This window comes from Mauremys reevesii, linkage group 5, assembly GCF_016161935.1.
Source record: "Mauremys reevesii isolate NIE-2019 linkage group 5, ASM1616193v1, whole genome shotgun sequence".
Classification (NCBI taxonomy): Eukaryota; Metazoa; Chordata; order Testudines; family Geoemydidae; genus Mauremys; species Mauremys reevesii.
Genome location: NC_052627.1, coordinates 59,755,729 through 60,040,747, shown reverse-complemented (window position 1 = coordinate 60,040,747; position 285,019 = coordinate 59,755,729). Strand labels below are relative to the sequence as shown.

Here is a 285,019-nt window from a genome sequence, read left to right as displayed (position 1 = left end):
TTGGCTCAATTGTAATGATAACACATCTGAGGGTGAAATAGCTCTATATGTACAAGAGTTAGCATAAGGGCCTGGTATGACTGTATATGGCAAAACATTGTATTTAGCAGTAATTTGGGGCTTGGGCTAATATTCTTTCACATTTTTATTCTTTGGTTAATGGGATTTGCCCCTTTAAGACTAGGTGTGCCAGCCTGAGTGTGTTAGCTGAGAGCAAGTGTAGGAGGCTTTAACAGTGTATCCAGCAGGGAAGACCTGGCCTGTGTAAACACCAGACAGTTTAGAACCTGATTTAATAAATTTATCTTTCCAGAATGCACCCTCATCGTCAAAGATGTAACATGAGCACTTATGAGGGACTGGATGACTCTGGTCATTTGTATAGAGCCGTCCACCTGTAGGCCACCAGTCTGAATTGTTTCCAGATCAGCAAGGATTGCAGTTGTTCCCATATAAAGGAAGCTTGGTAGCCCTGAGATGAGAGAAGTTCAGAGAGTCTCAACTCAATCCTCAGTCACTCATGCTTTGTGCTAGATTATGAGCTCTTTGGGGCATGGACTGTCTCTTGGTATGTATTTGTACAGTGCCTAGCACAATGAGGCCTGATCTCATCAGAGGACACTGCTAAGACACCCTGAAGCAAGGGCCAAAAATTGCCTTTTTCATCATAGGTTTGAGAGAGCAGGTGACATTTTGTCACACACATCAAGCATTGATAGGGGAAGTCAAAAGAGACCAAAAAAACCATGATTTTTTAAAATCTCATTATTTTGGGGATCTGCCTCATGTTTTTTGAGCTTTTGGGGTTGGCAATATTGCACATGCAACTGATATTGACAGCAGTAGGAGTGGCTCACATCTGAGAAAAGACGGTTACTCACCGTTGTAACTGTTGTTCTTCGAGATGTGTTGCTCCTATCCATTCTAGTTAGGTGTGTGCGCTGCGCGTGCACGACTCTTCAGAAGATTTTTACCCTAGCAACTCCAGTGGGTCGGCTGGGCGCCCCCTGGAGTGGCGCCGCTATAGCGCTAGATATATACCCCAGCCGACCCGTCCGCTCCTCAGTTCCTTCTTGCCGGCTACTCCGACAGTGGGGAAGGAGGGCGGGTCTGGAATGGATAGGAGCAACACATCTCGAAGAACAACAGTTACAACGGTGAGTAACCGTCTTTTCTTCTTCGAGTGATTGCTCCTATGCATTCCAGTTAGGTGATTCCCAAGCCTTACCTAGGCGGTGGGGTCGGAGTGAGACGTGGCAGAGTGCAAGACTGCTGAGCCGAAGGCTGCATCGTCTCTGGATCATTGCACCAACGCGTAGCGGGAAGCGAAGGTGTGGACGGACAACCAGGTGGCCGCTCTACATATGTCCTGGATGGGGACATGGTCCAGGAAGGCGGCAGACGAGGCTTGCGCTCTTGTAGAGTGAGCGGTGAGGCAGCTAGCTGGCACACAAACAAGCTCGTAACATGTCCGGATACAAGATGTTACCCAAGAGGAAATCCTCTGAGAGGAGACCGGCTTGCCTTTCATGCGATCAGCAACTGCTACGAATAGCTGGGACGAACGCCGGAAGGCTTCGTCCACTCTATGTAAAATGCGAGGGCCCTGCGGACGTCCAGGTTGTGAAGCTGTTGTTCACGACTTGAGGAGTGCGGCTTTGGGAAAAAGACCGGGAGGAAAATGTCCTGGTTTAAATGGAAGGCTGACACCACCTTAGGAAGGAAGGCCGGGTGTGGTCGAAGCTGCACCTTGTCTCCGTGGAAGATGGTATACGGTGGACCAACCATTAGGGCACGAAACTCGGAAACTCATCTCGCTGAAGTTATAGCGACGAGGAAAGCCGTCTTCCATGACAGGTAGAGCAGGGAGCACGTGGCCATGGGCTCGAAGGGGGCTCCCATAAGCTTGGCTAGAACTAGGTTCAAATCCCAGGATGAGGTAGGACGCCGTATCGGCGGGTACAAGCGGTCTAGACCCTTAAGGAAGCAGGAAACCATCTGGTTGGAAAAGATGGACCGTTCTCCTACAGCCGGCCGAAAGGCGGACACGGCGGCCAGGTGTACCTTCAAGGAGGAGACCGCGAGTCCTTGTTCCTTAAGGGACCAGAGGTAGTCCAGGATCGTAGGAATAGGGACCACGAAAGGATTAAGGCCTCTCTGATCGCACCAGAGTGCGAAACGCTTCCAGTTCGCAAGGTAGGTTGAGCGAGTGGAGGGCTTCCTGCTTTCCATCAGGACTTGCTGCACCGCCGCCGAACAGTCACGCTCCGCGTGGGTCAACCACGCAGGTACCAAGCTGTAAGATGGAGGGACTGTAGGTCCGGGTGGCGGAGCCTGCCGAAGTCCTGCGTTATCAGGTCCAGCCATAATGGGAGGGGAATGGGATCCTGTACGGAGAGCTCGAGCACCAGAGTGTACCAGTGCTGTCTCGGCCAGGCCGGAGCGACGAGTATGAGGCGGGCCCTGTCCCTCCGAAGCTTGAGCAGCACCCGATGTACGAGTGGGAATGGAGGGAAGGCATATAGTAGGTGATCTGTCCAGGAGCAGAGGAATGCGTCTGACAGGGAGCCTCGGGAGCGACCCTGGTAAGAACAGAACTGGTGGCACTTCCTGTTCTCTTTGGAGGCAAACAGGTTTATCTGGGGAAACCCCCACCTTCGGAAAATTGTGTGCACCACATCTGGACGAAGGGACCACTCGTGGGAGAGAAACGACCTACTGAGATGGTCGGCCAGCGTGTTCTGCACTCCTGGAAGAAAGGACGCTACCAGGTGAATCGAGTGGGTTATGCAGAAGTCCCACAGGAGCATCGCTTCCGTGCAAAGCAGGGAGGAGCGAGCCCCGCCCTGTCTGTTGATGTAAAACATCGCCGTCGTGTTGTCCGTGAAAACAGCTACACAGCGCCCTTGGAGATGGGTGTGGAAGGTCTGACACGCCAAGCAGATCGCCCGCAGTTCCCTGACATTGATGTGGAGGGAAAGCTCTTGGGGCAACCAGAGACCTTGGGTGTGAAGGTCGCCAAGGTGTGCCCCCCACCCCAATGCCGAGGCATCCGTGGTCAGGGTGATCGACGGGGGAGGAGGGTGGAACGGGACTCCGGCACAGACGATCTCTGGGTCCAGCCACCAGTTGAGCGAATCGAGGGTCGGTTTCGTGACTGTGACTACCACGTCTATGGGGTCGCGGTGCGGACGGTACCGCAACGCAAGCCAAGTTTTAATGTGCGAAGACGCAGCCTCGTGTACATTGTCACGAACATGCATGACACCATGTGGTCCAGGAGTCGGAGGCAGGACCGTACCGTTGTTGTGGGAAAGGATTGTAGATCCCGGACGAGGGAAACCATAGTCTGGTGCCGAGGTCGAGGGAGGCAGGCCCTGGCTAAATTGGAGTCCAGGACCGCTCCGATGAACTCCACCCTCTGTGATGGAGCTAAAGTGGACTTCTCGGCATTTATCATGAGTCCAAGGCGCTGAAACAGGGCTAGGATCTCGGCCAGTTGACATGCTACCAGATGGCGGGATGGACCGCGGACCAGCCAGTCATCGAGATACGGGTACACATGTATGCGATGACAGCGGAGGGCTGCGGCAACCACTGCCATGCAATTGGTGAAGACCCTTGGCGCGGTGGAGAGGCCGAAGGGTAGCACTGTAAACTGGTAGTGCAGGTTGTTGACGACGAAATGCAGGTAGCGTCGATGAGGAGGGTAAATTGCGATATGGAAATACGCGTCCTTCATATCGAGGGCGGCAAACCAGTCTCCCGGATCCAAGGAAGGAATAATGGTCCCCAGGGTTACCATGCGAAACTTGAGCTTGAGTAGGTATCTGTTGAGCTCTCGGAGGTCTAGTAGAGGTCGTAGACCTCCCTTCGCCTTGGGGATTAGGAAATATCGGGAATAAAATCCCCAGCCTCGCATGTTGTTCGGCACCTCCTCTATGGCACCCAAATTCAACAGAGTCTCGACCTCTTGTAAGAGGAATTGCTCATGAGAGGGGTCCCTGAAGAGGGACGGGGAGGGTGCGAAACAAACTGAAGGCGGTAACTAAACTCCACCGTACGAAGCACCCAGTTGTCCGTTGTTAACTGGGACCACGCCGGGAGGAAGTGGGAAAGACGGTTGCAAAATAACGGGGAAGGATCCGGTGCATAGCCTGATGGGCTGTCCTCGGGCGTGCCATCAAAATGCTTGCTTAGGCCCTTGAGGGGCTTTGGAGGGCACCTGGGACTGGTTACGCCGGTTGCCCAATGGTCTACGGTGGTTCATCCTGCCTCTGCGCCCACTATCAGGCCGTGACCTGGCCTGATTAAATTGCCGGTACGGTTGCTGCCGGAAGGCCCTCCGCTGGGTAGCCGGTGTGTGCATACCCAGGGTGCGGATGGCGATTCGACCATCTTTGAGGGTCTGAATCCTCAAATCCGTTTTTTCGGAAAAGAGGCCCTTGGTGTCGAAAGGGAGGTCTTGCAGAGTATACTGGACATCAGGCGGCAAGGTGGAGGCCTGCAGCCAGGAGATTCTCCTCATGGTCACCCCTGCGGCCACCGTTCTAGCTCCTGAGTCTGCCGAGTCTAGAGAGGCCTGGAGGGATGACCGGGAGGCTTTCTTGCCCTCTTCAAGAAGGGCTGAGAATTCAGGCCTGGAGTCAGTCGGTAACAGCTCCGTAAACTTAGAGAGCAACACCAGGGTATCGTATGTGTACCGCCCCAGGAGAGCCAGCTGATTGGCAATCCTTAGCTGGAGGCCACCAGCCGAATAGACCTTCCGGCCCAACAGATCCATCCTGCGCGCCTCCTTTGACTTTGGCGCTGGAGCTGGTTGTCCATGCCGCTCCCGGTTGTTAACAGACTGCACCACCAAGGAGTCCGGAGGTGGGTGTGTGTAGAGATACTCGTACCCGCTGGGGGGAACCGAGTATTTCCTCTCCACCCCTCGAGCGGTAGGAGGGATGGAAGCAGGGGACTGCCACACCGTGTTGGCATTCTTTTGAATGGTCCGAATAAATGGCAAGGCCACCCGCAGCGGGGCCTCCGCTCCAATTATGCGGGTCACCGGGTCATCGTCCTCAGCCACCTCCTCGACCGGGAGGTTAATGGCCTGGGCCACCCGCCGAAGCAGATCCTGGTGGGCTCGCAGGTCAATCGGCAGAGGGCCCGATGCTGATGCTCCCGCCACAGCCTCATCCGGCGAGGAAGACGATGACAGGCTCCTCCACTAACGGTGAGGGAGGAGGTCTGCTGACCATGGCTTCCGGCGCCCTGTGGTCGGAAGCCCTGGGCCGCTGAGTGTAGGGGAGCCCCTGAGCTTCGTGGTAGGCCCAGGGGGTCCAGAAGCCCCATTGTTGGGGGTCGTGGTCCTGCCCTGGGGGGTCGGCGCGTCAGTCAGCCACACTGCCCGCTTGGGAGGGAGACTAAAGGCTGGCGGGAAGGCCACGGAGGGGCAGAGGCACTGTGGGACTGTGCCGTCGATGCCGCCGGTCTGTCCCTGGATGGAGCCAGGGAACGGTGCCGGTCGTCGCGGTGCCGGGAGCGAGAACGGGACCATCGACCGCGCCGGTGCCGGGAGGTCGACCGCGATCTCGATTGGCGTCATCGGGACTGGCTGCGCGAAGTACGGTACCGCGAGCGGTACCAGGACTCGGACCTTCTACTGTACCGATGGTCGGGTGACCGGGACCGGGATCGTCTCCGGGAGTGCGACCGGGACCACGATGTGGAGCGGTACCGGGACTGCGACCGGCGCCGAGACGGAGAACGGTACCAGGATTGTGACCGGTGCCGGGATCTGGATCGTCAAGAAGGTGACCGTCTCCGGGATTGGGACCGGAACCTGGAACGCCTTCTATCCCGTCTGTCAGGGGAAGGCGGCCTCATGATGGCCGGTTTGCCCACTGACTGCACAGCCCGCACCGGCGGTGCCAGGGGCTGGAGGCACGGTGCCTCTGTAAGCTCTATGAGCTCTCTCGCCATCGAGAAAGTCTCGGGCGTCGACGGGAGAGGCAGCTCAACCACGGTTTGCACCGGGGAGCGCGGAGGTACCGGACTCAACGGCCCTGTCGGTGCCGGAGTCGACAGTATCGCGCATGGCCTATGCGCTGTCTTAGCTGGTGCCGAGGGAGCTGGCGCTGGTGGCTGGACGAGTGGTCCCGAAGCAGGTGCCTTGACAGACTTCTGCTGTGGCTTGCATTTCTCCGATGGCGAGAGGGAACAGTGCCGAGGCGTCGGTGCCGGCTGCTGCTTTTTGAGAGTCTCGGTACCGGACCGGTCGGGAACCACTGGGGCGCTCCGTGCCGAAGACGACTGCGGAGCTGTTGGTGTCGGCACCGCAGGGCTAAGTGCCAACTCCATTAAGAGCTGCTTTAATCTAATGTCCCGCTCTTTCTTTGTTCGCGGCTTGAATGATTTACAAATAGGGCACTTATCTGCGCGATGGGACTCTCCGAGGCAACGCAGGCAGGAGTTGTGAGGGTCTCCAATCGGCATGGGCCGCTGGCAAGCCCAACAGGGCTTAAACCCCGGTGCCTTGGGCATGAGCCCGCACCAGTTTGGGAAAAGAGGGGTGAAGCCCCCCTAATTCCCCTTAATCTACTTAACAAACTAACTAAACTAACTATTTTAACTAACTATATACACTAAATACAATAAGAATCAGAGATAAGCTAGGGATGTGGAGGTCAAAGGAGCACTCCACTGTTCCAACGGCCATCACGGGCGGTAAGAAGGAACTGAGGAGCGGACGGGTCAGCTGGGGTATATATCTAGCGCTATAGCGGCGCCACTCCAGGGGGCGCCCAGCCGACCCGCCAGAGTTGCTAAGGTAAAAATCTTCCGAAGAGCCGTGCACGCGCGGCGCACACACCTAACTGGAATGCATAGGAGCAATCACTTGAAGAAGAACAGAATTTGATTCTCAGTTTCAAGAGATGAATACTGGGTAATAAAAATCTCACAGTGAAGTTTTCAGCTGAAGGCAGATTTTCATTTGCAAATTTTGGCCTCACTCCATTTGATCATTAGAAACATATATGTAAACGTTACAGCAGAGGGGACAGTGGAAGGGAGAGAAAATATTTGATTTTTGTATCCTTACAATACAAAAGTTGCTCATTTTTTAAATATTTGTATTTTAAAAATATATTTTATAGTCATGTCTTGCGAGAACCACAGAGTCCAAATGAAAGCTACCAGCAAACAAAACCAAAGCTTAAAGATTCAGAATCGTTTTCAACCATGGTGCACCTCCACCAGCTTCAGAGAAGATAAATCAAGGCTGAATTTAGCGCCAGATATTAAACTGATTTTCAAAATAAATCATTAGATGGTTAGGCTCGAATCCTTCAAGGTGCCACAACAGTGGAAATTTAGGATCCCCAGCATCAGTCAGGCAGTACTCAACATCTTCCATGATTGGTCTTTAGGCCCACATCATCAAAAGGTATTTAGACCCTTAACTCCTTGACAACAGGACAGTCATCTCCTAAGCATCCCATCAGGCACCCTGCTACAGTTTCTCTCTTCTTCAGCTCAAGACCCTCTAAAACACCCTGCCAGAACACTCATCTCTAGTTCAGCCACACCCTTCCTAAGGGCTAGATTTATTAAAACAACAAAATCAATCCCAAAATAAAGCTCTCAAATCTTCAGTAAGTCCTTTCTCCCTCTCTTTCCCACTGGGGGGTCTCCCAGACTCTCCCTGCCTGGGATCCTTTCCCCCTGAAAATTCAGGGTCTCCTCCTGCTGGACTCTACTCACTGCCAGCAGTCTCCATAGTTTTTCCCAATTCCCACCTGATATCTCAGGGTTTCCTGCTGGAACCTTACCCCGGCAGCCGTTCCCTGCTTCAGTATGCCTCTGCTAGCTCTCACTCCATCCACATTCTGGTGGCTTTCCCCTCTCTGTTGCTTCCTGCTGCTCTTTACAGGGGAATTGGTTCCTCCTTACCTATCTGATTCTACTATCCCATGCTCTATCCCAGGTATGGCAGGCAGGGCTAATTGGACAAGGCTGGCCAGCTGCAGGCCACCAGCACTTAAAAGGACAGGTCACTCCATTGCACTCCCATTGAAATCAATGGGAGTTATGTGCCTAAATATCTTTGAGGATCTGGGCCTTAGGTCATAAAGTGGGCTAATTATGTATTCCTGTCTCAGTTTCCATTAGACAGGAATCAACATTAATATAAAGTAATCCATATATACTAAAAAATAAAACAATTAGTTCCAAAATACCTATTTAAAACTGACACGTTTGTTTTATTAATATGCAAGAGGGCTAGAATATGCTTCTCCAATGTTAGAAAAATATCCAACCCAAATATAATTCAAACCTCAACCCAGATCAGAATAATCTCAAGATGAGGAGGAACTTGAATCCAGATTTTAAGTTTTCAGTTGATCTCTATTCTCTATAATGGGCCCATGGCAAAACCTGAATTCCACTGGACCTTGTGGAAATTTGGATCCAGATCCTGACACCAGTTTGCAAATGGCTCTTATCTTTATAATTGGGTGAAGAAGCCTTTCAGATCCGAACACCTCAAACCTAGCAAAAGTTCAAATCCAGACTGAAATTGTGCAGCTGATGCTACTCTTTAAATATAGGGAATCCTCTTCCAGTGAAGTCACTCTCTTTTTGGAAAGAACAATTTACTATAAATAGAGATTAAACCAGTGAGGTTGAAATCTGCATATTACAATGTATTGAAACAAATACCTGTAGGAGAACACTTCAACCTCCTTGGCCACACAATAGCAGATCTTAAGGTGGCCATCCTGCAGCAAAAAAACTTTAGGACCAGACTTCAAAGAGAAACTGCTGAGCTCCAGTTCATCTGCAAATTTGACACCATCAGCTCAGGATTAAACAAAGATTGTGAATGGCTTGCCAATTACAGAACCAGTTTCTCCTCCCTTGGTTTTCACACCTCAACTGCTAGAACAGGGCCTCATCCTCCCTGATTGATCTAACCTCATTATCTCTAGCTTGCTTCTTGCTTGCTTATATATACCTGCCCCTGGAAATTTCCACTACTTGCATCCGAAGAAGTGGGTATTCACCCACGAAAGCTCATGCTGCAAAACGTCTGTTAGTCTATAAGGTGCCGCAGGATTCTTTGCTGCTTCTGCAGAACCAGACTAACACGGCTCTGATACTTGAAACAAATGTGTACTTTCATTTCACTTCAGAAACAGCACCACTACATCCATTAGCACCAGGTTCTCAAACAGATTTTGTCATATAGCCATTCTAAATTATGTCTGAGGCTTTAAGAACTGTAATGACAGTATATGGTTCCTGCACCTTTCTAATCTGAAATACTTTGAGTTCAAAAGACTTTTCAGCTGGAAAGAAGCTGTTAGTTGGAGACAACTTAGGAATAAAGAGGACTGACTGCAGTTTATAACTTGCAGTTTATTTGTGAGATTTGTGCAAAAAATCCATGGTCAACTGTGTGCAGCCACACTGCTTCAAGGGGGAGCACTGGAGGCATTTTGCTTCAAGGAAGAAACATGCCCTTGGAGTTTGCAGTGTACAGAGGCTGTACCTACAGCCAGCTGCGGGGTGCAGCTGTTATCCTTTGGTTGGTCAGTACAAAGGGGTGGAGCCAGGACTCACTTCCTCCCCTTTGACGCATTCTGTGGCCCTGGCGAATTAAGCCTCTGACAGCTCTTGTGCTACTTGGAGCTCAGGGGCTGCAATTCTGCTGGCCCTTTCCCTGGGCCTCGCGAAGAGTGAGGAATGGAAGACTCAGTGTGACCTCCCCTACACTCTGCATAATAGGGAAGGGCCAGGCAAACTCTGACCCTTGATTATTTTGTTGTTACTTTATTTTCTTCTTGTTGCTGTGATCCTATTGAAGTCACTGTAGTCCAGTCAAAAGACATGACTTGCAGATCTGATTTTGGGAGACATAATGGTTAGATCTGAAGATACAGCTGCAGAAATACAACTTATCTTTTTATAGATGTAGAGAATCCAAGGACAGAAGGTAGCACTATGATCATATAGTCTGACCTCCTGTATAACACAGATGACAGAACTCCCCTAAAATAATTCCTTTTGAACTAAAGCTTATCTTTAAAAAAAAAAAGCATGCCAGTGGTGGAGAATCTACCATGATCCTTAATAAATTGTTCTTCTAATTCTTCACATAGAATTGTTTGAAAGCAATTTAAAATATTCAAAGAAAACAGGTTTCCTTCTGGAACCTTTTGTGAAAGATGCTGTACAAATTGGCTGTTGGCAAATTAATGAAAGACATTTCTGTATCACACTTGAACAATGTACCAGTTATGTACAGGGGTCACTGTATATTCACCACTGCAGTGAAATTCAGGAGCTGTTTTAACATTGCATGAAAACACTAGAAAGCAGTTAAGGGTGTAAAGTGAATAATATCTTTATCCCATTCAAACTGCAAGAGGAATTTAGAAAGGAAGAATGCATTTACCTGAGTTTGAATTAGGTCAGGATGCTGGGATGTCAGTTTAATACCACGCTCCTTGGAAAAATTGTCATGGGATCTTAAATAATCACAAATGGTCAAGAGCTTGGTTTTAAATCTTATTCAAAAGATGGTACCTCCAATTACTTTCATAGGGTATTGGGTCAATGCAAGCTCAGTAGGAAGAGTGCCACTTTAGTGAATTTCAATCACCACTAACTCCAGCACTTGGATGTTACTTGAAGGTCCTCCATTCAAACACAGACTCATCCTAACCCTTTATAGTTTTTTGCAACCTGAGAGGACCATTATACCAGATTGCATGGTTACAAAAGAGAAGAATAGAACAGAGAGAGATGACACTGTTATATGTTGCATAAGCATTCAATGTAAACCTGTTTCTAAGCAGCACATTTTCAGCAGAACTATCTTCCCATGTAAATCAGCCTATTTGAAAATATTCCTACATTACCTGTAGCTTTATTTCCTTTATCCTGTTCAGCAGGACTGTGCTAAATATTTTTCCAATAACAGATTATATACAAATGCAATGAATATGGAGATTAAACAGGAAGAACTGGAAGTATTAGTATATAAGCTAAATTATGACTTAATTGGCATCACAGAGACTTAGTGGGATAAGTCTCATGATTGGAATATTGGTATAGAGGGATATAGCCTGTTAAGAAAAGACAGGTAAGATAAAAAGGGAGAGGTGTTGCATTATACATCAAGAATATATACACTTGTTTTGAGGTCCAGAGGGAGGTGGGAGGCCAACCCATTCAGAGTCTGGGTAAAAAAAAAAGGGGAGGGGGGTAAAAATAGGGTTGATTTTATGGTCCGCGTCTACTATAGACCACCAATCAGGAAGAGGAGGTGAATGAGGCATTTCTAGAACAAACAACAAAAATATCCAAAACACAAGACCTGGTAGTAAGAGTGGGACTTGAAAAGACATCTGTTGGAAAAGTAATATGGCAAAACAAAAATTTCCAGTGAGTTCTTGGAATGTATTGGGGACAACTTTTTGTTTCAGAAAATGGTGGAAGTAATCAGGGGACAACCATTTTAGAACTGATTCTGACCAACAGAGAGGAACTGGTAGCAAATCTGACAGTGGAAGGCAATTTGATAAATTTCATTATTTTAATGAAAGAAAGGAGTGAGAGCAGCAGCATAAGGACAATGGACTTCAAAAAAGCGGAATAACAAACTCAGAGAAATGGTACATAAAGTTCTATGGGAAGAAAATCTAAGGGGAAAAAAGGAGTTCAGGAGAGCTGGCAGTTTCTCAAGGAGACAATATGAAAGGCACAACTGCAAACTATGCTGATGCAAAGAGAGGAAGAATAGGAACAGACCAATATGGCTCTATCAAGAGCTCTTCAACGATCTGAGAATGAAAACGGAATCCTACAAAAAGTGGAAATATGAACAAATTGCTAAGAAGGAGTACAAAAGAACAGCATAGGCATGTACAAACAAAATCAGAAAAGCTAAGGTATAAATTGAGTTACACCTAGCAAGGGACATAAAAGGCAATAGGAGGATGTTATTTAAATACATTAGGAGAAACACATTAGCAAGAGAAAGAGGAAGAAAAGTGTAAGGTTCTCTACTTGGGAGGGAGCTAATAATTGATGATATTAAGAAGGCTGAGGTATTTAATGCTTATTTTGCTTCAGTCTTCAATAAAAAGGTAAATGGTGGCCAGATTCTCAACACAATTAATGTTCACAACAAGGGGGAAGTAATGCAAGTCAAAATAGGGAAAGAACAGTTTAAAGCATATTTAGGTAAATTAGATCTATTCAACTTGTCAGAGCTTGATGAAATTCATCCTAGAGTTCTTAAAAAACTAGCCGATGCAATCTCAGAACCACTAGCAATTCTCTTTGAGAACTCCTGAAGGACAGATGAGATCCCAGGGGACTGGAGAAGAACAAACATCATACCTATCTTTAAAAGGGTGAACAAAGAAGACATGGGAAATTATATATCGGTCAGACTAACTGATACTTTAGAAAGATACTGGGATCAATTATTAAATGATTAATTTGTAAGCACCTGGATGATAGTAGGATTATAAGGAACAGCCAGCATGGATTTGTCAAGAACGAATCATGCCAAACCAACCTAATATCCTTCTTTGACAGAGTTAATGGTCTAGTGGATAGGGGAGAAGCAGTAAATGTGATATATCTTGATTTTAGTAAGGCTTTTGGCACAGTCTCACTTGATATTCTCATCAACAAGGTAGGGGAATGTGGTCTAGATTAAATTACTATAAAGTGGCTGCTCAACTGGTTGGAAGACGGTACTCAAAGAGTAGTTATGAATGGTTCACTGTCAAACTGAGAGGGCGTATCTAGTAGGGGCCCATGGGGGTCAGTTCTGGGTCTGGTACTATTCAACATTTTCAATAATGACTTGGATAATGGAGTGGAAAGTATGCTTATAAAATTTGCGGATGACACCAAGCTGGGAGGGAATGCAAACACTTTGGAGGACAGGATTAGAATTTAAAATGACTTTGACAAATTGGAGAATTGGTCTGTATTCAACAAGATGGAATTAAATAACAACTTAGGAAGGAAAAATTGAATGCTCAACTACAAAATGGGGAATGACTGGCTAGATGGTAGTACTGCTGAAAAGGATCTGGATGCTCTAGCAGATCACAAATTGAATATGAGTCAACAATGCCATGCAGCTGCAAAATAGGCTAATATCTTTCTGGGGGTGTATAACAGAGGTGTTGTATGCAAGATACAGGAGGTAACTGTCCTGCTCTAGTCAGCAGTATTGAGGCTTCAGTTGCAGTACTGTGTCCAATTCTGGGCTCTGCAATTTAGGAAAGATGTGGATAAATTTTAGAGAGTCCAGAGGACAGCAACAAAAATGAAGCAAGGTTTGGAAAACTTGACCTATGAGGAAAGGTTGAAAAAACTTGGCATGTTTAGTCTTGAGAAACGAAGACTGTTACAGAGGAGATGGGATCAATTGTTCTCCACGTCCACTGAAGGTAGGACAAGAAGCAATGGGCTAAATCTGCAGAAAGGGAGATTTAGATTTGATATTATAAAAACCTAACTACAAGAGTAGTTAAGCTCTGAAATAGGCTTCCAAGGAAGATTGTGAAATCCCCATCATTGGAGGTTTTTAAAAACAACTTTGATAAACACCTGTCAGAGATGGTCTAGATTAACTTGGTCCTGACTCAATGCAGGTGGCTGGACTTGACTTCTTGAGGACCATACCAGCCCTACATTTCTATGATTTTATGATTAGAAAGTATTATACCACCCAACTTACAATCCCTCTTAATGGCATTCTTAGGAAGTCTCGCTTTATTTCCCATTTCACTATGTTAATGCTGTTCCTTTTTGTCATAGTTGGTTCAGATTTAGTAGATGCATTAGCCACTATTTCACATTTTCCTTCAGCATTTCCAATGCAGTTCAAGCTTCTTCTGCAGTTTTATTATTTCTAAGATTTCTGCCATAGTGGTGGCACACCATAATTTCATAATTAGCACAGAGACCATCATGAGATACTTAAGATTTACAGTAATATCAATCAATGCAGCAAAAGTGTGTTATCACAAGATATTGCGAAATTTGCTATAAATCACAGTACATATCACATGGTGACTGTGCAGTTATTCTGTGTTGCGACTGTATCTCTCCAGCTCTCCTAGGGCTGATCCAAACCCAATTATATCAATGGAAGGACTTCCATTTACTTCAGTGAGATTTGGGTCAAGCCCTTAGTATTTAATTTTCAAGCTAGATGTTGACTTCCCCACTGACATTTCTTTGCTACAGTCAATAAGTTCTTTAAGGAGAAATGAACAAGTTATGATATCACAGAAATCATTTGCACTCATTGCTTTTTCTACTTCTCAGTGGTTAAGAGTTTCACATTTGTATCCTTTGCAAGGCATCTCTGGAAATAAGACAAATAAGAATTCTGATTGTATTAGTTACAAAGGATTACTGTAACCAGGAATACTTTATGAACAGCATATGACTGAGCAAAATGTATGTCTAAGGTAATTCAATAAGAGAATACTCTTCCACCAGCTAACTGTGGATTATAGAACTCAGATCAGTAATAATGTCCATTAAAGCTGTCTTACATAAAATGTGCAAATGGAAGGTGGCTCCTAAAATTTAAGATATATTAATCCTGTGACTTGTTTTTTGGATGTGGTAAGGTTCAAATACGCCTTTGGATGCAGCTGGCAGAGCATCAGAAGTCTTCTCATCTGGGCCCTCCTTTTCTTTCGCCTAGCCTCGTCCTTACTGCATTGCCAATTTCCATATAAATCTGCCACTATCTTCCTTGATCGATGGAGAATGTTCCACTAAGTAGCCTGCATTTTTAACACTTGTTCTTCATTCAGTCTGTTTCCATATGGTACTTATAGAGTCAGTCAGCTTATTTGATATCTTGTTTTCCAAACTGTCTTTCTCTGATGATGTATGTGAGTCAGAGATGGCTTCCCATATCATTTCACTACTCAAGGACTCACTGTTGTAAAGTGTCTCACATTAGCTCCATATTTCCTAGACCTGCAGAAATGTGCCCAAATATACTCAATTTCCCCTTCTCTATGCAATTTCATACATTGTTTGCTAAACCTGACAAGCTGTTCTTTGTTTAAATAAGTGAGAGTGTGTGCACTCTCTTGTTCTTGTGAGGAGAGCTCTCAGAAGAGAAAGGGGAAGTGAGACACAATGTTAAGAAAGGGATGAAAGCCCCCAGGGAGAAAGGGTGGGGTGAGCCCTCTGGGAAAAAGGATCTATAAGAAAAAAGGGATATCAATCTCCATCAGAAGAAGAGAACAAAGCGGACAAGCCCCTGCAGAAGAAATGGATTGGTATTGCTTGAACCTATTCCCCTCCACACAGAAACCCAGACAAACAAAAAGTAAAACCCTCCCTCAGGGAAAGCCAAATAAAAGTGATTGCACTGCACCCAAGAGGTGGCCAGACACAGGCTCAGTGAGGCTCCCAGAGAATGTGAGTTCCAGCGTCCAGGATTTTCCACTGAAAACATCCTGCTACCAACCCTCATAGATTTAGTCTTGAGGACTGACAGACCTTCAAAGTCAATTCTAACTGCTGTAACTTTTGCAATAAGGTCTCCCATTACAATGACATATTTGACACCTTTGCCAGGAGCACTTAACAATATGCCAAAGAAAGAGTTAGTGCATGGTATTGAAAAAGCAGACCTGCTAAGGAGTCTCACTTGAAATTCAATTCTTAGCAAACCTGAACTGGTAGGTTCCCAGTCCAACATAGATTTGGATTGTTGTCTCACGGGAGAAGGTAAGATCTGCTCCTTTGCTGTGCTTGTGATCGCTGCTTTCTAAAACGATCACATGGTTTTCCATCATTAAATCTGGACTCAGCAGCATCTGGGCACCTGCTGTCAGTAATGTTCAAGACATCTGTGTTGTAAATGGTCATTTCTCTTGGCACTTGGACCACTTTGAAGACAGTTTCTTCCCCTGACTATTATATAAATAAGTATTCTATTTTTGTCTTGTCTCAATTAGCAGCATGCCAGAAAGTCAGCTCACAACATGGGGCTTTTACCGGGTCTTATCATTACTAAAATGAAGGGCCAAATTCTGCTTCTGTGGTGAGGAGCCCAAAAGAGAGGTGCAGTCTCTCTGGGCTCTACAGCCATGGAACTTCGCAAACCCCAAATAGAAACACACACCTTCCATCATCAGACAAATGCATAACCCCTTCCCAGGAGAGGAGAGATGTGGCATTTGGTCACTGTGGAATGACATCAAGTAAAGTATTCAGATTTCTCCCTAGCTAAACAACAGTCCTCTTTATGGAAACCATAAAGGCTCTGTATGAGTCCAAATTAGCAGTCAGCCAGGGATAGTAGAAGCACCCATAGTGCGAAAGAAGAGTAACAGGATACGGGGAAGAGGCCTCCCCTTGCAAAATAATCACGTATTTTTATGTATAAAGACAGAGAGACACGCCCCAGTCCTATCTAGCTTCCTTGGCTGGTGGAGAGACCCTCCAGGAGAGTTAATGCAACTATAGAACTGGAGCAACTCACATAGCCATAAGAGGAAAGTGTATCTTCCAGAAAGAAGTCAAGACTGGATGCCCTTCAGGAAGATATGCTTTAGCCAGCCACAAGTTTCGGGGCTCAGTACAGAAGTAACTGAATGAAATTATTTGGTCTGAGTTATACAGCAAGACTAGATGGTTCCTTCTGGGCTTAAACTCCATGAATGGGAAGAGAAGGGACCAGGATTTGCATAAATGTATTTAGGGCTTAGAGAGCTCATTTAGATGAGCTCTGCAACTTCTGCTCATAGGGAAGATGCTATTCCAGTCTGCACCTCCCTAACCATCAGGCCAGCCACTCCCAGGACAGGGCAGTCCTGTGCACAGGCAGTTTACATGGCAATCACTGGGTATGGCATCCTACACAGCCACTTAATCTGGGCCCAGGATTTGGTGCTAACAAACTGCATGTTCTTTTAACATGAACTCATTTCTACAATTAGATTTGTGCTTTTCATGGTGAGGAAACTTACCATTGTGAAGGGATTGTTTTGTCCCCTAAAAGTTATACTTCATTTAATTGTTTTTCTTGTTGGTTTTACCTCCCAATTTGGGGTTAGCATTTACATCTGAGGCTGAGGTTCATGTTGTTGCTGTACAGTCAAAATATTTTATTATGTAGGAGCAGTTTTCTTTTGTTGCCATCATCCTAAGAATCTATTTTCAGTATTGTATCCTTTATCCAAATCACCTTTTTCTGGCTAAAAGAGCTTCTGATGAACATACTGAATTGATCTAATAAATCATCTAACTTCCAAGTCTGCATCTTGCAAGATACTTTTGATTAATAGCTTGAAATAATCTTGGACTTGTATTGCTCACTCTTCTGAGCCAACTGAATGACTTGTGTCTGGCTAAAACTTCTCCCTTTGATATTGCACAGAGACCAGCATGCTGAAGAGCTATTCTTCCCTGACTTTTATATCCATACTCCTTCCTTTAAACACATTGTGTTTTTGTTTAATGCAGGGCTTCACGTCCAGAGCTTTGCAGATGGAATGCATAATTGAACTTTACATTCAACTCTTGAGAAACACACCATAAAATTAATATTTAAGCCAGATTCCTATACAAATGTACATAGAAAGGAAGCAAAATAACACAAAGAACATTTTTTCCGAAGCAATTTCTGGCCTATCTATATAATACTCTCCAGCCATTACAGCAGGAAGATGGAAGACTTAATATTAGTAAAAAGTGACTTTTAATTCACAGACAATACTGTCATGCACTGATCTGCCCGGGTCAGTCTTGTAGATTAGAGACCAGACAGAATGGGGGCAGAGGGAGAGACAGAAAGAGAAACAGTGTGCAATAACACCAGAAATCCTGTAATGCCTCCTGCCCCAGGTATGCACAACTGGAATAATGGGTAATATTCCCTTTCTAAGCAGAACAAATGACTGTTAGATATCAAACCACATTGCAAGTGGGACCACAGTGCGGGCCATAGGTTCCCCCCATAGGGTCCTGCATGCATGTGAAATGCCCAGGATGGAAGATTGAGGGTAACACCTGGAACGGCGCTATCCTGCACTGAACTCGCAGATGCTAAAACAAAAGAATGGTTGCAAGTCATATTCAAGAGAGACTCAATCAAAGGGGAAAGAACAAGGAGTTTAGCAACTAACAATCAACAGCTTTGGTCAGGTATACTGGTTGGTCAACATGTATATATGTTGGTCAATCAACAGCTTTGGTCAGGTATACATGGTCCTTCCCCTGTGTGAAGGGGTGAACTAGAATGACCTCTCAAGGTCCCTTTTAGTCCTATATTTCTATGATTCTTTGGATTTCATAGCCATGATATTGAGAATTGAATTTGAATCTAAACCTTACTTGTCTTAAGAAGTTTGAGCCTTAAAGTTTTGAGCTGGGCCCAAATCCATATTTTCCCAAGTTTTTCAGTTGTTTAGATCTGGGGGTTTCCATTTGTACCCATATCTACTCATCTATGCATGTTAGATCTTTAGAAACATTTCATCAAATGACATCTGGTGGCTCATCTTGACACCTAACACTGTCCAAAAACGTCTCAAACTGTATTGCACAAATCATGTCCTGTGGGCTGCATGTGACCAGTTTCTGCAAAATTTAAGCTTCCATTTTTTAAAAATTAGGCTTCTAATATTTATGATTGCAAAGAAACAAAGGAACAAACCCAAACCTGATATTCATCATTTGAACAGATGCAGTGCTGTCTTCCTGAGTCTACAGATGTACAGCCTGAAATGACAGATTTGAGAGAAATTTCCATTGCCTCCATTCATCTAAATGTGATGTTAGCGCTGACGTCCAATGATGGTGATTTAAGTAACATGGTAAATTATTTTACTGCTAATAATTTTAGCATAAATGTCCAACTAATGTACACACACATCATCTCTAGGTATCATAGTGGTTAGCAATGGAAAAGACCTTGGCAACAGATAAATATATGATATTGCATCCAAAGCTCATATGCTTATTTTTCATGATTTGATATGTATAAAGAACTCATGAAGGGCAGTGATTTAGCCCACATGACCCCAGGAAGGTTGTAGTAATAAGAACAATAGCCACAACATCGCTGAGGCATAAATCTTTCCCACATATGTATTAGTGTATTACTCAATGGTACTCACTTCATTTTGCATTACCAAGTGGGGCAATCATTAAGACACCTTACCATTCTTAACTCTGACCACTGTAGAAGTGCCATCTGTTGTGATGTCAGTAAGTTTACACAAACACAAATCCATAAAGCCACTATTGCCAGTAGACTCTTTTGTTTAACCTCGAATTGAAGACACCCTCCCAAGATGTACTACTCACTACCCTCCTGTTTAAATCCCTTCTAAAGAACCTCAGTGCCAAAAATAAAAGAGTCTGCTATTTTATCACTATTTTGATTTCATTTGGTACTGAAAAAACACACCATGATGCACTCGTATCTTTAACTAAGGGCTGGTCTACACTGAAGCTGTAAGTCGACCTAAGTTATGCTACTTCAGTCATGTAAATTCAGGGTACGTCTACACTACGGGATTATTCCGAATTTACATAAACCGGTTTAGCAAAACAGATTGTATAAAATCGAGTGCGCGCGGCCACACTAAACACATTAAATCGGTGGTGTGCGTCCACGGTCTGAGGCTAGCGTCGATTTCTGGAGCGTTGCACTGTGGGTAGCTATTCCATAGCTATCCCATAGTTCCCGCAGCCTCCCCCGCCCCTTGGAATTTCCGGGTTGAGATCCCAGTGCCTGATGGGGCAAAAATCATTGTCACGGGTGGTTCTGGGTAAATGTCGTCAGTCACTCCTTCCTCTGGGAAAGCAACGGCAGACAAGCATTTCGCTCCTTTTTTCCCTGGATTGCCCTGGCAGATGCCATAGCATGGCAATCATGGAGCCTGTTTTGCCTTTTGTGACTGTCACCGTATGTGTACTAGATGCCGCTCACAGAGGCGATTCAGCAGCGCTACACAGCAGCATGCTTTTGCTTTTGCATGACAGCAGAGATGGTTACCAGCCATACTGTACCATCTACCATACCATAAATCGGTAATAAGATGATCATGGTTACCAGTCCTTTTGCACTGCACCATTTGCTGCTGTCATAAGTGCCCCTGGCTGAGATCAGCCAGGGGCGCAAAAGCCAAAATTGGGAATGACTCCCTGAGTCAATCCCTCCTTTTTGGTATCTAAAAATAGAATCAGTCCTGCCTAGAATATGGGCAAGTGTACTAGAGAACCACTGTATCATAGAACCAGAGAGCACAGCTGCTCTGTGTCAGATCCAGCAGAAATTATGAGCTGTATGCTATTCACAGGGGGTGCTCCTGCAACAACCCCACCTGTTGATTCCATTCTTCCCCCAGCCTTCCTGGGCTACCGTAGCATCGTCCCCCCACTTGTGTGATGAAGTAATAAAGAACGCAGGAATAAGACACAGTGACTTGTTAGTGAGAAATGAGTGGAAGGCAGCCTCCAGCTGCTATGATAGTCCAGACAGGACATTAAGCAGTGTGGAGGAGAGGAGCCCAGCATCCCGCTGCTAGTCCAGGGGCAATTGAATCTTTTCTTTACACATGAAGGGTGGGGGCTGATGGAGCTCAGCCCCCTGTTGCTATGATGAGGACGGTTACCAGCCATACTGCACCATCTACCAGGAAAAATTAGGGCCAGGCGCCCTTGATCGACCTCACGGATGCTAGTCGGCATGGTTACCAGTCCTTTTGCACTGCCCCATGTGCCAATAGGCTGATGATGATGATGGATATCAGTCTTACTGCACCATCAGCCACCCATGGCGGGGGGGGAGCAAGGATGTTGGTGTTGACTGCTGCAGCATCGCGTCTATCTGCAGCATTCAGTAAAGATAGGGTGACATGTAAAAGAGTCAAGAGAGGATTGTTTTCCCTTTCACTTCTGGGGGTGGGTGGGGGGGTGCATAAATTGCCGAGCTATGCCCTGACCCACCGCGGACACTGTTTTTGACCCTAGAAGCATTTGGAGCTCAGCCAAGAATGCAAATGCTTTTCGGATACTGCAGGAACTGTGGGATAGCTTGAGTCCTCCAGTCCATGAGCGTCCATTTGATTCTTTGGCTTTCCGTTACGCTTGTCATGCAGCAGTGCGCTGAGTCCCTGCTATGGCGTCTGTCTGGAGATTTTTTTTAAATGATTTTGAATTTTGTCTTCTGTAACGGAGCGCTGATAGAACAGATTTGCCTGCCCTTACTGCGATCACATCCGTATGGTCCATGCTGGAGCTCTTTTTTTTATTTTGATTTCGGACTGCATCGCCACCCGTGCTGATCGGAGCTCCACGCTGGGCAAACAGGAAATATTCAAAACTTCGCGGGGCTTTTCCTGTCTAGCTGGCCACTGCATCCGAGTTCAGATTGCTGTCCAGAGCAGTCAGTGGTGCACTGTGGGATACCGCCCGGAGGCCAATACTGTCGATTTGCGGCCACACTAACCCTAATCCGATATGGTAATACCGATACTAGCGCTACTCCTCTCGTTAGGGAGGAGTACAGAAACTGGTTTAAAGAGCCCTTTATATCGATATAAAGGGCCTCTCAGTGTGGACGGGTGTGGCGTTAAATCGGTTTTATGCTCCTAAAACCGGTTTAAACGCTTAGTGTAGACCAGGCCTCAACTTACAGCACTGTCAACTTACAGTGCTGTCTACACTGCGCTGTGTTGACCACAGATGCTCTCCCGTTGACTTACTTTATGCTTCTCAGGGAGCTGGAGTACAGAGCACTTTCCCATCAACTTAGCAGGTCTTCACCATACCCACTAAATTAATACCACTGCATCAATTGCCACAGTGCTGATTTAGCCAGAAGTACAGACAACCCCTAAGTAAAAGCAAAAGCATATTGCTGTTACCCTTGTTTTATTTATTTATTGTTGCTCTCGTACTCCCTGCCGGCTGCTGGTCACCATTACTTGTAAACTTGGGCCCTTATCCTGCTATCCAATCCTAATGGTTGGATCCCTGCACTCATACAGAATCTCATTGACGTTAAGGGAGCGTCTCCTCACAAACACAAGGGTCCACCTGTACAGATCCACCTGGAGGGTTAGAGATGCAGACTGTAATCTCTTTAGGCCACAGCATGTGTGTTTTCTATGTCTCCGATGAAGTTCCTGGCATGCATTTTGGCATTATAAAACAAACAATAAATAATTTTCTAACATAATTGAAGAGTGGGCAATTGTATTGTGGAATTACCTACACCTGTGTTTCAAAATCTGGCTTCACCACCAGCACATGAGTGAAAACAGTGAGCTAAGAAGTGATATATATTTGCCAAGGTTGAGAAAGGAAAAGAAGACCCAAACTAATGGTAACCTGATCATGTCCCCACTGATATAATTGCAAAACTCCTTCAGTGGAAGCAGAATTGGGACCCAAATGAGCTACCGACAATTAATAAGAGGAGATCTTACCTATTATTTCTAAAGGCCCAGGCTCTTACAGATTTGTAAAATTTATTTCAAGAAATGGAAGATAGGCAAGGGGAGGGGCACCAAATTTTATACCACCCATAGTGATCACCGAACTGCCTTCAGATGCAGGGTTGCTTCACTCAATCCTGTTGAGACTTTATTTAAGGAATTTCATTTGCTTTTAGGGAAGAGGTATATAAGAATTGGACTTCACCCTGAAATCAGATTTTACTCCTGTATTGGTGGATATTGGTGTTGGGAGCATATATGTGCAGTAGCCAGGCTCTACTTCAGCTTGTAAAATTTTTTTGTGTGGGGTAGTGAATTGCCCAGTATTTTTCATGTTAGAATAAATTAACTTAAGTATGCATGGAAGGTAGGGGTACATATGACTGAAATGAAAAGTAAGGCTAAAAATAGCGCCACACCAATTGCTTTGTTCATACTCAGGAAAAGGAAACCTAGTCGGGGGGGCTGGAAGGGAAGAAATATATTTAACAGCTGTCTCAACATAATGTCAGATTTATTAAAGATTTCTAAAATAGTCTTTGACAAGCCTTGACTTAAGTGTGCAGGGCTGGAAATGGTATGAGAGTGAACTATTTCTCATGATTTATAAGAGACCACTGTGACTAGTTTGAAAAACCTGCATACAAGTGCAATAAATTAAAACAGAAGCCTACATAAGACATTCGACTTGTAGACAAAAGGTTTACAGCATTCTTCTGTCTGAATCCCCAGTGTGGTTTGCAAAGGGAAATCAGATTCAAGATATTCTGTTAGCAAAATACAAATGGCCTAATACTGTAGTAGCTGAAGTAAATTTTAAAGGGTTTAGCACATTTTTTTAAATTAAAAACTACATACATGGAGCCACGTCATAATGTTTCCAATGGCATTTTATTTGGACTCTGTGTCAAAAGTTGTAGTATGTGTTTTCATTGATTCATCAAAAATAGGTGATTTCTTTATTTTATTTATTGAAAAACGTGGGCCCCTAAAGCAAGAGCTAAGCCTTTACAACTTTGAAAGCACAGAGCATGCATGTGCAGAAGAGTGGAAAATGAGACCATATGTATTTGATCAAAGGTGGTGGACAGGCTGGCCTTTCTTTTAGCTTTAGAAGATAATTACACAAATTTTCATGTACAATTTTCACATTACCTAATTCATCAACAGACCAGAATTCATCAACCATAATGTACCACAAAGAAAACATTCCAGTCATCATCAGTGAAAGCAACTGGAAAGTGAAAACCGTGCAGCAAAAGATATATTTATTTTGCAGGGTATTATTTATATAGATAGCAGAGAAGTCAGATACTGATCTTCCTTCATCTATAATTTTCCATTTCCTTTCATAAGGATATTTTTCTCACATTCCATTGTAGAATCCAACAAGTGACTGAATCTAGATTAACTCACAATCCCTCAGAGATTCACAGACTGGAAAGGAAGTTGAGCGACTCCAGCCTCTGAAACCACCTTCTGTGGATTTAAGACAATTTGCATGGATAATCCACACCAAGAAGACTGCTTCTAGGCCATTGAGTGTAAAAACAATGTTTACATAATTGCTTAATTTCATAAAGTTATTATTGCTGGTGTATATTCTCCAGAATGCACACATTCTAAACCTTCTCACCTAAACACACCCACAAAACACACCGATATTAAATCTATGGAGAGGAAGATTCCTGTTCAGAACCTACATTAATTCTGTCCTGCTGGTTTAGTTTACATAATTAATCTTTTATAGTTTGGTAACAAATTATCCATAACTTCTACCTTACCCCACATAAACTAAACAAAATATCAGACCAGTGTTGGAGAACACGTAATTCTTTAGGTACTGCACCTTTCCCCCATATTTTCCATTAACTAACATTAAACAGCCTCTATCTGCACCCACTTACAAATCCATTGAAATCAGTGGCATTTCACCAGTGTAAAATTGCTATATAGATTACAATCAGAGCCAACGTCTTTTTCGTCTGCTGAAATTGCTAAATATTACTCTGAAATGATGGACCAATTATCTCAGTTATACATTCTTCCTGGTTTGGATGAGGATAATAAGTCTTGATCTCATAAATTATTCCAACACATATGGTACTTGCAGCGAGAATTGTTATAGCAGCAGAATGGTGAAACTCAGATTTACATAACTGAACAGATGGATTACAGAAGTCTGGGATAGCCTTGCAATGGAAAAAGCTGATGAATTACAGGAGAAACACATGCCAGTTATTTAACCTACTGGTTGCCTTTCATTAATTACTAGAACAATGAACAAAAAGTTAAAAGAAAAGAAAACCCAAACAAACAGAAATGTGGTCATCTTTTATATACCATACTAACTGTAGAACTTCCTTTAGCAATTTTTATGACATATGGTTCACCGGTATTCAAAATGATATACCATTGTTTGTGATTATACAGTAACTCCTCACTTAAAGTCGTCCCGGATAACATTGTTTCATTGTTACGTTGCCGATCAATTATGGAACATGCTCATTTAAAGTTGTGCAATGCTCCCTTCTAACTTCTACTGCTTGCAGGAAGAGCAGCCCGGTGCAGCTAGCTGGTGGGGGCTTGGAACCAGGGTGGACTGACAGCCCCCCTTTCAGCTCCCCGCTCCCCTAAATTCCCTGTGCTGTAGCCGCCCAGAAGGCTATCAATCGGCAGTTCAGCTGTCCCTCCCCGCACTGCCATGTGCTGCTCCTGCCCTCTGCCTTGGAGCTGCTCCCAGAGACTCCTGCTTGCTGTGCAGGGGAGGATGAGGGGGGATAATGCCAGGGTGTCCCTTTCCCCCCTGCTCCTGCACCCCACTTACCCCTTCTCCATATAGAGCAGGGAGGGAACATGGACAGAGAGACAGAGAGAGCTTGGGGCAGCAGCCGCTGCTCAACTTCCTGATCCACTTAAAAAGACAATGCACTTAAGAGTGGGTCAGCTTACTTAAAGGGGCAGTGTGCATCTCTCTCTCTCCCCCACACACAAGGTGTGTGTCTGTCTCTGTCTGCTATGCTGTCTCCCCTCCCTCCTGTTCATGCTGCCTTGATGAGAGGCTATATTAACAACAATGTGTTAACCCTTGAGGGCTCAGCCGAGTGCTAGTTCATCATTTAGCAGCAAGGTATTCAGTGGGAAATATCCCTCCCTCTTCTACCCTCTAACTTCACCACCTCAGCCAAGCTTCACAATCATCATAGCTGTGAACAGTATTAAATTGTTTGTTTAAAATGTATACTTTGTGTATATCTATATAATATATCGTTTTTTGTCTGGTGAAAAAAATTTCCCTGGAACCTAACCCCCCCTACCCTCAATTTACATTAATTCTTATGGGGAAATTGGATTCGCTTATCATTGTTTTGCTTAAAGTTGCATTTTCCAGGAACATAACTACAACGTTAAGCGAGGAGTTACTGTATTGTCAAAATGGCTTTTATGTTTTGTGTCCCAGATGTCCACTGTCCTCTGGTCTTTCTGGTCTTATATTTGTCTTCATGCCTTTGCATTCAGAATTAAAACAAATATAATTAAAAAATAAAACAGTCACACTGAGACGAGATCTCCCTACTGTGATAAGCAGTGTATTTTTTTCTGTAGCTGTCTAAACCCAGGGCAAAAAATAAAGCCTTCATAAATTCTGATATTTAACCTTTCCTCTTTATACATCTGCCCGCACACACACACACACGCACATGCACACTTTGCCATGAATTACAAGGAAAATTCCAGTGATTCATTGTAGCAACACAGGCCCCAATTCATCAAAGCACGTAAGCATAAACCAATGGCAGCATATCTCCAAAGGGCCCCATGCTCTGAGAGAGGGGAGGGAGTGGGCTGGGGATCATGCATATGAATAGACACACCACATTGTTGGCGCAAGATCTGCAAGGTTGGGGACTGGATTCAGCACAGCTGGAAGGTTTCATCTCTGCTGAAACCCGATATACCTCATCCCTCAAGTGGGTGAAACTGCAGGATTTTTTTCTATGGTTTAAAAGCCATATTTTTATTAGCGGAATCAAATTTCTGAAAACTGTGGTATCCTCCCAGTATTTTCAGAGTCAAATTCTGCTCTAATGTATACTGGTATAAATCTAAAATAACACCATTCATTTCATTTTATTTTTATTATTACCCTGTACTCCTGTGCAACAACAGTGGATAAACATAGTCAGAGGCATCTACAGTTTACAGTTCTAAGATGCACAACAGGTATAAAAGATGAGTCTGATATTGGTTATCCTCTTGCAAATCATCCTTGCATTTCCTCTATGTTTCCTTTGAAGTATTTGCAACTCAATTAATTCTGAAGGAAATATCTCATAATATTTATAGCATATTTTCTATTTTGAGGGTTCAGAATTCCTCCTTTGTGTTTATACATCACTTTTGTATCAAATCCTGACCTCTCTCTATTTGCAGGCCCTTTCTGATTATAGAATGGCAAAGTGACTCATAGAAAATTGAAATTCCAATGAAAAGACCATTTCATATTTCATCATGTTATTGTTTTGAGACAGGCAGTTTTTAAATGTGATTGTTTTATTGTTACCAGAGGACGCTCAGTGCTACATTCTGCGTGCCCTCTGAGTCAGACTCCATGTAACTCATTATATTCAAAAACCTCAAAAACCACAGTACATGATGTTACTCAAGAATGGTGACACTAGATTTTTCTGATACCCAGTTTCTCCTGAGATACTGTTGGCTCTATCTGTGTCATGCACCTATCTTCCACAAAGATCTCTGTGGCCTTAAAAGCTTAAACCTAGAACATTTTTATTTACATCATCCCTCTTTATTCATTGCAATATTTCAGTTAACATTTCTGGGCTGACAGTTTTTGACAATAATATGAGAGAGAGGTATTCTAGGAAATACATTACACTCTGCCCATATATGCATATACCCAAGCTTGATTCCTTTTATCCAGGTACTTTCATATTTGGAACTAACAGCTCCAGGAGGATCAAATGATCATTTAGCACCAGCAATTAAGAATGTATAATGCTGAAGCCATTCTCTAAAGCAGGGGTTGGCAACCTCTGGCACACGGCTCACCAGGGCAAGCACCCTGGTGGGCTGGGCTAGTTTGTTTATCTGCCGCATCGGCAGGTTCAGCTGATCGTGGCTCCCACTGGCCACAGTTCGCAGTCCCAGGCCAATGTGGCAGGGCTGCCCAGACCGGGGGGGGGGGGGGGGCAAGTGGGGAAATTTGCCCCAGGCCCCGGGCCCCACAGGGGCCCCCACGAGAATATAGTATTCTATAGTATTGCAACATTTTTTTTTATGGAAGGGGCCCCCAAAATTGCTTTGCTCCAGGCCCCCTGAACCCTCTGGGCAGCCCTGCAATGCGGGAGGTGGGAAGCTGCAGCCAGCACATCCCTTGGCCTGCACCGCTTCCTGCTGCCCCCACTGGCCTGGGACGGCAAGCCCCGGCCAGTGGGAGCTGCGGTGTGCCAAACCTGATGACACGGCAGATAAACAAACTGGCCCGGCCCACCGGGGTGCTTACCCTGGCGAGCCGCGTGCCAGACGTTGCCAACCCCTGCTCTAAAGAATCATATTTGAGGATGCCCAGACATATATTGTCAAGAGTGGCAGCTGATTAAGGGTGCCCAACTTGAGATGCCTTGAGCCTGATTTGCAGAGTGCTTGATTTTAAGAGATATCTGCAACTCCCATTGACTGCAGTGGAGCTGTGGGTTCTGAGCTTTTCTGAGAAATCAGGTCCATGGTAGAGGGACATACAAAACACTGAAGCACCCAAAATCATTGGCCACTTTGGAAAATTTAGCTATTCGGGTTCCCTTGAAATCAGCCCTGCATAGGCTTGCAGGAGGGGTTTCCTCGAGCAAGCAGGACTGCACTAGATGCACCAGATGGGAGAAGCAATTTAAATTCTTTACTTTTTTAAACTAAAATACCACAAAAACAAAACATAATTGTGATTTTTCTAACTCCATCAGAAAGGTATCACCTTTGTGGTGAACTCAAGAGTGAGTAGAATGGTAATATTCATAGGCTGCAAAGGAAATAATGGATAAATTACTCTTCTCACCGTCTATAATACTAATGTTATCAGTGTTACCTATGGCTCCCATGGGTCTCAACATGAAGTATATCAAATTCTCAGTCTGATTCAAACATACATCATTACTCCTAAATTGCCAACTGCTGTGGGGGATTTTGTTAGGGCCTCAGGATCCATCCATTGCTTGTGAACTATCAAAAGAAAGGAAAGACAAAAACACATTTAGAAGGAAAGAACCGTACCTAATCAGGATTTAAACTGCACTCCTGTGTTGATGCCACTGGGTATTTAAATTGCATGCTCTGGGGTTTCCTGCTAGTTCCCTGAATTTTGAGAAGGTTCCTTATGCTTCATACTCGCCCATCAGAAGCCCATGAAATCCACCTTCTATTTTGTAGCACAAGGAGCAAATATAATCAGAAGAGGTGCCAAACATGCTCGGAAGTTCTATCCCTTCCTGCCTATATTCACATCACCAAAACAATCTGATCTGGCTCAGGCTGACAGCAGGGTTTGAAATCCAGGCTTTCAGTACTAAAAGCGTAAGTGTCACAGCTTGTGCTAAATAACTAAGGAGCTTGTTACATGGTGGGGTTATGTGCACTACGGGGTTGTGATTTTTTAAGAGCATGAAGGTATTGCACATTAATTGGTCCATGCAGACCCTGCTGGAGTGCATGAAATCATTCCTAATACACTTCAATGTAGTGCTCTTTGAAACAGGGAACCTTTAGGGTACGTCTACATAGGGATAAAAGACTCATGGCACAGCACAGCTGGCCTGGGCCAGCTGACTTGGACTCATGGACCCAGGCTGCGGAGATAAAAATTGTTGTGCTGGAATCTGAGCTCTGGGACTCTTCACCCGCACAGGATCCCAGAACTCGGGCTCCAGCCCAAGCCCAAATGTCTACACAGCAAATTTTCAGTCCTGAAGCCCAAACCAACTGACTTGGGCCAGCTGTGGGTTTTTTTTATCCCTGTGTAGACATATCCTTAGTAAGCACTGGTAGGGTCTACATGGACAAATTAATGTGCAATACATTAGTCACACATTCATAGTGTGCATTACTCCACCGTGTAGACAAGTCCCAAGACCCTCAGCGGAAAACTTCAGCAAATTCATAAATCTTTTATGTGGATCAACTACTAAATGGAAACAAAGATCAATTCTCTCCTAGTATGGATTACATGAACAAGACTGAAGATCTCACATGATCAACCACCTGGGGAGGAGCAACTGAACTCACAGATTTTGCACAAAAAGGTTTATGGGCCAGATCCTCAACCAATGGTGAACTGGTATCACTCCATTGACTCCAGTGGAGCTACAACAGTTTAATACTAGTTGAGGATCCAGTCTATGTATTAATAATAATGCATTACACTTAGATAGTGTTTCCATCCAAACATCTCAAAGTGCTTTACAAATATTAGTGAATTTAGCCTAATAACATCTCACTGAGATAAGCATATAATGGCATCTTCTTTTAATAAATAAGGAAACTGGTATACAGAGAGAGAAAGAGATTTGTTCAGAATCACACAAGAAGCCTATAGCAGAGATGGGAATAAAAGCCAGATTTCTTGACTCCCAGTCCTGTGTCTTAAATCACAAAGCCATCCTTCCCCTTTCCCAGAACAAAGCAAGAGAAAGGAAATCTACACAAGCATTAAACCACCAAGGAAAAATAACTGGCTTTCTATAGAATCAAGTCAGTGAGGTTTTTTTCCTTAAAGCACAGTAGTATCGTGCTAGAAAGGAAACTTGAGAAATTGGTCAATACAGTTCCTTCTTCTTGACCAGGTAGTCAAGGAGGATTGTCCTAATAAATAGCATTAGTATGCATGTTCATATTGTAAGTTAAATATTATCTACAAATAGGTCAAAGGTGCTTATCTGGTTTCACATCTCCTTAGAGGAGCAGAGTTCCAGAAAAAAAAATCTCATACAAGCACCCCAAAATTAAACAGGACAGATTCTGAAAACATGAGTATAGGAACAGTCAAATACTGCACAGCATCATGGAATTAAAACTGGTACTGCTGCATATATTCTAAATTCACAGCCAGCATGTAATGACGTAGGCCATCTAGGAAGGATTAAGGATTAGTTATCATTTCAATCCAATGAAAGAATATCTATATTTTTCTTTTAGACATGTAATTCTCAGGAGAATAGTGCTTGCCAACATTCTGAAAAAATAATCTTTCAGAATTCCTGCAAGCCCACTATGTTATGATTTCATCTCATGAAATACGACACCTTTACATTAAACCTCATAAAACTAAATCCTACTGGATCTCTTCCAGGTTCAGAGAATAAGCAGATATATTGGTGATGCTTAAAACAGTAAAACTTGGCCCAATGTTACATGCCATCTTCCCATTTACAAGGGGCGACAGGTCTGTAGGCAGCTAATTCATTTTATTACAAAACGTTTACGTATAATGAATTTCTCACATAATTGATCTAACAAATACTTCAAGAAATAAGAACATTTCACAAGGCTGTAGTGGAAATCTTTTTCTATTGATATTCTTCCCCCCACCCCACTCCCCCAAAAAAATGAAATATGTGCAGAGCTGTCCTGTTTCTTAGGGTATGTCTACACTACAAGAGTAGTTCGATTTAACTTAGGTCGAATTTGTGGATTCGACCTTATGAATTCGAATTTGTGTATCCACACTGAGGACACTAATTCGACTTTGTGAGTCCACACTAACGGGGCAAGCGTCGACATTGGAAGCGGTGCATTCTGGGCAGCTATCCCACAGTTCCCGCAGTCCCCGCTTCCCATTGGAATGCTGGGTAGAGCCCCCAATGCCTTCTGGGGGAAAAATGTGTCGAGGGTGGTTTTGGGTAACTGTCATCATTCAACCGTCACTCCCGCCCTCTCTCCCTGAAAGCGCCGGCGGGAAATCTGTTAGCGCACTTTTCTGGTCAGTGACAGCGCGGACGCCACAGCACTGCGAACATGGAGCCCACTGCGATCATCGCTGCACTTATGGCCGTTGTCAACTCCTCGCACCTTATCGTCCACCTCTTCCACAGTCAGCTGCTGAGAAATCGGGCGAGGAGGCTCCGGCAGCACGGTGAGGACATGAAGTGTCAGAGTGGCACAGACCTCTCACAAAGCACGGGATCCCGCGCCGCGGAGATCATGGTGGCAATGGGTCACGTTCATGCTATGGGACGGCGAGTCTGGGCCCGGGAAACAAGCACGGACTGGTGGGACCGCATAGTGCTGCAGGTCTGGGATGAATCACAGTGGCTGCGAAACTTCAGGATGCGTAAGGGCACTTTCCTTGAACTGTGTGACTTGCTGGCCCCTGCCCTGAAGCGCCAGGACACCCGGATGCGAGCAGCCCTGACTGTGCAGAAGCGAGTGGCCATAGCCCTCTGGAAACTTGCCACGCCAGACAGCTACCGGTCAGTAGCGAACCACTTTGGCATGGGCAAATCTACCGTGGGGGTTGCTGTGATGCAAGTAGCCCACGCAATCGTTGACCTACTGCTCTCAAAGGTAGTGACCCTGGGAAACGTCCAGGTCGTCATAGATGGCTTCGCCGCGATGGGATTCCCAAACTGCGGTGGGGCTATAGATGGCACTCACATCCCTATCCTGGGACCGGCCCACCAGCCCAGCCAGTATATTAACCGAAAGGGCTACTTTTCAATGGTGCTGCAAGCACTGGTGGACCATAGGGGACGTTTTACCAACATCTACGTCAGGTGGCCGGGCAAGGTTCATGACGCACGTGTTTTCAGGAACTCTTGTCTGTTTAGACGCCTGCAGGAAGGTAGTTTCTTCCCGGACCACAAAATAACTGTTGGGGATGTGGAGATGCCTACAGTGATCCTCGGGGACCCAGCCTACCCGCTAATGCCCTGGCTCATGAAGCCCTATACAGGCGCCCTGGACAGTGACAAGGAGCTCTTCAACTACCGGCTGAGCAAGTGCAGAATGGTGGTGGAGTGTGCTTTCGGACGTCTCAAGGGGAGATGGAGGAGCTTACTGACTCGCTTGGATCTCAGCAAAACCAATATCCCCATTGTTATTGCAGCTTGCTGTGTGCTCCACAATCTCTGTGAGAGCAAGGGGGAGACCTTTATGGCGGGATGGGACGTTGAGGCAAATCGCCTGGCTGCTGATTACGCTCAGCCAGACAGCCGTGCCATTAGAAGAGCCCAGCGGGAAGCGCTGTGCATCCGGGAGGCTTTGAAAGCTAGGTTCCTCAGAGAGCAGGGTAACCTATGACTGTCCAGTCTCTTTACAGAGAAACTGAACCTGCCCCTGTTTCAGTTACTATTGACTTTTTTCAGTGGTTACATACCCTGTTCCCCAGGTTTCCCCCCTTCCAACAGACGTTTAAAAATAAATTTATTGGAACATTTTTAATTCACAAAGTTTTCTTTACTAACGAATTCGCGTTAAAGGGTTCAAACAGGGACGCAGACTGTGGTGGGTACGGTGTGCAGTGATGTACAGACTGCTTCTACACTCAAGGACTGACAGGCTCCTGCTCCTACAGCGGTCTCTGGGGGGAGGACGGTTACAGGAGGGTGTGCAGGAAGGGGTGGGTTTGCAGGAAGGGGTGAGGGGTGTGTGGGAAGGGTGAGTAGATGTAGGGGGATGATGGCTCTGGCTGGGGCTCAGGGCATCGGAGAGGTTCATGGCTAGGGTGGAAGGGCATGGTACAGGCAGCCTGCCTTGCCATTTGTGGATGCCAGGCGCTCGGACCCTGGGGCAGCATACACCTCCCAGACTGACCTGGGGCAGCAGACACCTCCCACAGTGACCCGGGTGCCTAGTGACTGCACTCTGTGTGTGACCTGCTGTTGATCCTGCCCCCATGTCTGTACCCTGGTAATGGTGGCTGTCCTATGCAATTAACAAACCCCTATCTCCCCTTCACACAAAGTCTTCTGCAAAAAAACATGACGGAAACAGCAATGAACAGCAAACTATTTTTAATACTCAACTACACAGTTGGGGGATGAAACTGGGAGTTTGGATCGGGTGAGCCAGGAAGGGAAGCAATTCTCATACTTTAGGGAATGAGAGCTGTTTGGTACATGAGCGCTCTGCTGGGGTGGAGTGACAGTTTTCATGGCCCCTAGCGCCCCTCCTTCTTGTGATTTTGGGTGAGGGGGGACAGGACTTTGTGGCGGGGGAGGGCGGTTGCAGATACAGTTCAGGGGGGCTCTCTGCTCCTGCCTGCGGTCCTGCAGAACATCCACAAGGCGCCGGAGCGTGTCCGTTTGCTCCCTCATTAGTCCAAGCAGCGTTTGAGTCGCCTGCTGGTCTTCCTGCCGCCACCTGTCCTCCCGTTCGCTGTGTGAGCGCTGCTGCTGAGAGAGGGTCTCCCTCCACTGGCTCTGCTGGGCTGCCTCGGCTCTGGAGCAGGCCATCAGTTCAGCGAACATCTCGTCCCGAGTCTTTTTCTTTCGCCGCCTAATGTGCGCCAGCCTCTGTGAGGGGGATGCCGGGGCAGTTCGGGAAAGAGCAGCAGCTGTGTGATGGGAAAAAGGAAGTGATTTCCTTGCAAAGATACATGTTTGCGAACACTGAACACAGTCTACTCAGTTTCTGTGAACAAGACCATACAGGGCACCTATCTCATGTGCTCTCAGGACAAGTTCGAATTTTCGGCATTCGCTTTCATTGCCTGGGGTCTTGCACTGGAGATCGGACAAGAGGGCAGGACAGCAGAATCCGTGTAGCAGCCAGGCCTGGTAAGCCGTAAACTTTAGGCTGCTTAACAGTTAATGGATAGCAGTGCCCTCCTGCTGCAGGCAATCTGGAAAGCATAAAGTCTGACCCTGTTCCAGCCCCTCGCGGCTGTCCCCGGGAAAGATCCCTGTATGCTTTTCCTCTGCAGCCTCCAACACGTGGCTGTTAAACGACGGTCATTGTTATGCAAAGGAAAAGTCAAGCATTCACAATAGTAACATTACAGTAATTCCCCTAATTAGATGCAGCAGTCGCCGAGCGAGATCACCCTGAGGCGGGTCACTAGGAGAGACAGAGAGCGCATGCTGCGTGAATCCCTGCACAGACCAGGGCCCTATGCTGCCATGCTGGTTGAGGCAATGCTCCCACTGTACCTCAGGATGGCCTGGCGCGGAAGAGTGTGCTTCCACGGAGCACCCAATAAGGCACCTCTCCCCAGGAACCTCCTGCGAAGGCTTTTCGAGTACCTCTACGAGAGCTTCGTGGAACTGTCCCAAGAGGATTTCTGTTCGATCCCTATATGTATTCACCTTCTTTTCATATAGTTTTTATTCCTGTTTTTTAAAAAATAAATGTTTACATGTTTATAGCACTTACCAACTGATCCTTCCCCTGATTCGGAGTCCGGGTTCACGGCCGGGGACGGTTGGTAGGGGATCTCTGTGAGGGTGATGAAGAGATCCTGGCTGTCGGGGAAAGCAGTATTGTAAGCGCTGTCGCCTGCCTCGTCCTCCAGAAACCCTTCCTCATCTTCCCCATCGGCGAACATCGCCGAGAAACTGCCCGTCGACACTATCCCATCCTCAGAGTCCACAGTCACTGGTGGGGCAGTGGTGGCAGACCCACCGAGAATGGCATGCAGTGCCTCGTAGAAGCGGCATGTCTGGGGCTGGGCTCCGGAGCGTCCGTTTGGCGCTTTGATTTTTTGGTAGCCTTGTCTCAGGTCCTTGATTTTCACGCGGCGCTGCGTTGCATCCCAGCTGTATCCTCTGAGTGCCATGGCTTTGGAGACCTTCTCGTAGGTCTTTGCATTCCGTTTTTTGGAGTGCAGCTCCGAAAGCACAGACTCATCGCCCCACACAGCGATCAGATCCAAGACTTCCCGGTCAGTCCATGCTGGGGCCCTCTTTCTACTCTGAGATTCCCTGGACTCCTCTGCTGGAGAGCTCTGCATCGTTGCCAGTGCTGCTGAGCTCGCCACGACGTCCACACAGGAAATGAGATTCAAACTGGCCAGACAGGAAAAGGAATCCAAATTTTCCCGGGGCTTTTCCTGTATGGCTGATCAGAACATCTGAGCTCGGACTGCTGTCCAGAGCGTCAACAGAGTGGTGCACTGTGGGATAGCTCCTGGAACTACTAAGTTCGATTTGCATCCACACCTAGCCTAATTCGACATAGCCATGTCGAATTTAGCGCTACTCCCCTCATCGGGGTGGAGTACCGAATTCGAACTAAAGAGCCCTCTAGGTCGAATTAAATGGCTTCCTGGTGTGGACGGGTGCGCGGTTAATTCGAATTAACGCTGCTAAATTCGAATTAAAGTCCTAGTGTAGACCAGGCCTTAGTTTGCAGGAATTAATTTGGTTGTGCCTGGATTTCAGGTAATCAGGAGGGACAATACAAAAGGTTATTAATGTAACCATTCAGAACTACTGCTAGCTACATTCAGTGAGACCGTACATCTTTTTTTAAATCTGATTACTTCTGCTATACAGACTGAAAAGTAAGACAGATTACATTCAGTCTGGTCATTTCTGTCCAGGGTGAATGATGAGGGTATCATGGTACCCAGTATAGGCACAAGCACATTGTGCAACACAAACATGATACAAAAGCCATTTTCAAGTCATTCCAATGGGAAATTATTAGTAGTGTTCACTGCATGCAGCACATAGCCTAAGTGTAAATAATATTCTATTAGAAATTACCGCCCCCCGCCCCATATATATATAACTGTATTGTAGCCCTAGAATCTGGACCAGCTCTGGCACATCTTAGTGTGAGATATGCAGCTATAGATACAGAAGTGCACACATCGCACATTCCTGAATTCTTTCAGATCAGTTAGTGAGCTAATTCCATCTCAGACAAACCACAAGATAACTGAGAGACAAAGTGGGTGAGACAATATCGTTTAGTGGCTCAGCTTCTGTTGGTGAGAGAGACAAGCTTTCAAGCTTACACAGAGCTCTTCTTCAGCTCCGTGTAAGTTCCAAAGCCTGTCTCTCTCACCAACAGAAGTTGGGCCATTAAAAGACATTACCTCACCCTCCTTGTCTCTCTAATATCCTGGGACCAATGTGGCTACAACAACACTGTCTACACAAGATAATCTTCAATTTTGAGGCACAATCTGTTCAAGCACATGAGGCAACACTAATGTTAACAGATACCGCGCTTCATCATATTCAGAAGTCTCTTAAGATTCCTTTCCAATGTTTCTACTTTGATCAGAGCAGAACATGGAAAAATGCAAAAGTCTTGAATTTTGCTTCTTATTACCTGGTGGGGGGGTCGGGGGAGCAATAGCTTTGTAAAATGTACATTGCTCTTGGCAGAACACACACAAAAAAAGATCCTAAAGAGCAGACATGTACGATACAAGAGGCAACAGACAAGGCACATGGTGGGTAATCAATGCAAAAAGGGAAAGGGGGTTCCTGGGAGCCATAAATAAGGGCAACTTCCCTGGAATAGATATAAAGGGAAAACTCCCTACTAGTGAGATCAGTTAGATAATGGGATTTCAGGGCCAAGAGAAACAAAACAGCCAAACAAACAGATCTTCATCCCACCTTCTGAGCTCAGTCCTCAGACCCTTCCGGGCTACCTTTAAGGCCTTCCCTGCTCTATCAGAGCACTGGCTCCCAAGCTGCTTCCCTAGAGTCCCTCTTGCAGTCTACCTCTCGCTGAACTCTCCTGCTCTGCACCCCTACTCCCAGGCTCTGCAGCGTTCTCGCTTGTTTTTCTTTTAGGTAAGCACGGCCTCCCAGGGCTTTCTCCTTGGAGGCCCTCCTTCCTAACAGGTTCCCGCTGTCTCTGCTCCCTGGGGATTGTGGCAGCTTCTCCCAGGGACTGCTTTGCTTCTTGCAGACCTTATTTCAGGGGCCTCACACAAGGGCCTAACCTGCTTCTTGAAGTTCTTCCCATAACTGGTAGTTAATTATGGCACACTGGGGCTCCATGAACAAAACTGGCAGGCCCAAGACTGTGGGCTGCTAAAGGGGCAGGCTGCCCTGTTATACTTACGTTTCAGTGTTGTCTATCTTTTCAGCTTGAGCACCTTCATTTCATGTAAGTGTATAATTCATTAATCAGTAAAAACTACATGTGTGTGTAAACCAAGGTACCAATGTTTTCAATCTGTTTATATCACAAAGCTAAACAATGTAATTTCCCAATTCACTTGGGAAAGTAAATATTAATCCTAACCCAACAATAACACTAGTTAATACAACTTTATGCAGTGGGAAGACAATGATTTACAATCCTATGTAAACCTCATGTGCCTTTAAACTGTGGTTTGCAAAGTGTTACACATCTGAGGAGTGTGAGCAAAGTGGTGAATTATATAGCCACCATCTTTTACACATAAATACATTTCATTTTTCCTACAGCAAGAGCCCATCAAGACTGTATCGTGCATTGACTGGGGATGTGGGTTATTGAAAAGCAATGCACCATACTTCCTGACCTAGGAACTAATATACCGCCAACCAGCCCAGGAAAGCAAGTGTAATTTAGACCTTAACATGATGGTACAAATCACTTTCACATTTCATCTTGAAGCATTTTCATATGACAAACAACTGTATTTAAACCTCAGAATAAAGGATAACAACACACTCTTAACTCTAGCTGTGTGCTGCCATTCCAGCATATTGCAAGTTGATTTTGCAAGAAATAAGCTAAAGTGGAGACAGGAGAAAAACCTATGATGTTTGTACTTTTTATAGATTACATCTGGGAAATACATAGGTCATCAAAGAAAGTCTAAGTTAGGTCAGCTCCCCAGCTGTGAATGTCTGTGGAAATGTGCTCACACTCCCAGAGCAAGGGCGTCCAAAGTAATCATTCTGCTCTCTGAAATTTGTACATGCTGGCTTGACATGTCAGAAGTACAAGGGAAACACTTAAAATAAAATAGAGAAAGTCACATTGGAAAGTTCATGACAACTACCTTAGAAACTAAAGAGTTTCTGGAAGCACAAGTTTATCTTTTCACAGTACATCTGTCGGGATCACCATCTGGAAACCTTGTCAAGGTTTATTGATCTTATTAGCTTCTGCAATTCTTTCCCCCTTTCCTAGGCCTTCATACTACATGCATTTATGTATTTGAATAAAGTTAGACACATGAGCTAACACACTCTCCATTAGTAGAAAGCTCATTAGTGAAATCCTGGCTGTACTTAGGTCAATAGGAGTCCTATTGACTTCAGTGGGGCCAGGATGTCACCCAGTTTTTCTAGAAGGGCTGTGACATATAGGATGTTACAGCTGTGTCACTTATATGAAGAGAAAAGCTGACACTGCTGCAGGATTAAGAATTGTACACATCCTATTATTTTGTTACCCTGTCTTAGCCATCCCACACCCCAGCCTGCTTGTTTGTTTTAACCATTGTGTCTCATCTTTTAGACTGTAAGCTCTCCAGGACAAGGCTGTTATTTTCAATGTTTGTAGAGTGCCTAGCACAACAGGGCCACAATCTGATTGGCCTTTAGGCACTACCACAATATAATTGTTAAAAAAAAAAAAAGTTCTGGTAACTGTCCATCTTGAAAGACGATGGTGTAAGTACCAAAGCAGTTCTGTTACTGTGTGTCACCCTCCAGCAATTCTCAAGTGACAGTCCTTGCCACTGATGGGCATAAGGCGCAGGGCCAGAAGATGAAGCCAGGGCACTACTAATGTTTGATGCCTACTTGTCTTCTTTAGACTGATAGCTTGTGATGAATTCAGATTAACTAACACAAAGCTGTTACAAAGATGCTATGAGCACTGCACCACGGGCAAAAATAAGTTATCTTTGCAGGTGTTTGACTTTGCTTTTTGCTCTTAGACATGCATCTGATCTTGTATGGGACATGTACAACCTCGGTGCTAGCTGAGGAAGCATGATGAAACAGCAGAGAAAAGAATATACCAGAGTGTTGGTGCCAAAATATTTCCTTGTTTGACTCTACTGTGGGTTTCAAAGTGGTCAGATTCATCACCATCACACAGGACTTCAGCCTTCATGCCATCATGGAAGGATCAAATCAGACTGAGGATTTTGCAACTCCTTTTGCAACTGTAAAAGGCCCTTCCTGCTGAGTAGGTCAAAAGCCTTTGTAAGCTTTATGAAAGCCATGTAGAGAGGTTTCCTTTTCTTTTTTTGCAATTGCTTTAATGCAAAGACCATCTCAATAGTTTACCTACCGGCATGGAAGCCACACTGAGTCTGGATATAATTCTCAAGACTTGCAGTCTGTTGAGAAAGACCCATGCAAATGTCTTGCCAGCAACACTAAGAAGAGAAATTCACCTGTAGTTGTTGCAATCACTTCAGTCGCCTTTATTTTTTACAACGTTATGATGATGGCATCCTTCATGTCTTGCAGTATCCCTCCTCCCCTCCACCAGGCAAGCAAAACATTGTGCAGATGTTTAAGCACAACCTGTGCTCCTTGTTCCATCTTTTCCTGTGCCCTTCCTTGTTGTATGGAGGGGACTGCCTTTTCAAACTCATTTTTAGATGGTTCTATAAATAAGGGAACTCCACCAGAGAGGTCCTTTGGGGCCATCTGCCTGTCCCAAGTCAGGGTAAAGGAGGAGGGTTGGGCGTGGGGCTAGCAACTCCACCCTGTAAAAATCAGCTTGCTACAGAAACGCCAACAATAGAGTTAACAGAGACTTTTAGCCTAGAAAAAGAAGGGTCTTCAACTCGAAGATGCATGACGCTGGGTGGTGAAAGCCGCGAGGAAGCCACTAAGCCGATCACCCTTCTTGCAGCCAGGAGGATTACCATCGGCACATGGAACGTGAGGACCATGTACGAGTCAGGAAAGACGGCGCAGGTTGCAGCAGAGATGAGGAGCAACAACCTGACCCTACTAGGCATTAGCGAGACAAGATGGACGCAAGCTGGACAGAGACGACTGTTGACAGGAGAGCTGTTGCTGTATTCAGGACATGAAGAGAGCGACGCACACCACACACAGGGAGTAGGCTTCATGTTGTCCAAGCAGGCACAGAGAGCACTGATTGGTTGGGAGGCACATGGTCCCAGGATCATCACAGCATCCTTCAGAACTAAAATGAAGAGGATTAAGATGAATGTTGTTCAGTGCTACGCTCCAACCAATGACAGTGAAGAGGAGGACAAAGACTACTTTTACAACAGACTCCAGAAAATATTAGAGACTCTCCCAGACAAAGACATTACCATCCTTATGGGAGACTTTAATGCCAAAATTGGACCTGATAACACAGGATACGAACAAGTCATGGGGACCCATGCTCTGGGAGAGATGAGTGAGAATGGAGAGAGATTTGTGGATCTGTGTGCACTTAACAACCTGGTCATAGGAGGCAGCATCTTTCCTCACAAGCGGATCCACAAGAGTACCTGGGTATCGCCAGCAGGCATGACAGAAAACCAGATCGACCATGTCTGCATTAGCAAGAAGTTCAGAAGATCCTTGCAGGACGTTAGAGTTAGAAGAGGAGCAGACGTGGCGTCCGACCATCACTTAGTGGTGGCCAGATTGAAGCTGAAGCTGAAGAAGAACTGGATAGAGACAGAAGACAACGTCAACCTTCTGAAGGACCATAAGACCAAGGAAGATTTTGGATTGACGCTGAAGAATAAGTTTTCAGTACTACAGGATCAGTCTGAGGAAGAGGAAGACAGTGTACTCAACAGATGGCAGAAAGTGAGAGACACACTTAGGTCAGCATGCCAGGAAGTGCTTGGAATTAAGAAACACCAGCAGAAAGAGTGGATCACAGCAGAGTCCTTGACAAAGATAGAAGACAGAAAGAAGAAGAAGGCAGCAGTCAACAACAGCAGGACTAGAGCAGCAAAGGCCAAAGCTCAAAAAGAGTATGCTGAAGCCCACAGAGCAGTGAAGAGGAATATTAGGAAGGACAAGAGAGATTATGTGGATGGACTGGCAGCAGAAGCAGAGCAGGCAGCATACAGCGGTAACATGAAACAGCTCGACTGTCTGGAAAGTTCAGCAAGCCAGAACGTCCCGTTAAAGACAAGCAGGGAAAGTCTATAACAGGAATAGAACTACAGATGAACAGATGGGCGGAGCACTTTGAGGAACTCCTGAACAGACCGGCACCACCAAATCCACCAGACATCGACCCAGCCAACGAGGACCTCCCAATCAATTGTGACAAACCAACCAGAGACGAGATCAGAAAAGCCATCACCATGATGAAGAACAGGAAGGCGGCTGGACCTGACGATATCCCAGCAGAGGCCCTGAAAGCAGACCTGGATGCTTCAGTGGAAATGCTGTACCCCCTCTTTGAGAAAATATGGGAAGAAGAAGTGATTCCGGCTGACTGGAAAGAGGGATATCTCATCAAAATCCCCAAGAAAGGAGACCTCAGCAACTGTGCCAACTATAGAGGAATCACACTCCTGTCGGTGCCAGGGAAGGTCTTCAACCGAGTCCTCTTAGAGAGAATGAAGGATGCCGTCGATCCACAGCTACGAGATGAACAGGCAGGTTTCCGGCAGAACAGATCATGCATGGACCAGATAGCAACGCTCCGCATCATAGTCGAGCAGTCTATGGAGTGGAACTCCTCGTTGTACATCAACTTTGTTGACTATGAGAAAGCATTCGATAGCGTGGATCGAGAGACCCTCTGGAAGCTCCTTCAGCACTATGGCATCCCAGCAAAGGTGGTCAACCTGATCAAGAATTCATACGACGGCATACACTGTAGAGTGATCCATGGAGGGCAGCTCACAAACAGCTTCCAGGTGCGAACCGGAGTCAGACAAGGATGCTTGTTGTCACCACTTCTCTTTCTTCTCGTCATCGATTGGATTATGAAGACATCCACTTACAAGCGTAGGAATGGAATCCAATGGTCATTGTGGACCCAACTTGATGACCTGGACTTTGCCGACGACCTTGCACTCCTTTCGCACAGCAAACAGCAGATGCAAGAGAAGACCAACGTAGTGGCAGCCACGTCATCACAGGTTGGCCTCAACATCCACAAGGACAAGACCAAGATCCTTAGGATCAACTCCATCAGCAACGACCCAGTCACACTGAATGGAAGCCCCCTGGAAGAAGTGCAGTCCTTCACCTACCTAGGTAGCATCATCGACCAGCAGGGTGGCACAGACGCAGACATCAAAGTAAGGATTGGTAAGGCAAGAGCAGCCTTCTTACAGCTCAAGAACATCTGGAGCTCCAGAGAGCTGTCTTTGGCAATAAAGATTCAACTGTTCAACTCCAACGTGAAATCAGTCTTACTGTATGGAGCTGAAACCTGGAGGACAACCAAAACAACCACCAGGAAGATCCAGACCTTCATTAATAGCTGCCTCAGAAGGATTCTCCAGATCCGCTGGCCAGACACCATCAGTAACACCCACCTCTTGGAGAGGACCCATCAACTCCCAGCAGAGGAAGAAATTAGAAGGAGAAGGTGGGGCTGGATAGGACATACACTACGCAAGCAGCCAACCAACATCACCAGACAGGCACTGCAGTGGAACCCCAAGGCAAGCGGAAAAGAGGCCGCCAAGAAATACCTGACCTTCAGGTTGATAGCAAAAAAATGGGCTATACCTGGAACCAGCTAGAGCGAATGGCCCAGGATAGAAGACTATGGAGATCTGTGGTTGGCGGCCCATACCCCGGTTGGGGTGACGGGCATGAATGAATGATAAATAAGGGAGGTTGTGAAATCTCTGTCATTGGGGGGATTTAAGATAAGGTTAGAAAAATACCTGTCAGGAATGGTGTAGCTAGATATTATATTGTCCTGCGTTGAATACAGGGAACTGGACTACATGACCTATTGAAGTCCCTTGCATCAAACTCTTTAGTATTCAGGAGCCTGGGAATCATATTTAGGGCTGCTTCAGAAAGAGTGGTTTTGTGTGAACAGAGTTTGTGGCAGTGTTCCACCCAGCACTGTATCTGTTTGCTTCTGTCAGTGATGATATCTCCATTAAAAGATTTGACTGGGGCAGTCTTTACCGAAGGGTCAATTGTTTTCTTGAGTCCATGATACATACCTCTTAGATCTCCATTTATATAATCTCTTACAGATTGAGCTACTATGATTGAGTACATTGCCTTGCTGTTTGTTGCAATATGTTCTTGGCTTCTCTGAGGTTCGCACACCCAGGAGAGGGGTTCATATTGTACTGGAGGTTTTGTCACTTCAGTAACTGGAAACATTTCTTCAGAGTATGATCTAAACTAGTCTTTATCTCATATAGACTTTTACTAAAAGCTAAGGTTGACACTATATGGATATTCATTCTGAGTGTGTTCCATGCTGCATCAGCATTCAAGGTTGCAATCGATGACATAGGCCCCCTTCCCTTCCCCCCCCCCCCCAATATTTACAGTGAATTGGAGACATCTTCCTTGGTCTTTTGTGCTGTTGATGTCAATGTGAGGGCAAGACCTTTGTTTGGTACAATGGAATTTATGTGGTAAAAGCTTTATTTTGCACCATACAAGCATGTAGTCTGTGTCACAGTCTGCACTGTTGAAAACTGGACATATGGAGAATCTCTTATAGGTGCTTTTCATCCAGTTGGTGCCACTGTCCAGATATGGGATGTTTCCATGAGCACCTTAGAAGCAGTTGTTGGTGCAGAGCTCTATTAGTCTTTGCCCATTGTCATTCATTTTTCTCACTTCATGGTGGCTAATGCTTAGCAGCCACACCTTGTGAGCTTGGCTAACTCTAGCATTGGAGTCCCCCAGTAGACAGAGTAACTGTCCAAATGTTAGCTTACATATGAGACTGTCAGGTTGCTGATAGAACAAGTCCTTCTCTTCAGAGAAGGAGGAAAGTCTTGGGGTACATGTACTGATGATGTTGGCAAAACTATCTGTGATAGATATTCTTAGTAATATAGAATCATAGAAATGCAGGACTGGAAGGGACCTCAGCCACCTGCACTGAGGCAGGACTAAGTATTATCTAGACCAGGCCTGCACAACATACGGCCCCACGGGTGCAAGCAGCAGGGTGGGGCAAGCCAACGGCTGGCTGGCTGGCCGGCGGGTGGGCGGGATGGTGAAGAGGCCAGTGGCAGGTTGGGGAGCGAGGGTGAGCCAGCAGCAGGGGGCAGGGGCAGCAGCAGAAGGTAAGAGGCCAGTGGCGGGTAGGCAGGTGAGCTGGCAGCGCCAGTCGCGGGGGGGCTGAGGAGGCGAGCGGGTGGCAGGGGGTAAGTAGGCAAGCCAGGGGGTGGGGGGATGATGAGCCGAGCGGGCAGGCAGTGGCGGTGGGGAAGGTGGGCTGAGGAGGCGAGCGGGTGGACAGTGACGGGGGGTAGGTGAGCTGGCAGCAGGGGAGGGGGGCTGAGGAGATGAGCGGGAGGCAAGGGGTGAGTAGGCGACCCGGGCGGGGGGGGAGATGACGAGCCGAGCAGGTGGGCAGTGGCGGGGGGGGAAGCAGGTGAGCCAGCGGCAGGGGAGGGGGGTTGAGGAGGCGAGCGGGTGAGCAGTGGTGGGGTGGCTTTATATTTGGGGGGGTGGAGGTGAGCAGCGAGTCAGTGGCTGACCTGTTCTACTGATCTTGTCTCATAAAAATTGGTCCTTTTTGCTGCTTTTCTCTGGGCTGGGGGTTGTCCCAATGCTGCAAAGAGGGTGTTCCCAAAAGAAGGTGCTTGCTTCTCACCCCCGAGGCCGTAAGTATGTCTGCTCTTCTCTAGTCAGCCCACTTGACAAGTCTGATTGTCCTTGGTCTGGCTCCCATCCCCTCTCCAAGGGTTGCAGCTCTCTGGAGGTGCCTGCCTTCCATGCCTTCCTCATTCACACCTCATTCATTCAACAGGGCAATTGATTACAAAGTGGGGGGAAGATCTTATTCTACTTCTAGCAAAAAGACATTTTTCTTTTACCTTAATTATACTACCTTAGGGGCCTGCTATAACATATTACCAAGGTTCAATATCGCTGTTTCAGCAGGGCAGTGCTGGGGAAGGAGGGTTTGTTTCCGTGGGTTGGGTGGCACTGGGGTGAGTGGGGGGGAGTTTCGGGGGGGGGGAGGTTTGGCCCTCAGCTGTTTTCTTTGGGGTAATATGGCCCTCACTGCTTTACGAGTTGTGCAGGCCTGAGGACCATCCCTGACACGTGTTCCTCTAACTTGTTCTTAAAAACCTCCAGTGATGGAGATTTCACAACCTCCCTAGGTAATTTGTTCCTGTGCTTAACTACCCTGGCAGTTACAAAGTGTTTCCTAAAGTCTAACCTAAATCTCCCTTTCTGCAATTTAAGCCCATTACTTCTTATCCTATCCTCAGTGGATAAGGAGAACAATTTATCACCCTCCTCCTTATAACAATCTTTTGCATACTTGAATACTATTATCATGTCCCCCATCATTCTTCTCTTCTTGAGATTAAACAAACTCGATTTTTTCAATCTTTCTTCATTGGTAATGTTTTATAGACTTTGAATCATTTTTGTTGCTCTCCTCTGGACTTTCTCCGATTTGTCCACATCTTTCCTGGTGTGGTGCCCAGAACTGGACACAGGATTTCAGTTAAGATCTTATCAGTGCTGAGTAGTGTAGAAGAATTACTTCTTGTGTCTTGATTACAACACTCTTGCTAATACATCCCAGAATTATGTTCACTTTTTTGCAAAAATATTACATTGTTGACTCATATTTAGTTTGTGATTTACTATAACCCCCAGATTCTTTCTGCAGTACTCCTTCTCAGGCAGTCATTTCCCCTTTTGTATTTGTGTAACTGATTGTTCCTTTTTAAGTGGAGACCTTTGCATTTGTCCTTCTTGAATATTATCTTATTTATTTCAGACCATTTCTCCAGTTTGTCAAGATCATTTTGAATTCTAATTCTGTCCTCCAAACCACTTGCAACCCTCCCAGCTTGGTACTGTTCACAAACTTTATCAGTGTACTTTCTATGCCATTATCCAAATCATTTATGAAGATACTGAATAGAACTGGACCCAATACATATTCCTGCAGGACACAATTTGATGCACTCTTCCAGCTTTACAGTGAGCCATTGATAACTACTGTTTTCCAACCAGTTGTGCATCCATCAACCAACATAATTTATACATACATTCTGATGTTACAGTGAGACATTTGACCTTGGATGCTAATGGGTTTTTGACTACATAACCCACTCTGTGTTCATGGCAGTCTTGTTTTCTTCTTCCATGCCAGAAAAACATATACTGCATATTGTATAGAGAGTCTGTGTCATTAGTCTGTTTCAGAGAGAGCAGCTACATTGATTTCAGAGTTCTCCAGCTCTCTGTCAATGATGGAAGCTTTCTAGGATCACTGACTTTCTGTAGATCATTCGACACAGCAGTGCACATTGTCCTCACATTCCAACAAGAACGTTTGAAAAGGGTGACCATTATACCCAAATCTTTGACATATACACCTAGGCAGAAAAAATAAGGAGGGACAGGCTTGCCTAAAGACCAAATTCCCCCTCTTGGTGGTACTGACCTGGCCCAAAGGGTTGGATATTACGACATTTGGAAACCAGCACAGTTGCAGGACATGCCAATTGCTTGACGTTTTGTCTGCAGCAGATTTGGTTCAACCAAACCTTTGTTCAGCCAAGAACTAGCTGCCAGGCAGCTGTGCCAGATGGAGTAACTCATTGTGGATATTGTTTTTTATTCCAGTGAATATCTGGCAGGTTGTACTGGGTTATGTGGTACCAGTAGCAGACCTTACATGCCTGACCTGACTTGAATGTTAAATAATAAATAATCATAATAAAGACTGAATTTTGCCAGAACTAGGATTTAGGTTGGGGAAATGTTGAGAGAAATTCTCCATTTGGGATGAGAAGAAGAAATTTTCTCTGTGACTGATGTACAGAACCACTTTGAAGCTGCTTAGGATTTGAGAATGTTAAAATGAATCCCAGGAGAGAGAGATTAGCAGGCAAAGGTAAGTGAGGCAATCAAAGTTGCATGATAAATAAATGTATCATGACACTAAAATTAACCACATGGCTATGACTTCGATATGTTGCGCGTGCGCGCACACACACATACGTACATGTTGTGAGAATAGCATATATGGGAATACAGTTTCATCTTGAGTTGCTGTAAAGTAGCTCTTCTCTATCAAGATGAAGATTCTAGAATGTTATCTTCATGACAGACATGGAGAAGTTAGGTTAAAAATAGCTAATATTTTTGCTGGAAGGTTGCAACATAACACTACTGTTATTCTTAGAATCCATAATAACACACAATAATCAAAACCAGAGAGAGAGAATATGCAGGTTGCTCTCGAAGACAGAGAAGCACAACTCACCCCAAGCTGTTCTAGGTTGATGGCTGCTACACCGCACACTTTACTACTGAGGCCACTACCCTACAAAGAGACCCAGGAAATGGTCCGATTCTTAAAGAGATACCATGAAATTCCAAAACAGACCTTAATATACCACATAGAAGAGGCGCTTATAACTTAGTTCCGGAATAGGAAGGAATAAGAAAATGGAGAAAATGAAACTGCTCAGACATTTGAACTTATTCTTCGTTCTGCTGATGAATGAATGTTGAGTAACTAGTTTTGTTGCCAGGCTTATTTTTTTCAGTGATTTTTAAAAGATTTTTTTATTGAACTTTGCATAGGCTGGTGATATAATGTCATCCTAAAAGCTTTCACCCAGATAAGGCCAGCTTCCTCAAAAGTGGCCGCATTCTCTGGATTGTTTATGTACATGGCGGGGGGGGGGGAGAGGGGGTTGTCACAGATTTACAGTCTCTGTGGTATACAAAACACAAAATATTTTTCATTGCTGATTTAAGCGCAGTTTTTCCAAACTGATGCTTGCTAAAGGTGACCTAATTCAAACGTGACTGGACCAAGTTGCCTGTCTCCATTGTAGGCCTTGCACCTGATTTGTCTGAAGACCTTGGAGGGAAGTGCTATGAAGTGAAGTAAGTAAAGTTCACAAACCATAAGAATCAAAGGTAAGGCTGAGAAGCCTCACCTTTTGTCAGCAATCCACCTAAGGGAAGACTGATGTTCCAGAATCTCCAAGATCTTGCCACTTTGAGGAGAGGAAGCCTTTGACCAGTCCCCCTGCACCAGATAAAGGTCTGCTAGTGAGAGGTGGTTTGCCAGCAGAACATCACCATCTGTCTCCTTGTCTGCAGTTCCAGCTCCTACTCTGTGAAACTCCAGAGAATGAGAGAGCTGAAGAGTCTGTGAGCCCCTGTTATCTTAAGTATCTTATTTTTCCCTTTTCCATTTTTATTAGCTGGAAGATGTCCCAGTCCTTTTTATATTCTTTAATTGTAGGGTATGAAAGGTAAAGCATGGTTGCGTGCAAATATGTGTGTATGAGCACCCATAAAGTCCACACAGGGAAGGCACCAGAAAGATAGGTCCCCAGGTTTTACAGCACGAAATATTGTCTATTCAGTAGAGTGTGTCCTGTGTTCTATATTTAAAAGTCTTGAGAGATCTGAGATTGTCATCTGAAGTTTCTGGTAAATAAGAGTTGTCAAACTTCTGCTTATCAAGACTGTTCTGTAGAAGTCTGTATTTTAGTATCTCTGTTTGAGAAAAGTAGGAGTGGTCAGCCACCAGAGAGAAACTGAAATCTAAGAAGGAAAGCTTTATAAGTATCTCTAAGGCTATGGTTCAGACATTAGATAATAGTTTGGTTTTAGTATTAAGATCCTTAATTCAATTCAAGTTATATTTATGATTGACTTTAGTAAGATTCAAACACTGGGCTTTATATTTAAATGGACACCCACCTTTTTGGACTTCTTGGAATTTACAAGGAATGATTCTTTTTGGCATAAATTTGATGATTTAATGCATTTGATTATTTAATTCTAATCCAATATTGAGACTGATTTGTTTATTTGACCTCAATATGATATTAATTTTATAGTTGCTTTATTTTGAGTTTAGTTTAGTAACTTAGCTTTGGTGGTATGTTTTCTTGATTTTATGTTTTGTTTGTTTATGTGTTCTAATGAAATTTATAAAAAGATACTGGGTTGCATTTCTTTCAACAAGCCACCTGGGTCCAGAACCATTAAGGACCTAAGAGGATAACAGTCAACCCGAAAGCCTGATCAGCTCCCTCTAATTAGTCAGAATATATTTCTAGATCTCACATACACAGTGTGTATACTAGACAATTCAAGGGCAGAGTAACTAACTTTCTTTAAAATTCAGTGCTTTTGAAATGTGCAGACTGACACCTTTGGAAATCAAAGTGCTCTGTTTATCCACAGAACAGGTACAACACTAGGCCACCTCTACAGATGAGAGAGAAGCATAATCATCTTGGCCACTTAATCTTTGCCCTCTCTGTAAGGCTGCTAACCATGGTGGTGCCAGCTAGCGGCAATCATGATATTTTTTGTGATGTGATGGCATCCATCCATTAATTTGGAACACCAGGTCATTTGAGACAGGAAGAAAAGCAAGAAATAATATCATATGAATTTGGGCAAGACGTTTAACTTCTTGGAATCAAATTTTGTCTGCAAATTAAATCAATGGCGAAACTCCCCTGAAGTTCAATGGGCCAGGATTTCACCCTTTGTGCCTCCATTCCCCATCCACAAAATGGGGACAATAATATTTCTTCCTCCCACTCTTTGTCAATCTTGTCTATTTAGATTATAAACTCTTCAGGACAGAGACTACCTCTTACTATGTTTGTACAGCACCCATTATAATGGTGCCCCAATCTAGGCTCTGGCCTCTAGCTGCAACCATCATAAAAAGACGAAATAATAAGGAAAAATAAACACTCTACAGGGGAGGGAGAAAGGAAGGGTACATTAAATCATTAATATACTAGGAACTGGGATGGGAGGCGGGAATGTAAGATGATAGCCCTTTCAGGCATGCTCTGTGCTAACTTTAATTGTTGTCCAGCACTTAGATTAGACAGCTATAATGGGAGTACTAATCACAAACAAGAATACGGCATTAGGCAGAAATCCACACCATGGCAGGAACTGCAGCCAAATATAGGCATACCGCTGTCATAAACAGATAGTTAAGGGTTAATGTCTCTTTTACCTGTAAAGGGTTAAGAAGCTCAGTAAACCTGGCTGACACCTGACCAGAGGACCAATAAGGGGACAAGATACTTTCAAATCTTGGTGGAGGGAAGTCTTTTTTTGTGCTCTTTGTTTGGTGGGTGTTCGCTCTTGGGACTAAGAGGGACCAGACATCACTCCAGGCTCTCCAAATCTTTATGAATCAGTCTCTCATGTTTCAAACTTGTAAGTAATAGCCAGGCAAGGCGTGTTAGTCTTATTTTTGTTTTCTCAACTTGTAAATGTTCCTTTTTGCTGAGAGGATTTTACCTCTGTTTGCTGTAACTTTGAACCTAAGGCTAGAGGGGGTTCCTCTGGGCTATATGAATCTGATTACCCTGTAAAGTATTTTCCATCCTGATTTTACAGAGATAATTTTTACCTTTCTTTCTTTAATTAAAAGCTTTCTTTTTAAGAACCTGATTGATTTTTTCCTTGTGTTAAGATCCAAGGGGATTGGATCTGGACTCACCAAGAATTGGTGGGGGAAGGGATGGGGGATGGTTAAATTCTCCTTGTGTTAAGATCCAGGAACTTGGTGAAAAAGCCTCTCAAGGCTGCCCAGGGAGGGGAAGGTTTTGGGGGGACAGAAAGTGATCCAGACACTGAAATTTCTGGATGGTGGCAGTGTTACCAGATCTAAGCTAGTAATTAAGCTTAGAACTGTCCATGCAGGTCCCCACATCTGTACCCTAAAGTTCAGAGTGGGGGAGGAACCTTGACAACCGCAGATAAATGAAAAAGTTCACAGCTGACAAAAACATTGAAGTGCAAATAAATGTAGATTTTATAAAAACCTATGTCCAACTGTTTTCATGTATCATTAAACATAGAATGTGGAAAAATCATAAAGTGTAATGTGACATAAAATACAAATTACTTGAAATAAAACAATGATAGTCCTGACAGTAATAAACAAAACTAGCACAATTTGTTTAAAGGTAGCAAATAAATGGAAACTGTCATGATGTGAATGACCACACTGGAGACAATAAAAATCTTATTTTGTGCCATTTGAAAATGATCAAAGTTCTTCTCAGCCTATGCAGCACAAAATGTTCCTGGGCACAGAAATGCTTCTGTTATGTTGAAAACCAATCAAACTAGTCCTAAGGATTCAATCCCAAAAGCTTGTCTTCCTAGAGAAGATAAGGAATGCCAAAGTAATCTGAACAGCAGTAAAGTCCACTGAAAATCAATAGCTGATCTCACTGGCTGTAGCAAAAAATTACATTATGTGCACAAGCGCCACCAAGGGGTTCTTCCTTTATATTTCATTTATCGCTTTTTTCCATTTCCACAGCACATTGGTACTGAGGGCACTTTTAGCACTCCACACCCAAATATCACTAGAGTATTCAATTAACAACACTGTAAATATACAATAAAAACTAGAAATTAGAATATTTTCATTTAAAGCAAAAAAATATTTTGATGTGACTTTTAATTTTTCACAACTGGATTATAAAGTATTGTGATAACACACACACAGAGCTCATTGTCCAGCTTTAACCTTGGTTAAATTCCCCTCTTATCAGCCACCAAAGCCCAGCCAGCAATAATCTTACAATTAGAAAACAAAATTCTGCCTTCAGTTAGAAACTGTGCAATCCCCTTTTCTTCAATGGGCTAGAGATTTTTTTCAGAAGCTATACTATAAACAAAGCATGAGTGTGAGTTTCACATTTTAATACATGCAACACTCTTCCATTGATGTTCCTGTCAGTGCTAGATGTAATTTTTAATGGTAAAGGAGCATTTTCTGTAACCAGGAGAGGGCCATTTTTGAGGCCTATCAGCCTCAACATAGCCACGTTATAGGTTGTATTCAATGAACTTGCTAAATGTGCCTAAACATCTGGACAGTTACCACTTTTTTAACCTTGTGCAATGGCTGCTGACCAACCTGTATTTTTCTTTCTATTCAGGCTGCTAATCTGGAGACATAGGTGGTTCTTGAAAAGCCTACCTCACTTTTCCCAGATTCTATCAGCCCAACCACATTTACCAGAGGGTTAGGAGCATTGGACCTAATTTTCATCTAATTTATGCTAGTATAAATCTGGAATCATTCCACTGTAGTCAATGGAGTTACAGTGTTTAAGGTATCTCAGAATCAGTCCCATTAAGTTTTTCTTTTGACTAGCACAACTTTCCATTTCTGTGGTTTTCTTATTATTTGGTGGGATTCACATTTATTAAGTATGCTGCATTTCAACGGGTGCTATTGTTTATGCAGATTGATCTGTGTCCTGCAATATTTTTCTCTTGACGGAAGGATACTTTCCCTCTGCAAGCACTATGGCTCTCTCAAGCCTTAAGAAAATAGTTTAAAAGATGTATGGCTGCCGTTGCATACATTACATATTCCAGAGTTTGGCTGGATTAAAGAAAAAAACCATATGTGCATAATTTAAATACATTTCTTTCAGAATTTAAAATTAAAATATATGGAATTCAAACTAAGGTAATGAATGTGAAGCAAACTACATTTCAGACCCCATAATTACATTTTAGTGAGATGACTCAATTCTGCAGATGAGTAGAGCAAAGTATTATTTATTTTTCCCATTGCAACATAAAATTAAAATCCAGCAAACTATCCACTTTATGGCCATTAAATCCAAAAGACGAGAATCAAGTAAGCATAATTTTCACTGAAGCAAAGCTAAGTGCCCATAAGATTCATCAAGGCACTGTTGCTTACCTATATCCGGTATCTCTTGTAGCCACTGGTTTTGACTGTAGCTTTTGTTTAGATTTGAAACTATATCACTTATTTTTTTAAAGTGAACCATCAAATTTAAATCTATTCGGTTTCAAAAATGAGTTAGACGGAGTTTGAAGAACTACACCTGCCAATAGGGGAGTTTCCTAATTTTACAAAGGGTTTTCTCTTGCCTGTTGCTGTTTGAAAGAGCCACACAAACAAAAAGGCAAACTGACTAATTGACTATATGAGGGAATATATTATTTGGTTGGTCCTGCTTTGAGCAGGGGGTTGGACTAGAGGACCTCCTGAGGTCCCATCCAACCCTGATATTCTATGATTCTGTGAACCATGGAACAGACTATACTAGAAGCACAGTCAAATGAACAAAGTAGGCTTGGCAAGACGGTTGATTGGTTGGTCAAATAATCTCAATTGATCCTATTATTTGACCACATATTGACAAATATTCCAGCAAGAACGTCCTGACGTGGGCTGTCTTTCTGATTGCATTATGCAGACCCAGATTAAAGAACTATGGGGCCCTGTGCACTAAGGAAATTGGGGCTCCCTACCTTCCTTAAAGCTCCTCCACCCCATACATACCTCACTCCAGAATGCCTCTCTATCCCCACCCTATACACAGACACCAGAATGCCCTGCCCACCCATATATATCCATACAACTCTCTACCAGCCCCATTTATCCTGACAGCTCCCACACATGTCCCAACAGCCCTGACATCCATCCTGCGCACCACAGCACCCAACACATCAACCCCACTGGCCAAACCCCCCAGCAACCCTCACTCACATGCAGTTACTCCCAATCCTGGCCATCCAGATCTGGTCTCTCTCATTGCCTGTCCCACACTCACCCAGCCCTGCACTTCTCAGATTTGGCCTGGAGACCCCTCCATCAGGACGGGGAGGTGACCAGGACTAATTTGAGTGAGTGGTGTTGTGATCTGACAAACAGGGTCACGGTGCCACTCAGTTTTGGTTTTCTTTTGTTTTCCAAAGGTCAACCCTCCTACCCCTGTGACAGGAGCCTTGTGCAAGTGCACCGTTGCATATTGGTTAATCTGGGCATGGCATTATTCTTTTAATATTTAGAAATTCATTTCATTGTTTCACATTTTTTAGTTAAAATAAATCAGTTAAGTAACTGACTTTTTGTAATTAGGCATAAGTATCTATCTAAAGCTAAGCCTTCTGGAGACCATAAAGCAGTGGTTCCCAAACTATGGGTTGTGACCCCAAGTGAAGTCATGCCATCAGCAGATGGGGTCACAGCAATCCCTAGTATGAAGGATGCCATTTTTGTTCTACATAGCATAACCTCGTAACCTTGCTCTTCAAAAATGGCATCTTCCATGCTGTCTGGGTCCTGGGGAGGAAATGATCAATTAAAATAGGGTCATGTGGGGAAAAAAATGGGAAATGCTGCCATGGAGTCTTACTGTTCTTTGGTACTGTAGTTACAATTCTAATAAACTAGTGCTTTAAAATATTTGACCATATCTGACCAGTCAAATGCCCAATCCTGGCACAAAGGTAAAAAAATCTGGCAATTATTTTTTCCTTTACTCTCTTTTAGTTATTTTAATTTTCAGTGCTACTGTAACAATAATAGGGACAGCATTTGCCAACAGAAGGGTGGGTTTTAAGTTGCTGGTGTTCCTTTAATGTATTTTAGAATGGCCTAATTGCTTGAACCACTCTTCCTTCTCTTTGCCTTATGCTTCTAACTGATTTCAGTCTCTTCAGAGAGACTTTTCATTTTCCCTCTTGTTACATGTTTATCGGTCTTTTCCATTTCTTTGACCCCCATGTTAGGGACCAGGTTACTGGATAGCCCCTTACATCAAGGCACTGAGACTCTATATTGAGGTACCACCTATAAATGTGAGTTTTATTGACCCTGGCTACACTATGCACATATCCTTAGCCCTCAATGCCCAGCCCAACTAGCTGAACCCGGCACAGGGCATATGCACTGGGAAAAGAGACCAAGCTTCTTGACCCCACTGGGAAAAGAGAACACGCATCTAGCTGCATCAGAGACTATTTCAGTCAAAGGCAGATGCAAACCTGGGCTTCCAACACAGCTCAAATTGAAAAACATTGAAAGACCTGCTTTTTATAATCAGAAATTAACAATTTTACAGTGATGCCCTAACAAAAAAATAGAGTTTGATGTATTGTGGCCATTTAAAGAATAATTTAGTGTTAAGAGGAGAAATACATATTTTTCCCAGCAGTGCTGACTAAAGAAAATCTCCCTAAAATACATAACTGTCATCTAGGCATTGAAAAAATGTAAGCAAAAGACAAGACATATTTTGTTCTGGCATGATATGGCTGCTCAGATAAAAGACATTATAGCTCCTTGTTATCTCTGTTATCACTTCTGAAAAGCATAAACAAACAGACCCAAGGCAGGATTATGAATTCCTAGAGAGACCCATGGCAAAGGCTAGGAGAGGATTTATTTAATTTGACAATAAAACCTATTTCTCAAGCCCTGAGAATAGCTATGTAACAGGTGTTACACACATACAGTGGCAAAGTGCAATAAAAAGCTGACTAATTAATATGCAAATTCAGATGGTATTTTAAAGCAAAATCTCAGATCAGTTCAGGTCAGCAGTTGATCTGACAATAGCTCACAGTGAATTATGGGTGGGATTTTTAAAAGTGCTCAGCCTTGGCCTCACTCTGCACCCATGTAAATCAATGGGAATTTCAGTGAGAACAGACTTAGGCCAACACTGAGTGCATTTGAAAATCCCACCCTATATTTCACCATGAGCAAGATCCTTCACTGAGGGGAGGAAAAATGGAAAAGATTCATTTCCCCTGAGCTTCTGAATCTTCAGAGAGACTCCTGAGCATAAGGACCTTTTACTAAACCTTCTCCATGCTTAACTGAACTGAAAGAAACACTAGGCGTCATTGTTTTTTATGATTTACTATACAGTGGTGCCTAGATTTTTCAATCAAGTTTGGAGCCCCTTTGTGGTAGGCCTTGTACAAACAATAGTGGGAGACTGTCACTGTGCCTGTGAATTTAGAGATGATTCACCAAGTGAGATGGACAAACGAGAGGAGGGAACAATGGTGGGAAATTCATGTAGTTACTGAGGTAGCTCCTGAACAACTTGATGGTTCCTGAAGAATGACAATAAAATGGTAGGACTGGGCATACAATAGCTATGAAAATGTCCTATACCTACTACGGAAGACCTATCAAACAAACAAAAAAAACACACTGATAGGCAGTGAGGATGAGAAGTGTTATGAGTTCCTCTCTCTTTATATCACCATGTATTGCGTTCAAGGCAGTAAATTTGTATTAGTAAAAATGTGCAAAAAGTAAATTAATATAGCTGATATTTATTACAGTATGTTTCAGCAAACTGCTACCCATTTTTTGCCTGTTAGTACACATAATGCACACATTATTATAGCCTTCAGTCCTCCTTTCCTTGTTCATTCCTCAAACCGCAGATGGTTATTCAATCCCTAAAAAAGTTAGTGGTGGTGTTTCTTTGACAATCTGAGATTATAAAAAATTTGGGTACGGGGGAATAGGGAGAGAAATGGTTTTATAGAGATTGATAGTACACAGACCCACTATAATAGTCACTGTGTTCTATTGCTGCCTCTTAATCCGGACCTCTGTACCCAGAGATCAAATTTTCAATCCCCTTATTCTCGCTCTCCACTCTCAAGTCTTAAAGTGATTTAAACACTTTACTGCCTTAAGGATTTAAGACATTTTAATAGCAGACATTGTCTTATGATCTAAAGGGGCTTAAATGCTTATGCTACTTTAAGGATTTCATGTGGCTTAACTGTGTATGCCATTTTATGAATTTATGGAAGCTTAAAAGCTTATGCTTCCTTTTAAAAACAATAATAAAGTGGCTTAAAAGATTATGACATTTTAAGGATGTTTTCTTCTTTTTCTTCCTGCTTGTCTTTAAAAAAAAATCTAGGAAATGAAATGAAAAAACATGCTAATATAACAGTAAGGTTGTATATTTAAAATACAAATCACTAAAGTGCAAAAGCTGAGAGTCCTAAAACAGCATGAACTTATCCACACTGTTTCTATAGCGGATTTTTTATTCCTCATTTTGTTTGATAAATAATAATGTGACCTTTTTTTCCATTACTATTTATTTCAGAAAATATTCAGAAAATACTGCAAAACTGAAAATGCTACTGTAGGAGGCCATTTCCTGATTATTGTTGTTTGAAACATGCAACCTTTGAATTATATTATCATACTAGACAGATCAATCCACCGATCAATAAATTGATCAATTTGGGTTTGCTTTGACAAAATGCTTTCAAAGTAACTCATTTCATTTTGAAGCAGCAAAGAATCCTTTGGCATTTCATTTTGGGAGCCAGACCAGCATAGTGGGCCCGCTTTTTATGCTAAGCATGTCCTCGGGATTTACACTCAAAAGATTTTCCTGGAGAAACTCAAATTCCATCTGTTGCCTCTACCACAAATCGCCTTTATTATATTGACTTTACTCTCTTGGCGCTCTTATCTGGTGGCAATAAATTCCCACTAGAGTGGAACACCAACTTAGCCAGTGACCCCAGACAGACAATAGAGCAGGTCCTTGCAGACACTCTCAACTAATTTCTGAGCTGCTCGCTCGCTCTCTCTTTCTCGATTGCCTCGTTTGTGCCAGGTTTTATTCAAGAGTGTGTGCAATTAGGAGATCCTTCATTTAAAGGGACTTCATGGGGCTGCAACAGATCAGTGGAGCAATAAATTACTGGGACTTCAGAAGCAGGAGGAGACTGCAAGAAAAGGGGGTGGGGTGGGAGGTGAAAGGGTAAATGCAATCGCCTGGAATCTCAGAATCTGACTCCAAGGTAAAGAAATTACTAGCCTTGTAAATCTCAGCACTTGGGTAATGTGGGTACAACAGAAGCTGCAAACTATACAAATTAACTTTGGGATGCTGGAACCAAGAGGTGTACGGTGGAATAATCGGCATCCTCATAAAAACAATAGGAAAAGAAATGCTAGCCATTTACTACCATTATGTTTGAGTTTGAGCAGTAAAAACCAAACGACCCGCATTTTTACACAGCAGTTGTTCTAATGTCCCTGGGAGGACTTCTTGGTCCCTTTGACTGCGCACGTTTACAAATCAGAGCAGCCAATAAAGGCGAGCCCCAGGAAGCTGGAAGGAGCATATGCATGGAGCAAAGTCTCTGAGATGCTGAACTGGTGCTCGCGTTAACAAAGTTAAAGATCATTCCTGGCGAAGACGAAAATAAGCTAAAGCCTGCAAAACGGACACATGAGGAGGCTCTACTCTTTCGTTTCTGGCTTCTGTAGTAAATTACAATGTTATTCCCTTTTAAAGACACATGATGTGAAATAGGGTTTAAACAGAGTTCAGGCGAATTGATATACATCTGAACCTTTTAACGAGGAACCAAGCTGCCATATAAATACACTAACATAATATCACCAATCAGTGATACGGTGATTGTCCGCTACGTGCACTTTTTCAGGGCTACCTTGCCCTGGGATGGATATTCGCCAAGGCTCGTTGTTTGCACATGGAGATCGTCCTTTAGCTTTGTTCACGCTCAGGATTGTTGCAGGCTCTATACAACTGCCTCTCGTTGAGGGGAACACAAAGGACCCACCTTTTCTGTAAGGCTGCGCTATTTCCAAGCAGCGTTGGAAGAGAGAAATTCCCTCCCCCTGTAATAAAGGGTTAAATCAAAACTTGCTTGGCGAGTCAAAGAAGGACTTAGATTTACTCGAGTATGAAGTGGGGTCTAACGTGTTAAGTACGTGGGGAAATGCAGCCAAGGGCCATAAATATCTCATTAGTTTCATTTCCAATTAACCGTGAAACAGCAGCTGTTTATTGGAGTGAACGCGTGCAGCAGGAGGATCCTAGTGCTGAGTCCCCTCGGGCCATGGATGAGACTGGAAAGCAGGAAGAGTCTGTCTGACATGGACACCACTGGCTGTAGCTAGAGCAGTTACTTCACTTTCCCTTCCTCTTGATGCCCTCTCCGCTCTCCTCCTCCACTTCAGAATCACTTCCCGTTCACTGCACCAGCCCCCTCTCTCCCTCCTTCACGCTATACCACCGGTAATTAACTCCTCACTGCATTTCCCCCGCCCCTCATTCACATCCAAATATAGCACTCCTGAGAAAGCAAACCAAGGCAGGGAGCTGGTGGCAAGAGGATGTGAGGCTTTTGAAAGACTCCGACAGCAGCCTTTCCACCCCTTCTGCCAATAGATGCCTCTGGTGTAAATGGACCAAGGAAGAATGTTTCTTTATGGATTTTTAATACAAAGCGTTTATGCGGCTAATAAATTCTCTGGAAAGTGGTTGAAATTGTGATGCCTCCCCCTAAAAAGCTGTACTCAAAAGTGTGTGTAACTTTTGCCTTTTCATTCTCTACAAATCCAGTAAACTCAACCTCTCTGGAATAGGCAAACACGACTCCGTTAATCTTCTATTCCAGAGTTTGGGAACATGAGTTTTGCCATTGACTTCAGAGGCAAACTAATCTTCCACTCTAGGGACAACAAATCCAGCTTTTAAAACAGAATGAAGTCTCAAACCACACACTCAAGAGCTCATCACAAATCTGGACTTGGCCCATTTCTGTACAATCTGACATGTGGCAAATTCACATTCCTTTTATGGGCATGCAGCTCTTTTACAGCTCTTCCTTGAGCTTTTGAATTTCTTTACAGAGATATTCAGAAATTCTGTTTTTCTTAGAGGAAAAAATACTATTAACATTGGGGAAAATGTATTGCATCAAGGCTGCAGCCATTTAGCTTCACTCCAAATTATCTTAAGCACAATTTTGGTAACACCTCCTTGCCAAACATACCTTACAGTTTAGTCACACAATTGCAGTGATGCATTTATAGCCACACACCTAAATTTTCAAAAGTGACAAGAATTTGGGGTGCTCAAATTGAGACCATTTAAAGGGGCCTAATTTTCAGAAAGTGCTGAATGCCTGCCTTCTGAAAATCAGGCCCCTTTAATAGGTCTCAGGGCACCCAAGATCACTAGTCACTTTTGCAGATGTGGGCCTCCGTGTTTTATCTGAAGGTATTCGCTTTATTTAAACAAATGCATTGCCAAAGTTCTGGTGTGAACTGTGTAGATAAAATTTAACACAATAATATGTTGTTAGCTTCTTTGTAGTCTACAAAGTAATAAATACAAAGACACAATCAACTAGAACACTAGTTGGAAAGTTATATCACTACTATTGTTTTTCACAAACCTGTAATGCCTTCCAAAGCTATGCTAAAGTCTTGCATGCTAATCCAGGTGGTGCATGTCAGTAGTGTGTTTAAGCTATAAAATGTATGCACTGACAGTCCTGGAACATAACTTCACTTAGGAAGGGTTGAAACACAATACCAATTTTAAACAGTTAGAGTCTCATTCCAAATCCAATCCTGTTCTTAACCCAAATCATTTCATGAAAACCAACCAGAGCCAGACCGATTAAGAAGAGGTTGAGAAGTCTCTTCACCAGAAGCTGTAATTCAATATGTCAAACTTCCTAGGTATCCCTGCAAAAAGGACAAGCATCTCAGAGAGCAGGCCCCCATGACTTAACTCCTAGTCAGTCTATTTCTAAACAAAGTTCCCATTCTCCTAGACTATTTTAAACAGCAACCTCTCGCTCTTTGTCTCTCTCTCTTTGTCTCGCTCTCTCTTTCTCATACACACTCACACACACACAAACAAACAAACACCCACAGACACACCTGTAAAACTCATCTTGCAATTTGTGTGTCACTCAAAGAGAATATTTCATATCAAAATATCTTGACTCAGAGCTAATTCACAAGTTTCCAGTTTCAGCAAAGCTTTCTGATGTGCAAGAGTTATGATAGAGAATACAGGCATTCAAGCCTGCAGTTTAGGAAAGTAATATCAGAGTTTACAATCACAAGGACCAACCCTCAACCTTTCAATCTAATGCACCCTAACGTTTTCTATTAAAAGGATCAGAATGAGGAACATAAATATTGCTTGGTACTGGGGTTTTAAAATGTCATCTCACATTTACAGGAGACTGGTTCTCCAAGTCTAGTTTTAAAATGCTATTCTATTATCAAGTCTCATCTAAAGTCAAGGCTCTAATCCTTGAAAAGCACAGTATGGTCCCCATCCTTCCCCTATTGAAGCGAATGACAAAAATCTCATTGACTTCAATGATTGGAGGATCTTCTCCTACAATTTTATCCTCTTTGTTAGGAAATAGCTCCTCCTCTTGACCTACAGTCTCTGAGCTTCATTCCCCACTGTCTTGCAAATGACTGACTACACAGCCTGCACCTATGAAAAGAGGGCATATGAGAGGAGAATTATGATTTGGTCATGTTTCAGATCCACTTTGCACAAGTGTAAATGACAACCCAAGATGGTAGGCAGTGGCAAATGAAGCCCTCTAAATTATAAAACTACACAAAGTAATCAGAGGTCAGTAGAGCTAGTCAAATGTAGTGTTAGACCCTACTCTCCCAGTGAACTCACTATGAGTTTTGCTATTGACTCCAGTGGGAGCAGGACAGGGCCCTGAAATTACATATCTTGTGGAAACAAAAGAATCTGAAATATCTTATATTGCTCTCTAAGAGACTAGACAAAAAGCCTTCAATCCAGATACCACAATTAGTCTGAAGAACGCATTGCCACACAGAATGCTATTGAGGCCAAAAGCTTAGTAGAGTTCAAAAAAGGATAGATATTAATATTGATAACAAGAATGTCTAAAGTTATAGAATAGTTTTTTTAAAGAAAGCATTTCAGAAAGGATATAAACCTTCATGTTGCAGGATATAAACCAATAAGGAGTGAGGAAGAAACTTTCCCTGTTGTTATTCCATAACTTCCTATTGTGAGGTTTCTTGCACCTTCCTCTGACATGACTGGTGTGGCCACATTCAGAGACTGGCCACTGGACTAGATGGACCATGGGTCTGACCCAGTATGGCAACTTCTATATTCTGCAGTGGGGGATACAATAGTGAGACACTCTAGGAGTATGGCCCAGCCTGCAGTCCCTGAGCACCCAGAACTCCCAGTGACTTCTACAAATTGACTGATGCATTGGAAAATCTGTTTTATCAAGTACCTGGTCAGATAACGTATACAAAAGGTGATTTCTTGGTTCATGTTCAGTTACATGGTGACTAATGCACAATGGTAAAATACACCCTTACAGATATTCTACTTGCACTCTGCTTAACAAAACATGAAGAAAGAAAATGACCCCCAAGATTTCTGAAACCTCAGTCAGCTAGCTAAATGTATATGCATTACAGGATATATTCATAATTTGCCACAATCATGATTTCCAAGTCAAGCATCTAGTACCACATCTATAAGGAGCTATTTAATGGTACCTTCAAATAGCAATGTTGTCATAAATAATTTTACTAAATCTCAGAGATTTGCAATTGCAAATAACACAGAAGCTGTGTTGTGAATGGGATCCCAATGCCTCCTCCATTGGTTTTTGCCCTTGTAAATCAATGCAATATCCAATCCTGTAAATATGTTTCTAGATGAAGACAGATGGTTAGAAAGCGATATACATACATTTTGTTCTCCCTATAGAACAATTAATTGTTTACCCTCAGCAAAGTTTTTAGAGATACTATTTCAAAAACCATCTAATTCTTGCAACTGGGCAAAAGACTGAGGTCCCAGTTTCTCATTGATGAAATGCAACAGTGAGGTGGGGACAGCACAAAAGGGTGTGAACCTCCAGGCTTGATTCTGAAGTCAATGACAAAATTCTCACTAACTGTAATGTGCCCTCTCTCCACTGAAAGGGGAAATAGGGTACTCTCTCCCCTTACTGGTCGCAGGTAAGTGCAAACTGAACAGCCTGATTAGAGGGCAGGGGTTGAAAGGAGGTCTGAAATTATAAATATTCTCTCCCAGTTTTGAACTATGTATTTCCAGTCTCAGATTGCTCCCTGTGCATTAATTAGAAGAAAGATTCAGTAAGGAAAAACCTTCTTTAGAGTATGGATCAGTTACATAGACATATGAGAGCCTAGTAGGTTTTTCAGATTCAAAGAGGCCTCCCTATCAGGAAGGTAAAAGACCTGTTATCATATCCCTCAGACTAGGATGCATGGTGGGGGAGACAGCCTTCTTTGTAAAAGTCTCCTTGCTGTAAATGACAAGCACTAAACCCCAACCAGCACATTTTGTGTGGCACCACGCCACCTCACCTTCTTTCTACTCACCACTTCTATCTGCATTTCATGCAATGAACAGAACTGATCTCCCATGCTTGGAGGTGAGAAGACAAGGGGAGCTCATGAAGTTACAGCATCAGCAGCAAAATTTTCCTATGGTTTCACTTGGGCAAGAAGAAAAGAATGCAACTAAAACAGAAACAGGTTACAGAAACCTTGAAAGGAGAGAACCACCAGCCATGCAGTACTTTATCACACCACCAGGGGCACTGCTCCTGGTGCCTAGCTCAGAACTGACCTGCCACTAGTACATCCATTTTTAGGGGAACACCACACTGTACAATTATTTCCCCGGTTTGATCACTAAGCATTCACAGATCCCCATCGTTCATCTCATTTGTTTTCTTCTGTACTTTCTCTTGAAAAGGGGTTGATTTTTCTTACTATATGGTGGGAACGGGTATAATTAATTTAATTTTGTCTTTTTCCCCCTGAATCCTGGCAACTATTGAGCCACATTTTTAATTTTAATTCTGTAATATTTGCGCATTAGATTGGATGGGAGTAGAGAGGCTTTGGGCGCTTATAAATGTGTAAGTTTGAGCAATAAATAATTACTCTAAGGCACAAAAAATAGCATGCAAAAGTCTTTTCTGTGATACTAATGAATAAAGATTGAGCCCTGCGATTAAGAGAAGATTGAAATCCTATGGAGCCAGTTAATGCAGTACAGTCAAACTGCTGAGCTAGCGGCAGTTTTTACCCACTTCGCTATGAGAATTGGAGACAGGTTAGCCATTAATTAGTCTCTGAGCTAATATTTTTTTCACTGTGATTTTTATACCCCATATACACAATTAAAGCTGATTTTTTTTCTTTATTGAAACAAGCATCAGGGAAAAAAATCCTTAAGATGTGTGTGTGTGTGTGTGTGTGTCTGTGTGTGCTAATCACCAAACAGACTTCTTAAAATAAGATCCATGGGAAGTAAAGGCTGTGAAATAGCTACACTTCGGTGCAGTGCTGCGAATCCAGTTCTAATGCCAGTTTTAAAAAAAAGAGTCCTCCTGCAATAAATTCGAAGGAATTAGAAACAGGTCAGAGGTGAAGAGACTCAGCTGGGGTCAAACTCACAGAAACCAAACAAGTCTCTCCTGATGCGTTCCGCTGGAGTAGGAAGCGCAAGCCCAGCGTGGTAACAAGGAGACTAGTAGGAAACAGACGAGCATCTTCAATTGAAGGGGAAGAGGAAGAGTTCTATTTGCAATAGCTTTATTAACTGCAAAGCTCACCTTTAAAACTAAGCCACAACCTTAAAGCAGCTCTCTTTATTTGCCTGAACAATGAGCTCCTAAGTCTTTTGTGCTCTTTGTTCAGAAGGTTTGTTGTTTTTTTAACACGCATTGTAACATTTCTTTTAAGGATTGCCTGCCAAAAGCGAATTCCCTAAGGAAAACCAGACCAAGAAAGTAGTGACCAATCCTTTTCGGATTATTGTCAGAAGGCTCCTCCCAGCCCCTTCAATTTGCATAAAAAAATCCAGAAAACTCTTGTTTGCCCAGCATCTTGATCAGTTTGTCCACCGCTGTCTAACAGTCAGAGCCCGAGCCTCCTGGAAAGCTGCATGTAGCCTAAGGGGAGCTGAGAGTTTCTCTCTCTCTGGGCTACAGCCTGTTTTCTACCTTTGTAAGAAACTGGAAGCCTCGCTGGGGCGTTTTTTTCACCCCCGTTTTAGAGTGTGAGTCACCAACCATGTACCAGGGATACTGGTCTCTGTTCCTGATTTGTATCGCCTCCCACTGCATAGGGTCCGTCAAAGGGCTCTTTATTTTTGGACAGCCCGAGTTCTCATACAAGAGGTCCAACTGCAAACCTATCCCCGCCTCCCTGTTGTTGTGCCGCGGTATCGAGTACCCAAACATGAGGCTGCCCAATCTGCTAGGGCATGAAACTATCCAGGAGGTTCTGGAGCAGGCTGGCGCCTGGATCCCTCTAGTTCAGAAGCAGTGCCACCCGGACACCAGAAAGTTCCTGTGCTCGCTCTTCGCGCCCGTCTGCATTGATGACCTGGATGAGACCATTCAGCCTTGCCATTCGCTCTGTGAGCAGGTGAAGGACAGTTGCGCCCCAGTTATGTCTGCCTTCGGCTTCCCCTGGCCTGATATGCTGGATTGCAGCCGCTTTCCCCAGGACAACGACCTATGCATCCCCCCGGCTAGCAGCGACCACGTCCTCCCTACCGCCAGAGAAGGTAAGAACGATTCTGCTGCAGCTTCCTGCGATCTTGGGCATTATTATTTCAATGAAGGGTTAATGGGTTTCCCTGCATATTGTAATGGCTCAAGAACCATAGCATCCCCTATACTCTGCAACACATACCAGGGGCTATGGAGTCATGACTTTTAAAGCAGCCGAAAATGAATCGTTTCCTGCTGTGAACAGGTTTTAAACAGTGACCAAAGTTAAGAATTACAGAAAGTTGTTTTACACCTTTATTTACCATGTTAGTTTGTTGTAGGGCTGCTAAAGAGAGAGCGCTAGATAATGGAACTGAAAAAATGTCAAGGTTTTGGATTGATCAGCAAAGCAATTTCACACGTGAAAAGTCCATGAATCGACAGTTATTACGAATGAAGGAAGCCTCTTCCACTGGTACCCGCTTTTTATGTGGGGGGCTGGTTTTAATTAGGTGGAGAAGATCATGCAAAAGGAGAATTTCCCTAGTTATAAAAGTGGTGGTGGGGGGGTGAGAGGGAGTTGCTATAGAAAGGGCACCTCGTGCGCTTGATACTCTTTCACACACACACCCCGTGCCTGCCTTGATTTTTGTTCCTCGGGGGAGGGAAAGGGGGCTCCTTCATCCTTTTCAAGGGATTCAACAGGAACTTCTTTTCAAGCCCCTGCTTCATTCTAGGCAGATCTTAAATCAATTGCAAAGTTGCTTAGCAATCTTTTCTGACATGATGCAGCGTGACTTTCCAATCCTCTTGAGGTTAGATGGGTAATTCACTGGAAATGTTTTGCATTTTTTCGAACATTTTCCCAACCCAAGCGATAAACTAATCAACGCGGTAGAAATGTTTATTTCTATCGCTTTTAGTGGGAACTTTGGTGGTTTTGTGATTTTTACTTTGATTCCCTGGCTCTTTGCTGCTGTGAATTTCACAAATCTTCCTCTCCTTTTTGAAAAAGGAAGGACTTTGACCGGAACGTGATCTATATTATTACGATAGCTGAAAGAATACGCACACTTCACAGCTCATTCCTGTTTTAATGAAAATCCCTCTTTTCTTAGAATTAAAAAAAAACCCAAACCAGTTCGTTTAGAGGGGTTATGTTAACGAAGCAATCTCTGTGTGTGATCAGTGCTGGTGTCATCTGGGAAATGAAAGGTAAGTCAGAACTTAAAGTTAAAGGCAGCTGTGCGAATTCTATAAAGGGCACATACCAGTTGATAGAAAATCTCAATTCACTTCAATGTTCTCAAACGCCACCTGCTGTTCTTTTTTAACCAAACCTGCTGAAAGCTGTTTCTTACATTTCCAGCACCAAAGGTCTGTGATGCCTGCAAAAACAAGAACGAAGATGATAACGACATCGTGGAAAACCTTTGCAAAAATGACTTTGGTAAGTGGAAAAAGAGCCCCCTGGTTAGAATTCCAGGCCTGGGGTCCGCTCCTGTATTGATCAGGTTAAACTCCCATAGGAGGCAATGGGATTTCTGTCAGAGTAAGGACTACAGTCAGGATTTAGCCTTATCTGCAAATCAAACTAAAGTCAATCCTTCTAAGATACGGTGTCAGAAGGCTTCAATCATGCAAATCCTAGTCCTCAGAGTGGAAAAAAGTGTTTTTAAGTCCTAGCAAAGTCAGATTTCTGTTTGCAATTTCCTCCTCATCTCAAAAACCAACAAAATTGCCAACAATAAAGCTGTTTAATATTCGTTTATATAGTGGACTCGGGCAAGTGGAGTAGTACAATGAACAAGAGCAATCTGTAGTCCAAAATTCTGTCCATGGGAAAAAGTGGAGGAAGGATTTCGTATAGGGGTGCAGAAGAGAGATCCAAAACCCAGTCTCAAACATTTGTAAAGACTTTCTTTGCAGATTATTAATGAGCCTCTACATACGATTTTACAGAGGTGGTGGTGTGTGGAGACTTATGTGTATATATACACACAAGACATGAAAATTCTGGGTTAGGACAGGAAAGAGGGAAGAATTGGGAACTGTACAAACTGAAGCATGCTTATTTCAAGAGACTATTATAATAGGTCAGTATCTATAATTGCAGGTGAATGTGTACTGTAAACATCTGAAGTAATTCAAATGTGTCCTCAGAAGCAAAGCCATGATGAGGACAATGTATTCATATAGCCTGTATTTATCCTAGCTTTGGACTGGCAAACAATGCCTGAGGTATTCAGATAAAACCTTTTAGAGCTAAACATGTTGTGTACGTCCTTAAAGAGCCTTGTATTTCCCTCTCCTAGTTATTTTATCAAATCAAATGCAGCTGTTAAGTCACTTCTCCTTCCATGTGATCTATTCTTTCAAACAGCAATACATGTGAAATATCATTTCCTTACAGGTTTACCTAAAAATCCTCTCCAGACTAATCAATTAAGTTTAAAGTTTTTAACCACAGAAAAGATCAGATTTCAAATTAGATTTAGATTCTTTCCCCTCCCTCCTTTTCAAATTCTAAGGTTCCCGTAAGAATGTCTAGTGCTGGGTTAAAAACTAGTGCATATTTAATGTACAAAATGTGCCCTCTCTGTGTTTGCAAATGTTAGAAAACTAGAGAAAAGATGCATTTAGAAAAGAAGAAAAAAAATCTTAAGGTTGATTCAAACTGAGATGACTTGCATGCACTTAGTGGCTTTAGAAAATGAGCCACCTGCTGCCCATTCTGTCAGCCCCTGACAGTTTAATTAGCAATAGAAGACCTCCCTCCCCAGGTCCCCTTTATGTGCACTAATGGGGGGGAAAAAATCTCAGTCTCTCTCATCCCACTTCTCCCTCCCCCTCTCCCTATTAGCCCTGAAGATAAAAGTGAAGGAGATCACATACATCAATGGGGACACCAAGATCACCCCCGAAACAAAGAGCAAAACCATCTACAAGCTGAATGGGGTGACGGAAAGGGAGCTGAGGAAGACAGTGCTCTGGCTCAAAGGTGGCCTGCAGTGTACCTGTGATGAGATGAATGACATAAATGCACCCTATTTAGTGATGGGACAAAGGCAGGCCGGGGAGCTGGTGATCACCTCTGTGAAGCGGTGGCAGAAAGGGCAGCGGGCGTTCAAACGATTCTCCCGCAGCATCCGCAAACTGCAATGCTAATCACTTCTACTCTAGTCACTTTCACCTTACTCACTTACACCAGCTGCCCCAGTTCTGAGCTCTTCAAGCCTCTTGCACCTTCTTGTTTCAGCCTTTCTGAACCACAAGATATAGCAGGCATGGGAGACGATGGCTGTTTAAAACGAAGAGGAGAGGAAAACCCTCCCCTTCAAATTTTGTAAATATATTAAAACTGTAATAAAAATCATGAATATTTTTGTGAAGTATTAAAAAATATCTTGCTTAAAGCTAGTTTGTTTTTGATTGGTTTGGTTTTTGCATAAGTGCAAATGTGACATTGGTCTCAATTTTTCTTTTCCTTCACGTTGGGAAAGCTGGTCAATTGATAACACCACCTTTCTCTATACACGCGTGTGTGTGTGTGTGTGTGTGTGTGTGTGTGTGTGTGTATTTCGCTCTGATACACTCAGAAATGGCAAACATTTCCCCCTTTTGTTAGCCTTGTAAATGGGCTCTGATTTTGTCCATGTATGAAATGGCATGCCATCTATTTTAACACTATAGAGGAGACCCTCACAACTGCTGCATGAGGTACATGTGCATCAATAGAAGTAAGTTAACCATGTGCACATTTTATTTTCTAGAAATCTGACCCGCCTCCACCCCCCCCAAAAAAGTTTTGTAGACTGATCTGAATACAGCTTTTAACTTTTTTAAACTTTGCAAATTTAATCATTTGTAGCCTAACTCTAATGTACCTAATGATTAACCTGAAGGTTGTAAAATATTGCTTTAACCAACCTTGTAAATATTCCAGATAAACATTATATTATTGTATATAAACTTTACATCACAGTTTACCAATTGTCTTCCTTTGGGAGGCAGAAGGGGGGAGTTATTTCAATGAGTTTTGAAAATGAGAGAATTGAGAATCACCACCACAAATGGGTTTTTGTTATAATACAGCAAAACTTGCACCAAAGTCCCCAACTCCAATAAGTGAGAGAGAGCCCAATCCTGTGATTGGATCCATGTGGGTGGACTCTTACTTGAATTAATAGGACTCCAAACAAACTTAAAGATCCACCCATATCCGTTCTAAGATGTTTCTGTAGGACTTTTAAATGCCACTCTAAGATTAGCAGGTTTTTTTTGCTGGTCCTTTGGGTGGTCATTTATGGTTTCACCATGTCTCCTAGGAAGAGTTTGCTGTCTTGCTTTAAACCCCCCCCCAAATAAGACGAGAACAAAGAAAAGTGACAAAAAGAACAAGAAAGGAAAGGAAAGAGGGTAGGGAGGGGAAAGGAAAGTAGCATCTCTGGTCTGGTCTACACTACAGACCTATACTGATATAACTACATCCTTCAGGGTTGTGAAAAATCCACACCCCGAGGAACTTGCCTCCTCTCCCCCCATATAGACAGCATTATGTTACTGGGAGAGCGTCTCCCACTGACACAGCTATCACCTCCTGGGGAGGTGGATTAACTAAGGCAACGTGAGGGAGCTCTCCCGTTGGTGTAGAGCATCTTCATTAAAATGCTACAGCAGCATAGCTGTGCTGATGCAGCATTTTAAGTGTTGACTTGCCCTCAGATCCCACCCACTAAGAATTAGTCAAAGATTTCCAAAAATTCAAACCAACTCTTTTCAAATTTGTCTGAGGGGAAGACTTTGCACTTTATCGATAGAGAGTTACAATGGCTTAGCTATTTTAAAATTATCAGAATAAGGTTCATTTTCATACACATCCAAAAGGCCTACTGAAAATCCCTGTCAGTGCAGAGTAATTAAGGTCCTTTGTTTTGGGGTTTTATTTTATTTAAAATTTCCCAGGAATTTGTCAGTTATTACTAAAATTTAAAAAAATGGGTGAAAATTGGTGCAAAAATTAACTTCATGGTTTTTTGGGTAAATATCAGGCTTAATAGTGGGGGCTTTGTCCAGCAGGAGAAGCAGACCAAACTCTGTTACCTGGGTCTTCTCTCTGGGTGCATGTTTTAACCCTCTCTCAGGCAGCTGAAGAGCCCAGATATTCACAGAAGCTATCACTGGAGCCAGTACTCACAGGGGCAATGATAGGAGAGGGCTAGAAAATACCCAGTGGGGTGCTTGATACTTGCGGGGCAAAGTGAAGGGGTTCTTGGTGGGGCAGGAGGCCAGTATTCCCTGGACAGGGGGGTGACAGGTGCAACTGTTGCTGTACTGATTGGCAATGGTCTCGATGTTGCCACTTCGCATCACCATGATGTAGCAGTTGAAGAAGTTCAGGTCCATGCCAACCACCAACATGGCAGTTTCTGGTGCCTGCTACTCCCTATAGACCTGATGAAGCAGTGGTTGAGCAGTCTTGACTTCTGGGACCTGGCATCCTGCCCGTCTCACTGCCCCACTGCAGAGCAATAACCACCCACCAGCAGCTACCCTGTTCGAGACAGCCACACTGTGCTGTCTGGCAGGGACTCTACATGGAGGGACACTCTCCCCACCAGAGTCTGGACCAATACCCTGCTCTGGAAGGAGAGATAACCAGGAGAGATACCACTTGGTATGTGCCATCTCTCATTTCAGGGCAGGCAGGCAGGGAAGGAGAGGGAGGGAAAATCAGTAAAAACAAATAATGGGTTTTGTAAAACCCAAGGCATTTTCAATAAAAACCAAAAACAAAGGGCCTTAGAAATAATTAAAATGGTAAAACAAACAAAAAGCTGGTACTTCTATTTCATATATATTTTTATATACTAATACTTTTACTTAGGCAAGAAATATCAACAAACATAATAGGATTTTTAAAAACAAAACATCACTGGGGTTACCTAAGAGCTTAACTAGGAGACTATCTTAGCACCCATTCTTCCAAACAGTTACAGAGGGATGGGATTACATGGTCATATTTTATCATATATATCTTTAAATAATATAAATATGAATGGGCCTATTCCTCAAAGCTGCTGAACACCCAGTACTCCTATTGACAGCAGTGAGAATATTAGACTCTCAGGATCAGTCCCTGTCTTTTATTACTGACACAGAACAACATACATATACCACACAATAATCAGTTTTTCAATGTGAAACGGAGCCCCATTACTTTCATGCATTCAGAATGATTTTCCTAGCAGCATACAAGGTTAAACCTTTTACTGTCTATTGTACAGAGCTTGTTTTGAACTGGATAAGATCCTGGGACCCCATCCTGCACTCCTTGCATACTGAATACTTCCATTGAAGTCAACAATGCAGGACTGGCCCTTCACAGGAATATCTGCAGACAAACTTAAAAAGTAAGTGGCTCATACAATGGACTCAGCATTGTATAAACCCAACAATAAGCAGATGCCACACAGCTCTATCTATCCTTCACAACACGTGATAGGACCACTGTCACTAACCTGATCCAGTGCTTAGACCAGACCAGCTCATGGATGAAGAACAGCTGGCTGAAGCGGATCAAGGTTGAAATTATGCTGATTGGCAGAGGAAAGCACTTAGAGAGGTTTGCAGCCATGGTTCAGTTGCCATTGAGTGAAGATGCACAACCACAACTAATCAATTCAGTGCACAGTTTAGGAGTACTCCTTGTTTTCTCACTGATACTAAGCTCTCATGTAATAGCCGTAAGATTGTCCCCATCATGTTTCCCCTTTGAAAACAACAGCTTTGACTTCAATGGGAGTATAAGCAAGCACCAAGTCACTTGCCCAGGGTCATACTGAGTCAGTGGGACTGTTTGCTCGGGGTCACATTGACATCAGTGGGATTACTGTCACGAGTAAAGTATGTAGGATTTAGACTAGTGTCAAGAATAGCACTTAGGTCATTTAATTCCTATTTATTTCCCTGATTTAACTATGTTTCTTGCCATTTTAATGGCAAGATGTTACTATAACAATATTCACTTCACCAAAAAAAGGAAAGGTTTAGTCAGTGTTTGTATCATAAGACCTATTATCAGGGGTGTATAACCCAGCAATTGAAAATCCAGGTCAGTTGAAAATTAGCATTATAAGGTCTCAACCTGGGAACAATCTTCTCCAAAAGTTACCAAAAAAAAATCCATTTAATCTATTTCAGGAAATCAATTTGTCTATAACTGGGAGTCTTTGATTATGTCAGGTAAAAAGAGATCCAAGTAAGTAGCCAAAGGCCATGCAGATCTATAACTTCTGATCAGCATTGCATCATATACATTTGTTTAGACTTAGCTCTCTCATCTGATTTGTTAGGTTTCTAACTTAGATAACAGAGTTATTTGCAAACAGAATAAAATAGGGATTCACTTTCATATATTTTAAGGCAAAAAGTAATTTTCTAGACACTCTTGTTCTCTTCTAATTAAAAAGAATATTGTTAGGAAGTCAAGTACAGAGATCCCATTGTTACTGCTTCCATAAAATATTTGTAAAATACCAGTTGACTATAATGGGCTAATTTATGGAAAATAATAATACTTGATTACTTTATTATTTATTATTAATACTTTATTAAACAGTTTTCATCCAAGTTTCTCAAGGTGCTTTACAATCGCCCTAATTTTATTGATCAGAAAAATCCGGATGGGTTAAATAACTTGCTCAAAGTCACACAGCAGCCATTTACAGAGTTCTGAAAAGAATCAAATCTCTTGCCTCCAATTTCTGTGCTCTAACCACTAGACCATAGCAATCTGAATGGCTCATGACAGTACATCAATGCTGCAATTGTATCATTTGGAAGCATAATAGTGACTAATGTTCCCTCTAGATTATTTTTCCCTATGTGTGAAAAAGTGAGTGCTCAAACTCAAGTTTAAAACTTATCAGCAAAGTCTCTTACAAGCTCATTCTCTTCCTTCCTTATTGGATATCCTCTACTTCCACCTACTCTTTCCATTTCACTCATTCCTGCTCCTTCCTCATTTATTCCATACACCTATATTCACTATTGCCTCCTCTCCACCACTCACTCGTTTCTTCCCCCTCACCACATATCCTCTCCCTCATCCTCACCGTCTTTGTACAAAAAAGAAAGAACATGCACAACACTCCTACACATTCCAAAAAAACAAAGATACTTGAACAATTCAAAGCTACCTAAACATCATCTCTCCCTCTCTCTGTTTTCTCTTGTACTTCTATCATCAGAAAGTAACAGGCTTCTCCTCTGCAAGTGGCTGGGCTGCAGGTGGGTGTGATGGGGGGGCGGGAATGGGAAATTGAAACTGAGCCCTTTTGTCTACTCTGGGTTTGCCAGTACAGCAACAATGGTGTAAACTGCTCCATTGGAAGTACAGCTTATACCAGCAAAAGAAAGTGATTTTGCCAGTATAAATAAACTGGTTCCCCAAAACACTTTTACAGGTATAAGTGCTTCCAAACCAGGGCTTTTGCTGGTATAGAAATGTTGTAAAAATAAAATAAAGTAATCACACCCCTAACCAACAGTGCTATACTGGCAAAAGTGTTCTTGAGGTGGGCAGGCCCATTGTTGCCAGAGCTCCGGGGAGGCAGATGCTGCTGTGTGAGGCTATGATAGCATTAATATGGGCTAGATTTTTTTCTTCTGATATCTCTGATGTTACAATATTACATAAGCATACCCAAACTGCAACCTTTTCATATTCAACACAATAATCCCATTTGCCCCTACGCAGACTAATATTATTAGTGACAATGCTACTGTATTTTACTCTAGGTCATAAGGATGTGTATGTTACATTAAAGCAGGAATAGGAATATGGTAATGAACCACTACACTTGATGGTAGAAAAAAAAGTAGTATACTTGGTTATCTAAATTTTTAGCATTAAGAAAACATCCCAATTTCCCTCAAAGCCAAAGGAAAGATAACAGTGAATTTCAAAGGAAGTTTGGATCAGTACCTAAAATACCAACATAAATCCAGGGGCAAAGATAAGGTTGGCTGTGTGCTCGTCTGGTCATGGAGAATGTCTCCATTTAATAATCCATGGCTCAGAACTGTGTTTTAAAATTAAAGACTGGAAATCGCAACCAGTTTTTACAGGGTTTTATTTTGTTTTCACAGATGTGCTTAATGGTGTATTTTCTCTTGAATGAACAGCTTTAACTCACAGGCTCCAGAGACCGCGGGACCAAAGGCCATTGTCCTCCATTTTTAAAAACCTGAACACGTTCATGGCTGGGAGGGAGCAGGACGCAGCCTGGCTGGTACCCCCGTCCCACTCTGCATCGTGCCACATGCCAGGCCCTCACCTACTAGCTGCCAAATTCGCAGAGGCTCCTCTTGGTGCCAGTGGGTCCGGGAAGCAGGACAGTTGGCTTGCCAACAGGGAGAGTAAAGTAAGGAGCAGGGTGGAGGAGGCAGGGGCTCCGGGAAGATCAGTCTGGTGGAGGGGGTGCTCCCTCCAGGGCTCCAAGAGCGAAACGTTTTGGTTGCTTGGCCCTCCCTCTTTTGCAGTGCTTCTGGTGCCCACACTTTAACATTTTGTTTTTGCAATATCACAATAAAGATGCATTTGAAGCCTTTAACTATATTGTGTGTTTTGGAATCCTAAATATATCCCTAATTATTCAGGGGAAAGTAATTACATAAACAAGGTATTTCAGATATCAAGGTACATATAGCACACTGAATGACTAAGGCCAGCTCTACAAGCTGTGCTGCTCTAGACAAACCAGCAAAATGTTGCTCTTACCAGCTTACAGTCATTCACACAAAGAGTTACTGAACATTTTGCTGTTCTAGATGCCTGCATGATACAGCCAACTCTTTTGGTAACATTCAGAAGTACATGAGACTTCCATATCCAAAAAGGTTTGGTTAAGAATAGCTTGGCTGGGTGACAAACTTGTAATCCTTTAGGAATGGGGAAAAATGACCCAATGGGGCCCTCTGTAGTGGAATAAACAGAAAAGTTTATTGCAACATATGGAAAAAAAATTGGCTCTCAACAAAATACAATGGTTGGCTACCATTCCTGACCTATTTGTATAACAAATCTATGAAATTCCTCTCCACCCCCAGCAAAAACCACAGAACCCCCCCCCAATCCATGTATATAATGAATAGCTCAAGAGAAAAAAACAAAACACAAAAAAACATCGCCCAAGACCTGAAGATGAGCGCTGTGTAAGCTTGTCTCTCTCACCAAGAGAAGTTGGTCCAATAAAAGATATTACCTCACCCACCTTGTCTGTAATATCCTGGGACTAACACCACAATATCAACACTGCAAACAAGACAAAAAAGGCAAAGGGAATGTTTTAATTTAATTTTTCTGTGGGGGCGGAAGAGAGGAGCTATACACACACGTACATATTGGACCCCATCCTACACAACCACCATGCATTCTCTGCAACATACACAGACAATTACAGTGTAACATCCCTTACGCACTTCGTTTTATACCTCCCTCAGCCCCACTGTTGCACCCATTTCTGCACCCACCAAGTCCATGTGCATCCAGTCACCCTAAAGCCCCACACTGCAAACCTTCAGCTGTCCTGCTCATTTCTCTTTAATTTCTGGGGGAACAGGATAGCAGCGAGGCCACAACTTGCTTGAAAGTTCTGGGGCGTGGAAGGAGCTGTTTGTTGTCCCACTGAGGCCTCCAGGCATGGCAGCACAATTCTTAATTCTTATAGAGTAGAAGCAAACAGTATGGCAAGCCCTTGTTCCTGTTGCTTGTTTCTGCCACCTGGTAGCATCACATTGACTATACTAGCTTTGTGTGCATGAGTGATGTTGCCCTCTACTGGCAATGCCACAGAAAGGATAAGAGATCTATTGCTAGCAGAGCAACAGGAGTTCTCACCTAGTTCAAGTGGTAGAGGCTTTTGTTCTTAGAGCTGAAGGATCATATTCTGCCAAAGGAAGAGTGAGAATGATGCCACAGCCCAGTGGCACTCATCTACAATGGGGGGGGGGATCCAACTTCAAGTCCCTGTCCCAATAACTAGTGCAACAGCTTCAACAGGAGAGACTGAAAGAGACTCACCTGAGGCCAGTGCAGTAACCAGGGTACTCTCCTGGGAAATGGGAGGCCTGGGTACAAATCCCTGCTCCACATCTGGCAGGGGGGAACTGAACCCTGGTCTCCTGCATCCAGGCTGAGTGCTCTAACTACTGGGTAAAAGAGCGGCACCTACTCCTCAGTTAGGGGAAAGGGTTAGGCACTCCGGGGGGTGGGGTGGGGGGTGTTCATGGCTGTGAATCTTAAGCAGAGGGAGACACCTACTTCCAGTCCAGAGTTAAGCACTTAAGTGTTTTTGAGGTCATGACTTAGGCCAAACATCCCTCCTTGGCATTACCTATTGGCTAGCATAGACGGCTCCCGGCTCAGCATGCTCGTGTTTGTGAATCCCATTCTTAGGCTTCTAACTCTCCTCATGCATTGTATAGGGAGCCTTAGTGCCTAACTTCCACTAGGAAGCAGGGTGCCAAAATATTAGGCACTGCAACACTGAGACTAAGGCAGGCCTGCACAACATGCGGCCTGCAGAGCCTCACTGTGCGGCCAGCGGGGGGATTCTGAATCCCCTGCACACAGCGCTCTGCGGGCAGCCCAGAGCCCTTTGAATCCCAGCCACGGCAGGGAATCAAAGGACTCTGCGCTGCCCGCAGCGGCGGCGGGCAATCAAAGGGCTCTGGGTTACCCACAGCCACGGGGAGCCCAGAGCCCTTTAAATCCCAGCTGCGGCCAGGAATCAGAGGGCTCTGGGTTGGCCGCAGCCGTGGGGAGCCCAGAGCCCTTTGAATCCCGGCCCATGGCCGCTGATTGCCCCCTCCATGGACCCCTGCCCTAACTGCCCCCCACCCCCTATCTAACACAGCTGGTCCTTGTCTCCTGATATCCCTCTCCCAGGACCCCACCCCCTATCTAAATGCCGCTGCTCTTTGTCCCCCGATTGCCCCCTCCCGAGACCCCTGCCCCTAGCTGCCCCTTGGGACCCCAGCCCCTATCTAAGCCTCCCTTCTCCTTGTCCCCAACTGCCCCTCCTGAGATCCCCCCAGCTTCCCCTCAGGACCTCACCCCCACCTGTCCCCTGATGAACCCCTGAGACTCCCATGCCTATCCAACTGCTGCCTGTCCCCTGACTGCCCCCCTGAACCTCTGCCCCATCCAACCACCCCTGCTCCCTGTCCCTTGATTGCCTCCCGGAACCTCCTACCCCTTCTCCAACCCCCAGCCCCCTTACCGTGCCACTCAGACCAGCATGTCTGGCTCCATGCAGCTCCAGACACGTTGCTGCCATGCTCCCGTGCGGAGCCCACAGCCCCTGGCCCCAGCACCTGCCTTCCAGATTTGAACAAAATTCAGGAGTGCTCAAGCTCAGTTTGGGCAGCTGTTACTTCATTTCTCCCAAATCAAATATACTGATCCACTGTAACTTGCTGTAGAAAAAGTAGGATAAAATTGAGCAAGAAATGCTTATTAGGACTGGAATTGCTATTTTCAACAGCCATTGCCTTTTTGTTTGTTTAAAAGGAAGACAGTGATATTGCATTGGCAAATTCCCCATAGAAAGAAAGAGTGGAACAAAAGAATAATAAAGGCACCTCAACTTTTCCTCATTTATGGAGGACAGTCTTATAATATGCATCCAGATATCCTCCAATCACACAAGCTGAAAATTGTTCCACTTTACTGCAGCTCTGTAACCATATGGGAACCAATCCTGTCTGTGTTTTGTGCACATCCAAAATTCCTGCTGAATGACCCACCCTGGGAGCGAGTTACCAGTGACCCAGGGCTGGGGCGGCAGGAGGTGGGGTTTACTGGGGAGCCCAGGGCTGGGGCAGCAGCGGGGTGCGGGGAGGGCACTGGTGGGGAGGCAAGGGGGAAGCCCAGTGCTGGGGCGGCAGGGGGTGTGGGTGGGGGGAGAGCCCAGGACTGGGGCAGCAGGGGGGTACAGGGGGGGAAGCCCAGGACTGGGACGGGGGGCAGACAATTTTTTTTTTTTTTGCTTGGGGCAGCAAAAAACCTAGAGCCGGCCCTGCCGGGTTCCCCCAGCCGCCGGAGCCCCAGGCCCTTTAATTTGCCCCTGAGGGCTCCCAGCCACCTCTTCAGCTGGGAGCCCCTGGTTGATTTAAAATCAAGTATCACCTCCCCACCCCCAACCTTCCTTTTTGGCCCACAGCTGTTTTGGTGGGGTGGCGCTGGGGAAGGAGGGTTTGTTTCCGCAGGGCTGGGCAGCCCTGGGGCGGTGTGTTTCTGTGGGGCTGGGAGGTTTCGGCCCTCAGCTGTTTTCTTTGGAGGAATGTGGCCCTCGCTGCTTTATGAGTTGTGCAGGCCTGGACTAAGGGTATGTCTACACTACCCACTGGATCAGTGGGCAGCAATCAATCCAGCAGGGGTCGATTTATCGCATCTAGTCTAGACACGATAAATTGATCCCCGAGTGCTCTCCCATCAACTCCTGTACTCTACCACCGCGAGAGACGTAGGCAGAGTCGACGGGGGAGCGGCAGCAGTCAACTCACCGCAGTGAAGACACCACGGTAAGTCGATCTAAGTACGTTGACTTCAGCTACGCTATTCACATAGCTGAAGTTGCGTAACTTAGATCAATCCCCTCCCTTCCCGCCAGTGTAGACCAGGTCTAAGTCTCCTTTGTGGCTCTAGGCCCTGGAGCCTAAGTCCCATTTTCAAAATTGACTTTGGCCACATTTTACCCATTATCCCCAGTTTACAGACTGATTAACCAAGGCACACAGTAGTTAAGTACTTGATTAAGGTCAGAAAGCGAGTCTGTCACAGAGCCTGGAAGAAACTCTGAGCAATTAGACAAACAATTCTAACCACTAGACAAACTTATTAATAAAAACAAAAAAGTTGGAAGAGGAGAAGCTCCTGGTACAATAAACTCTAAAAAACAATTATTGTACCCATAAAAGTTGTCCCATAAGAAGTTATAATGCACAACTGCACATCCAAAAACCTTACTGTATTAACAACACTTTTTAAAAACTGAGATGATTCAGGTATCACAAAACAACATTAATCTTTTTGGGATCACGTACAACCCACATTTTGGTGCAAAACACATTGGAGTATGTTCTGATTGTAGTCAATGGAAGCAACACGCACACAGCAATATATACACAGACTATGGCTCATCAATGCAGAATGAGGGTAAGATGGAAACAACATAACTGAAATCCAACACAATTCTTTGGCTATGTAGGGGTTAAATTCTGAAGTCAAAACACAAAAGCCAGAAAACTCATAGTGAAGCATTAAACCTCCCATACTGAACCACTATGGGGTGCCACTTTAATGTTCTCCAATACCTGTTATACTCAAGTAGGAGAAGATTAATCCTTCACTGACAATTTCCTTGCTTTTGCAAGTTTGCTTCAGATACTTAACATTATCTAAAAGGCTTTTTTGTTATGTGAATTGTGAACCATGTGTGAGGAGAAACCACACTTGACTATATGGTTACGTAGGTGCTGTGTTGGATGTAGAACTTGCATCACAAGGAACACACCATGTTAACAGAACTATCAATCACTTCAATTTACTTTAAGGCACAAAAGTGAATTTATTTAATGAAGTTAGTCCTGACAAATTGTGTTTCTCTATGTAAGATAAAACTTGTTTAAAACATATTACTCAAGATGAGATGGTAGAAAAAAAGTTTTGATTTGTAGATCTTCATGGATCTAGAAGAACCAGACATTCAGACAAAGCATGAAGATAAAAGATTATTTAAAAGCTAGGGATTTTTTTTTAAATGGAAGAGCACAATTTTGACAAAACTTGGCCGCCCTACTCAGCATGTCTGTTCCCTTCACATACTGAATATCCTAATGTAGGGTCAGTTTCCAATACCTTAGCTCACTTTGAGTTATCCTTTACCCTGCAATTATCCCAGTGAAATCAACGGAGCTTTTTAAAGTAAGGGGAAAATTTTCAAGAGCAGGTATATGACATAGGAGCCTAAGTCTCACTTTTAAGAGACCTAGGTTCAAAGTTTTAAAAGATATTTAGGCATTGTTCTACCCAATGTTGCAAGGCCGAAGGGCCAGATTTTTCTAAAAAGATATTTAGGTGGCTAAAGATGCAGATAGGCACTTGGGATTTTTAAAAACACCTAACTTTATCATTGGGAATTAGGAACCTAGGTAATTTTGAAAATACCACAAGGCACCTAGCTGCATCTTTAGGTGCCTAAATACTCTTAAAAATCTGGATCTAGTCATCTAAATCACTTCTGAAAATAGGAGTTAGGCTCCTAATTCAATCAGAACATTTTGAAAATGTTGTCTTAAAGGTATAACTCAAATTGGATAACAGAATGTGTCTCATAGACTTGATTTTTTTTAGGTCATTTGCTAATCATCTCATTAAGATTCACACATGCAGTAGTCTGTGTGAGATGCAAAATCAGCTGTCCTGTTTATATCTTTTTTGTGGACACTTATCAGGCAACTTGGATACTTTTTTAATTATGTTTTAATTTTTTTTTTAATTATTATTGTCCCTTTTCAAGCCTACCAGCTAGTCAAAGTTCAGGGCCCTAAGCATGTTCCAGCTGGTAGAGGAAATTGATAGAGTCTGGTATTTTCTTTGATGCAATCTTGGTTGTGGTTTTTCTTTGTTTGTTACAAGGAATGTACGAAATGCTGTGTCTTTCAGGCTTCCACAATTTTTTTGTCCCAACATTTAAGCGAACGAAAGCAGTCATAAGAAATATTTAGTTTCAGTCTCCACAATAAAATGTAGCAGAAATTATACAGTGATATGTTGATTTTTAACATTTTTAACTGTGGTAGTTAGTTGGCAGATAGAAAGGAAGAGGGATGGAAAAACCCCCAAGAAGTGCTGGGTTTCACAATAGAAGGTGCAAGGTGAAGAGGAAACTGTTTTTCTACTTAAATAAAATTCTTATTGTGAGGAGCATGGGAAATATGTGCATTATTAATTATTATTATTACATGTACTTCTGTCTAGATGATTCCTATCACGTCTGATATATAGGGGCAAAGAATTAACCTAGTGCTGGAGGGTTATCCATCTGCAGGAAGGCAGACAATAGTTGTAGATAGCTAGTCACTTGATATGTAGCCAAAAATACAGGTGTCCAGACCTGTTATTGTTTTGTCCAAGTCCAAGGCGGGCACAACCAGCATAAGACAGAGCCAGGGCCCTAGCAGGACAATGGAGATTACCAGTCAAAGGCTATTGATTTGTTAATGACTCTGATCCACTATAACAAACACAGAGGACTGGGGAATAGAAAAATCTCAGTGGAAGGACAGGAAAAGACAAAGGTATTAAAATCTGCTGTTAAAAGAGAGATTCTCTCTAGCAAGAAGTGACCAGACTGGACCAGAACCAGATGATAAGACTGAGCAAAAAAAGAGAAGGCGCAGGAGAATTCTGAACTTGTTGGAAGGATACAGACTAAGATCCAAAGGGCTCTCATAACAGATAAGGAAACTGATCCAGGGTCTTGTGTTGAAGTACTAGACAGTTTTCCATACACCTGTAACTCTTGTGCTTTGTCTATAAGTAAAGTGTGTGTGGCTTAGAAATTCTTTGCAACATTTGTGTCCCCTTTGCTTTAACTGCCACATAGTCCTTGAAGAGTTAAATGATAAACCAGAGAACTCACAAGGATGAACCTCTGGAGAGGTTATGTGTGAGCTATTGGAGAGTCTTGGAGGGTCAGCGCTGGTCTTGGCGCTTAGGATAGCTGGGCTGTAGGGCCTTACCTCCCAAGAAGGGGAGACATGTAATGTAGTTAGGGGAACCCTGTTCCTTATTAAAATAATATGCTGTAACATTGACATTTCTGTAGTTTGTTTCTATTTCAATTACAAAACCTTTATTTTTTTAGGACAAAATTTCCTACAGAGTGAAGTTTGACATACTAGCACCCTCCCCCCGCATGCTGCCCTTCAATTGTCCGAGCTTGTGAAAATTGAGTTCACAGCATCACACAGGAATCCAAACAACAATTTAACCAATAATTGTTTTTCAGATTATCTAATATAATCTGCATAAGATAATACTACCAAGTAATAAATCAAATTGCAACTTTAAATCTGAACCTCAAATCAGCTATTTAGTTATTAAGCCTCTGATATGGGGTAGCAGTCAGATGATTATAAACTCTTTTCAGGTTACAATTTAGTTACGGTTACAGAGTTAAACAATGTACTCTCATTTAGTCCTCCAACTGGCCAGATTAACCATTATTTGTCGCTACACTAGGCATATGCACCCTGCTGGTTGCTACTCTCCAGTGCCAAGTCATCTATTTCCCTGCTACTGCTAGGCAGCGGCTGCTCCATTCACACTCCAGACAGCTTCCTTTCAAGTGAGCATTACAAGCTCAACAGACCTCATTGTTGGACTTTCTATTTACACCACTATTTTTTTGTTACTGAGACTGTGAAAGGAAACAACAAAAGATGGAGAGTAAATGGACTGCTAACACACTAGACTAGAAGTCATCAACCCACAGCTCTTTGAAGTTATCTGCATGTAAACATGGAAAATATACAGATCTGTGAAATAACTTGGTGGTCTTAGTTCAGTTCACAGTGGACACGTGTGTCTATACCACAAAAAATCATCATCATAAGCGGCAATAACTGGCAGCCTTGCCCTTTGCTGACAAAGACTTGCAGTGTATTTATTCGCCCAATTCCTACTGATTCTAATGGGATTTGGCTGGATAAATCCCCATGTAACTGAAAATGCAGGGACTTGTGGGCAGTCTCAGCACAAAGGTGAAAAATTAAACAAACATTAAGATGGAATGTCATCCCGTCAGGCCAAAGGTAAAATACGTTGGCAGGTCATTGTAAGGGAAGCTCACACTATTGCTGCTGCGTTGGACCTATTTCTAGGGTTGAAATTCACCTCTGTGCAGAAGGTCAGTGCCAGGCTTACGCACCCAATTCAGCAGAGCACTTAAGCATGCTTAATTTTGAGCACAAGTTTAAATCCCATTGATTTCAACGGCATTCAAGCATGTGCTTGAGTGCTTTGTTGCATAGGGATGAAGTTAAGCACATATTTAAATGACTGGGGCCTTAAATGGGATTTAGGTGGTTCATATACCTTTACAGGGGTAAATTAGAGGACTTCAGCTTCCAGATTTTAGCTCAGCCCCTTTCATGAGCACTATACACTTAGTTTATTTTGTAAATTACTGGTATCTATTATTAACCTTTGACTCAAACATGCTATTCTAATGCCAACCCATGGATTTATTCACATGAGTAAAATTACTCATGTGTAAGTCTGAGCAGGAGTGAGGCCATATATACTGAAGTGATAAGCGCTATCTAAAACCCTAAGCTAAACAGAGATATACAGCTCAGCCCCACTCACTTACAAACTAATCTACTACTCTATACTGCAATTCCAAAGGCACACACACCCAGCTTCGCTGCTACTCTTCCACTTGAACCATATCCCCGGTGCTACTGCACCTTTCCTTTCCTTTCCCAGTGCCTCCCTGCTGTGTTCCTCCTTTGGCTCTCATTCCACCCGATTCCCACATCACCAGGCTCCCACCACCTCTTATTCTAATGACCACTTCCCCTGAGTTACTGCTCCACATTTCAGCCCATCCCCTGCTCCATCTATCCTATCTTCTTCACGCCATCCATAGTTGATATGGGGCATTCTCCCATTCTCATTAACTCTCCTACCTGTCTGCAGCATTTTCACAAACTTTTGGTCCCTATCTCCCAATACCTTCCACAGTGTAAAGCTATATTGCCTCAGATCAGACAGACACTAGTTCCCTAAGGCCTTGCTGGTGGAAGTAAAGTTGCCCGTAAAAAAGATGCCTATTACTCATCATTTTCAGAGGGACATAAGCCACAGGGCTGCCATCAGCTATGGCACGGTACAAAAACAGAACAAAAAGGTAATCCCTGCCCCAGTTAATTAGTTATTTGTCAAGTGCTTTAAGATCCTTGGACAAGAATATGTGCAGATTATTACTGAATATATTTATTACTGTACCAGATGGGATGTCTATTCAGCTTGTTACCCAGTCCACACCTGTGTCATTTCCCCCCATTTGTTTAAGAAGTGATAGAAGAGGAAATGGTTAGGGCAAAATATAGTTTTTGCCTTGTACATTTCTACTTTATTTAGTGGTAAATCCTGCAGTCCCCCCTGCCTAATATGGGACATTGTGTTGAACGGCCAGTGTGATATTTGTAGTGGAGACGTACATCCGGTGGTCAGTAAAAGTAAATCACCAGTACTGAAAGTTACCAATACTACTGAAGAAACCGCAAACTGACCGGGGACAAGGCAGAGCACCGTGTAACTGGAAAGCTTGTCTTTCTCACCAACCGAAGTTGGTCTAATAAAACATAATAAAGCAAGAAGCAAAAACATCAGCCACATTCTCTCATTCAGAACACCAGGTTACTGAAAAAATCCTCCACTCCAATTATTATGCACATGTTCATGAAGAATCAAAAGCTAACAGTAGCAACACCAACACAAGTTTGTTTTAAAATACAGTGTGTTTGTCTATTGTATAACTATGTTGCTACCCTAAAAACATAACCACAACAAACACACAAACAAACAAACTGGGGGTGATGGGGAGATGATAACCTTCTCCAATGGGTCATTTTTCAGTTAAAGCATATATTTGCACCCACAAATGTTACAGCACATACCTGTTTGTATGCACTAAACTGGCCTTCCCATGCCAAAGGCGACATCTGGAGTCAAACTACATCATGAAAGGGCCTTTACCCAAATGTGCATCTGCAGACTGCACTGCAGCACACGCCATCAGTTACCCGGCTTGTGCGGGCAGGTTGTGCTGCTAGGTTAGCTGTTACCCGACTGCACGCGATGGGGCCCTCTCCTGTCCCCGCAAACAGGGGCGATCAAGGCCAAATGTAGACCCTGATTCAAGCGCCGAGGGGGCTCGACCAAGGGAGGCGCTAGGCCTTCCAGCCATTTCTGAAAACGGCCCCCCCCGACGCGGCTGCCACTTTCCGAGGCAGCCCTACCCTCGCCCAGCTGCCAGGGCCCCTCTCCCGATGCCACCGGGCACCTAGTCAGCGCTGCCCGGCCCCCAGCCCGCCGGCCGCTCCGCCGCGGGGCTGCGGCCGCGGCCCCGCACTAGAGCGCCGGGGGGAGCAGGGCCATGGGCCTGGCCACGGCCAGCTCCGGGGGCTCCAGGTCCGGCACGAACAGGTAACGGCGGCGCTGGAGCTCCCGCGCCGGAGGCCCCAATCCCGCCCCCTCCGCGAAGGCGATGCGGGCTGGGGGGCAGAGCCCGCCCCCATAGAAGTCAGTGGGGACAGCTCAGAGCCAGGTGTTTCAGCGGCGTCGTTGATTGTGCGGCCGGGAGGACGTTGTATACGTGGGTGTGGAGTGGAGGGGAAGGTGTGTTATTGGGAGCAGGGTTTGTATCAGCTGGGGGTGGGGGTTGTGTAGCGTAGTTGCTGTTTTAGCATGTTCGGGGGGGTCATTTGAGAGGGGATCATAGCATGGGGAAGTTGTACAAATATGGAGGAAGATCTTGGTTCTTAGGGATTTGTATCAATTCACTGTAATTTCGCTGTTATTATTAATCCCACTTTATTAAAAATTTCAAAGTTGTGTGAAGAGAAATTGAACTCTGCCAGAGAGATTTGACTCAGTGTCTTTTTGCTGTAGCGATTATTTGTCAGTTTCCCCTGCCTGACCTTAAATGTAAGCCAGATCTGCAGCCCGCTCTTACCTTGAGTAGCACTTACTCGCCCAAATAATATTGCAGGCCTTACGCTATAGCTTCTACTTACATCTGGGCCCCAAATCACAACCCTTTTCTAAACAAAAATCAGAAGCAAGAAGCAAAAACTACAGAGTAAGAAGAAAACCCATGAATAATTCCTTATGCTCCAGGGGTATCACAAACTGATGAGCTGAGTGAGGGAGATTTTAACAACTGCAGGTTACAGGTTTGATCCTGAAAGCCTTTATTAACATGTAGAAAGATTTGCCAAATCAAGCCTTTTCTTTCCACTAGTATCTTCCATCCCAAAGTTCTTTACAAAACAATAATTAATTAATGGGATACTAAATGTCTCATTTAAGCACATACACCCAGGGGAGAGACTTAAAATGTGCTCAGAACAAATCCCAAATATAGGAATTTCCCTTCCCCCTGCTTGAGGGAACACTTAGTTTTTGGGTTTGTGAACTGCCAGCCCATGCAGCAGGACTTTCTAGCTCTCCCCCAAAGAGTACCGGTATGTACATACATATGTACACACACTGTAAAAACTTTGCAGAGGCCCTTAGAACAGTGGTATTAGGTCTCCATACATAACAACTGTTCTATTAATAAGTATTATTAATTTGTATCTTGGTAGCATCCAAAGGCCCCAATCAGGAGCAAGGCTCGTTTGTGCTGGGTGGTGTACAGGTGGATAAGAATACATGGTACAGCACCCAGCACAAACGAGCCTTGCTCCTGATTGGGGCCTTTGGATGCTACCAAGATACAAATTAATAATACTTATTAATAGAACAGTTGTTATGTATGGAGACCTAATACCACTGTTCTAAGGGCCTCTGCAAAGTTTTTACAGTGTGTGTACATATGTATGTACATACCGGTACTCTTTGGGGGAGAGCTAGAAAGTCCTGCTGCATGGGCTGGCAGTTCACAAACCCAAAAACTAAGTGTTCCCTTAGACAAGTAGACAAGTGTAGACAAGTAGATAGTGTGGTGTACAATTCTTATTTCCTGGATTCATCCTGTTTATTGTATATCTTGTCTTAAAATAGATATACAATAAACAGGTGCTGAAAAATGGGAACAAAATTGTATAGTGTAAACTTAGACCAATATGGTAATTATCGCAGGAGGTGCAGATAGCCATGTCTTTATTGAAGAGTGTGATAAAGAGAAAAAGCAAACTTGTTAGTCGCCTAAACAAAAGATGAATCCAGGAAATAAGAATTGTACACCACACTATCTACTTGTCTACACCCATATTTCCAGTCTGCATATTTTGCCACAGTGTAATAGCTGGTCAAAAAACAAGTACGGGATTTACCCTGTGGTTGTGTTTCATAGTCATGTAAAATTACAGATTGGAAATACCTTTTAGGTAATCTAGTGCATCCCTCTGTCAACAAAGAATTTTTTCCTGCAGTCTGTTTTCCAGTGCTGTACATTTTTTAAATGGAGAATATTGGTTTACACTTCATTAGGGTGCACTTTTCACCTGACAGACACTCTGAACTTGAGTTTTTTTGCTGCGTAAATAAATTCTAATATTTACCTTATCTGCCAAAGCTGCTGATGGCAAACAGCAACTTTTGAAAGATAATCTATATAGTAAGGATTTTATATACAGAGCAGATTTTTTTGTTTTTCTCTCTCTCTCACCATTCTTCATTACTAAGGAAATATGCATGAAAAGAGGTGAATTTGACTGTAATTCCAGTGGCAGAGCTCTTTATACAATGTTGTGCTGAGCGTGCTGTCTATATAGATATTAAAGTCTACAGCCATCTAAAAACAGACAAGTTGTTTTTTGGGTTTTTTTTAAATCTTGACCTACTGGCTTGGGTTAAAAGTGTCCCAATATTACTCCCAAATTTCTTCCCCTTCCACCTGTTCGTGCACACATACATACAGAGAGTATCAATACCATCAAATGGGTTACTGTTTTTCAAGCACTTTTCTTTCTAAATAGATCAGTCCAACAGACAGAAGGTATTTGTTATCTTGAGGGAAATGACCTGGTGACTCCTGATTACATTACCAACCTTTTGGTAGAGTGACAGCAAAACCAAGCCTGACTAGAATTACAGGAAATTTTTTAACATGGTCTAAAAGTTATCAGTTCTGCAAGATGATTGGATACATTAGTAGCTAGGTAATGACATTCTAGAAGTGAATAGAGTTCAGTGCCATTTCCAGCTCTTCAGCATAACTGCGCCCTTTTTAACTTGGTTTCAACTGATTTCTAGAGAGAACTTTGCAAATGTGCAGTTTCAGAATTAAGTAATTTTATAAAGTCACATTAGTATGTGCTCATGCGCATGCACACACAGCGTAAATAAAGTTTGTGTTTTGTAACTCTTGCTGATTAGACTCAGACTCAATGTCTCAGCTGTCCAGAGGAGTACTTTTCTAGGGTGACCAGACATCCTGATAAAATTGGGACTGTCCCAGTATTGAATTCCGTCCCACGTCCTGACCGATGTACGATCGGGATGCCATTTGTCCTGATATTGTAGGGTTGCCAGGCCTCTGGTTGGCACAGGGCTGGCAGGCTCCCTACCCAGCTGGCTCCACACAGCTCCCCAGAAGTGGCGACATAGCCTTCTGGTCCTAGGTACAGGGACAACTGGGGGGGTTCTGTGGAGGCAGCACCCTGCAGGCGAGGTGCTTACCTCAGGCGGCTCCCCGGAAGTGGCAACATTTCCCTCCTAGGGTCCTAGGCAGAGATGTGCTACCTCGCCTGCAGGTGCCGCCTCCACAGCTCCCATTAGCCATGGTTCCCGGCCAATGGGAACTGTAGAGCTGGCGCTCATGGCGGGGCCAGCATGCAGAGCCTCCCTGGCAAACAAGTGGTGGTCAGGAGATGGGATGGGGCAGAGAATGGGAAGAGCTTTGGTTCCATGTCAGTTAGATGCCCAAGGGGATTGAGAGTTGTAATTCCTCCTGTGGGTTAGTGCAGCTATATGCCACCCCTTTATTCAGGGTAGATTAAAAAGTTACAATCTAGCCCTAGATACTCCCTTGTGCTGGCATTTTGCTTTAAGTCCTACTGTTAGGATTCCTATAGCAAACAGCACCCTAGAAATACCTCTAAATAAATAAAAAGAATGTAAAACGTATGCACATGAGTAGTCCCACTGTAGTCAATATGTTCTCAGGATTTGATCCAAATGTATTAACAGGATTTATCTACATATAACTGGTTGGAAAATGGCAAGAATGTTTGTGAAATTTTTCAAAAAATATTTTTCTGGAATTTTTTTGCAAAAATTTTTAAACTTATGGGTTTTAATGGAAAACCTGAAAAATAGAAATCTATTTTTTGTATTTCCTCTTCCTCTGTCTTTCCCTTCTCTGTATCCCCCTTTTTTCACTTGCCACTGAAAAAGGGGAGTGCATTTTCAGTTTTGATTTAAAAAAAATTGCAGTTTTTCATTTGTTTCAAATTTTAAAAATCAGAATATTTTGAAGAAAAACAAATTTTCATGTACACATTTCATCTTCAGAACTAACCTACTTTAAGTTTTAAAAAGTTTTGAATTAAATATTTGAACCAGTTTTAATATGCAGTATCTAGACACTTCACTCTCTGGGCTTGATCCTCAACCCTTACTTATGTGAACGATACTATGGCTCTATGGGACTTCAATAAGACAAATCATACCAGCAGCAACTGCAGAATTAGGCTTTATATTTGTAAGTCTATACTTAGCTTTAAACTCAACCTGATAATTTTTTTACGCAATTGCTATATTTTATCCCCAGGGATTTAAGGAGAAAGTTAAAGGACATTATATTTTATGATAAATTCAGCATCTTAATGTACCATCCTAGAACAAGCACAACAAAAATTCCAACTGATATAAATTTTGTTTTTGGTCTTTCATTCAGTTTTGGGACCTTGATCTTGCTCACACTGATATTAATGGCAGAAATCCCCACCTATTTCTGGGGGAATGAGATGGAGTCCATGGTTTACTTGAGGGAAACAGTGGCATATGTATCCGAGTTAAATATGTCTTACCATTGGTACAGGGGGAAGGGGACTTTGAGAAGAAAACTCTCCTGATTATTGTACATTGTCAAGCTATAATATTAGTTTTGTGTCTGTTTCAGGGAGATGCATTAAGATTATCAACAGAGGAACAATGGAAGTAAGTGAGTTTTCATATTAGCAGTAGATTTTATACATTGGTTTTCATTATAGCAGTTCTAGAAATTGGCAGAGCTGTTATCCCAAATATTTGTTTTTAGATTTAGAAAGTCTAGTCTTTTTTCCTTAATTTTCTATATTAAGCATAAAGATCACTTACATTTCCTCTAACATTTATTAATGGCAGAAAAGTTAGAAAATACTGCTCAAGAACTTTTTATTCTACGCATTAAATCAACTCGACAGCAAAACAAAATAATTAGCATCTCTATTACTAATTAGAGTAAAGTATAGTATTCTACTTGATAAATTAAAGATGATCTATATAATAAATTTAGTGCTTCCTATCTCTTTCCACAAGTCAAATAAAATATAAAGAAATGTCTCTTAATTAAGTTTCTTTTAACTAATTAAAAAAAAACCCCAGCAGGGCTAAGATACAGAGAGTGGGATCATGTTATGTGACCATTTCACCTTTTTCCCTCCATCACAGAAGATTTTAATTTACCCTCATATATAAGCTGCATGCATCCCCACTCCAGATATTTTTAGAAGGCCGCCATCCAGGTGGAACAGAATGAACATCTTCCTCTGTCATTATATCATGTAAATTATCCAGCAGGCGGCACTCTAAGAACAGTGCACTTTATTTCTGGGAGGAAGATGCTAAGTGCATCACATTCACTGGCCACTTTAAAATATTTATAGCAAGTGTGGTGTCAGTAAAATAGCAGAAGTGATTCTTTTATTATAACATGAAATGTATATGTTTCTGACACTCAGAACATACACATGAACATTCTCCCCATCTGCAATTCAAAGTGTGGTCTGACCATGAGTCATTCAGCTAAATTCTGCAATGTTATTTGACAAGTATTTCTCATATCTCTTCTATAACTCTCATATCATCTTTGTTAAAGTGATATACTGCATTCTATATTGAAGTCTAGAAGGGTGTTTTGATTTTGGGGATTGCCAGAAAAATCTTTCAGGTAAGTTTATATAATATTTATATATAGGTTTATATATTTTATTTATGATTAGATAGCCTTTTTACTTTGTGGAAAACAATGTTATTAAGGGATATATTTCAAATGTGCATTTGGGGGTATTGTGTAGAATAAGCTTAATAGGGACACTTTGATAAAGCTGCATTTCTGAGAAGGAAGAAGGGACTAAGATGGGTAGCTATACTGCACTCATCTGTGATGTTGGCACAGGCCAAATAGTCATTGCTTTTTGAACGGAAGAGTCAGTATGACAAGTATGACAAGGGGAGAAGTGGTACATCCTGAGCCTTTCCCTCCCAACCACTACTTCTGTTTTAAACTAGGAAAGAGGCAGCTAGCATCTCTTTTCTGAGAAGCAGAGCCACGACATTAAGATCTGGATCCAAACTTCCTCAACATTCAAAGTATTGTTGGATCCAGGGCTTTGGTCTGATACATTACAGAGAAGTACTAGCAGTGAAGAGTAGATTTCCATCCAATTCAGGGTTCAGATCTGGATCCAGATGAGGCTAGAGCTGGGGTTCAAGCTGCAGATCAAAGCAGGAATAGAGGTCAGGTTCAGTCTTGACAACCTCAAAATTTCACAAAATGTTGGTCCCAAATTTATGGTAGGATCATTTTTAGTTGTCAAGATTTCCACCTTTGGGCTTTAATCATGAGAGTGACTGGTTTGGGATCCAAAACAGAAAATAGGTCCTTTCTTCCTCCCAGGCTCTGTGATTCAGCCCTTAACATTTGTTATATAGCACTTTCTAACTTCACAAATTTTTACAAGCATTAACTAGTTAACCCTCACAGTGACCTTGTAAGGAAAATGAATAACTGAGCTCATCCTCATTTTACAGACAGGGAAACAGAGGCAGAGAATTTAAGGCTCCTTCCAGTTTTGTTTCTGACCTGGAACCAAAATGCCAGGGTCAGTTCAGATGTGACAACTGGAATTCTACCCTCTTGCAAACACATCCAAAATTGAAAGACAATTTGTCTGTGTGGCTTCAATTGTGACCTCTCTGTGTTTAGAATGAGGTCAACAGAAATTAGAGAGGAGAAGGACCTATTAGAGCATCTAGTCTATTGCCATGCCAGTGCAGGATGGTTTTTCTCTTGTTTTAGTCAGTCTAGTTCTAAACAACCCAAGCACTGGAGCTTCTACCATTTGCCTAGGAAGAATTTAATTAATATTAATGTCATGAAGTTTTTCCTGGTAATCATGCTAAATTTTCTATTTTTTAATTTTCTCCCACAATGCCCCCAGGTACCATTTCTCTCCCTCTCTGATGTGCATAAGGGACAAGTTGATTATTATGACATTTCCTCTTCTCCCCTCGCCTCCATTAGCCATTGCATAGGTAAACTGAACAGCATTTGGATTGTACTTAAAGTCAGTCCAACCCCCTAATAATTTGTGTTCCTTTTCTCTGAACACCTTTCAATTTGTCAATATTTTTCGGTTATTGAGGCACCCAAATAGAAACCTGTATTCCAGGCAGGGCTGCAGTTATACAGATGGTGTAATTCCCTTACAGCTCTGTGATTTGATAGTTTCATATGCAGTAACTTCTCACTTAAAGTCATCCCGGTTAATGTTTCGTTGTTACGTTGCTGATCAATTAGGGAACATGCTCGTTTAAAGTTGTGCAATGCTCCCTTCTAACATCATTTGGCAGCCGCCTGCTTTGTCCACTGCTTGCAGGAAGAGCAGCCCATTGCAGCTAGCTGGTGGGGGCTTGGAACCAGAGTAGACCGGCAGCCCCACACTCCCCTAAGTTCCCTGTGCAGCAGCTGCCCAGCAGGTTAGCAATTGCAGCTGTCCCTCCCCCCACTGCCATGTGCTGCTCCTGCCCTCTGCCTTGGAGCTGCTCCCCAAGACTCCTGCTTGCTGCGTGGGTGGGAGTGGAGGAAGATGGGGACTAATGTCAGGGTGTCCCCCCCACTCCTGCACCCCGCTTACCCCATCTTCCATAGAGCAGGGGGGACACACAACAGGGCTCAGGATGGAGAGAGCTTGCTGGCAGCAGCTGCGCTCTCAGCAAGCTGAGCCAATTAACAAAGCAGTGTACTTAAAGCAAGGGCGGCTCCAGGCACCAGTGCAGCAAGCGCATGCCTGGGGCGGCAAGCTGCGGGGGGCGGCCTGCCGGTCACTGTGAGGGCGGCAGTCAGGCAGCCTTCGGCAGCGTTTCTGCGGGAGGTCCGCTGGTCCCGCCGTTTCGGCATCAATTCGACGGTGGGTATGACAAAGGCGCGGGACCGGCAGATCACCCGCAGAACCACCGCCGAATCTGCGGGACCGGCGGACCTCCCGCGGAAACACTGCCGAAGGCCGCCTGACTGCCCTGCTTGGGACAGCAAAAAACAGAGCCGCCCCTGACTTAAAGGGGAAATGCGCATCTCTCTCTCACACACACAGGGTGTGTGTCTTTGTCTGTGATGCTCTCTCCCCTCCCTCCATTCCTGCTGCCTTGTAGAGTGTGAGAGTTAACGCTTGAGGGCTCAGCCAATTGCTAGTTCATCATTTAGCAGTAAGGCATTCCCTGGGAAATATCTCACCCTCTGACTCGCCCACCTCAACCCAGCTTCACAATCATCATCACTGTGTACTACTGTGTGTGTATATGTAATGCGACTTTAAGTGAAACGATGTTAAGCAAATCCAATTTCCCCATACGAATTAATGTAAATGAGGGGGTTAGGTTCCAGGGAATTTTTTTTCACCAGACAAAAGACTGGTGAAAATTCCTTGGAACCTAACCCCCTCATTTACATTAATTCTTATGGGGAAATTGGATTTGCTTAACATCGTTTCGCTTAAAGTCGCATTTTTCAGGAATATAACTACAACGTTAAGTAAGGAGTTACTGTATAGTGACCAAAACTGCAGTGGCATATTGCATTGCAAACTAACACCTAATTTACTAGCTTGCTATCTTCTTCAGGTCTGTCTGGGCATTTCCAGCTATCCTCCTCCCAGCTTCTCATTGTCAAAAAAAAGTATGGACTGCTGTGTACATTTTAATTGTATGCATTTTTTTTTCCAGACTTCAGCATCAGAAGATGCATGCAAAGCACCATGGCCACGAATCTATGCATATGGAGATGGTTCTTATTCTCATTGCAACCTTGGTAGTGGCACAGATTGTACTGGTTCAATGGAAGCAAAGGCACTGCAGGTCATACAATGTAAGTAACCAGTCAAAAGATTGCTGTTTTAGAGCCATAGCATCTCAAAACATCAGTTCTTTCTCATGCAAAGATTTTATATATATATATATACACACATACACACACACACACACACCTCTATCTCATAGAGCTGAAAGGGACATGAGGTCCAGCCCTCTGCCTTCACTAGCAGGACCAAGCACTGATTTTATCCCAGATCCCTAAGTGGCCCCCTTAAGGGCTGAACTCACAACTCTGGATTTAGCAGGCTAATGCTCAAACCACTGAGCTATCCCTCCCCCCTTCAATCCTTCTCTTGAGGACTTAAGTTCAGAATGGCACTGCTGTGAATGGATGGAGAAAATGAGCCATCATTCTTGTTCTCAAGAAGAGTAGCTTTTACCATTCCATGAGGAAAAAAGCAACTCTATAAGTAGGGTGACCAGATAGCAAGTGTGAAAAAAATCGGGACAGGGGTTGGGGTAATAGGAGCCTATATATAAAAAAGCCCCAGATATCAGGACTGTCCCTATAAAATCGGGATATCTGGTCACCCTACCTATAAGTACCTGAGACAGAACTTTAAGCATGTGCGCAAGTCCACTGAAGCCAATGACAAAGAATCCTGTGGCACCTTATAGACTAACAGACGTTCTGCAGCATGAGCTTTCGTGGGTGAATACCCACTTCTTCAGATGCAAGTGGTGGAAATTTCCAGGGGCAGGTTTATATATGCAAGCAAGAAGCAAGCTAGAAACCTGCCCCTGGAAATTTCCACCACTTGCATCTGAAGAAGTGGGTATTCACCCACGAAAGCTCATGCTGCAGAACGTCTGTTAGTCTATAAGGTGCCACAGGATTCTTTGTTGCTTTTACAGATCCGGACTAACACGGCTACCCCTCTGATACTTGAAGCCAATGAGTCTCTTGTAAGTAGCTCTTTCCCACTGGGAATTTGTCCTTGGAAATGAATGATCCAGGCCAAAGCCCTTGTTAGTTTGTATACTGATATCTTGAGTTTTGGTGCCAAGGAGTTAGTGCACATTGACATCAGTAACCACTTCCTAAATCTTCCTTGACCTCTTTCCAACAACTTACCCATCTTGAAGAGATTTTAAAATTTATTATGTTGAAAATCCACTAGTTTTCCCTCTCTTCTTGTATTGGTTGAGGGAGGATAGAATCACAGTTTAATATGATTTACAGTCATTGTGTTTTGACAGAAAAATATAGAAAGAGGCTGATTCACCACTGCCTTACTTCAACCTCATGCTGGAGTTATTCTGTTGATTTCAGTGGAATTACAATGGCAAAAACTGGAATAGTGAAGTGGTGAATTAGTCCCTAAAAGTACACCTTACAAAATAAGGAACTGTAATAAAAACTTTTAATAATGGAAGGGGCTGTCAAAATGAAGAGCCTTTAATGGGATTGCAATGGGTGTAAGCCAGTGATGAATTTGGCTCCATGTCAGTAAGAACTCCACAACTCTGAGCATTCATACCAATATTGTCTGTTGAAATCAGTTTCTCAGAGATAGAGAAACTGCTGTCCCACCACCAGTACAAACACGGAACTGAGCACTAAATATATACAGAGTTGTTGAGCTTTTATAATGGCCCCTCTTGGTATGAGCAAATCTCTGATAGTGCTAAAAAACATACATTTTGCGTTATCCTTTCATTACTCTCCCTTACAATACTCTAAAGCTATTCATTGGTGCTGGATCACTCTGTCAGTGTCCAAAAAATTCCAGTAGTATACTAGCTCTTGTCCTATGCCTTGTGTTGCTTACTAGGATCTACTTTTTGAAACTTTAGCCTCAACCAATAGTTAATCACATTTAAAACTCTATCTGGTTGGTAGGTGATGATTTTAGTGGACCTAATACTCATTCATATGATCTATCTTATATTCACCTTATAGAGGACCCACTTCAGCTACAAGCATTAAATCAGGTTTTAGTAAGGTGGGGGGATTGTTTTTTTTTAAATGTACAACAACAGGGGTGGGCAAACTAAGGCCCGTGGGCTGGATCCAGACCATCAGGGCTTTGGATCCGGTCCACAGGATTGCCAGCCCCATGGCGGAGCGGGACTAAGGCAGGCTTCCTGCCTGCCCTGGCCCCATGCCACTCCCGGAAGCAGCTGGCACCACATCCCTGTGGCCCCTGGGGAAAGTGGGGGGCATAGGGCTCTGCGCACTGCCCTTGCTTGCAGGCACTGCCCCCACATCTCCCATTGGCTGGAAACGGGGAACCGTGGCCAATGGGAGCTTCAGGGGAGGTAGAATCATAGAATATGATAGGTACCCACAGGCGAGGGCAGTGTGCGGAGCCCTCTGCCCCCCCTCCTCTCCCCCAGAGGCTTCAGGGAGCCTGCCTTAGCCCCGCTGCGCACCACTGTCACCCCGGAGCCACTCAAGGTAAGTGGTGCTGGACTGGAGCCCGCACCCTGAACCCCTCCAGCATCCTGCACCCCAACCCCCTGCCACACCCTGCACCCCCAACCCCCTGCCCTGAGCCCTCCAGCACTGCCACACCCCTCCTGCACCCCAATCCCCTGCCCTGAGCCCCATGCCACACCCCTCCTGCACCCCAATCCTCTGCCCTGTGCCCCCTCTCACACTCCCTCCTGCCCCCCGGCCCCCAGCCCCTTCCTGCATCCCAACCCTTTGCCCTGAGCCCCTTCCTGCACACAGCACCCCACACTCCCTCCCCCACCCCAGCCCTATTTAAGTGATGAATCATAGTCCTGTGGCAATGGCCAGATCTTCAAATCCAGTAATAATGGAAACACAGTGAAAAGAAGCAGAATCTCCGTCTATATAAACCGTCATACCAGAAGTTGAAGCTAATTTTGGACTTGGTTGTGGCAGTTCTGCTTTATGCTCTGCTAAGCTGAGAAAATAATTTAGTTTCACATCCGAGCTCATCTATTTTTACAAGGCTGATAATGTTACTTGTACTGAGTCTCAAACAACGGATAGTGCAGAGCATTAATACCACATTAGATAACTTCAGAGAATTTTTCATTATTATATCTTGTAGCTTGTGAAAAAGAATAGCTCTACAGCCATATGGCAAGTCCAGGCACATATTACCTAATTTTTAAATTGGCCTCCTCAGTGGCACAGTTGCCAACTTTCACATGATAAATAAACACCCTGACTTTCACAATAAACCAAAAATCAAGCTAATCCCATTTCAAAACAAGCCAATCCCTAAGAACCCCAACCCTCTGTGTGACTAGATCCCCCCCAGCATGCAGTCTGAGACTATGGTGGACCCACTATGCACCTCTGACTCTCTCTCCCCTTGCCTCTGCTTACTGGGAGCCAATTTTAAAAAAAAGCAGCATCAAACTACAACAAGCTACAAGTCAAACAAGCTATGAGTCAAAAACTAGCCAACAAGCAAGTAAGCCAAAAACAAGCCCAATTTCTGCATTTTTTCCCCACGGGGTGTGCATGTCTGATGACTGGCCACATAAACATCCTGTTTAGGATATTTCTGTGAATCACAGGGAATCTGTGAGCTAACTTGACCACAACATTTTAAAATGCTTGTGTATTAGATAACTACAGAAAGAAACAAGAGATGTCATTCACACCACTGGTAAACCCTTTTAGTCTCATCACCTTAAAGAAGTCACTTCTTCTTTAACTATAACTTTGCAAGAATATTGAAATCCATTCAATCACTCTAAATTTATACCAGTGTAATTGATAACAGAATCTGAGCCACTTTATGAAGCACAATAATATCCGTTACAAGGATCAGGACATAAAAGTTTACCGACTAGCTAGATTCTTACACAAAATAATCTGAATGTAGCATCTGAAACCAATCAGCACACACTGATTTATCAACTCAGATCATTTAGAAACAGAAGCTTTGAATGCACTTGCATTAATTACTTGATTAGCTTGACTAACACACAGGGCACTGCACATTTGGAGTTAAAAACAAAACAAATCACAAAACTAAATACAGGCAGGTTTAGACCTCTGCATCACTACCTGATCTAGGTACAGTCAGGTGCGAGTTATTATGATTATAGGGTGTGCTCATACTGATATCAATGTAATCTCACTAAATCAGTGAGATTTAACTAAATCCTAGTTTTAAAAAACTCCAAAACCAACACATTAAAAAGAGAAAACTGCTCTCTACTCTTGTTTCTTGTGTACAGTATTTCTCTTGCTTGCTACCCAGCTTTTGATCATTCAACTTGTATCTGAGTAGTTTACTCATACTTTGTATGTGTCAGATTCTATGTACAGATGTGAGAGAATTAAATATTTTTGTTTCTGATGCTGCTGACAAAATGCTAACCTCTTAGGGAGGGGGTCAGATAAAGAAGCAAGCCACACAACCCTCCCCAGTAGAATAACTGTATAGTTGAGGCTTGGAATTTTAGTCTGCTGACAAAAAGCAGGTGGTTGTAATCGGGGAGAGAAGGGGGAATGGAAACTGCTTCTTCTGTGTTCCCTTTCCATAGGACATTAGGGAACCAGATTATCATCACATGTGGCTTGGTTTGGTATAACCATTTGGCACCACGGTGCCTCTGGTACAAAGGCACTATTATTCCTAGTGGTATGAAGGCACTCTGATGGAAGGCTGTCCTAAGTCTTCTTATTCCCTTCAAGATGCCTCCAAATGAGTTCTGTCTCCTTTATTCTGAGCTGGATGGTATGTCCTCTTGGGATGCGTGTTTGACTGACTCATTAATGACCTCTTTGCATGACTGTAGTAGGTAGGAGTCAGACAAAGAGTTGGGGGGGGGATTGACAACCTACCAGTTGTTTGGTAAACTTGGGAGGAAATAGGCTACAGGAAGCATAAAAATCAAACCTGGAAGGAAAGGGCATCAGTGTGTCTAAAAAGGGGGGGGAAAATAGAGAAAGAGAAAAATACCCAAATACTTACTGAATTTAAGGGACGTAGTTACAGCCTGCAGCTTCTAAAATGCGTTCTGTAGTTTTATTCAGAATTTCGAGGGCCAGCAACTGAAAGAGGAGCATGCTGGGAAAGGTTCCTGTGTCAAAGGAGTAAGAGCATTTGTTGTAACAAACCAGCCAAAATTCAGCTGTGGATAATTCTGGTGTGAGGGAAGAAGTTGCCAGCCACCAGATGGTCAGATGTAAAATAGCTTGGGTGTGAGCCTGGAAAAAAAAATGTGGTTTTGCTGCTGCTGGAATAAATCTTAGTAGTCCTCTCTGCAGTACTTCTTGTAGATGCTAGTTGGCCGAAAGAATTAGCTTCCAAATTATGGAGGTGCAGATTGAAGGAAACTATAAGAGTTTATTATCAGAGGGGTAGCCGTGTTAGTCTGGATCTGTAAAAAGCAACAAGGAGTCCTGTGGCACCTTATTGACTAACAGATGTATTGGAGCATAAGCTTTCATGGGTGAATACCCACTTAGTTGGACGCATAAGAGTTTATGAAATCCTGATTAGTTTTCTTGACAAATTAAATTTGTTGTCCAAGATTTTCAAAGTTGAGTAGTGATTCTGGATCCCTCCATTTTTTCATATCCAAGTTGAAAAATATCTTAAGAGCTTGATTTTCAGAAAGTGATCAGTTCACTGTGCAAGTAGCGGGCCTGGTTCTCCCATTCCATTACACTAGTTTTACACTGACTTGACTCCACTGAAGTCAATGTCAAACTGATGTGACAGAATGGAGAGTCAAGTCTGGACTCTTCAGCTGAAAAAAAGAATATAGTAAGAAAGCTTGTCAAATGATTTGACCCTCTGTCTTTTCCCAAGGGAAAATCTGACTAGCAGACACTGAGCTGCTTCTTATCATAAAGTTTGCTTATTTTTGGAAGCTATCTACTGATTAATATTTAATATATATGAGCTGTGTAGAGAAAAATGCTTTCTTCTGGCATAATACAAAGTTTTAAAATATGTAGCATAGAAAAGGGAATATTTGTCTTCAAATCATTTGATGCTTCTGATCAGGGGCGGCTCTACGTTTTTGGCCGCCCCAAGCAGTCATGCGCGGGAGGCGCCCCGGAGCCGCGGGAGCAGCGGACCTCCCGCGGGCATGACTGCAGAGGGACCGCTGGTCCCGCGTGGCTCGGCTGGACCTCCCGCGGCTGCAGACGGTTTGCGGGTCCGGCGGCTCCGCTTGAGCTGCCGCAGTCATGCCTGCGGCAGGTCCACTCGTCCCGGGGCTCCGGTGGACCTCCCGCAGGCATGACTGCGGCAGGTCCGCCGGCCCACCCTGACGCCCCCCCCCCCCCCCGGCGGCAGGGGACGCCCCCTAGATTTTGCCGCCCTAGGCCCCAGCTTGTTTTGCTGGTGCCTAGAGCCGCCCCTGCTTCTGATCATAGATGACTATATAAATATAAGTTGTCTATTCTACTAGTCATAAATCCTCTGTGGCAAGATTGACATGTAATGAGTACTTTGGAATACAGTTGACAAATGAAGTAGTATATTTAACAAATAATTGATTTCTACCAATAAGTAATGAGTCTAAACTTGAAAATATTGTCATTTTGGTTTGGGTAATATAGAAATCTCTGCCAATTTCTGGCATACAATTGAATGTAAGCATATTACATTAAAATTTAAATACCACATAGCTGAGTTAATATTGCTTTCATGCACATGTTTTAAATATTTGAATATGTCTGCATCAAAAGAAACTAGACATTTAGAAAGCCCATTAGCTTCTGTTGCCAAGTTAACAAGTTCTGATGAGATCATTCTGTCACAATAAATCTAATTATGAACAGTTATTTTCTTTATATATGCATTTTTCACCATTTGCTTTAAGACGGAAGGAAAAGCACAATAATGGGGTTTTTTTGCTGAATTTGTTTGTGGTATAAGTTCTTGTTTACTCATAACAGAAAAAAACGATAATTTGAGGCAGAGTACAAATATAATCTTAAAAAAAACCATTTTGTGTTTGTGTGAATTGTTGTTCCATCTGTATAATTAGAAAATGGGAATGCTGTCTAGGATGCCAATGCTGACTTCACTTCCAGGTCTTTTTGTGCTTATTTAAAGTACAATAAAGAGAAAAACATTTTACTTTTTGGCAGCTGTCTGATTTGTCAGGAAATTCTTCTTGCTAGGATATGTGGATGAGGAAAATTTGGAATAATATGATCCAGATGCTAGAGTTGCCATTTACCAACAATGCAGATGTGTTGTTATATGAAGTTGTCCAGATGGTGACCCTCCAGCATTATTAATATATTGCAGAGACTAGGCCTTGTATCTTTATGACATGATTTCATATTTTATACTCTTATTTACTTGATTGAACTTTCCTACATTTCATATGTGGCAATTACTATTAAAATTAACAGTTGGATTTATGTAGAACACAATGAAGAGTATCTTTAATAGCTTTGAAGAGAGGAGTTCTTTTTAGACTGAATTTTGGTGAAGATATTACATTAAAATACTATATTCTAATCAATCTCCTTATAGAACTAGCATAGAAAATCTCAAAATACAATTTTAAAATTAGTTAAGACATGAATGTTTATAACTAACCAATTAGATAACCATGATTAGCATTGAACAAATCTGTGAACGTTGCTGCTCCTATGTAGCTGACGGTCTGATAATTTAAGAGGCTGAACTGTAATTATAGGTTCAACTTTCAGCAGTCAAAAAACAACATGTGACCATGTTAGAACTTTGGGATCATGTTCTTCCTGGCCCTTACGCAGGTGCACAGTGGGAAGGGGCAGCAGCAAGAAGCCTCTTCCAACTGGAATGGCTTAGATGAGGGCCAGTCAGAATTCCAGTCCCTGCAGTCAAAGAAAGCCAGGGACTGCTCCCCCATCTCTCGTGAGGGTGAACAGTGCCCTACAGGGGGCAGGAAGGGGTGGGCAGAATGCAGTGAGAAGGCACAGCCATAACTCATGCCAGCCACTAAAGAGGAGAAGGTGCTGAACTCCACAAAGGAGTACATGTAACAGTGTGTATGCTTGCTCCCCCTGCACATTGGGAAGCATTCTGTAGTCCTTTTTGCCTTCTTTTGAAGTATCAGGTATTGACTACTGCAGATCCCATGCCAATCCTACACTACATTGTGTGACATGCAGAGGTTGCATTCACCCTGTCTGGTGTTCATAGAATCACCCAGTGCACTTAAAAAAAACACCTCAATGAAGGGCCTGACTCACAATGCTTAGGCACTGTTTACACTGGTGCTTTACAGTGCTGCAACTTGCTGCGCTCAGGGGGGTGTTTTTTCACCCCCCTGAGCGAGAAAGTTGCAGCACTGTTAATTGCCAGTGGAGATAAGCCCTCAAATGACCCACCAGAGTCAACTGGTAGTGCATGGGATGGGAGGAGCAATATTATTTTGAAAGGTGAGTAGCAGATTTTCCCACACCTTGTAGTAGGCCTTGATTTCTGCAAGTGCAGGGCTTAGGCATAGCTGGATCAATGTCTGATCCAGAATTGCTGTGTTCCTATCTTTTACATCTATTTATTTTAAATGACCTAATCTTTTATCAAGACCTTGATAATTAAATACTGTTTTTTACAAAATATTGCTTCATATTAAATTTTTTTTTTAGGGGAAAGTTTTTATTTCCCTTTTAAAAAAAAGTCTCTAATTTTTCTTAGTAACAGAGGAAAGACTCAGTTCTGCTTCCATCGGAGTCAATAGCAAAACACTGGGAAGCAAGCATTGCATGATAGTACTTAAACTTAGGTCTTCCACTAAACCTCATGTGAGCAAACAGGCAACTTATTTTTACCTTTTTGTGCTGTGGTTTCTTTGATTGTGTTCATTTATTTCTCTTCACCTCCGTTCCCCTCCCCCGCCCCCAGTGTTTATTGCAAGTTGTTTTCTTGCTGTTGCACCAAAAATAAAAGAGGAAACCATTATTTCATAATTGAATTGAAAGGATACACATGATTGCATGACAGCTGGTAGGTATTTTCAATTACCCCTTCCTCATTTATGTCCACAAAGATTTTTTTTTTTGTCCACAGACTGCACAGATGTCGTTGGACAAATTTCTTGTAGACATCCCACTGACATTATAAAACTGTTGAATATTTATATTGTTATTTCTGCCGATTTCCATTATGGCCAAGGAGACACAAATAACTCAGTATAAGTCCATAGTGGACACAAGGGTTAAGGACAAGAATGAAAGAAGCTAAAACTGTCTTAGATACTAGTGACAGAACATTTGGAGAGAATTAAAACCTTGCTGAGAAGAGAACTTCAACAAGTGTCTGCCTCTATTGCAAAGCGTGCCAAACATCCCAGACTTAGGGAATGTAGGTGTCCTTAGTGAAGAAAAGTCCTTTAAGAAGAAAAGACAAGAATTGCAAAAAGGGAAAGATTTAAAGACTTTCACTGGGTTTTGGAGAACTAAGAAGCAGATCCACCTATGGCAATGAGGAGTCTTTTTTGGTCTCTTGTTTATATGGAATCAGGTTGAGAGAAACCCTATTTTTGCCTTTTTTGTTTGGACCAGCCCTCTATGTTGCTATATAGGGATTGTGTCTCCTAACTCAGACCAGTGAATACTCACTGGTTATAATACTGTATTAAGAAATTCCTTTTGAAACTAAGACCAGTCAGAAAGTAGAAGAGTTTGCCTAGGGCACAATAAAAGTTGTCTTTAAGAACAAGTTAGATAAACTTCTGGAAAGAGTACGGGGGGACCTTTCTTCTAGAAGCATGGGGTACAACTAGACTCAAGAGCTCATTGCCAGTCCATCTGACTGTCATTCAACATAATGAAACCAGCACTTACCCCTATAGTGGAAGCCATATAATCAGAACAAATCTCTGCAAAGTCTCTTCCCATCACTCCATAGTAGAGTCCATAAAACAGCAATATCACACCAAAATCCATGGAATCTTCAGTCTTGATTCTGTATAAAAACAGATAGAGCATACAGGTGTGTTTGCTAGTGTACAGAATATAGGGAATATAGTATCAAACTGATTTTTACTCCTGATAGCTCTGGCTTTTGTTTTTCCTCACTACAACTCTGTTTTCAATTTCCTTCAAAGCAAACTTCATATTTATCGTGTAATAAACAACATTAATCTCACAAAAGTATGCTCAAACAATTTCTGTTATCTTTATAGACACTTAACTCTACCTAAATAAGGTATTATAGAAAGTGCAAAATGGCATTTTTTTCCAAGGGAAAAATCCTTAAAATACAAATGAATTAGGTGGACATTTTGTTGTTTTGAGGAAGCAACAAAATCACACAATATTTATTTAAATGCCTTTCAAATAAATGCTAAATTATTTTAGCTGAAAGAACTCATCCAAGAAAAAATGCTCAACAATAAAGTTCACTACACTGCAATAAATGAAGCTTAAAAGCAGAAGCATGACACAAAAATAACAGTCAGGAATTGTGAAAATATTGTGATTTAAGTCAAAAGCTTAAGTATGATGTTAAAGCTTTTGTTAAATCACCTTCTACAGTAGATTACTTTATACAATATTAGTTATTAACATCACCCAGAAGTATATTAGCTACTTTATAGATCAGGTCCCTGTCCTGCTGAGTTTACAATCTAATCATACATACTAAACACACAGCTCCAAAGCAATGCTGCCTGTAAACATTAAATGGGTACTATCAAGGTGATCTAGTCACTCCTGTCTGTGAAGTACATGCAATATTTTAGGCAGTTTTCCAAAACAGCCTCACCATTTCATGTTTCCTTTTAAGAAAACAGTGTTTGTAGTACTGATTTTTATCAGCAACTGTAGACCAACAAGCCACTCTGCTTCTTTACTCATTTGCATACACAGATTGGGGGCATAATGCAATAATTTTTGCCTTGAAGGAGACTCAAATAAGGGTCTTTTGTTCCCCAGCCATTAGTGGCTGCAAGTGCTGTGGGGGTCGCATGAACTTGGAAGAAGGTAACTCCTAATATTCCTCCATATAAATTTGTATAGTTGTTTCTGAATTGGCATTGCATTAGTTTAGGAGCCTACAGGGTTTGGCACGGACGGGGGAGAGCTCTGGGTAGGGAGGGTCGGTCACCCCCAATATCAGACAGGTGTGGGGGGGTGTCCTCTCCCTCTGTGAACCCTAAAGCCTTAAAAAGAAGGTAAATAAAAAGAATCCAACTACGCAGTATTTCTTTTTAACAAGGGCTCAGTCAACTTGATGTTAATTTGAATGTTTGTACTGTGTAGTTCGGATTGATTGCCGTTGAACTCGCTTGAATAAGAGTAATTTTACCAGGTGTCCCGTATACAGCACAGGGAAATATGGTCACCCTAGATGTGGGTGATCTAGGTTCAGTTCCCCCTCAGGCAGGGGAGGGGCCATTTGAACAGAGGTCTCCCAGCTCTCTGGAGGTCTGGGGCTGATGTGGGGCTCTTTTAATCTCTCATGATGCTGTACCACTGTGGATAAAAACTTAAATGGTCATTCGGTGGATACAGGGACAAAGAGAATAACTCTGTAGCCTGGTAGTTAAGACACCCACCTTAACTAGTCCAGTCCCCCTGCTTTAGTCATTAATTGTTTCTACAAAGGGGAAGAGCTTGAGCAGGAGAGATTAAGGAAGCCCCCACATCTCCCATAGGTCTATGATTAGAGCATGCTCATGAGAGATGGAAGATCCCAGTTTAAATTATTTCACCCCTTCTGCCTGAGGGGGAAATTGAACCTGGGTCTCCCTCATCCCAGGTCAGAGTGCTAACCACTGAGCTTAAAGTTAAGGTGAGCTCCTCCTGCTGACAGATTTTTGAATGGGACCTGATCCGGTAGGTGGCCTCTCAGCACTCTACCCAATTGGACATTTGTCTATCTAATTTGCATGCAGAGCCCATCTTCCCCTGGTTCCTGCCTAAGCCCCAGAGCAATTCATGAGATAGGCATCAGTGCACATGCTCAGAGGCAGAAACTTAGGCATTGCATTAGTTTAGGAGCCTACAGGGTTTGGTTGGAGTTTTGTGGAACTAAAACTGGGATTTAGACATGTAAACCCTAGATTTAAGGCGCCTAAGTACCAAGGGGCCTGATTCTCCACTCACCTAGCCTAGTTATACTGGTGTGACTGACTTCAGGTGAGGTTACCCCCAAATGTGCATGGGTGAAAGTGGGATCAGAATCACTCAGGGAACATAGCTCAATATAAGCATGACAAGGACAGGAGACCTTTAAAGCTGTTCTAAGATAACTGATATCACTTCTTTTAATAGCTTAATGTAAGTAGTTTACAACTAAACAATCATTTAATCCCCTCTCCCCCAAATTAAAAAAGAAATTATAACCTACTTTACAACAACTTCACAAGGCTCCTGACTTTCCATGAATTTCAAATGCTCAGCTGCACTTTTTTCCTTTAACAATGTCTCAAGATAATAGTTAGACCCAAACTGTGAAATTCAAGAGTATTTTGATCTGAGGTTGTGATTCAGCCCATTCAAGAACAGCACCAGCTACTACTAAATTTGGCTCTGGATTCCAGTTATTCCTAAATTCAAGGATGTCCAGATCCAGAATTTTGCCTTGGGCCCATATCTAATAATAATTAATAAATATTGTATGAACTTGTGTGGCATGCTTTTCATCCAAGTTAGGTAAATATCATTATCCCCATTTTTAGTTGGGGAAACTGATGCAGAGAGGTTAAGTGACTTGTGTAAGTGCCTGAGATAAATTGCAATGCAATGTGTGCAATCAATAATTATTCAAATCTGTAAATAAGTTCACAGAAGCATGTATTGTTCCTTGTTTATATTTGAAAGAATCCTTAACAATATGCCTGATACAAGATTTCATGAATTTTGCATCCGAGGTTGGTGCATTGTTGGCAAAAAGCAGACTTGCCCATACTGCAACGAGAAAGTTGATTTGAAGAGGATGTTAAGTAACCCGTATCCTTTTCTTAACAAGTGTGTTTTTTACTTCAATTTTTTAATTATTTTGTCTTTGCTAGTTTGTGTTATAATCTAGTGGAGAGCGGTGGGAGTAAAAAATAAAAATAAATATGGCCAGTTAAAATAGCAGTAATAGCAGCAGATTTCTTTACTTCCTTTTTAACTAGTTAGTAAACTAGAGTTTCTCTCTTAGTTTCTCCAGAAGGAAGGATAGTAGGCCAAGTTCTGCTGCTGCATTTGTGAAACCCCATTCAAGTTGGGGCAGAATTTGTCCTACTGACTTTTTCCAACCCATTTCAATTCCCCTTGGGGGAACTGTTTAAATTTTACTTTAAACATTTTTATGAGAATATCATTCAAAATACTGTAAATCTAGAGCAGTGATACTCAGACCTCAGTGGTTCAGGAGCCAAATTAGCAATCAACATTACCCAAAAGAGCCACAGTAGTGTGAATGCATTATTTCATTTACTATAGTACTATTCATATTTAAACTGTTCAACCGGGGAAATATTTTGTTAGCTAGATAGAAAGATCTCCCAGAAAATAAGTTAATAACTTAGTGCAAGTTGATAACTTAATTGGGTAATAACATAGTAAAAGCATCCTGATAGTTAGTAACTTAGATTGGCAAATATTAAAATACTGTGTGATTTAATTATCATGTGCTGCAAAGAGCTGCAGGAGACACATTAAAGGGCCACTTGCAGCTCATGAGCAACAGACTGAGTATCACTGCTCTAGAGGAACTGGAGAGCACTATGTTTGAGAACATTAAACAAGTACTTTTCTTCGCTTATTGCTGAAGGAACTGATGTCATACTAAAATCTCTTTTTACCTTTGAACAATCTTGGCAGCAGATTTCCTTAATGGTAGTTTAGGTGGGAGCGTACACATGTTTTGTATGGGCAACTGTTGGATTGGCTCCGCTATCTGGTGGCCTGGCAACCAGCTGTTATAAGAATAGTCCAAGTCATTAACTATTCGCTGGGCTTAGAATAGGGTATGTGATTATAGCCAGAATGTAAAATGTTGGCTATTTCAATATGTAAAATACTATGTATATCCTGTACTTAATATTGTAAAAATATAATTAAGACTGACCTCTGGTGTTCTTATTGCACTGCTCTACAGGAGCCTCAGATGGACCTCTCTGATGTTACAACAATACTACATTACTTGAACAGCATGAAATTTAAAACATTTCTGATTTTCCTCAAAGTGTGCATGGAAAGGGTCTCCTTGAAAGGAACATTTATGACAGGACAATGTTAGTAAAAGAAATGGCTATTTTTCTCATTATGACTATTTCTGAAATTTTTTTCTATTTGCTGCACTAGTAAGTACGTCAATAGCACTGATTGATGTTCAAGTAAGATTACTGAAAGATGGATAGTGTAAATAGGTAGCCACCTCCGGAGCACTCTTTCCTGGGCTGGGTGGTTCTGCAGCACACTTCCTCAGTTTCCCTTTCTCCCAGGGCTCCTCAAAAATGTCACCAATTCCATGTAATCTTAAAATATTTCCCTTCTGGAGGGGGATCCACTTTAGCCTAGAGCAGGGGTTGGCAACCTTTCAGAAGTGGTGTGCCGAGTCTTCATTTATTCACTCTAATTTAAGGTTTTGAGTGCCAGTAATACATTTTGACGTTTGTAGAAGGCCTCTATCTGTAAGTTTATAATATATAACTAAACTATTGTTGTATGTAAAGTAACTAAGGTTTTTAAAATGTTTAAGAAGCTTCATTTAAAATTAAATTAAAATGCAGAGCCCCCCCCCCAGATCGGTGGCTAGGACCCAGGTAGTGTGAGTGCCACTGAAAATCAGCTCACGTGCCGCCTGGCATGTGTGCCATAGGTTGCCTACCCCTGGCCTAGAGACATTAGTACTTCATACCAGCTTCACCAGCAGGACCCAGGGTTCCACAGTTTGATCAGTTTTCTCTCCTGGAGTCAGAGTCCCCCATCCCTCCTTCTCAGAGCTGAGTTCAGTCTCTTTCATTGAATCAGGAGTCCCCTGCCCTCCTTCCTGAAGCTGGGTTATAATCCAAATAGTCCCTTGATTCCCTTCAGGAATCAGTCTCGCTTCTTACAGCACTGACCTGCAACAGCTTCTTCAGGTCAGTTGCTTCTGTTCTGCCTGACACACGTAGCTCAAGTGAGAGGCAGTAATACTCCAGTTCCTCACTCTCCCTCAGGCTTCTCCCTTATATCTGTAGGCCTGGCCTCAGTTAGTCATGACCTCATTCATTAGTACTCATCCTTCCCATCTGGGGAGATGAGCTAAGCTTGTCCCAGGTAGGGCTGTGGCCTATCACCCTTTAAGGGGCCCAGCCACCCTTAAAGTAGCATTGGCTGATGAAATTTAGGATTGGCTCATAAAACTTAAATGCAACACTAGAGCTTGGCAAAATTTTACATGCAAAAACTTTTTTTTTTTTTTTTTTTTGCTGAAAACAAATGCAGATTCAGCTCAACTGAAACAATTTGTGAATTTGGGTCGATTTTGGCTCATTGTTTAGGTCCAAAAAAGAAAAAACATTTGGAAATGTGAAAATGTTTTATTTGGGTATTTCCAAAACAGAATATTTATATTTTTTCATTGCAGAAAGGTGTTTATTTTGAAATTTCCCTGAGTTTTATTTAAAGTGTTTTTAAATGTTGGGAAAAAAAAACCTTGAAATGAAAATGATACTTTTTTCAACATTTCAGTTCACTGAAAATTGTGAAACAGTTTCCTTTTGGGTTGACCCAATGTGATTTCTCTTTAATTTTTCAGACCTGCCCCTGACCCAAATAGTCAGTTATTCAGCCAGTGTTAACAGCATCCATTAATATGATTATTTAGAGGACCATCCACAGCTGTGAGGACTAACTCAAGATCACTTGTTCCCAAATGCAGCAAACATTAATCTGAGGCTATGTCTACACTACTCCGCAGTTCAGGTTACAGGAGTGTGAACAGCAGTGTGTACCAAAATGTTATTCTGTCACTCCTCTGAGTGGATGCTGTTGGCACAAACTAAAAGGCTCCTGTTTTGCATTAAGGTAGCCCTGTTTGAAGAGGACTAAGTTCATATGAATGAGGAACCTTTTAATTCATGTCCGCAGCACCCACACCTGGAAGAAACAGTGCAGCACTTTGGAGCACGCTACTATTCACAACCCGTAGTCCTGCAGAGAAGTATGAACAAGCCCTATCTTTACTAGTTCCCGTAGGCACCTCTCTCTCCATTGTTTTTGCTGTATCAGTGCTCCCCTCTTTAAAGAGCTGCTTGTACTAATCTAACTCCACGGAAGTCCCTCATAAAATCTGCAAAATACTCTCCTCACATGTACCCCTCTCTTGATACAAGAGCGTCAGAAGTCACCGATAAGCTTTTGCTTTAGGGTGCAAGATCAGTGAAGCTGAGGTACGTAGTGCTTTTTGGGATCTGTTGCAGATGGAAGTGAAAGACACAGTAGGGGATGTGAAACAGTAAGAACTACAGGCAACTCTTCCCTTAACTTTTTATTTCCATGCTTTTTAAGTTTTTGAGTTGGTGGGGTGTGTCTTTGTTCAATTTTTACTGTCAGTAACTAGCATTTTTATGTCTATTATATTATGTATTTTTTCACATTATAATTTTCCTACCCTCAAACTGTCAAATAGGAAATGTATAGTGTAGGAAGGGTGTGACAGTCATGCACACGGGTGGGCCTTACATTTTGGTATGGCAAACTGACTTTGCTACAAGTATGTTCCACTGTAGTTGAAGACACCGCAGCCCTTTTACTTCTAAGGGCTGGTCTATACTGGAAACATACAGTGGCATAGCTACATCTCTTGGGAGTGTGAAAAATCCACACCCCATGAAAGACGTAGCTCTGCCAACCTACCCGCATTGTTCACCGGGCTAACTCAACAGATGTCAACTTAATTACCACTTCTCAGGGAGGTGGATTACCAACAGTGACAGGAGAACCCCTCCGGTTAGCATTGGTAGTGTCTACACTGAAGCACTATGACAGTTGTGCCACTGTAGCAGTTTAAGATTAGATACACCCTAATAGTTAAATATTTTTTAGGTTATGGTTACACTAAAAATGCTACAGTGCCACAGCTGTGCCACTGTGGCGCAGACACCTACTGCAGCAAGAAAGGGGTTCTTCCATCACTGTAGTAAATCCGCCTCTCCCAGAGGTGGTAGTTAGTTTCACGAAAAAATTCTTTTGTTAACCTAGTGGTGTCTACACGGGGCTTAGATCAGCTTAATTACATTGCACAGGATGGGAAATTTTTCACAGTTCTGTGCAATACAGTTAAACCAACCTAATTTTGTGAAGTAGAGCAGCCCTTAATAAGTGAGTTGTCCAGAATTAAAACAAGTGCCACTCTGTGGTTTCAACAATGTAAAATGCTTTCTCCCATTTAATTTCTGGATTTATGAACTTCTACAAACATAGGCCACTGCCGGTGACAACCTCCCACCAATTCCCCAGTAAAGAAGAATGGATTTTTTCCAGAGAGGTCGCTCCCCTGTATTCCCCCCCTCCCCATACTCTAAGGGGCCATCTCTTAGCAACCATCTTTCCAGCCAAAGAGGGGTGAAGGCAAGATTCCTAACCATCATTCTATGTGTTAGCTATAAAAGAGGTATTATTAAAAAATTATGTGAGATTCTCCCTTCTCAGGGACTGCCTAACGTACTGCCTCAGCAGCACCAGACTCTCGGCCCAAAAAGGAGGGACTAGAACACAGATTGTGCATGTCAGAGTGTATTCTGCGGTTCATGAGTCAGTGAAGCTTCCCCTGGAGAGTAATTTCTCCAGGGTATGTATAACAGCTGCTGTATTCAGATTAAACATCACCTATTCTTTAAAAGCATTTATATTGAGGTTTCGAATGAAAAATATAATGAATGTCACTTAAATGGATCATATTCCAGGATAAATCTGAAGTTACATGGAGCCAACTAAGGACAACTTTAAGGTTTTGATATATAACATAAGAAATGGAAGAAAAAATAAACCATAAAACTTCAACAAATAGGAAGAGCAGAGAGAGAGGAAGTTTTGCCTTTAAGAAGGAGTGGTGAAATTAATGATCCAAAACTCCAGGTTTGGGTGCAGTGCGCTGGAATTCTTCAGAGCAGCTCTTATTTCAACAGGCAGTTCCGTAACTATGAGCAGCTCAACATATTGTGCCCATTAGTGTAAATTTCTGTTTAGTGTATACTATTCTTTGATTCCATAATGTTTTTATGGTTATGGTCACGTGCAAATAAGAGTGTAAATAAATCTTCCTTTTTATGTTATGCTGTCTGAGAGTTGCTTAATTGGGAGGTGTTAGGGACGCAGATTTAGTTACAGCATGCTAAAGCATTAGTGAGAAGTGCAAGAGGACTTCCCTCACTGACCTGGATAATTATGTAACAGGGAATCAACAAAACAGCTTCCAAAAGAATGTGTTAAAGACCCACAGTACTAAAAAGAACTATGAGAATGGGCTCAATCCTCCTGTTATTGAAATCAATTACAGAACTTTTATTGACTGCAGTGGGAGTGAGGTTTGGTTACCTAAGCAACCTAAGAGCCTGAATCCCATTTTGAGAAGTGATTTAGGAGCCTACAATGCAGTGCGATGTAGGCTATAGCTTTAAGAAGAAGGATTGGAGAATTCAGAGAAGATAGTGGATTTTTTTTCAAGCAGCTCTTATTTCATTAGGTAGCTAGGACTTACGGCCTAAGTTTATAAATCACTTTTGAAAATAGGACTGGGGCTCCTAAGTCACTTTTGAATATGCTTCTATTGCATAGTCTATCCAGGCTCTGACACATGTGTACGCCCAGGTATGATTGCAGCTCAGGTAGAGAGACTGGAACCAGCTTTAATCTAGTTAACTTGAGCGCATGTGCTTCAGCATAGGATAGCCCTTTGAGTAGATATCCAAAGTTTGAGGCAAGTTTGCATAACCTGCACTGAAGTGCACACTGCCATGGCTTCAGCATTGCAGGATCCGATCTAGCTAGATTCAAACTAGCTTGTGTATGTATAGAGAACCTGCAGTTGCACCCTGTGATTGCAGTAGAAACATAGCTATAGAGACTTTTGACATTTTTATCCTGGGTCTAGACCAATTCCAACGGAAGTCAAATGGGAAGTTTCCCAATTGATTTAAATGGGAGCTAGGTCAGGCTTTGAAAGAATTAACAACAAATCTGAGCAATAGCCAAATGTTTCCTTGGGTTACATGTTTTATAACTCTGAATTTATTTTCTTTACATTATTTTACTTTACAAAAAATAACCAGACTACAATTTTCAACCCCCGCACACACCCCAAAAAATCTATACCCAAAGCAAGGCCCCATAACCAGGGAAGAGTGAAGAGAAGAAGACTCAATGGAGTCCATCAATGACCTTGCATTGCCAGTCTAATGATGTGGCAGGCACTTAGGCCCAGGTTGTCAAAGGTATTCAGGTGCCCAATTCCAATTGATTTCAAAAGGAGTTAGGTACCTTAATACCTTTGAGGGGCTGGGCCTTAGATGGTATGGGTGCAAGTAAAATATAATCTTAAGTATATAAATAAATCGGATGACTACATTTGGTTTTAAATGGTTTATATCAGGGGTAGGCAACCTATGGCACGTGTGCCAAAAGCGGCACGCGAGCTGATTTTCAGTGGCACTCACGCTGCCCGGGTCCTGGCCACCAGTCCGGGGGGCTCTGCATTTTAATTTAATTTTAAATGAAGTTTCTTAAACATTTTAAAAACCTTATTTACTTTACATACAACAATAGTTTAGTTATATATCATACACTTATAGAAAGAGACCTTCTAAAAACATTAAAATGTATTATTGGCACGCAAAACCTTACATTAGAGTGAATAAATGAAGACTCGGCACACCACTTCTGAAAGGTTGTCGACCCCTCGTTTATATAAAGAATACAGAATTGCACCAGATTTTGCATGTTCTCACACCACAGCCTTTTTACAGACACGTATGCAGAGAGGACATGGACAAATCTCTAAACAATCTTCTGTCCTCAAGTCATATATTTCCTTAACACAAATTTCATTACTGTAGATTGAAATGTGGAGACAATAAATGGCCAAAACAAAACATAAAAAGATTAAAAACTCTTTTCATAACACCACATACAAACTCCAGTGTTTTCAGCTTTCTGGGAAATTTAGGAGCCTAATCCTGCAAATGCAATGGGATAAGGCCCTTATAGTGGCCTCATTACTGTCTCAGTCTTGACAGACCTTTTCTAGTATTTTAATGCTATTTTCAAATTAAACCAAAATATCTGTTGCTGATCTTCATCAAGAGGCCATTCAAGGTAGGTCTTTGTGTTCATTATTTTCCTCAGTTTACAGAATCTTTTGGGAATTGTTTGCTCCTGAATGGGCTCCAAAAGGATCAAAATTGCTGCATCATTATGCTCATCAAAGAGACGGAAGTGCGAGAACTCCAGCTCATACTTGCACCACTCGCTCTGCACAAAGTGCTCTGACAGCACAAACAGAGTTTTATGACTTTTTTCAATGGAGTCAATGATGTTGTCAACGATCCACTTCCCAGGCACAAAGTCCCGTTTATGAAGGCACAGTTTAAATGGGGGGATAGCATTCTCAAGTTCCTGTACCATTAAGTTTTCAACCCATTCTGAGTCTCTTTCACTGTAGGAAACAAAAGCATCATAGCAGAAGTCATGATTGTGTGATTTCCTGGGTTTCCTTTTAGCTTGAAGCCAAGCCCAGGTCATTTTCATGTACCAGATCACATGAAGTTTGTAGCCCAGGATCCCAATAGACAAGATTACCAAGACCACCAGAATGCAAATTAAGGACACGGCCAAAATTCTGTGACATTCAAACAGCGAAAGCCGAGCAGCGTTTACCTGCTGCCCTCTCACAGAAGACGGAGAGTCACAGATGTAGTTCTCTGGCCAGTTAGCCAAGACATTAGCTATTCCCTCCTGATATTGAATGAAGGAGAGAAATTCACAAGAGCAGATGAAATTATTGTCACCTGCATCCAGTGTCTCCATTTTCCTAAATGATCCAAATTCTTCCTTAGAGAAACTGGTTAATTTGTTTCTGCTAATTCTCAGGGCTACTAAGTTAGGAATAAATGGAGCATCTGGCAAGGTCTTTAATTTGTTTTTTGCAATGTAGAGCTCTTTGAGACGTGGTAGCTTTAATCTAAAATCATTGAGGATATTACTACTAACATCCAAAACTTCAAGAGTTTGAGGAATGCACATTGTTAATTTGGGTATTTGAGTGCCTGAGATATTTAAATATTTCAGGTTTTCTGGCCATTGACACAATTCTGGAATCTCACCAAAATTGTTTTGGCTAATATCTAGGTGAGTAAGGTATTTTAGATGAGATAGACTTCGTCCCGTCATTTGTATATCACCCAATGTATTTTGACTTAAATTGAAAGTTTGCAGCAAGGGCCATGCACCCTTACAGGATGAATGTTCCAAATTTGGATCTGCAAGCAAATTTTCACTGAGATCAAGATAAAGGAGTGAGGAAAAATGTCTTGAAATGCTGCAAGGCACCAAGAACACCTTAGTATTTACAACTGTGATTTTGGTGATGTTACCTATAAGATTTTTCAAACTGCTAAGATCTGAAAACAAATAAAATTTTTCTATAGTTAATCTCTTTATTGTCACGATTTCCATGGGGCTTTTTCTCTTTATTTTAATTGGTTCATGCCAGTGTCCTGTTCCCTGCAATATAGAGTTGTCCAGCTCCAGCTCCAACAATTGCTCAGCATGCACCAAGATGTTTAACATTTTGTCAATGCTTGCATCTGTAAACAAAACATTTTTTAACACAAATTTTTCCATGACAGAATGACTCATTGGCTCCAATAATGAAGATTCATTAGCTGTATTGAAGGCTATATTTCTCAGTTCTACACATATTGCAGAATGTATAAAATCTTCTACCATCACCGATAACACCTGGACATCATTTATGTTTATGACGATATGATTTATGTTAACTGTTATCAAACTCCTTGACTCATATTGCCTGAGCCTTTGACCATCAATCTCAAGTTGCTCAAGAACTGTAATGCCATCAAAGTCTTGCTTCTGTATAGCAGAGAAGAAATTGTTATTCCCCAGGTGCAGATATCTCAAATTTTTGAGATTAGAAAACAAGGGATTCTCCCCCAGTGTTGTATATAAATTACCCTGTATGTTTAGGTGCTGTAAGGAAAAAAGATGTCTAAACCAAATGGGTGACAAGTGAGTCAACTTATTATTTGATAAATCCAAATGTTCCAATTTTCCTTGGAAAATAAATGATTCCTTATCTATTGTCCAAATTTGATTGAATTGCAGCAGCAGCACTCTCAGATTCACACCCACCAGCAGATCAGTTTCTCTGACATACTTTATGCTGTTGTAGGACATATTTAGCCCTGTGATATCAGTTGTTAGCCCTGAAGGAATGGTGCTCAAATTCATTGAAGAACAGTCACAGAAATGAGTGGCATCACATGAAGGACACACCTGCGTCGTGGCTTTTTCTTCAGAAAGATTTGCCATTATGACCATGTAGATGACCCACTCTTTCCAGAGTTGATTAGGCATGATTTTACCTAAAATTTAAAAGAGGGATAGAATAAGCATAACATGAATTATTAGTGTTAAAAAAGCCAAACTTGAAAAACAGTCTCTACCGACCTATCTTCAATAAGGTGTTATGAATAGTTATCGTTTGTAAAGCCCTTGGAACATGAAAAATATATCAAGTGTTTAAAATATCACATCAAGAAAATCAGATTATACATAACTTTGCTAGAATGATTTTCTGTTTGGCTTTCAGTTCCTTTTTCTTCTCCTGCTTTGTTTAACTTTGGAATGAGAAACATCAAATTAATTACTACCTGCACCAGTCTTTCACAGATCAGTGAATACTTTAGTCAAACATTCATAAACCTAATAATAATGTAATTTACTGACCTAGTCCTTTTTATGTTCAATAAATAGCTAGGTTCCAACAAACTGCTTTTTAAGAAAACACCCTCTAGTTATTTCTCCCCTCCCTCCCCAAAAAAAAAATCTGCAGATTTCATTTTGTGTACAAAGTTTGAGCTGTAGGGTGCTTACACTTTCTGTGCACTCCAACTCCCACTGAAGTCAATGAGAGCTGGGGACAATCAATTTCTTGTAGAAATAGCTTATTGAATACTAATATTATTTTAAGATATGCCACTATTTCTGCATAGTGTTTCTTTGAAAAGAAGAAAAGGCATTGTATGTGTTGTAATCCTTTCCCTCAACCTTCAGCTAGCTTTCGACTTTTTAGCTTGTGAAGTCTTGGGCACAGGAACTGCCTTTTCCTAAGTGTCTGTGCAGGGCATTCATTACCATATTGTATATGGACAGTGATCACAAACACATATTTGTAGATATTGACAATGAATCCCTGAGAGGAGGGTTCAGCACTGATGCAGCACTGGTTCCGACAGACCCTCAGCAGAGAGAAGGCTATGGTGACTTTATGCTCCTAGAGCCTCTTTCCTAGTGGATGTTCTGGTTAGCATCGCTGACAGCTGCTCTTCCTTGTTCATTGTCTGCCCCACTTAGCCTCTCATTTTTCAGCTTTTTTACAGGAAATGACCAGCATTGCAAAATGAGAATGTTTGAGGGTCAGGAGTGACATGGCTTTGTGGGGCAGCTAATGTACTGCTAGCCCAGCCTACTGCAGGTAGGTACTGTCTGAGCGGGTAGAAAGAACACTGGTACATTCTTCGCCGTCAACAACGTCCTTTGTTCTGCCTTCTCCAGTCCCCCCCAGTGCAGATGGCTGTGCCCCGCCTTCTTCTTTCCTTCTCCCCCATCTGAGGCTTGGCAGTGGCTACATAGCAGAATACCAGCCATAGACCAAAAAGAAATTAGGATAGGGTGCTTGGAAAGAGGCTACCTCCACGTGTTTTCCCATAGCCCTTGTGAGTACCACAAGAGCAGAGAAAAGGTTACTAGGGGATTAAGAAAGCGGCTGCCTAAACCTTCACCTGTGCTAGTCTTATGGTTATTTAAAGGGATAGACTCATTGGTGTTTGTGCATTTATTTTATATACTGGGGGAGGATACGTTTCTTCAACCCTTCCCCCACCACACCACATCTTGGCCCCACACTAGGAGACTCTCCCTGCCCACGAGGCCCCCCACCACTCTCACCTATTCCACCTTTTTTCCTATTATTGCTGCTTCTCCCTAGAACTTTGGTCACAGAGTGGAAATCATGGGTGGAGAGTCCCGAACTATGACTACACCATTCACACTTCTCTAGGCTCAGCTGTGTTCCTGCTACAGCCATGGAATTCATAACAGCAAAGAATACATAGGGCCAACAAGCTGGGGGGTATCACAGGAGCCTCTTGCCCCTTTAACTTTCCCCCTGTCCTCAGCCCAGTTGTCTAGTATTTCTGGAAAAGGAGCAGGCCGGCACTGGGGCTTCCAGCTTTCCCTACCCTCTGCTCTGACTATGGGCTTATCTAAATGATATTAGGTTGCTCAGTCACTACAGTGATTGGGGGGGGCATAAAATTAAATAGCTGGATTACAATCAGACCCTCCATTTCATGAACCCCAAATGTACCCAGTTTATAAAATGCAGAAAGAACACACTTTGCCTCTTAAATGGCTCAGGAAATTCAAAAGGAAACACTGAGTAATGTGGCAAATATGGGCAGTTATTTACAGATAGAAAAATTCTGGACAAAAAGTGAGGAAATGGCTAGCCACTAGGTGGTAATCTCTAGCTGACTCAGCTACACCCACCATGCTCCACAGTCACCAGCACTTCTCATTTGTGTTCATTTTTTGCCACTCCCCTCACTTTCATATTTCTGGCTAGTAATTAAATTTAAGATCTTGACAATATTCATGGCTTTTTAAAATGGTTTTTCCCTGTCAAAGTAACAATGTTATCTTGCCCCTACACAGTATCACTGATTTGGAAAGAAGTCACTTTCGTCCATGCCACTCTAAAAGCATTGTCAGGTAGAAATTCAGAAACAACTAGTATCAATCAAATATTTGCAGGAAGAGACACAGTAATGTCTGTACTGTAAACCTGGTATGAACTAACTTTGCAATTTTCAAGCTGTTGTACAGATTCAAGACCTGATTCTGCAGACATGATTCTCTTCACTCACTCAGATAGTCTAACTTATTATGTGATTCTTCTTTCTTATGGCAATTTGTGTGAATAAAGTTAAGCAAGTGCATGAGTGTTTACAGGTTTGAATATCAATAACATCATAGCAGAATTTTCAGAAGCCGGCACAATCCATCACTAACTTAGGACACTCAGCAGCTGACCACCCAGTGATCTGCCACACACCATCCATGCATCTCCTTAGTGGTCATCCCCTACTACGAACACAACCACTATTCCTCCCTTAATAACTTTCTCAAGGTGATTTCCATCTCTACACCTAATGTGACCAATGTGCATACATTTGCATCTGCCGATTTCCAACATCAGCATCTGCTTTTCTCCACTAATACTTCTAACACAGGCATTCATCTTTTTTTTTCTCCATCCAGGAGCCGTGCAAGAATCTTCACCAGCACCCACATTTCAAAAGCTTCAGTTTTTTCTTGTCAGGAGCATTAATTTCACATCCATAAACGGCTACAGAAAAAAAAATTAGGCTTTTCACCATTTGCACCTTCCTACATTTCAAGATGCTATAGCTTTTCCACAGTTTCTAAGGGGGCCATAGCTAAGCACACCATCCCTGCTCTTCTTCTGGTTTCTTTGGAACAGCTTCCTTTGTTGGATGTATAGGATCCCAGATAATTCAACTCATCTACTGCCTCTACAGCTTGTCCGTTAGTCACAATGTCTGCTTACATCCTGTTTTTATTAGATGTGTCAAGATACATTCATTAGGTTTTCACCACATTCAGGAATGGTCCATTCCCTTCACTAACCCTGTCTTCAGGGCCCTCCAAGTGCTCATATCAATTAATAACTATTACAATAAAAATGAAATGTGCCAACGTTCCGCAAACTAAATATGGTACAGGAAATTATTATTAAGCTAAAGTTTAAAAATAAATGTTACCAGTTCTATGGCCCCTGAAGCACTGAGGTCAATGGAAATGTTGACATTGATTTCACAGACACAGGAGCAGGTCCTAAACGGGCTAGTGTAAATTGTTACTATTCAACTAGAGCAACTACACTAAAGGTGTATGGAGGATAACTGCTAATATACTTAATACCGTTACATCCATCAGATACAAACACGCAAAGTCCTGAACCAGTTGGATCTGCCCACGATGGGCACCGCAGGAGAAACGTCAGGTAACTAAAGAGATGGCCCAGGGCCCGCCCGAGAGATTATTATTTCTTCCTTACCCATTCAGGTCTGCGACTCACGAGGCACCTGTCTTCAACACCGGGCTTCTCCGGGGGGCGATCAGCGGGCTAATAAATCAATAGCCCGGCGAACAAAGCGCAGCCTACAAACCACGTGCCCATCAACCAATAAGCCAGGGCTGGAAGCTGTCAAACATGGCCCGAGGGGAGCTCCCCCGTTTTGTGGGACCCACCCAGCAAGGCCGGGACCAGACTCAACCGCAGGGCAGAGGCTGCTGTACTCTTTCGCCTCTCGCCCCAGCGCTGCACGGAGCCGCTCCTCCCGCCTGGGGGGCTGCAAGCCCCGGGGACCCGGGACCCGTCTGCGGCCGCACTGGGAGCTGCCGGGTGGGTAGCGGGGGCGAGGCTGTCACGCTCCGCTCCGCGCTCTCAGCCTCCTCCGCGCTGGCCGGCCGCGAGCGCCCCAGGCGGCGCCCGCCCCCGCTCCGGCTTGTCCCCGCTCGCGCTGATGTGCGGCCCCGAGCGGCGCGGCGGGCTGGCTCGGACCCAGGCAGCGAGCCGGGGGCATTCGGTAGGCGGGCGGAGGAGACAGCGGCTCACTGCCGGCATCCTCCCTCCCTCCGGGCATCTCCTCCCGTCTTCTCTAACCCCCTCCCTTTTCTGACAGGCTGCAAGGCAAAGTCAGCTGTGGCCAGGCAGGGATTGTCCTCCCAGCCGGCCAGTCCTCACTCTGCTTCCCCGTGTAGAGAGCCCCGATCCCTGGTTTTCACTGGGACTTCAGGGAGGGAAAAGGCTTCGCTTCCCCTTTCACTCTCTGCCCGCTCCTCTTTACCTCTCCGAAGCAGTGATGAGCTAAGAGGGAAGGGTCTCTCAGGGACCAGTAACTGTAAAGACAGGAAACAAAGCCTAGGAATAAATGGTCAGATTTCAGAATGCCAAGTAAATAGTGGGGTTCCCCCAAGGATCCCTCCTGGGAATAGTGCTGTTCTGTTCAACATATTCATAAATGAGCTGGGGAAAGGGATAAACAGTGAGGCGGCAGAGTTTACAGACAATACCAAATTTCTGGAGCTAGTTAAGTCCACAGCTGACTGCAAAAAGTTACAAAAGGTTCTCACAAAGCTGGGTGACTGGGCAACAAAATGGCAGATGAAATTCAATGTTAATAAATGCAGAGTAATTCAGAGTAATGCACACTGGAAAACATAACCCCAACTGTACATATAAAATGGTGGGATCTAAATTAGTTGTTACCACTCAAGAAAGAGATTTTGGAGTCATTGTGATAATTCTCTGAAAAGATCTGCTCATTGTGCAGCAGCTGTCAAAAAGCTAACAATGTTAGGCCCCAACAGGAAAGGGATAGGTAATTAGACAGTAAATATGATAATGCCATTATATAAATCCAGGGTACATGCACACCTTGAATACTGCATGCAGTTCTAGTCACCCCATCTCAAAAAAAGATAAATTAATTGGAAAAGATACAGAGACCGGCAACAGAAATGATTAAGGGTATGGAACCGCTTCCATATGAGGAGAGACTAAAAAGACTGGGACTGTTCAGCTTAGGAAAGAGACAACTAAGGAAGGGGCTATGATAGAGGTCTATAAAATCATGAATGGTGTGGAGAAAGTGAGTAAGTGTTATTTACTCCTTCACACAACACAAGAACCAAGAGTCACCCAATGAAATTAATAGGAAGCAGGTTTAAAACGAACAAAGGGAAGTATTTCTTCACACAACACATAGTCAACCTGTGGAACTTGTTACCAGGGGATGTTGTGAAGGCCAAAAATATAATAGGGTTCAAAAAAGAACTAGCCAAGAAGGTCAGGGATGCATCCCCATACTCTTGTATAGGGAAGGGATAGCTCAGTGGTTTGAGCATTGGCCTGCTAAACCCAGGGTTGTGAGTTCAATCCTTGAGGGGGCCATTTGGGGAACTGGGGTAAAAATCTGGGGATTGGTCCTGCTGTGAGCAGGGGGGTTGGACTAGATAACCTCCTGAGGTCCCTTCCAACCCTAATATTCTATGATTCTTGGTGTTTCCAACCTGTTTGTCAGAAGCTGGTATAGTAAGATGAGGCCCTGAAACATAAAATCTTGTATCAGCAGCCCAGTATGAGTCCTGAACTAGAGTAATAGTCAAGACATTGTTAAGCAAAGCTGGGCTGTGAGACAGAGACAGGTCCCTGCTCACAGAAGTTGGCAAGAAGAGGGCTGCTAGAAGTACATATTAATCACTAATAAAATGAACATGGGCCAGGATGGCACCAGAACAGCAAACACATCCCACACAGATAACAAAGAACAGGTAGACCTAGCCTGTAGAGACAGTATGATGGATGGATAGTTTGTCCAAACCAACCTGTGCCGGGAGAAAGGCAACCCCCTAATAGAGGGGCTGTAACTTAATGCATCAGTAGTGATGAGTAATCTATTCTGCACCTGTGTATAAGAATACGTCCTGAAGTGTACATTTTTGTCTGGCCTAGGAGGCAGTGGAAAGTCCTGCCACTGACTGAACCAGTCCATTGCCAGGGAGCACATATGTACTAACAGACCCGTCAATACCTAATCCGGCGAGCTAGAGACTGTTTCTCTTTGACAGTAAACCTGGCCTAGGTGCCTTTATACCTTATTAGAGTCTGTGGTCATTGGGGGTTCTCTCAGGGTCTGCGGTGTCAGCTATCTGCGCAGAGCTGGAGCAGCACACAGAGGGAACACACATGCAACCGACTGATATCAACATTGAGTAGAGCAGAGCACCACACCGGCAGCATCTGACAACAGCTGGGAGTGGATGACAGGGGATGAAACACTTGAATGATTGCCATGTTCTGTTCATTCTCCCCTGAAGAATGTGGCATTGGCCGCTGTCAGACAAGAAGATGCTTAGCTAGATGGACCATTGGTCTGACCCAGTATTGCCATTCTTATGTTCCCTTACCACTTGCTCCCACTCCTGGTCTCTTTTCTCATCCCAGTTTTCTTCCTCACAAAGAAAATACCTTTCTAAGCATTAGATAATTAACCTGTCTAATTCATTACCCAGGGGTATAATTGATGAAGATTTTAGCTTACTAAAATTCCAGAAGGGATTAACACACGTGAATGAGAGGAGGTTCTCTAGTTACACTGGCTATGCTAAAAATAATCACTCTTCTGCTTCAGAGCATAAGTTCATCAGCTGGAGTTACTAAAGATTTGCCCCAGTATACTTCCACAGTACCCTGCTCAGGTGAAAATTTGATCATGATTAGCTGATATGATGGAGAACATGATTTATCCTGGTCTACAGTGACTGCTTAATCATGTTCAACATTATGTTCATTAACACCATTGTTCACAACCACATGAAAACATGGTACATTTTAGTGTATACAAGGCCCAAGACTACTGCAGAGGAAAGCAGAAACTGTATGGTAGGATTAAAGCCCATTAACCAAATTCCTCTGAATCACCCAATTCTAAACAGACTGTGACCTATAATCCAAGACCAGTACAGACAAAGTTGCTGGGACATGGGTACTCCAAAAAGCAGGTTGGTTTCTTTTGAAAACCCAAATCATTCTAACTGTTCAAGAGTGTTTTTAAAATGCTGTTTTCCTGGTGCTCCCCCATAGTAATCTGTTACAGCTGTCTGCACAGGATATCTGGAATTACTTCTAGAAAGCTTATGTGAAGCCTGAGGTGGAGTTCCCTTCAAATCCAGGTCTCTGAATTGGGTGCAAGAGCCCATTTCTTTCTATTTCTGGTCTACTTTAAAATTCTCATATCTGTTCTACAAAGGAAATTGTATGGGGAAATCCCCTCATGGATTTCCAGAGTGGAAAGATGGAACCTGAACAGGGTATCTCAAGATGTGACAAAGGCATGCTTTGAATTTAGGATGGAAGCATCACCATTTTTTTTTAAATTGGGCATTAAAACAAAATCCCCCTTACAAAACAAAACATTCCACTGCACACACAATTCTATCCCTGGGGAAAGAAGAGAAAGAACCAATCCCATGTGATAGATATTAGTCATGTCCCTTAATGCACTACAGATAGAGTGGTGATGAGGGTGATATACAAGCCAATACAGAATAGAATATTTTTTCAATCCTCAATTGTCTTTCTTACTGGCCACCATGTCACACAGAAGAGTGAAGATCTGAGTAGTCCCCTATATCAAAGAGGCTTAATTGCAGTTTCTCCCAGATAAATTAGTTCTTAAACCAAGGTCTGATTTTCCTCCTACAACAAATAAAATATTTCTCCTGCATTAATTGAAATTTCCACGTCTCATTCAGTCCTAAATCTTCAAACAAGTTGGAATAATGACATCAGATGTTAACTGTGCTCAGGGCTATTCAAGTCAGAAGTGCCTTAAAGGAAATACTGCTTATTGCATCAGCGGTTCACTAGCAGGGCTGGATTAATGCAGGGGCTTTAGGGGCTGCAGTCCAGGGCCCCGGGCTAAAGGGGGGGCCCAGTACAGCAGGGCTCGGGCAGTCTGCCTGCATGATGTGGCCCCACGCTGCTCCCAGAAGCAGCCGGCTGCTGGCACATCTCTGCAGCCCCAGGCGGAAGTGGGGGAGGCAGCTCCATGTGCTGCCCCCGCTCTCAGCACCATTCCCAGCTAATGGGAGCTGCGGGGGGTGATGCTTGCAGGCGCGGGCAGCGCATGGAGACACGATGCCCCCTCCCCCCAGGGGCGCACAGAGATATGCCAGCAGCCGTCCGCTTCCGGGAGTGGCATGGGGCCACAACATGCAGCCTGCCTGAGCCCTGCTGCACCACCAGCCAGGAGCCACCTGTGGTAAGTGCCTTCCAGCTGGAGCCTGCACCTTGCACCCCCTCCTGCAGCCCAACTCCCTGCCCCAGGTCAGAATCCCCCTCCTGCACCCAAACTCCTTCGCAGAGCCCACACCCCTCACCCGGTCCTGCATCCCAACATTCTGCCATAGCCTGGAGCCCCCTCCTGCACCCAAACTTCCTCCCAGAAAGAAACTAACAACAGCTATTCTAAGGTGAGATGTAGGCTATTTTGAATTACTTTAACTATATTCTACATGTTTTAAGACTGAAATGTAACCACAGAATGGCTTTATGTTAATTAAAAGGCAAGTTTAGTATAGCGTTAGTAGCCTCAATGCCATAATTGTGATCATTTTATTTTAAATTAGAAAAAGACTTGTATATAGGGGACCTCAGAAAATCTAATAGCCCTGGGCCCACAGGAGAGTTTAATCCGGCCCCATTCACTAACTTCATGAAGACACAGAGATTCTAATGATATGATCACAGTAGTGTAGTAACTTAGAAAGCCTTTGTTTTATTTGTTAACCAAACACTGTCAGAGTGGATTTATTTTTCCTTTCCTGTATTCTTAAAATGCAGTGTCACCAGTTGTCTCTCACTTCCATCAATAAAACAAAGAAAGATATATTTTAATATATTTATAAATTGCATAAAATACTACATTAACAGCATATTATTAAAGTTCTGAAGTCAAGCACTTAAAAGTTAGGAGATGAGTGAGTAAAGGTTGCTCGTCAAATCAGCAACTCTTCAATATTTCCTTTCTACCTCATAATTCAAGGTGAGGCCTCGTGCCTAATTTATTGTACACCATTTAATCCCTGCACTGAATACAAAAATATTCATTTCCTCATAGGATTTTCCATGGTGCTTGTCATCAAGGTATTCGGTGCCTTACAAACATTAATGAATTTATCTTCAACTTCTCTGGGAGATGGTACTATTGTCCCCATTTTACAAATGGGGAACTAAGGCACAGAAAGATTATGGCCAGTCTTTGCAATAATGTTTACTAATTTGAGGTGCCTCAGTTATGCAAAATAAACTACAGTGGGTTAAACTCACTTTTTACAACAATGTGGTGTCTACCCATGAGGTTTGCACTGGTGCCACTACATAGGTGTGGTTACATCCGTGCAAAAAATCCCACTGTAAAAAAACATAAATCTACTATACCTATACCTTAGTGGGGTAGGTAGAAGGAAAGAAGGGTAACAATGGGGCAGCAACAGTGGAACAGGTTGGCTGGGGCACATGGGAAGAGGGAGAGGAAACCTAACAAAGATGGGTACTTAACAACATCCACAAGCATTTTGTCTGTTGTTTGAATATTTTAGGGTAAGCTACTAGGGACAGGGACTGTGACTTCAGTGTTTTTACAGCGCTTATAATAACAAATAATAAACACATAGAAATAATAAAGTACATAGACCATTAAAATGTACACATAGTGATCCTATGACCTTTGAGACTGGACACATCTCAAAGTTTCCACATCAAGTATCTGACATATTTGTCAAGTTGCTTCATTCTTAAATTGCTGGGCCACAAACAATCCTGGTGTAAATCCACTGATTCCCCTGGAGTTACATATTTAATCTATTCTCTTTGAAAGGTATTACCTGTGGGAGGATCTGGCTTCAGAGATCTTATTTTTATCTAACTGGGCAATTTCTACTTTTCCACTGCATTTTTCTTGAATGACTCTAAATAGTCTGATGGTATCTAAAACAAAAAAGACGATGTAATCAATGGATCCTGTGGTATGTTTCAGCATGTTGTCTCTCTTTTTTACGAGAGAGAAAGAGAGAGAGCACTGTAACTGCATTTGTTTTGGAATGGTTAAAAAGAAACTACAGAAGCACACCAGCTTCAGTAGAATTTCTTCCCAAAAGCATTTTCACAGACAGGGATGCTTGGGTACTTATTAACAGAAAGGTCAGAAAACCAAAGAATCTCTAAAACAGTTGAATGTTCTCAGCTGGTATCCTTCATTTAGCAAAGCTAAAATTAGTTTAGTGTGCAGTCAAGTCAAGCCTCCACAACACTGAAATAAAAGTCAGCATAACAAAATGTTTCTTAACAGGAAAAAGGATTCACAAATGTCCTGCTTGGAAATGTAGTGTGGCTGAGTTAGTGATTCAGCCTAAAATGACATCATAGGATTTTAATGCTGTTTTCAAGTTATTCCAAAATATTTGCTGCCGATTTTCATCAAGAGGCCATTCAAGATAGGTCTTTGTGTTCATTATTTTCCTCAGTTTACAGAATCTTTTGGGAATTGTTTGCTCCTGAATGGGCTCCAAAAGGATCAAAATTGCTGCATCATTATGCTCATCAAAGAGACGGAAGTGCGAGAACTCCAGCTCATACTTGCACCACTCGCTCTGCACAAAGTGCTCTGACAGCACAAACAGAGTTTTATGACTTTTTTCAATGGAGTCAATGATGTTGTCAACGATCCACTTCCCAGGCACAAAGTCCCGTTTATGAAGGCACAGTTTAAATGGGGGGATAGCATTCTCAAGTTCCTGTACCATTAAGTTTTCAACCCATTCTGAGTCTCTTTCACTGTAGGAAACAAAAGCATCATAGCAGAAGTCATGATTGTGTGATTTCCTGGGTTTCCTTTTAGCTTGAAGCCAAGCCCAGGTCATTTTCATGTACCAGATCACATGAAGTTTGTAGCCCAGGATCACAATAAACAAGATTACCAAGACCACCAGAATGCAAATTAAGGACACGGCCAAAGTTCTGTGACATTCAAACAGTGAAAGCCGAGCAGCGTTTACCTGCTGCCCTCTCACAGAAGACGGAGAGTCACAGATGTAGTTCTCTGGCCAGTTAGCCAAGACATTAGCTATTCCCTCCTGATATTGAATGAAGGAGAGAAATTCACAAGAGCAGATGAAATTATTGTCACCTGCATCCAGTGTCTCCATTTTCCTAAATGATCCAAATTCTTCCTTAGAGAAACTGGTTAATTTGTTTCTGCTGATTCTCAGGGCTACTAAGTTAGGAATAAATGGAGCATCTGGCAAGGTCTTTAATTTGTTTTTTGCAATGTAGAGCTCTTTGAGACGTGGAAGCTTTAATCTAAAATCATTGAGGATATTACTACTAACATCCAAAACTTCAAGAGTTTGGGGAATGCACATTGTTAATTTGGTTATTCGAGTGCCTGAGATATTTAAATATTTCAGGTTTTCTGGCCATTGACACGATTCTGGAATCTCACCAAAATTGTTTCGGCTAATATCTAGGTGAGTAAGGTGTTTTAGATGAGATAGACTTCGTCCCGTCATTTGTATATCACCCAATGTATTTTGACTTAAATTGAAAATTTGCAGCAAGGGCCATGCACCCTTACAGGATGAATGTTCCAAATTTGGATCTGCAAGCAAATTTTCACTGAGATCAAGATAAAGGAGTGAGGAAAAATGTCTTGAAATGCTGCAAGGCACCAAGAACACATTGGTATTTATAACTGTTGTTTTGATAATGTTACCTAGAAGATTTTCCACACCATGAAGATCTGAAAACAAATAAAATTGTTCTATAGCTAATTTCTTTACTGTGATTACTTCAATGGTGCTTTCTCTGTTTACTTCAATTTGCCCATGCCATTTTCCAGTTCCCCGTAGTACAGAATCGTCCACTTCCAGCTCCAAAAAATGTTTAGCATGCACCAAGATGTTTAACACTCTGATAATACTTTCATCTGTAAACAAAACATTTTTTAACACAAGTTTCTCCATGACAGAACGACTCATTGGCTCCAGTAATGAAGATTCATTAGCTGTATTGAAGGCTATATTTCTCAGTTCTATACATATTGCAGAATTTGTAAGATCCTCCAATATCACTGATAACACCTGATCATTTATGTTTATGATGATATGATTTATGCTGTTAACTGTTGCCAAACTCCCTGACTTGTATTGCCTGAGCTTTTGACCGTCAATCTCAAGTTGCTCAAGAACAGTAATGCCATCAAAGTCGTGCTTCTGTATAGCAGAGAAGAAATTGTTATTCCCCAGGTGCAGATATGTCAAATTTTTGAGATTAGAAAACAAGGGATTTTCCCCCAGTGTTGTATATAAATTACCCTGTATGTTTAGTTGCTGTAAGGAAAAAAGATGTCTAAACCAAATGAGTGACAAGTGAGTCAACTTATTATTTGATAAATCCAAATGTTCCAATTTTCCAAGGAAAATAAATGAATCTTTATCTATTGTCCTAACTTGATTGAATTGCAGCAGCAGCACTCTCAGATTCACACCCAGCTTCAGATCAGTTTCTCTGACATGTTCTATGCTGTTGTAGGACAGATTTAGCCCCGTGACATCAGTTGTTAAACCTGAAGGAATGGTGCTCAAATTCATTGAAGAACAGTCACAGAATTGAGTGGCATCACATGAAGGACACACCTGCGTCGTGGCTTTTTCTTCAGAGTGATTTGCACTTATGACCATGTAGAAGATCCATACTTGCCAAATCTGCTTAGTATTTGGTTTTCTTTGGTTCAACATCTTAAAAGAGAGAGAGAAAGAGCGAAATTAATATAAGGGAATTGAAATCCACTGTAAGTTTAGTTATGAAGGAATTCACATTCTGATTTTTTTTTCTTGTAGTGATTTCTTGTTGGATTTTTTTCTCCCATTCTGGCTGCTTTATTTTGGAAGTTTTTGAAGCAAATTCATACTATAAATTAAATATTCATAAAATTCACAGGTGACAGACCTGGTCCGATTTTTTAACAGACATACCTCTGGTTGTTTGAAAATTCTGATTTAAGTCAGGGAGAGATTTCAATAGCCTTTAACTTGGTTAGAAGTTTTAACATTATCAAACTATGCTAATGGTATATTCCCAGAATTCTGAGACCCCCTCCCTCTTCATTAACTATAAAGTGCAATTACAAAAAGAAAAAGTGCTTATATGTATATCATAAAACTATATATATGCTTGTTTCCCCAATGTCTGCCTCCATTTTTGTACAACACCTAACACAATGGGACCCTGATGTTGCTCAGAACGTTTAGTGTAACAGTATAAACAATAAAGGAAAGGATGAGACATCTGTCACTCCCTGTAAATTCTGCAAAAGGCTGTTTAGTTTATTTTTTGAAGTTAGAGTCTCATATCCAAACAAATAAGTTCTTTCTGCATGTACACAATATAGGTAAAAGTAATACATTGCAATGCTATACATTACATTCCCCCTGCCAGAACAGCACTGGTTTTAATTCACACAGGATCTGATCCTGCTACTATTGAAGTCATTTGCCCTTGACTTCAATGGAAGTAAGAACAGGCCCACAGTTATTAAAGTTCACAAAAATATCTTATAAGAATCCTGGGTAGCCAGAGATGAAGTACTTACCTTTCTTACTGAGGCTTACAGCTTCGGTGCCAGTGTTTTGTATTGGTCTCATGTATTAGGATCCATGGAGTCTTCTCATCTGCAACATGGCAACAGGAGCTAGAAATCTTTTGGCTGATAAACAATGGAAGGACGCTGGTCTGATGCTATGCCAGCTCTCAGGCTGGCAAACACTTTGATCTGTCCTGCTTAGTCAAAGCTTCACGCTAACAAATTTCCAAATGTTCCTTAACTCTCTCAGTCCCATAAACTTCAAGTAACCGTTGCACTCACTCTACAAATTCATTGCTTTTGGAATGAGTAGGATTGTTCAATATTCCCACTGCACAGCTACTCTGCACTATACCATCCTTTATAGTCAAACCTCTGCCACATTTATTTTTGTGCTAGAAAACGGATACAGAAGTTACTGTTTATTCTTGAAGTATCTTCTCTGTATGCTGCAATTCAGCAGTAGGTCTCTTTTCTTTTGCTTGGTCAGCTGTCCTTGGTGCAACAATTGACGCAATGCTTTTGTGCAAATTTTTCTTTCACAATCAGTGACTGCAGCACTGATGGGAATAATAGTTTCAGTACTTTTCTGTTCCCGTTCCTTCAATTTAAATCTATACTTATTATTTTTGGATTAGGAGTTGAGTAATTTTGTCTTAGTTTACTCTATTGAGAATGGAGCATCTCAGCTCACATGAGGTATTTTTTTTTTATATAGGTCCCTCTGAGTTGAAGGTATTCTGTTCTATAAACCACTGTTTATATATAGACTATTTTACTGGGTCAAGTTGTTTAGTCTGTGGGAAAAAAGAGTTTTTTCATTTCCCAAGGCACTGCATTCAAAGACATTATCTGAAGTGGACTTTTATTATCAACAAAGATTAAGTTAATAGGCAACAGTTCTGAAAATTGGATCAAGATCCTGTATCCAAGACAGAGAATTTTAATGAAAAGGAATTTCAATTCTCACTGAAAAGGTGCATCTAATTAAAAGTCAGCATGGAATTTGTACTAGGAAAAAGGAAATTGTAAATTTTGCATTCATGCCACTTCTAAAGGACAGGATGGACTAAAAGTATTTGTGTCTCACCACACTTCCTGACCAAAAAGATGTTACACAGCTGCATAAGTGAAAAAGGTACAAGTGTTTTGGGTTTTTTTACCAGACCTGAAAGAGGAATCTTTTGGATTCTAAGCACCAAACTTTTAAAATATGCTTTGCATTTTTCTGTGCACAACTTCGCATGTACACTTTTCCAGGTCAACCATCTATGAGTATATGTGATAAAAATTTTACATATTTGGAAACAATGAGGTTCATGCACTAAAATTCCTATCACCTCCATGTGCATGTGGCAGAATGTGTGTGCAAATATTTGTGCTCCCAAGGTTGCGCAAACAGAAGAAGCCTGGCTGAGCCCCTTCATGCAGTTTGATCCTAATATGTTAAAATTAATAATTGAAATCAACATGGCAGCTAGACATTTTCCAAAAATGATTTAAAAGTATTATACCTGCTTATATTCCCAGCTGATCACATTTTGTTCATACTTAAAGCATTTTTGCTGTGTGAAACTGATTATACAGGGGAAACAGGGAAGCTGGTTTTTCATGAAGTTCTGTCATATGCATATAGCAACAAGCTAGAAAAAAAATAGAGATTTCCCCCTCTAATTCCTTTCAATTGTAGCAATGTTAAATAAAATATTTTTAGACAGACAATGAAAAACAATGCAGGATTACTAGGATTTTTTTTTTTTACCCTTTAATAGCTTTTTTTGTAATCAAGAGAAAAACTGCTTATCAAAGCTAAAATTAAGTTTGTAAAGCACTTTGAAAATGAAAAGGTATGAGATAAGCATTGTATTTACTACTTAATACTTTTGCTGTTGTTTTGTTTTTCAGATTATTCACCACTCTTTCAATAAATACATTTGTGTATCATCTGGAATTGGCGTGATCTGTATCGGGGCATTTAATGAAATATTGACTCTCTCCTGACATCCAGGACCAGCCCACTATCAAATAACACATCTGTGTTACACATAGCAGTCATAGTCCCTCAATCAGGAGGGCCAAAATAAGTTACATCTGCGCTTCTGACTTCTTCTCCAACCCACCAACATTATCTCAATCTTGTTTGGATTAAGTTGCAGGCAATTAGCCTTCATCCAAACACCACATTCATATAAACAATGGATTATTGGTTCCATTGTTCCAGCTGAGTCAGAGGTGATGGAGATGTACAGCAGGATGTCATCAACATTCTGAATGTCTGGCAGCCCATGTTTCCTCATCAACACACTCTTCAGCCTCATATACAAGTTGAGCAGAAAGGTTGCTAGGATAGACACTATGGGATCAAGACAGTACTCTTGGGGCATAAGAACAATGGTCCAGAATTGTTTTTTGGGTTCTCTCTAAAAGATCAGAATGGAGTCACTCAAGAACAGCTGCATTCACCCTTACTAAGGTCCACAAGTGAGTCAATTCAATTCAAGAAACAGCTGACAGATCTAGAGAATCAGCACAAACTCTTTATTTTCATCCATCAGTAGGTAGAAATCGAGCTAACACAAGCAGCATAGTTTCTATTTCATTCCTATAGCCCAATCAAGAGAGGTCAAAGAAATCTCGGGGACTCAGATAAAAGCCACAATTGACCTGCCACAACCTCCTTGGTAACTTTTCCTAAAGACAGAGATTGAATCCTGGTCAATTGGTTAGACAGATTGTCAATATCTAGAGTTGGTTTCTTGGAGACTGGCCCAAAGGGCATCTTTTGGAACCATCTAGCTTTAATAAAGAAACATACTCACTCTGAATGCATATTTTTTAAAAGAAGCAAAATACTTCCTCTAATTTCTAGCCAGAAGAGGCTGATGTTTAGTATTTATCAAAACAGATATGCCAGTATGTCCAGTAAGTGTATGTTCCCTTTAGTCTGAAGCGATGCTCTTTCTTCCTCTTTTGTAAGCTTTAAAAAAAAAAAAGGGGGGGGGGAGGGTACATTATATTTCTTCTTTTCAGCATAAGAGCACAAAAATAAATCAAGCCTCCGCTTGTGAAACCCTAGCTTTTCCAAGCATTTACGTCAAGCTACAAATTATTGCACACACGGCAATTTTTTCAGCAGGGAGTGAGCAGAAATACAGAAATGCAAGATAGCAAGATGTGTGGCGATATTTTGGGGGTTTTGGTTGTATTACATGTCACATGCGTGGGTGCTCAACTTTCTTTCTTCTTGCTCACTGTGGGCCCTGGCCTACCACCCATGTGCAGACTGAGTAGCATTTATTCTTAAATTGGCTCGCTGCAGCAATAGGGACTAATCATGTACATGCTGCACAGCATGAGCAATATCACCAACTCTCATCATTCTATCATGATACTTGTGATACTGATTATTTTTCTTAAAGCCCCAGCTCCTGGAATCATTTGAATACATGAGAATCTCAGCTTTTTTTTTTTTTTATTAAAGAGTAAGTTTCTAGAGCTCATCATTGTGTAGTAAAACATTACCCCTAAAGGTTCAAAACACAGAAGGCAAATTTAAAAGTATCCAATATTTATTTGTCTTAAAAATAATGAGATTTTAAAATCTCTCATATGATTTTTTTGGAGACAGAATACTGAAGTAAATGGACCACTGGGGTCTGATCCGGTATGGCTAAATCTATGTTTCTATGCAGGACACATCTCCAAGAAAACAGACATGAAGGTTTAAAAAAAATAAAATCAACACTGTTAGGCTATATAGCCCTAAATTGGTTTGCCCACCAAAATGATGCACTCCTTCAGTAGGTCTCTTCTGTCTCTGCATTCTGCTGCTGTCCTTTACGCTTTTAGGCCAGATCTACACTAAAAAATTGGGCTGATCCAGCTACTTCACTCAAGTGTGTGAAAAAACTACATTCCTGAGCAACGTAGTTAAACTGACCTAACCCCTGTTGAAGATAAGCCTGGTCTACACTAGGCGTTTAAATCGGTTTTAGGAGCGTAAAACCGATTTAACGCCACAACCGTCCACACTAGGAGGCACCTTATATCGATTTTAATGGCTCTTTAAATCGGTTTCTGTACTCCTGCCCGACGAGAGGAGTAGCGCTAATATCGGTATTAACATATCGGAATAGGTTAGTGTGGCCGCAATCGACGGTATTGGCCTCCGGGCGGTATCCCACAGTACACCACTGACTGCTCTGGACAGCATTCTCAACTCGGATGCACTGGCCAGGTAGACAGGAAAAGCCCCGCGAACTTTTGAAATTCATTTCCTGCTTCCCCAGCGTGGAGAGCTCATCATCACAGGTGACCACGCACAGCTCATCAGCACAGTTAACAATGCAGTCTCCTGAGAATCGAAAAAGAGCCCCAGCATGGACCGCTCGGGAGGTACTGGATCTGATCGCTATATGGGGAGAGGATTCAGTGCTAACAGAACTGCGTTCCAAAAGACGAAATGAAAAAGTATTTGAAAGAATTTCTAAGGCTATGACGGATAAAGGCCACAGCAGGGACTCCGTGCAGTGCAGAGTGAAAGTTAAGGAGCTCAGACAAGCCTACCAGAAAACCAAAGAAGCAAACGGAAGGTCCAGGGCAGGTCGAAAAACATGCCGCTTCTATGCTGAGCTGCATGCAATTTTAGGGGGCTGCGCCACAAGTACCCCACCCCTGACCGTGGATTCCGAGGTGGGGGTTGTAATCTCTGCCATGTCTGAGGATTATGCAGACGGGGAGATGAAGAGGAAGAAGAAGAGGAAGACCTAGCAGAGAGCACACAGCACTCCGTGACCCCCAGCAGCCAGGAGCTTTTTATCACCCTGACGGAATTACCCTGCTCCCAGCCCTCACAAGCAACTATTCCAGAGAATGACGCCATGGAAGGGAGCTCTGGTGAGTGTACCTTTGCAAATAGCAAACAGTGTTTTTTAAGCAAGCCTTTTTTAATGATTGATTTGCCCTGAGGACTTGGGATGCATTCGCAGACAGTATAGTTACTTAGAAAAGTTTGTTAACATGTCCGGGGATTGAGAGGAAATCCTCCAGGGACATCTCGATGAAGCGCTCCTGTAGGTACTCCAGAAGCCTTTGCAGAAGGTTTCTGGGCAAGGCATCCTTGTTCCGCCCACCATGGTAGGACACTTTACCATGCCATGCATGTAGCAAGTAATCAGGGATCATTGCGTGGCAAAGCATAGCAGCGTATGGTCCCGGTGACTGCTGGCATTCAAGAAGCATCCGCTCTTTGTCTTGTTCTGTTATCCTCAGCAAAGTGATATCGTTCAGGATAACCTGGTTAAAAATCAGGAATTTAAGTAAGGGGGGTGGCCATTTTTCTACTGGGTTCGTGGAATGCAGCAGCTTAAAAAAAACACTTTCCTGCACGTAGCGGCGGGGAGGGGAGGAGTGAAATGCCGATGATCTTTTCTGTTTGGTCACCGGCGAGGCGATCTTCCCAAGCTACCGGACAAGCAGTGGGTGGGGGGGAGGGGGAAGGTTGTTGATTAGCAGGGAGCTAGCGTGGTATTAGCCATGCGTTGGGGGGGAGGGGTAAATCACTGAGACAGTGGCTTACCATGGCCGCATGCAAGCTGAATTCTGATGCCTGGACCTGATGTGTCTGTGAGATCTGTAACCCCAGAGCTGCAAGCAGTCACTATTAAGATGAAAATGCAACCTTGTAGGAAATCACATGTGCTAGGTGAATAGTGATGTTCACTGTGAAACAGTATAACCATTGTTCTGTAAAATGTATCTTTCTAAATATTTATCTCCCTCATGCAGCTGCAAATTTTTCAACCATCCCTCCTCCATCCCAAAGGCTAGCACAGATAAGGCGGAGGAAAAAGAAGACGCGAGATGAGATGTTCTCGGATATTATGGAAGTTACACGCAATGAAAGAGCTCATCTGAATGAGTGGAAGGACGTGGTTTCAAATTACAGGAAAGAGGCCAGTGAACGTGAGGACAGGAGGGACAACCGAGATGAGAGGTGGCGGCAGGAAGACCGGCAGGAAAATCAGCGGTTGCGGCAGGAAGATCAGCGGTGGCGGGATGCAACTCTGGGGCTGCTGCGTGATCAAACTGACATGCTCCGGCATCTTGTGGAGCTTCAGGAACGGCAGCAGGATCACAGAGTGCCGCTGCAGCCCCTGTATAACCACCCTCCCCCCTCACCATGTTCCTTAGCCTCCTCACCCAGACGTGTAAGAACGCGTGGGGGGAGGCTCCGTGCACCCGCCCACTCCACCCCCGTGGACAGCCCAACCAGAAGGATGTCGTTACTCTGAATTTTTTTTTAATGGCCTTCTCCATCCCTCCTTTCCTCCTCCCAAAGCACACCCTTACTTCTCTCCTCTTTTATAATGAATCAATAAAGAATTCATGCTTTTAAATGAGAGTGACTTTATTTGCATAAGTAAGCTGTACTCGAAGGGGGAGGGTGAGTTGCTTACAGGGACTGAGTCAATCAAGGGGGTTGGGTGTTCATCAACAAACACAGCAGTCACACTGTACCCTGGCCATTGATGAAGCTCGTTTTCAAAGCTTCTCTGATGCGCACCGCTTCCTGGTGTGCTCTTCTAATCTCCCTGGTGTCTGGCTGCGCGTAATCAGCGGCCAGGTGATTTGCCTCAGCCTCCCACCCCGCCATAAAGGTCTCCCCCTTACTCTCACAGAGATTGTGGAGAATACAGCAAGCAGCAATAACATAGGGGACATTGGTTTGGCTGAGGTCTGAGCGAGTCAGTAATGTGCGCCAGCGCGCCTTTAAATGGCCAAATGCACATTCCACCACCATTCTGCACTTGCTCAGCCTGTAATTGAACAGATCCTGACCACTGTCCAGGCTGCCTGTGTATGGCTTCATGAGCCATGGCATCAAGGGGTAGGCTGGGTCCCCCAGGATAACGACAGGCATTTCAACATCCCCAACTGTTATTTTCTGGTCTGGGAAGTAATTCCCTTGCTGCAGCCGTTTAAACAGAGTAGTGCTTCTGAATACACGAGCGTCATGAACCCTCCCTGGCCATCCCACGTGGATGTTTGTGAAACGTCCCTTGTGATCCACCAGTGCTTGCAGCACCATTGAAAAGTACCCCTTCCGGTTTACGTACTGGGTGCCCTGGTGCTGCGGTGCCAAGATAGGGATATGGGTTCCATCTATCGCCCCCCCACAGTTAGGGAATCCCATTGCAGCAAAGCCATCCAATATGGCCTGCACGTTTCCCAGAGTCACAACCTTTCGTAGCAGCAGCTTAGTGATTGCTTTGGCTACTTGCATCACAGCAGCCCCCACAGTAGATTTTCCAACTCCAAATTGATTCCCGACTGACCGGTAGCTGTCTGGCGTTGCAAGCTTCCACAGGGCTATCGCCACTCGCTTCTCTACTGTGAGGGCTGCTCTCATCTTGGTATTATGGCGTTTCAGGGCAGGGGCAAGCAAGTCACAAAGTTCCATGAAAGTGCCCTTACGCATGCGAAAGTTTCGCAGCCACTGGGAATCGTCCCACACCTGCAACACAATGCGGTCCCACCAGTCAGTGCTTGTTTCCCGGGCCCAAAATCGGCTTTCAATGGATAGAATCTGCCCCATTACCATCAGGATCTTCAAAGCGCCGGGGCCCGCGGTTTGAGAGAATTCTGTGTCTACGTCCTCATCACTGTCATCGCCGCGCTGCCGTATCCGCCTCTTACTCGCCTCGGTTCGAAGGTCCTGGTTCAGCATATACTGCACGAGAGTGCGCGAGGTGTTTAAAACATCCACGATTGCGGTATGGAGCTGAGCAGGGTCCATGCTTGCTGTGCTATGGCGTCTGCACGGTTCACCAAGCAAAAAAGGCGCGAAACGGTTGTCTGCCGCTTTCAGGGAGGGAGGGAGGGAGGGAGGGGTGAGGCTGTACCCAGAACCACCCGCGAAAATGATTTTTGCCCCATCAGGCACTGGGATCTCAACCCGGAAATGCCAAGGGGCGGGGGAGGCTGCGGGAACTATGGGATAGCTACGGGATAGCTACCCACAGTGCAACGCTCCAGAAATCGACGCTAGCCTCGGACCGTGGACGCACACCACCGATTTAATGTGTTTAGTGTGGCCGCGCGCACTCAATTTTATAAAATCTGTTTTACAAAACCTGTTTATGCAAATTCGGAATAGTCCCGTAGTGTAGACGTACCCATAGTGTTAGAATTCTTCTGTCAACCTAGCTACCACCTCTCAGGGAGGTGGATTGACTACAGAGACAGGAGAACCCCTCCCATTGCTATAATAAGTGTCTATAAAGAAATGCTACAGCTGCAGCACTGAAGCTGTGCCGCTGTAGTGGTTTAAGTGTAGACATAGCCTCAGGTTTATTTCCTCTTTCCACTTTTTTCTCTCCCTCCCTCCTTTTATCCTAGCCAGACATTCCTTTCAAACTCTATTTGTCACTAGCCAAACAGCATGGAATACCATAGAGGAGTCCCATTATCCCTCTCTGAACTCATTCTGAGCAGTGCAGTCATGCTAAAAGCAACACAGTACTGCTTCTGTCTTTCAGATCTCCAGCAACAACATATTCTACTCTGGTTTCCAGACCCTTATGGAATTTTCTCTCTGCTGGAGAAATTGTCATTGATGCAATACTGAGGTGATGTGATATAAGGCATCCCAACTATATCATTATGTGGTAATTACACTAGAGCAGAGGTTCTCAAACTGTGGTCCGTGGACCACCAGTGGTCTGCGAGCTCCATTCAGGTGGTCCGTGGATAGTTCCCTCTAAGGTGCATGCCTGGGCAGCCACACACAAGAGAATGAAAGGCCACCCACCTGCGGAGGCATGGCTCCACTAATTAGGTGCCTGGACCCTGGGCAGGGGCGGCTCTAGAAAGTAGGCTGCCCCAAGCAGCGCAGAGCGCTGCGCCGCCCTTCCCCGGTCCCGCGGCGGGTCCCCTCTTCCCGCGGCTCAGGTTGAGGTCCTGCCGGCATGCCTGGGCAGGTCCAGCGGAGCCCGGGACAAGCGGACCTGCCGCAGTCATGCCTGCGGGAGCTCAACCGGAGCCGTGGGAAGAGGGGACCCGCCGCAGTCATGCCTGCGGCAGGTCCGCTCGTCCCGGGCTCCGGTGGACCTGCCGCAGGCATGCCGGCGGGAGCTCAACCAGAGCCAAATGCCGCCCCCCCGGGAAACGGCCGCCCCACGCGCCTGCTTGGCGCGCTGGTGTCTAGAGCCGCCCCTGACCCTGGGCAATAGGGGATAGGTGGGAGGGGGCAGTGGGGTGAGAAGAGGGTGTGGGAGGAATTTAGGATGTGCAGAGCTGTGGGCCAGAGAAAGAGGCGACTTTCCCCAGCTCCAGAGCTGCAGCTGCCAGGGAGAGACCCCCCCCCCTCCTTCCCAGCTCCAGCTCAGGGGCTGCCATGGCAGGGGAGAGAGGGCACATCCATTGCATTAGAAAGGTAAGTCTACTGATATTAAAATATGAGTTGTGTGCTTTTATTTGTAGAACAAAAAAAACCATTTTTTATATATACAGTGCTTTTATCCAAAGTGCTTTACAATAGTTACCTAACAATACAAACAACATTTGGAAAGACCATTAAGTGGTCCACTGAGACCCTCAGCAATTTTCAAGTGGTCCACAAAAAAAAAAAGTTTGAGAACCACTGCACTAGAGCCATGTGGCTGCAGAAAGGTTGCCAACCCTCCAGGATAGTCCTGGAGTCTCTAGGAATTAAAGATGAGGGTATACTCTCAAGCCTCCCCAGGAAAAGGGATAAGGACTTGGGGGGGAGGAATTAATCTCAAATCTGCCCAGGAAAGGGGGGAGGGGTAGGGACTTGGGAAATATTTGGGGAAAGGCAGAGTTCCAAGGCAGTCCTTTTGTCTCTTTCTCTATCCCCTCCTTCCTTCAGTCTATCACTTCATCATTCCCTTTCCTTCGTTCCTTCTACACTCTGCATTCATGATTGCTTCCATTGCACCACTCACTCTGGAGTGTGAGAGAGAGTGAAAGGGTCAGAGGTGAGAGTAAGTGGTAGAGAGGAGGGCAGACAGATGAGAGTGATCAGAGAAGGCCCTTCAGCCCAAATTAGAGGTAGGAATAGCTGGGATCTCTCTCTATCCCCTGGTGAGCATGGAGCAGCAGCAGGAAATACCCCCATACCTTGGAAGCAACAGAAATAGGCAGTTGTACTTATCCCACCAGCCTGGATATATCTGCCTGGGAGCATGGGTGCACAGACCGGGGTAGCACTCTAGGCCAGGGAATGCTGTGCATTTCTCTTCTCCTGCCACACTCAAGAGGCCTCTGGCAGGAATTCTCCAGCAAAGCAGGTTTCAGAATCAACAATTAACAGACATGGCTGTTCACACTCCTCAGAGCTATTTGTTTTCTCCGTTTCTGCAAACGCCACTCCAACTACTGCTCTTGCATCACATTTCCAAGCTTTTCTTCATGGCCAGTAGAGCTAGAAACAGTATATTTATTTAAATTTTTATTTAGCGTGTTCATAGTCGTCTAGCGTCTTCAGTGGCGTGATGCAGTTCTTCTAGGCCACCGCTGAACCTAGTCAGCAGGCATTCATTGACAACATACGTCATTGTCTGTGTTGTGCCACAGCTGCACAAAGGGCTGTCACAAAGGCTCCAGCGATACTGGTTGGCTGCAAAGAGACCTTGCCCGGTCCGGAACCTGTTCCACAGCCAGACAAACTGAGGGGTTGGCGATGAGGGACCAGTTGGGGATTTCTCTCTCCAGAGTGTTTCTGCCCTAACGTCCTGGCATGGTGGATGAGACCATAATGGCTGACGTGACAGCAAACATACAGCTGGTGGTTTAAAAAGGTCATTGTGCAGAGGCAGGCTTGAGTTGGCGCGTACTTTCTCCAGTCACTTGCCAGTGGCAATCTCTCGTCTGATATGAGGAGCAGCAATATTGCTCAGAAGTAGGAGCCCTGGGAGTGGAGTTGGATGCAGGGTGCCGGAGATGCTACACATGGCGGCATGTAACTGCGTATCCACGAGTTTGGTGTGTGACAATCGGCTCCATACTGTGTGCAGTACTCTGCCACTGAATACTAGGTGGCAAGAGCTGACATCCGCAGAGTTGGAGCACAAGCACCCCATGACGAACCTGCCAGTTTGCTAAGAAGATTGAAAATTAATTATTTTTGTTACAATGTGCAACAATTTGTTTTTGTTCTCCAGTCCCCACCCTGATTCAGAAATCATTTGTCACCAGCTGAACATTCCACAGTCTCTGATAAGCAGAGATGAAATTTTAAATGCAGAGGAACAGATTCCACCATTTCTCTTCGTGGGGTTCCTGGATTGGCCCTTTCTTTCAGAGGAGAGCACAAAGCCATGTGAGCAGCAGCAAACTCAACAGTCAGCTATTCTTGCTTTCTGTGCCAGGAACCAGGAAAACCTTTTCCAGCCACTTACTGAAACATTCCGTTTGAAAGAACAGGCAGCTCAACAACTGCCTTTACACAGGAGAGAATGCGTAGGTGTTTTGCATGCTACAATGCCACATTTTCTCATGATAGTTACCCCTTTGATAGCCTCTGGGGAAAAAGCACCTAATTCTGAAGTGATTATCTCTCAGGGGGGATTCAAAACTTTTAATCTCAAGTCCCATGGAAAAGTTAATTGATAAAAAGCAAATACTCCAAGGCTCCAGTAAAAAATAAGTTAAACTCAGTTTTCTTCCTATTGTATATTCTAACAGGTAGGATGGAATTGGTTTGTTTGTGACATAAATGCTAGGAATTGTGATTTGCTAAAATGGCTGTATAATAGTTACCAATAATCAAATATGATAACAGAATTTGGTACCCCTTTTCAGGTACAATATGGCACAAAACTCTATCACAAAATACCAAATACGTACAAATGACTATCGACTTAAAATTAAATCACACCAGGAAATTGGAACAACCTACTTCTAGCATTCCAGATTGCTTCACAGGTTCTCACATCATTTCGTTTCAATCAGCTACACAGAATGAGTATCTCAGCACCTGATAAACATTGGATGTACAGCATAAGCAAAGGCACTCCCATTTTTATAGGAAAGTGCAGAGAGCAACCATTCCTAGCCCACTGCAAGGAATAATGCAAAATACCAAACGACTTGCCCCCTTTCTGTAGACAAAATGCACAATTGTTATGGTCAAATCACCATCACTTCCTTTGAACTGAGATCCAGGATTTCTTCTTACCTGTGGAATCTATTTCTATAACCTGCCTTCAGTGAGTATGGACCCATTGAAATAAGTGGGCAATATTTGGGGCAAAATAACTGAGAAAATAGTAACTACCAAGATCCAACAACGTGACATTAGCCAACATACTGGATGCCTCGCAATCAGGATTCAGAGCAGGGCATAGCACAGAGATTGCTCTAGGGACACCAAAAGGTGAGCGCCTTATGTTGATGGACACAGGTAAGATCTCCATGCTTATCCTGCTAGAACCCATCTGCCGACTTTGACACAGTAGACCACAAGATACCTACATGGCATAGCAGGAGTAGAAGGCCCAGCACTACAGTGGCTCCAGTCATTCCCCTTCAGCACAAGTTAGAGAGTAGGCATGGGTAACTGCTCCTCCTCTCTGAAAGCCCTCACTTACTGGGTCCCACAGGGATCCATACTATCCCTTCCCCTTCAATATCTACATGAGATCATTGGTAGAGGTAACATACCATGAGTTTGGCTGCCAACACTATGCTGATGATGTTGAACTACATATCTCATTCTTAACTGATGCAACCACTGCTACTGCTGACATGTCAGAATTCCCACAGGAAATTAGCTCTTGGATGAATAGCAGCTGGCTCAAGATGAATCCTGATGCTGGTCACAAAGGAGAAATGCTTTAAAGACCTGGCCAAGACATCATCACCACCTTCTTATAGCCTCCATTCATCCATGTGGTGTGAAGCCCTGGGGTCCTGTTTGACTCTTCGCTAAGCTTGGATGACCAGGTAGCATCAATTTGCAAAAATATAGTTTTTCACCTTGAACTCTCTAGGAAACTTCATCTCTTCCTCCTGGACAAGGCCATGGACACAGTGATCCATGCGTTTGTCACCTCCATGCTGGATTACTGCAACTCATTTTGTCTGAAGCTGAATGTGAAGACAATGCACAGGCTCCAGCTGGCACACAATGCTCCTGCCCGCCTTCTGAAGGAGATTAGGTGAATCCAGAGTCTGACCATCTTTAAGAAATGGTACAAAACCTTCTCTTTGAATTGTGAGTGTCACTTATGGTGGAAAGACTTTCTCAAACACCCGTTACATCCCCAACCCCTTGCAACTCCCTCTCCAAACAACAACAACAAAAACCCTACCCCACACAGAGTTCTCACCCCATAAAGTAAGTTGTGCCAATGACTCCATGAAATCCTCTAAGGACTTTGCTATTGATATTGATTTTACAGGGAAGGCACTCAAATACTACAGTGATGGGTGGTAATATTATTGACACATGGCTCTTGGACACTTCCTTTGTCTTCCTGGGTATCCTGGTTTACACAGAGCCTGTGGGTGATTAAGCAAAAGGGGAGGACCGGAGAGAACTGGTGGTGGTGGTCAACCCCTACTGAGTCAGATTGATTATAACAAAAGGGTTTTTTTTGTTTTTTGCTTTGTCGTGCTAGGACTACAGAGAAGACCAGGAGACCTTTTTCTCCTTGGCCTAAATATCGGAAAAGTCTGGACCAGTGTTCCAAATTCTTGGAAATCTCATTAATTTAGTGAACCTAAGCTTGTCATTAAAATGGAGTCCATCTTATTGTGAGGAATTTTCTGCCTGTCTTGCTGGAAAAAAATGATCTGATTAGGAATGATTTCACTGGTTCTGTGGGAATAGCATCTCAGCAAGAGAAGAGAAATAAACTAGCTCCACTGGTTGGCTTACACTCTGTGTCACAGGCTGAGGTCCTAGGTGTGAGATATTGTGACCAGCGGCCTATGAGGTGAACTCATTTCCTTCCTGGTTTGATAAAAACCACTGTACATGCTCTGGGACCCATTATTGCTGGGGATTCTTCATGCCACTCTTCTGGAAGGCAAGATGAATGATATTCTTTGTTAGAAATCACATCACCTTCTAACATATTTTCTTTGTTTTTGATGTAAATTTTAATTTGTCCTCATTACCTATGTATAAAGCTCCATCTTCTGTTAAGTTGTTCAGATAAGATAGCTAGATGGCATGATGCTTTAATATTCTTACCATATAGCTTCATAAAAATAATGTGCTCTCAACATTAGGGAAGCTTTTTCTATCTAAAGCTACAGTGCATTCCTGTTCTGCCCATCAATTATTTTTCTGCTGTATTTCAGAGCATATTTGTGACACCATTGTGACACTAGCAAACCATGTGCCAGTTCTTGCCAAGGCTGTAGGCGTCAGCTGAGCACTGACAAATTCATAGCTGGACACCAGACCAACTCACCCGTATGTTACTATTGCTCAAGATAGTTGTTAGACTTGTAAAAATGTGCTTAGACTCAGTGTTTACACAAACATTTGTAAGTTGCTGCATGCATTAATCTTATTTGTAAATCTCTGCATTCCATGCTACAAGGTAAAATATGTTTGTTTTATAACTGTAAAAATGGCTGCTCTGAACTTGTGAACTCAGACAGGAAGCATGGCTCCCTCTGTCCATCCAGGAGATCTATCAAAATTAAGTGGGCCATTGTAGGACACAAGTTTTGTTGGTTGCCCCATCCACCCATGGAGAAGTACATGCAGAAGGCCTTGTCCCATTGGACTGAATGCTAGAAGAGGGAAATAAGAACAGCTGACATGAGAATTTTTCATTTTTTTTCCTGTTTAGACATTTACAAGGTCTGTAGCTAAGAAATAAAAAAGCAGAAATTCCCAGGGTCAATGTATGTTAGCCTTGAAAAGACATTCAGTGCTGTCTGATTACTACATCTCTGTCATCTTTTTGGAATCATAGAATGAACTCATTTGTGAAAATATGTTGCCTGCTTTAACCTGTAAATAACCCTCTCATTTCTTAATTAGTTTACTATAGGATTGGCTACCAGCATTGCCTTTGGTGTGAGATCTCAGGTACAAATTAGTCTCAGGTAAGTGATTGGTCTCTTGGAACTGGGAGCAACCTGAATATTTTATGATTTTTGCTGTAAGTGACCATTTATCACTAATTCCAGTTTGCCTGGGTGGCAAAACAAACTGGAGAGCCCAAGAGGATTGTCTGTGACTCCATGGTAAGATTGTTACAGTGAGCCAAGCATTCACATTTGTTACTGGGGTGGTGAAATCTAATTATAGAACATACCCAAAACTGCTGGTATCTGCCTTGCTTTTGACGGTCTGCCATGACTCACAGTCATACCCCACTCCTGTGACAACTGTTTTCAAGATGTATTTGTTCAGAGATGTCTGTGTGTATAGTTTATTTTTTCTCTAAGTAGAAACAAAGGATAAATCTCTTAACTAATAAAAACAGATTTTAATGCCTGTTTAAAAAATAAAATGTCTTTGGCCACCTTTCCCCATAGTATTCAGGTCCCCTTTCACCTCAAATCTCCTAGTCATTTTTGTTAAGTATGAAAATCATTTTATCAGTTCTACTAAATTTCTCCTCCAGCTTGTTTTTCTTGCTCTTCTTTGACCTTCCTTCATTTTATCAATATCTTCCTTGTATTGAGGTGTTTGGGTCTGGGCACAATATGCCAAGTGTAGGTACATTACAACCACATAGTGATGGACAGCTGTGTCCTTGTTCTGTAATGCAATGCCTCTGCATGTGTCTTTACTACTATATCTGCAAAAAGCTAGCTCAGGAGATCAACCCCCTGCAGAAAAGTACTTCCTGCTGCAGTTAAACACATACAGCTACACGTGCTTCAAGCTATGGCATTTGAGCTATTAGCATACAATAATGTTACAAAGACAAGGAATATTTCAGCAACAGTGCAGACATATTCAAAATGGTCTGGAGATGTTTGTACCACGTGCAATGAATCTAAAAGTACACAATACTTTCTTACAGCTTTCTATTTAATTTACACTATTTGCTTGTTGTGAATTATTTTTGCTCCTGGAAGCTTTTCGAAGTTTTATTTCATTCTGTTCTTTTTTGTCAGGTTATTTTTTTTTGTGTGCGGGGGGATAGGAGAGGGCCTGAGTGGGAAGTGAAAGGGAGACTAGTCAGTTTTACTTCCAGAAACTCCACTGTGATTTAAATGGAAAATATTGAGACAAATTTTAAAGTAATGATTCTCATTTGCATATTCCTACTGACTCTATGTCCCAGTTTGCACTATTTCTCTGTCCTTGGTGTGCAAACCACCTCTCAGCTTAGCATAATCTGCAAATGTCTTTGACATGTTGTTTTCATCCTTTTGCAAATCATTAATTAAGATGTTATGTAAAATGGGGCTAATCCTGGGTCTGGAGGAGGAGCTGAGTTTGTTGGTCTCCATGATTTAACGAATCTAAACTTTCATTAAGATTTTTTTTAAAAAGTAGGGCTGTCAAGCGATTAAAAAAATGAACCGTGCAATTAATTGCACTGTTAAACAATAGAATACCATTTATTTAAATATTTTTGGATGTTTTCTACATTTTCAAATATATTTATTTCAATTACAACACAGAATACAAAGTGTACAGTGCTCGCTTTATATTTATTTTTGACTACAAGTATTTGAAACAAAATAAATAGTATTTTTCAATTCACCTAATACAAATACTGTATTGCAATCTCTTTATCATGAAAGTTGAACTTGTAAATGTAGAATTATGTACGAAAAAACTGCATTTAAAAATAAAACAAATGTAAAATTTTAGAGTCTTCAAGTCCACTCAGTCCTACTTCTTGTTCAGCCAATCGCTCAGACAAACAAGTTTGTTTACATTTGCAGGAGATAATGCTGCCTGCTTCTTGTTCATGTCACCTGAAAGTGAGAACAAGCATTCTTGTGGCACTGTTGTAGCCAGCATCGCAAGATATTTACATGCCAGATGTGCTAAAGATTCATATGTCCCTTCATGCTTCAATCACTATTCCAGGGGACATGCATCCATGCTGATGATGGGTTCTACTCAACAACAATCCAAAGCAGTGCGGACTGACGCATGTTCATTTTCATTATCTGAGTCAGATGCCACCAGCAGAAGGCTGATTTTCTTTTTTGGTGGTTCGGGTTCTGTGATGTCTGCGTTGGCGTGTTGCTCTTTTAAGACTTCTGAAAGCATGCTCCACACCTCATCCCTCTCAGATTTTGGAAGGCACTTCAGATTCTTAAACCTTGGGTTGAGTGTTGTAGCTATTTTTAGAAATCTCATATTGGTACCTGCTTAGCGTTTTGTCAAATCTTCAGTGAAAGTGTTCTTAAAATGAACAACATGTGCTGGGTCATCATCAGAGACTGCTATAACATGAAATATATGGCAAAACGTGGGTAAAACAGAGCAAAGGACATACAATTCTCCCCCCAAGGAGTTCAGTCACAAATTTAACAAACACTTTTTTTTTTAAACGAGCATCATCAGCATGTCCTCTGGAATGGTGGCCAAAGCATGAAGGGGCATACGAATGTTTAGCATATCTAGCACATAAATCAGACATGCCACAGCCTCAAAAAAAACACAGAAATTTGGCTTGTTTTTGGCTTAATTGGCTTGTGAGTTGCTTGTTGCTTCTTTTTTTTTTTTTTTTTTTGATCGGCTCCCAGCAAGCAGGGGCAAGTGGCAAGCAAAGTGGGGAGAGAGTCAGGGTGCACAATGGGCCCACCACAGTCCCAGACTGCAGGTTGGGGGGGATCTAGTCACATAGAGTGTTGGGGTTCTTAGGGATTGGCTTGTTTTGGCCTTGTTTTGAAGTGGGCTTAGCTTGATTTTTGGCTTATTGTGAAAGTTGGGGTGCTTGTTTACAATGGGAAAGTTGGCAACTGTGACGTAACTACCTTGCAATGACAGCTACAAAAGCAGCCTGTTCTCACAACTAAATGCCTGTTCTCACTTTCTGATGACATTGTAAATAAGAAGAGGGCAGCATTATCTCCTGTTAGTGTAAAAAAATGTGTTTGTCTTAGCGATTGGCTGAACAAGAAGTAGGACTGAGTGGACTTGTAGGCTCTGAAGTTTTACATTGTTTTGTTTTTGAGTGCAGTTATGTAACAAAATAAATCTACATTTGTAAGTTGCATTTTCACAACAAAGATTGCACTACAGTACTTGTATGAGGTGAATTGAAAAATATTATTTCCTTTATCATTTTTACAGTGCAAATATTTGTAATAAAAATATACACTTTGATTTCAATTACAACACAGAATACAATATATATGAGAATGTAGAAAAACATCCAAAATATTTAATAAATTTCAATTGGTATTCTATTAACAGTGTGATTAAAACTGCAATTAATCACAATTAATTTTTTTAACCGTGATTAATTTTTTTGTTAATCGCATGAGTTAACTGCGATTAATTGACAGCCCTAAAAAAAGTTTTAATTCTAGCCTTTATGGTTGCAATGATAACTTTACAGATGGAACTGATGAGGATACAATCTTGTATCTTGCATCATGGCAGATAGGAACAGATTCCAGCTATTGCGGTGTGTGCATTGCTCTAGCTCCCACTCTTGCTGGGAAGTAGCACGAAGGGAGCACTGGTGCATGCAGCAATTAATTTAGTCTCTTTGAGTTCCATTTCAGTAGCTTCACTGGCACAACAAGGTATGCACATGTTGCCAAAGGTAATACTGTGACAGTCACTCATTACAAAGTCTTTCCCCTCACAGCTTAAGATTTCTGATTATGGGAATAGGTGTGTATATGAATGTTTGCACAGCAATATGCCAAGCTTCCTTACAGCTACATATATATAAAAGTGGCAGAAAATCACCTTGAGCCCAGATTTTCAAAAGTATTTAGGCACCTCATGCCCATTGATTTTACTATTTCCCATGGTTAACACATTGAAAGGGAAAGGACAGGCCATGTCTGTACAAGCTGCTGACTTTTGTGTAGCTTGGCATTTCTCATCAATTTAATTTATTTTGGCTGGCTCCGCCAGGTAAAACATAACAAATGACTGAAACCAGGAAATGCTAAAAAAAACAAGCTAATGCATGCAATGAATTTCTCTCTCTCACTGAGAATCACTGGTTAGACTAGATCTGACAGTCTTCACACAGGCGAAACACCCATGGAGAACTATAATTGACTATGCACATGGGTAGCAAGGAAATCAGCCACAGACCCATTAATCAGGGAATTGTTTTGTAATTTAGTAACATCTCAGATTGTATAACCACCAGTCACTCTGTCATGCCCTGTTGCTCAAACATTTGGAAGTGTCGTTGTGAATGAAGACATACACAGAAGACAAGAATCAGAAGACAAGAATCTTGTGATTTATATCTAATTTTTTAACATTATATCTGCATTTTGTTTCAAAGAATATAGTTAAAGGAATTTCTCTGCAATTTTGATTTTTATTGTTCACTGAAAAAGTGTCAGGACAGAGAAGACTCTCTGTGCACAAATGTTTGGATGTAGTGATGCTTATACTTTGCACCTGGCACAAACAACACATTTACTGATTGATTTATTTTCCTTAATAGCTTAAATACGGCTAACATCAGCCCTGCATCTAGCTTAGCTACTCAAGATAATGGTCCAGGGGAAGGAATCCTCCCCTTGGGCAGTTTAGCACTATAGCTCCATTGCTTTAACATTCCCACTTCCATAAGGAGGAAGGAATAGGATGCAACAACCCACATAGCAATAGATCCTCCAGCCTTGCCCCATGAATACTTTAATGTGGGGCACAGGGGCGGCTCTAGCAATTTCGCTGCCCCAAACACGGTGGCATGCCGCGGGGGGCGCTCTGGCGGTCGTCGTTCCTGCGGCTCCGGTGGACCTCCCGCAGACGTGCCTGCGGAGGGTCTGCTGGTTCTGCGGCTCCGGTGGAGCATCCGCAGGCATGCCTGCGGGAGGTCCACCGGAGCCGCCTGCCGCCCTCCCGGCGACCGGCACAGTGCCCCCCGCGGCCTGCCGCCCCAAGCACGTGCTTGGCATGCTGGGGCCTGGAGCCGGCCCTGGCGGGGCAGCAGCAAGAAGCTGAGCTCTGGGTCACACAGGGAGTGTGCATCTCCAATTAGGTGCAGTATCCAAGCAGAGTTTGCTCCTAAGTACATACTCTCCCTCCTTTAGCCTGTGTTTACAAGAGAGTATCTAGGGGGTATGTCAGCACTGCTGTGTAAGCCCAGGGTTAGTGAGCCTCAAGTCCATGGACAATGGGTTAGAAAACCCAGGGCTTGAGTGTCCAGATTCACTGGTGATCCTAGGTTACAAAATTTTGAGCCCAGGCCCCACGCCCAGGCTACAGTGTCCACACTGTGATGAGCAGCCCTGAGTCAAACTACCATAACCCAGGCTTCCTAGCACCCTCCTGAAATGTGGCTGCTCTAGCCTTTGTTCATAGGTGTAGGTGTGCCCTGTGGGAAAACTTGATCGTGCAGCCCAAATGTTACATCCTGCCAAGCTGTCTTTTGGGTCTGCATGTGCCCGGAAACCAGAGGCAGCAACATGACAGAATCACCATTTGAAGAACTTCTCTTGCTTGGGCTTCCACACTCCTGTTTCCAAAAAAGAGCAGAGTTTCTATGAGACTCTGGTGGACACTTCAGAAGCTTTTTCTGACCTCCTGAATGCATCTGACAGAGGAGGAGGACAATACAGACATGGTGGGTTCAAACTGGCTGATGATGTTCACGACTCTCAGTATAGACACTGATGCCCTTTACATAGCCCAGCGCTTCTAGAGCAGGGCCAAAAGCACAGACAGGGGTTCTGAGGCAGGGGTCAGACCTCTGATGGGACTCACGTGCCCATAGGTTGCCCTCCTCAGAGAGCAAGGAGTACATAACCCTCAAAGGCAGACCCTTGTGGACCACAGAGGCTGATTTATGCAAGCCAGGGTGGGCTGCAATGGAAAAGTTCATGATGCCAAGATTTTCTGCTGACCAGAAATCTACATTCATGGACAGGCTGGGACACTATCCCCACCAAAAAACATTGTCATAAATGTAGTGACTATCCACACTGTTATTCTGGTGGACCCTGTCAATCCTGTTCTAAAGAAAAGTGTAGAATAGTGGTTGAATGTTTGTTTGAGTGACTGAAATCCTGCTGGTGCTGTCTACAGACCCATTTGGATTCCAGTGTCATCAGTGCTGTCTGCACTATTGTGGCTTGCTGTGCTCTTCATATCTTTGTGAAGCCAGAGGTGAGCCATTTGCCCCTGAATGGACCTCTGACAGTAATGGATTGCTGAACCAGTACACTCAGCCAGAAAGTGCACCTATCACAGCTGGAGCAGAAAAGCTCCCATACAACAGAAATCAGGGATGCTGTGTGGACTTGTAGGGGCAAAGAATAGTATGATTATGAATGTGTTTATACAGCAATGTTTATAGTAAATAAGGCACTGCCACATCACACAACAAAATGGGGGTACTGTCATTGTCTGCAGAGAATGGTGGGACAAATTGATTGTCAAGAATTGTTATTATGGATGCGCTGACTGCTTTATGAAATAGGGGGAACTGTGGCATATACTTGATGGATTCATGTACATGTATTGAGAAATTGTGTACAGATACAACTTACCAGTTGTGCCTTACCATGTGTTTCTCTTTGGTATTTGAAATATACATTATATGATGTGATGTAGAGATGGCAATAAACTCTCTTAATAAAATCAAAGCCCTTTATCTGTGAACATGGTCGTATTCCCCCCCCAAAAAAATACCCCAAACCAATATTAAGTATTGCCAAGCAGGCCAGCTGCATTAGAACATCCCAACAACAGAAATAAACCAACACTAAAACCAGTAATAAAGTGTATAAACCAAACACTGAATAGTGCAAAAAGTGCCATGAAAAAAATCCCCTAATTTTGCGTGATCCCTGGTTCCCCCATTATCCTTTCCCTTTCTTATGCCTTTAGCACGCATTTGGCACTGCTACATGGTAGCGGAGTCCTATCAGTTCCTTTGTCTGTCCTGCTACTTCATCCCCTCACTTCAAACCCATCCCATAATACATATTAAAATATAAAATAAAATCTCATCCCAAAATACAAAACTAACATGATGCTTGCGGGACATCATGCTGATCACACTGCTAGTATGTCACGTCCCTTCAACCCTGCTCCCACCTCCCTCCACACAGTTTGTCTGTGTTACTCGTTTAGACCCCAGGCCTCATAGTCAGAAGTCTTACTGTCTTTTTCAAAGCCCCTGGTGGAGATACAAGGTAGCCCATCTAATTAATATATATCATGTGCCAACAGAATAGCTCTGGGAATTTAAATGTTTCTTTCTCTCTGTCCTTACTAAACTTATCTATCTTAGGTATTTTATGGAGCTCATTTGGGGGAAGGGACATTGGAAAAATTGCACATTGGAAAACATAATCCCAACTATACATATAAAATGATGAGGTCTAAATTAGCTATTACCCATCAAGAAAGATCTTGGAGTCATTGTGGATAGTTCTCTGAAAACATCCACTCAATGTGCAGCGGCAGTCAAAAAAGCAAAAAGAATGTTAGGAATCATTAGGAAAGAGAGAGACAATAAGATCAAAAATAGCATATTTCCTCTATATAAATCCATGTTATGTCCACATCTTGCATATCTGCTTGTCCCATCTCCAAAAAGATATACTGGAATTGGAAAAGGTTCAGAAAAGGCCAACAAAAATGTTTGGGGGTATGGAACAGCTTCCATGTGAGGTGAGATTAATAAGACTGGGACTTTTCAGCTTGGAAGAGAGATGAATAAGGGTGGATATGATAGAGGTCTATAAAATCATGACTGGTGTGGAGAAAATAAATAAGGAAGTGTTATTTACTCTGTCTCATAACACATGAACTAGGGGTCACCAAATGAAATTAATAGGCAGCAGATTGAAAACAAACAAAAGGAAGTATTTCTTCACACAGTGCACAGTCATCCTGTGGAACTCGTTGCCAGTAGATATTGTGAAGGCCAAGACTATAACAGAGTTCAAAAAGAACTAGATACGTTAATAGAGGATAAGTCCATCAATGACTAGTAGCCATGATGGATAGCAATGGTGTCCCGAGCCTCTGTTTGCCAGAAGCTGGGAATGGGCAACAGGGGATGGATCACTTGATTACCAATTCTGTTCATTCCCTCGGAAGCACCTGGCACCGGCCACTGGGCTAGATGGATCTTTGGTCTGACCCAGTATGCCCGTGCTTATGGACCATCTTTTTGTTCTGTGTTTGTACACCGCCTAGCACAATGGGGTCCTGGTCACTAGGGGTCCTAAGCACTATAGTATACAAACAAGTAGTATCTGAGTGCTTCCCGATCTTTAGTGTATTTATCCCCCTGTATGGTGGGGAAGTGCTACTGAAATCAACAGGAGTTAGGCCTGGAGACATATAGTGGGATCTTCAAAAGCCCCTAGCTGTGTCTTTAGGCACCTGCCTACCTTTAAAAATCTGAGCCTAAGTGACTTACCCAAGGTCACACAAGAAGTCTGCAGCAGAGGTCATCGGTCTCCCAATTCCTAGGCCAACCTCTAATCACTCAACCAGCCTTCTTTTCTCTCAATGTGTTTGACTACAACATATTGCTCCAACAAAGTAAAAGTTGCTTTTAAATGCACAACTGACATTTAATGCCACGTAAAGGCATCAATTAGAGAAAATCAACTACATTTGTAGGAAAGCAATTTTCTGTAAGAATGCAAGTAGAGCTAGGCAATTTTTTTTGCACGAATTCAGGGAATAATTTAATCAAAAAAATGGGGGGGAGGGAGATATTGGAAATGTAAAACATTTCATTTCAACCTTTTTAAAATGAACCATTTCGACATTTAATTTCAAAACATTTTCAGAACTGCCATTTTGAATCAACATATTCAAAACAACATTCAAAACATTTTGTTCAACTTGAATGATTTTTTTTAAATTTTTGTTTTGTTGTGGTGAGAATAACAAAAACAATTCCGTTTTGGTTGTAAACAAACCAATCGTTTTTCCAGTTCAGACACCATACTGAAATAACAATTATTCATTTCAGTTCTAAATGCAAAGTCATTAACACTGTCTAGAGACCTAATCATAGTGCAACCTAAGGTATAAGGTTACAGAAGATTTTCGGCATCATCTGCCCTTGATAGAATCTATTTTCTGATATATTTAGGCCCCAATTGAATTAGAGTAAACAGTTTCCTTCTGAAGGATTCCAAAGTACCTCACAAACAATATAATATAAGCACAATATGCTACTATGTCATATTTATGATTCAAAGAAAGCACCACACCCTCTGCTTTTGTTTCAGTTAGACTTTTCTATTGACAGCATGAACTTCTAGCAACCCGCATTGCAAATTATACTTGCACTGTATACCTAGGTCAGCACATAAATTAAACAAATACCAAATAGTTTAACCAAGCTAAGCCCTTTAACACCACTAATTTTACCTTTGAGAGCGCTTTCCCTCTAGGTCTGGTTGTCCTTCCTCCCTTCTTCTGAAAGAAATTACTTCAAATTCCACTAGCACTCAGGTAACAAAGTTCACCTGCTCAACTGATTATGTCAGAGGCATCGCTCTGCTTCAGTCCCACAGCTTATGTGGTTTGCTCCAAAGGAGAGGGATGGTAGACGCCAACCCACAGTTATTTCCTGGTAGTGCCGTAATGTCCTTGTACCACTGTCATACCATTGTCTGTATTTATTGATTTTACAAGCCTGAAATACTGTGTCACCCTTGTTAAAATCCAAACCTGTTCCAGAAAGCTTAGATAATCCAGCTAGGATGCACAGACCACGTCAACCTTATCTTTACTACAAAAAAAGATGTGTCTTCACACTGAGGTACCCCGTCTTCATAAGCCATAATAGAGACCACTTGGAGAATGTTAAGAGGCTAAGACAAACTTCTCTATGAGTAACCATCAGCCAGATAAGTTTGTTTCTTTCCTACTAATATGAAATGCTCATTTTAAGAGTATCTTCCTTTTATACAGCAGAAAGAATAATCAACCATATACAAAATAGGAGAAATCCATTATGGCTGAGGCCTTGATATTGAAAGCATCTATCAGGACTTCTTCCAAATATCATGTGGTATGTAAAGCATTAAACATGTTTTTCTCTGTCTCCTAATGTTCGTGGCAACGAACTGTAAAAAATATAAACATCAGGCCAAATTCACTGCTGGCATAAGTGGATGCATTTGACATTAGTGGATTTCACCATTTATGTTATCTATCATCTATAAAAATGCATTATTCTGCTCTCTGTGTTCTTGGGGAGCCAGGGCGCAGTATCCAGCTTGTCTGACTCATGAAAGACATCCACCCATCCCCCAGTCTCTGCTTGAACCAAACCAATCCAGAAAAAAACTTTCAGAGAGCAGTAAAGGGCAGTTGGAGACACACCTAGACCCCTCCTGACAAGGGTGACAAGAACAAAGGCAACTCCCCTAACCTCATCTGCATCAAAGATGGGACAGGGAGGCATCTCCATTAGCATACAGAATGGAGAACAGAGAACTGCACAGAACTCTGGGACCAGAAAAGCAGGGAAGCAGCGCATCATGGGAGTCTCTGCTCCAGATGTTAATGAACCCACGCCTGCACACACCCAGCTCAGCAGTTATCAGACCAATTTTAGTAATGATTCCTTGATTGATATCCAGAATACTGAGGCAGCCTAATTGCATTGTGCTCTCCCTGCAAGAATCACCCATAGCTAGGAGTAATCAGCTCCTATTGTCTAGCCTAAAGAAAACCCTTGAATCATCAATTTAACCATAAACAAACCTAGTGTTATCCCTTGGACCATTGTATTTTCCCTACAAAACCCCCTACTCACACTCCAGTAAGTGTTCTGATGCTTGGATCCAAACTATGCATCAGTTCCACTGGGATTTCATCTTCTCCAGACTGATTGCTGAGGGCTCTGCCTGTCTCCAGCACTCAGGACCCTGAGCTACCACTATCACCTGGGAACCCTGACCAGTTCAAGCTTCATGGAAGTGGTGAGATCCTTCTCTCTCTCTCTCCTTTTCTACCTCAGGTATTAACCTTTAATAATGTAACTGTTAGGGTGGTTTAGGCTCTCCTTGTGAAGTTATCACTATTATTCAATAAATAACTTTTATGGTTAAGCTGGTTGCTTCTCTCTCAATCTGAACTTTACTCTTTGGTGTTTTTAGCTTCCCCCTTTACTCTGCAGCAATGCTTCTCTTACCTAAGCTAAAGATCCCTGTAGCGCCCAAAAATACTATGGGGTTTGCTCATCAAGTGGGTTACTACCAGTACAATTGTGATGTGAAAGTGGGGATAGGGACGTACTAAACCTGTGACATACGAGGGTGGCAGCTTGGAAGTGCTGCTTGAGACCCAGCCTGCTCAGGCTTACTCTATTCTAGTGCGGTACCTTTGGCACATAAAGATCAAATATAGCTATAACTTTTTTTGTAACGTGTAAGGATACTGGTTAAAGCTATTTCGTTTCTGAAGACATTGGGCACCTGTTTCCTATTTCTGATTATAGAACTGACAGAACATTTTTATTCTCTGGGGGCTTCGTTAATAAACCCACATTCCTGCATATAGCTACCAACTTTATTGAATCTACCAAAACAGACAAAAGGGGAGTCCCCTCGTGCCTGAGAGGTTGATGGGAAGAACCGATACTGAGGAGGATGGACAACTGGAAAAGGGAATGGGAATGAAGGGAACAAGAAGATAATTTAAGGCTCTTCTCTTCCATGCTCCCCTTCAAGCAAAACCCTGTTCTGGTTAGTTTTTCAGATTTCTTGATCTTGGGCATAAGATGTTTTAGATACTTGTAACAAAAACCAAAACCAACAAACATGCAGCACATCAGATTTCATTTGCTTAAGTCATGCTGAAGGACACACGTTTCAGAACACAGTGGGCCTGATTCTCGTTTACACCACCCTGGCCACGTAAAGGGACCTCAGTGTAAATGAGAAACAAGTCCAGGATGCCATTCAGACTATACTGCATAGTAAAGGAGGTTCCTTTGTATTATGTATTCCCAGGGCTGCATTTAACCAACAAGAATTAATAATTATTAATACTGATACTTTACACATTTAGCAACTTTCATTTAAGGTCCTGTAAGTTCTTTTACAAACAATTATTTGGGCCTTGACATCCTTGTTAGGAAAATATTACTCACTCTGCATTATATTTGCTTGGTGTGAATCATTAAAGTATGTTCAGGGTGAAAAGAAATATTTAAGAGCCCAAATCAATACCCTTAAAAAAATACAGAAGAATACATTTCAAATTATTTCCTTCTATACTTACCTGCCAAAAACCTGAGTGCAATGTTTAATGTTCTCCTGCAAACAGTGAGGTCACCTAAAAAAGTAAAAGCAATGCACTTCCCCCTCTATTGTGAGTGGTAGTGAGGTGTTAAATTGGTACAAGAGAAACAAAGAACCTTGAATTCAATTCTTGGCAGCAAGAAAATCTTAACGCTTCATTTGAAAAACAGTAGTGAAGGGCAAAGGCAGACATGGGCTCACCCTCCCAGGCAATCCCTCTGCTGTATTGTCTTGCTGGTCAGGGCTGTAAGAGACCTCAACAGTCATTTTCATATTATTATTTGTATTATTATAACACCTAGGAGATATACATGTTCTGCTCAAAAGTTGTGCTTGAGATCAGGGATATTCTGAGCCATAGATGAAGTAGAAGGTGTGCTTGGGCTGGCTGTGAAATCACCAGCCATGCAGCAGGGATTCAAGGCAAGCCAATCTTGTGGTAGTGGCTTGTCTCAACCTGGTCACAAGGCCCATCATTTGAGGGTGCTAATTCTTATGATAGCCAGGTTAGGGAGAGAGTTGCCTTAGCAAGGACTGGAGTCTAGTAGCAGTGGAGATCTGGTGGAGAAGCTCCAGAGGCAGTAGGAAGCAGGGGGCAGTGAGTGAAGAAGAACCCACAGAACTTGAGTGGTGGGGGGCTGTGCTGGCTAGCACATTAATAGCAGTGAGGGAAAGTCACAAAGGAGGCAATTCTGAAGTCATGAAGACAGGGAGAGCCCTGGCTAATTATTAGCAAAGGGTCTTCTGAAAGGGCTAGGCCTCGAGGCTACAGAGCACCTTAACTGGCTGGGTATGGCGGCATGGGGACTGGAAAAGAGTCATTTGCTTCTCCGTTCAGTTGAAACCCCTTTAAAAGGGCTGTATGCATGATTTAAGGATTGTTAGAAGATCCATGCTCTGTAAGGAGCAGTGACCCAGTATACCAGAGAGGGGCACTCGCTGCAATCTGAACTGGTGAGAGACCACTAGCCATTTCCTATAGAGAACGACTCATCCAGCTCTGCCAGGAGGCAGCCTACAACCTCAAAAGTTGTTTAAACAGCAATGTGTTGAAAAAATGGATTGTGGCCCCAAACAGCGGTGACAGACACAGGAGTAACTAACCACACTGCACGAGAGATAGGGCACTGATGAGGTCATTCTTCAACTCACACACAATTGATTTCTCCCAAAGCCTCTATGTGCAGTAGTGAGCCAAGCTTAATGAAAAGTAATTCACCCTGTGTGCAAATAAAAAGTTGGTAGGAGGAATATTGCAAGAGTCCCTCATCTCTGATTTGAGCAGTACTGAAAAGAAGCATTTAGCCTAACTGACCATATCATACCATCTACTTGAGAAGACTGTTTGGAAGGAGATGCCACTTTTCTTCATCAGACTTTACTTTTATTTCACTCCCAAAAGTTTCCCTTGCCAATTTCAATATCTGGTTGGACTAGTTCTATTCTTTCGCATTTCCTTCTCTACTCTGAAAAACACCTTTCCTTAACAAGCCAACCAAATGATGTGACGCCATTTATTTCAGTAAATAATGGCCAGACATCATAACAGACCCTTGGATAATGTCAATTGTGAAGTGTTTCACCACTGCAGCCTGAACTGTGACATTCAGGGGAAAGTGAATGAAGTATTTCAATTGTTTGGGTATGGTGGGAGGAAGAGAAATCTAGCGAATGTCTATCACCCTGCACAAAGGAGTTTCTGGAAGTCAGACAAGTACAACAAGAAAGCTTCCTGTACAGCTGTGCTCACACAGAAGTGAGAAACCAACCACTTCCGTTCAAAAACTCTAAACTCAATAAAAAATAAAATAAAATGGAAAAAAAACAGACATCCAAATTTTGCTACTACTGGTTTGAGAAGCGAGGTCTTGCACCTAGTTATTTAAAATGTAGGTTCCAGAAAATGTGGGTACAACCACAGGGGGTGGGGCAATATCTTCTGGAGGTCTAAAATGGCAGCATAAAAGAAAAGAAGGCTGCTGGAATTAGGGCTTGTTCTGCAATGGGGTTGCACCAGTTTAACTAAAGATGTGAGGTTAAATCAGTGCAAATCGCAATATGGGCTTTCTTATTTTGGTTGAAGAGTGGCTGTTTGCAATGTAGCTTAAGTCAATTAGGAATATGTTCATGCTAGACCAAAATAAGCCACTTTTTGTGCTGATTTTTGTATATATACACAAAAAATATTATACAAAAATTAAAAAATTATATATAAATAAAACGTTTCTTTTTTTATTATAATAAAAGGAACAAATTCTAGAAGCCAAAGTATGGAGCACATATAAAAATACCCTACACCAAAAACAAGAAAAGACCACACTATTTACACAACGTCTGGATTTCCATGTATTAACTGCAATATTTCCAGCACACAAATTTTTATGGCACATAGCAAAACAACAACAAAAGAACAGCAGAGAGTTCAAGGCAAAGAGCGAGATGGCAATAAGTAAGGAGCCAAGAGTGGTCACAATAAAATTCAAAAGGGTGGTGGTTTTTTAAGATGCAGAAAACAATGAATTAAGACTGATGCCGAAGGGGAGTCAGTTCTACAGCCTAAGTCCCACCGCAGCAAAAGGGTAATTTCGGTCAACCAGGATGGTGGAGAACTTTTAAAGAGAACTACACTACAGTGATGAGGGAGTTGGAAGAGCAGTGCTAGTCAGGCTGTCACAGCAGAAGAGTCTCTGCACCATCTACTACGCTGTGGAGCAGACACACAAAATCTCCAAAGTTGCATCATACTGCTGCTTTACAGCAATGTGATAATGAATCCTCCTCTCCCGCCTGACTTCTCAATAAAGGGGGAAAGTAGAGAGACTCACAACAGTGCTGTTCAGTGATCACTCAGTGCTTGCAAGAACCCTGCTTTATTCTATGTCCTTTTCTAACTGGCTGGGTGCAACAAGAGCTTCCCCCAACCCCCCCCCGCCTCTTTGTCTGGGTAATTCAGCACTTACAGGCCCATTCCCACTACCACTTTGTCCCTGCCAAACAAAACTGAGTAACAGAAAAGTTAAAAAAACCAGTATTAATACAACACACAATTATTAACAATGTTCAATCAGTCTTCGACATGCCTGCACTGTTGCTTGGACCTGTGGGCTCCCCTAGAGCAGCCGCACTCCTGCTTTCTGGAGGCAGTAAATCCACTTGTTCTTAACTTGTTTTTGGTGCCTGTCTGAGATGCTCCTGCACAAAACGCAGACTCCGTGCCCCTTATCTCCCTCCCTTCTGGAATTATTCCTCTCTAGTTCATGTCCACCTGGGGTGACAGATGGCAACCTCTTGTGACACCACTTCCGTTTTAAACCACTGTTTCCCATCAGAGAGATGCGCTGTGTCATGTTCATGAAGTGGTGGCAACTCCCAGGACCCCAAATCACACTGAGTTTTTGTTTTCCTTTATCTGTCCCTTTACTGTCTGCAAGTCCCCAGTGGCTCTGATCCCGGTTTCCAACAGGGCAGACATTCTTGTTTTCTGTTTTCTTTTGAACAAAGGGTCAGCGGCAGGGGCAGAGACCAGCACCGAATGCTTTTCTTCCTCAGTTCTCATTTCTTGTTTTAGATTCTGTCATGCCCACATCCACCTCCAATAAGCTTCACTCTGAATTGGAGGATTTCCTTTTCTTGGCAAATTCTTATTGCTTTGTCAAGGATTAATTCGGCACTCCCCGTCATCTATCGCTGAAGTTTTTGTTTCAAATCTCAATCATACTCTGGTCTCTTATCAGGAACTCAGACATCCAAAATTTCAAGACTGGCTCTTCAGTCTTAGATCAGTCACAAACTCTTCTTTGGTTTCATCTTCTTTTTGTACTATTTATAAACATCTCTCTCAGAAGTTTCATTTTTATGTGGAGTGCAGTACTCCTCAAATGTCTGTACTAGTTTCATGGTTGGCCTCCTCAGCCTGAGTTAACTGAAATCTATTATACACTTTGAGTGCATCGGAAGCAGCTATTGCAAGCACTGTATGCACTGAGCAATCACCCCCACACAGTACCAGGAGCAGAGTTGAAGCTCTCTGGAAAGGTAAAAAGACAATTCAAGAAGGTTTAAACAGCACTTCACTCTGTATGTGCAGAGGTAAGTGCCAGCTGTCTTCCTTTTTGCTGGGCTAAAAGTTATAAGGCGGATGATATTACCACTACCCTTCTCCTCTTCTAGACAGTTAGTGCCAAGTTCTCAACATGAGCAGAGTGTTGGCCAGTGGCACTGACTGGGCAGCAGCTTTCACAGTCATCACTCTTGAGGATGGAAACAAAAAGTCCAAACATTGGAGACAAGCTTCTGGCACTTGAGAGGTAGGGCTGCAGGATAAGAAAAAAGCATCAGGGCAAAGTGCAAGATAATGCTTGGGAGAAACAGAATGTGAAAACACATACACTACATCAGAGGAAGAAGACTGAGAGAAGCCCAGTGTTCATATAGCTGGCAAATTAGACGGAAGTTTACAAATGACATGATTTTTAAAAAAAATGCAGTTTCGGGTTGCAAATGCAAAGGCATTTCACTAACCAGGGCAGTATTAGTCTTTTTCTATATGGCTCTGATGGGACCACAACTGGAGTACTATATTCAATTCTGATCAGGCTTACCAGCCTAAATACAGACAAATGGAAATAATTTAAAGAAGAGTAACAAAAAATATCAGGGGGATGAAGGACTGATTTAAGATGCAAGACAGAAAGAGCTAAAGATGTATAAGCTTGGCTAAAAGATGACGAATGGAGGGACATGACAACGTGCTATAGCACTATTGGAAGGCTGAAATCACTAAGGACGGAGAGGAATTATTTAGAGTGGAACACAGTGCTGTAACGAGGAGTAATGCAGTGCAAGCAAAAAGAAATGTTAGGATGAGTATCAGGAAAAACCTCCTGACAGTGAGATGTAGCGTGTGGAACAGACTGCCAATGGAGGTCATAGAAGCCTTTGGACTTTTAAAACTGGCTAAAAGATATTGCATGGGAACTCCTGTTCTGTCCGGAAAATAGACTGAATTATCTAATAGGTTTTTCTAGTCTCAAACTTCTCTGATTCCAGAATACAATCAAATGAAATATAGAATTAATGTGCCCCTCTGCCCCCTGCAAATTTCGATCACTTCTTCCATCCAGTGCCCTACTGAATCCACTATGAATGTGTGCTGTTCAAATAATCTCTTGCTTTTACTGATGAGATTTCTCTACAATAAACTCTCTTCTCCTATTGCAAACAGAAAAAATACATTTTCAAAGTGCAGGAGGTGATGACTGTGTTTAAAGACAGCACTACAATACTTTGCACGGTGGGGCTGAAATACCCACAACACGCATCTCTCGTCCAAGTGCAATAACCTCATATGCATGTTCACGATAACTGGTGAATTGTGCAGACTATTCTTTGCAATTTAGTTGGTATGTGGGCACTTTCTTGTTGTTTCTATGCAGTTTTAAATACAATTTGGTATTAGCTTCATAGTGGTATGTGAAGAGCCTATTCCTACTGTCATGATTTCCTGATACGAGGGCTCAAGGGAAATGAGATTTCCTTATAATTAATTTGGACTTCTGACTCTTTCTTCTAACTGAAGTATAAAATCACTTGGGTATGAAGAACCATTGGTAGGTCACCTACTCCATCCCCCATTGCAATAGGAGTGATTTAATTGGCCATGACGAAGACTAGTTGAGCCTTGAATGTCTTCTGGGGGTGGGTGAAGATTCCTCAGTCTTTTTAAAGCTTGTGCCGTTACTAAACCGTTGTTACATTTGTAGTTATTTGTAATATTTGGCCTAATATTACCAACTTCCCACAAGAAATACTACTTTTTCAGCTCTAGTTTGACTAATGAGTCAGTAACTGAGTCATTTTTTAATAACATTCTTTTATGTATTTGTAGTTTTATATGACCTCTCAATTGTTGTCTTTAGCCAAAATATGGCCAGTTCTCGGCATCCTTTTCTTGGAGTCTTGTTTTCAAACACTGCAATTTTTGCTGCTGCGTCCTGAACCTTCTCTAATGGATTTGTTTTTTAAAATGTGCAGTGTGGTGCAGAATACATAACTCCAACTAGAACCTAAATAGGGCTGAGCAGAGAGACCAAATCATCAGTGAGGTTTCTAGCTGCAATTCAATGTGAGTGCAAGAAGGCCATTTGCCTATAGCAGGGAGCAAAACCCTGTACTAACTGAGCAAAAATTGCATTATAATACCCGTTATAGGGATATCCAAAGAGAGAAAATCAGGCCTCCCCAATCCCATGAACATCATTAAGTTAATAGAACTGGTTGGGTATAGCAAGAGAGTGTGGCTAGGCTTTTGCTAGATTTCTCTGCTGACTGCATTTCTTGTGGTTCACCAAAGAACAAACAGTGTTATCTGGGAGATCAGGGACTTCACTGCATTAGAACCTATCAAACCAAATGATCACTGGTATTCTTCACACATCTTGTGTACGTATCACAATATGTATCTTTCTAAATCTCCGGCCTTAACATGCTGTCACAGGCTACAAAGACACAGAAAGGAATGTTAATGGTGACATCTACTTCTATAGGCTTAGCATTCAATTCTGGTATACTAGCAGCATTGAATTTAGAGAGTCCTATTAGCTATTACTTCTGTGCACACAGTCAGTGGGACAGTCCAGCAACACACACCAGAAAGAATAGCACAGCATGTGAGGGCTAGTTACCAGTATAATAAAACCATTAAACACAAAATGTGGGATTTTCAGAAGTGCTCATTAGCCTAGCTTTTGTCCCATTGAAATCAATGTGAGTTTTACCACTGACTTCGGAGAAAAACATTTTAAAACAAAAAAGGTGTGCTGTAGATATTCTCCTTAGATTTAGCAGAGCTTAATCAACTCCTGCCCACTTTGTGACATATCAAGGGGACAGGGAGAACTGTGTGTTGTCCATGCCTGAGGAGATGACTCTTTAGGGATGGGCTGCTGACACAGCTTGCATGAAGGATACAATCAACAAGGGGCTGGTTCCTTTCTTGGCAATCTTTTCAACTATAAAGATTCAGCCTTCATAAAACAAACTGAAGTGTCACTGTTCTGTTAATCCTGCTTTGCAGAAAAGCATAAACTCACCCCTCAATGAAAATTGTGCCCCAATTTAAATGTTAGTGTTTTTAAACAAAGGAAATTAAATGCACCAAAGAATGCTCATATAACATGAAAGTAAAAATCACACCAAAAATGCTACCGCAATATGAAGGTTAACACACAAAATATCAGGAGGTACAAAAAAGAAAAGCTTCTCAAAGAAACACTGACTCACACATTTTGCACAAATACAGTATTATCAAATGACTAGTTAGGATTTTAAGGCCTGATATACAGCCAGGCCACAGCCCAACCTCTTAATTTTTGTGGGTGCAATTTTTGCATCCACAAATAACTCTGCCTGTAGAAGCAGAACTTGGACATCTAAATATCTGCAACAGTAAATGCAAACAGTTAGATGGCCAAATGTTACCATCTGCCGTGGCTGCAATTATTTATAAGTGCAATTCTGTGCCTGGAAATTTAGAGGCCGCTGCTGAAAATCAGGCCCTACATGTAAACTTTATATGAAATGTGTGCAATGAGGGTGAATATATTACTGTGAGAATCTGAATTTTTTCCATCTTTTGAAAGTGTTTTAAATTTTTAACCTTCACATGATGTTAACATAATGTTTTGTATATAATATTTATTAATTCTTAAAAAGCACTTAATACACAGATTTCTGTAAAAAAAATTTATTGTCCATATAAAAGTGCCAAAATATCCACCAACACTGTAATCTAGTTCAATAACCAGCTTAATCTAGTAATCAAAATTGCAAGCATCTTTATTCACATTTTTAAAATCAAATTTCTGTCACATATTTCCACAGTAACCCGAGTCCCTAGAAAGTGGGAAATTTGCATTCCGGTTGGCTGTTGTAGTCCATATGTCCAAGTTCATATAGGCACGGAATGGGTTAAACCTTGGATAATACTCCTGCTTACACATAACTGCCTGGTTCTCAACATGAGCTGAGTGTTGAGCGGTGGCACTGACTGGGCAGCAGCTTTCATAGACATCACTCTGAGGTGCCCAGATGGAACCAAAAAGTCCAGACATTGGAGACAAGCTTCTGGCACTTGAGAGGTAGGGCTGTAGGACAAGAAAAAAGCATCAGGGCAAAGTGCAAGCCAATATGTCGCGGGAAACAGAAACTGAAAACACATACTCTACATGGGAGGAAGAAGCCTGGGGAGCAGAACTGCTGAGAGAAACCTAGGGATCATATAGCCAGGAAATTATAAACAGGAGTTTACAAATGACATGGTTGCAAAAACAAGGCCAATGCAGTTTTGGGTCGCATATGCAAAAGCATTTCACAAAACAGGGCAGTATTAGCCTTCTTCTATATGGCTCTGATGTGACCACAACTGGAGTACTACGTCCAGTTGTGATCAGGCTTACCAGCAAAAATATAGACAAATGGAGAAACTCTGTTACTCTTATTTAAATTATCACGGGGATGAAGGACTGATTTAAAAGACAAGACAGAAAGAGCCAGAGATGTATAAGCTTGGCTAAGAGATGACAAATGGAGGGACATGGTAACATGCTATAGCACTACTGGAAGCAGGGCCGGCTCCAGACCCCAGCGTGCCAAGCGCACGCTTGGGGCGGCGTCCCAGCGGAAGGGCGGCAGGCGGCTCTGGCAGACCTCCCGCAGGCATGCCTGCGGAAGGTCCGCTGGTCCCGTGGCTCCAGTAGACCTCCCGCAGACGTGCCTGCGGAGGGGCCGCTGGTCCCGCGGCTTCGGTGGAGCATCTGCAGGCATGCCTGCGGGAGGTCCACCGGAGCCGCGGGGCCAGCGGACCCTCCACAGGCACGTCTGCGGGAGGTCTACCCGAGCCCCGGGACCGGCGACCGCTAGAGCGCCCCCCACGGCGCGCCGCCCTGCTTGGGGCGGCGGAAATCCTAGAGCCGCTTCTGACTGGAAGAACAGAACATGCTACTGTGAGAGTAATGGGGTGCAAGAGAAATTTTAGAATGAATGTCAGGAAAAACCTCTTGTATTAGCCTGTGGAACAGTCTGTCAATGGAGGTCATAGAAGCCTTAGGACTTTTAAAACCAGCTAAAACACTAAGAAATGTATTGTAGCGGAAAATCCTGTTCTGTTAAGAAAATAGACAATTATCTAATAGGTTTTTCTAGTCTCAAACTTCTATGATTCCAGAATACATTCAAATAAAAATATAGAATTAATGTCCCTCTCTGCCTCCTGTAAATTTCTATCACTTCTTCCAACCAGTGCCCTATTGAATCCACTATGTATGTGTGCTGCTGAAATCATCTCTTGCTTTTACTGGTGAGATTTGTCTGTTAAACTCTCTTTTCCTATTGTAAACACACAAAATACATTTTCAAAGTGGAAGATTTTCATCCTAGTGCAGGAGAAGGTGATTATATCTAAAGACAACACTACAATACATTGCACTGTGGGACTGAAATAAACTTGTCCCATCCCTTCCTGTTCATCTGCTACACTTTTCTCTTTGGAGACAAGCACAAAGGGCCAAAGTGAGTGCTCAGAGACTCATGCACAAATCCAGCTGAAGTCAGTTTGAGTTGCATGTATACATCACAGAGAAAACTTTGTGGACGTTACCAAGAGCATCAGGGCTGTTTATGCCACTCTACAATTTCTGATTTCCCTTTTGTGTTTATAACTTTAGAATTGTTTTCATTGTCAGCACTTCTTGCTTCTATCCTCCACTAAAGCTGTGGGTTTTTTTTTTGTTTGTTTGTTTTTGAGGGAGGGAGGGAAGGAGGAACAGAGGGAAAGGGGTAAACAGATTACTCAAATCCAACATGCACGTTTCCATTTTCAAGGGTCTCAATACAATGTTCAAGTAAAATGACCCAACAGAAACTTAGCCAAATATTGGTGACATACTATGGATAGTGCTAACAAAATCAACATCAAAGACCACAACCTACTGGAAAGAAAAGAGGAGAGACTGAAATGTAAAGGTATCTGGCAGGCACTTCAGAGGAGTACATTAGGCCAACAAGTAGTGACCGGAATACTCACTGAAGAGTTGACATAACTGGCTGGTTCCCAGGTAGGCGTCATGTTGGGTGGAGCGCTCCAGGTAGGCTGACAATTGTGATCAATGTAGGCAGTATTTTGCACTTCTGCAGTACATGGGAAGCCATTGGGGTAATTCATGTTTTCTGCAGTTGAGGAGAGATGGAGAACAAAATTAAGCTTTTTGCATTATTAATTATATTAAACTTTCTGCAGGCGGAGCTGAACTGTCCCATCATGAGAGACATTAGAACTGCTAGCCGGCTTTCACTAATCCAAGGTGACTTCCTGGCAATACGGCAATCACCTCTTTGTAACATTTACATATTTCCATGCATCTTTCAAACCTACAATGTAAACAGGATTATTGTTTCTTATTAGCTACTACTGGGGCCATTAGCCAATTGCTAGCAAGGGAAATGGGTAAAGGCTACATAAAACCTTTTCTCTCTGGATTGCTGGAGCTTGAAATCCTCCATTAGCCACAAAACAGGTAGAGAATGGACAACATTAAGGCAAAGCTTCCCCCTCCTCCTCTGCCCACAGCCCTAAACTCCCAAGAGACTACGGCGATTCAAAATCCTGTGCTCTTGTAACTTCATCTTTAAATATAGCCTAGCTAGTAGTGCAGTATTCCAGGTAACTGTGAACATGCTTAATGTGCAAAATAAGTCACATCCTGGGGAAAAAATAGGCCACAAGAGACATTATGTTGTACACACTAGTATACTGAGCTCTGTCACAGGTGCACAATCTGTTAGGATTTCTACTTTGAGAAACCTGGTCTTTGCATAGCACTTTTAAGTTGCCTTGTTATTTCTCATATACACTGTATAGTACTTGGTGTCAAAAATTTAAACTTGAGTAAACAACAACTTCTCAAAAGTTTACAAACAAATACTTTTCAGGCTTTCTATTCATAGATTTGTTTCATCTCCCTTGTTCTCCATCAATTCACAGTTGAGGTTTGAGATTTGTGAGGGGGTGCAGAGAAGGAATGTTAAAAAGAGCAGTCTGGGCCTGATAATTCTGCTGGAGTTAATGTAGTCACACTAGTAGAAAACGGATATAAGTGAAATAAAAATCAGGCCTCTAGGAAGCTCTGCAAACCAGGTTTTGGTTGAGTGGGTCAAAACTCATTCGAGTTGTTCCAAGTCAGGAATTTAACTAAGGGTGTCTGAAAAACCTCATTCTAGAGCGGAGTGAGGACCATGTGGTTAGGGCACTAGAAGAGGAATCAGGAGACCTGGGTTGTGTTCCACATCTGCCACAGATAAATAATTTAACTTCTCTGTGCCTTAGTTCCCTAACTGGAAAACAGACATAACTGCACTTTCCTTCTCCCATCCTTTGTCTGTCTTGTCCACTTAGATCATAAGTTTTTTGGGGTATTCAGCACCTCGCACAATGGGCACCTCATATTACCTGGGGGCCTCTAGGCACTACTGAAATACACATACGTGATAACTAATTTCTCCTGATCTATTTTACCCTAATTAAAAAAATTAGCACACTCAGATCTCTAACAGTCTAGTGCTACTGGTTTTAAAAGAGAAAATTATATTGATTACCTTGCTTTTCAAAGGAGGAGAGAAAAAAACATGCTTAGTGATATTCTAAGTTTAGCAGCACTCTTACCTTCTGGAAAAGCACTGTATTCATTCATCTCTAATGGGCAATACATGTTGGGAAACTGGCTATCATAAGTTGCATTCCAATCAATTAAGCTATTACAAAAGACAAAATCAAATGACAAAAATCAAAATACTGTACAGGGTTCATGAAAATAGTTTAAAAACACTTTAAGATACTGTAAAACTATTAGATAACAATTGACTGAAATAAGTGATTGCACTTCACACATGCTAATTACATAATAGTACAAACAGTTATCAGCAATGGTGTGTTAAAATTAGGCTCATTCTTATACTGAGTGGGGGTGTGGAACAATTTTTATAGTGAGGGGGCTGAAAGCCATTGAACCAAACTGTAAACCCTGTATATGATGGGAACCACTTCAAGTCATGGGGTGCAGCACCCCCTGCCTCCCTAGTTCCAGCACTTCTGATACTGAGCATTTTTTTAATCTTTTCTCCATGAGGCGGAAGAAGAGACTAGTGGCTAAAGTACAGTACTGGTAGGAAGGTTATCTGAGTTCTGTTTCTGGATCTGCCACAAACTTCCTGTATTACTTAAACAAATACAAAATTTCTGGGATTCAGTTTCCCCATCTCTCTCTCAAAAAAAGGAATTATAGTATGTTCCTACCACATGAGCATCTTAGGAGGGAACTATGGCCACTGGGAGTTACCTACGGACGCTCAGGTAAACAAAGCATCTCACGGCCCACCAGGGGCTTACCCTGAACAAGCCACAAACCAAGTTTGGGAACCCCTGGTCTACAGTGAGTCTTGCTTACTAGTTCTTAACATGCAACCATACCATGGAAGGTGTTTAAACGGCACATGCTTAAGAATCATTGCATGATAAGCTCAGATCCATTCATGCTGTTAAGGCTGTAGGCTGAAAAACATGATATCAAAAAATGAAGCAAAAAATAACTTGCCTATTGTGAACAGAAGGGGTTTCCTGGATCATGCATGGTACGTTATTCTCAAGGTTATAGTTTAAGCTATTTGTCAAACAGACTGGTTGAGCAGGCCACAAATCTCCTGTAGGATAAAGACCTAGAAAGGCAAAGAGATCTTGATTGAAGCGTATGAAATGCAACAGTGCAGAAATGAGGGATCCACCAAATCTTAGTACTATGGTGACATCTGATTCTCAGATCCACAGTAAAAAGGTTGTATGTAAGAGAGATAATCCAGCCAGAGAGATCGCTTTATAGTTTTCCCAAAGGACAGTATCCTATCCCTCCCTCTTATATTACTACTTGAAACCAAAAAGAATGGCTGTCAATATAAAAAGAAACCTCACTAAAAGATTCCAAGACAGACTAACTGTCAGGGCCAGATCCTACAGCTGATATAAACTGACCCAATGGAGCTAGGCCAATTTATACCAGCTGAGGATCTGTCCCCTAAGAGTGTATGTCACTGGACGAAAATTCCTAGGGAAGAACTTACTGACAAATGTTTACGTTTGATGTAACTTGCTGTGCAGATGAAAACAAAATCAGACACTTTTCAATTGGTTAAAAAAAAAAAATTGAAGCAGATTCTGAAATTCAACATAGCAAAAGCAAAGATTCCCACAGAAAGTACATGTGATGTTGGAATGACATCAGTGATGAGACCTGGTACTTGTACCTTTCATCATGGGAGGATGGACTAAACGAAAATGACTGTTTTCACAGCCAAATCTGAATACTGATTACATGTTTGTGTATTAAAACTCTTCCTCAGGAAGAGACTCTAGTTTTGAACAGAAGAGCTCGTGCTGCTAGAGCAGTGGTCCCCAACCTTTTTGTGGCCAGTAGCACATTCATGTTTTCAGAAGTGTGTGGTGGGCACCAACAATTACTCACATACAGGGCTGGCTCCAGGCACCAGTGGAGCAAGCACATGCCTGGGGCAGCACATGCTACGGGGCAGCATTCCGTCCATTCTGCAGAGTCAGAGCGTTTTTTGTTTTGTTTTGTTTTTTGGGGGTTGGGGGGTGGCGCCAGTTCTGGGCAGTGCAGAGAGAAGCTGGGAGGACAGAGAACACCAGCGCCCGCAGCCTGCAGCCCCGGAGTTCTCTGATCCAAGCAGGCGCAGGGCCGGGGCTTCTTGAAGTCGGAGAGAAACTGCGGCCCCACACCTGCCAAGGACCGAGAACACCAGAGCCCCCAGCCTGCAGCCCCGGAGTTCTCTGTCCCCAGCAGCCGCGGGGCCGCAGCTTCTCTCTCCTGCTGGGCACTAGGCGGGAGCACATAAATGCTCTGCGGGCACCACGTTGGGGACCACTGTGCTAGAGCCATTAAAAAGAGGAATAAACTATAAGCGCACATACTTTTTAAAGGGAATGACGTGAAAAAAACAAGAGAGAGCAGGCTTCAGATTTCCTCTTGGATCCACAATTCTATTCTACAATCTCTAATTTATCCCGTAATCTTTTACGCCACAATTTATTAATCCCACCAAACAAATGAACATTATTTCCATTCGAAATGCAGATAAACGAAAACAACCACATATATAAGATCCCAAATCATCACATCGTTCACTGTCCATTTTGGAGGGAGTGGAGTAAGATCAAAAAGGGCTGAAGACATTTTCCTCAATCATGACTGAGGAAATTAGGAGAGAAATATCTGATGGCATTAACTGTGTCTCAACTCCACTTAAGACATCAGTTATTTTGACCTCTCAATCATGCTGGTACTGTTTAAATGTTACTCTGCAGTCAGGGTGCTTAGCCTGTGCAAAGCAAGACAACTGTCAGGAAAGAATACTCGAAGTGTGAAATGACACCTGAAGCCTGCCTTTTTTCACTGAGAAGACCATAAACAAAGTCTAGGTTATAACAAAGACTAGTGATGGCAAAGAAAGTCTTCTCTGAGTCCTTTAGTTGTCAGGAAGTTTAAAAAAAAAGCCAAGTCCTCAGCAATGTAGCTCAAAACACAGCAGTCTGACAGTAAAGCCCTTGTGGGTTTACACGTAAACGTAGCTAAGAAACATTACATGTGGTACTTATGTGTACTACTGTACAAACATTAGCACCAAATCTGTTGTTGAAAAAGCAACTAACCTTTATTTTTGTCAGGATCTGCCGTTATGTCAGTGAAGTTGGTACATACGGTTTCTGGATACTGGGGGACAGTATTTATGTCTCTGCTGAATGAAGACAAAGGACTTTTTAAAATTTTGGATTATCAACATTAAAAATTCCCTAGTCATTCTTCTCCTAGAAAAGAAAATTCAAGGAGTTTTATAGGGTTTTTTCATGTTGAAAATTTTCTGATGGATGTGTCTAGAATGGAAGCTACTAAACAGAGCAATGGAACACTAAATAATAGATGATACTGTAGGGAGCATGGAAATGGTGTCCCTTTGCTCCACAAATTAAGCTTTTCCTTTGCCTATTCTCCTTACTCTGAGCTATCGCATATCTCACAATCTCAGCATTTTGGTGCTTATTACATGTGGAAAACAAATAAAATACTAATTATCTTAACATTTTATTATCCATATTTCAGATGATATAAAACTCATATAGGAGCCAAATTTCATTTATCAAACATTCTGATCATGTGAAGGTTTCAGATGTCCCCCAGGCAATTCAGATAATCAGTTTACTTTAAAATAATATAGATAACATATTCCATATTTTAATGTATGTGCATTCACATATTCCACATACATCTAATTTAACTGGAACACAGACTGTACTGAGACTAAATGAGAGCATGGTTCATCGGTTCAGACTGAGATTAAGTTTGTTTGGGATGAGCTTTTATCTATTAGAGATTGCTAAATGTAAGAGGTCCACCCATATCTTTAAAACCAATAGGTCAGCTTTCCATATACTGTACTACAGAAATTTACTTCTCAGAATAATGTCACTTGCAGAAGTTAAGAGGAAGAAAAAGCTCTGCTCACTGAGAGCCCAACTCTTCTTTTTGGGTGTGACCTCTCTACCAGTCTGACATTTTGGGCTGTATCTCTCTTCCTGCAAATATCAGAGATGTTTCCCAATTTGTTGTTGGAGTTACAGGCTTTTGACCATGGCCCTCATGCCCTTACACCAGATGAGTATTTCCAAAGCTGCACTGAAATACTCCGTTATCAGTAACCCCAGGGAAAATATGTAATTGACTCTAGTAGCTGAATCCCACTTGTCTCAAACTGGGAATGAGATGAAGATCCAGGTAACTGAAACTTTAGATGCTGCACGTATTATAGGAAGGGGGAGGATATGTCAGAGAAAGAAAAGGAAAAATTTTTGAGTTGTCTCAGGACAGCATGATTCTCAGAAAAAGAACCCCATCAACTTAAAAGTGACATATTTGTCTGACCTTTCCTTACCTAAAAATTAGCACAGAAAACTACTAGAATGGGAAGATAATACAGAAAAAATAACTTCCTTATTTTTTCTTATGTATCCCATATTTCCATTGCATAATAAGCAAGGTTTCCCTATTGTTTGTGTAGGTTTTTTCATAGAGCTACAGGGAAGAGAGAAACATTTTCAACATTAGGAAAACGTGACTGTACTACCTCAAAAATTAGCAGTGAGAATCACAAGCAGGTGTAGGACCTGAAACTGTTTTTAATTCATTTTTGAAAAACTAACAATATTTCAAGTTGATGGAGTTTCTTTAATATTTACTGGGGTAGACTTAACAAAAATTTACCTGGTATTGCAGATGTTATGAGACAGATTTAAAGTGATGGGAGTTTCAGTTGGAAAATCATTTTGTGAAATATTCTCCCCTAAATAAAACAATGATTGTGAATCAAAAAAGATTTTGAAAACAGAAACATATACACAATACACTTACCAATGGTGTGTATGAACTTATTTCTCAGTGTGGAATGTCAGTACCACCACTTACCATTACAGAATGTATTTATCAAATATGCTTATTCATAAACCCCTCTGAAATCTATACAGTTGTCATATATTATATGGGGTCTCAACCTGGAGACCATGATCCCTTCTTTATGGCTAGCTAAGAGGAGGGCCCAGACATTTTTTTTCTGTTGCAATATGGGCCCAGGGTTTGGAAAAAGATTGAGAACAACTATTCTACCAGAAGAGTAAGTTCTTCTGTAGTGTCAGACTTTATGAAAAGAAAATACATTTATCTTTTTTTTTGTGCAGCGTTCACCTTAAAATTTTTTACTAACATTTATAATGTTAATTATTCATTCCTACTTACTATCCAAATGACTCTGTGTTTAAAAAGAGTTACACTACATTATGAATATCTAGGGTTGCCAACTTTCTAATCACACAAAACTGAACACCTTCTCTAAGGCCCTGCCCCTGCTCACTCCATCCCTGCTCCCTCCATTGCTCCCTTTGCCCCCACCCTCACTCACTTGCTCATTTTCACGGGGCTGGTTCAGGGGGTTGGAGTGTGGGAGGTCGTGTGGGCTCCAGGGTGGGGCCAGAAATGAGGGGTTCAGGATATGGAAGGGGGGGTCCAGGCTGGGGCAGAGGGTTGGTGTGTGGGGGACGGGGGAGTGAGGGCTCCAGCTGGGGATGCAGGCTTTGGTTTGGGCAGGGGCGGCTCTAGGCACCAGCTAACCAAGCTGTTGCCTGGGGCGGCCAAATCTAGGGGGCGGCAGGCTGGGCCGGTGGACCTGCCGCAGTCATGCCTGCGGGAGGTCCACCGGAGCCGCGGACAACCGGACCTGCCGCAGGCATGACTGCGGAGGGGCGCTGCCCCGCGGCTCGGCTGGACCTCCCGCAGGCATGACTGCGGCAGCTCAAGCGGAGCCGCCGGACCCGCGAACCGTCCGCAGCCGTGCCCGCGGGAGGTCCGCTGTTCCCGCGGCTCCGGTGGAGCTCCCGCAGTCATGCCTGCGGCAGGTCCGCTCGTCCCGGGGCTCCGGTGGACCTGCCGCGGGAGCTCAACCGGAGCCGCGGGACGAGCGGACCCGCCGCGGGACCGAGGAAGGGCGGCGCAGCACACCGCGCTGCCTGGGGCAGCCTATTTTCTAGAGCCGCCCCTGGGTTTGGGTCTGGGGATGAGAGGTTTTGGATGCAGGGGGGGACTCTGGGCTGGGACAGGGGGTTGGAGTGCAGGAGAGGGTGCGGGCTCTGGGAGGGAGTTTGGGTGCGTACGGGGGCTCACAGCTGGGGCTGACCAGAGCTGCTTGGGTCCCTTTTCAACCAGGTGTTCCGGTAAAAAAAAAACAACAGATGCCTGGCAACCCTATGAATACATAGAAAATTATTCCAGAGACATTCCATCTCATTAGGTCAGAGGCACAGCTAATTTTTCCTGACTCTGAAGCCAGGTTTGTTGATAGTTTTTTGCTCAGACACTAAATTATATTTATATTATTCAAAATAGCATTTAGAGACATGAAACCAATTTTTCCATGTCACTAGAGAACATTCTGTACAAACTACTTTAAATTCTGTTCATTATTAATGCTGCAGCAAGTTACCTGTTAATAATACTATTGGTACTAAGGATTTTCACCATTCTTTTTAATATGGCACAGCAATGAAGCATAATTGTGCCTTTTGGTGTCTGTGATGTGCTTTGGTCTGATTACCATATACAAGTGCATGATTCTGGGGTAGTTTCTGTAATTTTATGAGCTGTCCATCTGCACACTTTCTTAATTACCCACAAACTAAGATTCTTTTTACTTTTGCCATTTAAAGATGTAGGTCATATATACTACAGCACATAACACATAAATTGTTCCACATGTAACAATAGTCTAAAGGTAAGGACTGAATTAAAATGTGGGCAGAGTTAGTAGCTCTCAGTTCTGTAGTCTTTCCAAAAGTGACTAATTGTACAGCTTCCTTAATTTCTGGTGTGGTACTTTTTCAGTTCACTTTCTTATCCACATTTTCTCTTTCCCCTTTTGCTTTTACTGTTCATGGCTCTTTTTCTCTACTTTCTCTGGTGCTTTTACTCTCATAAGTTTTAGTTCACATTTGGATTTTTATTACTCCTGCCTAAACTATAGTCTATGAAGCACTTGCAGGTAATCTATGTAGAAGGAGCTGGTCACATGCTGTATACTATTCTCCCAGTTTCAGGCTGCTTATACAAGGGCCCAAGCCCTTCAACATGAAGAAGGGCCGAGAGATCTGTAGAAGCATCTAGAAACAAAAAGAGTGGGAGGGAGGGATTGGCAGACAAGCTGCCTCTACTAGGGGCTGCTGCTAAAGAAGAGGAGGGGAAACAGGAGCTGTCTTCAGAAATCAGAGCCACCAGTGAGATGGAGCTTCCAGATAGAGAGGAATGTCTGGGAGAGAAGAGAATGAAGTGGCTGGGAAGCAGGGGGATAGGATGAGACAGCACTAGGCCACACAGAAGGCTGTTCAGGGAAAAAAGGGGATGGGGTGGGGTTGAAAAGAGAGTGTACACGAGCAAGTAAAGAGACAGGAGAAGAAATGAAAAGCAAAGTAGACAATGCGATTACACATTTCAGAAGGGACCCAACTCTTCAGTGTCAGCAACTTCAGTACATTCCTAATAATACTGCCCCATGTGGAAACAGCAGCTAGTTGCCAGGGGTTACCACCTGGGGAAGAGGTCCACAGGACAATCTCTATGAAGACACTGCAATGCTATGAAAAAATGTGTGCCTGTGCATAAAACAGTAGTGGGCTTGGCCATACCAACACCAAAAGGCCACTTTGTTCCCTCTCTAGTTTACCTTCTCCCTCTTTTACCCTACCTCAGTTTTCATTTAAGAAGTGTTTCTCTCCTACACCCCCCTTCCTCTACACAGAGCCCTAAGCATAATGGCTGGAGCCCTTTCACTCCAACTCACCTTTCCCCTAATCCCCCCAGGACAAGGTCACCAGTGTCTGGCAATATCAGACACTTTTAACATAATCCTGTGATGCTCCTGTTGTATCATTTTGTTTCAAGTCTCAGGTACTTTTCTTAGCAGGGAACCAAATCACACTATGCGGAGGAATACAAAATTCCACAGGTAGGCCTGAACTGTGGCTTCAACATGGCACTTCCACCCACCAACAAACCTCTCAAAGAGAAAACAGCTACATCAAAAGAGAAAACCTGTGAATGTTATTTTCATCTTTCCTTACTTACTTATGGTAATTAGAACTTCTATAACAACTCTGCCTGCAGGCACCGCCCCCGCAGATCCCACTGGCCGCGGTTCCCGGCCAATGGGAGCTGCGGGGACGCCGCCTAGCAGCTGAGCGAGGGGGGATGTCACCACTTCCGGGGAGCCCCCCAGGTAAGTGCCACTCAGAGCCTGCCTCACCCTGTCCCATGCCCCAATTCCCTGCCCCCCCCCCCACACACACACCCAAACTCTGCTGTGGGGAGGTGTGCGGGGGGGAGACTGCCCCAGCTGCGACCGGTACGACTCACGCAGGGCTGTCTGAGCTGCCCCAGAGCCAGGTGCACTGGCTACTGCAGAAGTCACAGAGGTCATGGAAAGTCACAGAATCCCTGACTTCCATGACCTCTGTGACAAACTTGCAGCCTTAATGATAATATATTGATAACTTTGTAAGTTACTTTCAATCACTGGATTATAATATGTACAAAATATTACTATATTTCAACTGGGCATCTTGAAGTGCCTTGATAACACAACTGAATGAATCCTAATGACACTCCTGAAGGTAAAATAGGCAAGTGTTGTTAGACATATTTTAGAGAGGGAAAAATGGAGGCCCACGGTGGCCAACATCACACAGTGACTCAGTGGCAGAGCTAGGAAGAGGATGAGAGTGCTGACGCCCAGGTCCTTGCTCTAATAACTAAAGGACACTGCCTCTCTACGTTAGGACCCAACTGAACTAAATACTACAGATTAGACTGCAAAAGGGTCACATCAATTTGGAAAGGTTCAGACATGCTGACAAGTTACTTCTTAACAGTATAGTCTTCTAGGCTCAAAACTAGGCTTTCCCTCCCAAATGTGATACCACATGTTTCTCCAGCCTTTCCTGGTATTCTTAAAGGTATCTGAAGCATTTATGAAAAACTTACTTTGCCACCTATCTAGAGCACTAACCACAGTAGGAGAATGAGTATCATATTGCTGATCAGGCAGAAAGTAAGTTTTTCTAAGTCTAGAATGACAACAAGAGGACAGAGGAAAGACGTTCACATGGTTACTGAACATGGAAACAAAAATATATCCAGGGTTTATAAGAAATTACTAGTGTACCTTGCCAGAATAGGGAAAATACAAATATATTTTGAAAAGTCATGTTTTACACTACAACCCAAATCTACAGACCTGCCTATTACAGAAGAGAAACAGGCAATTACCTAGAGAAAACAGCATGAATTTTCTTGTCCCAACAAAAGTAGCTTAATAAAAGGTATTTTGTGATCTGATGTGAAAATTCAGTGTTCAATGACTTTCAAAGACAGACTATTACCCCTGTATAATGTAATGGTTTTGTGCTCATTCATGAGCTTTAATTAAAACACAACACCACCAACTGGTTCACTGCCTGTATGAGTTCTTGGTTTGCCAGGTGTGTTTCCTTCTTTCCACATTTCTAAGCAGCAGCACACCTGCAAACTTGAATTTGCTTATGCTCAAGGATCCCCACACTAGAATTACTGCCCATGCCAGAGGCATCTATCACTAAAACAGGTCAAAGAAAGCACAGAGTTGGGTATAGTATCATGGCAACCTGAGTCACTAATGCATTCACCCTAAGATATTCTTGCAAAATGATTACATGTTTTAGACACATTTAATAAGTAGGAGACCATTTTTCCCCATGAAGGAGCACAAAAGGCCTACAAATTAACTGGAGGCAACTAGATGACTTGACTAGAATATTGGGGAGCAATTAATGAATTTTGAGGTTTTCTAATGTTTACAAGGAATTTTCTAATACAAGAAAGATCTCAGTTACTTCAGAGTGTGCACAGGTCAGATATTGGAGTCCTGGCTCATTTCTAACCTACAATATTATAATGGTTATGGAACAACAAATACAGCAATTCTGCATCTTGGAGTCTTAACTCCAATGTTTGTTTTTAGATTTCCTGAATAAACCTGGCGAACCATGAGTGGATGAATACAAAACCCCTTTGTGTTATATATACACACATGATGTACATTGTTTTATACAGAGTGTGCACTTTCAAAACTGAATACCAGCTTTAAAAAAGTAGCTGGAAAAAAGATTTAGCAACTGGTAAAATACTTTCTGGTCCCTCACTCTGTAGAATGCTACCATGAAGACTCGATTTTATTAAACCGTGGTATCTGGGCAGACTGCATAAGCTACACACACTCTCCTTGTAACTAAGGGTTCCATCGACTCAAACTATCCAAAAACAAGAGCTAAACTCGGCATGTACTTGTGCGTATTCTATTTCCAACACTTACTTGATGGAAGAAAATGCCGGGTAGTAATCATGGGTTTTTTATCTCCATCGGAGCTGCTTGTGCTACTCCAGCTGCCCCAGCTACCACGACTGGCACGTACACTTCCTGAAGAACTTCCACAGTCCGAGCTTGAATCAGAGCAAAATTTTTCCAAACAATTCTTCTTAGACCGTTGATAAAAGCTTTCTGAAAAAAGTTGAAAAAAAAAAAAAAGAAAAGAAAAGAAAGAAGATTACATTTAAACTCAAAATTAAACAATTTTTTTTTAAATGTGTTGTTATATTAATCCTTTAAACCTACTGAGCAGAAACAGGAAGTATTATTTACAGATAGCGTCACTGGCATGTATGCCATTGTATAGGCATACAACATGACAAAATCCCTACCCTGGAGGAGCTTATCATCTAATTTACACCTATAACACAATGAGAAGTGACAACAAACCATGGCCTATAGGGGCTGAGACAGGAGTAAGAAATGGGAAGTGCATACTGCTCTTTAAGCAGCACAAATGTTATTGTAAACAGATATCTTATATAAAGACCCTGAGAACATGCACATTAAATCTAATAAATAACTCATCAGTGAACTATGGACTTTCCCCTCCTCTATAAGGTGCCACAGGATTCTTTGCTGCTTTCCCCTCCTCCTCATCTTATCAAGAATAAGAACCACCACTATATAAACTCATTTATCTGCCTAACACACTCCCTTCTCAAAAGCTGGGGAAAGCAGATAGATTTGAGGAAAGGTGAACAGGCCTTGGATCTGTGGACCAAGGCAGGAAACAAGGTTCAAAGTTGATGGTTATTCACTGAAAATGCCCTACCTATATCCCACCTGAAGCTATTCTGGGGGCTGTCACTTTAACTGATCTCACACAAGGAGACAGTTGATAGGTAGGCATGTCCCAAACAGTTTAATGCAGTGTTGTTCCCAGGATATCAGAGACAAGGTGGGTGAGGTAATATCTTTTATTGGACCAACTTCTGTTGGTGAGAGAGAGATGCTTTCAAGCTTACACAGAGCTCTCTTTAGAAGTTGGTCCAATAAAATATATTACCTCACCCACCTTGTCCCCCAAACAGTTTAAGGCATTACAGTTTCATGCTCTGACATGTCTTCTTACGTTGGCTAGGGAGCATTATGGATTAAATGCATTCAGCCCCTCAGAGAAGGCATACTTTTTGGTATTTCTTGGCATCTCAGAAACCATGTTGACTGGCTCCCAGAAAGCTACATATAGCCCTCATTGGTCAGGACGGTCACATTAAGGGGCCCATGAGGGCAAGGGAAATAAAAGTCCCCAAGGGAAGTAATCAAAATATTGTGGTGTTAAAAAACTAGACATTACCTTTTCCCAATGCAATCCCAATAATGATTACATACCTGTTTCTCCCTGCGTAGACAAGCTCCCAACTTTTTGGTCTGTTTTACAAGCTTCCCTTATGCCAATGTTATTTCTTAGTTCAGGCCTTTCAAATTCCTTGCACATACGCTTCAACTCATTCTGTTCAGGAACCCTGAAATAATCACAAACCAACTGTGTTTACATTTTAACTATCAGTTTCCCCCTTCCAATTACTAAACATTAATAAACATTTTATTAGCAACTCTGTCAAGCCAAGATCTTGAGCTGGGAACAGCCTCAAAACTCTTGCTCCTCAGGTTGGCTGGGACTGTGAGTGAGACAAAGGTGACAGATACCTTCAGAGCTCACTCAGGACAGTGCGGATGCAAGAATTGGCTGTATATTTCCAACAACTTGGGAGTTCACCAGAACCACCACGTGCTTCTTTACAAATATCGTCACACCTTCCTGTCACTGCCCCCTACCTGTGAAGCACAAAGTAATCCACAAAGCCATTACCCTCTCCTCCAAGTTGTTCCTCAAAACACACTTCTCCTCTGATGCCTACAAGAAAGTATAGGTTGGGGGACAGTCTGGGATACTGAAGTATTGTCACTCTTAAAATATAAAAATTGTATATCTTCCAAACAATCTCTCAAATTCTGTATACTGGTTGCCTTCCTAGACTCCAATCTTGCAATCAAATCCATTGAAATCAAAGTACCGTATATACTCATTCATAAGCCGAATATTTTTGGTAAAAAAGTGACGCATCAAAGAGTGGGGGGCGGCTTATAAACTGGTCTACACAAAAATTTGATTATTTTAAACTCTATGGAATCATTGAATTGAATATCTAATACATTGTCGTTTTGTTTACCTGGAGCGTCTGCAGGCATGGAGCCCCTCAGCTCCCTGTGGCGCAGTTCGCCATTCCCAGCCAATGGGTGCGCCACTTTCGGCAGGTACCATTGGCAAGGACCTAGATTTCCAGAAAACCCTGAACCTGATTTGGGCTCCTGACACTAAACACAATAAATCATCATCATCAAAATAATAAGCAGAAGAAAACCCACTGATTCAGGAAATATTAATCTCTTCAACTCTTAGCTAGTAGGAGCCAACATTTCTTGATCTAATACATTATCAGTCAGATCCATGTTAAGAGAAGCCCAAAGCCAATCAGGTGGCAGGGTGAATGCAGAATAGAAACATCTAAAAATGTTTATCTTTAGCATTATGTATTTCAGGACTAGTTTGGCTAATACTGGAAATGACACAAATTTGAGTTATTATTTCTATGGAGAGTAGATGGCCACATTTTAATGCCTAGAAAGCAATGATTGTTGAAAGGTACATAAATGACCCAGTAAGAGAAATAACACTAGACAAACATTTCCCTTCCATTTTTGTGTGTCTTATCTACACAGACTCTGATCCTGTGCTGAATTCTATGTATTGTGAGTAGACTGTGTTATGCAGGATCATCACAATGGTGCCTTGTGTTCTGACTTTACAATCGGTTTATCTAGTTACACTACTTAGAGTCTGTTAAAGTCAATATAAATCTTTTCAGGATTGTAGCCTTAAATCTAAGCTGTTTGGGGGAGGCACTTTCTCTAATTGTACGTTTGTACATTGCCTTGCACAATGGGGCCCTGATTCCAGATGGCATCTTTAGAGTTACTCTAATACAAATAATTTAATAATGATAAACAACAACATAAAATAATAGGAAAAGCTTACAATTAATTGACTCTTAGAAGTTATTGAAGTAAACTTATAAAAAAAAGTTTTAAAAATATTTCTCAGGATCTTGTCATATTCCTGCCTAATATTCCGATCTAACATTGCTTTAACTTACCACAATACTTGGCTACAAGCCACCAAGAAGTCATTTAGTCAGAATGTCCCAGGTATCCCAGACTTCCTCTTTCAAACTTAAATTTTTAAATCACTACACTTCATTGGGGAACTGCTGGCTTCTTTATATTAAAAAAAAAATCTTCTCTTCCTCTTTATACTATATTAGAAGATAAAATTGCTTCAAACTATTAAGAGATGATCTGATTCCCAAGAAGTTGGAATCATTTCAAAAGATTTTTGTTTGCTGCAGACAAGACAAACTGGATTTTATCCACTCGGAACAGAGTGGAAAGGAAACTAACCATCTGAGTTTTAAAGCAGGCAAATTTCCAGTTTATAAGGAGAAGCAATTAAATATTGACCAGGATGTAAATTCAAACCCTCATGTTTCTCCATGGCTTCTTAGTTTAAAGTCTGTCTACACAGGACATATATGTTCACAAAAGTGCAGGTGTAACATATTTTGCAATTATAAAATTAGCATTATTTTATTTGTTATCAGGAATATAGGTTTCTGGATGTTTTGTTCCTTTAATCTGAAGTCCTCAGCATGAAACATTTTACAGCTGAAGAATAAATCAAAGAATTAAAGTAGTGACTTCACCATGAAAATCCTCTCATTCTCTGCAATTGAATCCTAAACGTGGCCCTGATTCTGCAGCGAGATCCATCCAGGTGACCCTTTGCAACCATGACAGGTCCCATTGAAATCAACAGGACTCCTTACAGATTGCTTTGCAGAATGGGGTGTGTACATATACACACATATTTGTGTATGTACACGGACACGTGGGCACACACCCATTTTCCTGTGCAATATAGTATAGTATGTATTAATATGACAGTTTTAGCCCTGAATTATATTATATCATACAATAACCTGCATACTGTATTATACAAAACCTAAAGAGAGACTAAAAACGCAGAAATGAAAGCATTTCCAGTTTCAACATAGTGGAATAAAACATGTGATTGTCCGAGGATGCAGCACACACCTTGGAGATATATTAACATTCTTTTTCTTGTTTTTTCTAGATGTTCTATTTCTATTCCAACTTATATTTGATAAATTGCCTTCTCTTTTCTCCTGAGATCTCTTCTTCCTGTAAGCCTCTTCTTGCTGAAAAGATAAAAACATGAACTAGTGAGAGAACGTGTCTATTATCAATGAAGTAACCTTGGTAAATTCATGTCAGTGGTTTTATCTAGGCAAAGTACATTCACAAAATGACTCTTTTAGACTTACTGAAAGATTTAGTGCCACTTTCCAAGATCACCACTTAATCTACCTACCCAAGATTCAGACCTTCATATCACCTGTAAATGTTGAGAGAGAAAAGTTTCTGAATCCCCAATGTGCTAGCATTTCCCCCCTTTCCTTCCCTGCCCCTGAGCAAAGTTGGGAGTGCAGAGGACGAATGGTATATACAATTCTTAATGGACTAAAAACTAGAAACATCTGCCTGATTTGTGATCAGCTTGTGGGAGAGTTCAGCAGCAATAAATTCTCTCTTCCCTCACCTATTGGTGGCGTCCCCTCTGTTTATCTGAAATGTTACTGAAAAAATAATGGGGATAAGTAAAACAGAAAATATTAGTAAATTTAAGTTTTAATTTATATTGGACTTAAAATATAATAGACCACCACCAGAAACACATGAAGAGCCGCAGAACATGGCCAAAAGCCACTTATAACTGCATTAACATTTTCTCAAAACAAGAGTAGGATCCAGCAAATGTTTTCAATATGTGCTCCAGAAGTACAACATGTAGTTTATTATTAAAGCTTTTCATGAAGGCATTAGATAGAGCAGGGGGCAGAATCAGAAAGGTTCTATCAGTGAATTTAGGAAGCCACTTAAACTCTCTGTAATGGAAATACAATACTTGTAAAGCTCTTGAAATCTTTGAACAGAAGATACTATCTTGTAGGTTCCTGGTTATTATTACTATTCAGCAATTTGTGTAAATGAATTCATCCTTTGTCATGCTCAAATTCAGTTTCTGGCACAGAGATTAGAGTCATAGGTTCCAAGGCCAAAAGGGAACATTGGGATCATCTAGTTGGACCTCGTGTATAACAGGCCATAGAACTTCCCCAAAATAACCAAAGTGAAAGGGGGAAGGACGATCCTTGTTTGCAAGATAGCTCTCTAACAAGAGTTGAGGAGGGAGCTCCACATGACACTACTGACACTGACACTTGGTGTTAGATTTAAGTCAGACTGTGTGAGTGTGTGTTTGTGCCTGCACTAATGTTAACTGCGTGGAAACAAAATGTGTTTGCGATATAGCCCACATTATATATAAAGCCTACTTGTGAACTCCACCAAAACATTTGTTGTTATTTTATAATCCAGTTTTAATACATAAAACTAGGACACAAAATATCACAACCTGGGGGTTCTACTCATTCATCAGATGATCAGTAAGTGATTTTAGGATTTATTCTTTACAGAATGTTTCTCTCTCTCTTTTATTTTAGGCATTTTAAATATGAAATGGAGAAGGATCATTTAATACAAACCTCAACTGAAGCAAGTTCCTGTTTTCCACAGCATGGTGTATCCTCCTTAGGTCCTTTACTAATCTTTTTCTCAGTGGAAGGCTTTGTGTTAATCTGCTTTTTCAAAGTCTCACAGTTTTCTATTTCATTCCTGAGAGGCACTTGCTGGTTATTCCCTGGAGTGAAACAATACAAAGAGTGTAACTTTGGGAAGACCACGAGGCTCCCATTGCCTTCCCCGGTCACGCCACCTTGGCCAACATTTTCAAACTTGGATGCTTCGCAAAACACTATGATTATCAATCATTTTTGTTTTGCTGCTTATCCCCCCCCCAAAAAACCAAAAATCCAAAAGTTAACACTGCTGTGTTAACACTTCTAAAACCAGCTGCAAGAGGAAGTTTTATATATAGCAGTACTAATATACACTTCCCCTAAATACCCACCCTGTTATAATCACCCTACATCAGTTGGTTCTTTAGTCCCTATGTGCAGTTAGGACCACACTGGGGGCGCGCTCAGCTAAAACTCTCAACCAGGCTCTTATGTTACATCTCAATTGCTACAACATCCTTTTCTCTGGCTTTAATAAATGCAATCTAGCCCCATTCATATTTATTCAGAATGCTGCTGCAAACATCATTCTCTTAGTCCTCTTTTTACATCCCTCCACTGGCTCCCCTTTCTCTATCACATCAAACATAAACTACTTGTTTTACTTTCAAGGCTCTTCATGGCCTATCCCCACCCTATCTACCATCTCTCATTCACCATTGAGATGTCAGCTTCCACCGCCCATTGCCCCATCAGGCCAGCCTCCATAGACAACCTGTTTACATTTTCAAACAAGCACATTGGTGCTTTCTCCCTTGCTGCCCCTCCCCACAAACACCCACAAAGCTAACATCTTGTCTACATGGGGAGTTACTCTGGAAAGGCTATGGCTCCATTGGATTAGCTCCATTTGTGGATGCTCTTATTCTAGAATGAGAATGCCTTATTCCAAATAAACTTAATCCACTTCTAACATGGATTAAGATAGTTCAGAACAATGCACACTCATTCTGGAATAAGAGCGTCCACACATGGAGTTAATCTGAAATAGTAAAACTGCTTTAAATTCACATTCTGCCTTATTCCAGATTAACTTTCGTATGTAGACAAGCCCTTATTCACTATCTTCCTTCAAAAGCCTCCTGAAAACTCCCTCTGCTGTGATGCCTACAAAAAACTTGTCCATGGTTAGGCTGCTAGTGAGCTGAGATCACAGCCCATCATGCTGCCAATGTTGCCACTGCTTCCTTATGCTCCCCTATTTGTTATTATCCGTATGTTGTACCATACATAGACTGGACGCTTTTTGAGACAGCGATCTTTTGTTCTGTGTTTGTACAGCAGCTAGCACAAAGGGATTCTGGGTCATGACTGGGGTTCTTAGGTGATATGGCAATACAAATAGCAAATAATAAAAACAACAGCTGCAAGGATGGACTTGGGCAAGGATTTTTGGTCGTGGAACTCTCACCTAGAAGACAGCCAAGTTTCTCCCACTGGCCGCCTTTAGGTAACTTAAGGTCCATTTATTCTGTTTGACGTATTATCAGGATGGTTGGATCTTTTATTTTTAACATTCTGCACTGATATTATTGTACAATATTTAATTGTATTATAAACGCGCTGAATTCTTCAGCTGCAAAAATATTAAGAAATATGGACATTTGAGATTACCCTGCGACCTAATGACAAGGCTTTTGGCTGCGCTGCACATGGCACGCATAAGGAACAAGAGTACTACGGTCATGACTACACCACAGATCAAACCGTAGTGCTGATCTTTGGTGGGAAGGGTACGCCTGTCCCAATCCCATTCTTCAGTGCTCCTTATTAGCCAGTTTACTAGCAGTGCCTGCAGCCTCTGAGGAAGTTAACCCTCCCTCTTTTGTGAATGGCAGCACCACAGTGGCAGGGACATGGATGAACATGGCGAGGATAGGGAAGAGTGAAGAACCGTCACAAAACAAAGCAATGAGCAAGATCAGAGACCGGAGCTAAAAAAACATGTTACTAGTCTTCTAAAAAATGTGTCACTGCTTTCCAAGATATAACACACGGAGTAAATTGTTTCCTGAAGATTTCCTGGTGCCACAAATATTCTCTATAATTAACAGTTATGCATGTTTCATATTGGTATGATTCAGATTTAATTTATAGTCCCAAACCATCTACAAATTAAACCACAGAACTTTAGACAGCCAACAAACCCAGAAAATGCCAGGAGTCAAGAAATAATTGAAACAAAGCTTGTTTGTTTCATTGTTTGCTCATTTTCTTAAACATTTGATAATTAAGCAATCACAAGAACTCTGGAATCATGAGAACTCAGCAGCCCTGACCCCAGAACCCTGCCACGCTGGGCAGCCGGGAACCCGGACCCCGCTGCGCGTCCTGGCAGCCTTTAGCACACAGCTGGGATTCAGCTGTGTGCTAATTGGGCTGCATGTGGCCAGAGGGTTGAGAATGGCTGACCTAGAAGATAATAGGGCTATTAGTAATAGCCCACATGGATTTGCCAAGAACAAATCATGCCAAACCAACCTAATTTCTTTCTTTGACAGGGTTACTGACCTCATAGATGGGGGTAAAACTGTAGACATGATATATCTTTATTTCAGTAAGGCTTTGGACAGTCCCATTTGACATTCTCATAAGCAAACTAGGGAAACGTGGTTTAGATGAAGTTACTATAAGGTGGGTGCACAACTGGTTGAAAGACCATATTCAAAGAGTAGTTGCTGGGGGTGGGGGTTGTCTAGTGGAGTCCCACAGGGGTCAGTCCAATACTATTCAATATTTTCATTAATGAATTGGACAATGGAGTGGAGAGTGTGCTTATAAAATCTGTAGATGACACCAAGCTGGCATTGCTAGCACTATGGAGGACAGCATTAGAATCCAAATTAACCTTGGAGAATTTGTCAAATCAACAAGAAGAAATTCAAGAAAGACAAGTGCAAAGTACCTCTTTAGGAAGACAAATCAACTAATGAACGGGGAATAACTGGCTAGGCAGCAGTACTGCTGAAAAGGTTCTGGGGGTTATAGTGGACCACAAATTGAATATGAGCCACCAATGTGATGCTGTTCCATAAAAGACTAATATCATTCCGGGGTGGATTAACCAGAGTGTCGTATGCAGGACACAGGAGGTGACTGTCTTGATCTACTTAGCACTGGTGAAGTCTCAGCTGGAATACTGGGTCCAGTTCTGGACACCACACTTCAGGAAAGATGTGAACAAATTGGAGAGAGTCCACAGGAGAGCATCAAAAATGACAGACGGTTTAAACAACCTGACTTATAAGGAAAGGTTAAAAAAACTGGGAATGTTTAGTCTGAGAAAAGACGACTGAGTGGGAACTTGATAACAATCATCAGATAACTTAAGAGCTGTTATAAAGAGGACTTATCAATTGCTCTCTATGTCCAGTGAAGGTAGGACAAGGCAGCAAGGGAGATTGGGGTTAGATATTAGGAAAAACTTTCAAATTATCAGAATAGTTAAGCTTCCAAGGAAGACTGTGGATGGAATCCCCATCACTGGAGGATTTTAAGAACAGGTTAGACAAACATCTGTCAGTGATGGTCTGGTATATTTGGTCCTGCCCCAATGCATGGGGCCAGACGAGATATCTCTTGAGGTCCCTTCCAGCCCTACATTTCTGTGACTCTCTATTTTGTGATACTAAAAATGACTATAAATAATCATTTACTTTTGTTAAGAATGCAATTCCATTTACAGTAGGAAGCAGCTTGGTTTAGGTATAATGCATGATCTCTCTCAACTGTAACTGAAAATATTTTCCCATGTATTTGGTTATGTTTAAAAGTGTAATCAATGTTTTCAAATTTTATTTAGCAGCTTTGAAAATATAAAGTAGGTTAACAACAACACTGTACTTCTAGAGCGTCTGAAGAATTTCAAAGCACTTTATAAATATTAATTAAATTAGTTTGTCAACATGTCTGAAATGAGTAAGTAGTAGTACTGTAAATCCATTTAACAGATGAGGAAATACACAGGGTAACTGAGTGTCTCAGGGTCAAACAGTTAGTCTGTGGCAGAGCCAGGAACAGAACCCAGATCTCCTTATTCCCAATCCAACAAAAATGGATGTATCAACTGAATATTTGGGATTCAATCAATGGATTTGCTTTTGCCACATTCTCAGTGAAAACACATGTCCACAAGAAATATTCCTTCGACTTCCTAACCAACATTTCTCCTAAGTGTTCTTGTGCCTCTTCCCCAAGGCTAGTCTCTCAATTTAAAGTCATGAGCTAAACATCTCTTGAGTCTCTGATAGACATGGCAACTTGTGAATTCCTAATAATGTGAGAACTTCCAAATACCCTGGTGGCAGCTTCTGGCCCTTTTAGGTTACAATATTATTACAAAAGCCAGATGCCTAACTTTCAGAAGTGCTAAGCACAACTCCAAAGGAAGTCAGTGGGATCGCTAGCAAGTCAGCAGTCAGACCCCAGATTTTCAGTGGGCCTAAATAGTAAACAGGTACAGCTACACTCTGCAGAGTTTAACTTTTTTTTTTTTTAAAGATTTAAATAATTTGAATATCTGACCAAGGACAGATTGTATTTTAATCATATCTATGATGAAAATATGTTTGTCTCTTAACTTTGTTTTAACCTTTATAAATATTATGGTGTAAATTTATGCACTGAAGCAACTGTGAAGTCCTAAAACTTTTATCATATCCATATTATGTGAAACTTGCTTTCAGTTTCATACTTTCAGAAATACCCTTGAAGTTGCATCTTAGCCGCAGTTTTGATTTACAACACAAAGGAATTTTTCTGGCCATATCCTCTTTCTTGCAAATCTGCATAAACATATCAAAATCAAGAGGCATGAGTAAAATATCCTCACACAGAGGGTGAAATCCTATCCCCACTGAAGTGAAGGAATGTTTTGCCATTGACTTCAATGGGGCCAAGATTTTCACCCAAGAAGTCCAATAATTTCAAAATGAATTACAGAAATGGAAAGATTACCATTATTTTTCCTGGAAAGGTCTTGCAATTCTGGCTGTTGTTGAGATGAATTTGACAAGTGACTTTCGGGTAGCTTCTTAGATGTCTTCAGAGGACAGAATTCCTGTTCTTTGAGCTCAGTTATATTTTCTGAAGTTTTAAGGTTAGTTTCCTTAGGAAACATACATGCTTGAAGATCCTCCTTCAAATCACACTCTGAAGAAGTACTTTTCATGAGAACTGTATTTTTTAGTGCATTTTCTTCTTTATCCAGAAAGTTTCCTGGAAGAGTTAAATTCTTCTGCATGTTTACATTTATGCCATTTGCATATTTTAGGTGTAGCCAGTTCTCACTAACAATATCAGTGCAAATGTCCTCTTTTGGTGCTGAGATTTGGTTCTCTACAGTCTGATTCTGCTTTTCATCAGTAGTTGTAATGGCACTGCCAGTTACTGTGTTTGTTTTTTGTTTACTGTAGTAAACGGAACATTTATGTTTCTTCTGAGAGTGGCTATAGGTTGCTGGACTTCTCTTTGCAGCATTCTGGCTTCGGCTGGATGGAGTGCCTACAGAAAGGAAGCCTTTTCCTTTGCCTTTATCAGAGGTGCTACAGGAATCCATAAAGGTCTTGCAGCTGCCCCTGGATATGAAATAAAGAATTTTTAAGGTGTTTTTCAAATATATGTAAAGCCATCATTAAATTATATCTTTTAAAAAAGTATTCAGTGAAAGGCAAAGTGAAATATTAATGAAACATAAGAACTGGATTTCTACCTTTTTTCGGTATAAAACTCAGGAAGGGACAATTTACCCGAAGCTATCTTCTGTCCTAACAGAAGTGAGTGCTTACAGTGGAAAGATTCACTTAATGGCTATGGGTTAAAATCTCACCCAAGTTGCATACATGGCTCCTACTGTCTTCAAAGGCACCCACAAATGTGTTTCCAAGCCCGAGGTATGTGCATCTTGTTTGGCCGCACAGGGATTTGCATTTTTAATTACATCTAGATTTCAATAATAGCAATGATCCCTACACAAAGGCTCTGGGCACCCTGATATTTAATTATATTTTACAATTTCACTGTGATTTAAGCACGAGTTTAAGTGCTTTGACCAACTCCAATACACGCTCAAATGCTTGATTGAATTAGGACCTAGATTCAGAGATTAAGATTTGATGGCCTACAAAGTGCTTTCCATTTCTAACTTCTGTGACTGTTAAATATGTACATGTAATTCCCATCACATAGTAACAGTACTACAGCAGCTATGTAGTGTGTTTACATTACTCACCTTACATTTCATTATCTAGGTATTACTAACAACACAAAAGATTAGTTATTCTGTGTTTTGTTCATCTGTCATCTGTATAGATTAAAACACCAGAGTGCACCTGATTATGTCAGAATGCTGAAAACTCACTGAAACGAAGAAGTTTCTTGGAACAGTATCTTCCTAAAGGAGTTCACAGTAATATCATAGTAAAAAGATTTAGAAAAGGCTATTCTATGTTAAACAGAGTGCAAATGAGAGCACTTCAGAAGAAGAAGAATTTTTACTTGTAGGAATCAGAGCTGATTATATCCACAGGGTTGCTGTTTTGCTGTGATGAAGAACTGGGATTTGGTCTCTGTCTTGATTTCATGAATTCTGCTAAAATGTACTGTGCTTGTTGGAAGGCTATTAGAATCACACCCAATAGGGACAAACTGCAAAAGAAAACAACAGGTTTCACTACATGCATGTCTCTAGACAAATGAACAAAATAGACCAATGTGTTGGTAAATTCCGAACATAAAGATACCTAACATTAAATTGGAGTATGGTACAAACAAAACATTTCTAGAAGTAAAAATTATTACTGTTTTATTTTTAAGTTCCTGGAAGCTATGATTATTTTCTAGCAAAACAATTGAACTATTAGTTTTACAAAAAAAAAACAAAAATCAAACCCAAAAAAACAAGATAATTTGAAGATTGAAGCTAAACTGAGGACAGACATATTTTGTTTTGCTTAGCTATAGCAGAGATCTCAAAACAATGCAAGATGAATAGGGCATATTGTAATAAACAATGTACTTCACATATATACGATATGTACATGTATTTTTCAGGAAGACAGACTGGATGATCTATTAGATCCCCTCTCACACAAACGTCTATGATTCTGTGATGTTATTATTTCTTAAGCACTAATAATGCACTCACTGCTACACAAGATACAAATATAAACAGAGTCACTCCCCCAAGCAGCTAACAAGCTAAACTATAGACACCAATAAGACAAATTGCACTGGAGGCCCCAGAGGGGGAAAAAACCTCTTTAAAAAAAAACAAAAACAAAACTATTCTCATGCCTTTCTAAAGAGGATGCTAACATAAAATTTATTAGAAATAACAACCTTCTTTCTTCGAGGGTCAATGTTTGAAGCCATAAAGGATTTTTTCTGTATGGTATATTATAGCAAGGGTGAATTACGGGTAATTTTTTGCTTCCTCCACAAGTAGTCTATATACTATCATCAGGAAGCAAAATATGTAAACTAATGGAAAATGGCTCTATTCCTATGTTCTTGCAGCATCTGGTAATCAGGCTTTTTCACGAAAATACTTTTAGTTTGTATACAATGCAAACAGAATTATTTTGGATTTCCAGGCCACAGAATAAGCATGCACTGACATTTTATAGTATTAACATGACATTTACATTCACATCCTATCAATTCTGAAAACTAAGAGTGAAACTATTAGGATTTAAAGATTTGTATTAAAATGGCAACAGAAATCACCTACATTGAGAATAGTTTCTCAGTTACATTATACAATATAAACGGTAGAATAGCGTGTGTATGTGAGCGCACACACAAACACATTACAGACCCAGAACCTCATCTGTTGTAAATTGACATAGGTCTACTCACTTCAGAGGTAAGCCAATTTACACCCACTGAGAATCTGAGACACAAAATTAGCTAATGCACATATGCTGAGACACCTTTCCACCACAGCCTCTTCAACAGAATTTCTTAACAACGCACATTAAACAAGAGTGCGTTAATAAAAAGAGGGTCTGTTTATTTGTTTTAAACAATGTCACTAAAACCGACGTAAACCTACCAGAAATGCTTAGGGTAGATTATATGTCCATTCAACTTCTTTTGGGCTGCTCAGATAGTGACAGAAACCATCCACATCTACTGCTGGGGATTTCCATGGCATGGAGGAGTGCTCAATGGGATAAAGTCACTCCTGGGGCCGGGGTGCTGGAAGAATTTGTATAGTGGGGATGGTGAAAGCCATTGAACCAAACTGTAAACCCTGAATATGATGGAAACCACTTCAAGCCAGGGGGTGCGGCAGCACCCTCTCCGCATCCCTAGTTCCAGCACCTATGCCTGGGGCATAAACAAAGCAGGAAGGGGAAATGGCTAATGCTTACTCTGCTCTAAGTATCCCCAGGTGACATATGGGCCCACAGGGCTCATTCACCTGGCACAAGTTAGAACACTTGGATGCTACAGAGAATCTGTCCATAAAATGTATGACTTTACTAATAGCTTAAAAAACTTTTATTTGCATCCATGCTAACCATCTATAGTTATCTAATAAAACACTGCCATAGGTGTGCCTGGCACTTCCCAGGCAGGAGAAGACATGTTCGTTGCCCAAGAAACTTAAACTTATTATAAATTCAATCCTGCAAAGTCCTGAGCATCCTCTATGTTCAGTACCTAGGTCTTTGAAGGATCAGACCCTAATTATACACCATGACATTACGCATTTCTCTAAAACTGACATTTTATATAAAGGTGGCAGCAGGTGACATGTAACTCAAAGAACCAAAAGCAACTATAAATCTTTGATAGATTGATTTTATTTTCTTTTGAATTTGGGTGAGGAGTGCACGGCGCAAGAAGCAAGTATATTACCTAACAAACAGAACTGTGAGCCTCCAGAAAGACTCTTCCCAGATAGGTCCTGGCACCACATCTGCACACAAGGGCAACAAATGATGAGGAAGGGTCACGTTGAGTGTGAAGTGGAACTCTACATCAGCAGCAGTCACCAGAGTAAGCTCACGGATTACCCACGAAGAAGTAAAATCAGGGGTAAACCTGTCAGCAAAATCAATGAGGCCAGTGTTATTTTTCTATAGTAAAATTTAGTTTTATTAAGATGTCATTGATTTAAAAATACTAAACAGCAATCATAAACAGCTTCTAATTTTCTAAGCAATGACAGCTGCTTGCTTCAAGATTGCCTCCTGCTGACCAGTTTATGTAGTTATGTTAACATCTACCTAAGAGAAGTACTTGCCTGCCTGCTTTACAACTGTAATTGTGTTGGCATTCTCTATGTCAGTGGTCCCCAACACGGTGCCCGCGGACACCATGGCACCCACAGGGGCATCTTAATGCGCACGTGTCCTGGCCCCCAGGAGAGCACCCGCCAAAATGCCGCCGAATTTCAGCGGCATTTTGGCGGGGACACCTCTCGATGACGACGCTTGTCGACGGCAAGCAGTGTCATCGAGAGGGGTCGCCACCGAAATTCGGCGGCATTTCGGTGGGTGCTCCACCGCCGCAGTGGTCCTTCGGCTGGCGCCCGCCAGCCAAAAAGTTGGGGACCACTGCTCTATGTGATATGTAATATAAGGTATTATTTCATTTTGATGTTTCCGCCTGGAAAAGGAGAATGGATAATCAACAAATACTAAATGAAATTCTTTGTACAGTGCTAAAATGTACAGACCTTTTCAAACAGTTGAGAGTGCACTGTATTTGCTGCATGTACAAGCACAATCACTGCATTGCAATCATAACGCTTTTTCCTTGTGTTTAAAATCTTGAGTTACACTTGCACGGACATTAGAAACAATACTTAAAATATGTATTGGTGGAAGCACCTGACTAGCTGGTACTAATGACTGTGATACGCATAGAAAGAAAATCAGCAAACAAATGATAAATCAATGGGAAAAAAAGCAAATACATGTTGCTCATTTGTCCCGTTCAACTTTAATGTATTAATACTTCATAATGTAGTAATAAAAATACCGTAGTACGCTTTGTAAAAATAATCTAATTTTACTAATATGAGACTTCACTCTAGTACTTGCTTTTAATGTAGCAGTAACGGAAAAGAGGAGAGCTTTATATGTTTATTCAAAACAGACTGAGCTGCTGTGGACTAATGAGGTGAGGTTCTTCTGCAATTTCAAATTCACACTTAAGATAAACTAATTTCTCGGTTAACAATCAATGCTTACACAATGCTGAGCTCTCGGGAAGAGTTCTGAGCCAGGAAAAATTCCTGACAGTCTAACACTTCAAACCCATATCCTTGGCAACTGTACCCATTAATCTTCATAGATGATACAGTTATAGGAAGAGGCCCAATATTCTCCACTTTGAAATTCTTTGTGATAGATAAAATTTGCTTGCTGTCTTTCAGTTCTAAAGGAAAGAAAATTAGCATTTAGTAACTACACAGCACAAAGAGTAATTTTACTTTTAATATTATTTTAGAAATTACTGCTTATAGTTCACATTTTAAAAAAAAAAAGTCCCAAAAGTGAGAGTTAGATTTTTCATTTGATAAATTGCATTTTGCAGTAACACACTACAGAATTTGTAAGATCATCAGCCTTGTGTTATGACAAAACAGAACCTGCATCTGTTTTACTACTGGGCTATCCAGCTTTACTTTGACAAATTCGATTTTATTAAATGCTGTAGCAGTATTAATAATAGGGAAAAAAATAACAAAAAACAAATTAATTTCTATGCTGCTGCACATACCAAAATATTATCCAAAATGCTTTTTACTCAACACATGAAGTGTTCTTTATCATTACGTCTACTGTCTGCACTAATATATATGGAGGTGATTTCTGAATTACAGGAAGGTAGTGGGGGGCAAGCTTGATGGAAATGCTTTTTAAAGATGATTTCCTGATCATCTGGGTTTTTTTGTTGATGTCAATACATGTAATTTACAGAATCCATTTCAGCCATCACAGCTGATGATTTTTCCCCTTTATGCTATTCCTGTATAACACCAGCATCACTATAGTCACAAACTATATGGAGCACAGTAATGCATTGCTACAGGATCAGAAACCTGATTTTGTTACTCACGTCGTCTGCAGTCCATGAGTGTAGCTTCTGGCACCTTAAATCTAAGTGATCCTCCTGCACCTGGCAGTCTTCCACCTACTTTTAATAGTTCTCTGGCTCCAAAGCCTTCTACATTGACCACATCCAGAACAGTCAAGTTATTTCTGTCATAACAGGAAAACCATGCAATCAACTTTTGATACAGAAAAGATAACTCAGCAAAACCATCCCACTTCTATCACAATCTTGGTGCCAGTCCATCACAGTTCCCATCTCAGCAGCTGCAGAGGTCACACAGCAGCAGAATGAGTGTGCACATTGTGGATCAAATTCACACCCATACAGCAGGTCAACACAAGGCCTATGCACTACTGAAGTCCCATTTAGGCTTTCTGAGCAGAGATGATTTTCACTCCCTGTGCAGTGCAGAGCCAAATTCCATGGAGACCTTCTCCAAGATAGTGCGCACAGAGCAGCGGGGAGCCAGAGGGCCTGCCACTGGATAGCAGCTGTCTCAGAGGGTGAGAGGGGTGGGAAAAATTCCTCCCTTACCAGCACTCTCTTCCTGCAGAGATCCTAGTACACAGCCTGCTATTCAGGCTGGGCTCTGGGTCCCTGGATTTGGTCCCATAAGAGCCAATGTAGTCTAATTGATCACACTACTAACATCAAGGAGTTAGATGAAAATCATGTTTTAGTGATAAGAACCAAATTAATAAACCTCTTCTTCTATATACACAGGAACAAAACTGATGGGAAATGGAAGGTATTATTCTGCAATGTCAACCACTGGAACTATACGTTTTTGTGTGTTTTTGAATATGCTTATCATGTACAAAAAAATCACTTCAATTAGAACTCTATTTATTACAGTGTCCACTTCCACGGGACACAAGTGCAAAGTGTAGATCAGATTTTGAAAATATTTTAAAGTGAAATGGAGGTATTTAAAATGGAAATGTGGTATATTTGTCTCTGCTGCAGTATTTGGCAAAATTATTTTCTTGAAGCTGTTTATTTATTGCTTACAAAAGCTAGGTTAAATTCAGAAGCTGGCCTACCTGATTAATATAAGGGATGCTACTCTTCTGTAGTCAACTGGTGTAAAAACTACACCAATCCTTCGGGTTTCCAATGGTTGTAAATGTAACTGAAGCATCTCAGAACTGGATTTCATGTTAGTAAGGTCCTCCTGATGTGCCTCCTGAAAACAAACATGCATTTATTTATTTATTTGGCATAACACGTTTTAAAAAAACCCATCCCAATAAAGCAAACATTACATCGCTGCTCAGCACTGTGTAAAAAAATCTCTGGGTAAGGTGCAATTACTGCCATTTGACAACATAAACCCTATCATATAAAGCTGTTTATTTGATCAAAAGTTCACATGACAGCATTTCTTTTATTATGAGGAATGTATTACTTTACTCTTTTAAATCAGATTTAACTTGCTAATATGGAAAAGTATTTATTTTTATGAAGTGGCTTTCATATTAAAGGAATCCCCAAACCACTTTACAAAGCAGGAAGAGTGGTAGTGCTCTGACTGTATAGGAAAATGTGGCAACCATTATGCACACAGCACTGGACTTTAGAACTTGATTTAATTGACTGTTGGCAATTAGTACAATCATTTGAGCCACTGTAAACACACCACAGAGAACTCCTTAACATCATAACACCACCACCACCACCACAGTAAGACTGGAAATATTATCAAGTTTGGGGTTTTTTTGGTCGGATCATTTATTCTTTTTCACCATTTAAACAAAAACAAAACAAAACAAAACATCCTAAAAGCTTTCTATGCCAGAACCGGGCCTATCCCCTGACAAAGAGAACATTTAGCCACCTACAGAACTAAAAGATACATAAACAATAGTAAGGAAATGGCTTCTGGTTTAAAGATCGCACCTGGCCAATTTTCTTTTTTTTGGGTTCAAAGTGTTTTTATGATTTGTAATATTTTACAAACCAAAAGATAAAATTACAAACTACAAGAGACACAATTAACAGCTAACATTTATGAGAAGAAAAACATATAGGGCAAATTTTCAAACATAGCCTATAATTCTATACATGCAACTGTGTGCATGTACCCAGGTGTGATTATAATAACTGGTTACATAAACACAGTAATTAGGCACATTATGACACATTCAAACTTTGTGTGTACATAATTAATGACTGGGAAAAGGACAAATTAAAATCTGCTCCCTAGTTTTATACAGAGAATTGCTGGGTGAAATTATCTGGCCTGTGTCAGGCCATGGGTCAGACTTCTGGCCTTCACATCTCTAGGTGAAATCCTGGCCATATTGAAGTCAATGTGATTTTTGCCATTGACTTCAGTGTGGCCAGGATTTCATGCTACAACTATCTGGAGTTTTAATAATAAATGCACTGTTTTACAGCTATGTTCTCTTTTTCAATGACTAGGATATGAGAAATGCTCCCTCCACCCTTTCAAAAGTTACTTCTGAAGTATATGGTGAAAATCAACTTCTAAGTACAAATGGAAACTAAGGCAGAGAAATTAAATGATTTCTCCAAGGTGTCTCAGCAAGCTGGGGGCCTGAGATGGGGAATCAGAAATACAGATTTCTAGTCCCCTGTTCTAATTACTACACCAATTCAATTTTCTTCTATTATAAAATTATCAGCCAGCTCTATAGGGCAGAACCCCACAAGTACATGATCAACATTATAAACACAAGTTTAGTATATGATTTGAACCCACAGTTCAAATTTAAATATAATGCAGCTAGGAATATGTTTATTTTTCTAATTTGTCAGATATTTTTTCTGTCAAAATTAGACATCTTACCCTGTGTGCATACTCCTCCATGAGCCTAAATTCAGTGGTTGTGAAATTAATAGCTTGCACATTTGTGCCAAACCTAAATAAATCAAAACAAGAATTTAAGTATTTAAACCCAGTTTGTCAAAACATCATTGCACACATTTTTGGAGAAACTACAGTATTGTTATAGCCGGCACTTATTCTTAGGGCAAGAATACTTCTACCATTGCATTTTGGCAGATGTGGAATATTATGGAAACAAAGATCTGCATATTAATGGACTGCATTACAACTTAAGTTTCATGAATGTGCTGCTCACTCAGAAAACAAGGTGATGTTTGGGCAAGGTCAGATTTTTCTCCCCCCAAAATGAAATATTATAATCAAAGATTATACAAGAATCAACAATTGAAATTCCTAAGCAAGATGTAAACAAAAGCAAAACATCCTTGGCCACCCATATAATCTTTAGGAAACATTTCATATCAGAGATCAGTGAAAAATTCAGAATGAATAATTTATTCAATGAATGTTGTCCCTCTTTCTGTTCATGAATTGCCCAGGAATAGATTGCGGTTTTCTCTAACTTATTTTTAATTTGCAAAAAAAATTTGCAACTAGTTTTTGATCTGTTTGTGAACAATTCAGTTGCAAGTATTTGATATGTGTCACTCGGGCTGTTTGGAAAGGACATACCAAACAAATTTTTGTTCGATGAGGATAAACACTGCTCCTAGAGGTAAGTATCTCGTGTTGAATATTTGTAAATATGAATTCAAAACTCACTTTTAATGCAATTCTGCAATATTTGCTTAAATGAAATCACTTCAGTGAACATTACTTCCAGCATTTGCTAGAAAATTTGTAGAAAGTAAATACAAAAGGATGCAAATGCAAAGAACATTTGTTAAAAAATTGGAATGAATATTTGTGGTCATTCTTTTCTAGAATTCACACAAATATAGTTATTGGTTTGAGTACATTTAAAAGAATTATGGTTTTGAGGAAGCAATTAAATAAAGATCTGGGCCTTGACTCAGCAAGGTACTTAAATAAGTGACCAACTTTAAGCATGTGAATAATCCTAATGATTATAAGAATGAGAGTGAGTAGTCAAACTGACTTAAAGTTGGTCCCTTTCTCCCATCTCTTCCCCCTCTCTCCACACAGCTTTTACCAGTCAAAGAACTCTCATGTCATTCAGGGAGTTGGCTTAACTATCCTGAGAAAATAACTCATTTTAGTGATATAGGCAGCATCTTCATTTGCGGGCTTTGCCAATGCAGCTATAGTAGTAAACCCTTTGAAGTGTAAACTAAAGCAGAGAGTCTTTCTGTGTAGAGCAGTTCCCATAACCCTCCTACTCCTTTGAGTGTCCCTAAATGCTCCCTCACTGACTTCAGGCTGCCTTTATTTCTCCCAGAAGGCCTAATTCTGAGTCACATTCCCCCATCACAGAACCCTTGACTCATGGCGTTACCTCCCCAGGTGAAGGCTATGTCCCAACCCCCAGTAAAGAGCAGCTCAGCCTCTGACAGGCATGTACTTGTTGAATCCATGCCTTGGGGTTTATCATATAATAGTTATATCCACAAAGACAGTCATATAACATACAACCAAGGTAGATTAAACGTGATGATTATAAACCATCAAAAATGGGATTTAAGATTATGGGGAACCATACCTCCAGGTAACTTATGATTTTTTTAAAATATTAAAACAAGTGCTGAGTAACAATGCTAAGGGATAGAAACAGATCACTAAAAAGGAATATCAGTATTCTGAGATAATGTTATATTCATTACCATTTGCTGAGCAGACTCAGTGATGCTTGGGGATCAGGATAGTAAGACAGAGGCAGAAGTTGTAGCGTAACTGGGAAGGATGAGGGGTTTCTTAGCACAAAATATTTTACCTAAACAGTTTGGGGGAAAAAAGTTAGAACTACATACTTGTGTGCTAGAATTCTAAAACAAGATAAAATAATTCTGCACTGGTAATACTGGCCTCATTTTCAAAGGAGACTCAACCTGACTTCTCTTTTTGCACATTAGAATTTTACATGCACAAAACTACATGCAAAAGCTGGGCATGTGCGTACAATGTTTCTATATGCAAAAGCAAATGATAGTGGCTTGAAGAACTACACATGCAAAAAGAGAGGCCATCTTTTCAAGATATATTCTTTTTATTTCGATTTATTATCAGGTCACACTGGTAGACAGGAATAAAGTTTACCCAAAGAAACAGGTAAAGTGTGTAAGACACTATTCTTCCTCACTTAGAAATATGAATGATGGGGGACTAGCTGGCTCATGCTATTGCTTAATAATTTAACATACATACATTGAATATTAAGATAATAAATAATATTTGCATATGAAGCCTTTCATCTACATATGACAGGTTCTAACCAAGGCCAGGTTAGTAGTGACCAAAAATTGCCCAATGAGAACTGAGTTGCTGGGGACAGTCCTGTTCCAAGAAGACATACGTCATCTGATAGTCCCAATCTGGGACATTTCACAAGCGCAATATTCACTCTTAAAAGATGTATGCATGGTGTGATAAAGATTAATGTGGAATTATAAACATCACTAATAGTAAAGATAATCACCGCCGGGAGCAGCCCTAGATGTTTTGCTGGCCAGCACAGAAAATGTTTTCAGGCCCCCGAGTGTCAAGCAAAACAAAACAAACAGCTAATCGGGAGGGAAAGGAGCGGGGGGAGGGAAAGGTGGGACAACAGTTCAGTGTTCCCTGAAAGCTGGTGTCCTGGGTGACTGCCCTGTTTGCCAGCCTCTAGATCTGGCCCTGATCACAGCATATCCAAACATATTGTTCCATGTTATTCATTAGTTTTATAATAAGCTACTCTACTCTAGCTGTTGAACACTTTAATAAACATTGCAGAAGGTGAGATCTACAGTATATTGCTAAATCCTCAATTTATCTTAATGTATTAAACTAGATATTTCAACAATTTAAACTGGAGCCAATCAAGTATAAGAAACTGGTGTCTTGAGATGTACTGGTATGGAGTTTTCCAAAAACCTTTTTAAAAACCAGTTTGAAAACAACATAAAAACATTATGTCTTAATAATGTTGAACTGGAATCTTCATAATTTAAACTAGCTAAAAATATACAAACTTCGATAAAGCTTGAAAATAGTTATTATTACCATACTATTCTTAAGTGCAGTTGCACTGAAGTTTAGCGTCAGGCCAGGCTCTGTAATCAAACGTGGCAAAAAGAAAGCAAATGACTCCTCGTCTTCAGGCTTCTTTTGGTGAGCAATGCGAGTCATTCCCAAAAAATTCCTCCTGTTTAATTGGTGAAAACAGAAAGCTTTGTTAAAACCAAAAGAAATTGATTTTAGTCTCTTGACATCAATTTTCCAGGAGCACTTCGTTATGGCAGAGAACCTTTTCTTGGGGGAAAAAAGGTCTTTAACAAAATAATGCCCATAGGACTGTGACCCTGCATTAACCATCCATTTGTCCCTTACACCTCTGTTTTCATACCTGTAACGTAACGACTCCCTGTTCATACAGCCCCATTTTCTCATGCTGGAAAGGGGCTGATGTCAATGCTCACGCACAGACACACACTTATCCCTTCCCCATGTCCCCAATGTGTCGCATCCATTAGGCAAAGGAATAAAGTGCTTAAAACCTATTGAAAACCCATGACCCTGAAAAGACTACTGCGCAACCTGTTGACAGAGAGGATTTGTGCAGCTTCCATATCTGATCCTGTGAAACATGCTTTGTTTTCTTTCAGAGTGAAGTAGAAGTGGTGAAGTTACTACAATCAAAATATTATTTACATTCAATGTTCAGGTATTTAAAACAATTATTGACACTGAGTTAAATGGGAGATGAGGTGCTTAGCTGCTCTGAATCTCAGGACACTTAATGAGAAGACTAACTTTAGGCACCAGAGTCTGAAAGTTTTTGCTCTTATTTTCAAGTATACTAGTATAGAACAGCAAGATGTGTTTCTTATAATACAATTTGAAGTTTACTACATGAACAGTCTTTGTACAAACCTGCAGGCTTCCCCATGTTTTATTTTCTGCCATCTTTCATAAAGCTCACTTGCAAGTTCAGAATCCACATTCCACGTAGACTGGTCCAGAGACAAACTCCCTTTCCAAAACAGATTTGCTAAAATGATAATAGATTTCCCATATTTTACTAAAATAACATTTACTACCTTTATCACTCTGTCCCATAACTTGAAGAACTGGTATCAATAACAAAGTTATTTTTAAAAAAATAGGTACACGTGTGTGTAAATTGGAATGTATACAACTAATTGTTCAAGTAGGACTTTTTTTCTTTTTTGCTGTCTCTTACATTTGGAATTTAAGGGCTATATTTCATCACAGATTTTTAAGCAGAACTCTTAATGGATGTCAATGGGATATACATATCATAGTTCAATATCTCGAAAATGGTGCAAAATTATGTTATAGCACCCGCTAGTTGCCAATAATCATTTCCATTTTAGCTCCCCTTTTCCAATTGCTGATAATTTTCTCGAACAAACAAATTCCATTAAAGTCAAAAATATATTTTGAAAGTTAGAACTGATTCAAACATTTTTGAGTTCTGTGAGCAGGAATTAGAAATCTGGAATATTGTGTTTGCTACAAGTTACTAAAATCCATGCAGAGGAGCAACAATTTAAGAAATCAGGATATTCTTAAATGATGTAAAACTTACTCGTACTAATCATATATATATTTGTACTACAAATACAGCAACAAATACAAAAAATTTTCTAGCTACTTTTTTTACATTACCAAACTGCTAATAGAGGCTAAAAATAAAATAAACCTACCTGTATCAGACTTTCCCAAGTAACAGTGTATATCACAATGTGCTATGGCTTCAAAATGAAGATCCCCCTGCTGAAAAACAATGCTTGAATATCTGGCAAAGCAACACTATAAATAAAATAAATCTAGATACATTTAACCAATGAACATTACAAACTTTAATCAAATTTATTTAAGAACAGTAAGCCTGAAGCATTGTAGCCCTTGTTTTGGACGGATGATACACCGCTTTATGATTCTGCATGAACAGCGGTTGGATTGAGCTCCCTTTGAAAACATGGCCCAGTAGATCCTCCCCATCCCTTATTCTATGATTTACTATTCCAAAAAAAGTCTAATACCTATTAATGAAGATTACCAGGCTCTAGAAACAGTAAGATCTAAAAAACCCAGAACCTTAATTATGCTCCTTTGTGCATACATATGATACAATCTTTAATTACATGATCATATACTATTTTTCCATTAGGCCCCTACTTCATTCAGTGCATGGGATGGACATATCAAGGGGAAGTATTTCAGTGGCATGGGCAACTGTAAATCTGTCATTTCCCCACTTCTGAGCACTTGGCTTTGCAAGCTAAATAACATTAACATAGTTTTTTGTATGTAATATACATACAAGTCAGTGGAATACAGTACCTTGGACAGAGTTGAATAAATCCGTAGAGGTATCGCAAACATCACTCCTACATTTGTAGCCAAAAATACATTAGAAAATACATTTATTACAGTGTCTTTGACACTGAGCTTCAAAGAAAATACATTCCAACAGCCTGGAGGTAGAGTCAAGGGTTCAGTGAAGTTCAGAATCTAGAAGGAAACAATCAGATCAGATCATATTGGCTAAACATTGTTTGTTTGTTTTTTAATCAAAACCGCAAGAATTATTGAAGTGTACTTTGGGATATTAATTATATACTTCTAAAGTGATATTTGCTCCTAATTGTTTTGATTCTACTATCATGGAATTCTTAACTCCTATACACACATACGTAAAAACAATGGTCATGAGGGTAAACTTACCAGGACACTGTAAAGTACCTTTTTTAATACAACTGCATTTGATTTTTTTAAATTCTAGGCACATGCATTTGCACACCTAATTTATCTGTGCAGCTATTGTGATTGCACATATGAATCTGGGATCTGCGTGCACAAATGCCAAATCAATGCCTAGTTTGTCATTTGAGCATGCACACATCAGCTTTGTTTGTTCTAATGAAGCAATTACATAAAATGTTTTGCCTAAACTTCTAAAAATAAGGCCTCTCTTTTGTAAAATCTTTAATAACTTTGCACAAAGCTCGTCCACTCACCAAAAGATTTCCAATGTAGCCTATGAAGAGATGTACCAATAGCATGTACCTAACATGTACCAATAGCATAAGCAGCAATTGTGAGAACATTGACTATGACAGCAAAATTCTGTACTTTAATGCACACGTACAACTGCTACTGCAGCCAGAATTTACTCTAACATATATTAAAACCACCACCACACTGAATAATGGACCATAGCCTTCTGGAGTCTGATAAAGGCACACAGTACTTTGCACTAACTCCCGCCGAATTCAATATGAATTGAGGACACTCAGCCTCTCAAAGAACCTGCTCAGCATCTTGAAGGACTGCATCCTTTTACATTAAGGAAAAGACATTATAGGATTCTAAAATAAAAAACTTACCTTTAAAATGTTCTTAGTCTCTCTGGCTACAAAGACATCATTTAGTTCAATGCTAAAGTCAAATTTGTTTGTAAACCATATAGACCAAAATCCTGAAATATTGTGATGTGGCTCTATGTGAAATAATGCTGCAGAAGGGTCAACGCCAAAATACCTGTAGAGGGAAACAGATTAAAAATGCAAGGGTCCTTGAACATGCAAAGCAATTCACACAGACAGACACATAAAAAGTATCACTGTTGGGAAATGAGTGTTTTTAAGGACTCTGGAGGAAGAACAAACTATTTTATTAAAAATCCAGTAAAAATCAGAAGACAAAGTGCAACTCTAAGAGGGATGGATAGCTAGTCATACTACTGTCTCACCACTTTAGAGTACAATGCTGCCTAGTGCTTTCCCTGTTATAATGTGGTAGCTGTGATAACACTACTGAGTCAAGACTAGAAAAAATGTTCAATTTCCAGTTTTCCGTTAGAGTACTGTTCCCATAAAGCTAGAAAAAGAGATATGTAAATTTATCTCAGATTCTAAATAACGCCTGTGTGACCTTAACTGTTCAGATTTCTTCTTACTGAATCTTGGAAGTTTGTGTGTATGAAATACAAAACTATTATATGAAATGCTGCAGGGTTTTATTTTGTTGAAAGACACAGCGACAATATGCAGCAGTCTGGGCACTCGTGCTTACTACCATTAAGTGAGAAAGTTAGCTTGCTTTGACTCTACAGCATATATTTGAGCACATTTTACAGTTTCCTTACAATTCTAGTGAATGTTTAAAATAATCCCACCATCAACCTACCGTTCCATCACAGGATGGGAAAGACATGCTTTTAGTGTTGTGGTGCCTTTTAATGGATTCATCTTCACATCACTAGTATAATGGCTTTCATTGTCACATGATGCAGCTGTATAAATAAAAAGTAAACATATATATTTGAATAAAATCTTTGTAATAATAATGCTTTTCATGTAAGGATTTCAAAGATCCTTACAAAGAAAAGTCTGTATCAACAGCTCTACTTTACAGAGGGCAAAATCAAGGGACATGAACGTTAATATTCTGATTTTCAGATGTGCTTAGTATCGACTTAAAAGGGATTCAGGGGTGCTCAGCACTTCAGAAAATCAGACCATAAAACTGACTTGTCCAAGATCAAACAGGGAGTCAGTGGCAGAGCTCAAGTCTCCTGACTCCCGTCCGCTACCCTAGCTACTGAACCAAGCTGCTACCCTCAATAAATAAAAGCATGCCTGGGAAAATAAAAAACTCACTCTACTCCTCTACCGCCTTCTTTGCCTTCTCTTTCTTAGAAGGACGAGTCCCAAACTCATTATGAAGTAAACTCTTTGAGAAAATGTATTTAGTTGTCCCCGTCACCATTCCCAAAACAAAAGACAAACAAAACAAAACACATGTTTTTATAAAAAGCAGAGGAAAGAATTTGGAAGCACTGATCAGGGGGGTGAAAGCGTAACAAAAATGTGCAGGGCACTACTGAGTACATAAGTGACAAAGTTTGCATGACAACAGTGATCCGAGTCAGGGAAACTAAATAATACAGTAGATCAGCAGTTCTCAAACTGTGGGTCAGGACCCAAAGTGGGTCGTGACCCTGTTTTAATGAGGTCGCCAGGGCTGGCATTAGACTTGCTGGAGCCCAAGGTCAAAGCCAAAGCCTGAGCCCCACCACCCGGGGTCAAAGCCAAACCTTGAGGGCTTCAGCCCTGAGTGGCGGGGCTCAGGCTTCAGTCCCGCCTCCTGCGGTCGTATAGTAATTGTGGTGGTCAGAAGCGGGTCATGGTGCAATGAAGTCTGATCTACTGCAGGGGTTCTCCTGGACATGGTCTAGGTGCAGAGGTGGGCAAACAACGGCCCGCGGGACCCTCCTGCCCGGCCCCTGAGCTCCTGGCCCAGGAGGCTAACCAGCCCCCACCCCCTCCCCTGCTGTTCCCCCTCCCCCGCAGCGCGCCGTGCCACTGACGCAATGCTCTGGGTGGCTGGGCAGTGCAGCTGACCCGGGGCTCTGTGCTGCGCGGTGGCGACAGCGTGGCTGACTCCAGCTGGGAGATGTGACTGTAGCACCGCCAGCCACCAGTGCTCCAGGCAGCGTGGTGAGGGGGCAGGGAGCAGGGGGGTTGAATAGAGAGTAGGGGAGTTCGGGGTGGTGATCAGGGGGCAGGGAACGGGGGGGGGGGGGGGGTTGAATGGGTGCAGGGGTCCTGGGGGACAGTCAGAAAGGAGGGGGGGTTGGATGGGGCAGTGGGAGGCAGTCAGGGGTGGGGGTTCTGGGGGCAGTCAGGGGCAGGGAGCGGGGTGGGGCAGGAGTCCCGGGGGGCGGGGGCAGGCGTCAGGGGGCGTGAAGCAAGGGGGTGGGGGAGGGGGCAGAGGCAGGGGCTGGGCCACACCTGGCTGTTTGGGAAGGCACAGTCTCCCATTACCGGCTCTCCATACAATTTCCAAAACTCGATGCGGCCCTCAGGCCAAAAAGTTTGCCCGCCCCTGGTCTAGTGGTAAGAGCATGGGACTGACTGGAAACAGCAACTTCTAAACGTTAACCCTAGCTCTTCCACAAACATGCTTTGTTGACTCAGGCAATTCTCTCAAACCATCCTTACAAAAACTGCCATACAAATTTACCACCCAAGCACAAAAGTGTACTATTTAAGTAGATTTGAAATAAAAGAATCATCCAAATGATTAAAGGGAACCCAAAAGGTACATTCAATAAATGCTGACAATCAGCTGACAAGCTTATTGGTCACCCACTTTCCCTTCCTATTAATATGGCCTGTACTGAATTTAAGATCGGGGGGGGGGAGGGGGAGAGAGAGAGCACATGTGAGTGAGAGTGACAGAATGATATGAAATAGGATGGAAACAAAATAAGTACAAAGAATTCTCTCTCGCCCTAGCCCAGTATGTTTTAAGAAAGCAAAGTTGCACAGACAAGTTGATCTTGATCCTTTTCAGAGTACCTTATAAGGTAAATATGTACCTCATGTAATCATATTATATACACAAAATATACATACTGTACCTTTACAAACAATGGAAGCAACTTTTGTAAAATTTGTGGTTGAAGAAGGAAGTTGTATTGGCTCAAACTGCACAGATGATGTATCTTTTTGTGAGAAACGCTGTATGTCCTGCATTAAAATGATATATTACCAATCCCTGTAGCACTATTACCATTATTATTATATTTTTAGTATTTGTTTAATTCATCTTCATGTCAAACTTAGAAGGAACTGTCATTTATCATATGTGATAAATAGTTTTGTGGCTTTTATTTAGGTTAACGTGCACATTAAAAATCATTATCTGAGCTGTAGCTTACAACCTACAAATTCTGTTGGACATTATACAAACTTAAATGCGTCTTAAAATAAAGAAGTGTGCTATTTGGCGACAGCAAAAAGTAAGTAGTCAAGCTAGTTAATATCCTTATTAAATTCAATACCTCCGAATATGATTGCATAAGGAACATAATTACCTGTATATGTAAAACGCTGTTCCCTGAATGCAATACATACATGTTTACTGTGGAATCATCTGTCCAAAAAAATGAACATCCAGATAAGTACCAAAGATCAAAGTACCACTGCTTTCTCAGACATTAATATGAGAAACAATATCTAACATATTCAAATGAAAATTAGAAGATATATTTTTGCATAGAATTATTCTGTCTCTTGTAAAAATCAGAAGTTAATCACACATTGGGCCTGACTCTCCTCTCACACCATATCTTTGGCCCTAATTATGGTGGCAAAAATCAGCTGGAAAGCTGGCATTACCACCAGGTCCTAAATCCCCAGCTGGCACACAGCCCTATCCACAGAGCCAGCATAACCTCCCTTTTTCCAGGCCATGGTATAGTGTAGCCCATAGGAATAGGTATTTGCCAAGTAAGACAGGGGTATAAGTTAAGGCAGAACCATTACAAGGCCTGTAAAACAATAGCTTAGGTAACAAAGCATAAGGCCCAAAAGCCTTCGCATACACACTTAACTAGGAGTAACCCTAGATTATAGAAGACACAAGACAGAATGCAGTAATAACTAAACTGCTGACGGGTAACCACAAGATGCCAATTTATACCAGCTTGGGATATTTTAAGTTAGGTACATCAGCAGAGGTCTGACCAAAAGAGTACCATGGTAATTAACAAGCTTGAGATAAACAGGCTAGTAACCTAAGGGAGAAAGGCACCCAAACAATAGTAGGGTGAGGAAATACAAATAAGGAAAAGAGGAAAAACCTCTACTGAACCTCTACACTAGGCATAGTGGCAGTGTAACACATTATAAAAATTGCATCCCGGCCTGTGTGGGAGATGTAACTCTTGGGAGACCCCAGGGTGGTGAACACTAGCGGTGATGATAAGTCTGGTGATGAGGATGATAGCAAACACTTCAGGTCCTTTTGCAAGGGACGGTGTGAGTACATGAATGCTCAGACACACATTCTGAATTATCTCTATCCACCTTGCTGGGCTGGAGTGTTTGTAACTTTTCTCACTATGTTAATAGAACTATTACAAACAGAGAAGGTTCTTCCAATGTTGTATGTGAATGTTGTAACCATGCACATCGGGGTTCCCAACTGAACAGTAATTTTAATAAATAGTGGGCATGATCTTGGGACAAGAACCTACCAAGTCTCAAAGTGCTAACTAGGCATTCTTAAGTAATCAAAATAATTAATGCAAAATCAATAGATCATCAAACAATAGGAAGTATGGCTGCTGGAGAGGGGTGTGGCTAAAACTGCACTAAGTCACTGTAGGGGCCAAAGGAATCCCAAGATCAGGGATTCACAAATGTGCTCTAAAGCCTCCTCCCCAAATCTGCAGGCCACAAAACACATGATCTAGCTTACTGTCTTCAACAGAGTTATTCTCGATTCACATTGGTGTAGTGAGACGAGACGCAGACTCCAAGTCTCTCTTAATTAAGCACATCAATGAAAAGAAAATTAAACATTATTATCTGAAGTTGAAAAGCTGCTCACAAGATCATCAAGGCAAAAGATCTATAACTTCCCATTGCCAGCATCATAAAGGAATTATGACAGGCCTTTACCCTAGTGTATAGGGATTTATGATTTGCATTATATTGAGGAAGTGTATAGCTTTTTTAAAATGCTCTTCTATCACCTGAATCCATTAAAAAGGATGTTACAGCCATACCTCTGGACATGACAGATGTGAACATTTATCCACAAGTGTAAGAATAACTATGCTTCCAAAACTCAGTGCAACAAAACACTGCTATCTCAGGCGTGAGGGAAAATAGATTTACTGCGGATATATCAGCTCCATCAGTCAAATGTAAGCATCACTCCAGTCAATTACCAACCCTTCCAACTACATAGCAGGCTCTGGAAGAACGATAAAAGTGTTTTGCACCCAGACTTGAAATGTGGTAAAAGTGATAATTGAATCATTTATCTGTTTTCACAAGTCCTTTTTTCTTCTACCAGACAGTACAATTGGCAGAAAACTATATTTTTGTTCTAATGTTCCAAAAAACCTAAACAATTATAAAGGTGATGGTGCACTATAAATAATTAAAAATCAAAGATATCTCACTCCTTGGATTTGGAGAAAAATTATCTATTTACCCAACAAACGAATGATACAAAAAATTTAAGTAGCTGTCTACTTTGCATGTGGAATTCTAGCCTCCAAAAATGATGATATGAAGATCCTTTGTATTATATTATTACAGTAATTTCCACAATGCCTGCTTTTTCTAGGTCCTGATTTCTTTGCAGGCCTAGTTCTGTTAATCTAATTCCTTAGAAATTAGAATACTACAATTTTCATTAATTGCACTTTTGCTGAAAGGTGAAAACAAAAGCAATCATCAACACCACACATTCTGTACTATTTAAACAGACACCTAAGAAAAGGATGTTTCTGTTCCATACACAAATCTTAAGGGAAAAAGAAAAGAATGTAACAAATGTAGTTTACAACGGCAGAGGATTGCTACCTCTTTCATTAAGAAACACCATCACAGTAATTCTGCATTAAACACAAAATGTTAAACAGTTTCACTTCACTAATGTGGCCTTCGCATTAAACAGCAAAATAAAGAGGATGTCACTGAGATCAATATATTTGTGAATACCAGATTCTGAAGTGTATATAAAAACAATCTCTATTAAAATTAACAGTCACGTCTTGCACTTACCTGAGGTCTCAGTTTTGTCCATTGCTACATAAACTACAAAAAGATTTTCCAGTAAGTACTGTCTGTGATCCACAAATTCCCGTTGGGAGTTTTCCATTCTTAGTACTAAGCTCATTTTTAGCAGCACCGGATCGTCAGACATAAAACAGCAACTCTGGAGTGACATAAAGGAGGGGAAGGTGGTGGAAAAAAGGAGGGGAAATTTCATAAAATAATCTGATTTGAATAAAACATACTGAATTGATGGTCTCAGCCAATTTCTAATGGACAAATGTTCTACGTGCATCACAACGGTAGCAATCCCGGGGCAGTAATTAGAACTTTTGATGGAATTCTCAGTAGAGGCAGAGGACTGCACAGGTACAGAGAGCAAATTCCACTCAAACAGGCACTTTCTGGGGGCAGTGTGGGGAAGCCTTTCCTGGCAACAGAAAGCTGCAGTCTCCAGGGCACATTCTGCAAAACACTCAGTTCACACACACACCTACACAAAAAAGTAAAACCAAAGCATAGTACAATGGGGTCCTGGTCCATGACTTGGACTCTGAGGTACCATAGTGATACAAGTGATAAATAATAAAAAACATTAGAACGACACTAAGGGTTAAGCCTCAAAAGAATCCCAATGTAAGAGTAGTTTCAACTGGAAGGTCTGGCCTTAGGAACTGTAAAACATTTTCATTTGTAAAATCCTTCACTCTGAATAAGATGTACTATAAACAGACTAGCGGAATGAATTCCAAAGGTGGGGCACCTTCAGATGTGCAACAAACAGTGTCCAAGCTCAGGGACTGAGAGAAAGAGCACTCAGCTGACCTTAAATAGTATGCTGAGGTATAAGGTAAGAGAAGCAATCTGGATCCCAGACTTCTCACAGCCTTGAGATTCCAAAAGACAGAAGTGGAAAACATCTAAAATATTTATATAAATAGTATTCTATTATTGTTTAACAGTGTGACTAATCGTGATTAATTTTTTTAATCGCTTGACAATACTTTGCAATGTGAGCTACAAAAGTGCCATGCAAACGTCTGTTCTCACTTTCAGGTGACATTGTAAATAAGAAGCGGGCAGCATTATCCCCTGTAAATGTAAACGGACTTGTTTCTCTTAGCAACTGGCTGAATAAGAAGTAGGACTGAGTGGACCTGTAGGCTCTAAAGTTTTACATGGTTTTGTTTTTGAGTGCAGTCATGTAACAAAGAAAAAATATCTACATTTGTAAATTGCACTTTGGTACTTCTATGAGGTGAACTGAAAAGTACTATTTTTGTTATTTTTACAGTGCAAATATTTGTAATAAAAATGATATAAAGTGAGCACTGTACACTTCGCATTCTGTGTTGTAATTGAAATCAATATATTTGACAATGTAGAAAAACACCCAAAATATTGAATAAATTTCAATTAGTATTTTATTGTTTAGTAGTATGATTAAAACTGCGATTAAATGCGATTAATTTTTTTTTAGTTAATCACATGAGTTAACTGCAATTAATTGACAGCCCTAAAATGAAATGTACATTCATACCTTAAGTTGCTGGCACATATTGTTGTGTAAACTGCATTCAAGATGAACTTGTAAGAGACTGGCATTCGTAGTTTCTGCCTAGAAAAGTAAAAATTAAGACAACAGTTCAAAAGAGTTTGATTTAACAGATTCTATCCAGTCAAATTTGGCCCAAAGTTTACATTTTGTAAGGCCAACAAAAACTATTCCCATTACATTTCTATTGAGATTGCAAAAGATACAGTGTTTTTTCTCCAAAATGTAGGCTTTTGAAGGCCAAGCTTTTACACAAAATCTAACAGTTTCATTTGTTTCTGAAATCCGTAAATCTAAATCACTGGTTTTAGATATATGTTTTTGTGCAATATATGCCACCCAAACATTGCATCACTGAGAACCTCCCAGTGAAAACTGACTATAAATGAATGTGAAGTTCACTTCGTTATTTTCATTGTACTAGCTGAAGGAAAAGCAAAAGGCAAACAAACAAAATAGCGAAAAACAAATGGCAATGTTGTCAATTCTTTCAATTTCAATAAAATGTAATCCCTGACAGTAACATCAGCAAGGAGAGGTGTTTTCTTTCTTTTTTTTTTTTACTATTATTTTAGGGTAATATGGCAGCCAACATCATTGCTCAATGAGAAATTGTATCATTTCCACTCCTACTTCCATGTCAAACTATTATTAAACATTTTATACAATAGGAACATATGATGGACCTTTATAAATCTTAAACTCCTACTTGATTTTCTCCTATAATGCCTTTTTTACATACAATAAAGGCTTCCTTCCTTGTTTTCCTGTATATTTTCTTTGAAACACATATTTTAAAAACTGCTGGTAGGCTAAATTTCTGGTTAGATTTCCTGGATGCAGCCCTGATGTTCAGGCCTCAGACTAAAACAAAGAAATAAAATAACACAAAACTAGAGAAATTATTTTCTGTTGCTTCACCTTTTTATTCATTTGAAAGAAAAAAAATGAATGTGTTTATTTTGCGAGCTTATAAAATGTTCATGCAGTAGCACTGTCTAAAGGCAGACTTAATGCATGCAAGCTATGTGAAATACTGTCATACATAGTTTGTCATACCAACAATCCATAATAATTCTGTGCTTCTCCTTATCAGTGATGGTCAATTATGCCAAATTACATGATGGTTTGGGGACTAATTTAAGATCACAGTTAATTTTTCATTTGTGACCTCACCCAAATTTGAATCAAGGTCTTCAAAGGTGCAAGGAGCCAGTGTAATCTACTCAATCTTTTCCTTTAAAAAAAAAAATGAAATAATTGAAGTTGAAAGAGGCAGAACTGTGAAAGCAATGTTAAAAGGTGCCATACCCTAATGCATATTTTTTTATCTCTGATGAGCCTTTGCATAAATACCTCACAGGAAATCCATTCCATTATTTGCTCAGGGAAGAGACATGCATTTAAAATCCTGAAAGAAATACAATCAGGAGGAGATGCTTTGAAGCCTTTTTCTACAGATAAGGTGGTGGTGGTGGTGGTGGTTTTATGACACAGTAAATTCACCACATGCATAATGCTTTTTTTATAACGTGATGTGTGATTGCGTAAGAGCACAACAAAACAAAAAGTCAACATGATCTCTTTGGTATTAAATCAGTTTATATAGCAAATATTGCAGAATCCCACAAGGGGGAGTTCTAACACCTCCAAAGATTAATCACATAATTTAAAAAACAATTTTAAAAAAACTCCTTTTTTAGCACAGCACTATCGAGGAATGGGAGTCTCAACCAATTCATCTCTTTTTGCAATTTCACCTTTATTTTGTCCTAATCAAATTACGCAAGTAGATCAAGCTCTTAAATCCAATATGTGTATCATTAATTAACCTTCCACAGCTATTATTGGCAGTGGAGTTTCAACAAGAAAATGGGCTTATGTGAGCAGACCACTTTCAAGTCAGCTAATTGGTCTGATAAACCTTATCCAACTTAGATTTCCCTTCTGAAAGATTCTTCCTGGAAAGAACTATATTTTTTTCATTAGCCTATACACCACTACTTCATGCATTCTTTTCCTTTGCTCAAAGTGCTTGGACAATTAAGACTCTTCAGATGTTCTCCAGATAAAGGTCAACTAAATGTAATGCTCTGAGTCATGTTTTTCTATAGCTTTGTCTGAGCCACTTCTCTCTCTGCTTGGAGTAAAGGCTATTCTGTCTCCTAGTCGTATTACCTTTGCTTCTCAGTTTGGCCCTCACTGCTATTTTGGAGGCTTCTCATGTCATGTTTCATTTCTCATGTCTCCTCCCCCTTATGTATCAAATGTGATTTAACAACTTCTTATAGGATGAAGTTTATCCTAAACCCTTAAATCATGGATTAGGTGATGAGGCAAGCCTTATGAAAGCCCTACATGCTTTGAGAAAATTTTATCCTTAATAAGAGGAGGATTCACAAGATGATTTATTATTGTCCCAGATTTTGGATCCTAATGACCTGTCAACAGAGTTCTATTCCCCCAACTTTTATGGTGATTACTATATTTCAGAATTGCACTCTGGCCAACCTAGATTTTAAATGCCTTAGATCAGGGGTTTCCTGCCTTCCTTTTGCTGCCCACAATTGCTAGGAGCGCAGTAGTCAAGTAGCCAATTTGGTGCACCAGTTAACCAATCCCAATCATAATGGTTTTGTTTTGAATGTCCTGGATGCTGTAATTTGGTATTTTAAAAGAGTGAAGCTACTAAAAAAAAGAAAGGAAAGAAAAATTCCAAAACACAGCTGTATTTTATGTTCATCTGCTGTCTATAGGGATTTTTTAAATATACAAAGGTAACTTCAGAAAAGAAAAAAGAGTTCTTCATTGTGCTATGACAGACAATATACATCGCCTGTCAAGCCAGGTATCTTACATAATTGACAGGATGCATATATCACAGAAGAGAGGACAAAATAAGGAATCTTAGAATCAGTACACTACACTTCCATGAAAAAAAGCTTTACCACCTTCATCTTCGCTTCTTGATTGTGTAAGTATTCTGTCCTATAACACAGAAAACTGCTATGGCATATGAATCATAGCAGAATGTGAAATTATACAGTGCCTTGTTCTCATAAGCAGCAAAATGAAAAAGCAAAGACCCATAACGAAAAAATCTAGAATGAGCCCTGTGTGACAGGAATAATGGAACCATTTTGATTCCCTTCACCTATTAACAAATCTACATTAGCTTCTCTATATATTTTATATTGTACACACATACACACACACACACACACACACACACACACTTTCAGCTCAATGGTTTTTCATCAGGATTTGCCAAAGCTGAAAGGTTCTGTGGATATGCTTCAATTTTGACAAAATTCTGCTCTTGCCTGCTCATGCCTGCCTGGCTCCTGAGCAACACACATGATGGGCTCCTGCAAAGCCCTGGGAGTCCTGGCTCCCACGCTCTTAGGCTTACAGCTCTTCAGCAGCCTGGGCTCATGGGCAGCTTCCCAGGTGAGGGGCCTCAGAGTTAGGACTTCCAGTAGGACTGGGTGGAAAATGGTAATTCCCTTCCATGGAGAATTCTGAAACTTTTGGTTTGCTTTCTGAATTGAAAAGAAATCAAATCTTGAAATCTTCCATGAAACAGAATTACCATTCTCCATTCAGCTTTAACACACACACATGCAAACACAAATATTAAAATCAACCTGGTCTTTAATACAGGGCCATTATACACTGGTATATTTTGGATATTCTAAGCTTCCCATCAGTTTGTAAAAAATGTAACTAGAGACTATTTCATCTCATTAATTACCATGGGCAAAAGGGGCAATTATGAATGTATGATTACGTAGTTTGCTATTATGGACATTTTGTTTTGCTCTGAATATTGTACTGAACATACAGGGATGGTAGATACAAACAAGGGTAAAAATTGTCCATTAAGCAAGAAGCAATTGGTTTGATGATTAAGATAATTTCCAACAAAAACCCCAGTTTACTAAAAAAACACATTTTTAATGGCAAGATAAATGGGAAAGTGGGCGGGGGGATAGAGGGAGAAGTGTGCAGGGTAGGAACAGAAGAAGAATGCTAATTTTCAAAAGGAGAAAAAAACAGATTTGACTGAGTAAGTGTCAAAATTACTACAAATCTTCAAGTCACTCCTTGGTTCGCACCAAGCAGAGATCACACAGAGACAGAAACCTTTAAAGAAAGAGCAAGAGCTTGGACCAACGGAGCTAGTACGTTCCCTTTCCAGCCATAAAAGTTCAAGGATTCTACTTCATATTATTACATTCTGATAATTCATTAAAAAAAACAAAACAGCCTGGTGGTTCTGAGTAATAATCATCATCAGTGAAGCAGACTTTTACCATCCAAACAGAGAAAACATCACAGACTGTTGGCTGGACTGTTTTCAAAATATTGTTCAACCAGCACCAGAGGGGTTGTGTGGAGTGTAAATTTGAGTGTAATTTCCCTCTATGTCCACAACCTAGCCTAGATAGGGCCTCAATTAGTCTGATTCTGTAAACATTTGCACACAGGTGTGCTTGCTGGATCAGGGATGTACTGTTCAAACTCTCTCCCTCCCAGGAGTTTAGCTTTAATAGTAAATAAAACAATAATATACAATAAGCCTCCTCTGTGATCTTGGCTGCAACTGGGATTTTCCTCCAGGATTTCCTCTGTCTTAAATCTCTAGTTCCCTATTCCTAAAGAGCTATTCCCCACCACCATCCCCCCCCACACACACTCTCCCTGTTTTATCCAAAGTGGTGTTAACAAGCTGTACCTGTCACAATGATTAAGGCTATATTTTAGTCATGGGTATTTTTAGTAAAAGTCATGGACAGGTCACTGGCTATAAACAAAAATTCACGGGCCCGTGACCTGTCCATGACTTTTATGAAAAACACCCACCCTGACTAAAACTTGGGCGGGCTGCGGGTGCTTGGGGGGGGAGAAAGAGGTCCGGGCGCTGCTGGTAGTGGGGAGGTGGGGACCGGGCCGAGGCGGTACTGGGGGTGGGGGTTGGCAGGGCTTCCTACCCTGCTCCGTGTCCCTGAAGCTCCTAGGCACATCCCAGAATGATGTTTGCTTTTTGGCAACAGGGTTACACTGTTCACTCGTATTTAGCTTGCGATCCACTATGACTCCCAGATAGGGTGACCAGATGTCCCGATTTTATAGGGACAGTCCCAATTTTGAGGTCTTTTTCTTATATAGGCTCCTATTACCCCTCACCCCCGTCCCAATTTTTCATACTTGCTGTCTGGCCACCCTACTCCCAGATCCCTTTATGCAGTACTCCTTCCTGGGCAGTCATTTCCCATTTCATATGTGTGCAACTGATCGTTCCTTCCTAAGTGGAGTACTTTATTGAACTGCATCCTATTTTCTTCAGGCCATTTCTCAAGTTTGTCCAGATCATTTTGAATTTTAATTTTATCCTCCAAAGCACTTGCAATCCCTCACAGCTTGGCATCATCTGCAAACTTTGTAAGAGTACTCTCTATGCCATTATCTAAATCATTGATGAACAGACTGAACAGAACTGATCCCTGCGGGACCTCACTTGTTATGCCCTTCCAGCTTGACTGTGAACCACTGCTAACTACTCTCTGGGAATGGTTATCATCCAACAGTTATGCACCCACCTTATAGTAGCTCTATCTAGGTTGTATTTCCCTCATTTGTTTATGAGCAGGTCGTACGAGACAGCATCAAAAGCCTTACTAAAGTCAAGCTATACTACATCTACCACTCCCCCTCCCCCCCCCAACGCTTGTTACACTTCAAAGAAAGAACTAGGTTGGTTTGAAACGATTTGTTCTTGACAAATCCATACTGACTGTTACTTATCACCTTATTATCTTCTAGGTGTTTGCAAATTGATTTCTTAATTATTTGCTCCATTATCTTTCTGGGTACTGAAATTAAGCTGATTGGTCTATAATTCCCCAGGTTGTCCTTATTTTCCTTTTTTATAGGTAGGCATCTACATAGCCTGAAAGAATTCCTAAAGAAGAAGAAGCTGTAAGGCCTCAGATTATTTTGGGACTTGTTAGAGAAGTTTAAGCTGCGTATACTGCTTTGACTACTGTGAAATTCCAAAAAACTCTCTAAAAAATTACCCACACTATGTGTAAACTGGGGGGTGGGGAGAAGGATGCATAGTGTCCGGGACGGATTTCTCAGTGGTTTGAGCATTGGCCTGCTAAACCCAGGATTGTGAGTTCAATCTGTGAGGGGGCCATTTAGGGATCTGGGGCAAAATCAGTACTTGGTCCTGCTAGTGAAGGCAGGGGGCTGGACTCGATGACCTTTCAAGGTTCCTTCCAGTTCTATGAGATAGGTATATCTCCATTTTTTTTTTAAGTGGACTTGGCTCACTCTATGTCTGAACTAAGCAGAGTGAGTTGAATCCCACAGCTACCAGACCCTGCACATACATTCACTATTTAAAGTGAAACTGAGAATGAGGTGGACTCACTCCCTAAATTCAGAAGGGTCCTGCCCAAATCAGAAGACTGCAAGTCCAGAAGAAAAAGTCACAGGCACAAACAAACCACAGAAGGAAAGCCATATTTTTAAACTAGAGAAGGGCTCGGGAGGGGGGTGTTTTCCTGTGTTTTTTTATATTAAAATACAGATTTGCTTTAAAATGGGGGATGAAGTATAGTTTTTTTTAAAAAAGGGGGGGGACTTTATTAATGCCCCAACTGTCATGCCTCTTCCCCAGGAAGCTGCTGATTCCCTTCTCCCTTCTACTCACCCTGCCTGTAGGTTTCTGCTGACTTTCCTTTCCACCTTCCTCCCTGGGAGTCTCCCCTTCCCTCAATAGCTGCTGTGCCTCTTGACAGCTACTCCCATTCTCCTCTCTTTGGAAATGGATTAAGCTAAACCAGCAAAAGGTATTCTGATTCCAGAATAAGAGTATCTACACATGGGAGTTTTTCTGGAATAGCTGCTCTGCTTTAAATTCACACCATTTTATTCTGGAATAACTGTCATGTGTACACAAGCTCTAAAGTAAGAGACAATGGGTCTGACCCTCAAATGCCTTGAACTCCTTCAAAGCAAGAGAGAGAGAGAGAGGGAGTGTGGTGTCACCATTCTGATACAGCAGCATTTTATTCAAACTTTGTGTAGGCACAAATGATTACACAAGATTCAAGGCAGTGGCAAATAGGCCAATAACTTTTAAAAATCTCTATGGGCTTATTTTATACATTATTGACATGCAGAAAAGGTCACTGTTTTTAACTCTGCAGGTCACTTTTAAATTAATAACTATTCTGGGGAGCTTTCACCCCAGTTGTAGGCACCATGGTTAAAAAAGAAGTTTAATCAAGCTGTAAACAAATATCCACAAAGTTAACCAATTTTTTAATTTAAACTTTACCTCCCCACCATGTTGTAATTTCTACCATAACATTACTGTGCCACTGCACAGAAACCAGAAAATGAGACTACTAAGAGAAAGTGAGATTGACCAGTAAGATTCACCCTCATACAATGTGAAATGCAAAAAATCTAAAAATCTCAAGTGATGCAAACTGAAGTCAGTTTTTGAAAAAAATTAATTAGTTAGTAACACAAGTAAAGATTTTTTAATATATGTTTTTATATGCATACAGGAACTTACATTTTTATTTGCAAGTATTTCTAAGTTTACTAATGTTGTGTTTTAAAAAAAATGCATACTGTACCAGTGTTGGTGAAATCTGGATGTTTTGGATACGTGGAAGCAGTAAACAGGTATTCACTAGCTGCTTGTTAGAATCTTCTGGAGAGGTTCCTATAGATCCTATTCCAAATACCTGTTGTAAAAACAGTACATTATTCCAACATTTGATATTTAGGTAATTATCACAAACCATGAAAACTTCATTTTGCTAGTAAGACTCCAAGAAATCAACTAGTTTTTTAAATTACACTTTAAAAACAAAAGGTAATGCAGCGTTTTGTGCAGAGAGTTCCACTCTAAAAAGTAACTATAGGTCCCTTTGTGCATTCATTCATTCAGACATTATGATGTATCCCTAATAAAAGGGCACCCATCAATGTAACATTTAAGTGTCTCCAAACAATTAAAAATAAATTCTCTTTCAGGCAATTTTAATAGACACATCATATATGTGGATGCTGCTGCTGATTCTTGTGAACTGCACCATGATATCAGACACCTCTGGCCAACAGCTTTTCTATCAAAAAGAACGTTTAGGGAGAACACACATTTCACGCCTTTTTTACATAGAAGCAAAAGAGGGAACTTGTTTTAAAAATTCCCTGTCATCTGTAAAATGTACGATGTAGGCTTTGTTGTTCACAGAGAATTGCGAAGGACGGCCTGGGGAAGGAGTGAATTCATACTTTTACTACTGTTATTTGGCTGAACCCCGTTTTCTTCAAAGCTGTGTTAACAGAGCTGTAGCACATTACATGTGATGGTTGTGTCTTCACAACAGAGTAAGACTTTTTAAAACAAGCTTAAAATCTGCAGAGAAATGCACAATGGAATAGAAACATGAGGGGACCATCAAGTTTAATTTATGCAAGAGTTTAATTTTTCCACGTCTGGGATAATCCTCTGCCCCTAATATTAAGGCAGGTTTTATTTAAAGATGATTTTGCTGATTGTGTTTCAATAAGGTATTTACTGTTTCCTTTATCCAGCCTGTACATCAGTGCCAACCTATCAGCAGCCCCAAAACCTACATGAACCATAGAAGGCAAAATGTGCAGTTCTCCTCACCCCCAGTGATGTCACAGGTAGGGCAGAGGGTTCATTAATCTCTTCTAAAATCTTAGATGCATACTGAACATGTTGAGAAGTGAATTTTCAATCTCTTCTATTGCTTTCTTGTTCCTCACCCCCAAAACTTTTTTCAGTGAAAGAGCCACATGTTAACTTTGGAATGTATTTTGCTTACTGGTCCGAAGAGATGTCTTTGCTTTATTTTAAGGTGAAAAAGTATACTCACCCTCATTTTCCCATAACTCAAAATCACAGCAGTGGATTTTCCACAAGGAACATTTTAAAAAAAATATTTTTTTAACATACTCACTGAAATATAAATATGGTATAGAAACATCAAATGTGTTTTATATCTTTTAGGCTGTCACAGTGCATCATAACGCCTCCTGCACCACAGAAGTTATGCCTACCCTAGAGTTTGTGGCCCTGTTACAGTTAAAGCTCTTACTTTATTTCATTAAAGATGACTGCCGTAAAAATCTTTGCAGACTAGTAAAATCTTGCTGTAAGTTAGTAGCTCTGCTGAAATTTGTACGTTACAACCAGGAATGAATTTGGTTTAATACATTCAGCCTCAGTGGTGAGTGAAATGACTGGCCATTTTATAAAACACCTTCCTAAAACTTGTCCACAAAAGGACAAGGTGAAATGAGATGTATGAAGAGCAACAAGCCAAACGAATGAGACGTGAAGCTGGACATAAAAGTGAGATGATACATCAGCATATAGTATATTGTTCTTCTAGCTTCCCTAAAAAAAAATCCCAACCACATTTCTGAGCCTCTTCCAGTGCCACACACCAATAGTGTGCATTATCAGGTATATTTTTCAACTTAGCTGACCTACATCTCATTCTGAGATTTTTTTTCCTATAGCAGTCTCAGGATGAGGGAGTGGGCAATGTGGTTCAAGTTGGTGTTATTTTTTTAAATAATAGAGGAAATTAATTTAAAAATTAATCAAAGTGCAGAAAAAAACAGCAAATATGTAACATCCCCTTTAAAATATTTTAATGTCAAATAACTCAAGAAATACATGGTGAATTCTTCAGGTCACCAGCCATCACTTACCCTTTTGTTTTATTTTTCAAGAAGCCTAAAACTGCTACAACTTACCCCTTCCACCCTGTGAGACTCCACTGCATCTGTCACAAAAGAACCCCAGCGTAGCTCGAAGACCACCTACACAGGACTCAGTAAGTCTGTTTCCTAAACACTTCTAATACATGTTACAACCCAGCATAATGTATGCTATGCGGGCATATGTGTAGAAGCAGCTGTTTGTGGAAGGTGGACAGAGACCCCAATCCTACAAACACACATGTGCTTAAGTGGATTACCATGAGTAGTCCCAGTAATGATAGTAACATTAAGTGCATACATAAATGTTTGTAGGACCAGGGTCTTAGTCAACAGCAAACTTTGCTCCCTTTATCCTGGTTACGTCAGGAATTCAACATATTTTCAAAGTTAGATTTTTAAGTTAATGTCTTTAGAGGTCATTTCTGAAGCACGAGTCAATTGAAAAGTTACCTGATATGAAAGTACTCCATGAGATGAGGTATTTATAAATAATGAACTTTCAATATAGCCTTCCTCTGTTGGCAGAAAGAGGACTCTGAAAGAAATTTTTCCCATTGCTGGAATCACCTAAAGAGACAACATAAAAGCCTGCTGCTCAATACAGCTAATTGCAGCTCCTTCCCTTTGACATCATCTATCATCAGACCTTTCTATATATGAATCCAGACGCATGAACCCCCAAAATGCAGGGCCTCATCCTGCCAGGTACTGAGCACACTCAACTCCCAATAAAGACAAAAACTGAGAGCACTCAGCAATGTGCAATGGTGAGCCAAGAATTTTTAGGATATCAAATGGTCAGGAGGACACTTAACTGAAAGCTCTAAAAGCTTGTCCACCTACACAATACCAATGTCCAAAAACGTTTCAGCCCAACAATCAGTTCTCTGTAGTTCAGTACACACTGTGAAGTGAACCAATGCATGAGCTATATGATGCTTAATGAACTGAGTCACAGTTAAGGTTGGGCATACAGTTTGGCAACCAAATCTGAGCCTAACTCATAAAAACAGAATCAAGTTTCTGTCTGAAAAATCCTAACTCTTCCCCATTTATGTGAGCCAAGTTCAAGCTTGTTTGCTGAACCATTCATTCAGCCCTAGTCAAAATGGTGATTGGATATAAGCAAATGGGAAAAAAAAAATACCAGCACACCAAAACAGGGTGAAATCTGGGCTCTGTCAACTTGAGCACCGCAGTGTACTTTTTACATACTTCAGATGTTCTTAAATTTCACAAAGAGAGTTTTAATTAAACAATTGTCCTGAAGTTGTTATTTTTATAACTGCAATCCAAAATCTTTTAAAAAATCACTGTATTGTAAATCTGCTTTATAAGGAACATGCAGGACTATACTTAAGAGATTGAGAATCCAAGGCTATAAACAGCTTCAGGCCTTTGAACGACTGAACTCCACAGAAGCACTATGGTACATACAGTAGAGTGGGATTTAACAAAGCATCTTAACAATAATGAATTCTTTCCTTTCTGAGCCATCTTAAAATGAGCCTCTCTTATTGTAGGAGTTTGGATTTTTTCTCCTTATATATCCAGGTATAAGTGAAACAAAAACCCAAGCTAAAACACAGAGAAAGAATGAGTTGGGGGTAGCATGGAAAAAGAACACAGAACAAAAACTTTAGGCCAAAATAAACATGAAGCATTGGCACACCGCCACTGCATAGTTTCCAAGAGTACATCAACACTCACCCTGCTATGAACAGGAGACACATGAAAATGTCTAGTAGCTGTAAACACTGAATTCACTACAACTTCTCTATCCCTACTAGGGTTGTAAGCATACAGCATTTTAGATCTGGGCAGTCCCAGTAACCTAAGGGGAAAAAAAACCAAAGTATTACTGATTTTATAAACACTGGTAATTTGCAAGAAAAATCAACACATTTGGTGCTATTAAAACATTTGGATATGTAACAATTTATCAGCTTAACATATTTTAAGCTTACACAACCCACAGTTTGACCCTTTAAAATATAAAGAAAAATAAATGACATTGAAACATATCGGTTACACACAGCAAAAACCACATACGGTCATTAACAGTTTGTGAAATATATACAGAGAGAGAGAGAGAGAGAGAGAGAGAGGTCAGGTTGTTTTGGTTTTTTTTTTTTTTTTACTTGCTGGGTACACATTTTTGAGGAAACTAATAAATTATGTTTAAGAGAAGTAAAAGCCTTGCTTGGTCAGTTGAAAAAATGATTCTTTTAGGCCATATATTTTTGGAAATAAGTTTGAAAGCTGTTTCTGATGCAGACATTCTCTGCTTCTTCTGGAACATTCCTTTAGCTCACAAGGGGATTGTGCTTTTTGATAACTGATGGGATAAAGCTGCTAATCATTCTTTAAAAGTTTTCCTCTAGCCAAAACTTAAGCAGCACAGAAACCCTTACAGATTCTAGCAATGTATTTGATTTTTCAGAGGGTTGATTTCTTTTAAGTGTTATTCTTGTCCTATAACAAGCCCACTCTCAGATCTACTAAGCCTTAGCAGATCTGGGAGTGGGCTTGTTATAGGACAAGAATAACTTATAATAATGAGATAAGTTGCCTTATTATTAGTTAAGAGGCATGAAATGGTAAGAACCCATTTGGTACAGCTACAGGAATCACTTACAAATACCGTTTACTCAGTGTTCACTAGTTTCCTGTCTACAGTCACACATTCTCCTTTTAACATCACCTGTTCTCCTCCCGAACCCTGAAGCTACCGTTTTTACCTGACCCCCAATGATCAATGTTCCTCAAACCCAGCAAATTTACTGCAGTCACAGTGATGAGTCATATGTCTTGTGATTTGGGAGCAATGACAGAAGAGTATCTACGCACTTTGTCTATACCACCCTTTTTTCTGAAAAAATTCCCTTTGTTAACACTAGCCTGGCTACCCCAGTGGGACAGGAACATCAGCATGCTAGCGTACAAAGATGTCAGTGTTTTCACTACGACTTGCTCTGAGCCACACTGCTAGGTATCTGGAAGAAGGAGGGCTGCTGGGAGCCTGGACCCCGTGTGACGATGGCCTCAGCAGGTCATTGTGTCTGGGGATCTTTCTAGGGAGATCACTATGATGATTTCCTTCCTTCGAGTCCTCTATTGTAGGATCTCCCATAGAAAGGAATGATCTGGGCTAATACTCTTTCATTCCAAACTTGCCTCAATTTGGTAGCCCATCCATTAATTATTAATTAAAAGAACAATAATCTAAGATACTCACTGCATTCCAAAATGTAGAACCGAAGGATGAAAATGTAAGGCCTTCCCATTAGGTATCTTTGCTGAGAAGCTGAAAAAGAAAACAAAATATTCATCATTTTTACATGCTATTTTGAAACTGAGGCAGACTGCTACCTAAAATGAACAACATGCCATTTGTTTTGTTATTGTGCTAACACTGAAGTGCTCTCCTAACTTTACATCTCAAGCACACTGTTCCATGGCTTTTCATACATTCCTCTGTAGAGCTGCACTAGTCACACTTCTATAAGATTTCTATGGTGTGGAATATACTGGCAATCACTACGAGTGAAATTATGGCTCAGGCTCAAACATTTCTTATGTGCAGAAAAGAATTTGGATGAATTCACCACAAGGACTGTAACACCATGCTTACATTATCCACAATTATTTCCAATAAGAAATCCTAGGTTTACAGATACTGCTTAAGCATCTCTTCCCCAAAGCTGTATTGAAGAAATAATGGAGTAACATATGTTTCAGTTGTCCGTTTACTCTTCCCTGCACTAGGGAAGTTTACAAAAAAATTCCCACCAGTTCTCACATATCTTCAGCTGCAGGTTACAGCCCTAGTGTAGACAAGGATTTCAGGCCTGGACCCATTATCATCACTGTCTAAACTTTTCAACAAGATTAAACATGGTAGTGAAAATAGGTATGGACCCCCAGAGCTTTGTCTACAATAGGTATACACCCAGTGTAAAATATGTTTTAGAAAAGTTCCTTACTGTTGATGCGGCCTTTGACTATGTGTATACTCATGTAGAGTACAGACATTGCATCCCTACCCTCCCACAAGCATGGTATAAATAGCAATGTAGATGGTGCTGCTTAGGCCAATAAAAACCTTTGGGTACGTACCCTACATAGCTCTCTACATGTGCCTCATGTCTACACCATTATTTTTAACAGTGTAGTACCCCGTGTGGGAAACTTTCCACGCCATAGTGAAAGGCTCCGGCAGTGGGGAAAAGCTCTGGCAGGGGGCAGACAGCCAGGAAGGTTCCAGCAGCGCCCTGTGTTAGGAATGGCAGGTGCATTCACACACTACAGTGTAGCCACAGCCTGCTTTTCACTGCAGTGTGTAACTACACATACCCTAAATGCCTAGAAAAGGCCTTTGTGTCACAGCCAGTGACCAGGTTCAGCCATATAGGGCAAAAGGCAGATACTTCGCAGAGGGTGCAGCTAGAGAAAGAGTAGCACCAGTCTGAAGATAACAAATACCTGAAATGGTCCTGGGAATTATGTGATTTTAATTGTTGCAGTTTTGAAATAGGTTGGGATTAAAAATGGAAATTTGCAAATAGTATCCTCCTCAGAATCAGTATTTATTATTTGTATCACTGTAGCACACAAAGTGATAGGGGACTTACTGTGTTACAAGCTGTACAAATAAACAGAAAGACACTCTGTGCCACAAAGCACTCTCAGATTTCAAACAAGATGCACCAAGTGAGTAACAAACAGTAGTAGGGAAGGAAGCGGAAGGATGGAGTTATTGATAACAATATGACATTGTTACATAGGTTTGCTAGGTCCACATCTTCATGGTTCAAGAAGTTTAATATAAATAAATACGAACAATCCTTGACTGCTATTCAGCCTAAACATCATTAACAGCCTTGAGAAAGAGAGGACAGTGACCTTTTTAATTAGCTCAGGAAATGGACTTTATGGCGCATGGTAGATTCATTGTTCACCTATTTCAAAATGCATTCTTGTAATGTTATTCTTGAATAATTTTATATATTTATTTATTTCATATTCCAAATTGAAACAAATAAAAAAAGAATCAATATTGATAGGAAAGAGAATCAACAACATTGTTACAAGAACTCAACTTCAACTCAGTTAAACCCAAAACTACTATCATTTTTCTTGGCCCCTATATATATATATATTTTTTTAAGGAAGACTAGAAAATGGTACCCACATTAGGGGGACTTAATGATTTTCTTCTTGGGAATTCTGGGACCCTGACCACTTTTCCCACAATCCCCTCTGTGGGATACGTTCCCAAAAGCTAGTGCAACTGCAAATGTGTTCAAGAATGGACACAGGACAAAACCGCAACTGAAAAGATTTGATTTGTGCAAACGTATTACACCACCGATTCTTATAGTTGTTCTATACTACCAATTCATTTAACAATTATTCAATTATCAAGAGCAGGCAAGGCCCAAGAGTACAACCAGAAAAAGAGAGACTGGAGGAGCAGGCAGAGGAAGATCCACTGCTTTTTCTGATTCTGTTTTTTAATGGGAAAAAAAGCACCATGACAAACCTCTGATGCAATCAATCAGTTTATATCCTGAGGACTACCTGCAAAGAAAAGGGATAGAGCCTTTCTAAATGAAAATGTTTAATTCTCCACCATTTCTGGGCATTTTAAAAAAATCTTCTGGAAGCCAGCAGAGCACTTATTTCTATTTTTGAGATGAAATACAATTTGGAAAGGCCACATCACCAGTGCCAACACTGCTCCTGGCTGCTCCAGCTTCACTTCTGTCCAGACAAAGAACCCGACTATGGATGCCTCTACCTAGGTACTGGTGTGGATTTGCAGAAAGGTGTCTACCTGCAGAATCTCCCAGGAAGCACGTGGGAGAGCTACAAGAGGCGGTAACTAGGCAGAGACGCATCCAGGCACATGAGGAATTCATTGAAAATATGCGTATAGAAATCTCCAAAGCCGAGGAAACAATCCAGCCAGAGAAAACTTTAGTAGCACCACCAGGGAAAGAGAAAATGGCTCCTTCACAGGGAGGGAGCTTGCTGCTTGTTACTTCTGGCAGCTGACAGTGCTCAATGCCTGCTCCCAACCCACCAGCCACACAGATTTATAAAAGAGTATGCTGCCCAGGCAAAGAGGGATGAGGAATCTCTCCCAAACATGGAGGAGGAGAAACCATGTACCCCTAATGCAACGAGGATCGTGGCCCCACTTTTAAGAGAAAACAAAGTGCGGTGGTGGTGGTCGGTGACTTCCTTCTAAGGAGGACGCAGGCATCCTTCTGCCAGACTAACCTAGCATCCTGGGAAGTGTGCTGCCTGCCGGGGCTCATATCCAAAACATTATGGAAGGCTTGCCAAGGATCATCTGGCCGTCTGACTACTCCCCCATGCTGCTCATCCATGTGGGCACTAATGATACTGCAAGGTATGACCCTGAGCAGATCAGAAGTGACTACCGGGCACAGGGTGTGAGGGTGAAGGAGTTAGAGGCACTGGTGGTGTTCTGATCCAGCCTTCCAATCAAGGATGGGGCCCAGGCAGAGACAAACAGAACCTGGAGGTGAACCACAGCTACGCAGATGGTCTCGCCAGGTGCGCTTCTGCTTTTTTAAGATGGGATGCTGTTCTCAGAAGGTCTGTTGAGCGGAGATCAGGTCCAGCTATTGAAGAAGGAGTAGAGTATCTTCAGATGCAGACTGAGGAGGGCTTTAAACCAGGTAAGATGGGGGCAGGAGACAAACCCAAGGGTAAGTCCAGAACATGGAGACCAGGGTAAAGGGTCAGAACCTGGGGGGAACACAGGCAATCACAGCAAGGACAAAGGAGAGAATATAGAGGAGAAATCTAATGAACATCTTAGTCCATTGGTTTTCAACCTTTTTTCTTTTGCAGACCCCTAAAAAATTTCACATGGAGGTATGGCCCCTTTTGGAAATTTAACTTGTGGTCCATGGTCCCCTATCACAGAAATCTTAGACTGAAAATTGACTGAATAGAATTCAACTATCAATGTTGCACATGTTTGGCATGGCATTTGATGCAGCGTGAGAAAGGGCATTAAACTGGGCCTTTATGGTAACACTACTGGGTTTTGACCTGTAAGTAGGAGTATTCACATACTTTTGATTGATCTGAAAAACTGAATCCCTTTTCTCGGATCTGAAACTTTATTTTCATAGTCACCTTTCGCAGACTCCTTAGACATAATCTGCAGGGTTCATAGGCCACAGGTTGAAAATCACTGTCTTAGATATCTGTATGCTAATGCAAAACATATGGGGAATAAACAGGAAGAACTAGAAATACTAGACAGTAATCACAATTATGACCAGTGGTGAGCTGGAGCAGGTTTGTGCGAGCCGGTTGTTAAATTCTGAAGCAGTTTTAGAACCCACTTCCCTGCGAGGGGGCGCTGCGGCTTTGATGGTCTCCGGCTGGGAAGTGATGTAATTCCTCCTCCGGCTGCCAGGGGCGCTGCAGGAGCCATGTGGGCCACTGCCTGGCCCTGGGCATGGGCCCTGCTGCTGCTCTCCCAACTCCTGGCTGCTGCCTGGTGGGTCCCCGGCTGCTCTGCTGGGCCTGGGCTGAATCTTGCTGCTCCGAGCCACTCTCCCCATGAGTACCTGCCACCCTGCCCACAGCCAGCCCCCGTCTCCAGCCAGCCCCACACCCCCTGCCCGCAGCCAGACCCTGCTGTACCCCCCGTGGCCCTGCCTGAAGCCAGCCAGCCCCACACCCCCATCTCCAGCCAGCCCCGCACTCCCTGCCCTGCCCACAGCCAGCCCCACACCCCCATCTCCAGCCAGCCCCGCACTCCCTGCCCTGCCCGCAGCCAGCCCCACACCCCCATCTCCAGCCAGCCCCGCACTCCCTGCCCTGCCCGCAGCCAGCCCCACACCCCCCATCTCCAGCCAGCCCCTACCTCCAGTCAGCCCCTGCCCTGCCTCCAGCCAGCCCCACACCCATCTCCAGCCAGCCCCGCACTCCCTGCCCTGCCCGCAGCCAGCCCCACACCCCCTGCCTCCAGCTAGCCCTGCCCCACACGCCTGTCTGCAGCCAGCCCCACGTCCACTGGTGCCCTGCAATTCCCAGGGCAGTAACCCTGAACACCTGCTTCAATGAAGGGGGCAGGGAGTGGCGAGGACCCACACATGTGAAACAGAGCTGACACAGCTACTTCTGCTTGTTGGGGATGGATTACGTCGACATGAGAGCTCTCTCTCTCTCTGTCGGCTTAGAGCAGCTACACTAGAGAGCTTACAGCAGCACATCTGCATTAGCCTAACCTAGTGAACATCAGTGTAAATAGGGTAGGATGTGAGGCTAAAACAAGAGAAGAACAAGTTAAGAATTACGGAGACAAGTTAAATGTCTTCAAGTGGGCAGGGCCTGACAAAATACGTCCTAGAATACTTAAGTAACTGGCTGAAGAGATCTCTGACCCATAAGCAATTATCTCTGAGAACTTGTGGAGGACAGGAGAGATCCCAACAGACTGGAAAAGGGCAAATACAGTACCTGTATATATAAAAAGGGGAATATAGACAACCTGGGGAATTACAGACCCCTCAGCTTAACTTTGTTTGCATATTTGCTCTATTATCTTTCCGAGTACCAATCAATTTGCAAGCACCTAGAAGATAAGAAGTGATAAATAACAGTGAACATGGATTTGTGAAGAACAAATCATGGCAAACCAACCTAATATCCTTCTTTGACATGGTAACAAGCCTTGTGTCTAGGAGGGAAGCAGCAAATATGTTATATCTCAACTTCAGTAAGAGTATGTCTACACTACCCGCCAGACTGGCGGGCAATGATCGATCCAGCAAGGGTCGATTTATCTAGACACGATAAATCAACCATTGATACTCCACCGTCACGAGAGGCGCAGGCAGAGTCAACGGAGGAGCGGCAGCAGTCGACTCACTGTGAAGACACCACAGTAAGTCAATCTAAGTACGTCAACTTCAGCTACGTTGCGTAACTTAGATCGATCTCCCCCCCCACCCCAGTGTAGACCAGGGCTAAGACTTTTGATACTATCTCATATGACCTTCTCATAAGCAAATTAGGGAAATGTTGCCTAGATGAACCTATTATAAGGTGAGTGCAGAACTGGTTGGAAAACCATACTTAGAGATTATTTATCAATGGTTCACAATCAAGCTGGAAGGACATATCAAGTGGGGTTCCACAGAGATCTGCCCTGGGTCTGGTTCTATTCAATATCTTTATAAATTATTTGGATAATGGCACAGAGTATACACTTATCATTTGTGGATAATACCAAGCTGGGAGGGTTGCAAGTGCTTGGGAGGGCAGGATCAGAATTCAAAATGATCTTGACAAACTGGAGAAATGGTCTATTGAATTTCTTTCTGTTTTATTTCAAAGACAAATGCAAAATCTAGGGAGGTGGTGGAATCCCCATCCTTAGAGGTTTTTAAGGCCCGGCTTGACAAAGCCTTGGCTGGGATGATTTAGTTGGTGTTGTCCTACTTTGAGCAGCGGATTGGACTAGGTGACCTCCTGAAGTCTCTTCCAACCCTGATATTCTAGGATTCTATACTCCATTTAGGAAGGAACAATCAGTTGCACACATACGAAATGGGAAATGACTGCTTAGGAATACGAGTCAACAATGTAATACTATTGGGGAAAAAAAGCAAACATTCTGGGATGTGTTAGCAGGAGAATTGTAAGCAACACACAAGACCTCAACTGGAGTACTGTGTCCAATTCTGGGCACAACACTTTCAGAAAGATGTGAACAAACTGGAGAATTCTAGAGGAGAGCAAAAAAAAAAAAAAAGAAGAAGAAAGGTCTAGAAAACAGGACCTACAATGACAAGATTAAAAAAATTGGGTTTGTTTAGTATGGAGACGAGAAGACTGAGGGGAAACATGACAACAGTCTTCAAGTACATAAAAGGTTATAAAGAAGAGGGTGATACATCTTTCTCCTTATCCACTGAGGACAGGACAAGAAGCAATGGGCTTAAATTGCAGCAAGGGAGATTTAGGTTAGACATTAGGAAAAACTTCCAAACTGCAAGGGTAGTTAAGAACTAGACCAGTGGTTCTCAAACTGTGGGTCAGGACCCCAAAGTGTGTCAAGACCCTGTTCTAATGGGGTTGCCAGGGCTGGCATTAGACTTGCTGGAGCCCGGGGCTGAAGTCAAAGCCCAAGAGCTTCAGCCTTAGACAGCGGGTCTCAGGTTACAGGTCCCCCGCCTGGGACTGAAGCCCTTGGGCTTCGGCTTTGGGCCCCCGCCCCCCACCCATCCAGGGCGACGGGGCTCAGGCTTTGGTCCCCCCTCCTGGGATCGTGTAGTAATTTTTGTTGTCAGAAAGATGTCGTGGAGCAATGAAGTTTGAGAACCCCTACACTAGACCAAATTACCTAGGGAGGGTGTGGAAACTCCATCATTGGAGGATTGAAAGAACAAACTAGACAAAACACTTGTCAGGGCTGGTCTATATACAAGGGTTCTCAGGGCAAATTTTTTTTGGTGGCAGCTGCTCTCACACTATTTCCTAAAATATTTAGTTAGCTTTAGGAAAAACAAATCACTGTAATTTATTTATTGCTAGCTAGTAAGTCCATTGTGAAACGTGATATTAAACGTACAAGTATCACTTTTCACAGCAGACTTACTCAGCCCCGGCAAGCCTGGAGACAATTTAAACCCTGAATAGGGGACCAATCGAGGCAGTGGGGGGCTAGAGCTTGCAGCTGCACAACTGGAGCCCGGGACTGCAGCCTGCCACCCCACCACCCCAGGGCTGAACCCCACGACCCCTGGGAAGGTGGAAAATTCACTGGGTGCCTGCTCCTCCAGCATTGTGCCCAGGTGTCTCCAGAGGGAGACAGGGCCCAACCCAGCAACCAACACCAAGGCAAGGCACCCAGGAGCAACAGGGAAGGGGCGTGGCTGCTACTTTGCCTCCCGCACCCCTCTCAGCCCAGGAGGCTTGGCCGCAAGAAAAGTCTCTGGTGGCCACATTTGAGAAATGCTGGTCTATAATAATTAGTTCAGCCTAAATGCCGGGGACTGGACTAGATGGCCTATCGAGGTCCCTTCCAGACCTACAGTTCTATTATTCCAATAAGTTTCAAGTCCAGCAGCTTTTGAAATATGACACTGAAAACCGGTACATTAAAAAAAAAACTGTCTCAGAAATGGATTCATCTCAAATTATGCCAAAACTTCTCTTCTGGCCATAGATCACATGCCCCAAAAAGTGCACAAGGCCTTCCCCCAAAAAGTTAGGGGTTGGCAGAGAGACACAAATATCAGCTGAATAATGGAAACTCTGAAACAAGAAATAGGGTTATAAATTAGGTTTCCAGCTACTTTAAGATCTCCAATTCCTCTGTAAAATTGGTGAATATCATTGCATTAAGTAACTGTCTGAATGAAAGGAAGCCCTACATTCAACCTGATGGCATTTCTCTGTCTTTCTGTAACACAACAGCTTTTGCAAACAGCATCTAATCAGTTCCAACATTTCAGGGAATGTTCTAGGCATCGGTGGGCAGAACACATTTGATGAAAATGGGGAACGCCCACAGCCCCTGGCATGGAAGTGATGAATGTGGGACAATGGTATGGGGAATGGAGACCTACAGAGCCCCGGCATGTGGCAGATGGGGTATGGAGATGGAGGCACACAAAGCCCCTGGCGTGGTATGAAAAGAGGGGACTCTGATATGAAAGGGGAGAGAAAAGGGAGAAAAACTTGAAAATGTGAATTCTAAAGGCTCAAAACCAAGAAGGCAAATAAAAAGAATCCATAATGTGTTATTTTTAACATCCATAGGTGCTGGAACTAGGGTTGCTGGCATGAAGTAGTTTCCATCGTATATGGGGTTTACAGTTTGGTTCAATGGCTCTCAGCACCCCCCCTATACAAACTGTTCCAACACCCCATTAACATCTCGTGATTTGGGGGGGTTGATTCCATGACTTTTGAATGCTTGGGGTTGTCAATACTGTGTCACAAACTCACTACTATGCTTTGCATTAGACTGTAATGTCTTTGGAACAAGGGCTCTAAGGCCTGGTCTACACTTACAAATTAGATCAACCAACCTATGTCACTCAAGGCTGTGAAAAACTTCACATCCTGAGTGCTGTGGTTAAGTTAACCTAACCCACAACGTAGACGGAGCTAGGTCAATGGAAAAATTCTTCTGGCAACCTAGCTACTGCTTCTCAGAGAGGTGGATTAACTACATCCACAAAAGAAAAAAAAACCTCCACTGATATAGGAAGTGTCTACGCTACAGTGGCATACCTACTGTAGCAGCTGTAGTGTAGACATATCCTTACTTTGTGTTTGCACAGTGCCTGGCACAATGAGGCTCCAACCTCAGCTGGGTCCTCTAGCAACAGCTCCTGCAGCAGAGGCCGAAGCTGTGTTATCCATGATAAACCTGCAAGAGGTGGCAACCATGTAGGAGTGAATTCCGCAAACAGTTAAGTCCATGCACAACTTTGCAGTACCATTGATACAAGCACTTTGCAGGACTGGTACCTAAACCATTAAACGGTGGCCAATTATGTTTTTTCCTAATTACATCAGATTTGTAATTATCAAACTCAATGTCTTGCAGCACAAACTTAATAAACACCAGGCTTAACTATCAGTAAAATGTAAGGACATTTTCCACCCCCCGTAGGAAAAAATATAAACACTCTTCAGAAAACTGCCAAAAATGTTAAATACCTAATTTGACAAAAATCAAGAGAATTATACACAATCCTAGTGTTGAAGACCTAGAGGTAGATGTTAAATTCTATAATGAGTATGACAGTGACAGAAAATAGCCATCTCCTCCAGACATTTTTGTATGTGCACACATGCACAAGGTTTGTTTAAGAAGAGCAACAGAGGTAAAACATGTTTAATAACACAGTGCAACTACAAGCTCTCTCAGAAATCAACCCCCACCATCTGAAACAGATTATTTACTGATGGTCAGTAAATAAAAAAACCCATGACTTTAGAAACAGATTAAAAGTAATTTTAAATACGTTTCCTGAAATGTCTTCTTCAGAAACAGTCTTTTGTCGGCATGATTCAATTTACCCCGGGGTGGAGTGATTTAAATTCAAGTTATTTAAATCAGCAAGCAGGAAACCATGATTTTCATAATGAATTTTAATCTTGTTTTATTTTATATTATACACACACACACACTTTTTACTTTCCTAACAAATGGCCAATTCTCATTTGTTGGTATAAGTTCATACTTCTCTTGGCTAACCAAGATGATATACTATAACTATACACATTTATTTAAGCTATTTTTATAAATTAACATATCCTAACTCATATTCTTATTTTTATAGGGTTTTTTTTGTTATGTTAGATAATGGAGCATGATTAAGGCGCTACTTAATTTGCGATATTATGGAAATATTAGACTTCTACCACAATTCTGCAATATTAGACTTCCACCACAATTCTTTTAATTAGTTTACTTTGCACAATCCACAATTTTGCATACATTTTGAGGTTTGCTACACACACATTTTTCCCCATTAGTACAGTAGAACCCCATTTATCCGAGCTTGTAGCAGCTGGGGTTGGGGAACAGACTGTTAGCCGCGCACATGGCGGGGCTCACGCTGTCAGCCCTGTGCATTAATGACTAATATAGTTGCAGCAAAAAGTATGGTTATCAAAAAAATTAACAGGCATAACATAAAACTGAGTGTTTACATTGTTCCAGCAAATTTTTCTTAAAGAAAAGGTCTTGTCTGGTTTTTCCAAACTATCGCAATTCATAAAGGTCCATTATTACTTTTCCGCGATTTTCCATGCCTTGTCTGCAACTCAGCCACAATTATTTGACAATCATCACGCAATTCAAGTAGGGCCTTAAGCATGATGCATTACTTGTTTGCTAGTTTTATTAATTTTTTCCTCATGGTTTGTGCAAAGCTACAGTTGGATGGAAATTAGAATTCAATTAAAAATGCATAAAACCAGCATTTTAAAATTGCGTAAATAAAACCATCTGAAATGTGCTGGGACACATAAGTAAAAAAAGGTATCAAAATATTTTTTTGCAGTTAAAACTGACTTCTACAAACGGAAGTATTATCCATAGTTAGTGAATTGAACTGATTGTTTCTGGTCATTGTCTCCTTCGGATTGTAGAACTAGTAGCTCTCATCCTCTCACACACAGTTTTAATTCATAGATTGGAAAAGGAAAACAAGCTTTCCTGTGTTTTCAACTCCCTGTTTCGCAAATCTGAATGAAACAGTCGCTGAACTGAACTACTTGAATAAACTAAAATTAAGAAAATATTCTCTCTGCACCTGTAGAAGAGGCTATTGCTGTCAAAAATGGCTACTGCACTTCAACAAACTCTGGTTCCAGTGTTTAGCCAGTGATTTCCACTAGTTCAGTGGTTTGACTTTCTTTAAAACTTTGGCAACAAACACTGAATATTTGTTTTAAATTTAATTTAAATATTAATAAATTTATACTAAGTTTAGGCCTTAAAATATGTTGTCAATTTCAAATTTAAATTTTAAATAGGTTTATTTTAAAAAAGAAAGTTATTTAAATTTTAAAAATCCAGTTTAAAAATATGTATTATTTTAAATCATTGATTTTTGTCCACCTTGCTTCTAACAGCTGTTCCCTAATAATATAACAAATTAGAATGGGTGTAAGTAATTTTAGGTGTTTGAATAGACAGACTGTTTGGGCTAAGTACACCTCTATCCCAATATAACGCTGTCCTCGGGAGCCAAAAAATCTTACCGTGTTATAGGTGAAACCGCGTTATATCGAACTTGCTTTGATCCGCCGGAGTGTGCAGCCCCGCCTTCCCAGAGCACTGCTTTACCGCATTATATACAAATTTGTGTTATATCGGGTCATGTTATAACAAGGTAGAGGTGTAGTAAAGAAGAGATACTCTAAAAATGTTTAGTTATCACTTCAGATAGTTTTAACAGATTTTCTAAACCTAGCACATTCTTTTTGTGTGAACTTGTGGGACACAAATAACTGTAAGCACAAGGTCCATTAGATACGGAAGTAGAGGACTGCATTTGCAGATCAGATACTTAGTCATCTCTATGGCTTAAATTTGACCCATTAGTCTAGACCCATCTAACGATTTCCTCTGCAATCTCTCTTTCTCGCTGCCAGCAGGCCTTGATGCACATTCCCAATGCTGGAGGCCTAGTTTCGTTTTTGTCTACACAGGATGGAGTAGTTTAACTTAATCTATAATAATAATTAAAAAAAAAAAAAAGCAAGTGCTCATAAACTAGGAACTTTTCTGAGATCAAGTTGGGTTTGGTTTTTTTTTTAGTTTCTTTTTAATTGTAAGTCTTATATCAAATCAGCTGTCTTATTTTTTCTAACCATGTCAAGAAAAATATCAGAAATTTCAGTTTATTTTCTTATCACTCTAAAACAAATCCATTCAATGTAAGCAATACTTTCAATATTGCAATATTTAACCTTTTTTTCTAAAACTCTAGCTGCTGTAGTACTGAGATTGTGTGTCAGTCTTAACTTTCATTTAAAAAAAAAGTTTCCAGCCCTCATGGCTGCTGAGAAAACCTTGAAACGTGAACCCTAAAGGTAGGGTTGCCAACTTTCTACTTGCACAAAACCGAATACCCTTGCCCTGCCCCCTACCCCACCCCTCCTCTGAGACTCTAACCATGCCCCGCCCCTTCTCCAAAGCCCAGCCTCCACCACTCCATCCTGGGTTGCTCGCTCTCCCCAATCTCACTCACTTGCTCATTTTCACCAGGCTGGTTCAGGAAACTGGGATGAGGGAGAGGGTGAGGGCTCTGGCTAGGGGTGCAGGCTCTGGATTGGGGCCAGAAATGAGGAGTTCAGAGTGTGTGGGGGGGGAGTGGGTTGGAATACAAGAAGGGGTGAGGGCTCCGGCTGGGGGTGCAGGCTCTGATGTGGGGCTGAGGTTGAGGGATTTGAAGTGCAGGAGGGGGCTCTGGGCTAGGACTGAGGGGTACAGAGTGCAGGAGGGGGCTCTGGGCTGGGGCAGGGAGTTGGGGTGTGGGGGTGTGTGAGGGCTCTGGCTGGTGGCGCAGACTCTGGAGTGGGGATGAGGGGTTTGGGGTGTAGGAGGGTTCTGGGCTGGGACTGAGGGGTTCGAAGTGCAGGAGGGGACTCTGAGCTGGGGCAGGGGGTGCAGACTCTGGGGTGGGGCTGAGAATGAGGGGCTTGGAGTGTAGGAGGGTGTCCAGCAGGGACCAAGGGGTTCGGAGGGCAGGAGGGGGATCAGGAATGGAGCAGAGGGTTGGGGCGCAGCGAGAGGTGAGGGCTCCGTCTGGGGGTGCGGGCTCTGAGGTGGGGCTGGGGATGAGGTGTTTGGGGTGCAGGAGAGTCCTCAGGGCTGGGATTGAGGAGTTTGGAGGGTGGGAAGGGAATCAGGGCCGGGGCAGGGGGTTGAGGCCCAGAAGAGGGTCAGGGGTTCAGACGGCACTTACCTCAAGCAGCTTCCAGAAGCATCGGCATGTCCTCCCTCCGGCTCCTACACAGAGGCGGAGCCAGGCTGGTTACCATCAATGGGAGCTGTGGTTGAGGCAGGGGCAGCATGTGGAGCCCCCTGACTGCCCCTACGCAAAGGAGACGAAGGGGGGACATGCAGACCGTTTCCCAGGAGCCACACGGCGCAGAGGCTAGCAGGGAGCCTGCCAGACCCACTGCCTGGTGCCGCCAACCCGATAGTCAACAGCCCGGTCAGCAGTGCTGACCGGAGCCATCAGGATCGAAAACCAGACACCTGGTCACCCTACCTAAAGGCTCAGAAACGAGAAGGCAAATAAAACGATCTCCAAGTTTTTTTGTTTATTTTTTAAATCATTGTTTTTAAATCACTGGCTGGTTTGAGGAGAGAGTGGCTTGATTAATGAATTTTAAATGCTTGGTGTTGGCAATACAGATAGCTCAGCCCTCTGAAATCTCAGGCCACTTAGAGTGACTGAAGCTGTTCCCCCCACAAAACACTCCTTACTTTTGAAAAGTTAATTCTGGAGAGTTATTCCATGTAGGAAGTATCTCACATCAAAATATTCAAACCTGGGTACATGCTATACAAACAAAAATATAAATAACTTGGTCTGATTTTGAAAAATGCTGAGCACTCCTAACTCCCATTGGCTTCACTGGGAGCTACCAAGTGCTCTGTAAATCAGCCTGTTTATTTAGGTTCCTAATTTTAGGCCATGAGCTTTGAAAATGCTGGCCTAGTTCTTGAGAATGTGGTACTATTAACCTGTTTCTTAAAACCAATTATAAAAAAGTGAAATACTTACTGTACACAAAACACACTTCTCCAATGTCAGCATTCACTTTTCTTAGGCTAAAATTCTACGCAAGACATCCTGCTTATGGGTCTTAATAATACTTCGAATTGCAATAGTACCTCTTTATCCAAAGTTCACAACGAAGTGCTTTACAAAAGTTAACCAAACTGCACAACATCCTTGTGAAATAGATAGGAAAATATATTCTTAAGGAAGCAGAATCATTGATCAAGTCACGGACTACGTTGTACTTAATACTGGTCTACGTGCATTTTTCTAAACCAGAATATAACACATTTCAACATTATTCAGCCCTGTTTACACTGCCCAAGAAAGCTGTGTTTCAGACAAGAGCGATTTTTAAACCCAGTTTTGACTAACATGCTTTGAACTGTAGCGTAAAAAGAGCCAAAGAATGATGACAAAATAAACATTGATTTTATCCTGGCTGCCTTTGTTAAATTCTCTTGAACCCTACAATAAACACAAGTTAACAGGAAAAAAGGTGAAAGTTTAAAAAAAAAACTGGCATCAAATAGAGATGAGAAGGTGACAGAGTTGAAACATCTGGTCATTACAATAAGTTTTACATAATTTTATTAGTGATTGGGGGAGGGTTGACCAAAAGTTGGGGGAAGGTTGACCAAAAGTCTTTCACCAGCAGAGTTTATTTAAAACTTTCCCCCATGTAGAACAGCCCATTTTTGGCAATTCAGCAGCCCTGCTTCAAGTATTTCACTTTCATGCATAAGTGCATTTTAATATTCATCTTGCACACAACAACTAGCTCCTCACTTGAAAGAATGGGGGAGGAGGTTATTGACAGGAAACACAATGGGCCTGCAAAACTCAGAGTAATAGGAAGTTACATTCTTGTTAAATATCATTACACCCAACCATTTCCTTTTTCTATCTACAGCTGCAACCAAAAATTTCCATCTTCACAGAAGCCATCTTAAGCTAACCCAGAACACTTCAGCAAAAAGTATTAAAACGTTCTCTAGTCTATTTAATTATTAACATTTATAATCTTCCTGCAGATGTTGCTTTTTGCTGTTGCTTTAAGATAATCCAGGCCTTTCAATTGCTTTTTAAAATGAAAGGGTACAGACCTGGAAACACCCATATGCAGATCTGCATGACCTTAATGGGTCATGAGAAGGCTTTACAAAGGTATCTGGTAAATATTAAAGCCTTCACGAAGTCCCCTGCCCTCTCTCTTCCCCCTGAAACTAGCATAAAAAGGAACACTAACTAAAAAGGAAACTAAACAAATGACAGAAATCTAGAGCCACAACTTACAGACTCACACTCTGACTTTAGCTTATTCCCCAAACTCTAACTTTAGCTTATTCCCTTGAGTCTAGATGTTGCATCTGAAACAGCTGGCTCCTGTCAGGGGCTCACAGAGCAGTGGGTGATTTCACATACCATATGAGCTGAAATACCCAGCCACAACTGTTTGACACACAAGTGGTGAGTTTTAGCCTGGACTTTGCATTTCCTGCCTTTTATATATTTCAGTCAGACCTTTAAAACCACTATTTTAATTGTGTTTACGCATTAGCTAATAAGGAATGCTAAGTATATCTGAACATCTCAAATGCAGTTTTTGGTTTACACAATTATGTGAAAACACAAAATGAAAACAGGTATGCAAAACTACACACAGCTATTTACTCTCTATCAGGAGGAACAGTCTCTAATGTTATGTAAGCTACAGAAAAGCAAATATTGCAGTATGTTGGGCAGATGGACCCAAGCAGTGAAGCATTTCACAGTCCTACAAAACAGTGGAAACAGAGTGTCTCTGTTGAAAGCTTAAGCAAACATACGGCTGTCTTTTCGCAAAATCATTTCACAAAATATTTGCTAGAGAAAATAAAAATCACCACCACAAATCCAATTTTCTCAATGCTATGGAAACTGCATTTTTATTAGAAAAATTTTATAGCTGCTATAGCTTACCTTGCTTATTAAAACTCATTCTCTTCTCCAAGAGAGGAAATTAAATACAATATTTCAAGGCATATGAAGATTTATCAGAATTTAAAGCACATAGATAAGGTTTCTAATAACACTCCATATTTCATATCATTAAATAGTATTTCTGTAATTGCAAATTTTCAAGTAACAAAATCTACAGAGAAAGACCAGTGCTACCCTTTTGCCTATTTGTACTTTACCTGCAGCACTGCTGCAGGGTGAAATTGACTATGGTTACATAATCTTACTCAAATTCAGTCACAATAGGAGCCATGGGAAAAGTGCTGTTATGCTTGAACACAATGCTACTCTTCCTCTGCAGGTGTCAGTGTGAGATCTTAAGGAGTGCTAAAGGGGAAAGACACAAAGAAAAAAAGGGAGATAAAGCCATAAATATCAGGAAGTAGTAATCAGGCTCCATGCAGACATGGTCCAAAACTCTCCCTCCCCTCCCACCCCCACTTTACTACCGTATTTTTTCAAATGGGATTGTGTGTTCTTTGCTCTCTCTCAAACAAAAGTTTAGAAGTGGCTTAGCCAAGCTTTTATTTTATTTTGGTACAATAACCCACTGGATTATCATGCTACAGATAAATTACTTTACAACTGTAATCATACTAATAATACCTTATGTTGCAGTTGTGATTTTCTACAGAAATTCAAAGAGCTTTCTTTATGGGGCCTTTATAGAAGTACTACAGTATTTTACAGTAAACAGTCCAATACCGATCACAATAATATTACATTGCTTTGATCCATTACAGAATACTATATTATTTCTTTATACGTCTTTTATTAACTGTTTCCCAGCTGTGTGTGTTTTCATCTACTATATACTCCAAACAAACACGTAATGTCTATCTACTTTCAAATCAAGTATTTATTCTTTATATGCACTACACACAGCCAGCTCACTCCTCTTATTATACTTCCCAAGTACATCCCCTTTCTTTTCTATTCACAGAAAGAGGAAATCCTGAATGCTGCATGCTATGATCATTTCCACATCCTGACCCAAAGAAAGTCAACCACTTTAACACCAGGACACTACAGAGATAAGGGACTGGGAGAATTTCTCTAGTTACATCTTTTTAAATATCAGAGGGGTAGCCGTGTTTGTTGCTTTTACAGATCCAGACTAAGAATCCTGTGGCACCTTATAGACTAACAGACGTTTTGCAGCATGAGCTTTCGTGGGTGAATACCCACTTCTTGCATCCGAAGAAGTGGGTATTCACCCACGAAAGCTCATGCTGCAAAACGTCTGTTAGTCTATAAGGTGCCACAGGATTCTTTGTATCTTTTTAAATATGTAGCTTGCAAGCCTGCTTTGCATCACTCAGCACTTATGGTCATGGTATGCAAAAAGAAAATACCACAATTTAGTGCTACTCACAAGAGGAAGAAGCCCTTTTCTAGTATATTCTTGACCTACTCTAAGTGCGACTGTATTTGTTATACTTTGTAAAATTCCACTGTTAAAGAATACAAATGTACAGTATGAACAAAACTTACACCAAAGCAAATCAGAAATATTTGGCAAAAAAATAAAATGATTGCATTAACAGGATTAGTAAAGTTATACGGGTCAGTGCAGAAATTTGCCAAATCCTTACAAAAATATCTGGGGTCTGCTGACATCAGTATACAGCAGTGTTTCTCAAACTATTGTACTGGTGACCCCTTTCACATAGCAAGCCTCTGAATGTGACCCTCCCCCCCCCTTAAACATATAAACAAATGTTTTTAATTTATAACACCATTATAAATGCTGGAGGCAAAGCAGGGTTTGGGGTGGAGGCTGACAGCTCGCGACCCCCCATGTAATAACCTTGCGACCCCCAGTTTGAGAACCCCTGGTATACAGTTTACACCTTGTATAGTAGTTCACAGAGCCAATTCTTCTAAGGCACTGAATATTGCAACCCACTGCTATTAAATAAAGCAGAACCATATGAAACAAGCACTGTTCCATAGAGTTGTTAACAAAATGTCTTCCATTATTTTGCCTGAAAAACTCATGTATATCATGGCTGGGCTGCCAGCCCCCCGAGTTTAGCTTCCAGACAGCGACATCCTGAGTTAAGAAGCTAACATTTGTATACTTAAATAGAATAACTTCTTGCTAATATTTTTAAATTACTGTTTCTCTCATAAGTCAACTTTGGCTACTTTGAAATCAGTTCAGTGAAAATACCATCATAAGGTACTGCATCAAGACTTTACCTTCTTTAGAATCTAGTAATTCCTCCTCTGTTCCGCAACAAGGAAAGTTAAGCAAATTAGCTAATTTTGCCACTGGCAAAAGATTGCTCTAGGGTGTGGCTAAATATGAGATCTGGACTTTAATTTTTTCTCACATACTGTTTTTATTCGGTTTTATTTTTTAAACATAATATCAACACCCAAATAGAGGCCATGATCCTGCATAAGAATCCAGTAGCATTTACCTCTATCCATGCAAAATCTCACTGAAATCAATGGGATCCTGGATGGGTACAGGAATCCATACTAGTAGATCATGATTCAGGATTGAAGTCTAAACTATTATGATGATTATTAAAATGTACACGAGTGCTTTTTGTGCACTGCCACATGTGTGACCTCTGTTCACTGCAAACCAGTTTGGCAAGAGCCAGCAATGCACTCAACATATAGAGGGATGCCTCAAGCAACCCCTTGAGCTGATAAAGCAGCAGTGTTTTGGGGTTATAAAGGAAGCTGCATTTAGTGATCTTAAGATGGAAGAGTGGTGGCTGTAAATGAGGCTCTGAGAGGGCAGTAAGAGGAGCTCACAAACGTTCAACTACTAAAATAGAGGACGTGGCAAGTAGGAAACACAAAAATTGGCACACTGGATTAGACCCATGCTCCATCTAGTCCAGTATCCTGACTCTGACAATGACCAGCACTAGACAGCATAGAGAGATGCAACCACCATAAGACAGTTTTTGTAATTCTTTATGATGTATGAAGAATGTCTGAAAAGTTGTGTATATCCCCCCCACCCAGCTCTCTCTTGTTGTGTGAGTGACTGTGTGTGTGTATAAGACAGAGAGAGACAGAAATACGAGGAATACAAAGTTTTATCTTCCTCAATTTGGGAAGGTTCAAACCCCCTCCACACTTCTCCCGCTAGCCCCCATACAGTTAAGGGCTGAGTAAGCACCTATTCCAACACACGATATATTCCAGTTGTTTGTAAACTGTGACATTTGTCATTCCATAACAATTGCAGTACAACAGTATCTTCTATTCAAAATTTAGGAAGTTAACATTTACTACGCCATAAAATTTATGGGGAAATACTGGGGTAAAATTAACAACATTTAACAACATAAGAACGGCCATATAGGGTCAGACCAAAGGTCTACCTAGCCCAGTATCCTGTCTTCCAACAGTGGCCAATGCCAGGTGTCCCAGAGGGAATGAACAGAACAGGTACATCCCCTGTTGCCCATGCCCAGCTTCTGGCAAACAGAGGCTAGGGACACCATCCCTGCCCATCCTGGCTAATAGCCATTGATGGACCTATCCTCCATGAATTTATCTAGTTCTTTTTTGAACCCTGTTATAGTCTTGGAATTCACTACATCCTCTGACAAGGAGTTCCACAGGTTGACTGTGCACTGTGTGAAGAAATACTTCCTTTTGTTTGTTTTAAACCTGCTACCTATTGATTTCATTTGGTGACCCCTAGTTCTTGTGTTATGAGAAGGAGTAAATAACACTTCCTTATTTACTTTTTCCACACCAGTCATGATTTTATAGGCCTCTATCATATCCCCCCTTAGTCGTCTCTTTTCCAAGCTGAAAAGTCCCAGTCTTATTAATAGCAACAAAGAATCCTGTGGCACCTTATAGACTAACAGACGTTTTGCAGCATGAGCTTTCGTGGGTGAATACCCAAGTCTTGCATCCGAAGAAGTGGGTATTCACCCACGAAAGCTCATGCTGCAAAACGTCTGTTAGTCTATAAGGTGCCACAGGATTCTTTGTTGCTTTTACAGATCCAGACTAACACGGCTACCCCTCTGATACTAGTCTTATTAATCTCTCCTCATATTAACTCAGTTTTTAATTATGCCAACTGTAGGTCTTTCCAGTTTGTGTGTTCTTACAATGGTAGATTAAAAAATTACAACATTCCCTTCCAAGTTTCCTAATGCGGCTAGCATTAAACAATTCCTTTGAGGATTATAGCCATAGTGAATCTGTATTTTTATTGCCCCACCTATTTGTTGCAAGATATGGCCAACCACACACACACACACACAATATTGATGGGATAAAACTGTGAAGTCTTCTCACCTCCCCATTTCTCATGATCTGTTCGCTTGTCTCTCTCACCAACAGAAGTTGTCCCAGTGAAAGATGTTTCCTCATCCATCTTGTCTCTCTAACATCCTGGGACCAAGACAGCTAAAACACTGCACGCAAAATCTAGGTCAATTTGTGGGGTAAGGATGTGTGCACATTTTCTCAAAACCAAAGTCAATGCCACCAATCTAGTTCTCATGACCAACGCAACATCTAACCAAAGTAAGTCCTAAAAAAGGACCCAATATGATGGTAGGGATGAGAGTAGCAAAACAGAGATAGGGCTGCCGCGCAAATTGCTGCTGACGTTGGCTAGGTAGTGCTGCGACTGCTATCACTTAGACAGGCCCCCAAGACCATCTACATTACACTGGGGTCTTCTCCAATCCCAGAGCAGCCCCAGATCAGGAGGGCATGAAGGTGGCTTAAAGCGATGTCAGCACTGTCCCAGCCTCCCTCTCCTTAGACTGGGAGGTCTGTGCTGCACCTCTTGGAGAGACAGCACAGTATCTCAACCTTACATTGTGCTTATACTCTGGAAAATTGTCACTATGAAGCACCATGTTTACTTTCTCACAATAAACTTCCATATTAAATTTGCACAGTCTACAAGTAAAAAGAGGGCTTTTTCTAACTTTACATGAAAACTTATCAAAATCAGAAGTACATGCTCTGCTCTTTCTAGTTCATGTACTGTCACCCATAATAAAGACTGTGTTAACAATTCCACTGATGATGTCAGAGCCAGACTGCACTCTCCCAGAGTTATGCTGGCTGGATAGTGTGAAATATTTTATTTTTGTAAAAAAAAGGAATCAAATTGTATTCTGGATATATACAGACCAGATCATCTGAGTAAAGACATAACTTAGCTAATTGCAACTACGCATCTGCAAAATCAGCCACACAATCTGGGTCACTTTCAGAAAGTCACATTCACAACCACATGAGCTAGAAATGCCTTCTCCCCACCTCCCCCATTAAATGGCAGCTTAAATGCTGCAGAAACGAAGGCCTTGTCTATAGTACCACTTTACAGCACTGAAACTTTCTCGCTCAGGGGTGTGAAAAAAACACACCCTGCGCAATGCAAGTTTCAGTGCTGTAAAGTGGCAGTGTAGACAGTGCTACAGCGCTCAGAGCGCTGGGAGCTACTCCCATCATGGGGGCGGGGTTTTTTACTACACAGCTGCCATGGCAGCACTTTAACCTTGGTAGTGAAGACATACTCTAAGAGGTCTCCAGCAGGCCAGAAAAAAATACTTGTGAGCAACAGCCTTATGCATTGTGTACAACAGGCTTGCAGCACAGGACTCAAATAAACAGTCATACCAAGACAGAAATCAAACAAAAGCTGTTGAGGAAAAGCAATTCATGTCACAAAGAATGTAAACCATGGGTCAAAGAGTTGGTCAAGTACAGACCTGTTCCTCCTCCAGTTGCTAAGAATTAGCATTCACAGATGCCAAACAGTGATGAACAGTGCATGTCCCTCCAGCAGCAGGCAAGTGGGCAAATAAAACAGGTACATTTTGTAGACTTAATACAAGGAACAAGAAAATGCACTCCAAAATATCACAAAACATATTTTCTTTCAAAGTGACATACGTCTACTATAGTGCCAAAATAAAAACCAAGAGGAGTTTTAAGTTTAAAAGATTGCACAATAAAATGCTAGAATGTAACTCATGATGTTACCAACCAGACTCAACATACCAGAAATGTATGTAAGCAAACATTATTTTAATCAGATAAAAAATGTTGTAAAACAGAACTAAACTTGCCAGGTGTGATTCTCTACTGCCTTGTATCTTGTGTAGTAATTTACAGCAGTGAAAAATGAGTGAAAAGTGGATTTAAAACACTATAACCAGTATGAGTGGCGAATTCTAACTCTTTTTACACCCACTTTGTATAGAGACAAATGACTACACGAGGTGCAAGACAGTCAATAATCAGCCGCCCCTATGTCTGATATGTTCATCTCTCTCTTTTCACTCATTTAACTTTCCTTAGTTTTACTCTTGTGCATCTTTTTCTGTCTTACACCGTAATCTGTATTTTCCCTAATTCTGTAGTGTTTTAAATTTCATTACTTTTTCTACCAACGTTTTTCATTTCTCTCCTTTCTTAGATTTTGTTCCCTTTTCCTTCTATTTTCATACTTTACTCCATAATTTTAATTATTTTTAATTAATTTAATTACTTACTTAATTCTTTCCTTGTTTTCCCTCTCTGGCCTATTAACTTCTGCTTTATGTCCTTTTCCCATTCAAAATTCCATTCCATTCCAGATGGGTTCTTAGACCAACCTCATCAACATGGTATCTCAGCGGCTTCAAGTATGGCATTAAGCAACTTGACTAATATCTGTCACATGTGGTGTGTTTTCTCTTCCCCCAGAGGAAGAATTAGAATGTTTTCTTTTGGTGGGGTTTTGTTTTAAACATGCATACTGTTATGTCTTTATATGAAAGAAGGCATGTTGAAGAAGTGTACCTTGTAGTTAGAGCAAAAGATGGTGAGGTTTGGGATAACTCCCACAGGAACTAAGGACCTCAGACCACAGTTTCAGCCCAGACCCCAAGAAAGTTCTGTCTCCTGTACAAACAAACTTTACCCGTACAGTAGAAAGTTCCATAATGCCTGAGGAGCAGAGATGTCAATCATAGTCTTCATCCAATAGCTGTATGGAAACTGCTAGATACCCTGAACCAGGCCATTGAGCAACCTGAAGTTAAGAGGTGAGACCTTGAACTTGACTCAATATTCTGTGGGAAGTCAGTGTAGAGGATGGAGGAGTCTTGCTGTGCTTGTGGCAACCTGTGTTGCCAAGGAAAACCACTGCAGAGTTCTGTATTAGTTGGAGTTTCCTTAAAGCTGTTGACTTCATGCCCAGATATACTGCATTGGTATAGTCCAGCTGTGAGGTTACAAAGGTCATCATCCATTACCATGGGAACAGAAATGGTAGAAAGAGTTATCTGCAGATGCTTCCATGTGAGAGCTTAGTGTCAGCAAGGAATCCACAAACATTCAACCTACAGACTGAATAGACCAATTGTGGGTGTATGCCTTCAACCAAATGAGACTTCACTGCAAAATCTAAGTTCTTTCCTCTGCCCACCAATATCATCTCCATCTTGCTCAGGTTCAGCTTCAGCCACCTGTTCTTCATCCATGAACCAATCTGGTTCAAGCAACACGCATTTTTGATGGTAATGTTGTGGTCAAATGTTGTAAAGGATCGGTAGAGCTCTGTATGTCTTCTGTATATTGCTCGACACTTGATTTCATGTCATCTGACCAGTTCACCTGGTGTCTGCATGAAAACATGGAAGAAGACTACAGAGAGAACTGATCCTTTTGGGACTCAACAAGTGAGGGGTCTCGTGGCAAAGATTCCTATCACTACCCTTTGGATGCATCACTCCAGGAACGACTTAAAACTTTTTAGTACATTCCCATGGATCCATGCTACCTTTCTCTGGTAGAACAGCAGTATCTCATCATAAACAGTACTGAATGCTGCAGAATTGTCCCAAAAGGATGACATTATCTGTCCACAATCCATTCACAGCAAGAGATCATCCATCAGTGCCACTAACATAGTTTCCATGTTTGAACCTTCCTGTTTCAGCCTGTCTTTTCCCATCATTGGCACATGAGTTTCCAACCCTCTTTTTTCATCCAGTGCAGAACATTAGAAAACCAAGGCGACCATGTGGGCAATATGGAGAAAAGGCCCCCAGGGCCAGTGTGTCGATGGGTGAGGCTAGCATACAATAGTGATGATTCACCAGGTCCTTGACTCTTTGTCCTGTTGTGGAGTGCTGCTGTCTGTTAGCATGCTTTGGAGTTTTACGGAGACTAAAGAGTCCCCAGGTCAAATCAGGATCATGGGTCTTGCTGCCTGGGAACTGGGAGAGCTCCGATCAATGCCTTAATGAGGTGATGGTCTGTCCAAGACAGTGGCTGGATTGTGATGCCCACAATAACATATAATCAGAGACCAGTCCAAGGTGTGGCCTGGCTCTGAAGGCTGGACCAAACATGACCAGAGTCCTAGGGAAGCAGACAAAGAATGACTTGGGTGTAAGGGAGAAGGACCTTGTATCTGAAGCCTAAACATGAATTTCCAATCTGAGTGTTTCACCATCACCACTGGCAAGGAATCAGCAAACTCCTTTTAGAGCCCTTTTTATTTCCATTATCTGTAAATGAGCTTAAAATCAATCTTAGCATTGGCTCTAATTTCTACTGTTAGATGAAAGAATCTAAATGTACTCATCTTACCTGAAGCCGCTCTTTCTGGATTTGCTGTTTGAAGAGAAGATGAATGCAGCTGCCTGGGTCTGTGATAAGGCAAGTAGTCAGGTGGATAGTGTGGGCTAGGGCAAGGCTCAGGGTGTCATCCAAGAAAGTGCCTATGATGTAAGCTATATGGGAACATGTATTGATGAGGTCATGTACTATTTGATGTTGATGGATCTTGCATTGATCAGCATCAATTTTAGTTCAGGTAGCCACCTTCCTCAGGCCCATACCTGTGCCGCAGATAGGTAAAATGTGTCTGGCACCCATTTATGTCTTATGTCTGCTCTGCTGTTTCCTTGGAGAGTTCCAACCGGTTTGAAGTATGATTAGGTGAAGTAGCGGGTTGTATCGTAGGATGCTCTAAGTGGAGGAAAGGTTGTCTGGTTCGCCAAATGCCATGGGCAAAACAGGTTTGTTGGACACCTTTTGGCACTATGCCCTGGTTGAGTCCTGGGAATGGGCAGACCTGGAGCAGAGTATTCCTTATGTAGCGGTGGGTGTGCTGGAGGCCCGGTGGCATAGCAACAAAGGAAATAATAATACTAGTGACTATAATACTAGGTAGGGTCAAGTCCAAAAGAAGGGCTTAAAGATCTCAATGGCATCAGACATTCATTTCCTTGAAATGACTTGTCTAGTTTGTCATATCACCCATGTTGTACTTTCCTGCTTTGTGGGAGAGGAGAGAGAAAGGGAGATATATAGTACTTACTATTTAGGACTCAGCCTTATGTCCATCTTCCCTTCCCAAAACAGCTGCTTTGTTCCTCTCCAGGAAAGGCCAAAGATTCTGTACGTATATATTCCATTAGTCATGTGTATTCACTGTTAATTGTTTTGCTGATCAACTGTTGAATACACATGCCCTGAACAAATCTGAACAGCAAAAAAATTAAAAATATATACACATTAGTAATGTGGCACACAGAACAGGAGGTAGTTTATCTTGACACTTGGCTGACTGGATTCCAAGAAGTACTGTGGGAGAATAAAACTTATAAACTAGAGACTCATTTCTTTCTTCTTGTTCTGCCTCTGGCACCCAGGAATGCCACCCTTCCCATTCTCACCTTAAAGTTACTGTAAGGTTTTATTTATCTAGTATAAAAACAACAAGAAGTCTGGTGGCACCTTAAAAGACTAAACAGATTTATTTGGGCATAAGCCTCTGCCATGTACATTGGCCAGTCCCTACGTAAAAGAATAAATGGACACAAATCGGACATCAGGAATGGTAACATACAAAAGCCAGTAGGAGAACACTTCAATCTCCCTGGACATTCTATAACAAATTTAGAAGTGGCTATACTTGAACAAAAAACCTTCAGAAACAGGCTTCTGCTGTTTCTCTTTGAACTAAAATTCATTTGCAAATTTAACACCATTAATTTGGGCTTGAATAGGGACTGGGAGTGGCTGGCTCATTACAAAAGCAGCTTTGCCTCTCCTGGAATTGACACCTCCTCATCTATTATTGGAAGTGGACTACATCCCCCCTGATCGAATTGGTCCTATCAACACTGGTTCTCCACTTCTCTTCATGTGTCATTATATAATATCTGCATCTGTAATTTTCACTCCATGCATCTGAAGAAGTGAGGTTTTTTTTTACCCATGAACGCTTATGCCCAAATAAATCCGTTAGTCTTTAAGGTGCCACTGGACTCCCTGTTGTTTCTGTGGATAAAGACTAACACAGTTACCCCTGATACTTTATCTAGTATGGATTCACTCTAGTATATGCAGCAATAACATTCTTTCCTAACCTGCAACCTCCGTCTCATGGTTTTTGGATGAAATGCTTATTTTGTGTATTATGGTAAAAAGAATAATTATGCTGGGGGGGATGGTATATGGCCACTGCATGTGTGTAATGGGTTCATATAAACCAACTCCTTCCGCATTTAATCAAATACTCCACCCCCAGCATGTACAGTAGAATCTCACTTTGCTAATCCATGGCATACAACCCCAGACATAATACAGTGCAACTTTTGCAAAACACTTTTGATTTCAATGTAGTATTTGCTTTTACATTCAGGGTATTACAAAACACCGTTTTATGTATTTTTTCTATAATGAAAATGAGATGAAAGATTTATTTACTTAACAGATTTATTCAAAGGATAGGAGATCCTCATTACTGATCCTACCAATGTTTTTCATAAGATTAAACTGAGAAATTAAGAGACAAAAGTATATATATTTTCCCAGAACAGCACTTTAAAACTTTTTTCCTTTACGAAATACTAAGTAACATAACATGGGTGAATCATCAGAAAAATATTAATATTTGATTTGTTTTTGCATTATTATTTTTTTCTTTTTTTAAAAAAGATGTAGATCTCGCAACAGTTATCCATACCTAGGTAAGCTTATTTATTTCTTATGAGCACCCAAAAGTGCATTATCCAATCTAAGGTGCCGATCCTGCAATCTGTTTGGCTGAAGGTACAGTAATCTACCGGCATGCAACAATTTTTCAGGATTGATGCTTAAATTCTGACATGATAACTGCAAGAGAGCTCTCAAAATGATTAAAAAGGAGAAACTGGGAGAGCCAAGAAAACAGTTACAATAATAAGATAACAGAGTTACTCAGATGTGTAAGCATCTTGCCTGATAGTTACGTTCTGGTTTTGTTGGGTTTGTTTGTTTTTGGGTTTTTTTTTAATATATATTTTCTCACAAACAAGGCAGTTTAGTATCAAAGGGGTAGCCGTGTTAGTCTGGATCTGTAAAAGCAGCAAAGAGTCCTGTGGCACCTTATAGACTAACAGACGTATTGGAGCATGAGCTTTCGTGGGTGAACACGTCACATGCATCCAACGAAGTGGGTATTCACCCACGAAAGCTCATGCTCCAATACGTCTGTTAGTCTATAAGGTGCCACAGGACTCTTTGCTGCTTTTTAAGGCAGTTTGATCATTGTTTAATCACTATATTGAGTAGCACCTTCAAACCGTACAGAACTTGCAGCTAGGGCAAAATGTGGTGGCTTTATTAATTAAGCAGCATTTCCTGCAGACAGCACATAAGTCCAGTGCTGTACGAGCTGCACAGGCTGCTAAATGATGCTTGGATTGAGTTTAAGGAATGAAATCCTAGCTCTATGGAAGTCAATGGGAATTTTGCCAATGACTTCAATAGAGTCAAGATTTCACCTACGGTGTTTCTGACCTCTAGACTGTTTCTATGTTCCATATCCTTCTAAAAGATATGAGGATAAGAGCCATCTACTCTGATCTACTAGATAAAACAGGCAATACAAGTTTTGCCAGTAATTCCTGCATCAAGCTAATAACTCTGGTTGAGCTAGAGCACATCTTCTAGAATGACATCTCATCTTGATATACTTTGTATACTATTAATTTAATTTTAAATACATGGTCATTTTCAAAGCAGCGTATCATTAGCAATAATCATCAATAAAAATATGAGAGTGAGCAAGGAAATTTAGAGCAATTGGTTAGACAATAAAATCAATGGCTTTCAAACAGGTTACAATAATTTAACCTTGAACAAATTAGCTCATAACACACAATATTTTAATTCTATAATGCAGATTTGAGCAACTGTGATCGTATCCCACAATTTGATTGGACTTCAACCCCGGATTTTCAATAAATGTAAACACCGTTTATACGTCAAAATGTGTGGTGATGGTTTGCATCTTGATTGGCAAATATAGTTGACCTCCGTTTCCTCCCCTCCGTGTGTCCCCCCCCTAAAATATACAGCCTGGAAGGCAGTGGGTGACTGACAATTTCCATGTTCCTGTTGAGCAGAATCTTGAAAATTGGGTATACTTCATTACGGGATGCTGAGTACAGGAAGAGACCCACATCTGAACACTGATCTTTCTTGCAGAGGTCATCAAGAAGGTCCAGAAGTTTCTCTTAGAGGATTTCAGCCATTCAGGTGCCCTTTTGAAATATTATCTTTTGCAGCTGCTTGTATCCATCATTCCATAGAACCTGCATGCTTTGCTCAAGAATTACACAATTGGAGAGGTAGAGGGAGTAAAATATAGTGGAGCCTGTAGGCTTTGGAAGGGATGAAGAACACACACAAACCATCTGTTTCACTCTCCCTAGAGCTAAACACATCACACTAACACTGCTGGCTCAGGATTATAGGAGTCCCAAAGTCCCTCTTCACTCCAGGTGTCCTCCCAATGGCAATAGAATGTACAGTACTACTCCTGCAGCCCCCTGGGCTAGGGTCCAAAATGCCAGATATGACACCCAATTCAGTAGTACATGGGGTTTAGTTTCAGCTTGACTCATGAGGCTTGAACCAGTTTCTAATCATACTAATAGGAAATAAGCATCTAAAGAGAGTAAAACTCTTAAGAGTCTGCCTGAACATTCCAAACATGTAAGCAACTTAAATAAGAAAGTCTTCACCAGTATAGATAGAGACATGAGCTGCTGGGTAAGAGGCAGGTGCCTGCATGTTCAGAGAAGGTTATAGGATTAATCTTACAATCCCAGTACCAAAGAGAATTGTGTTATGAGTTACTGGCAAAAACATAAAAAAAGAGAAACTTTCTTACATCTTTAGAGCTCAGCCATGCAATCTGCTGTGCACCCTCCACTATGAAGATTGTAGGAGCTGAAAGGCCACAGCACCTTCAATGTCACAGGCCCAAAATAACTCTAAAAGTCCACCACGAGATGTTGATTTTGAAAGTTTGAGATTCATGAATGTCAACTATTCCTATGGCTACTAACTTACCTTCTCCCCTACTCAAACCAAAACAAAAAAATACATCCGCATCTTCAGGAAGCCAGGAGAGGAAGCCAAGCTGTCAGGAGCATGGAAGATAATACAGTAAATATCAGTGTTGCTAGCGATCCATGTGATTATATGTCAATACTCTTATATAGCTATGACATAAAGCTAGGAAATTCCCACTGCACATTCCTGAGAAGAATACGTGGGTGGGGTTGGAAGGCAGTTGCGGCTCAGAAGAGGAACTGATAAATAGAGTAAAGCTGGGGTGCAGAATGACTTAACTGCTTATTACCTCGCATTTTACAGTTCATGATGTTGAAGTCTGCTATCTACAACCTTAATTCAAAGTTGGGGAAGGTGGGTTGCATAGATATATGGTATAGACATACTATTATCCTTCAGCCTCTTAATGAAAACAATCAGGTCTCAGGGGAAACAAAAAAGAATGATGAATAGCAGCAAATGAAAAATTAAACACAGAAAAAATACCAAAAAGTTGCAACCAAGATCTTTTTTAATACTTAGCATCATTTACTCTATTTCCTCCTATACAGTACTGGAATTGTTCATGTTTCAGGAAGTCTTCCCAGACATTTTAAAATTTATCGAATTAACATTAAGACCAGACCACTTTTAATCCTTAGGCCTGCGAACGAACTGAGGTCATTTATGTGAGGTTTGGCTACATTATCACAACTGTCACAATCCCAACATCCAAAGGAAATGTTTCCCAATCAGTCTAGGCTTAAAGCACATCAAGATATTTTCTGTATCTTCCCTTAAGCAGTATGTTGTTATGAACAAATGTATACAAGGTTTTAATAAAACTTCTTTTCATGTTAAAAATCTCATGACTTCTTTTAATATAAAAAACACAAGAAAAGCGTGAATCAGGCTGCACCCAACACAGCACAAACCACACTATCACTGTTCCAACTTTCTTCTCACGGTTTCCACTTCATTAGAACTCCTTGATGTGTGCCATGAAATTTTATAGCTATGGACTTGACTTTTGCATGTGGGAGGATTAGATGGTAAACAACTGAACAATGTTAATCAAGAACTCCAGCAGAACCCTTGGGCTACCCAAGAGGCTACTACAGAGGAGACCAGTCTAGATTGCTGCACTAATCCTTCATGGAAAAACATTCTTCCCCTGTCCCCTTCTTCTTTGTGTTTTATTTTTGAGAGCAAGGCTGGGCTTACTGTGGTTGGCTCTAGTCTGGAAATTCCTGTGTTCAAAACATAGTATATTCACATTGATAATAAAAACGGAAAACAAAGGTTATTTTGTACACAAAATAATCCCTGACTTCTCTCTCTCCTCTCCTACTTATATTTCCATTACTCTTCCTAAAAATTACTATGACAAAACTGTAGCCCTGCTCGCATTTATAGTACATGTATAGTCAAGAACCTTAAGTACCCTGCAGTGGCTGCTCTGAATTCTGCAACAAATTTAATAGGGGAAGAGTAAAGTGTAATAAGGTAAAAAAGTGAAGTTTAAAATAAAAAAAGGTTTCACTGAATTAAATAGGAAAATACTACAAGTACAGTATTTCTTAATATCATTTTACCACTGTCCAAGTTAGATGTGACTGCTTTGACCAAAATAATAACCTGACCACTCAGCAGTAACTTACTATCACAGAAGAACTTTCTTTCCTAACTAGCTATGTGGCAAAGTGGATACAAATTAACATTTATCCCAGTTTAACCAGATATTTAAAAACTTAGGTTTGAATTTATAATTAAGGCTAAACTGAAAGTAGTAAACAAGCACTTCACTTCGCTTTTTTGACCACATTCTATACTCAAATTACCATGGCAAATACCTAATTATTGAAGCGGGTGATGCTCATACACTTTCTATACCTAGCCACCCTTGGTACAGAGACCATCCACAGGTTGACCTTCCACTTTACTGGAAGAAGTCACTGAGCCAGCCACCTAGAGGCACTTTGTTAAAGCGGGAAAGTAGGTTTTGATTTCATTTGAGTTTCCTGAAGGGGAGGAATAATATTTTCTTCATTTGGATTAAATTAGTCATCATGCAATAAGCTAACTGATATGGGGAAGCAGGAAATGCAAGCTTCCTGTTTTATGCTAATTTTATTACATAAGTCAAGAGATTTCAGATAATTTTATTTTCAACTAATAAAAATCAAACTAACGTTCTGTTTTAGTAATTTGTTGATTTCAGTTCTAATAAAACTGAATGGGCTTCTAGACATCTGCTGAATAAATAAGTTATATTTCTCAGGTTTTTTAAAAATAATTTGCCATTATTTAGTGGAAAAGTGAAGAATCTTAATAAATGTAATGTAGCAGTGTTCATTTGTCCCTATCTGAACACAGTTAAAACCACCTAGCCCTGTAGGCACCTTTAATTTTACCGCCTCCAATCCACATTTGGATTTATGTACCAACTAATCATAATTACATTTTCTTTTAAAAGGAATCAATAAGTCATTCTGAATTAGTGATGTAAAATCAAAGCATTTGATAGCAAACCATTATATAGTTATTTAACCAAAAATCAGATGGTGGAGTTTGGGATTAACATGAGCATTTTTAATGTAGGGTTCTTATGTAATAAATAAATAAATAAATAAATACACACATTTTTTTTCTATGTGCCTAAACAGCCCTTAGCACATTTTAGGTTCTTATGCAACAATAATGAAATGTGCTAGGGGCTATTTAGACACATAGGAAGAGAATCTCTGGACTGAACTTACAATACAAAAACACCAAATAAGGATAAGGGAAAGAAAAGACAAATAATCAGAGTGATGACAGACATGTCATGTAGTAGTATTTTTTCTGTGTGTTCTTTTTCAAATATAATCTATCCCCTGCTGTCCCTCTACCCAACCAATCCTATTTCCTTTGTTTAAAAATAATATATCCATTCTATTTATCATTATTTTCCAAACAAGGTAGGTTAGGTTTAACAAGATATACATTTTGTTCCAGGGATCACAGAATTTAACATGTACAAGATGGTCTTGCACAGCATTCAAAGTGGAATAGCATGCAGTCATATGGCATATAGATTTGGCACTATGTCAACTTGTCACACTGCTGTATAGACACTAACAGCCTGTAACACCCTGAGGGCTTTTGCTCTTGCTTTTGGAGTCAGGGCCAGAACAAATGCAGACCCAGAGAAATTGAGAAAGGATGCCTCTGACCCGTATGCATTGAGCAGAAGGACGGTTCAGGCTCTAAGAACCGTGAACTCCAGGTGGGCTGGGTCCCGGAGCACAGCCAGATGAGTCTAAGAGGGCTCAGAAACAAGCCTGAGAAAAACTGCACACAGATTGGCGCACGCGTAGGTGCGTACACACATGGTTTCCATATGATGGCAAATCGCATGGCCCACTATTCACCTTCCTTCATATCCACCAGTTACTCCAACACAAATATATCTACCCTCCTCCCTATATCAATTTTCCGTTACTGAAACAAAGCATCCATTCTCTGTTTCCGCCCCTCATAACATCAGTCCTCTCTTCCCTGATCTCTCCCCATGTCAAACTGTTCCTCCTGCTCCTCATTACCACCATCTCCTAGAGTCTCCTTTTTACCATCCTCTCCTATAATCCTGAGGCTGAGCTGCTCTTCACAGCAGCAACAAGCACTGACAAGGGTTCTGCTGTTATTCCTCAGCCCCGTGCTCAGTACGCCCTGCCCTCAGGGCAGCTCCCCAACTCCCTCTGCATCGCTCAAATAAGATAGCAGGGCAGTGAGTGAACCCTGTGAGGAGAGAAGAGGCAGTCTCAGCCACCACCAATCCACCCACCCTGGCAGCTGGCTGAAAGGGAGGCAGGAGAGGCAGAGACCAGAGGCTAGGCATGGCTAAGTGCAGTTGCAGCACAGAAATCAGCAGGCCTCTATCTAGCCATTTATACTGTACTCCTCAATGTAGTCTCTGAGCGCCTAGGCCATGAAACCCCATGCTCCAGGTGAGCTGAGTCTCAGAATACACAGCAGCATGAAGGCCAGTGCTAGCCTGAAGAATTCACACTCCACACAAACAAGCGGTGGAAAGGCAGGGAGAGCCTTGTCACAGTTCAGGGCCATTCTATCTGTATTCCCCTTCTATGGTCACAAAGAGCACTCACTCTTGGGCTTCCAGCTCCCCCAGCACATCACCTCTCTTGGAAGGAGACCTGCATCTTTCCCCCTGCTCACCGAGGTTTTTCCAGACTGCACCGCCCCCAGCAACTCTGGCCACCTTCTCCTCGGAAGCTACAAACAGCGTAATTGTTGTCAGTTACTGCAAAGCTTTTCCTAAGCAAACACCTTTATTCTTAAGGTGACAGCTTTACAGAGAATACATACAAAAACAATAAGAGAACCTACACACAGGCTAATAAGCTTACCAAGGATCACCCTTAACCCTGGTAAGCAACAGCCCTTCAAACCCCACCAAGAGTTTGTCTGTAGTTACAAGTTCATAACTGCCTTGGCTCAGAACAATCACACTTACGAATCTCTGAGTCACTTCTTTATACAGTTTGGGCTTCTTATCTTGTCCTCACATAACAGGTGATTAACAGATAAAGGTCCCCTCCTCAGGCAAAAGCTTCAAAAGGCTGAGTACCTGCATCACCAAGGGGGGGGGGGGGGGAATCTACATTTGCTTCCCTCAAGAGATTTCCTGGGAAACCCACTTATTTTTAAACATTCACACTGTTTCAAATTGTCCTTTGACGCTCTTAACAACTCCCAGGGTTTACACCAGTCATGTATTAGGGATGTTACATACAATAATACATAAACATTTGAATTTTAATACAATGAACTCCTAAATACTTTACATCAATTCAATAAGGCTTGCTCAGTACACTCCAGGAAACTGCAATATCTGTCACAAGACTGACCAACTGGCATAGACCCGGCCAGCGAGGGACTGGAGGTGGGAATTGAGATTGATAAAGAGAGGGCTAGAAAGACAGGTAGACTCAGGAAGAAGATGGATGAAAGATCGGAGGGAGGGGGGAAAGAATAGAGGGAAAAAAACAATAGAAAAAGATAAAATAGTATAAAAGAGAGAGAGAGGAGATGATGAAAATAAATGAAAGAAAAAGAACACCAACATTAAGTTAGAAAACTGCTTTATTTATGCATGGATTTAAAACGCATTTCATACTGCCAGAAGAGAGCAGATTTACATTTTAGCACATATACAGCAATATAGCTCTTGACATATTCAAGCAATAACCACAACACCCCTACCAGATAGATGAGTGTTAAGTGTATTCTACAGACAGGGAAACTGAGGCACAGAGGGAGGGAACTGGCTCAAGGCCACACCTTGAGCCAATTGACAGAACCAGCATTAGAGCTCAGGAGATTAACTCCAGATCCTGCGCTTGTTTCTCCAGAGGGGGCTGTCACCCAAGGGAGGTGAGGAAGTCCACTTTAAGTTGACGTGAGAAAGTAAGTCTACAGACCAAGTGTGCCCTGGGATGAAAGCATGCATCTTCCAGCTAATTAAAGTTCAGTGTGGTGAGAGAGGTGCATAACAGCATTTATTTTTCCAACTCAAGTACTGATTCTGCATTTTTCCCACGCTATCACAAAAGCTAAAATGCATTAGCAAGATTAATTTAGGTGACTCATCACCTGCACAGTGTTTCAGCAGAATATCAAATAGAATCTAAAATGAGAGTAGGAGTTTGACAATTTTTTCAGACTATGGTGGATGGATTCATATTCCATTAACTGTAGTTCCTAGAAAGGCATGGAATTTAGATGTACAATCTGGCATACAACAAAATACAATTGGCCTGAACCAGTGCTATAACTTCTGACTTTGATTAAAAGTCTCTTAAAAATGGGTTGGCCAGATGACTCATTTGTTAGCATATAGCACTGCCATGCAATACGCTTTGGGAGTAACTTCAGGTCTCTTGTTCCCCAGATCAACAGACATACCCTGTTTTTAGCAGATGAACCCTCCTGTTTGTAAATAAATTGTGCAGTACTCTATGAAATTCTAAATATAAACATATGGTAGCCCTATATGAAGCAATGGATAAAAATGCAAGGCTCTCTGTGCTGGCATCAAGTCACATCAAGCAAGTTTTTCCTAGGAAGTTCTGGAGCATTTAAGACATCTGTTATTAATGGACTGTTTTTTTCCCCTATAAACACCATATAGGTCCTTCTATATGTCTTTACAGGAACAACATCTCCAAGACATTTTGGAGGAGGGGTGGGGACTGGAGATTTTTATTAATTTAACATACAATAAACAACACAACAGTAAATTGTGTGAGCTAATATGAACACAAATAAAATAGTGAAAGTAAGAAGCACATTGTATGTATGGTTCTCCAGAACAATACAGTAGGATAATAGATTGGAAGAAGGACTGTTTTTGATACTACAGCAGTGCAATCCAAGATAAAGTTCATCAGTGACTGAATTACACCATTGGAAAGACAAAAAAGCCCTATAAAAGAAAAAAGGACCGAGGAGATGCCAGCTTGCTCACCATAGCTACCCCCAATTTAGGAAGCCAGAAAGGTGTATGTGTGTTCTAGAAATGTAGTTGCCATTCACTGCCATCTGTTTCTTCATTATTAAGATATACCATACCTTTGCAAACCACTTTGGTAGTTTTCTTCAGTGAGCAGCAAAAGACAGTCTTCCAGTCAGCCAAACCTTGTGAGCTTTTCTACTCTATTAGCCCAAAGAAGTAAACAACAGTAAAATAAGGACACCTCCAGCTGGAGTTCCTGAATAAATTTTACAAATTAGATCCAAAATAACACTCCAGTTTAGCTTAATTTGGAGGAGTAACTCCACCAATTTTAGATTAAAACCCATTTTCCTCCACACTGGCTCCAGGCATCTATTTAAATCTTTCTGTTCAGATAACATATATACACAGTTTTTGGTTCTTTTAGAAATGTTGTAAAACAAAATATAACTCTGAAATAGCCCCTTCATTCCAGTGGTGGTAGAACTGAAATTACTGACTCCCTGACAATTTGGTGGGGCCATAAGGAGCCTGCAATTGCAATAGTGTATTTAAAAAGGAAAAATTAACTGATGAGATAATTTTCTGCTGCTCCCATACTATACCACAAAAGCTGGATTCATTCTGTATATGCTGGAGGCAATTTTTGATTTGCTGCAACTCCAGTTAATTGACAGTAAAAAGGCTTAAGCTTAAAAAAAATTAACAGCTGCATTTTTTATTTTTAGTAATATCAGAAAGGTTTGTTTCTTTTCTGAATAATCTATAAATAGAAAGAAAATTAGTTCCATGAGGCTGTTATGAAGATTTGAAGTCTGCTCAATATCTCTCCAATGCTTAAGAGTGTATCATAGGTTCCATGCCACTACTCCTTCCCCCCCAAAAACTGGACCTTTAGAAATTAAAATATCAAGGCCAGGAGCAGGGCTGCCGGGGGGGGGGGGGGGGGGGAAGTGGGGCAATTTGCCCCAGGCCCTGGGCCCCCATGAGAATACAGTATCCTACAGTATTGTAACTTTTTTTTATGGAAGGGGCCCCCGAAATTGCTTTGCCCTGAATCCTCTGGGCGGCCCTGGCCAGAAGTACCTGTTCCTTTTATTTTTTAAAATACATCACTAGCTACCCTAAACTTCTTGCCCTTCTAAATGTATTCACAGATAATCTGAACTGGGTCTCAGCACTATAAACATGTGATAATGGAATAGATAACTTGTCTTTGGCAACACATTCACTTATAGGCTAGCATATTAATATCCAAATCAGCTAATCTGAAGCATGCCAATTTTCCATGTCTTCTTTTCAGTATCCAATTACAATTAAATTGCATTAGTATCTGTGCATATATTAATCCCCACTACTTCACTGATTTCTCAGTCCATATGAACTATTGAGAATTTGACCACCATCTTATTATCCCTCAGGATCGCAATTGATAAATCATCTCTTTTTCAAAATTAATTTAAAACCCTTCAAGAATACCAAACACTTTATACTTTGCTAATATAAACTAAATCTCAATGACCAACACCAAGACAAATTAAGTGACAGCAGCATACAATACTACTTTGTTATTCTCTCCGCCTATACTTATCTCTGATGCCTTTGCCAAGGCTGAGGTGGTATTACACAGATAAAGCAAAGACCAGTATAAACAAGAGTATTTTTTCCTTGACAAGCGAAAGGGGTAAGAATTCTAACCACCAACTCTTATTCTAGGCATTGAATTCTTAGGGAGTTTGGAAACAATTCAAAGTAGTCCCACTCCACCAGGTCAAATGCCCTCTCAGTATCCAAGGGGAAAAGTTTAAACACAAAAAAGCTATTTGATTGAGATAAGTGGATCACACATGACTTTTCTTATGTTATCTGAGACTTGTCGACACAAAACAAAGATGCCTAATCTGTTTAAGTTAAAATGGGTAAAATACCTTCTATCCTATTTGCTACTATTATAATATTGAAAACAAAAAACAGGTCTGTTTGCAATCCTTCCCTTTCTCTATTGTGTGTGCCTTTATGATATAAAAGTGTACAGCAACATTCCTTCTACACACATTAATCAATGAGAGAGGTAATTTTAGGGCAAACTTTTCTATAAAATCCCCAATGAAAAACTGTAAAAACAAGAAGCTTTTTCTCCTTCAAATCTTAAAAGACTCAGTTTTTAAAATAAACCAATGAAAAATTTCTTCCTTTTTCCCTGTAAACTAGCTGGAGACTTTGTAATGGACATTTAGAAATTTCAATGATGTCGGTCTCTGTTTATCACTTGACTTTGCAATATCTTTGGCTACTCTACGTGCAGGTTCTAATGTGAAACAACTGGGTAATAAAAATAAATGCACTTAAATCCTCATAAGTAGACTATTCTAAAAAGCCTCTCATTCTACAAGCTGAGGTCTTTCCCTCCCCCCAAATTATAGGAGTTTGGAAGGGAAAGCCTTTATCATAGTTTGGTTTATCATGTAACCTCTTTCAACAGTTTCAACTTCACTTTCTGTTTTTTCATTTTTACCCTCAGCTACATTAAGCCTGGCCACAAGATCCGTCACAACTTACCGCACTCTATTTTTCTCTATTTTAGCAAATTGGACAGTATTACAGGCATTATCGTCCCTCAATTCAGACAAGCAGTATTTACATGTCCATTTTCAGCTGTTCAAACTCTGAAGTTTCAACAGTTTGAAGAAATAACTGTCAGCACTTGTCATTGATTTTCTTCTGCTGGTAACAGCCTATGCCAAACTTGTTTTTGTTAGACAGCTTTCCCTCCAGCTCTATAAATTCAGGAGATATTTTTTAATAAACTTGAAATAACATAAAAAAGTTATTTCTAAGTAAGTGAATCTTTTAATTTGGCTGAAGAATGTATTCCAAAAAAGTATGTCCAACCATCTAACTATGCATTGTCAATATTTCCTACACTGACCTTGATTCAGGTAGCAAGAAAACACTGCCCAGGAGAATCCAAGCAATCAGGGAAGCAGGAATTGTAACCTAGGTAACTAGGAACATTTCCTCCCTTCCCCACTACCTCCCCTCCACACACAGGCATCTGCCAGCCCACAGAACTCCAAACAAAGCATTTCTTACTTGTCAGTGAAAAGTTCTTTCCAAAATTTATGACAAAATAGTGGTTTTGGCCTATGTAGAAAATTGGGTACAAAGATAATAAATATCCATTCCTCTTATGTACAGAACACAAAACACACCTCAAATGGATGTTTCTGAGATGCACATGTACAGGAAGTCAGTTAATGCCTTAGTGATCGTTTTTCTAAAATTAGATTAACAAGCTCCCAAAAGAACCCATTAACCTAGCATTAGACATTACAGACTATGTAATGCTTTGGGAAGATCTCTTTTTCTGTGTGTCCCAAGATCCAGAACTCTGTCTGCTTTCTTCAGCACTGGAGACTGCTTTGATTCACTTTCACCATTAGCTTCTGTTACACTTGCTACTTTTAGCAATGCCAAAAGTGTGCACTAATTTCCTTCCAATGCCTTGGGAGTTTCCTAGGTCTGATTGCTAAATATACATCACATTCCCAACTGTGTTATCTGGTATGCTACCAGTTAGCTTCTTGTTCACTGCTTTAGGAAAAGGAAATGTGGTCCCAACATTTCAGCATACAATGTAAACCAAGTGAATGAAACGGGATCAGAAAATAAAATAACTAGCTAGAGAGAGGAATCCTCTTCTTATTACCCCAAATCAATGAGCAGTCCAGTGGCACCTTAAAAGACTAACAGATTTATTTGGGCACAAGCTTTTGTGAGTAAAAAACCTTTTTACTCACAAAATAAATCTGCCCAAATAAATCTGTTAGTCTTTAAGGTGCCACCAGACTCCTCGTTGTTTTTGTGAATACAAACTAACATGGCTACCCCGCTGATATTATTCTTATTACTACGTTTCTCAACTATCTTTTCTAGCCCTTATTCATAACCTCCAAATAAATATTGCGTATGCTAGAAAATACAAAAAACGGCTTAAAGGACACATGCAAATCGAGAGCTATATAGATAGGTTTCCTGGGGCATTCGAGTATGAAAATAGTGTAAGCGTGCAGTGCATCTGACAAATTTTACTTTCACAACAAAGATCCATATTCGAGATGGATCAGCCATTAAGATATTTTAAAACAACCTGAGTAGTTAAAAATTGGTCACAGGACCTATCAATCTCAGGAACTATTTTAATTCTTTTATCAACATTTTTATTACCAGTACCCTTTGAGCCAGTCACACAACCTACAGGGAAAAGCAAACATCAAAGGACATTTTTTCTCCCCTAGCCCCACGTGTCTGGCAACTAACCAGAAGCACAAACACCATCTTCAGTTGATCCTGACTTCATCTCAGCAATGCTTAGAGATGCATTAAAAACCCTGCCTGGAAAATCATACAGGCCACAGGCATAAACAGCGGGACAAAAACCTCAGTCCTTATCCAGGCAGAACTCCCACTGTTCTCAATAGAAGTTTTGCCTGAGTAACAACTGAAGGATTTTGCCCTCCTTTCGAGGGAAAAACAAGGTCAAGTTATACCTATTAAAGTAAGTATCTTGGGCAGCAGCCATATTGTGACTAGGAATCACATGTAGTACATGAGCAGGAACTGTAAGCAGCAATTGGTAACACAACTGTGCTATTCCATTTCTAATGCCATTTTTACCATTCTCTAGGACAGGGGTGGCCAACCTGAGCCTGAGAAGGAGCCAGAATTTACCAATGTACATTGCCAAAGAGCCACAGTAATATGTCAGCAGCCCTCCCATCAGCTCCCCCCACACAAGCGCCTCCCGCCCACTGGCAGCCCTGCCGATCAGCACCTCCCACTTCCTTCCCCGCACCTCCTGATCAGCTGGTTTGTGGCATGCAGGAGGCTCTGGGTGGGAGGGGGAAGGAGCGAGGCAGTGGCAGGCTCAGGGGCGGGAAGGAGTGGAGTGGGGGCAGGGCCTGTGGCAGAGCCAGGGATTGAGCAGTGAGCACCGCCTGGCACACTGGAAAGTTGGCACCTGTAGCTCCAGCCCTGGAGTTGGTGCCTATACAAGGAGTTGCATATTAACGTCTGAAGAGCCGCATATGGCTACAGAGCCACACGTTGGCCACTCCTGCTCTAGGACTTTAGAGATAACAGCTCTGATTCTGTCCTGGGTTAGGCAGGCCCCTGACTGCATATCCTAGGCAGCTGGGCTCCTGATGGAAAAAAGTTTACCTGGAGGAGAGCTGAGGTGGGGTGCAAATCACCCAACAACCCACACTCCACTAATAATTAACACGGTAATGAAATCCTGTGTTTGCCCACATTTAATCACTGGCTGAATGAAACAAGCTTCTGTGGATAACTGCCACTATTAATATATTGTTGCATTATATCTAAAACATTTGTTTATTTTAAGTCCTGTGATTCGTATGACTTACATGGCACTGAAAGACATGCCCACGCTAATGTGTACCAAAGAACAGAACTGTTTCATTGGTAGATTTCCAAGTATTTTAATCTGGACACTTATTTTGTTTTCTCTAAGTGAAAAAAGAGAAGTGTAATATTTACTAGGGTTGTGGGTTTGTCATGGTGCTAAGGTATTACAAATACCGTAAGTTTCTTGTGTGTGAATGACTTTAAGAAAGCAGCATTTCCCAGACAATGGTGGATCGCCAGCCCAGTACAGAGGAAAGACCCTGGAAAGCAAGCCCACACCAGCCCAGTAAGGAGGGCCTGGAGATCGAGTCCACCCTGCACTCACCCCATAGCAATGGCTCCTATCCCACAGGGCTGGGCCTGGCTTCCCAGTCCTGGAGCATGCACTTGTATCATCACTCACTCAAGTTATGCCTGGCCACCCTCCTGTCATAATGACAGAAGGGGTGACTGGACCAAATGTGCATGGTACTGAGACCCCATGCACCAAGTCACAACACCTGGAGCGGGGAGCTGGACCCAACCCCGTGGGACAGGAACCACCAGTGTGCAATGGGCTCGCTCTTCCATTCCCTCCCTCCCTCACCCACCCATCCCCGGGCCTCCCCTAGTCGCTGGGCTGGGCTTATTCTCCAGGTCTATTCCCCCCACCTCCCTTCAGGGGGCCTCTCCTCATCATCAGGCAGGGAATAAGAGTACCAGTGCCAGGGTGGAGGTTGCTGCTGCAGGTGGTCAGTGCACCCTTGGTAGGATGAGGAGGCGGCAGCAGTGGAGAAGAACACTAGCATAGTGTTTGAGTTTGTATCCTGGGTGGGTTTTTCCCTGCATCGGTAGACAGACTACTGTGGAAGTATTAATGTATATTGCATTTAAAGAGGATAGATGGGGTGTAAAATCATGGATATGAAAATGCAACTATTTCCCCTGAACCTGTGACTTTAACTAAATTTACCATGACCACTCCATGACTTTGCATAAAGTATGCTGTGACAAATCTGCAGCCCTAGATACTACCCAACCCTTCAAAATGGAAGGAGTGCCATTAAAAGAAACAGTATACCATAGTTAAGAGCTACATTTCTTAAAAACTTTATTGTTTATCTAATTTGAAGAAACTGAAAGTTCAGGAAATGTAGGGATCTATAATAACAAGGTTAGACTGTTTCTCTCCCCCACCAGTTCTTCTGTCATGCCTATCACTGTAACATCCAAGTGTTAACCACACTCACAAAGTTAGCAACACTGTGAGACTATTATAATTTACAACTGAGATTTAAGACCCACTACAAGTTCAAACAAGAGACACACTATGAAAGGCACAACGTCCATTTGCAAATATAAAAATCTTTTGTGCAAAAACTGTAAAAATCAAATAAAACTAAGGTAAAAAATTAGGAAGAAAAGAGGCAAGAGAGCATTCTTCTAGCCTGGTACATATTGTGCTTTATATCCGGCTTCACTGACTACAGTTAGTTAGTATTAACATTAATTGCTAATAATATAAGTACTGTAGCGTTAATGTCATGGACATTTCAACTTTATTATAAAACACAATGTAATACGTCAGAATACTTTTAATTTTAACTTCTCTATCCGGTGACACTTGAATGAGTTTTAAAGTGTATAATGCAGTTTTATAAACTGAGATGAGCTCTAATATCTACGGTTTAAGTTGGGTTTTACTTACCTTTGCTCTTGTGGATGCTCTTCCACATCCTCCTCAGAATCAGCCTAATGAACAGAAAAAATACTGTGTAAGGATTTAAATATCATAACAGTGTACAATGGAAATGTACTGTGCTTCTAATCAGGGGCGGCTCTAGCCATTTCGCCGCCCCAAGCACAACGGCACGTCGCGGGGGGTGCTCTGCCGGTCGCCGGTCCCGCGGCTCCGGTGGACCTCCCGCAGACGTGCCTGTGGATGCTCCACCGAAGCCGCGGGACCAGCAGACCCTCCGCAGGGACGCCTGCGGGAGGTCCACCAGAGCCGCCTGCCACCCTCCCGGCAACCAGCAGAGTGCCCCCCGCGGCACGCCGCCCCAAGCACGCGCTTGGCGTGCTGGGGCCTGGAGCTGCCCCTGCTTCTAATCCCACTGAAATTGACACAATCATGATTCACTAGTAAAAAGCCAGAAATTATAAAGTAATTAAGAAGCTCCATTCAGTACAAAGAAATTCTACATTCTTAAGTAATTAAACAACATCTAGCCAAGATTTAGGATTTTATTGCCACTTAGCATGGTTAATCCATTATCTTTTCCAAACCTCCATCTAATGTATTTATTTCTAATTGTACAAATGCACCTATTCAGAATTTTATGCACATGTACAATTCAAATGATTAAAAGTGTACAGAAAGAATTAAAGATAAACCAATATCAACACTAAACACTCCGAAATCATAAAGATCAATCAGTTCCCCTCAAAGTACTTGTGCTCATTCAATGCATTCATTAGCCAAAGTCTGAGAAAACAGACCACAAAATACCTTGAAGGTCGACAAACTCTAGCATTTGTCTGACCAAAGGCAGGGAAGCAAATTCCTGAATCTAGGACTCTCCAATGAACACAGAAGCCCACAAACATTTCTAGGGCCTATGAGCTCAAGCATCACAGCTGATCTCAACTGCTGAAATAAAACACGAGTAGAGAGATGGTCTCCAAACTACACAGGGCAAAAATCATGACAACTTGTATTTCAAAACACTTTGAACTGCATACTGAAGTGAAATAGAGCTTTTGGTTTAATATGCTTGTTGCAGGAAACCTCTTTAACCGGGCAAACAGCCGTGTTCTGAACCAGCTGAAGTTTCCAAGTGGTCTTCAGGTGTAGTGCAAAACAGGGTGCAACCATCCAATTTGCATTGAAACAGTGAAGGACAACTTTAGTTAGATTAACATTTTCATGAAAAGGTCAGTCATCTTGCTAAGCACAAATTATATGAAGTTTTCTTGGTTACTGAAGCAACAGCTGAAAGTCCCACAAGATACTCAACTTGCAAACCTGAACAGCAAAAAGTGGGAAAATGCCACACAGTGAAAAGAAAAGATAGAACTTTTATGACCAGCTTTTTCCCCATTCTACCTCTAACCCAGGATGAACCTCTGATTCAAACTCCAATTTTGGCTAGATACTGGAGAAGGGATTAACTATCATCGAGGTCCAATAAAATGGAAACTCAGAGCGATGGGGCAACAAAGCCCACCCAGCTTCACAAACCTACTGAGCAGTGTAACAGAAAAAAAAAATCACTGAAGAGATGTGCAGCTGCTCAGTATTAGCCAGGGGCCTATGAAGAGAGGAAAAAGACAAGCACTCAGATACAATTCTGGCTATCTTTGCCAGGGTCAGTAAATGCATCAATACATCATTGGTAATGGCATTAAAAGCATCAGATAGATTTTTTTATAAAAGGCAGCACAGACAGCTAATCTTTGTCCATCGCCAGAAGCAGATCGTCAACCAATGAGACAAGTGCAGTCTTCATACCATATTCAGGCCTGCAACAAGACTGACAGGAATTAAGAAAATCTGAGGACTTCAAAACCTTGTCATAAATTTTCCTTAAAAAGGGAGGCTAGAAATTCACAGTCTCAGACGGTTCTTCAGCATCAGCATAACAAGAGATGTTCGCATCTGAAACTCCTGAAGAGGGGTTGACAATCTCCTCTGATAAATGAGCTAGCTTCTTCTCCCACTAGACTTAACCAAGTAGGAAGGAGATAATCCAGTTTCCCAGTGTTCCCTATGCATTTCAGAACCTCCATGAGACTTCAAATTTTAATCCCCCCAAAATAGCTAAATCGCAACAAAGGCTGGTAATCCAGTCTGATTGAAAGTGGTATTATCCACAGCCTTTAACAAGTGTGAAAACCTAAAATCTGATTCTGTGTTGCCTCATTCTGTATCTCCAGGCTCTCTACCATTCTTTAACAGTTCTACTGCTCAGGACTTCACATTTGTTATGGTGGTGGTGAAGATATCCGTCCGCATCTGTGGTACAGCCGCATAACACCTCAAACACTCAAGACTTGGAACATGCCTTCTAGCTCTAACATTATCTTCCTTCCTCAAGCTGCCAAAGGCTATCAGCAGGGTGGATAAAAATTATTTAAAAAAAAATCTGTTTTTAATCGTGTTTTTTTGATAAAATGTTTTTTAAGGAAAAAATATCTAAAGATAGTTTTAATTAAGATACATTATAGCTCAAATGTATCTCATCATGGAATAGGGATTATAAATTCTAATTCTATAGTATGAGACAATGTATTCATGTAATGTTTAAGAAAAGTTTTGTAAATGAGTTCCAATAGTTCATGGATTAGGGACCCAATTTTATGGGGCTTCTGCATAGATTATTTAGGTTAATCTTTCTATCTACCCAATGGAACTCAATGCTCAGTCTAGAACAGGGGTCGGCAACCTTTCAGAAGTGGTGTGCCAAGTCTTCATTTATTCACTCTAATGTAAGGTTTCGCGTGCCAGTAATACATTTTAACGTTTTTAGAAGGTCTCTTTCTATAAGTGTATGATATTTAACTAAACTATTGCTGTATGTAAAGTAAATAAGGTTTTTAAAATGTTTAAGAAACTTCATTTAAAATTAAATTAAAATGTAGAGCCCCCCCCCGGACCAGCGGCCAGGACCAGGGCAGCGTGAGTGCCACTGAAAATCAGCTCGCATGCCGCCTTCGGCAGGTGTGCCATAGGTTGCCTACCCCTGATCTAGAAGATACCATAAGAGATGCTTAATTTTGCAGTTCTCAAACTGTGAATGTGTCTCTCCAGAGATAACATGCTTGTTAACAGCAAAAATGTTTTTAAATAAACAATATAGATGTGAGAAATAACAGACCTCAACCCTCTTGTCCCTCTGCAAATTTGTGCACAGTGTCAATCCCTTACCTCTCTCTAAAAGTGCAAAGTTTCAAAAAGTTCAATGAATAGAAGATTGTTGGGGGCGGAATAGATCTGGACAAGGAGAAGAAGTCTGGAGATAAATGTGAGAAGGGAGGGACAGGCAGTAGAAACCAAAGTGAAACTGTTTGAGCACCATATTCCAGAAGTCTTGAGGTCTTTCTGAGTGTAGCCTTCATTGATTTGAGATCTACCATACCATTCTCTCACTAGAAGGGAAAACCTATAATGGCAGCAGGCTGTAAAAGAGACCCAGTTTGGGAATAAGAACCATTCAAGAAATACGTATTTGCTGATGATGTTTTAAAGAAAGTCACACCAGGGAACTGGTGGAAGTCACTCAAGCACTTTGATTCAGAGACTGTTGAAGTGATAATCTCACTTTTAACAGCAATAGCTGCTTCTGCCGGTGTAGAAAGAATTGTTTTCTTCCTATGGACTAATTCATTCCAAATTGAGAAATCATTTGGGACCTGAAGAAGCAGGAACGCTTGGTTTTCTTTTCCAGTTTATGAGCAAACAGGAAAATGAAGGTGAAGACGACTGAGTTAGCTGCAGAAGCCAATATTTTAAGTTTCTCATGTTGACCTGGCTGACATAGTCGATTTAATTTTTGTTTTAATATTTCATTTAACTATTTTAGTTAAAAACAATTTTAACAAAAACAAACCTGATTTTAAAAAACTTGGATGTTTAACTAAATTCAAAAATGCATATGCTTGTTTTGTTAAAATATTATGTTTGCTGTTGAAGAAAAAAATCCAGAATACATAACGTTGTTGTTTTACTTAAATAAAACAATTTAAATGTCTGTCTGGTGATGTTCTCCTCCTAATACAGCATGGCAAGAAAATCTTCCAAATATTAATGATTAACCTGTTGAACTGGAGATAGTTCACCTCCCAATGACTTCATAAATATCTGCTTCAATTACCTTTGGTAAATGAAATATTCTAACAATCATTCATTTTCTGATATAGCTGTAAAACTAATATGAAAAGTTTTCAAAATAAATCACTTAAAAATGTGATACCTTCTAAAAATGAAACCTACATCTATCTCTGAGTTGTGAAGAATATGTATTAAGATTATAACAACCAACAAGAATGTCTTCCTGACTAGTGATTTAAATCAAATCCACCCTGGCTCTCAGTATATCATCATTATCTGGGAGGAACATGCAGGGAATGAGTGTAACTAGACACCACTTCATTGACAATCTAGGATAAAAAGATAGCCTGGTAGGACAATATGTTATCTAGGGGGTTGCCAGTCTGAACGGCCATTTCCTGACAGCCATCTGAAATCTAACTTGTTCTGGAGGTAGACCAACAAATAAGAGGTGTGCTGACTTCACAGTGGAGGTGGCAATGGTATTGTCCATGGCAAGAGTGTAATCTATTCCCTCCAAAACTCATTCAGATCCAGTGTATACACAGCTGTTGTGTATTAGGCTAGAAAGCACATGGGGGAGTCCCATATTTGGCAGGGCACCCATGAGATGCTGAGCTAACACTGGATAGTTTCTGTATTATCTGTATAAACAACCAGTCACAACCACTCCAACACTGCATTAAGAGGAATATAGTACAGTAGATCCTCAAGAGTTAGGAACACCAGGGTTATGAACTGACCGGTCAACCACTCACCTCATTTGGAACTGGAAGTATGCAGTCTGGCAGCAGCAGACACACACACATACGCACACACAAAAGCAAATACAGTACTGTGTTAAATGTAAACTACTAAAAAAATGAAGGGAAGGTTTAAAAAAAGATTTGAGAAGGTAAGGAAACTGTTTCTGTGCTTGTTTCATTTAAATTAAGATGGTTAAAAGCAGCATTTTTTCTTCTGCACAGTAAAGTTTCAAACTGTATTAAGTCAATGTTCAGTTGTAAACTTTTTAAACAATCATGTTTTGTTCAGATTTACGAACACTTTAGAATTACGAACAACCTCCATTCCCAAGGTGTTCGTAATTCTAAGGTTCTACTGTAATTCTCAAACAAGGACTTCAAGGGTAGCCTGCACATCCACACAAGCCCCTCTGACTCGTATTGAGCTCTCTTAGGGTACACCTACATTGCAAAACAAAAAAAATAAAATCCCACAGCAGTGAGTCTCAGAACCTGGGTCAACTGACTCAGGCTCATGCTATGGGGTTAAAAATAGCTGAGTAGACATTCCCACTCTGGCTGGAGCTTAGGCTCTGAATCCCAGCCCAGGTGGGAACATCTACACTGCTATTTTCAGTCCCATAGCTCAAACCCCACAAGCCAGAGTCAGTTGACCTGGTGTTCAAGACTCACTGTTGCAATTTTAACAATGTAAACATAACCTAAGTTGAATACAGCTTTAAAGCGGGAGACCTTATACGTTCAATCTATGCTTTAACTTAACTGATTTATCTGGGCTAATGACATACTGCAATGTCACCCAGCCAAGTCTCAGTTACACATGTAGCACCAAAGGCTTCATCAGCCCTCAATTCAGAGATGGCAACTAACCTTATTAGCCACAGACACTACATTAAACAACATGAAGTGAAGTTAGGACCCTACCATCTGGCACCCTGTGCGCCAAAAATAACATTCATCATCATCATCCCAGACCTAGCCAGGCCACCGATATTAAACAACTAGCACCACACTGTCCCTGAGACATGGTCTCACCCTGCCTAATCTCCCTCACTTGTACTTTAATAGGCTATACAAATGTATGATTATTGCATTCCCTTTTATTCCAGCACCCTGAAAATGCTGTGTAATTTAATATCACTATTTGTGGAAATCTGCTAATGCTTGTAAACAGAGCCAAATCCACACTAGCAATATCTTTTACAGAACACCCTGCTGGTCTATTATACTTGAATTATGTCCATAAATGTGACAGAATATAAACTCCCCCACAATTTTAAAATCATTTAAGAGATATATGCCACAGACACCACAAAGGAAAAGTTCAGTGCAAACTAATAGTGCTTGATGACCTAATTGCTGGCATCTTCAATGTTTATAGCTATACCCAGGATTTATTTTTAAATTGAAAAAAAAAATTAACTCCCTCTCTGAATCTATGGTGGCCAAGAGGGTTATTTTTGTCCTGGGGATTTCTAAGTCACTCTTCCCATCATAAAATTCCCTTTAGTAACAATGTACTGAGTCTGCCTTGTAGAGTGCCAATTGTTAATTACCATGCCATTGCTTTTTGGATTCTGACAGAAACAAAATATACTTTGATCTTAAGAGCAACTACAACCCTGGTCTGCTGATACTTTTTCAAAAAGTGCCTGCCAACAAAAACAAGCTGTTTTAGAGTCCCTGATCCCCCTTTTTTTGTGTACAGATATAAAGGAAGTCAGATTCCCCCTCCTTAACCCCACTCCCCAAAAAGTCATGTGCTTGTTTTTTATTTTAGAAAAATCAGAATTGTATTTCCTTTCTCACTGGAAGACTCAAGAGTCTGTGTGCATATCTGGAGCTTTTTCAGTCCATAATTGAGAGGATTTAAGTGCTGAGTCCTTTACAAAGAAACTTTTCTCTCAAGTGTTTTAGTTAAACAGACATTAACAAATTACAAACAAACAAACCAACCCACAGAATTATACAGCGTCTAAATAAAAGCCACATCTGCTCTAATCAAGCTTCCCCTTCTTGGTACTTGTGAAGTCAACATTCCACTAGTTTTCCATTCATCCATAATCTTTCAGAATAAAAAGGACCAATATTTTTAATGTTACAAACAGGTAGGATTACAACAAACAAAACCAAACCACGTTGTTCTCTTGTGATGTACAAAGAAGGCCTGAAAGCAAAGCATGAGTCCAGTTCTCCCATCCCTTTCCTTCCACACACTTGCAGGTCACCTTAAAGAGAAACTAAGAAACTACAGAAACCAAGAGAATGGTGCTGCCCAAGTCAAATTCAGAAAGCAAATGCTTTTAAAACAAAAACAAATATAAACTCCAGGTGAGATGTCAGTACTGGCGATTGCTGCAAGTTATTATTTATGGAGGGCTGTCAGCATGATGGATACTGAACCAACAAGAAGCAGCTATTACACTTAACACACAAATTATGGCTCAGTCTCAAATACTGTGTACATTGTGCACGAGGAGGAGGAGGAGGAGAAGTCATCACTGACAGGCTTTGTGGATAAAATGTTTTTAAAAGTTGAAAGGAGAGAAGAGAGTCCAAGCATAGGGGGCAGCATCGAAGAAAATATGAGGGAAGTTCGGAGGGGCTTAGGAGGAGCAAAAACAATGGGAGGGAAAAGCAGGCGGAAATGGTCAGAAGAGTTTGAACTTGATATAGCTCAGGTAGGCAAGAGGAAGCAAGAAGAAGCTAAGAAGGGAGTGTAAAACAATTACAAGCATATAAGTGTTTTGTGTAGTTTCTTTCTGTCTAACTTGACTTCTTTCTTTTGAGCCTCACAGCTCTGGAAAACGAAATCAAGGCGGGACTTGATTGCTGAATGGGATATTGAGCTTTTTAACCTTTAATACTCAAACTCAAATCCTGCCCACATCAGCACATGCTTAAAGCTACCATTTGATGGATCTCTGGTGGCATATGTAAAATAAGATGGTTGTGCAAAGCCACAATCCACATCAGAAAACCATCACCATAATTAGCAACATTGTTGGATACCTCAGCAAAAAAAAAAAAAATAAAGGACTGAATAGACATACCTCTTCTGTCACTCTTAGAGCTCATCACACCAAAACTGAACGGAGGCAGAGCAACACTGTAATAGACTCTCCTTTACCAAAGGGATCACAGGCTGCTTGATATCACTTTATTTCTCTCAGAGTTACAATGTAATCTTAAATGTGAGCACTGTTGGCTGCTGCAACCCTGGAAAGGTACAGTCCCAATCCCAAACACACACCCTGCCCCTGAATCTGAAGCCATTATGACTCATGGTATCACATGGGGGACTTGTGCACTGTTGCCAGGTGTGGTGGCCACACAGTTTGTTTGCAAGGCAAACTGACACTAGTAGCAGTCACTGTGCTGTGGGCTGGCTGTCCAAGCTGCTTCTGCTCCTCCCTCTATACACCCTCAGTGCTGTCACCGTATCTCCTCACCTGAGTGGGCATCAGCAGTTCCCCTTCTTCGGCTTGCCACAGCTCCACCACGCTGGGGATTGGGTCAATAGCTAAACAAGCCAAACAAAAACACACACACGAAAATAACTAATCACATTTTACATGCACAAGAAAGCTCTAACAGCAGCATTTCATTTTTCTCTTTTCCCCAGTGCTGAAAAAAAGAAGTGTCCATATTAAAAGCAGCACAGGCTGGTGACATCTAAAGTGGGCAGGCAAAACTGGCACATAAAGGTGCCTTCTGAGCCAATTTGTAGCAGCGGGTAAAGATCAGAATGTGTCTGACTCCAAACAGGGGTGGGTTAATGCCTACCCTGAGGAGCCTCTACTGATTAAAAAGGAGGCTCTCTTTTCTCTGCAATGTCAGCGTGTGTGCAGCATGGTATAGCTGGGGGAGCGAGCCACAAGGACGTGGGCTTGGGAAAGGGGAAATTCATGGCTTATTTCGCTGTAACGCTGGCTCGCAGTTTGTTACAAGGTTGCAACTGCTTCTAGCATTAAAAGATGGGCCAAACCCGAGGACTCCAGCCACAACAGCAGAGCCCGAAACAATGCTGCAGGAAGCGGAGTCCTCCTCATTCTTCTCCCCTCTGTTTCGGGGCTGGGAACCATTACAGCCAACACAAAGCTGGGGGCTGTGCTCGAATCGCATGCACAAAAGGATGGAGAGAAAGGGAATGGCTTTGCAATCACAATCGATCATGCTGGTCGGTGCTCGAGCAGGGCTTTCGCCTTTGCTTTGCCCATGCACAGCCCCTCTGCTCTCCTCCACCACCTTATTTACAAGCAGCAACCCCCTTCCCCCCATCTGCGAATTCCACCAGCCCCCTTCCCTTGGGCTGATTTACCAGCGCTTACCTTGGCCCTGCGCTTCTCCCGGGCGAAAGCAGGGTAAGAGGACCTGGAAGACGCCTAGCAAGAGGTTCATGGCCGTGGCTGCGCGGCAGTAGCTGCCTTGCTGCGGGTAGCGCAGCCCCGCCATGCTGGTGCTCTGCTCCTGCGTGCTGCTCCGAGACTGTGGGCTGCAGGCGGCCGCGGCTGCTACTGCAGCCGCCGCCTCCTCTGCTCTGCGCGTGTGTGCCACAGCGCTAGGGAGGGCTGGGGGCGGGGCGGCGCGGCGCGGCCCGGGCTGGAACATTGACAATGAGAATGCAGCCTGCACGCGGGCCCCGCCCGGCTGCCGCCGCCGCTCCTGCAGAGCACATGGCAGAGGCCAGCCACAGAGCTTGGGAGACGGGAGAGGCGCCGGGGGGAGCAGAAGGTAACTCTTCAGCTAGCCCTGGCCCAAATCCTGCCCGCCTTACTTCGGCTCGCTGAGTTCAGCAGAAGCAGTGCCCGACTCAGGAGAGCGGTATGGGGCCTGTTGTCTCAAGCTAAGGGAAATACAGTCTCAACCCTGCTCTCCATAGGGTTTTAAAATGTTAATAGATGCACCCCTTTTACGCACGCCCTTATCTCCATGCACACATTTATACATAGGCGGAGTAGCATGTGTGGTGTGTGCACGTGAGGAAACACACAAGTACATGTAAAAATGGTGTCAGTACACTACAACTGTATTTGCATTCCAGCTAGTGAAATATATAAGCAAATTATCACCTTGATGTGTCTGTCTCACATACACACAAAGTAATTTGTCTGCTTATTCACCATACCACTTGGAAAGCAAATTGCATTCTGGCCTGATGTGGTGCAAGCAATATGTTACATGCCAGCACCAGGTGACAGCTCTTCAGTACTAAATTATTCTGCACACACACATTCCTCCCAACTCCAGTCTCCAAGCGCTAGCAGAGGGGTGTTTAAATTTTGTGTGTATGTGCACATGCATGCGTGTACACACATGCTACAGAGAATTTTTATTGCCCACAAAAAACAAACTCTGCATAGAAAGCATTAATGGAATGGTGGTTAAAACTTACGGGAAGGGGAAAGGGAAGTATATCTGTGTGGCCTCTTGCCAATTGTTGCAGTGAGGATATCCGGTGAATTTGACAAGCTGTTACTAGGGGTGACAAGACACTGACTGCTTCCAGAGGACTCAGGAGTCTGACCTCAACATAATATAAAAAGGGGGAGACCTCATGGTAAGGCTTCAGCTTATAACAGGTGTTGACAGAAATAGACTAATGCAGAGCTCATGTGGAATGTGGACAACCTCACTGTCGGATGCAAAAGTCATGGGAAACCCTTTCCTTCAAAGTCAAACTACAGAGACTTACCCCATTTCCTGTTAAATAATTCAGAGAAAACAAATCATGGTGGTATTTTCCTATGGAAACCAACCATTTATTTATTTAACTATATAATACATTCTGGATTGCTCAACAGTTTGTTTACATGGTCTAGGAATATTTCTCTATGCCTAAACTTTTGATCCTGATGCTGTCAGACAGAGAGGATGCTTGAAAGTCAGAAGACAGAAGTGATGCAACCGCACACCTGTCAAGCAACATTAATTCTTAAAATTAGGGCTAAATAAACACTTCTAGCTTTATTACCCTCTTGAATATTTTGAGGCTCAAAAGCTCAACTAATGTTGTTTGAAAAAATGGATCAAAAGAGTGGGTAGAGCTCAAAACAGTGAGATAGGCTGGGGAGGGAAAACAGAGCACTGAGAGGAAGCAGGGAAAAAAACCCTCTTGGTTTAGCCCACATCTGCTGACCTTCAAGGCAGATATTCTGAAGAGGGCTGCTGAAGAAGCAAATATTGGATGTGATATTTAGAGAAAAGTCAAGAATTTGGTTTATTTTTGTGTTACTTGGTTACTTAGCATTATTGCATGTAATGGGGTTGCTATTTCTTTTTTGTTCTATTGTATTTTTGAGTAACTGTCATAGGCAACTACAGTATTCAGATAAGGGCCTCTTATCTTTATTTTATAAATCTGACACCTACATAATGTATAAAATGCAGTCCAGATACTGTCTAGAACTCACTCATTTTTAACAATATATAGCTTCCAACATGGACTCTAATCACTGCACCACATAGCATAGCCTTTCCTCTAGCTAGTAATACTTTAAAAAAATATTTCCCAAAGTCAAACTAGTTTTGCAAATCTTAAAAAAAACCCAAACACCCAGCTAATGAGTGCAATTGTGGTAGTTAGAAAAGACATAAATAAAGCCAAACAATTTACAAGATCCTTTTTCATCTCTTGACCCAGGTTCTGTATAAATCCTAATAGGAACTCTGTTAGTCGTTGCTATCAGTAATAATTCTCAAAGAGGTAAACAACAAACAGTTATATATGGCCATCTAGGTCTTTATACTTGCTAGTCATAAAATGCTTCTCAAATCCATGTGCCTTTTGGATAGCAACATTTCTAAGAGTTCATGCCTGAAACTCATTAAGTGTTTCTCCATTCACTGAAAAAGCAACATTGGATCTTGACAAGTTTGTCCCCCAGTAAAACAGAAGACTTTTCCTTTTGCCTATCATGCATACAGACTTTGTATGCTAACTAAATTTTTTACCCTTACTTATTTCCTCCTCTTCCTTCTCCCTCTATTTTATTTTTTTCCTTTTCCCATTCTCTTTCTATAATGCTGTTCTTTTTCAAACATCTTTCCTGTCTTCTGTTCATTCCTCCAGAATCACTAATCAATCGCTTTTCACATACTGTACACTGTTACATACCATCTATACTAGGAAACTAAGGCCTCATTTACACACAAATGCTGCACCATTTTAACTATAGTGGTATACTTAAAGTGGTACAACCCCACTTTGTGTGAATGCAGTTATACCGGTATAAATGTACTTACCGTATACTGGTATAGTTTATTCCTGTACAAGAAGGGGAATAAATTATACTTGTTGTAGGAGCAGCAGTGATCTGTATGCTCTGTATAACTATGCTATGTATAACCTGTATACTTAAAAGGTCTGTTATACTTCCCCCCATCCTTTTGTCTCCTCTCCCTCTCTGAATACCTGTGAAGTGGCTTTCCCCCTTCCCCCTGGAATGCTCGTGGGATGAATGGGCTGGTTGAACAGCTGGAAGATCAGAAGAGCTTCCAGGTAGACAAGGTGTCTGGGACTTTAATTAGGCAGCACTCGCACACCCAGTGCATGGACACTGCCCGAGGTAGAGTGTGACCAACCAGATGCAGCCAAGTCATCTCTAGTCGCAGGCCATGAGGAGCAGGTCCTTAAAAGGAGAAGGGGCCATGTGCTCAAGAGGGCACTTGCAAGCTTGTACCTCTCATGAAGGCCCTTCCCCGGGACCACAGTGCATTTCACTCGGGAAGACTTACCTTCATCACTCTGTCCATCACTGCACTGTGGGACACTTACCTTCAAGGATCCTAACATCTCCAATGCCAGGCCTGTCCTAGGAGCGTAAGTATGTGAGTGTGATCTCCCCCGCACCTCTTCCTTTGAGCTTAGCTATCAGTATAATCAACTCACTGCTTTCTGCCAAACTCTGGTGGGTCATTAGTCCTCCCTATGCTTACTAGCTGGCCCAATTTCAGGTAACAATACTGGTATAAGGCACCTCTCTAGCAGTATAACTAAATACACAATAGGGGCTATACAAGAACAACTGTTTAGTGTTAACAGTGTAAATTAGACCTGGCAGATTTGTGACAGTATGGGCATTCCTACAATGGGGAAATTTTCTAAACTGTTTTTTATAAATAGTTCAATTAACACAATTTGAAAACTGATTAGATCCATAACATATACCTTGTTTAAAATGGTTTAAGTTTGCCTGACCATATTTTATTGACTCAGTTTCAAGACCAGCAGATCATTTTTTCCTTTCTACTGTAGAAGTTAAACCACTTTCATGACCTATTCAGAGGGACCCATTGCCGACAACAGAAACGTGCCCAGATTAAAATTTCTGAACCGGCTATAAAACCAGTTTAGCTAAACAGATTTTAAAACTGGTTAGAGCTGCTGTGTAGACCTGGTTTTAGGGGATTTAAGATGATCTGACCTGTTTGGACTGAACTGGTTTCAAGACTACCTGAAAAATAATTCCTAGGAGAGTGAAGGGAAAGGGTGACAAGTTTTGGTGTAGGGTTGTTTCTGTGGATGATATCAAAGGACCAACTCTGTGAATGGAGAGATTGTATGAGCGTCTGTGGGGGGCGTAGCAGTTGTGTATTGCTTCAATACTTAAATATGACTGAGCAGGATTGGAGGGAAATAAGGGTTAAGATACATAGGTGCCATTTCCTAATGTCGAGAACTGTATTGCATAACACAGACATCAGCAGGGAATAGGCAGTATAATTATTTTCTCATGCCCGTGTCATCTGTGCATCTCTTTGCCAGTAAAAATGCTGAGGACCGTTTTTCATGCATTAAATGGCAAAACAGAATGAAGTGTGCTTGAAGCTAAATAAGAGCAACGTATTACTTAGATGCTGTGGTCCAGTGTATGAGCCAATAGGAACAAGGTAATACAAATGTTTTAGCCATAGTGCCCAATATGTAATTTATTGCCACTTGAAGCTTTTCTTTTTTAGTTCTTACACTGCAGTTACTGATTCCAGCCCCTGTCCAACTGTCTGCCATTCTGAGTCCATTTTTACAGCATGGCACAGCCAGCCACGGTGCACCTTGAGCCAGGTACTTCTGCAGTGGGTGGGAGCAGCAGCTTATGCAGGTGAAAAGGGGATGCAGATCCGGGAGAATAATGAGGGAACCAAACTAGGCAATCTAGGGAAAAGTTTGACAGCTGCCACCTCTGCTGTGGAAGCAGAGAGAGGATGGAATAGTGAAGGCAGGGGAAATGGAGGTGGATACTGTCACTTCCTCTTGCACATGAGTCTATATCTGTCTTACACTAATAGCAGCACTCATAAGATGTTGAAAACCCACCCAGGCC

General features: G+C 41.8%; 5 protein-coding genes across 14 annotated transcripts; 2 read left to right on the top strand and 3 right to left on the bottom strand.

Moving 5' to 3' along the window:
- The first annotated feature begins 64,640 nt into the window (after positions 1 to 64,640).
- Positions 64,641 to 69,093, top strand: SFRP2 (secreted frizzled related protein 2). Its single transcript, XM_039540833.1, has 3 exons — positions 64,641 to 65,817; positions 67,113 to 67,193; positions 68,607 to 69,093. The coding sequence occupies exons 1-3, from the start codon at positions 65,319 to 65,321 to the stop codon at positions 68,909 to 68,911; spliced, it is 885 nt and encodes a 294-aa protein (XP_039396767.1). The 5' UTR covers positions 64,641 to 65,318; the 3' UTR covers positions 68,912 to 69,093.
- Positions 69,094 to 90,681: 21,588 nt separating this feature from the next.
- RNF175 (ring finger protein 175) lies at positions 90,682 to 108,760 on the top strand. Its single transcript, XM_039540506.1, has 4 exons — positions 90,682 to 90,713; positions 94,758 to 94,899; positions 107,676 to 107,754; positions 108,640 to 108,760. The coding sequence occupies exons 1-4, from the start codon at positions 90,708 to 90,710 to the stop codon at positions 108,758 to 108,760; spliced, it is 348 nt and encodes a 115-aa protein (XP_039396440.1). The 5' UTR covers positions 90,682 to 90,707.
- Positions 108,761 to 114,593: 5,833 nt separating this feature from the next.
- TLR2 (toll like receptor 2) lies at positions 114,594 to 121,560 on the bottom strand. 2 transcript variants are annotated; one of them, XM_039540831.1, is made up of 2 exons: positions 121,160 to 121,560; positions 114,594 to 117,380 (listed from the first exon to the last, which is right to left on the bottom strand). In XM_039540831.1, exons 1-2 carry the CDS (start codon positions 121,161 to 121,163, stop codon positions 115,021 to 115,023), a joined length of 2,364 nt encoding a protein of 787 aa, XP_039396765.1. In that variant the 5' UTR covers positions 121,164 to 121,560; the 3' UTR covers positions 114,594 to 115,020. The 2 variants fall into 2 exon arrangements, with proteins under 2 accessions (XP_039396765.1, XP_039396766.1); XM_039540832.1 differs by lacking the exon at positions 121,160 to 121,560 and adding an exon at positions 117,576 to 117,636.
- A 4,917-nt stretch (positions 121,561 to 126,477) lies between these two features.
- On the bottom strand, positions 126,478 to 131,774 carry LOC120407011 (toll-like receptor 2 type-2). 2 transcript variants are annotated; one of them, XM_039542296.1, is made up of 2 exons: positions 131,315 to 131,774; positions 126,478 to 130,450 (listed from the first exon to the last, which is right to left on the bottom strand). In XM_039542296.1, exons 1-2 carry the CDS (start codon positions 131,368 to 131,370, stop codon positions 128,074 to 128,076), a joined length of 2,433 nt encoding a protein of 810 aa, XP_039398230.1. In that variant the 5' UTR covers positions 131,371 to 131,774; the 3' UTR covers positions 126,478 to 128,073. The 2 variants fall into 2 exon arrangements, with proteins under 2 accessions (XP_039398230.1, XP_039398229.1); XM_039542295.1 differs by having other exon boundaries at positions 126,478 to 130,464; positions 131,319 to 131,772.
- Positions 131,775 to 166,523: 34,749 nt separating this feature from the next.
- On the bottom strand, positions 166,524 to 280,239 carry TMEM131L (transmembrane 131 like). 8 transcript variants are annotated; one of them, XM_039540318.1, is made up of 35 exons: positions 280,028 to 280,239; positions 279,149 to 279,219; positions 270,829 to 270,872; positions 227,776 to 227,844; positions 226,248 to 226,371; positions 224,988 to 225,104; positions 222,407 to 222,517; positions 214,734 to 214,811; positions 213,203 to 213,356; positions 210,496 to 210,554; positions 210,040 to 210,148; positions 207,801 to 207,906; positions 206,999 to 207,152; positions 205,953 to 206,123; positions 205,313 to 205,382; positions 204,516 to 204,633; positions 203,646 to 203,787; positions 202,268 to 202,377; positions 200,487 to 200,559; positions 198,718 to 198,860; positions 197,678 to 197,820; positions 196,807 to 196,993; positions 195,467 to 195,652; positions 193,097 to 193,246; positions 191,558 to 192,177; positions 186,509 to 186,663; positions 184,977 to 185,101; positions 182,154 to 182,287; positions 180,765 to 180,950; positions 175,082 to 175,160; positions 173,476 to 173,558; positions 171,350 to 171,470; positions 170,422 to 170,510; positions 168,787 to 168,929; positions 166,524 to 166,849 (listed from the first exon to the last, which is right to left on the bottom strand). In XM_039540318.1, the coding sequence occupies exons 1-35, from the start codon at positions 280,149 to 280,151 to the stop codon at positions 166,571 to 166,573; spliced, it is 4,827 nt and encodes a 1,608-aa protein (XP_039396252.1). In that variant the 5' UTR covers positions 280,152 to 280,239; the 3' UTR covers positions 166,524 to 166,570. The 8 variants fall into 8 exon arrangements, with proteins under 8 accessions (XP_039396252.1, XP_039396250.1, XP_039396251.1 ...); XM_039540316.1 differs by having other exon boundaries at positions 173,476 to 173,561; positions 280,028 to 280,238; XM_039540317.1 differs by having other exon boundaries at positions 173,476 to 173,561; positions 205,313 to 205,379; positions 280,028 to 280,238.
- Between the last annotated feature and the right edge of the window lie 4,780 nt (positions 280,240 to 285,019).

Coding starts and splice junctions, on each gene's coding strand:
- LOC120407011 (XM_039542296.1), bottom strand. CDS start 131,370: ATGAGACCAATACAAAACACTGGCACCGAAGCTGTAAGCCTCAGTAAG. Junction 130,451..131,314: donor AGCCTCAGTAAGAAAGGTAA/GTACTTCATCTC, acceptor GTTGAACCAAAG/AAAACCAAATACTAAGCAGA.
- RNF175 (XM_039540506.1), top strand. Junction 94,900..107,675: donor GGCACTGCAGGTCATACAAT/GTAAGTAACCAG, acceptor TTTGCATCCGAG/GTTGGTGCATTGTTGGCAAA. Junction 107,755..108,639: donor AAGAGGATGTTAAGTAACCC/GTATCCTTTTCT, acceptor ATGGTAGTTTAG/GTGGGAGCGTACACATGTTT.
- SFRP2 (XM_039540833.1), top strand. CDS start 65,319: ATGTACCAGGGATACTGGTCTCTGTTCCTGATTTGTATCGCCTCCCAC. Junction 65,818..67,112: donor CCTCCCTACCGCCAGAGAAG/GTAAGAACGATT, acceptor TTACATTTCCAG/CACCAAAGGTCTGTGATGCC. Junction 67,194..68,606: donor CCTTTGCAAAAATGACTTTG/GTAAGTGGAAAA, acceptor TCTCCCTATTAG/CCCTGAAGATAAAAGTGAAG.
- TMEM131L (XM_039540316.1), bottom strand. CDS start 280,151: ATGGCGGGGCTGCGCTACCCGCAGCAAGGCAGCTACTGCCGCGCAGCC. Junction 225,105..226,247: donor TGTCTCCTGTTCATAGCAGG/GTGAGTGTTGAT, acceptor TTGTCTCTTTAG/GTGATTCCAGCAATGGGAAA. Junction 207,907..210,039: donor TGCTTCCATTGTTTGTAAAG/GTACAGTATGTA, acceptor TTATTTATACAG/CTGCATCATGTGACAATGAA.